Source organism: Pezoporus flaviventris, unplaced genomic scaffold (genome assembly GCF_033815535.1).
Source record: "Pezoporus flaviventris isolate CSIRO_AGI_PZ_B2104156 unplaced genomic scaffold, CSIRO_AGI_Pfla_v1 ptg000078l, whole genome shotgun sequence".
Classification (NCBI taxonomy): domain Eukaryota; kingdom Metazoa; phylum Chordata; class Aves; order Psittaciformes; family Psittacidae; genus Pezoporus; species Pezoporus flaviventris.
Window position 1 is genome coordinate 921,847 of NW_026892626.1, and position 282,756 is coordinate 1,204,602.

The 282,756-nt window shown below is 50.9% G+C and overlaps 6 protein-coding genes and 1 long non-coding RNA gene across 17 annotated transcripts; all 7 read right to left on the reverse strand.

Annotated features, from left to right (window-relative positions):
- Nucleotides 1-22,643: 22,643 nt before the first annotated feature.
- Nucleotides 22,644-235,195, reverse strand: CUNH8orf33 (chromosome unknown C8orf33 homolog). Of its 3 annotated transcripts, XM_061473853.1 has the most exons (8): nt 235,143-235,195; nt 29,648-30,175; nt 28,672-28,759; nt 26,981-27,118; nt 26,085-26,800; nt 24,430-24,520; nt 24,169-24,315; nt 22,644-24,038 (listed from the first exon to the last, which is right to left on the reverse strand). In XM_061473853.1, the coding sequence occupies exons 2-8, from the start codon at nt 30,095-30,097 to the stop codon at nt 23,842-23,844; spliced, it is 1,827 nt and encodes a 608-aa protein (XP_061329837.1). In that variant the 5' UTR covers nt 30,098-30,175; nt 235,143-235,195; the 3' UTR covers nt 22,644-23,841. The 3 variants fall into 3 exon arrangements, with proteins under 3 accessions (XP_061329837.1, XP_061329836.1, XP_061329838.1); XM_061473852.1 differs by lacking the exon at nt 235,143-235,195 and having other exon boundaries at nt 29,648-30,340; XM_061473854.1 differs by lacking the exons at nt 28,672-28,759; nt 235,143-235,195 and having other exon boundaries at nt 29,648-30,009.
- On the reverse strand, nt 31,991-38,481 carry AMDHD2 (amidohydrolase domain containing 2). Of its 2 annotated transcripts, XM_061473885.1 has the most exons (12): nt 38,360-38,481; nt 37,860-37,996; nt 37,116-37,255; nt 36,698-36,752; nt 35,562-35,774; nt 34,713-34,801; nt 34,250-34,394; nt 33,895-34,002; nt 33,111-33,179; nt 32,946-33,024; nt 32,581-32,682; nt 31,991-32,217 (listed from the first exon to the last, which is right to left on the reverse strand). In XM_061473885.1, exons 1-11 carry the CDS (start codon nt 38,440-38,442, stop codon nt 32,619-32,621), a joined length of 1,182 nt encoding a protein of 393 aa, XP_061329869.1. In that variant the 5' UTR covers nt 38,443-38,481; the 3' UTR covers nt 31,991-32,217; nt 32,581-32,618. The 2 variants fall into 2 exon arrangements, with proteins under 2 accessions (XP_061329869.1, XP_061329868.1); XM_061473884.1 differs by lacking the exon at nt 32,946-33,024.
- ATP6V0C (ATPase H+ transporting V0 subunit c) lies at nt 46,951-58,882 on the reverse strand. Its single transcript, XM_061474140.1, has 3 exons — nt 58,678-58,882; nt 48,968-49,151; nt 46,951-47,781 (listed from the first exon to the last, which is right to left on the reverse strand). Exons 1-3 carry the CDS (start codon nt 58,751-58,753, stop codon nt 47,577-47,579), a joined length of 465 nt encoding a protein of 154 aa, XP_061330124.1. The 5' UTR covers nt 58,754-58,882; the 3' UTR covers nt 46,951-47,576.
- TBC1D24 (TBC1 domain family member 24) lies at nt 76,560-102,827 on the reverse strand. 6 transcript variants are annotated; one of them, XM_061473877.1, is made up of 9 exons: nt 102,708-102,827; nt 95,588-95,830; nt 94,695-94,868; nt 92,541-93,573; nt 85,759-85,917; nt 84,743-84,806; nt 82,571-82,666; nt 81,749-81,983; nt 76,560-80,760 (listed from the first exon to the last, which is right to left on the reverse strand). In XM_061473877.1, exons 4-9 carry the CDS (start codon nt 93,497-93,499, stop codon nt 80,606-80,608), a joined length of 1,668 nt encoding a protein of 555 aa, XP_061329861.1. In that variant the 5' UTR covers nt 93,500-93,573; nt 94,695-94,868; nt 95,588-95,830; nt 102,708-102,827; the 3' UTR covers nt 76,560-80,605. The 6 variants fall into 6 exon arrangements, with proteins under 6 accessions (XP_061329861.1, XP_061329860.1, XP_061329862.1 ...); XM_061473876.1 differs by lacking the exon at nt 94,695-94,868 and having other exon boundaries at nt 95,667-95,830; XM_061473878.1 differs by lacking the exon at nt 94,695-94,868.
- Nucleotides 196,716-227,232, reverse strand: NTN3 (netrin 3). Of its 3 annotated transcripts, none has more exons than XM_061473423.1 (7): nt 227,115-227,232; nt 216,362-217,349; nt 209,459-209,647; nt 203,388-203,537; nt 202,410-202,463; nt 197,526-197,600; nt 196,716-197,267 (listed from the first exon to the last, which is right to left on the reverse strand). In XM_061473423.1, exons 2-7 carry the CDS (start codon nt 217,326-217,328, stop codon nt 196,939-196,941), a joined length of 1,764 nt encoding a protein of 587 aa, XP_061329407.1. In that variant the 5' UTR covers nt 217,329-217,349; nt 227,115-227,232; the 3' UTR covers nt 196,716-196,938. The 3 variants fall into 3 exon arrangements, with proteins under 3 accessions (XP_061329407.1, XP_061329408.1, XP_061329406.1); XM_061473424.1 differs by lacking the exon at nt 227,115-227,232 and adding an exon at nt 226,264-226,400 and having other exon boundaries at nt 216,362-217,356; XM_061473422.1 differs by lacking the exon at nt 227,115-227,232 and adding an exon at nt 217,489-217,577 and having other exon boundaries at nt 216,362-217,356.
- Nucleotides 235,196-235,790: 595 nt separating the features above from the next.
- Nucleotides 235,791-238,522, reverse strand: LOC133279767 (uncharacterized). The gene is made up of 2 exons (XR_009746977.1): nt 237,397-238,522; nt 235,791-237,278 (listed from the first exon to the last, which is right to left on the reverse strand). It is a non-coding gene; the product is annotated as an uncharacterized LOC133279767 (long non-coding RNA).
- Nucleotides 238,523-247,898: 9,376 nt separating this feature from the next.
- LOC133279657 (noggin-2-like) lies at nt 247,899-250,290 on the reverse strand. Its single transcript, XM_061473571.1, has one exon. The coding sequence runs from the start codon at nt 249,486-249,488 to the stop codon at nt 248,850-248,852; it is 639 nt and encodes a 212-aa protein (XP_061329555.1). The 5' UTR covers nt 249,489-250,290; the 3' UTR covers nt 247,899-248,849.
- Nucleotides 250,291-282,756: the final 32,466 nt, after the last annotated feature.

The following is a 282,756-nucleotide window of genomic DNA, read 5'->3' on the forward strand; positions in this document are numbered from 1 at the left end:
ATGGCGAAGGAAGACTGCAGCTGTACAAGCATGATGGGATGCTTATTCTCAAGAAACAGCAAATGTACCTCACCTGGCCTCAACACAGGGAAAGCTTTTTGTCTTAGCTGCAACAGAATTACAATGTCAAGTGATCCCCTCACCCAGGTACACGCCAAATGATGCCCAGATCCCACCCCACCAAACCCCTTGGTGCATGCTAGGTCTCCTCTGGGAAGGCTGCGATGACACTAGTTCCGCAAGCTGCTGCTACACACCGTGAAAACTGGAGCTGTCAGGGAACAGAAGTGAAAAAGGAATGAGATCTGGCTGAAGATCACAGGAGTGGGATGTAGACAAAGACTCAGAGGAGCAGCAGGAGCAAGCACTGACAGACCATGCCCTCATGGGAGGCAAGTGTCTACTCAGGGCCAGCTTCAGTTCAGGGCAGATGACAATAATCTCAGAATCATGGAATGGTTTGAGTTGGAAGGGACCTTAGAGCTCATCCAGTTCCAACCCCCTGCCATGGGCAGGGGCACCTTCCACTAGACCAGGTTGCTCCAAGCCCTGTCCAAGCTCGCCTCGAACACTGCCAGGGATGGGGCAGCCACAGCTTCTCTGGGCAACCTGTGCCAGTGCCTCAGCACCTTCACAGGGAAGAGAACTGGTGGCAAAGACCATTTCTTGATTGCTGATCCAAGTGGCTCTGGAAAGCCTTGAGACCAGCAGTGCTTCTGCCAGCTCTGCATCTCTTAACAGAGGTCCAGGCTGAGTCTTGGCAGCACCAAGAGAGTCTCAAGCTGGTGAACAGATCATACCCATGGGAACCACATGAACAAGAGGCTGAGGCAGGAGCCCTGTGGTGGTGGGCAGTGCAGGCAGAGGGGTTCAACCTTAGTCCTCCTCTCTGGCAGCATTCAGACAGGGACAAGCAAGGCAGGGAGAGGCATTCAGTGGGACTCTTAAGCCCACTGGGACTGCTGGTGCAATACAAAGTTCAGGACTTCAGACCCTGTGCTCTGCAGTTTCTTGATCTGTGGACATGATGGATAGACAAGACAGACCACCCACAGATGTGTGTCACAAGCTGTGGCCTCCTAACCCCTACAGCCTGAGTGAGCTACAGAAAACAGGCAGTGAATGATGGGGGGACACTTACCAATAACTGCACTAAGCAGTATCAGTCTCAGGCTGAGTAGCTGTTTCAGGCCTGCAAGAAAAGAACAAAACCAAAACACACAGGCAGTCAGTGGGGAGGTGACAACCCCATCTTGAAGCAAGAGGAGAAACTGAACAGTGCCATCACCCCTGGGAGGAAGGACACTTTCACCAGGGTGAAGCAGTGGTTGTCAGCCCAGTGCTTGCAGGTGGGACCTGCAGATGCTGCTCATAGGCTGAGGATGCAGCAATTCAAACCAAGGTTGCTGGGGAGAGCAGAGCAGCTTGTGGTCAACCAGTTGCAGAGCTCTTTGCACACCTATGGCCACAGCCCAAATGCTCCTCTTCTTTGCAATGGTGCAAAGACCAAATAGCTTCAGTGCCCTAAGCTGGACTTCATACCAGAATGAGCTGTGACAGAGTACAGATGAGCAAACCAGCAGCCGCAGCAGATCAGATTGTCAAAGGCCCTTCCGGCATGCAGAGGCCCAGTGCCCACTCTCGAGGAGCATCCCAGCTATGAAATGCTGAGACTGTTTGCCCAGCGAGTGCTTGAATGTTTGCACATACTTCAAAGGGCGTCAAAACATGCACATAACCTCTGACACTTGGAAGTATGAGGAGTTCTTGCTTTCAGCTACATGCAACTCTGATAGAAAAGGACATCTTCTTCCCTGATCATCAGCTCCAGGGAGATGGGCTCTCTGAATCTACTTCCCTTAAGTACTATGCACTCAAGGCAAAAAGGGGAAGCTGCCTAAACATCTGCCCGGTCCTGGACACGGGGTGAACATCTCCATGCAGAGTGGCAGGGCTCCTTGCTCCCTTGAGACCCAGACCTGTCACCACAACATGGCTTTGTGGGTCCCACCAAGCTGCCTTCCCCTTGACATGATTGATGGTGGCTGACATGATCAACCAGGGTCCCACACCTATGTAGCATGAACATCCCTCCTCCCCACTCCCCATCTTCCTCTGAACAGACCTTGCACTGGTGCAGCTTCTGAGGAAAAGGCTCTAACTGTAAAACAGCAGATGCTTTTCATGTCTGAGGAAGGTTATTTCAGCTGCCAACATAACCTGATGCTTAGAGACCCTCGGTCACCTCTAAATTACCATGACAGAGCATGCCCTATCTTGCAGAGCCAAAGTGATGTTAAACTCTGTCATTACATCCCCATACCACACACACAATATATTCCCTGTATGACCTATTGTACACAGCTAATGCATCACAAATATTGGTATCCCCCCCGATACCTAACAATATAAGTGTATTTACATGAACTATCTTCAACCATGCTTCAGTTCACGGAACCAGCGCAAATGTTTAACATGCGCTGGAGAAAGTGGAAATGGCAGAGGATGTGCTGGACAAATACATACCCACATAGCTGTGCATGCAGATACATTTGTCTACACACCATGCATTATGTTAGACAAAGAGCACCACTACAAGGAGTGGAACTAAGCTCCCCCACGCTATAGATGATAGGACCACTCTCAGACTGTGTAAACATTGACCACTGAAATGGAAAAGAAAGAAAACCTACATAAACCTTACATCCCCCTTGTTTTCTTCCTTTCCCTGCAGTGGGCAGAAGCTGGACAGCCAGCTGCTGTAGGAGCCCATACTGAGTTTCCATAGGTGCCATTTCTCCCTTTCCTGTCACTTAGGTCCACTTTGGAGCTGGACTCAGTCTGCTGTAACAAGGCTGTAGAGCTGTGGTCCATCAGCATGGCTCAATTTGAGTCTCTGCAGTGAAAAGGCTCATCAACAGAAATAAAACCTTTCCTTTTCACCTCAGAGGTGTAGCCCCCACTGTCCCTGCACAGCGACGGAGGACAGCTTGGACAATGCAAGACCAAGCTGCAGTGTTGCCTCCAGATCTTACTTGGCATGGCCACTACAGCCCATCAAGATGCTGTGGGCTCCATGAAGGGCTTAGCTGCCACCCTGAGGCCATGCACTGGGAAAGGCCTCTCCATTTCCACAGAGGTTCCAAAGACAAGACACTGCCCCATCACACACACAGAGGTGAATGAAGCCAGGTAGGGCTTTTGCTGACATGTCAGCCAATTCAGGCTACTCACAACACTTCACTGTCCCATGTCAAGGAAGAAAATGATGCCAACTCTTCCTCAGCTCTTCTCCTCCCACACGGCCAAAGCTTCTGCCCCATATTAACAGGGGAAGGTACCCCAGAACCATCTTGTGATCATCCACATCCCTCCTCTTCACAACTTCACTCATCCGTAGTCCCCTCCTATCCCTGAGCCGCTGCACACCTCCCACAGGGAGCCACCAGCACTAGGAGGAGCTGTCAATAGTTGTCCTCTCACCCTACCTGGTAAGGACACAGCTGAGATCAGCAGTAACAGAATCCAGAAGAGCAGGAAAAGAAAAGAAGAAGGATGCAAGGAGAGCTACAGCCAAAACAAGATGCCCATGGAAAGCTGTGTTTACCGGTAACCCTCACGGTATCTCCTGGAAGCAGTCGGGTGCTGTCTTCTTCTCACATACAGATCTGTGGCTACTGTCTCCTGAACCGCTTGCTCTGGAAGCAGGACAAAGAAAGATAAATCTCTGTCGATGCAGCTCCTTGCAGGAGACTGCCCGAGAATAGCTGGTGGTGGGGGATGAGCACCATGGGGTGAGGAATGGCACTCCTGAGTGGTGGACATTGTGTAAAAAGTTCACAAAACCTGTATTGCAGCCCTCCTTCTTTTCTCAGTTGAAAATGTCTTTATCCCCTCATGTTTAATAAACTTCTTAAATTTGGTGCTTTTTTAGGGTGGTGTGTTTGGAAACCCAGCACACTGACCTTCTGAATACCACAACTGCTGCACAGTGCAGGAGACCAAATGACTTCCTTGACATCCTTGTGGTCTCCCTCTTCTCCACACTGGCCAACAAGGCTGGCCTTACACATATGAAGGCAGCACATCTTCTTTCAATACCTGAAGCTATCTGTCCTGCTCTCCTAGGAGGCACATCACCTGCTGCATTTCCCACATAGGTTCCAACAGCTCAGGAAAGCACAAAACCAAATGGCCAAACCAAAAATCCCTCCCCTTTTGGAGAACTGCCATCAGCTCGTGGTTGTTCAGTCTCTTCCTCACCAGCTGGTGCAGCTGAAGGTCTGGCCTTGTGCTGTTTGTGTCACACAGTCCATTGTGACTTACGATAAATATGTGTGTGCATTGAGCACAATAAGGAGGCATATAAATAAACTGTGATTTCCAAACATAAATTTGCAGGACTGCAGGATAAGGAAGTGGGTAAAGCAGCTTTACCTGCAGGTGATAAAGAGGAAACTAAAATTAGAGGGGCTTCCTTCCCTTCAGCACTATACTAAACACTGCAGCACAATACTAAATGGCTGTAGAGCTGGTCATATCAAATGTTGGCAATGGAAGATTTATTGTAAAACAAAGCATGGATTTAATTATTTGGGGTTTGGTCAAAAATGCTTGTTAAGATGTGGATAGAAGCAACAAAAGTTCCCAAAAGCTGCCATCAAGAGTAATTGTCAGCGACATTTTGTCGAGAGCAGTTCTGAAAGCCACTGCCTATGGAAGGGCTGGGATGAGCATGAACTCCCCACCTCCTCCTGGTAAACCCCCCTTTACCCACTAACAACTCATCTCCTGGGCTCTAAGGCTTAGAGCTACAGTGTTCAGGACAATGGTCTCTCATGAAACCAATGCCCAAAGACGTCTCCTGACTTGATTTCCCTTCTTTCCTTCAAAAACTATCAGCAGGGAAATGCCCACTTGCCTGGCAGATAATGCACAGTGCTCACAGCTGGACTGAAGGTGATAAGAAGGAACCTATTTGTCTGGGTGTACAGATATTGGTGCACGAGATGACAAAGTCAGAAGTGTTTTCCCCGTCACTCCTGGCTGACATGGAAAAGCAAATGTCTGCATGGAGAAGATTTATCCAGCCATAATCTTAGGGCTTGGCCCAACTCACCAATCTCTTCCACAATATTCTCAGTGCTTCCAGGAGGAGTGGTTTTCTCCTGTTCAGAAACAAAACAAGAGTAACAGGCTCAGGTGGGTGCCCCCTCGACCTGCCCTTTTGTTCTGACAGAGGAATCAGAAGTGCTGAGGCTTTCCTGGTCATTGCTGTGATTAACACCATGGCCACCAAACTGCTGCCCTCCTGCTCTCAGCACCAGCCCCTGATGTCTTCAGCCACTCCACCCAGCAGAGTGGTGTCCATCCCAGCCAGCGCAAGCCCTTCAATTATGCTGCTATGCAACCATCTCAAGAGCTAAGTCCTCCTCAGGGTTGTTTTTTTTTTTTTTCTCCCTTAAAAAAGGAACATTCAGGTAAGTGCAAATCGAGTGTTTGCTCCAGAGTTTGGGTTAAAGAACAAGAACAGCCACTGTTCATCCTGAAAGCCACCACTAACAGGACTGACACGCACACAGAGAAACAACGATGAACGACGCTGCCCCCAGACCTGCCCCTATCACCAGTGGTAGGTGTGGAGCAAGCAGTGACATGCTGGACTCCCCAACACTGGACTCTTTCAAGATCTGTCTGGACAAGGTGCTGGGACACCCAATCTAGGGTGCCTAGAAAGGTTGGAGCAGATGAACCTTGAGGTTCCTTCCAACCTGGTATTCCATGATCCGTGAAATTACTAGAGATTTGTGTATACAAAAGGCTTAAGTCCTACTGAAACACAGCCACTGGCACTGCAAACCCAGACAAAGATGTGCTGTACCCCTGCAGCTGCACCCTAGAGCTGCCCGCAGGCACCTTCACATCTTCAGGAGCTGGATCTCACCCTCCTGCACCAAAAGAATGGATCAGGAATCTACTTCCTCTGCTCACTTGGACCAGAGGAGGCTTTCCTAATACCAGCTGAATGATGAATGCCAATACCTGAAAAGATCAGATACCATTTTCTAATCTTTTCAATTCAGCAACAATAGAAAAAGGTGAATTAGGAAAGGAAATGGGGTGAAATGATGTTATGAATTTCCCTAGGGGTTGGTTCAAAGAGTTTATCAGGGGAAACACTGATTACATTGATCCCACAGGTGCTAGAGTATTTAGTGCTTTGTTATTTGGGTTAACAAAGAAAATCACACCACAGAGTCCATGATGTGGCATATGATTTTAAATATTAAGAAAAAATTAGAAAAAAATTAAAAGAAGCTTTAAAAAATCAGAGTAAAGACCACCCCCGCTCTTTCTTTTTCTTTTTTTTTTTTTTTACACTCATAAGGAGAAAGTAACAAAAGTCTGATTTAATTTAATTCAAATGCAAGTTATCACTGTAAGTCCTGGGCAAGAGTCAAGTACAAGCTGCCTGAGCAGCTGAGCAGGACCTGACCTCCGAGCTGACAAATCCCTGTTCAATGTGCAGGCCTCCATGCAGGCAAGAATTACTGTGGAGCTGCTATGTGGGCTCCTTTCTGAGTACTGCCTCCCCTCCTGAACTTTGTCAGGGTTTAAAGAACCTGAAGGGATCATCTGAGCCTTGCAGTGGAAAGATTGGCTCATCTGTGCTCCACTTCCATTACTGCCCTCCAGTATCCAAACCCTGATGTTATTCCAGCAGCTTAGGGCTGGTGGGTGAGAAGGAACATCCAAACAAAGGAATGGAAAAATACAGAACAGATGGGGAAAACATATCCAGTTAGCTCCCAGACTGCAATTCCAGAAGCCTTCTTTCTGGCAAAAGCGTGCTGTGGCATTAACTTGACCTCTCCAGTTTAGAGGCTGCCAACAGCTCCTGCTCTCAGTTGGGGTATCTGAACAGGTCATACTGGTACAGCCCTGCGTTCCTGCAGGGGCCTGACAGTAACTCTATATAGTCTGTGTCAGGCAGTCCATGTGCCGCAGCAACCCGCTGTTGGGAGCAGGAGACCCAGAGCCCTGGCTCCTGCTCAGAGGCCATGCGTCCCATGTACACCACTGGAGTGGGCAGGAGGCAGCAGCATGCAAGGGTGATGCTTGGACAAAGACAGGCTTCCTGCAACAGACAGTTCACCAAGTTTTTCCAAACAAGAGCTATGGGCTTCCTGAAAACACCCTTCAGTGGAAAAATCAACTACTTTGATGCAAAGCTGAACAAAAGCAGACAGGAAGAGTGGACTAGAGTGTCTGACACACTGCTGGCGCTGAACTCAAAATCAACCAGCTCCCCAACCCAGTGCAACATCTACAGGAGAACCACAGCAGTACCCACTGCCAGGCAAGCACAGAGCACGGACACTTTCCTCGTACTCGGTAGGGTATAGCAAACTAGTTGACCCAGCCATCATGAACTTGTGCTTTCTAAATGGGACAATAGTGATGGAAGGAGAAGGGCAGGAGTAGCTTCCACTGGCTGAACAAAGCTGTGCTTCCAGGCAGACCTTAGAGGAACTTCCAGTGCCTAAAGGGGCTACAAGAAACCTGGAGAGGGGCTTTGGACAAGGGCCTGTAGAGGACAAGGGGGAATGGCTTTAACCTGACAGAGGGGAGACTGAGATGAGCTCTTAGACAGAAGTTCTTCCCTGTGAGGGTGCTGAGGCGCTGGCACAGGGTGCCCAGAGAAGCTGTGGCTGCCCCATCCCTGGCAGTGTTCAAGGCCAGGTTGGACAGGGCTTGGAGCAACCTGGTCTAGTGGAAGGTGTCCCTGCTTGTGGCAGGGGCTTGGAACTGTATGAGCTTTATGGTCCCTTCCAACCCAAACCAGTCTGGGATTCTATGATTCTATAATAAATCTAAAAGGGCATCTGCTAAGAAGTGGCATCCATGGATGCACTACTGCCACTGGACACAGCCAGTGGTGGTTTTGCTCCATCCTTCCTCAGGCTTACAAGAGATCAACTTACTGCATCTGAATGCTCTACCAGTCAGCTGAGCCAAGGCACATGCTGGTTAGAAAGCAGAAGTGACTTGAGAGTGATTTAAACTAACACCATACCTCCACACTTGCTTTGTGCTAAAAGTATCCACACAACAGCTCCTGCATCTCTGATGGAAAGTTTCACTAACTATAGAATTTTTCATCACTTTTTTGTGATTCTCCTGAGTTATGTCTTGGTCACTCCTGCTGTTCCCTTGTCAACACTCTGGGCTTGCCCTGCTCTCTCCATCCAGCAAGTTCTCTGGACTTAACAGCTGTCTGCCCAAGTTGTCCTTTACAGAGATGACCTTTAGCCCTCTTTGTTCAGCCTGGGGAAATTCAATTAGCTACTCCTGACCTCCTTCCACCACTGTCATTCTATGACTTCTCAAGTTTATCTTATGACTTCTCTCTTTCATTCCTGATGAACCCAGCATTTTTTTAAATTTATTTATATTATATACTGGTGGACTTACAGTCCTCTCTGGCTTGCTGTCCTGAAATACATCCCCTCTCATTCTTCCTTCTTGTTTACATTTCATATTCATCTGCTTTTCCAGTTTACTACCCAACTCTATCCTCCACAGTCCTCTGGCCCTCTCTATACTCACGTTGCTTTGTTTTCTTCCAGTTCCTGCTGGAAGCCCCAGTGCCAGTTCTACTCTTTAATTGCTTCTTACCAGTTCTGAGCCAAATCAAGAGTCTTTTGATTGCCACCTGTTGCCTTTACACTGATGCCTTATCTTGGTGTCTCTGCCAAGGCATCATCTCTTGTATGTCCACACCAGCTTTCTCTATTTGATGTGCCATAGGCATACTCTCTATTTTCTCACTAAGAACTTGTGTCATTTTCCTTCTGTCCTAGTCATGTTATACTCCCTCCACTACTTCATATTAATTGGCAGCTCTTGTCTTTGCCTCTGCACACATGCTTTCATTAAGTCCTGGTCATTCACTTTCCTCATCTGATTTTTGAAGAGCTGAAAAGCGTAGATGAGCCTTTTTTCCTTCTCCTCTTGCAGCCCAGTACAACCTTTTCCTTAAGGCTCTCTTACATATGGATAAATTGGCTCCATTTTCAGAGGACAAGCTAAAGTTGTGTCTCCCAGGAGCAGTGTGCTCCCAACTGTCTTCCCATGCATTCAAAGCCTGTGTAGGTGCCCCATGAGAAACCTTGCATATGCTTGCTAATGACCAAATGGCCCTTCATCTGGGGAGAACATGCTGTTCTCTTCATGAACCTGTTCTTGATGGCAGCCTCCAAATGTTCTGCAAAATAAAGCCTACAGTAATACCCAAGCTGAAGTGGAAAAGTGGGGAATAGAACCCAGAACTCCTAAGCCTTGACCATAATACTACCCTTCTACACATCAAAGACCAGGAATCTGAAAAGAGCTAAATATTAAATATTACTATCTTAGCACAAGCTCCCAAACTCTGAAAGGTCAGTCCTACCTCATCAGTCTCAAGAAGCAGTACCTTTGGCCAGCTGGAAGAAAGGAGTCATCATCATGTCTTGGACATTACCTTCAGGCTTGTAATGGTTCCTCAAGGGGTTTAACCCCTTGGCTCCACATCTTGCTTCAGGCCTGTGCGCTCTTTCAGGGGACCTCTGCAATGCACCAACATTTTCCATAGAGCCCTTCAGCTGTCTCAGGCCTGAAGACAGATATATGACTGGCAGTAAATCTGTCACTCTGAATGCTGCTATCATTGCTCACTACTGATGTTTGGATAGCGAGCAACCATGCCGGTGGCCAGAACATCTAGAAACCTGGTTTGTCAGAAGGAAGGCAAGATGAAACAAATGGCTCTCTTGGTTTATCTGTGAGTTCACTTTCTATGTTTGGCAGGGCTCGGAAAACTCTTCCTTTTTGAGCAGAGCTCCAAAGGCTAAATGTTCAGCCCACCTGAGATGTCCTGCCTCCATTCAGCCTGTGAAATAATCTACTTTTAACTCTTTCAGTTTTTAAGGGGACATTGAAAAGTATTTTTCAGTCCAAATCCAAGACGTGGATGCACAAGGTAACTTTTTTGGAGTGTGTTCTATGTTTTTTAAACTAAGGACATGTAGGACAAATCAGCTGTCCTTTTGGTTTCTGGGATTCAGGGACAAAAGTGTTTAAGAGCCTGTCACGGCCCCAACTTCTGTAAGTGCATGTAACCCTTTAAAAAGCAATTAATACATTTGGTTTCCAGGTTATTTGCAGAAATTCACAGTTAAATGATGTGGTCTGTGAGTGCTGCTCCTCTTTAAATCTGATGCCTGGGAATTTTGTTGGCTAACCCACATTATTGCACAGAAAGAGAGGTAGTGCACAGTCATTCCCATCTCACCTTCTCAGTCCTTCAGGCTTTACTATATCATCTTAAACTGACTTTCTCTGAGACACATTTGAAATTTAGATTCATGCTTTCAGAAACAAAACTGAATTTGGTGTTTGCTTAAAAGCAAGAAAGATCAACAGTATCAGAGAGCAAACTTCTGTGTGTGCCCACAAAACAGGCCTGGCACAAAGCAACAGCTAGCTCTACAGCTTGTGCCAAGACTCCAGCAAATACCAACCTGAGACAAAAATAGGTGTTTACTAACAAGTGGACTCCATAAATAAAGATGTCAGAAGCCACTGGAAAATCAGGTGCAAGAGTGTTCAATCACTCACTGAGGAGCAAGGCATCCACTTGAAAACTACTTACTGTGTATGTACAATTCCTTAAATACTCAGGCACCTGTTCAAGTGTCTTTTCAGACACAACTGGCTTTGAGAGATTTCTTCAGAACTAAGGATCTGCCTGAACAGCCTGAAGCTTAATGAAGGGTATTTTCATTACCCTTATATAAGGATAATTTCATTACCCTTACATAAGGATAATTTCAGCTAACATACTGTGGTCTGCCATTGTAGAAAGCTCACTGATAAAGAGGAATGCATCAAGCTGTAATAGCCCATCACCTTATCATAATGTAAATATGTGTTCACACACAAAGAAGAAATGACCAAACTACAGTATTTCCTTCTGGAACCAGTGACAAGGACTTCAGCTCTTGTAACTCCTTCCATCAGGAGGTTTCTCTTTGACTGATTGTCAGTTTACAGCAAAACCTCAACTTAAGCCATTGAAGATCAACTACTCTACTGCCTTTAATCCACAGAATAATCACAAGAACTACCCTTACCAAGTAATAGGAATTTTGTTTTAAGGCTAAAGTATACATTTGATAATCTCTTTGTTCATTTGTTTAACTAGGATCAAATGGGATAAATTCTTGCTAGAACATGACTGTTCCCAAGACCTTGAACTTAATGGGAAGACTCCTGCTCCTTTATTAGCCTCTGGATTATTATGCAGATATATTGCTCATTTTTGCCCCTTTCACAGAGTCTGTGCAGCCTAGGAAAGAAACAAAAAGAATTCTAAAACCATGACCTGCAAATGGTAGAACAATCTAAAATCTACTGATTTAAAATAAATGCTAAGGAAAAGGCTAAGTAGTGTGCACAGAGCACCATTCCAACAGAGACCACCTGTTCCACCACCCATTCCCACCAGCAGCTCTAAACTACACCATGCTGCGCCATGAAGAGGGATGGAACTCATTGCCCAGCATGGGCAATCCATCTAAGTGGAGATGGTGATGCACTTAATGAGTCAGCCTCCAGTGGTGTCTGTTTCTCTTGACTACAGGTGGAGTGATAGTTGATTAGCTCGAGGTTTACACATTTTGGAGAGGGACTTTTGACAAGGCCCTTTAGGGACAGGCCAAGGGGGAATGGCTTTAACCTGCAAGAGGGAAGACTGAGATGAGCTCTTAGGCAGAAGTTCTTCCCTGTGAGGGTGCTAAGGCGCTGGCACAGGCTGTCCAGAGAAGCTGTGGCTGCCCCATCTCTGGCAGTGTTCAAGGCCAGCTTGGACAGGGCTTGGAGCAACCTGGTCTAGTGGAAGATGTCCCTGCTCATGGCAGGGGGTTGGAACTGGATGAGCTTTATGGTCCCTTCCAACCCAAACCAGTCTGGGATTCTATGATTCGATCTAATTTTCAGGTGCCTAAGTTTAGGCACAGGAATTCTCCTCCCACGTATGTCTCAAGTCAGACAAGTTAAAACTTTAGGCTCAGACCCACAGGCAATGTTAAAGCCTGTCACCCCTGAGCTGCAAGTCTGCATTTTCATCTCTTTTCAGTGGCAAAGCCATGGCTCGTTGCAGTGGTGCAGGCTAGGGACAAGCTAATGGAAGGGAGGTGCTGTATGGTTAATCACACCATTAACTGAGGTTATTTTAGGCATTTTATTTTTGCTCCTACCTTCAGTGCTCCAAATCACACCTCTCTCCCAGGTCACCTAAGTTAAATGTTTGCAGTTTCATAGCTTGAATACCCCTGAGGTCACTTCTGCTCACCTTAACAGGTTGGCAGGAATACAGCTCCAGATCTGGTAACACTTTGAGCAGAGTACAGAGAACACAGCGATCAAAAACTCCCCTCAGTTAAACAGATTCCCATTTATCACAGGCTGGACAGTGCCACTGAAGAGGAGAGCTGGGAGGACAGACTGCGGAGAAGGGAGAACCAGCAAAGCAGCACTGGTAGGCATGGCTAGCTGTGAGGATGATACCATACTGACTTTGCTTACACCAAGAGGTTGCTTACTTGTTTATGGTTGTTTTCTTCTGCTTTTACCCTGGCTATGCCTTTTGGATGTCTCTAAAGCCTACTACAGATGAAGTGGTGCTCAACAACCAAAGTCAAAGACAGAAGCACTGGAACAATTTGACATGGCAGGTATGATACAGATCCTATGACCCTCCTAATCTTAGCTGTGAAAGAGTAAGCAGGTAATGACAATGACTGCAATAAGCAGGTGGCAAAACTTCAGACTAAAGCTCAGCACCATCTTAGCTGCAGGAGATGTAGTACCTGTGCTCACTAACACTGTGGTAACACTGCCTTTTTCAAACAGCTGGGAAAGAAAACAGTGGAAGATGACAAGACTCTTCCAATGAACTCTTCATTACTCTTCCTCAAAATACATCAGCTCTTTCTACTCTTCCCCAAAGAATCAAATATCTTCTTGAGGTGATATGCCCTCTTTCTTCATCTTGACTCACCCAGCTCTATGAGCAAGTGCCACATGATCCTCATCACAATGCACGATGGTAATACCAAAGGATAGCACACGCAATACAGTCAGCTTAAGAATAACCTAAAGGCTATTTGCACAATATTCTCAAAGAAATAAAATCCAGGGGCAGAGCTGTTGGAAATTTTAAGCCTGGGCAGTCTTTTAAGAGCAAAGGCCCACAGAGAACTGTAAATATCCATCCTTTGCCATTCTAATATTCTTACTCATTTGTCACTTTATACCACTGCTTTTATCTCCTTTAACCCGAATCATGGAATCCCAGACTGGTTTGGGTTGGAAAGGACCTAAAGCTCATCCAGTTTCAACCCCCTGCCATGGGCAGGGACACCTTCTGCTAGACCAGGTTGCTCCAAGCCCTGTCCAACCTGGCCTTGAACACTGCCAGGGATGGGGCAGCCACAGCTTCTCTGGGCAACCTGTGCCAGGGCCTCGCCACCCTCACAGGGAAGAACTTCTGCCTAAGAGCTCATCTCAGTCTCCCCTCTTGCAGGTTAAAGCCATTACCACTTACATCCTAATCTTACATCCACTACTGAAATGGGAAATCAATTCAACAAGCCTAAAAATGGGAATGTGTACAGGATGAGAATACTGACTTATTCTCTGAATATTCTTCTATCAGTTCCTGGAAAACAAGTCCACAAAAAACTCAGACATGCTGTCTAACAAAGCAAAAATGATTAAATGAATGTTCTCCTGCTCCTCTTCAGTCTGTATTAGTCCTTCTAAAATATGGGGGTGTATTCACACACACATCTACACTGCTGAGTACTGGCTCACATGACAGACTCTGGGACATGCTGGATTCTTACAGAGCTTGTGGATCACATGAAGCCTATACCACAATTAACTGTTCAGCCAACTGAGTAAAAAAATCCTAATATTGTGGACTACAAATATAGTTGTTACTTAACTGTCACCAGCTGCTGAGAGAAGGAGAGTGATTCAAGGGGAAGGAAATTCTGTACATGTAAACAAATGCTTGTTACTGATCACAGGCTTGAAACCTAGTGAACCTCCGATCATCTTGCTAGAACATCCTAGGCTTCCTTACCAGAAAGGAAAAGAGGGCAGAACTGTCTCCTCACATTCAAATTGAAGCTTAGAAGTTCACCATGTTTCATAGAACATACCTGATTAAAGTTAGGGCTCAAGCACAAACGTGAAACTTCAATTTTCAGATACACAACCTTATACCTGCCTAAGTAACTTCTCTGGGGTGACAGAGTTAAGAGACTGGGAAATATCTAGATGTAATACAAAGATGGAGGACCTGGATAGAGGCAGGGACTTCAAAAGAGACAGTGTGTTGTTTTTCCTGCACAAAATGCTCGAATTTTACTGTGTTAAAGACATCCAAGGAACTAGACAGAGATACTAAAAATCTGACTGGACACAATCCTAGGCAATCTGCTCTAGCTGACCACATTTTGAGCAGAGAGGTTGGACTAGCTGCTCTACAGACCTACCTTCTAAACTCAGCCACTCTGTGGTTCCACACGGGACAATATAGGTCAGTGGCACCTGAAACACAAGTGTCGCAGACAGATTATCTTTTCTGAGAGCAAATGATATAGCTGGGGGAAAGAAATTAAGCAGAGAAACTTCTGTGCATGTAAAATCCATGACTGTAATGACAGATACCCTCTCTGCCTACAAGCCCCTATGCTTAAAAACCGACAGCCGCATCACAGACCTAAAAAGCAGCATGATGGCAGGTCTTGAGAGGGTTACAGAAACATGCCCCAACAGTATTATCACAGGTAATGTCATTTAAGGTGTCAATCACTGCAGCATGAGTCTCACAAAGACATTTCATCATATGATTTCATTATAGTTTTCAGGGCCTGTGATGGGCTAAAGCAGCAGACTCAATCAGATGATGGACTGAGGGAGTACAGCCTCCTCCAGCATGAGTAAACCCACCAAGTCCACCAGGAATGCACCGCAGGAAGCTTGCTACTCTTGCCAGACCCAGAGAAGCAAGGAGGCCCAACACTCCAGCACACAAATCAACCTCCTGCAAAGGAATAACAATTATTTTTCCTTGCAGCTCTCCCTCTTGGTGCCATGCTCCTGTGCTGCGTTAGCACTGACAAGGCAGCATAAGAACTGCCATAGGTATGACTCAAAGCTATTCAGGTTAAGGACAGCACTGAAGATGACTGGCTACTGGAAGAACTTCCAGCAGAAGCACTGGCTCTCCCATGTCAAACATGGCATACACAAACACAGGTCCAGGTCCATTAGAGTAAGGGAAGTTACTGTGAATGTACCCAGCAGGTATTTGACAGCCTCTGACGACAGACATCTCCAACACATTCCTTTTGAACTCCAATTCTTGCTGTCATGGAGCACACATCAGTGCTCAGCCAAACAGCTCTCAACTCACCATCAGCTAGGGCACTGCACTGGCTTTTTCCCCCCTGTGTGGTTTAAAGCTGGCACTGTGGGCTTTCTAAATCCATGGCTGTGTTAAAGACTTCCAACTTGTGCCTTGTCCCAACAGGCACATGTGCTTTGCCACCCATGGTACATGCACACACTGGCTGGTAAGGTATTTTTCCAGCACGTAGGCGGTCACATGCCTCTCTGCCATCTGCTGCCATTCAGTTTTCACTGCTGCTGAAAACAGCCTGAAAACAACCCTGCTCTGATTAAGTTTAATGAAGCAGGAAACCCTCCAAGTACATTCTTCTCAAATAACCTGCTTACTGCTCTGTCTCATCTACTGCCTTTACCCATTCTACCTTCCTGCACTCCTGAACCCATTGCGTTCCTCCTATTTTGGCTGTTATGAGTGGGCTGCTCAGTTTCCAAGAGAACAGGGAGCCACTGGGAAATGGGGGGAAATCTAGAAAATATTTTTAGATTATTTAATAATTTCATGTGTAGCAACAAACAGAAATTTGCAAGTAAATATGGATTCTACCTTACTAGGCAAGGGCTTAGATGAGTGCAATGAATGACAAAAAATCCCAAACTTAGCTCCTTCTGAACATCCATTTGCAAGACAAAGCAGCTTCCTCCAGTGGAAAATGGGATAACTGCAGGTGTCTACATTGACAGGTGACCAGCTATGACCAAAGCCCATTTATTAAGTCCAATGCCCCCTGAGAAATCTGCAACTAGTATTGCCTCTTGCTAATACTAGTTACATTACTTTGAATTTCCATAGATACTGCTTCTGAATGTCCTTGCCCACGGCTCAGGCTTGATGGTATTTTCTCTTTCTCCATCCGTAACAGGCTGTAGATCACTCCTCTCTGCACAATAGTGCTGGCAGATCTGCAGGCTTTTCCAGAACTGAGCAGGAAAAGCAGGCTGCAGAGATCCTGGCTGTGGCTGGTTGAGAAGACTGGCACACTGAGGAAGCTTTCACTGCAACTCCTCCTACCTCTGCTAGACAATGCTGAAGATTCCATTTTACAGAGATCCTAACTGGGTCTGTCCCAACAACCTATATTCACTCCGAAAGAGAGGCAAAATTCTTAGCAGAAGGAAGAGAATGCTACCCCGTCCCTGCACAAATGTCCTTCCTTGATCCAGGAGAGACCTGAAAGCCTTCGTACATACCTACATGTTCTCATGCTTGCAGATGGCCCTTAAATCATGTTCTGAGCTGACTGCATTTCCGTCATACCATGCACCCAGGTAACCATGCTCAAACACAGCTCCTGAAACCATCCCAACACTTTGCCTTTGCCTGAGTGATGCACAACCCCTCCCAGCAGTTTTGGCATTAATGCTATTCCAAGCAAAGCTGAATTCCCCATTTCATTTCAGTGGCTGGACACCTTACTGACAAGTGCTTTTGTAGGTTTGTTTAGGTGGTGACTTCTTTCTCACTGCTCCCAAAATGCAAAATGAGGGACAATAAAAGATTATTTCTGCTACTTTACTTCTGTATGACTACTGTTCATTCCATACAAAGGAACCTATATTAAAGTATCCAACGGTCCAAAGGAGGACCATCTGCTGCATCAAGCCTGCAAAAAAAGGGTACTTTTCTAAGCAAGTGACTGTTCACTGAAGCTAACTAGCATTACATTGAACTGGATGAAAACAGTGACCACAGCACCCTTTTTTTCCCCAATTTGTATTCTGCAAACAGTTGTCTTTAACCAGAGTAGAAAACTAAGCTAACACTGTTGTTTTCCAACATGATCAATTTCTGTAACAAAAAATCATTGCTATTTTTTGATCTGTAATAGGTCTTATAAAATAGAACCTTCTTTAGTAAACAAAATATGCTGGTAGGTAAAGAACCACTTGAATTACTTTTTCAGCCCACATACTCTGCACAACAACCTCACATTCGCATGTTTGCCCCTCTGCCTTCAACTGAATGTACTGATTCCCCAAACAGCTCAGGCATCTCCTGAGGACTTCAGAAGTTACAATGACCTGGCTCACTGAAAAGGCTGTTTACAGCAGTGCCTTATTGCTAAGAAATCCATGTCTTGATTCCTTGGCAGGGCACAATTACTAATATCAAGCTCTGGCTCTCCCCTCTAACCATGAGGCTTTGTACTGGAGCTCTCACCTGGACCTAGAGTGTGCTTGGTGGCAGAGCAGGGCACTGGCCCTGTGTGATACATGTCTCAAGAATGAAGATCATAAACAGCTGCTAGCATAAAGTAACATGGCCCTGCATGGCTGCCATGAACCTCTGTCATCTGAAGGGCAAAATCTGATATATTGCAATGAGGATAATGATAAAAATATAAAGGCATGAGTCGTGTTCCAGCCCCTAAAAACGAGCCTTGGCCAAGGCAAAGAGAATTTTGCAGGTTGGCAATAGTGACTGTCATGTTTACAGAGTACACAATGCATGATTGTGGTGCACAGCAGAAACACGTCATGTTTCCAGGGCTCGATACCAGGAGTTAACTTTAGGCAAGTGTCTGCAGAGCTCCTGGGCCAGACCTCGAGCTGGGAAACTGTGGGCAGAGTCAAGATAAATCTCTGCTGAAGAGCAGCTGAAGAGCTGCACAAGGATTTCTTGAAGTAAGAAACAACACCTATTTCTATTAATACAGAAAGATAATACACTTACATAAAGATGTGCATAGATGCTAACGCCAACACTGACATCTTACATACATAACACACATACAACGCATGTCACATAGAGCTGTCTCTGGATGATTGCTCAATGTTGAAATACATAGTGCAAAAATAGGAATGTATTATCCTTTGAAACAGTGAGACTTCCCTCCCCCACTCCCAATCAAAGTTCATGAACTGTGCATTTCATTTCTACCTCAGCCAGGACCTCTAAGTCTGGTTGAGTCTGAAAGTTTTTTGTAAGCCTCATACCTGAACCCTCATGGAGCTGGACAGATACTGAGCATGTGCTGCCTCCTTTCCTGAACGCTCCTTAGTTTCAGACATAACATCAGCACTTCTGTGATGATGTGACTTCTGATCGTGGTGGCCATCCCTTTTCCTGGCTTCTGTGGCAAACAAGACGTGGGTCAGCCTGTCTAGATAGTGCTCCAGCTCTTCCTGGCTGTGCTCCAGTTGTTTGCCGACATCACTGGGGACAAAGGAGGAGGGTGGTGGGGGGCTCCTGCTTTCCCTCTCCTTCTTGGCCTCTTCCATGTGTGGGTTATGTCTCATTAGAAGAAGCACTATGATAAGCAAGATCAGGCAGAGATACACAACCCAGACTTCTTCCATCTTGTCTGGTGAGATACCAAGAAGCTAGTAGTGCCTGTTGATGTACTCAGAGGGAAGAAGACAGATGAGCCAGGCACAGTGGGTGCTCAGCGCTTCCCAGCCCTCAGCATCAGCAGGAAGGACTGTTGCCAGCAATCAAAGCACTGTGGTAATTGATTTTCTATGTTTTCTAAAGCAGTGTGGCTTACAAACCTTCCCACAGTTCTAAATAGGACAGCAGCATAAACTGTGAGCAGCAAAAAAAAAAAAAAAAAATTAAACAAAGAAAATAAAACTTTGTCCTTGAAGTAAAATAACTTTAGCAGAAAAATACAAGATCATCTGTCACAGCTCCAAATGATCTTAAAATAGCAGAATCTCTCCTATTTTTTTGCTTAAGGAACTGCAGGTTCAATGTCTATTCTCTTCAAATAACTTTCCTTCTGTTACAGTATTCAAACTGTTGTCTTGCTTGAAGTGGCAAGCTTTTCTTCTTTCTAATTCAAAGAAAAGAGAAGTTAGGACTGGGGTTTTCCTCCCCAAAGGAAGAGAACAGAGTATTTTACCCTTTAGGGGTCATTAGACGCCGAGTTCACACTCTACCCTTAGCACTCTTACAACAAATTTAAGTACCAAAAAGGAATATTAGTCACCTGACTTAGGGATTCAGTAGGACCAATCTGTTGTTGGTTTCCTTCTGTCCTTGCTGGTCTTGGGAGAGGGAGTCCTCACAGAGGCAGCTTCTGGGACTCAGAAGGTAATTTCAGCTGAGCTTCATGGGGATCCCTTGGAGATCCTTTGTAGCCTCAGTGACTCTGCTCCCCCATAACCTAAAGCAGAAGATAGGCAGCACAGAGACAAATAAATCATTCCCACTGACCAAGCCCAAGGGAAGGGGTTGAAAGAATTTACCAATTGGTGCCCAGCATCCAGGTTGACAGCTGAAATGTAAGCAGAGATGAGCAGCTATGCAAGCAGGGCTGCCACTGTCTGCTCCCCCCCAGTGGCAGGGTCTGCCTGGAAGGGCATTGCCTTTCCTAACCTTTGCTGGGGGATCTGTTTACAGATGAGGGTGCCAAGCCTAAGAGCAGAGATCACACCCAGATTTCTGCTGCCTCTATGTAGAAATATTCTTGGGCTCACCCCACCACAGAAACAACTCTAAAATTCTTCACTTTGTTCTCAAAATCAGGACCTCTCCCATGCATTGCTACATGGTCTGAGAAAAGTTACAACATCCCCATTCCCCCATCCCATTCACCTTAGAAGTTGAGTCTCTGCTTTTACTTTTTCAGGACCAATGCAATTGAGCCAGATTTGCTCTAGGGGCAGTGTTGTACTTCACACCCCCTTTCTGCCTTGTCTTGGTCATTCCCGAGGTCATAGAATCCACCAGGTTGATCAAGTCCAACCGTTCCCCCAGCACTGCAAAGGCCACCACTAAACCATGTCACTGAGGGCCTCATCTACACGGTTTGTGAACATTTCCAGGAAGTGACCACCACTGCCCTGGGCAGCCCGTTCCAATGCCTGACCACCCTCTCAGTAAAGAAACTGTTCCTAATATCCAGTCTAAACCTCTTCTGGCACAGCATGAGGCCATCTCCTCTTGTCCTAGCACTTGTTCCCTGGGAGAGGGGACCAGCCATCTCCTGGCTCCATCCTCCTGTCAGGCAGTTATAGAGTGCGATAAGGTCCCCAGAACAGATAAGGGGCCCAGAACTGAACACAGGATTCGAGGTGCAGCTTCACCAGTGCCCAGTACTGGGGGACAGTCACTGCCCTGGTCCTGCTGGCCACACTATTACTGATACAGGCCAGGATACTGTTGGCCTTCTTGGCTGCCTGGACATAAGCTGCTCATGTTCAGCTCGGTCAATTAGCACCCCCAGGTGCTTTCCAGCCCCTCTTCCCCAAGCCTGGAGTGTTGTATGGAGTTGTGTCCCAAACACAAGAAATGGCACTTTGCCTTGTTAAACCTCATCCCATTGGCCACAGTCCATCGATCCAGCATGTCCAGATCCCTCTGAAGAGCCTCCCTATCCTCCAGCAGATCAGCACTCCCACCCAGCTTGCTGTTATCACAACCACCATGCTGGAACTTCTTGCAAGCAGTTTGCTGCCTACAAGCCTGGGTGTGGCACTGCTGCACTGCATTTAGGTGGTCAGTCACCAAAGAGATATTGTACCACAAATCCAGTCACCCTTTTGGTGCCGATGCCAAATGCACAGCACAAAATAGAGACAATGCAGAAAAAGAGGCAAGCCAGAACTGTGCTCAATTTTCTACCAAACCTGAGCTACAGTTCCTTAATGCAAGAGCACTGGAACGGAGCACTCCAAGCAGATGAGAACACCTTTCTCCCTCACTGCAGTACACCATCAGTGCCTTCAGGCATGGATCATACCTCCAGCCACACATATTACAGTAACTCATAGAGCAAAGCCCTGACACAAACCTGACAGTGCTGTAATAAGAGACATCACTGAAATCATAGCCAGCATTGAAATCTGAAATAAAGAAATGCTAAAAGGGGAGAACACTGGGGGTGTTTTAAATGTCATTAAGACTGCATTGTGGCTGCTGTGAAGGGAAACAGAGAAATGGAGCAGTGACAGCATTTTGTAACTTCAAATAACAGCTTCCTTTCAAACATGATAATGCAACAGAGATGCTTCAAACATTGCAAAGCGTTAAGACTGCCATAAGTTCACATGAAAAATACTAGAGAGTTGCCTCTTCAAGACACAATGATTAATAAAATAACTTGGGCACGTCTGTCATAAAGGCAGAAGGCATCACCTCAACAATGAAAACAGAAAGGCAAAATGCCTTGGCCAGGATCACAGTCGTGTACTGACCCAGCAGGCTCTGGTCCTGCACACAGATGCAGTCAGGGCTATGAAGCATTGCCTCGGTTAACACTGCCTTCCAGGTCCTCTAGTAATGAAGCACTGTGAAAGGAATATGGTCTGGCTGGTCAGCATCTTGTGAAGACCTCTGAAAAGCCACAGGTGCCATTCATGTGTTAGAATGCTTTTTTCTCCGATCCCTTTGGAGACACACCGGCTGGATTAGGTTACATCAAATGTCCACCTCACCAGTTTCTTTATTCTAGTTGTAAAAGCCTAACAAATACTATAATCACAAGGCAATTATCTAAGAATGCTTCCCAGAATACTCCTGCAGCCTTCCACTGCACAGGATGTTAAACATTTTACCAACACTAGCTGTGCAGTTTCCTGCTTGAAAGGATTTCCCAACTAGCTGACTTGCAACTGATCCAAGTAAAGGGAAAAAAAAAGAGCGGAATAAGATCAGCATGGCTAGTAAGAGAGTGATTCCAAAGTATATCATCCAACCTTGATTATATTTGCAATTTACTGTAAATACTCTTATGTATTCTGTGTCTGGGGAATTCCTCACATTCTTGCTCAACTGACCTCCATGGGAATTTATATGAATAATGACCTTGGGATTCTTCATGTGGAAATAATTATCCTGTATCAGATGTACCTGGTCAACCTATCTATTGCCACTACAGATTTCTCTGTGTGCTCAGCTAGGACAAGCCTGGAGAAAGGAGCCTGCTTTGCTTTTCCTCCATCCTAAGGACTGTACACTTCTAGAAAGTGCAAACTTCATTCCTGCGAATGATTGACCTGAAACAAGGTAGGAACAAAATACCTGTTTTCCCAGACTTATGCTGCATAATCAGCTAGGAAAGAAGAGAACTGTAGATCCAAGGTTATGTACAAGATGGTTTTTAATCTTACTAAATGGCATGAAAACACAAAGTTTTATGACACAGCTTCTGCATGCGTAATATAAGGCCCTGGAAATAAAAAAAAAAAAATACAGTATAGTGTTGCTCCACACAGTCAAAGTCCCAGCAGTGCTCCTCGGCAAGCAAAAGAATTAATTTGCTCACCTACTGATTTCCAGAAGACTTAAAAGTTTTCTCTGCATATTTTTCCTCGTCACGTATGTTACCCACGTTCAGTTTCTCCTTATGTTAGACAAGCATTCTTTAAAGCACACACAAAAATATTACACATGGAACCAACTGTATCAGAGCTTAGTTTTTTGTTTTTTTTTTTTTTTTTTTTTTAGCCAACATCAGGTTTTTTGAAGCCTTTCCTAGCAAACGTTTTCCACCATCTCAGCTGCTCACAGTACACCCTGGAACCTGCCTACACTCTCTTTTCTTGTCTCTCAGGCAGGATGACTGGACTATAAAAAGGAAGGAGAGCACTGCACCCAGGGACACCTGATACCAGGACTGTGTAGGACTTCTGTTCCTTCAGCTTTTTTAAGCTTAAAGAGGAAGATTTTCTGCATAAACAGGAGATGGGTTGTAGTATTGAAACACTGAAACTCCACTGTGTGGAGAGACACATTCAACTGTTCAGGTAGCAAAAAATTAATACAAATCCAACGCAGAAGAGTCAGTGAGCTTTCTCAGTTCATTTCACCACCACCCAAGCTTTGGCATGCAGCTGATTCAGCCTCTGAGTCACTGGTGATTGTAACCAGGCTACTTACCCAGTAAACTTGTTTTTTAAGAGCCTTCCCAGCTGGCCAGTATATGGCTTCAGCAACAAAAATCTATCCCTGTCTGGAAACAACTGTCCTTCCCTCCCTACGCTAGATTAAAGCAGCATTTGCAATTGCCTTCGAAGTCTATACCTGTTCAACTGAATAGATGAACAAGCAAGGACAATTCTCACTCATTTTCCTCCAAGACCCTGAACTCCTACTCTAGGTGGCAGTGATGACACACACTGCCCAGGGCTTTCTGGATACCAGAGGCTGCATTGACTCACATGGAGTGGAAGCATCCAACTATCCATTCATTATAGCTGGATGCTTCTGTGCTGAATCTTCACAGAAACTTAACCTTCTTCTGAAAGAGGAACCTTACTTTAGAAAAGACTGAGTTTTTTGGGTAACGTTTCCTACTGCACAGCATCTTTCCACCATTCTTAGGTTTACAGAATATATGGCAAAGCTTTCAGCCACAGTTTTAGACTTTCCTACAAGAAATTAAAGCGAAACTCTTCTTGGGAAGGTGTGAATTTGAATGGGCCTGTGTTAAGTGTCCCGGGTGACTCTGAAAGGCATCCTTCTGAATCTTGGCTTTTCCTGCAAGCTTCTGAGCACTTCCGGATGAACTGGCCTTTCTTCTTGCAGATGTTTCTCTTCACTTTCACAACTCTGGCAGATTTCACAGCTCAAGGAGGGGAGCAAAGAGCAATGAAAAATGTTTACTCATCTCGTATAGCAAGGCCCCACTCTGTAAAGCAATATGAAAGGCAAAGCACTTTCATTTTCTCTTCCCCCATCATGCAAAGTTCTCTTACTTGCTTCCATGAGCTTCAGCTCTTTGCACAGCTCCTCCTCCATCTTCTTCCTGTAGTCTCCAAACATGGCTCTCATGAGTTGACGCTTCTTCACCAGCGGAGCCTTGTCACTGCGCAATGTCTTGATTGCATGGAGAGCCTCGTTGACTGAAGCACCCAAAGGAGGAATAAGGCACAGTTTAAGACCCCAGTGGCTCTCTGCTCCAACATGCCTGCCAGCCCTTCCCACAGGGGAGATCTCTTATTCACTGGAATGCTTACCCTGCTTTGGAGTAGATTTCTGTGTGTTCAGGCCAAGTTCCAGCTGTTCCACACACCAGTCCACCTCCTTCCACAGCTGGTCCCCAGACTGCTATGCAACATGAAGCAGAGTAAGCATGACATCCAAAAATTAGAGCAGCAGGTGCTACACAGGAAAAAAGCATCTGCATAAAGGCAGGACTATTCCAAGTTTCATGTTCTGGTTATTACTTTACAAACTTAATGACTTTTCCCTATAGTGTTTTTCACTGGACAAACTTAAAGCACTGGACAAATGTTTAGTTGCAACTTACTGCTTCTATTTCATGGATTTAATATTTGGCTGTCATTTAGATGCATCATCAGAATGCTATTTTCTGGAAAGCTTTCCAGGCCTCTGAAAGAAGCTGTCAAGTCAACTTACAGGTGGGAGGAATAAGCATTAACAAAAAAAATAAAGCTGCCCCAAACCTCCGTAATAAAAAAAGCAAACAGTGGACAAAATTAGAAGCTGAGTCTTAGTGTTTCAGCTCCTGAAACACCAAGCTTTGGTTGCTTGCACAACCAGAAATGCATGAGAAGGAGGCTGAAGCCCATGAAGATGAAAGAAGCCAAGTCCCAGTGAGCAAAGCCAGTTGGCTAACTGAGCAGTGGCAGGGAGAAGGAACAAGAGCAGCACTCTGGGGCTGAAGCAATTATTAACTGTTATGTACATGTAAACACAAAAACATTCATGCTGTCTCCTCTTCCTTACAACAGTGTCATTCCAATGGACTGAAGGAGCTTTAAATCACCTTTCTATCTTTCCATCACCTCCTACCTTCCTGGTACTCAGCTGTGATTATTGGTAGGGTTGTTGTTGAAGCAGCATTTTGGATGGAATGCAAGAAGAGGCAGGTAACCACTCAGTGCTATTTCTGTGTAGAATGTTAATGTAAGCAAGTGTTTTGCAATTCCGTATTTCAGTATCACTTAGCTGGCATTGCCTGTTAATAATAACTATACCAGTGCTGGAAAGAAGAATGAAGTGAAGATCTGGTCCTTAGCAGAAAACCAGAAAACCTCAAACCTCGGGGTGTGCCTTAATGGCGTGTTTACACATAAACAACGCCTTAATGGCATGTTTACACAAATACAACTTCAGTCTATTTTTGGCCATGCCTTACAACAAGAATCTTCTCAGAAGTACCTTTAAGCTTCACACCAGACCCTGCCATAGCTGCTGCTATACCAGGCAACAGCTCTGCACCTCAGATTTGCTATTTGTGTTATGTGGGCAATTCATCCTACTCAGTAACATGCTAGTCAGGGTACAGTGCCTGGTTCAGCATGCACAGATACCAGTTTAGCTCTGACTGAGGAGAGCTGCATCTATTTTTTTTTTAAGAAACTGTGGCACCCAGCTTCACAGGATTAGCCATCAGAAGTTTAAACATGAAATGTTTCAGCACAAGCCCGAAGCAGACAACAAAGGGCCATTAACTTCTTCTCAACTAATCAGGTTCTTCAGCTGCCTAGCAGAGAAATAAAACAGCTGCTGTAAGAAACAAGCAGCAACCCTGGTCTGTCAGGTTCTCTCTCAAGCCACTACACTGACTGTTAAATATACAAAGAGATGAAGCTTCTCTTTTGCTCAAGGGTTTATAAGTTACAGGATCCCATTAATATTTAAATACCTGAGAGGTCTCATCCTGGTAGGAAGTACCTGCATTTTGACATCTGCTAGCTTCTGCCTTTGTCTTCCTGTTGATCTCAGTTTCCTTTATCTCCTTTTTACTGACAGATGTTTTTTGTTTCTTCTTTTTCTTCTGGGCACCTCCATCTGCTGATTTCTCTGCCACTGGCTCATCTCCAGGAGCAGTCTCTGACTGGGGGATCTTTAATGTGACATGGCTTCTATCCTCTTTGGGTGAACTACCTGTAGTTTGAGTCAATTCAGGCTTCTGCAAGGCTGCAAACTGTGGCATACCTGCTGATTCATCAAGCAGAGAATTACCCAGCACCTCATGACCTGCTGTACAGTCTGTCTGTTGGCTTGCTGGTACTAACTGACTCAGAGGACAGTCTTCATCAGTGATGAAAAAGTTGAAAGCAAACTTGGGTTCTTGTCCAGAGGCAGCAAAACTCGAGGCTCCATTCCAGTTCTGCTCAGTGGCTCCAACACTGGTTTGTATCTGCTCATCACCACTGACATCAGGGACTGTTTCCAGAGGTGTGCCAGTTGCTTCTGGGTCGCTGTCAGAAAGTGTAAAATCAAATCGGAAGCTGTTGTCAGGTGACATAAACCACTTTGGCTTTGCCTTGGAGATTTGGTCACATTGTTCTCCATGCACCACACTATCTGAAGCCTGTCCACTGCTCTGCTGTACTTCCACATCAACAGGTTTCATGTCTAGGAAAGAAAGCATAACGTTTCTATCAACTTGCCAGTTTCCTACTGTGGGGATGCCACTGCTACTGCAACTCCCTCTGTAAGACACAGCCACAGAGAGAAAATCCAGTTATAAGCTGCAATGTAAGAAATCAACAGAAAAGAACCAAATGTCACCATCACCCGACAGTTGAAGCTCACCTGCTTTGCCCATGTACATCTGATCGTCAGCCATCTTGAGGTGATAATCCTCAAACACGTGGTTCATCACTTCTTGCTTATTTGCAAAAGGGGTGTCACGGGAGCGCAGGACCTTGAGAATGCACTGGGTCTCCTCTGCTGCACTCAAGAAAAAGACAAAGAGAGGCAAGGGGCAAGTTATAGTGGGCCTTACACACCACACTGTGGGATCCTGATGACTGGGTCTCCTCTGAATGTGTCGTGTTCATACCACCTCTGACTAATCCATGACTGGCATTCAATTGAAAGAAAACTCCAAGTGCTTCTAGAAGCTGGAATATCATGAAATGTTCTTAAAGGGTGTGGGGGTGTGTATGTGTAAATAAGTAGATTTTAACTGCTTATTATATACAGCAAGAATCTTAAACTGCAGAAGGTGTGCTACTAATGGCACAGAAGCTACACAGGGCTCAACAACCCTCCCCCCAAAGCCACTGACAAATCCAAGAGCCTAGCTTGGTGTCTCTTCTCTGGAAAACTGGGAAAAATCTGAGTACAGAGCACACCCTGAAAAGGATGACTCTTGCTTGACTCTCAGATGAACCACTCTGACCACAACAGTAATCCCAATTCTGTGAGTCAGAGCAATTCTCTAAAAGGCATAGCTGTTCCCAAAACTTCTTGTTTTCAGAACTCCAGATATGCAGAGTCTTCTAGTGCTTGTCTCACACATTTCAAGCCACAAAAAAGCTTGATGTACTTCAACTAGTATTTTGGAATGGATATCCCCCCATCTCCCCTGGCTGCAGTGCACCTCTCTGGAACTCTCCAAATGAGGTGTATCTTCCAAACTCAACAGTGAGTCCCATGCTAGAGATAGAGTAATGACACACAAGTGCAAGGGAGAAGTGCCACAGCAGGGCTGCAGCCACCTATTAAAGTGGGTGTCAGGGTCCTGAGTACACATTTCCCCCTACTTTCAAGGGGTTTGACTGGCTGTATTCAAGGCCTGCTCCCTATTAAGAGCTGCTACAGAGAAAGAGCTAGAAAAAGTTTCATCCTTCCCCTCTGCTGCTGGACACTAGGCACCAAGCACAAGACACAGGTGTAACAAAATGGTCCGACGGTCAAGCCTGGTGTGTGGGCATGAATTCATCACTGCTATAACCTTGGGTGCCCCAGCAAACACTCACCTTGGCACCTTACAAAGGGTAGTCACACCACTCCTCTAAATGTTAACTACCAGCCATCAGCAGAAGCAGGATATATGTCTTCATACATTTACAAGTTGAACTGACCAGATGTAACTTCTTCTGAAAATGATTTAATAGGATTTTATCTTTTGTGTACTTTGTCTTTGGAACATGAACAATGAGGAACAAGCTTCACAGAAATAAACCTACTGGTGCTTAAGGGCCAGATGCACTGACACAGTATTGCACTGCAATTGCAAAACAAAAGCAGAGCTTTAGCAGAGCCAAACAATGAGCCATTAGAAGGGAACATGAGTAAGAATAAATAAAACAGAGATTAATGTTACAGGAATAAAAGATAAGCTGCTTCCAGACAGACAAATCTTAAGTTCAATGCTTTATGTTATTTTGTATTTAGAAAAAATCCCATATAACACAAGAATAGGAAACAGTAGAAACAGGAAAACACCCAGGTCAGAGGTTAGGATATGGCTGTGGACTGTTAAGGAGGCAACATACCTTGTTTGGGGGTTGGGCTGAGGCGAAGATTTGCCTCCAGCTGTGAAATGCACCACTGCAGCTTCTCTTGGAAAGTGCGCTGGGGACCCTTGGACATGGGAAGGCACAGTGTTTAAAAGAAGCATGAATCTCTCGCTTGCAAAACTGATTCCAAAATGGAGTTTTTCCTCTCCCCTCTTATAGGGGATCAAACTAATGAGTCATTAACCTCTTTTCCAGCTTTATGCTTGAAGTGTGTCGTGTCACAGTTCAATTTATACCATAAATCAACATAGCACAGGGTGGGACAAATGCTCTACAATTCTCCCTAGAGGGCACCAAATGAGCCCTCTTTATCTCAAAAATTAGAGACAACAACTCTTACTAGCAGTAAACCAGCCCCTCATGGCAAACCAGGACTTCCTGATTATTTTCTTGGTTTTAGGGGTGTTTGGTTGGTTGTTTCCCCACTCTACCCTTTTTAAAGGCCCCAATGGAAGATTTCTCATTTTTCCTGAAGCTTATTCTATGCCATAATTTCATTAAGTCTGTAAAACAAAAGCAGAGCTGTAGCAGAACTGAACAACGAGCCATTAGATGGGAACATGGAAAAAGAATAAAGGAAAAGGAGAGAATGCAGTATAAAATTCCCACCAGCACAGAGCTGGCAGTACACAGAATTTATCTTTATGCTGAACACAAATCCTCCAGAATGTTGTATTTACACCCCTTCTGCCTCCTGCTAAGCAAAGCAAGGGTTAGAAGCCCGCCAGTGAACCAGACACTCCTTACGGCACATTAGGAAGTGAGCAACAATCCTGCCTTAGCGGGATACAGAGGTGACCAGGAACTGGGAAAGGCGGCACAAGTGCCAGGGAAAGCGCTTTAAAGAGCCTCCGGGAGCTGTGGGCAGAGCTGCGGCTGGAGAAGAGCCTGGACCCCGGGAAGCACCGGGGCAAGATGCGCCTGAGGCAGCAGGGACAAGCAAAACCTTTACCTGCTCCATGCCGGAGGTTCCGGGCCACCTCCGGCCAGCAGCAGCATGTGGGCTCCCGGGGTCGAGCTTCACCCTGGCAGGGCCCAGCACCAACGACTGGAGCCCAGTCCTCAAGACAGCCTCCGAGGGCCGCGGGTGAAGCCGCGAAAGAAGAGGCCCCCGTGCACCGCCCAAATACCGCCCCTCGCTGTGATCCGCCCGCTCCTTCGTCCCCTCGCATTCGTTCCGCAACCTCGCCCAGGGGAAAGCGGCGTCCTCCTCGGCCAGGGCCCGGTCCCCGGCCCGGACCCGCCGGTAGGGAAGGGGACAGGCCCCGCCGTGGGCCACCACCGGCCTTCCTCTGCCCTCAGTGGGGCCTGCATCGCGGGACGGGCTGGAGGCAGGCCAGAGGTGCCGAGGCGCGGAGCGGCTGGGGACCGGATGAGCCGAGCTCCAGCCTCGGTGGTGCATCTGTACCCCCAGCTGGCCTCCTGTCTCTTGAGCCCCACGCGGAGCTGCTGGGCCGGGTAGGGCTGGGCTTGGAGCAACCTGGTCTAGTGGAGAGTGTCCCTGCCCGTGGCAGGTTGGAACTCGATGAACTTTAAGGTGCCTTCCCACCCAAACCATTCCATGATACATTTCCAGTGCCAGGACACCACTGTCCAGCTCTGGCCTCCCTACATGGACCAAATCCCACAGCCACTTCAGCAGCATGCCCACCCAGGTGCAGAGGACCTGGGATAGCAGCACCCATCCCACCCTGACACACCACCATACAACACAGGGTACAGCGTACCTTCAGCAGACCAAAAGAGGGCAATAGACAGGTACAAGTGTTGTCTAATTCCATTTCTATTTTAGATTTCCTTTCAGTTGCTTAATTTTGTAAATAATAATTAAAAAAAAATAGACACCTTGTTTCATATGCATTTTTTTCCCCTTGGATTTTTTTTTTTTTCCCAACAGCAGCCCAAAATGACCTCTTGGGGATATGTAATGCTGTGGCAGGTCATGTTTCCTAGCACAGCATTTGATGTTTCTTTCAAATGTTTCACATCGTGGAGGTTATAATTTCTGCTGACATTGGCAGTTGATGTTAGAAATTCTCCAAGGCTGCCAGTTATTCCAGCAAGGCTCTAAGTGTGAGGAAAGCACTTCCAAATGTTGCTGTTAAAGGTTACAAAAATGTACTGGAGAAATGGGCACACTTCTGCCCATCCTGACCAGGCTCCTGCCTTGCCTTACAGCCTCCACTCTTGCTAAAACTTAGCCCTTGTCTAAGCCCTCCCCTCATACAAAACCCATCTAATTGGTCTGAGACTTGTCCAGAGGTTGTCCAAGAACTATCACAAGGCTGTTCTGACTATGGTAGGTTTGAAATCAACAACAGTCTTCACACAGAAGTGGCCAAGTGTCAGGAAAAGAGCTGACAGCCAGACACTGGAGAAGATAATAATGAACATGGGAATAATGAGCTACCACAAGCTGCCTTGAAATGCCAGAACCCAAGTGTAGTTCTCCTCCCTTCTGTCCCTTAGCTGGACTGAGAGCTCGTGTGCCTGTCAGCATCAATCTGGATGCGTCCCCTGAAGTAAAACTTCCTGTCTGTGACCTGAGGATTCACAGCCCCATCAGGGGCTAAGCACAGACCCTGCAGAACCCATCTATCCAGAACAAGGGGTTAAAAGGAACATTGCCTTCTGTGGCAGGATTCTGTCCATGTCTCCAGCTGAAATCACGTGCTGTGAACTCAGTGCCCATGAAGGGGAAAGGCACAAAGGACCAGCAATGATTCATTTTTCCTGGGTTTGACCTCTGTCCTGAGGATTCAGCCCATATGGATTCACAGCCCCACAAGAGCACAAAGTCTGCAAGCTGCGACAGCCTTGCTCTGAGGATACATGGCAGAGGGACTGCCGGGGCAACAGAATGTGATCCTCAACTTCTGTTAACACAAAAGGAACCTTTTAATATGAAGAGCTGAGAGCTGAGCTGGTGGAAGCTGATGTCTAACCAGCTGTGGCTGCCTGGAAGCAAGCAAAGAGCAGGCAGGGGAATGGAAATGGCTTGAGCCTGTCTCGGGCACAAGGGCAGGTTAGTGTGTGCTCTACAAAACAGTGGAAAGGCTGGGACAGCTTCACACTGCGGCTGGGACAGCTTCACACTGCTGTGAGATGGTGACAGGAGCACCTCTATCTAGGGACACCATGCAGGACAACTGTGCAGGCCTTCAGGTCACTCCAGGGCCTGGCAGAACCCCCCGCACTGATCTGCCTGCTCTCCCCACACTACCAACCAAGCAGCAACACATCTGGTGCAGGCATGGCTGTAACTGGAAGCAGTGGCTGCGCTGGAAAATGCAGCTCTTTGGTATGAGGCTCCTTTAAGGGAATTGCAGGAAGGAATTAAAAAAAACAAAAGAAGAAAAGAGAGAAGTGGGGTGGTTGCCCCAGCTGCTACCACAGTGCCAGGGAGCCTGGAGGGCACTGGGACAGCCCAGCGTCACATGCCCAATGCATCCTGTCTCCAGACTTCCTCGCCTGCGATGTACGTGGCTTGCACATACAGATCGTCATTCAGCATCAGGAAATCTGCATCGGGTGAGAGAGAAAGCAAGCAGCTGAAGCTGGCTGGGAAGAGCTGGGCTCAGCAGGGAAGAGATTCCCCCCACCCCACAAAAGGCAGCAGGACATCGGCATGGTGCCATCCTTGCAATGGCAGCTCTGCTCCATGTTGGCTGAGAAATGGGGTCTCACCAAAGGGCTCACAAAACAACACCAGCACCCAAGGGAAACACCCCTGAAGCAAAAGCCCAGAGCAAATCCCAGGTAGAGCAAGTCTCCCTGCATCTCCCATTGAAGCAGGAGATGAAGATATGTTTGCAGCAGCCCCAGCAGCCACGAGCCCTCACACTGTTGTCCCTGTACCAGTACCTGCAGTTCCCACACCAGTACCTGCATCGGAGTCATAGTTTAGTGTCCCTTTTTTGTGTTCAATCCCCAGCAGCTGGGCAGGATGCAGAGATGCTGCCTCCAACGCGATCTCTACTGAGCACCCTTGGACAGAGAAGGGGGAGACATTAGGGCAGCAAACAGACCTGTTGCTAGAGCAGCCTGAACCCCCACAGCTAAGGAAACTGTCACCCTGGCAGGGACCTGACCTGGAACACCCTGCCCACAGCGGATGGAGCTGGGGAGGGGAAACATCCCTATGGGAGATAGAAGGAAGAGGAGAACTGAACATCTAGGGAATGGGAAGGGGAGAAAAGCACAGGAGGGTTCACCTCTCATCAGTGCTATGGGTTAAAATGAACCCTCACCAAAAAAAGGTGCTCATCCGAGGACAGTGCTGCTGATCCCAGCCCTTCTCATCATGTCTCAGGTGAGAGGGAACATTGCCTGGTGGAGTGGACACAGCTGGCAAGAGAGAGACCTCTTCCCATGTCAAGGTAGGGAGCAGCAGCTTGTGGACAACACTTACTTACCTGTGGCTTCTTGAAAGTGCCGCACACATGTGTCCATGGTCGCCACGCTGCCGCTCAGGGTCTTTGTGCCTGGGAGAGGAACAGGATAGGGCTGAGCAGGTCCCACAACTCATAGCAAGGAGAAGTGGAGTGGCTGGAAGGTATAACATGACCAGAAGGGGTAGAAATCCTGGACTGCACAGGAAGCAAGTTGAAGGGCCTTCAGCCATTGCTGCCCAGTGACACAAGGCGGCAAGAAAGGACCCATGCTGGCAATGCAGGAAGAGGTACTGGGATGTCCCCCCGCAGCTCCACTGTGAGACCAGCTGGACCAGGTGAAACTAGCATACAACACAGGCATCTGCTGCCAGAGACAGCGGAAGGACACCGAGAATGATCCTTCCTGAAATACCTTCCCAGTTTCCAACTGCTTACAACTTGGGGAACTTAGAAAGAGTGGTCGTGTTACAGTAAAGATAAGGGACAATAAGTACGTGTAGGATTTCTCTGTCCTTTCTGATCCCACTGGAACCTCTGGCGTCCATGACAGTGTTCAAAGGTGTTGCAGACAGCTATGAACTGCAAGATTCCTCCTCACCCCACGAAGATGGGGTACTTCCCCTCTTTATGAGATGTCTCATTCTCTCCAGGGCCAAGTCCTTGCAGAGCCATCAGGCACCAAAACCCAAGAGGGTGGGGCACAAGTGCTGCCCTGCTCTGACAGGCACTGCAAGGTGTGCAGAGCTCTCCAGGAACAGGCATGACTGCCAGCACTGTCCCTGGCTGTTTAGCGAGAAACACTTACCTGCAACGTAGGTGTTCAGCCCATCAATCTCCACCACCTGCTGCCCCAGTGTGTGCCGACCTGGTGCCAGTCCCATGCCAGCAATCGCATCTGTCACCAGCACCAGGCCTGAGGGACACAAGAAAAGGGGCTGCCTTAGCTTTGCAGCTCATCTTGCTGAGCTCTGAGCACTGCACCTCACCATCCCTCCCAGAGAGGGGCCAAGATGCCTCTAGCCACATGCAACCAAAGCAAAAGGGCTGGCGGATCAGCCCCTGTGGCTGTGGTATCTCAGGCAGCAAGGGCAGCACACCACAGAACTCATGTGCTTTGTGGGCAATGGCTGGTGTCACTGCGTGGGCCCGTCATGGCTCACCTTTGGGGTGGGCTCGGTGGGCAATTCGCAGGGCGGCAGGGTTGGTGTGGATGCCATCAGAGATCATGCCATAGAAGACCCTCTGCCCAGCTGGGATCTTGTCACTTGTCAGCAGCCCCACGATCCCAGGGTCACGATGGTGGAACTGCCCGAAGGGAGAGAGGACAAGCTATGGAGCACCACCAGGACTCATGGCAGGGGACGCAGCTGCCATCTCTATTAAACAGTGCCCGGCAGCTGAACGCTCTGTCCTTTACGAGGCAAATCTGAACATTTCCTCCAATCTCAAGTCTTTTAGATCAGGTTGTAGAATTGTGAAGCCAAAGTTTCAGTGCTGAAACCTCACTGCAAGACTTGGTACAAAACAAGCTGGGGAAAATATGCATCCATGCATATTTTATATGCAGGAGATGAAAGCACCAGAAGCAATAACAGTGCTGGGCAAGTGCCTCCAGCTACTCACCGGCAACATGGCATTGAAGAGGTGAGTGATGAAGGTAGCGCCATGTTGCACAGCATCCTCGGCCTGGGAGAGATTAGCCACTGAGTGACCTGGGAACAAAGACCAACACCTGATTTCTCTACCCACCTCCATTTATTTCCTTGCAGGAGTGAAGATGCTTCATCACTAGGACTCAACTCTGATGCCTCACTGTGAGGTGCCAGCCTCATCACAGAGGTGTCTAATGTGTCAGGGTGAAATTCACCCTGAATAACTGCCCCACTTTTTCTTTGGCTTTATTTTTTCTTTTAAAGGTATTTCTTCAATGATCTGATGCAAAGAAGAGTTTGTGAAACAGAAGACAAGAAAAGTGCAGCCAGTTTTAAGTCAGTGGCCAGCAAAATAGTGGAGGGAGAGATCTCCTACAGTGCTTCTGGTTGAAAAACAGAGCTATCAAAACTCAGCTGTAACCTTTGGAAATTTATTTCACCTGTCAAATAAGGCCTAAAGCAGTGGAATTTCAACGTTTCAACCTTTCCATGTCACCAATCCTCAATTACGTCTTTGTTCAAGTAAGACTGCTATTCTTTCCTGTGTATGACCAGCACCAAATGCAACCTTGTGTTCAACAGCAGGGGCTCCTCAATCGATAAATATGAATTTCAGCTGTTATTGTAAAAAAGGGCCACAGATTCACAGCACCACACTGTGTCACACCATTTGTGACAGGTCTGTCGCCTCCATAAAGGCCAGAGAAAAGAAAATCCCATCCTGTCCAGTAACACTGAGACACCATTAGAGATGCCACAGCCCCAAAATTGGGGCAGGGAGACAGAACCCCCCCTAAGCCTCCTCTGCCCCAGCCCTTACCCAGTGAGACACAGATGCCCCTCTTGGTGAGCTCCCGGATCACCTCACTGCTCCTCTTCATCTCTGGGGCGAGGGTGACAATCCGGACACAGTCCAGGGACCCGTAGGTGGCCAGCAGGTCCTGGAAGGCACCTGCCTCGAAGGTGCGGAGGCAGTGCTCTGGGTGTGCCCCTTTCTTCTCCTTGCTGATGAACGGTCCTTCCAGATGGGCCCCTGACCAAACAGGAACACAAAACCATGACCTGTCCTCTCCCTGCCAAGGACCAGGAAACCTAATGCATTTACCCTGCTCCAGTCAAGCTCCTGCCATTCTCCTGCAGCAAAACACACAGCTCAGGTTACTCTGAGCTCCGCACAGAGAAAGATGCAGGGCTGGAAGCTAGTCAAGCCCAGCCACCCCACTGCCATTAAGCCGTAGGGACAAAAGGGCTGAAGCAGAGCATGTACAATGACAGACCATTCACAGGCCAGGCATAGGTTGAGGGAAAAAGCGGATCACAGAATCACAGACTGGTTTGGTTTGGAAGGGACCATAAAGCTCATCCACTTCCAACCCCCTGCCACGGGCAGGGACACCTTCCACTAGACCAGATTGATCCAAGCCCCGTCCAACCTGGCCTTGAACACTGCCAGGGATGGGGCAGCCACAGCTTCTCTGGGCAACCTGTGCCAGCGCCTCACAGGGAAGAGCTTCTGCCTAAGAGCTCACCTCAATCTCCTCTCTGTCAGGTTAAAGCCATTCCCCCTTGTCCTGTCTCTACAGGCTGTTGTCCAAAGCCCCTCTCCAGGTTTCTTGTAGTCCCTTTAGGCACTGGAAGCTGCTCTAAGGCCTTCTCTTCTCCAGACTGAACAAACCCAGCTCTCTCAGCCCGGCTCCAGAGCAGAGCTGCTCCAGCCCTTGCAGTATCTCCGTGGCCTCCTCTGGACTCGCTCCAACAGCTCCATGTCCCTCTTGTGTTGTTGCCCCCAGATCCAAACACAATATTCCAGGTGTCGTCTGTGCCCACCCATCCCTCCCATGAAAAGAGCTCCAGCCCCCATTTGTGCTGTTCCTACAGTAGCTTCTTTCCCCTTAACAAGATAATTGCCTACTTAGAGTAGAACGAGAGAAGACAGTGAGGGACAAAACCACTTACCCAAGATACCTGCTCCGTGGGCTCCACCATTTCTTATACTGATCTGAGGGAGAACCTAGAAAAGGGGTTTGTCAGACATGGCACCCTAGGCACAGCACCCCAGCCTGCCAAAGCACAACCCACATGTCAGGTCCAGAGAGAGCTCTGAAGCTGGACCACTTGGAACCATCAGCCAAACACAGCCCACAGAGAAAAAAGTCAGCTAGAAGCTCTGATGTGCACAGCTGGCCTGGGAGGCATCACTGTCTCAAAGGTTATGAGCAAGAAATCCAGGAGTAGAGTCCAGCTCCTCACGCCAATGGCTTTTCCCCCCAGGGCAGCTATCCCAGTCCCTGTGGGCCCAGCCTTGACTCTCTCACCTCTTGGTACCAACCTCAGCCCTTAATCCCCCTGTGGATGAGGGGAGAAAGTCACTTACCTGGTGGTACACAGCAGGAGGAGAGGTCACCAGGGTGGGACAGAAGGAGGTCACGCCATGGGAGAGGATTTTCTGACTGACCATGTCAATCCCTGATTTGAAGTCATCTGTAGCCAGGGAGAAGTCCACCCCAAAGCCTCCTGCACCATGAGCCAAACAGATATGAAACTGCAGCATGACTGGAGCAAGCTGCTCCATGTGTATGGCACAGACCAGAAGCGAAGGGCTCCACCACCACTTCAGCCCTATGTTTGCAAGGCTCTGCGAGTACAAATCCAACCAGCGCTGTCCTCCTGAAGTGCCTTTCCCACAGCATCCCAGCGTTTTGCAAGCATTAACTTTTCATTCTGATGCAGAGCTAAATCTGAGGATTCCCCACTGTAATCTGACACAGGCTACCATAGAACAAGCCCCTCCAGACCCTCAGGGAAGAGCTATTGCAGGTAATGTGTGTTCCGTTGGTTAAACCCGGCACTATCCTCCCACACCCTGGCAGGGTGGGTATCCCACCAGTGCACGGGAAGGATAAAATGTTCATAAAAATGAGGTTAAGAGGAAAGCTGGGCTGAAACCCCCACCCAGACAAAGTGGATCAGTTTCATGACAGCACCAACCATGAGCAAAATTGTTCTTTACCATTAGTTTGGTGACTCACATCTTCCTTGTGCTAAATGAACTTGGTTGGGGGGATGGACCTATCTGGCACCCCCCACCCCTCTGCGAGTGCACGTGGCTTCACTGTACCATTGATCTGGACGTCGATGAAGCCTGGGGCGATGATGCTGTCCTTACAGTCCAGCTGGATGTCAGCAGAGCCCTTCTCCTCAAAGAAGAGTTTTTCTGGGTTGAGGATCTTGCCCTCTCGCACCCACAGGTCCTCCCTGAAGGGACAATTACACAGAGGCCAAGCTCCTGTGGAGCACACAGAGCAGATAGTGGCCATGGCCACCGTCGGGCAGAGCAGTCCCAGGAGCACCATAGGCTCGCCAGTGCCTGCCAGGGCAGGATGGGCAGCTCAGCTCTGCCTGGGCTCTGGGATGACCCCGTCACCGCGGTGGCTACGGCCGAGCGGCTGGCAGCGGGGATGAGGGGAGCAGAGAGGGGCTGCACATCACGCGCCTCGTCCCCCTCGGAAGCAGGGCGCAGGGGACGGTGCAGCGCCGGATGCTGCAGCCCTAGGGGCTGGGAACGGACCCCCGGGCGCTCAGGTGCTGGGTAAGCCCCGCCGCTCCGGCCCCTCTCACCTCTGGAGCAGATGACTCCGCAGGATGCGGCAATTGGTGAACTGAACGATGGGTGCGTCCGAGACGGATTTGTTGGACGGCATAATGCGCCCCCGAGAACCGGCTGGAGTTGGGAGGGTGAGGGGAGGGAGGGCACGGGGCGGCCACTGGGGCAAGGCCGCTGCTCAGGTGCGAGTGGCTGCCGCGGGAACTGGAAGCCGGTGAGGGGCGGGGGGTGCCGGAGAAGCCCCTCTCCGGGGGGCAGGCAGCGGATAGGCTCTACCCCTCCCCGGGGCTCCGGGCCGGCGCTGTAAGGAAAGGTCCTGCGGTGGGACCCGGTGCAAGCCCCGCCCGGAGCAGTGGGGCAGGGGCGAGGGGCGGGGCCGGTTATCGGTCACGTGATCTCGCTCGGCTGACGCGCCGAGATCCCACCCCCTACCTCCGGCCCCACGTGATCACCCCACCGCTTCAAGGAGCCGCCATCTTGGGGAGGTCGCGGTGCGGACAGGCCTTGTGGCCACACGGCGTTAGTTTGAAAGGCGGCGGCGAGCCCTTCACAGCCGTTCTCGGGCCTCCTGCGGCCTGCCAGTGCCGCTGTCAGGGACATGGGTGTGGGGTGGCTCTGGGTGCTTGTGTCCTGCCTCCTTGCAGTCAGTGTTTGAAGGGGGTTACTCTCTAGCTGGTTTAATCACACCCAGCATTAAATAGAAATGAATTAGTTCCCTGCTGGAGCTCTGAGTGGCTGGCAGCAGCACATGCTGGTGTTTTGTGTTTATAAAATGCTGTTCAAAAGGTCTAACAGCAGCAGGGAGCGATGTGTGTCCAACGGGAATGCGGCTTACCCAGGAGCACTCCAGACCCTAGAATGCAAAGAAGCAGAAAGAGCTGTTGTGCTGACTGTGCAGGTGTCAGTGTCTCTTCACACCCACCTCCCCAGGCCCTGCTTTTTGCCAGTCTGCACACACCTCCTGCCGCCTCCTACCTCATGCTATGATGGGAATGGTTTGAGCCAGAATCTGTTTCTACTGCATCCACTGGCTCCAAACTGGAGCTCCTCAGCGCAGGTGGTGACAGCCAAGAACCATCACTCATCCCCAGGGTAGACTAGAGTGAGGTAAAGACTCACTACTACCCAGCATCTTCCAGCCAAGGAAGGCGTCTCACATATCGCGGAGTCAAGTGTCTCATTGTCCTAGGTTCAGCAGTAGCAGTCATTTTTCTCCTTGTTAGTATCTGGTGCAGTGCTGTGTTTTTGACTTTCAGCCTGAGAATAGCACTGACAACACCGATGTTTTCAGTTGTTGCTAAGTAATGTTTACTCTGACCAAGGACTTTCTGAGTCTCATGCTCTGCCAGGGAGGAGGGGAAATCGGGAGGAAGCAGAGACAGGACACCTGACCCAAGCTAGCCAAAGGGGCATTCCATACCACAGCACATCATGCCCAGTATATAAACTGGGGGCAGTTACCCAGAAGAGATAGATCGCTGCTCGGGTCGGGCTGGGTATCGGCGGGTGGTGAGCAGTTGTATTCTCTTCCCTTGTTATCTTGCTTATCATTATTATTATTGGTGGTAGCAGCAGTGGTTTGTGTTATACCTTAGTTACTGGACTGTTCTTATCTCAACCCATGGGAATTATATTATTTTGATTCTCCTCCCCATCCGTCTGGGAGTGGCAGGAGGACAAGGAGAGGAGTGAGCGAGCAGCTGCATGGTTCTGGGTTGCAGGCTGGGCTTAAACCAACGACACTCAACAAGGCCTGTGTTCAAGCAGGTGCGGATGTGGGTGTTGCTGATGAATCAAGAAAAGAGAAATGGGGACTGTAACATCACTGTTCAGCCAGGAATTGAGTTTTAACAAGGTTTTATGCTGTACTTATCACTCCATGATGTCAGTGCTTGTCTGTTCCACAAGCTGCCTCACACTGTCCGCAGGATGCTAGCAAAGGCCCCTGAAATGCAGAGCTGGGCCAGGAAATCTCTGTGCAGCACTCTTTGGGGAACTGGAGGCTAAAAATGGCTTCAGACAGGTTTTCCTCATCGTGGCTGATATTATGCATGTCAGGAGCACTCACGAGCATGTCTATGAGAATGATTTGTGGCTTCAGTGCAGGTGAAGTCAAGGAGACTCCAAAACTGGAAAATGATAAATCCTAAAAGCATATCTCAGGCCTGCTCATTTGAGCCAATGGTTCTTGTAGGAAGGAAGCACGCTTCCAAGCTGCTGAATTGAATTCAGATGTTAAAAGGCATCTACAGCACCCAAACAGCTCATGGACAAAACAGGGCACATCGTAGGAACATACAAGCTAACAAACAGACTTGTGACAGTAAGTTTTCTCGGCAGTGGAAGAGACACTGAGATAAATGCAGATACTGCTTCCAGACAGTAACACCCACTGTGTGCATGGGGCGCACCTTCTGGGCACAGCTTCACCAACCCTCGGGTGACAAAGAGATCTAGCGTTCTTCTGGGCTGCAAGCCCCAAAGCAAACCACTGAATCAGAGCTGGAACTCCTCCCGGACCTCACTCTGCACTGCTGGAGTTCAGGACAGCCTGTGCCGACAGTGAAGGTGTGCGGATTGGCCTCATCCATGCTGCAGGTATGTCACCCAGCGTGACTTTGTGGAATGTCTGTCCTGCTTATGTTTTATCCCTTTGGATGTTCTCCTTTTATTTCTCAGTATTAAATTAAACCTGTCTCGCATTACCAGTCATTGCACACTCCCTCTCCAGTAACAGCATGTTCTTTCTACTACCTCAGTAAGAGGCTGAGGGAATCACAAGCGAGGTTTCACCTACAGTTTCTTTACCAAGTGTTATTTTTCTTCAGGCGGAGTTGTTTTTAACCTGGCCTGGTTCCCACATCAGACTCACTGCCTGGCAGCATGAGAAGTTATAGCAGTGCACTTAGGAGGAACAGGGGAGTGTGTGCTGCAGATGTGAACAAGGTCTGGGTGTCCACAGGGAGGGCTGGCTGAGCACTGCTGCCAAGCGTTGCTGCTGGAGGTTCAGCCAACCTTCTAGTTTTTTGCGTGCATTTGCAAAGAGGTCTAAGGTATTGTCCTAATGCATGCAAGAGTCAGGGAGGTTGTTTACATCTATGAGCTGAGAACATGCTGCCAATCTCAGGAATGTATGTGATTCCCTAAGATTTGTCCTCAGCCTAGGAATGAAGTTGCTAAGCCACTGGCCATCCTATTTGAAAAATCATGGCAGTCAGGTGAAGTTCCCGATGACTGGAAGAAGGGCAATATAACCCCCATTTTCAAGAAGGGGAAAACGGATGACCCGGGGAACTACAGACCAGTCAGTCTCACCTCTGTGCCTGGCAAAATCTTGGAGCACATTCTCCTGGAAGGCATGCTAAGGCACATGAAAAACAACAAGGTGCTCGGTGACAGCCAGCACGGCTTCACTAAGGGGAAGTCCTGCCTGACCAATTCGGTGGCCTTCTATGATGGGGCTACAGAACTGATGGACAGGGGTAGAGCAGTTGATGTTATCTATTTGGACTTGTGCAAAGCACTCGACACTGACCCACATGACATCCTTGTCTCTAAATTGGAGGGACATCAATTTGATGGATGGACCACTCGGTGGATAAGGAGTTGGCTGGATGGCTGCACACAAAGAGTTGTGGTCAATGGCTCAATGTCCAGCTGGAGATCAGTAACGAGTGGTGTCCCTCAGGGATCGGTGTTGGGACCGGTCTTGTTCAACATCTTTGTCGCTGACATGGACAGTGGGATTGAGTGCGCCCTCAGCAGGTTTGCCGATGACACCAAGATGTGTAGTTCACTTGAAACGCTGGAGGGAAGGAATGCCATCCAGAGGGACCTTGATACGCTTGTGAGGTGGGCTGATGCCAACCTGATTAAGTTTAACCATGCCAAGTGCAAGGTCCTACAGCTGGGTTGGAGCAATCCCAAGCACAGCTACAGGTTGGGCAGAGAAGAGATTCAGAGCAGCCCTGCGGAGAAGGACCTGGGGGTATTGGTCGATGAGAAAATGAACATGAGCCGGCTTCAGAGTGCGCTTGCAGCCCAGAAAGCCAACTGTATCCTGGGCTGCATCAAAAGGAGTGTGACCAGCAGGTCGAAGGAGGTGATCCTGCCCCTCTGCTCTGCTCTCACGAGACCTCACTTGGAGTATTGTGTGCAGTTCTGGTGTCCTCAACATAAAAAGGACGTGGAACTGTTGGAACAAGTCCAGAGGAGGGCCACGAGGATGATCAGGGGACTGGAGCACCTCCTGTATGAAGATAGGCTGAGAAAGTTGGGGCTGTTCAGCCTGGAGAAGAGAAGGCTGCGTGGAGACCTCACAGCAGCCTTCCAGTATCTGAAGGGGGCCTATAGGGATGCTGGGGAGGGACTCTTCATTAGGGACTGTAGTGACAGGACAAGGGGTAATGGGTTAAAACTTAAACAGGGGAAGTTTAGATTGGATATAAGGAGGAAATTCTTTCCTGTTAGGGTGGTGAGGCACTGGAATTGGTTGCCCAGGGAGGTTGTGAATGCTCCATCCCTGGCAGTGTTCAAGGCCAGGTTGGATGAAGCCTTGGGTGAGATGGTTTAGCGTGAGGTGTCCCTGCCCATGGCAGGGGAGTTGGAACTAGATGATCTTAAGGTCCTTTCCAACCCTAACTGTTCTATGATTCTATTCTACCTCAGGTAGCCAAAGGCATCAGGTGTAGGTGGCGGTATTTGCTCTCTGCCTCCTGAGGTCACCTCTTTTCCCTCTCCCAAAGGCAAAGAAGGAAAGTGAAGATTGAACAGCATGGACCGGACAGTTCAAGGTGCCAAAAAAGGGCCCGGGACTGAAACAGCCACATGGATCCCCTTGGTAAATCCCGAAGCCCAGTCTTGAGCCTGTGGTGAGTGTAAAAGGAAGCCCTGTCCTGTCATCAAAAGGAAGATAGTAAACGTGAGCCATTTATTCTCCAGGGAACTTGTCCTGCTCTCCTGCTCCCAGTGGAGCAGTGTGATCTGTCAGTGCCTGTAGATACCCTGTGGGAGGCACTCGGGAGCCTGAAGTGTGGTCCCCATGAAGGCTTCGGGCCTTACACATTGTGATGTTTGGGAGGAAGTTTCCTGTGTGCTTTGGTGCTGGGATAAAAAATTAGCTCCACAGAAACTCAGTGATAAAAGTGACAAAGCCGTGACTGTCTCAGAAGCTAAATAAAGCATGGCTTGCAGAGAAAAGGAACAGCCTTCATTAGTGAGTAACAGGAACAAAAATGGAGATGCTTTTCAGGACACAATCCTTGGATCCTGAAACAGAAAATTCCCGCTCCAGGGTAAGTGGCACTGGGAAGACTTTATCTGGGTTTGATTTAATTATGTCAAGAGAAAAAAATGGTTAATACCTGTATAGGAGAAAGATACATGAAGAGCAAAGGTGGCAACTCCTGTTCATCAGAGGTAATTCCCACCTGAGAACAGTGATGGTTTCTACAGTCAGGCTGGATGGAAACAGCACAAAGCCATGAAATCAATATCCCCATGGTCAGACTGATGAAAAGGGTTAACAAATATACAGGGGGGTTAGGGTTGAGCCGCTTGCTTAACAATGTTACTGCTTGCTCATGCTTATTGTACATGGTATTTGCAATGTACAAGCGGATAGGTCAAACTGCTTACTTAACAATGTTACTGCTTGCTCATGCTTATCATACTTGCAATGTACAAGGGGATAGATCAGGACCCTTGCTTAACAATATCATTGCTCACTCATGATTATGCCAGGACAAGATATAAGGACAGAGCTATTGTCAAGAAGTAGGGACCGTGTCTTGATTGCCGTCCTTCGGACACCTCCGTGTGTGCTAGAACTAGATATAAGGACATAGCTATTGTTAAGAAGTAGGGACCGTGACTTGATTCCAGTCCTTTGGACGCCTAGGCTGGCTGAAATTAACTCTGCGCTTTGGACAAAGACCAAGCCTCCAGGGAGCATGCGTAATGACCAGAGGTGAAAAGTTTAGGCTTGAGGAAGACTCATTTACTTCATCTTGAGACCCTCGCTCACGACCACTAGGAGGCACTGCGCAGGCACAAAGGACTTCTTAGCTCATTATAATACGAAGCGGGAATAGGACATGAATATGCATAGGTGTGTTGTGCAAGCTCATGCATATGTATAACTTTAGAGGATAAATGTAAAGGGGAAACAATGCTGAAGTGCGCATGCTTTTGGAGGAGTTATCACCCATGCACCTCAGCGCTTAATAAAGCATACCTACTTTACAACTTTAACGAGTTGTGGAGTCTATCCGCGCATCAAGACTGAAAAGGAAACAAGGTTTGTTGAGGGTTCTTTCCATTAGATTTGCTGTTACCTTGTTGTAGTTTATAACAGCACATTAGTTTCTGGGATTATTTTCTCCTAAGGAGGTTTTTATTTCCTCAAAGCTTGCTTCCTTTTTCAGGTTACTAAACTTCTCTTAAACCGGGCCTCCCAAGGAAAGACAATCCCTGAGCAATCATACATAAAATCCTACTGCTTAAGAACGCTTTCTCCACCAGAGCAGTGAAAAAGAAAAGGAAAAATCTGTAGCCTTTGGGAGGAAAAAATACGCCAACCAACAGCAAACCAGTAAGAGAAAAGTCAGCAGCCCTATGAAGGCATTGTCCATGCAGGCAGCATCCGGCAGCAGCGTCCCTTAACCTTACTGAGCCTGAACCACCTGCTAATGGACATGGAGCTGCTGCTGCAGAGCTGCTCCCTTCCCTCCGCACAGCTGACTCACTCTGCAATGCACACTCACAGGCACAATCTGCCACATTACAGAGCACTATTTATGTGCCAGCAGACAGCACCTCTTTTAATCAGGCACTAGGAGTCTGTCATTGCAGGCTGCCTTTTCTCTTCTTTCTAACCAAATCACAGGTCAATCCCTGCCAGATGGGACTGTGCTCAAATCTAGTGTGCTCCTGCCTAAGGAAAGGGACCAAAGGTCTGCAATTTTCTTAGTGACCTGAATACTGGAGAAATCTGCTGATGCAACAGCATCGGTGAAAGACTTGAAATGCAAGTTTTCACCTAGGAGTCATCAATTAGGAACTGGAACATTACTGCCCATAAAAATGCTTGGCTTAGGCAACACACTAAAACTGTTAACTTTGCTCCCAGTGTATGTGCACTCAGGAGAAAGCAATCCCCCACCTATGCACACTAACCCCAGCTTCTGCTCATACTGACTTGCATGGGTTTATGCATCAGTAAAGGCTTGATGCTCCAAGGCATGAACCAAAATCAATGGGATCTTGCCTCTTGCCCATGTTTGGTGACATCAGTGTCCATCCATATCCATCCTAAGCCTCCTAACAGCCTTCTGCAAGTGTCACCAAGTGACAATGGGAAATTAAGAGTTCCTACAGTCAGGTTGCTTATTTCTCTTAGAGATGAGAGCTACTACCAGCATTTAGTTGCTCTCTCTTAAATGTAGTTTGCTCACATTCTTGTAAATTGGCAAGAAACAAGGCTGGCAGTAGGCTCTCCTTTTAAAGAAGGTACAGCCAGACCTTAAACATATTTACAGCCTCAGCCAGGACCTTCTGTCCTGCTACACAAACACCATAGAATTCCTTTCACAACTGCAGGACGCCTGTGGCACATACCGATTCACACCCTCCCAGCTGCAAGCTCCATCAGCTCCACACAGCAGCCCTGAAAAAGCACTCACTGTAATCAGTGCTGAGAGAATTATGTTGTAGTTTTCCTAAATGTTTATAACCCTTGGGTAAAACCTTTCCTTTAGCAAAAGTAGCAGATTCAGCTTCTGAATTGGAATGACCAAGATAATTCAGATCAGGAATGTTACATCCCCAGCCCCCCCATTCCCCATGCAAGGCTTCAGCAGATATCTGGAATTTTCCTTAAATCAGCTTACACCTCTATACAGCCCAGGCACCACCACTGCTGACTGCCAGGAAAAGCCCCTTTGGAACATAAAACCAGCAGTACAGCCCACCCCAAAGCCAGGTTTACTGCAACAAGGTCTAGTGCTCTTCCTCTATGAGCTTCAGCATTGCATTGCTTTGCACCACTCATGGATCTCAGGACAAGGGGAGTTGCCACAGCATTCAGTAGCTGCTAAAGAAACCAGCTCAAATGCTCCTGATTTACAAGTTAAAAATAGGAGTTCTTGAATGCACCCATTTTGTTGATGAATGTATTGATCAGGTACTTCACAGGCAGTTGCTGTCAACAGAGCAGCTTTCCAAGCCAGCCAATTTTCTGCAGAGCCATCACAAAGACAAGTGCCTGATGGCTCTTCAGCAGCTCCTGTGCCTTGTCACTTGCTGAAGCCTGCACCAGTCTGCTCAGGCCATGCTGCACAGCCCATTAACAGGGCATTACCACAACTCACCACTTAATCACAGTGAGCCCAGTCCCTGGCATTCCTGCTTCCCACAGCACTGCCCATGGGCAGCAGCTGGGAACAGCAGAGAAAGAGGGGCTAGGTTAGCAGCAATGAAAGCATCACTTCTGCTGGTGCCCCGTCACCGCAAGAACCTGCCTCCCCCTAAGGGAGCCCTTCCCTCCTCTTCCTAGAGGAGCAGAAAAAAAAACAACCAAAATCAGAGGCAGGACTAATTACAGCAGTGTAGTGAGGAAGTTTTATTTGGAAACATGGTTTAAGTTCGTAACCCAACACTGGGTGCACAACTGTGATGCTGGAGCATACGCTGTTACTACCGAAACACAGGAGTGTTTCAGACAACTGCTGTAATAAAACACGAGATTCTCATACTCCAATATCAGGACACTACAGCAATCTTTAGAATCAAAAGTTACATCCAAAGGAATTCTCTGCACTTACAATTGACCCCACAGTGTAATCTACCTATATATAAGATTAATATATATAGCATGGGAAATTGAAAACACTTGCTCCATAGATGTATGAACATGTCAAGTCTTTTATAAATAAACATCCAGTGAAGAGAAAAATTACATTTCTAGTTCATATTTATACATAAAGTACTAACAGCAGTGGGTGGAAAATTGCACACAGGCCACCCCAAGCCACACAGCAGGCTTGGGGCAGCCCATTCAATTTAATATTGAAGTACACAGAGGACAGACAAGTCACTAACGTACATTGCGCATTTACATGAGATCAACTACCAAATTGGGACAACTGTACACATTGGAGAGACCATTTTCATTCTGGAGCTTTTTGTTTGAAATGCGGATTTGTTACATCTCTTTACATCATACTGCAACGTTTACTTTGTGGAGAGGATAAGGGCAACAATGAGGCCATAGAGCCCCAAGACTTCAGCGAAGATCAGGATGAGGATCATGCCCACAAATAACCTGGGCTGCTGTGCTGTCCCCCGGACGCCTGCGTCACCCACAATGCCGATGGCAAAGCCAGCAGCCAGGCCACTGAGGCCCACACTCAAGCCAGCACCCAGCTGAAGAAAGCTCCTATGGGACAAGATGAAGAGTTTCAGTGGTAAGCAACAGGACACCCAACCCTTTAGCTTCAGACCAGCCTTTGTTTTTTTTGCTTTCCCCAAAAGAATTAAGGTTTAATATTTAACTAGAAGCTCTTTCCACAGGAAAGAGGCTCTCCACTCTTGAAGCAAGCACAGTATGTCTCACAAAGCAGAGACTCCTACCTCTGATGCTTAAGAAACCCTAGGCAGCTATGCGAGATCTTCAACTGATACTCAGCTGTGGCTCATACATCAAGCTCAGCTACTGCACCCGCAGCTCCCGTGGCCCTCCAGCTCATCTGTAGCCACTCTGGTCAGTTGCAGGCTTCATATGCGGTAATGCCTGTCCTACAAGGTGGTGCAGCCTGTTAATAGCTGGGTGTCTCCCACCTTTAGCAACCTTATTATACAGCACATCCAGGTGATCATTAGGGCTCTTGCACTGCATAGACAGGCATGGTCTGGTTTTCCAGGCAGGAGTACCTGAAGAGCAATCCCTATCAGTATCTGACCTCCTGGTAACTGCAAAAGGAGCACTTGCCCCTTGTTTTTTAGAACATGGCTTATTAGGCCAACCACACTGCTTATCAACTACAACATGTAGTAACACAGCCAGATGTCTACAGTTAGGCCTCAGAAGCATTGTTTTATTCTGAGAGGTCTCAATCAAGCCAGTTCCAGCTGTTCTCAGAAGCCAAGCCAGGATTAAGTTTCAGACTGTACCTAGTATAGAGGCCTGATGTATGGCTTGAGGATTGACTTACCACCACATAAAGTAGCAAGCAGTATTAATTCTTCAACTGCATCTCCCAGGCAACAGAACTACTTAGTCTGATTAGACAGTCCTAGAAAGACCCGTGTTTTCCAGGTCTAGGATCTGGCACCATGAAACAAGTGTAGCCTATCCCAGTTCTACCTGTACACAGGCTCTTTCAAGCTACAAATCACTGCATGGTCTCCTGCTGTGGGATGTCTGACCTGCCAGCTAACACTGCAACACTACTACTGAGGCTAAGGCATCAAGCAGGACAGCTGATAGAGTCCATATTCCTCAGCCCAGGTTAGGAGCATTTAGCACTGACCCGTTCCAAGGGTCGAGCAAAACCCACCCATTCAGCAGAAACAAACTACTGACAGAACCACCAAAGCAGAACTGACAAGACGCAGCAACTTACTTGAATAGCGTGATGGAAGGTGAGAGTGCATTGGCGATGAGTACAGCCACAACGAGGCCATAGATCGCTATAATACCCGCCATGACTACAGGGATGATGGACTTCATGATGAGCTCAGGCCTCATGACAGACATGGCTGCGATACCTGTGCCGCTCTTTGCTGTCCCATATGCAGCTCCCAAGGCTGGAAGAGAAAAAGTGTGTTAGACATCCTCAACTATTACATCCCTCATTAGGCTGCAGCATCACAACAATCAGGTCAGCACAAGGAGGAACTGTGCAAAACTAGTGCAGCCACATGATTCAGTTATCAGCCAGGAACATTCCCCCACAGGATGAAGAAGTGAGAGTCCAGAGTCTCAGAGCAAGGCCAGGCCAATAAAAGGCGCGGTTCAAACACTACTTAGAGAATATATCTAAAGGGATACATTCTTCAAGCCAGGTCTGCTGCAGGGTACACCCCACAGCAGATCTCCACTCCCTGCTTTGGGAGACAAAACCCCATGGTCCAAATCCAAACTCATTTCTTAAGGGTTTGTGCCCTTACAGAGCCAACACCACCAAAGCTCTACCCATGGACCCAGAGCAACACAGCAGAGCAGAACATAACCCAGCTGAAAGCAGGTTTAGAGTCACTGAACTTTGAGCCACTTGGGCTGAGTTCTCAGATGCACTCAATAATTTAACAAGTCAACTTCATGGGCACTCCCCACAAAGCTCTCTGCCTATGCTTCAGCCTGGGGTTAAACACACAATGTTAGGTTTAGCAGACATACAAAGATAGCTACAAACTCACCATGGGTAGGTTGACCCTGGCTGGACACAAGGTGCCCCTAAAAGCTGCTCTGTCACACCTCCTTCTCAGCAGGACAGGGGAGAGAAAATGTGAAAGGCCAGGAGAATGAAGGAGAGCTCACTCACCAACTACCAGAGGCAAACAAGACTCAGGGAAAATTATCAAATCAGAATAGGCTAATGAGAAATAAAACTAGATCTTAAAACATCTTCCCCCATCCCTCTTTCCCAGGCTTAACACCACTCCCAGTTTCTCTACTTCCTCCCTGCCAGCAGCACAGGGGTATAGGGAATGGAGGGCTGTGGTCAGTTCATCACACAGTGTTTCTTCTGCTACTTCCTCCTCAGTGGGAAGGATCTTCAACCCCCACTGCTCCACAGAAGACAGTTCTCCATGAAGTGCTCCAGCCTGAGTCCTTTGCATGGGCTGCAGTTCTCTGTGAACTACTCCAGCTGGGGTCCCTCCCACAGGCTGCAGACCTTCAGGAACAGATGGCTCCAGTGTGGGTTTCTCTTGGAGTCATAGCCTCCTTGGGCATTTCCCTGCTCTGGCATGGGGACCTCCATGGGCTGCAGGGGAACAGCCTGCCTCACCACAGGCTGCAGGGGGATCCCTGCCCTGGTGCCTAGAGTACCTCCTCCCTTCCTTGATTGTCCTGGGTGTCTGCAGAGTCGTTTCTCTCTTTCTCACTCCTCTCTGGCTGAAATTGCTGTTGCATGTCCCCCCTTCTTAAATACCTTATCCCAGAGAAGCTGCCACCACTGCTGATGGACTCAGCCTTGGCCAGCAGTGGGTCTGTTTTGGAGCCAGCTAGCCTTGGCTCCATGAGACACAGGGGAAGCTTCTAGTAGCTTGCCACAGAAGCCAGGCCTGTAGCTCTGCCGCTACCAAAACCTTGCCAAGCAAACCCAACAGTCATATATTACTGCTGCACTTCATTCCTTGGACAACCTATACCTTCTCCATGTGTTCATAGCCTCATCTGTGGAGCATTCAAGTCCAACCACTTGCTAACCCCACCACTGGAACCACAGAGTATGGCTCGTAAGTTATAGTGGACCACAACCACCCTCCCCCTAAGGTTTGCTTATCACCTGTGTAAACACTTGAGCATGGCAAGACCAACATAGGAATCCAAAGCTTGGTTTCCAAAGCAGAATATGGGCTTAGCACCTCCTTGAGACCTGCCAGAAGTCCCAAAGCACTACCACAAAAAGTAACTTATGTCTTGAAAGCTTTGTATTAAGAACTTCCACAAATAAATCATTCTTTGATTCTGAAGTACTTGAAAAGACCCCTTTCCTTCCAACCTGTTCTGGATTACTCAAGGAACTCCTTAACTTTGGACTGCACCCACCATCACCCAGGAGATGCTACGCAGGTCCGCACCATCCAGGACTAGTAGCACTGCAACGTCTGGGGAGGGCTCATCTTCTTTTCGCACACCACCATGCTGATAGTCCTATTTAGCATGAAAATGCTCTTGGCCTGCTCTAAAAGGCTACTGGAGATTATTAAGACTACATGCATTTCACATATTTTTACTGCTCAGAGACCTACTATTTGAGTTTGTTCCACCCCACTTAACTATGGTTCCTACAAAGGAGAGCTGCTTGTTCCACAAAGATCTGTGGCTGCCTTACAGCAGCATCCAAATGTGTGATGGGGCACCTTGACCAAAAGGTTGCTGGGAGGCATTCAGAGGGTTTTGGATAAGGGTTTCCTGTTTCCTGCTCAGCATTTACATAAAGCCTGTCTTTGAGCAGTCAAGAGTGGGGGTAATCCTCCTGGCTTTCCACCAAGAAACTGCAGAAGATTAACAAAGGTATCACCTCTGCACTAACACAAGACTCACCATCCAAAGCTCAGTTTTAGTTGTAAGAGCTTGAAAGGGAAGCCTCATTATTAGCTACAAACTGGTTCTGTTCTAGAAAAGCTCTTGAACCCTGTCACTGAGCCAGGTGTAAAGGGCTGTTCAGTGCCATTCAGAACCAGAATCCAGTTTGGCAGGAAGCCTGAGCCAAGAGCAGAGGAGAGGTTTTACCTGCAAATGCAAGCTGAGCCTGGAAACCAGCACACAGACTTAGCCAGCAATTACCAGTGATGGTCCCGCTTAAGGGTCCAGCCCTAGGAAAACTAGAAAGAAATGACTAACTTGAATTAGGAACCTTTTCTTCTTGGAAGCATCTTCCAAGGACTGGAATTAGGTAGAATCAAGATTCAGGCAATCTGGACTCCTAGACTGGCTGTAGCATCTAGCAGAATCCACTTCTCACCTTCCATAAACCTCTCCAGGAACAGAGGCTCATGAGGAAGTTCACTATTTAAAATTAGATCAGTCATTACTTCCTCCTGGTCTGCAGTTAAAGGTGCTGCAATTAACCCTGATGGATTACAGAAGCCGATTTTGTAACCCCATGTATGGAAGGCCAGCCTGCTCAAGGTTTTGGGAGGGGTGGAGCAGCACAAGTTTGTCAATTCCCCATTGTTAAGTCCCAATTCTAGGGACCAGGGAAGAGCTTATGCCTCAAACTTGGTCTGGAAACATGAACAGATCAAGTCTACATAGAGTTTGTGGCAGCTAGTTTTCACAAGACAGTTTCAGATGGCACTGAAGACCTATTACACTCCCACTGTTCAGCTGACAGTCACAAGTGCTACACAAGCAGCTCCAGAGCTTGGCACATCTGCTCCCATGAACTCTTTATCAGCATCCTGACCAACACGCTTATCCTGGGTCGCCTGCAGCCGCATCTCACCATCTTACAAGGCAGCATGTCTTACTGCACTTCACTAGCCTGAGAAGTTCTCCTTCCACCCCAGTGCTACAATGTCCCCTTCCCATCATGACCCAAGCATCTAATGTCACAGTTGTCAAGCACCTGGGTCAATCCTCCTGCACATCCCAACTCATACCTCTTCGCAGCTGTGAACATTTGAAGCACATGTGCTACATCTAAAGACCCAAAATCAGATGGAAAGGCATGTTTTCCAAAATCTTCTCAGTGAACAGGGTTTGAAGAGATCTATGCAGAAGACAGCAAGAATGGAATAAGAGCTGTACCAAGACTACATGTATCATACAGCTCCACTTCAAACATACAGACAAATATAGCTGCAACATTTAAAGCACACAGAGCCATCAAAACATCCACCTGGCATCTGGAAAAGCATGTTGCCTATTTTGCTGTATCACAGAGGGAAGCTGTCTCAGTCTATGGCCAGGAACTGTGCCATTTAGCAGTTCAGTGGTGTTACAGTACAGAGAAGTTGCTTCACACATCATTCAAGACCACCTACTCTCAGTAAGCCTGTTTCAAAGGTCTGAAATACCGCTGCAGAGTAACTTTGAGCTCAGAAGGCGGAGTTGCTTTAGTACTGCTCCTGGGAGCAAAACACACTCCCTCTGGGCTGTGGATGGGCTGACTGGTGCCTCTCATGGCAGTTACCCTCTGTTAGTCACAAGTGGCAGCAGAGGTAGTATAGCTGTACAGCTCCAATATGAACTAGAAAGTAATTTGCCATGTAGGCTTCAGTAAGGACTGAAGACTACTTGTAGTCTTGCCACTGCCAGGACTTTCAGTAGAGCTTTGCCTCTGATAATTTCAGCACTTGAGCAGTCTACTGTTTATATCAAGTGCTAGCATTAGGACCAATCTTTCATGGCTGTAGCTAGTCCCCGGTAAAGTCATGCACCGAGAACTTTAATCTTGCAGCTAAGTTCACTGCAAGTCACTCACGTGTCACTTCCCCAGTACAGAGAGGCTGTTACCAAAGCCTTGCATCCACACTACAAAAAGCTCTACAGGCAGATGTGCACCTCCAGATAGTGACCACATCAGGGGCCAGGGAGCTATATGCACAGATGTAGTTTCAATCCATTCAGACATTTTCAGCCCAGGAACACAGAGGTTCAGAACTAGTCACATACACTCTGACAGCATTTGGTCCATTCAGAGCCAGTGATTCCTCCTGTGCCCCATCATGGAGGAAGAGGAGGTTTTCACACTGCAATGAGTGAAAGACTTCCAGGGTACTAATATGCTGAATCTCCCAGCATCAGGAAGTGAGTTGGTAACAAGCCAAAGTTTCAGTTAAGATACCATGGGTTACCATCACAGAAAGTACATTCTTGACAAGTACTTACACCTGGACTATTTTGTAATTAATCCGTTATCAAATGGACTGATCCCTGCACAGCAGGCATCAACTCACCTCAGCACCTGTTCACCCCTGTTCACTTGTACTTGCCACTTGTAAAGTGCAGCCTTAACATGCTTTTAAAAATAAGTGACTTCATGTGCTATGTTGCACCAGTTGCAGTAGCCCCAGCTGCTTGAACACTTGACTGGTAACACTTTGGATTGCTGCTGTTGCAGCAGCTTCCTGAAGAGCTAGCAGGCTTTGTTCTCCAGTTCACCGAAATGGAGTGCAGGGCTTGTTTGAACCCCTCACACCCTCATAACATGAGGGAAGAGCCAAAAGCATGCTGTCCTGTGGCCTGGCACAGGTGTCTCAAAGATTTCCAGCTTCCTGAAAGGCAGCTTATCTGCTTTACCCCCTCCTCACTGTGGGACTTCAGTCAGCGTGGTCTGAATTTGCATAGGCTCCGTATACAGTTCCACTGATGTGGTTGTCTCTCTCCTGTGGAGGTGCAACTGGGCATAGCAGCAGGGTTCTTCCAAGGCAGCTGTGGCATACCCATTACCGTCATCTGAGGCAGAGCTGCGTTTGTGTTTGGTGCGGTTGGCGAGACCTTAGAACACCAGTGGGGAGCAGCCCGTTTCTTGAAAAATGCTCAGATTTCTGGCATAGCAAAGCAGTCATAGAATAGAATCATAGAATAGTTAGGGTTGGAAAGGACTTTAAGATCATCTAGTTCCAACCCCCCTGCCATGGGCAGGGGCACCTCACACTAAACCATCTCACCCAAGGCTTCGTCCAACCTGGCCTTGAACACTGCCAGGGATGGAGCATTCACAACCTCCCTGAGCAGCCCATTCCAGTGCCTCACCACCCTAACAGGAAAGAATTTCCTCCTTATATCCAATCTAAACTTTCCCTGTTTAAGTTTTAACACATTACCCCTTGTCCTGTCACTACAGTAAATGACTGCACTCGACTTGGATATTGCCTCTAACAGTTCTCCAGCCAGTCTGGTAGCAAAAACATCTGACCCACTGAGTTTTCCTGCCCACACAACAGTGTCTTTGAAGCACTCAATGATTTGGATCAGAATACTACCTTGAGCTACACCATTCTGCCAACATTTCCACTTGCAAGTTACAGTTAAGGAAGCTGCAGACTTTTTCAGATGTGGTCTACATCCTATAAGGATGTAAAACAAGCAGCTCTCCTCTCTACCTCCTCCTCACCCCTCAAGAGACAGTATTTCAGGAAGCACATGTCATTTGCCTTTAAGGCTGCAAGTTGTTTACCATCACGATGCCTTCTAGAATCAGACTGCACAAGGCTGCTGGCTGCATCAAGCTAAATGTTCTGAGCCAGCAGTTTCACCATGGAGGTCCTTTATTAGCTAAACAGCTGCTACAGTATCTGCAGCCCTAGTCTAAAAGAAAAAAGTATTATTTCATTAGATCTGCATCAAAAAAGAGAGAGGACTAATCTCAGCACTGCTGGCTAGAGTTCTCTTCCTTAGCGGTCTTCCAGATGCTTGACAGTGAAACAGTACAGAAGGCACTGAATGCCCATCCAGAGCACAGGTCTAAGTAAACTCCTCACCCCACCACAGGCCACAGTGGGGTTTGCCTGGCACAGCTCTGCAGCAGAGCTGTCAGGCAGCTCCGCCCAGCACCACACTTCTCCATTTGGCACACTGCAGTCGCATGGAAAAGCTGCAACAATTTGATCACTCAACAGCACTTGACACTGAGCCAGCCACATGTTTTACACATAGGAAATACAGGAACTTTAGCTATCAGAACAGGCTATATCCGCAAATAAATAAGCGGACACAGAGACAGCCAAGGTCACAGCAGCCTGCTTCAGTCCTTCTAGCTGTCATCAGTACTAGCTGACTGGAACAAGTTCCAGTATCTATTTACCATCAGCAGTTAATGTTCAAACATTGAACAGTACTGCATAAAGTCACTTGTTTTCACATCAAACTAGCCTGGACAGTATTGAACTTAAACATGTTTACTAGAAACAGCACTCAGAACTACAAGCTCCATCAGAACCTGATCTTTAGATACAGCATGAGTCAGGCATATCAGTGCACTAACACTGATCTCAAACAATTTTAGACACTGTCACACTCGTTGGCCAGACTTTGCTCCTTATTCTAAATCAGGGTGGGTTTTTTAACACAAAATGTTAAATTAGCATTAGAACACTCCATAGTGTCACACCACTATTAGGGGAGCTACATGACACTGCAAGTTTTAGTTTATGTTACACTGATACATCTGCCATATTGCCTTAAAAACCCAAGCTGCTTCATTTAAGCAGTTCAGTATGTTCACATAATTCTGCATCAGCAGTATCTATAACCTGTTGCCCAGTGACTGAACCCATCAGATGCACTTAGGCCCTAGCAGGAGACTAATTTTATGGCTCAAACCTGCTGGTGTTAAACCACCTGCCACAGATTGGACAGTCTTTGATGACATGGTCTGGTCTGCAATACCCCTGCCCATGGCATGGCTTTGGAACTAAATGATCTTAGAGGTCCTTTCCAACCCTAACTGTTCCGTGATTCTATGATTCCACATCAAGGACCAGTCATTTATCAGCTGTGACAGAAGAGTTACCAAACCCTTCACCAATACAACTTAAGCACTCACCCAAACCCTTTCCCTTTAACTTGCAGCCTCACGGTACTGTGCTATCAAACCCATTCATCATGCTAAAAACCATGCTAAGCTCTCAGGAAACACCTTGCTTCAAGTTGAGCCATGCCAAGCAACACTCTTCTATTAAAATGCTGACTCAAGTTTGCATCCCTCATTGACGGACTGAAGCAAGCCTGCAAATCACAGAACCAGCATCTGAAAGGCCATGCAGCCATGTTCTTTTGCTTCTGAGCTCAGCTTTGCTAAAGGAATCTAGTGGCTTCCTCCTCAGGAAGGAAGCTCAGTATTTAGGACCTTAATCACTGCTATTTTGCAAGAGGTAGTTATCTGCTGACTGTTTCTTTGGAAGAAGCAACTAGGCCTTAGTCTAGTCCTCCACTATCTTCATTAGCCAAGAGACAGGCAGGCCTGTAGCCCCAACACTGGTTCCTGCAGCATCCCAGCCATCCTGTTTTCAGGGGAGTCCCTAGCTGTCAAGGGACTGCAAGTGCAGTGTTTGAACTCTGAGATGGCAGGCCACTAACTGCCCCCAGCACAGGACATCTGTATCCCACCACTAGGTAGAACCTGAGCAAGACTAAACACAGCCAATCGGGGTTGGTTTTATGCTTTCATTTTAAATATTAAAGCCATGAACGCAGCTGGTGTGAAACCAGTGAGTGGTGCCAACCCCAGCAGAGCTAGACTGCTTCCTCCAAAACACCAGTTTTAATCCACTGTCTACTCAGCCATTTACACAATTTAATTTACCACACTGATCAATCAAGAGCAGCTTCCACAAACTTCCCTTGCATTCTTAGCTACCATCTCGGAGGCTACTTCAACCTAATGAGACTCCAGGCACACCAACAGCCATATGCAACTTGAGCCACAGCCAATTCAACACTTGCATGCTCTGAATCCTCAACTGGAAGCCAAATTATATATCAGATGAAGCCAAGTCAGTGTGCTTATGCACAGAAACACTGGATAAATCTTCAGAAGAGATAACCAGATCAATTCCAAGCTGGATGGGGCTTGGGGCAACCTGGTCTAGCAGAAGGTAGCAGGGGGTTAGAACTGGATGAGCTTTAAGGTCCCTTCCAACCCAAACCATCTGTGATTCCATGATTCCCTGTTCTGCTATTCATAGTTACTGCAAGACTTGCATTGGGGAAAAAAAAACTAGCTGAAGCCTTCCCATGTTACATCCTAAACAGAACAGTAGCTCTGCACCTATGGGGCCACAGTGAGTCAGGAACAGCAGGGGTTTTCTGCAGAAGGCTTGCACAGGCTGCAAGAGGGAGACGAGGCACCATATAATGGTCTTTCTGCTGTAAAATGGCATAAGTGATCCTCAACAGGGTGAGCAGGATACTGCAGGATGACCCAGTTTACTCTGCGACAAAGCTCAGTGACTTCAGATGCAGACGATGGCCACTAGAGAGGAGCTTCCCCTCTCCAGCATTTCAAAGTTTCCCGTCATAAAGGGAAGGCCAGGAGCCTACCTGTTCATTGTAACACCATTACCATTTCTAACATTGACTTCATTCTTAAAACACCTGCACATTCCGGTTTCAATGCCATTAGAAACCAGTCTCGCATTACCCGAGGAATACTTCACAAAGCGACTGTACAGCGGGAGCCAGACCGGACTTTGCCTGCCCGGGAAGGTGCAGCGGCTGTCCCCACGGACGACCACGGCAGGGCTGCCGCCGCTGCGCCCCACGCCGGCCCCCGGCTCCCCGTACGGCGGATGAGCGCGGGCGGGGGGCACGAATGGGGGTGCGGGGGTGGTCACGGCAGCTCCCGAGGGGCCGGTCCGGGCGGCGCCGCCGCAGTCACGGGGCGGAGGGGTGGCTCCGCCAGCGGTACGCGCCGCGATGACGTCACCCGGGCAGACCCGCGCCCCGGTAGCCCGGATGGAGAGCCGGAGGGGGCGATCCTCGTGGACGCCTCCGCCCCGAGGCCAGGGCTCCGGGCCCAGCACCGGCGATCTCACCCCGCCGGGGGGCCGGGAGGAAAGGGAAAGCGGTGTCCCTCCCCGCAAGACCCCATCGCTTTCGCCACTCCACTCTAGACCCCGACACCCTCTTCCCTGAGTTCGGACGGGTGCTCACCGCTAAAGACCATGGCGGCCGAGGCGCCCATCACGGCGAAGAAGGAAGCGTACTCGGGGCTGGAGCCGGACGACATGGCTGCGCGAGCCGGGCTGGACCAAGGCGAGGCGCCGCTGGTAGCAGGAGCGCAAGAGGGGGGAAAGGCGGGAGGCTCCGCCGCGGCGCCGGTCCTCCGCGGGCAGAGCTCAGTCACGAAATGGCGGAGGCGGGGGGGGAAGGAAGGAAGGAAGGAAGGAAGGAAGGAGGAGCTGGGGCGGATAGATGGTCGAAGCTTGGTGCCGATACAGCAGCTATGGCGCGGGCGCTGCACCCTAAGTACTGCCTCCGCAGGACAAAATGGCGGCGGCCCGCCCGTCACGTGATCCTCCCCCAGCGCCCCGCCTGTCCAGCCCTCGGCTGCCACCACGAGCGAGCGGCTGAGGGGGACTTCCCCACCATGTCCTTTTCCCTCCCGCCGTGCCCAAATCCCGCGGCGGGCCTCGGCCCCGGGAACGAGCGGGACCCGCTCCTCCCTCAGCGCCCCATGTCGCGACAGGGGCTCTTGGCCGCTCCGGCTCCCCCCGGCCCGGCTCGGCTCGGCTCCTCTCCCCTCCCCTCCTCTCCTCTCCGCCCGGGTGGTTCAGTCCCGCCAAGCGGCCGCAGCATGCGGAGCGTGATTCAGCGCTTATTAGCATAAGGGGCGTGTCCATGTTGCAGCAACGCCCCCGCGGCGGCGAGTGCTTCCGAGCCGGGATTAGGCTGTGTCCGGGCACTGCGGTGCCATAAGCCGTAAGCCACGGTTCCCGGGCTCGTCCCAAGCAGTGTCCGGTAACTCTGCTATGGCATGAGCTCGAATCCCTGCTTCCATGGTGGGCCTCGGCCCGGGGAACGAGTGGGACCCGCTCCTCCCTCAGCGCCCCGTGTTGCGACAGGGGCGGTTGGCTGCCCCGGCCTTTTCCGGTCTGTTCCTCTCCGCTCGCCCTCCGCTCCTCTCCGCTCTGGTGGTTCAGTCCCGCCAGCCACCCTCCCCGGGCAGGTCCCGGCCCGTGTCCCCCGCCCCTGCAGACATACCCCCACTGTGTGTCTTCCCTCCTACGAGCTGTGTCCCGTTGCCTTGTCCTGTGCCCAGGTGCCACGACCCTTTGGTGTGTGCCATATACCACATCCCCTGTGCCCTGTCTGTGTTGTGCCCCACGTACCCCGTCCCCTGTGCTGTGCTGATGCCGTGGGCACCCGAAGGGGTGTAGCTGTGCACGTGAGCCTGGCTTCCGTGGGGTCCCCTCTGGGGGCTTTGCCCTCTGCACCCCATCTCCTTTCTGAGTCTGCTCCAGGTGCTCTCTGTCTCCCCACTCCTCACCCCAGTGTGTCTCCCGCACCCCGAGGTGTCAGCCAGTACTTCTGGTCTGTCTTTCCCCAGGTATCGAGGGGAAGGGTTGGGCTGGGTCTGAACTAGAGTCACACCACCATGGTCACTGCCACCCACCCCCAGCTGCAGGAAGGATGCAGGCAACCCCCCTCTGAGCCCACCCCAGCCTGAAACCTCCCAGAGATCCTACTACAGCCTGTCCTAGAAGGATGACTGGTGCCATTTCAGTGACCCAGGGTACTCTAGGAACAAACTCGTATTAATTCTGGATTTGGGATGCTCATGGGCAGTTATCAGCGCCTGCTTTGGCTGATGCCACAAATCCTGCCCATCTTCTGACATCTTCATTAACTGAAATATCAGATCTCCTACCTGCCTCCTTCCCACTGCTGTGACTCTTCTGGGCATCTCAGCTCTGTCCAGGCTCACAGGGAAGGGGAGAACAGGGTTTAAATCCTGCTTGTCAGATCCCCTGCCTGCCAGGGGAGCACAAGCAGCCCCAGTGCTGTAAAGGCAGCGGTGGTGAATTCACTGGGCATCAGCACCAGGACACCGTGGCTCCATGGAGGAGATGGGCTCGGGGCAGGTTCTGTACAGGCACATGGCCTGTGGCAGGGACTGGCTGTGAGCACAGAGTTGTTAGGGTGAGGGTGGAGAGGAGAGAGCTGTGGGGCAGTGCTGGGGGTCAGCCTCAGAGGAGGGCCCTGTCATGTGTCCTGGCAGAGGTGGGCATTGGCTGTGGGCCCCACGTGTGGAGCACACCATCGCTAAACTGTCACCATCATCACTGCCACTGTGACCACTGCCACTCTCATCACCACTGCCACCAGCATCACCAGCACCAGCATCACTGCCACTGTCACCATCATTGCCACCACTACCATCTCCACCACCACCATGCTGCTTTTCCTGCAGTGTTGCACCCTGGGGAGGGTAGTTTGTCAGCATGCAACTGTCATTGTTGCTATAAAGGTGGCTGTTACTGCTGATAAGTGATTCCAGCAGCCCCAGCCAATGTCAGGAAGCCTTTCACCAGGGTGGGGACCATCCCTGCCCCAGGGGTCTGGAACAATTGCTAGTTGGGTGAATTTCCCATCCCTCAGTGTTGGTGGCATTGGCAGTTGTCCACGTTTGGGCTGGTGAGGGTGCGGGGACCGGCAGTGCCTCATCCCACCCGTCACATCAAGGTCTGTGAGGCCACTGCCTGCTGAGGCTTTGCCCCGCTGCATCACTGCCAGCCCTCACCAAGAGGATCTCCCCAAACACTGTGTCCAACCTGGCTGTGGTGAAGGGTCCCTGCATGGACCTGGCAGAGGGTGACAGGGGCATCCTGGCTGCCAGCAGGGATGAGCCCAGTCATTTGCTCCCATAGGATTTATTCATGAAGCCGCTGTGTGATGGGTGCTGACATGCTACTGGGTGAGGGCTTCAAAGCCCTAAGGGCGGCTGTGGAATGGGTCAACTCCCTGTCCTGCTGGGCAGCCATCCCCAGCAAATAAAGAGCCTTCTGTAGCTGTGGGCTCACGAGTTGTGGCAGCGGTGGTGTCTGCAGCAGGGATCCCTCAGGGCCCAGCTTCCGTCTTTCACCCTTTGGAGCTGGGATGCCAGGAGCCTGCTCCAGCGCTGCGGCTGCAAGCTGAAACCCTGAGGGTCTTGCCACCACTCTGGAGTGACTACTTGGAACAACCTAGTTTAGTGGAAGGTGTCCTTGCCCATGGCAGGGGGTTGGAACTGGATGAACTTCAAGGTCCCTTCCAGTGCAAACCAGTCTGGGATTCTGTGATTCTATGACTGTGACTGACAGAGGGACAGTGTGCCAAAGCATCCTCCTGTGGAGCCCGATGAGCCGTGCTGGTTGTCCCAGGTAACAGGGGAGTGGGTGGACATGAGGGTGTATGAAGCCCAGGTGGACCAGAGGGGAAGGACCGTTTGGATGTTGGTGACAGCATGTGTCAACCCTGTCTGGATCCCTGTGGTGCCCAGCTGCCAGGTGAGCTGAGGGGTTCCACAGGAGTAATTTCATAGTCATGGAAACATGGAGTGGTTGGGTTGGATGGGACCTTAAAGCTCAAGACCAGTTCAAACGACCTGCCATGGGTGGGGACACCTTCCACTAGACCAGGTTGCTCTAAGCCCCATCCAACCTGGCCTTGAACACTGCCAGGGATGGGACAGCCACAGCTTCTCTGGGCACCCTGTGCCAGCGCCTCAGCACCCTCACAGGGAAGAGCTTCTGCCTAAGAGCTCATCTCAATCTCCTCTCTGTCAGATTAAAGCCATTCCCCCTTGTCCTGTCCCTACAGGCCCTTGTCCAAAGCCCCTCTCCAGGTTTCTTGTGGCCCCTTTAGGCACTGGAAGCTGCTCTAAGGTTTCCACTTAAGGAGCCTTCTCTTCTCCAGGCTGAAAAAGCCCAGCTCTCTCAGCCTGGCTCCAGAACCCTCAAATCATTTTCATGGCTTCTGATAATTTTCATGCTATTAAATCTCTTTTGCACTCCCACTGTTTAAACCCCTGGTATTTCCATCAGTAACAGCTCCTGCAGCTGATCTCCTGACCTGTGCAGCCACTGGTGTGATGGGCACCACTCTGCTGGGGTCTCTCTCATCCTGCTCCCCAAAGCCAGGTTGCTCTGCCCCCATGTGTGCTACTCCCCATCCAAACCCCCAGGATGGCCCCAGTGCCACTCCACAGCAGGGTCACCCCAGGCTCTCCTGGCAGAGCTGCTTCTGCTGGCTGAGGTGAAGGGATGCTTTCTTCTTCAGGGAAGGAATAAAAGGAGAGAAAAAAATCCAGCGGTGAACTGGGAGGTGAAGGCAGCATCATAGGCAAAGAGCCAGAAACCCATATGCAGAAGAACCCAAATTACTGTTCCCACAGCAACTCGCGCTCTCCCCCCTCACCGCCCTCCACACACCAGGCAGGTGCTTCCCAGGCTTCCACCAGTCACTGCAGGTTTGTCATCTCCAACTCTGCCTTTCATTTAGGGCTGGACTAACCCTGCTCCATGTGTGTGCTTGGTGGCATCGCGTGCCACAGCACGCAGTGCAGCCCAAGGGTGACTTTAGGTTGTCTCACCAATATCACATGGCTGGAGCCAGCAGGGCTGGGAGTGCTGCTTCCTGGCTCCTCCCTGCTCCCCACGTCCCTGGGGTGACACCACCTCCAGGAGGTCAGGATCTCCAGTGGTTTGCAAGCAAGGTTCCTCTTGCTCTACTTAGGTCTCAATGAGCTGATGTCCACTCTGAGCTGTTAACTCCTCATCTGGGACACTTACTTAACACTAGACTTCTTGATGAGGCAAATTAGGAGCTTTCCGTTCCGTTCTATTCTGTTCTATTCTAGTTCATTATATTTAATTCTATCCTATCCCATTCTTTTCCATTCTATTCTCATCTAACCTAATCCAATTCCATTGCCTTCTCACTTTCCTGTCCTGGCCTATATAAATCCTGTGATCTTCCCCTTTTCCAAGCCATGCTCATGGGGGGATGCAACTGGGAGATCATCCTTGTTTCTACAGTTTCTTCAGCTCCAGGAGACAGTGCAGAAAAAAGCTTCCCCTGACATGTCCTGTCCAGGACCACATGCTGCATGTTGGCCGATCTCCATCCTTCCCTCCATGGGGCATCTGTGCCTGGAGCTCAGTGCTCAGCCGGCAGCTGGGATCAGCCAGGGCTTCCCACAAAGAGTTTCTGCCCAGAGTTTGAAAATAGCATTTTATTTTCTCTGGTTACCATAGTTACTCTTGGAAGTCTCACAGCACCGCTTCTGCTGCTTGGATGGGTGATTGTCTCCAACACAGCACAGTGGGATGGTTTTATTGCCCAATGGATGCATCAACATGGCAGGAATTCCAGAGATGTTGGGTGAGCATTGTGTGGGGTCCCCATGCTCCCTCTCATGGGGCAAAGCGTTGGATGCACCTCCAGGACCAGCACAGATTTTTGGCCGGCCCTCTATAACCTGGTGTCTGTTGCTGGAAGGAGCTGACGTGGTTTTCCCAGTACTGAGCCTGTAGTTGTGCTGCACCTCCTTTATGGCGTGGTCGATGCAGTGGATGGAAGGGATGGGATCCAGAGGGACCTGGACAGGCTGGAGAGGTGGGGCCATGTGAAGCTCATGGAGTGCAACAAGGCAGGAGTGAGCTCTGCAGAGTTGGATGCTTTGTGGCTGGGAGCACATATAGGACTGTGCTCCACTGTGGGGACACCCAGGGCAACATAAACCCAAAGCACAGGTTGGTCCAGCACTGGAGTCTCCAAACCTGGGGATTTTCCTGTCAGACCCTTGCGGGAGCAGGTGAAATTTGTCACCTTCCCTGCAGCAATACAGACTCTTCCGGAGCTGTGCAGAAGACCTGTTGACACGGGAATCATGGACAACGCAGAGACGATCAATGTGATCAAGAGACTGCCAAATTTATTACAAAGCCTTAATTCCTTATATACTGTTTCTTACATGCACTTACAGTGATTTGGCATATTATGATTGGATACATGTCTTGAAGACCCTTAGTGACTAACATATAAGTGGTTAAGCACAGGTGTGAGAACTTGACCTCGAAAGCTTGCCAACAGTCCACAGTTCTCATTAACTCAGTGAATTCCAGATTCTTCTTATCTTGCTTGCTTAAGCTTCCTCGGGCCTCTCATGGCCTTGCTGTATCTTTCAGGATTATTCAGTTTATGTACCAATTATCCATTCTCCTGTGAGAACACTGCCTCCACAAAGACCCTGGAGCCAGCCCAGGATGAGCCTGAGACATTTCCCTGGTGAGCAGCAGCTGCCCAGGGGACTGTGGGCACTGTGGGTGAGGTGCACACTGGGGACAGGATGAGGTGAAACCCTGGGTACTGGGCTCTGGTGCATGGCCACCTCTTTTTGGGGATAGAACTGCTGATGGATGCCAAGAACAGGCAGCCACAGAGCACCAAAGAAGATGAACCAGATATGGGGTTATTGCTCAGTGCCACATTCAGTTTTGGAGAGAAAACATGGGCTTCTAGCAAAAGCAGGGGCAGAGGCTTTCTGCTGTCTGGACAGGAGGTGCTCTGGAGCCATGTGCCAGGCTGCCCCGAATCTGTCCTTCATCACCAGGCTGGGCTGGTGCCATGGCTCTGTCCTGCTCCACAAACCTGCTCTTGCTCTGTGCTGCCCCTCTCTCTGAACCTGTGGAGCCGGCACCAAGGGAATCAAACCTGGGCTAGCAGGATGCTGCTGCTGCCCTGCACCGTTGACCTGCTCTGAGCTGTGTCCAGGCAGGAGCCTTCTGCCTCTGCTCTCACCTGGCCCCACGCTTGCCATGCCACTGATGGGCTGATTTAATTCAATCCCTGGCACCTCCCAGGTATTCCTGAACTGCAGCTCTGCACCTGCACTCACATGGAGCATCACCTCCAGCATGCTGCCTTTGGCCAGCTGCTGTGCCATGCTGAGCCGTACTATGCTATGCTGTGCCATGCCGTGCCGTGCCGTGCCGTACCATGCTGTGCTGTGCTGTGCTGCACCATGCTGTTCTGTGCAGTGCAATGCTATGCCATGCCGTTCTGTGCCACACCAGCCTCTCCTCTGTGCTTCTCATGCCTGTGGACCCCTCAACTCCTAGAGCTGAGACTGAACTGGTGCCAGTGCCAGTGGCAGCTCAGTGGCAGTCCCTGAAGTTCCTCTCCTGTGGGGCTCCTGGGCTGCAGCACAGCCTGGCCTTCCATCCTCCTGCTGCACACACAGACCTCTGCTAATGCACACTGGAAAAGATGGGTTTGACTGGTGAAGACATTTGCCAGAACAGGGTTAGATTGTCCCTAGCAACAATGTATGTGCGCATGCTGGGGTGACCGGTTTCCCGCAGATGTGTTTCTGGGTGCGGGTGCTGGCAGCATCCTAATGTCACCCTGCCTGGCTGGGGGTCAACGGGTGCCTCCATTCACTCATGGTGACATTCCTGCAGCATTCCCTCCCTGCCCAGCAGCTTTCCCAGCCATGTCCTTTCTGCCTGGAAGCACCCAAACCAAAACGCTGTGAGTGAGCCAAATTAAGCAGCACTCACACTACTCTTTGTTATAGCAAAGGCAAACAAAAAGGGAGAAGGAACATGGTTTCCTTTGCTTATTTCTCTCCCAGGCTGTTAGTTCCCTGCTCAGCTTGCTGGGGGTTTGGAGCTGCCTGGCAGGGCACAAGGCCTTTTGTTTTAAGAGTCATTTTTCTGCTTGCTGGGTTTCACATCTCTCTTACAGGCAGTTCCCCTCCTACAACACCCTACGCGGAACATTGCACCACTAGTGAGGGGATGGCAAGTCCTCCCCATGGGGATGAAGCACACATTTGCTTATCTGGGCTTCCCCAGCTGGTTTTCCAATAGCCTGGGCACTTCATAGGGAACAAGCATCGCATCGGGAATGAGCAGGACCACAGTGATGCAAGAGAGGCTCTACTGGTGGAGGGAAGAGTTTGTGTTACTCTTGGAAAAATCACAACCCCCTCTGTGCACAGTTCACCTCCTGAGGTGGGCTGGGATTTCCTCTGCCCATCCTCGGCCATGCTAGGCATTGCATCAAACAACACCTCTGAGGGAAGTTTCGTCACCCCTGATCAAAGGTGGTCTCAATCAGGCTGCTTAGCTATTCTGGCAGAGACTACAAGGAAATTCAGGCACCTTCAAAGGCTCCAGTGCGAGTATAAAGCAGAGTAGGGAGTGGGTTATTTCTAACCATCCCTTTATATTTGTGTTAAAAACACACCCCAAGCCAGAGCCAAAGGCAAGGTCCAGCTGTGTCACCACAGGTGGCAGGAGATGTGCTGCCCTCAAGGGCAAAGTGCCCAATAAAGATGATACTTGGTAGGAGAAATGACGACTGTACCATAGACCTGCTCACCTCAATGCCACCAGAGCAGCAGATCTGGATCTGGACCATGACCCCAGGGGTTCCAAAGCCCAGTCCTCTGCTTTTTAGTACTTTTCAGGCCACCCATCACAGGCTCAGCAGGCATTGCTTACTGCAGGGCTGCAAGGAGTTCTTGAGCTCGGGCTCTTTGCTGCAGGCAGAGAGAACCAACTGACTGCATTAACCACTGGGGTTTGAAGAAGACATAGGCAGGACAGCAAAGTTCAGAGGATGCGGATGAAAAGGGCAAGAGCATTTGCAGATGACAAAGATCACACAAGGTTATTGCTTAGAAAAGGGGAAGAGGTAAAGGACACTAAGTGGAAATCTGCGGAGGGACATATGAAAACAATCAGTTCCTCTTTGTGCCATATCCCGTAAGTGCAGTACAGAAATTAAAGGGGCAGCAGATGTGGAAGAGATGAAACAAAGCTGATTTTATGTATTTTACTTCCTGTCAGGTTTTGAAATATGCTGGCATGGTTCAGACAGCCGGAGGTAAGGAATGCCATGATACAAAGCCCATATGACAACACTAGTGACAACACAGCATTGTGTTTCCCAGCACCATTTTGAGGGTTTTACAAAACCATGGGGTTTTACAGTGGGAATAAACCCATCTTTGTGACTCTTCTGGTTTTGAGAGAGGGGAAACACTGTCACCTTCAGTCCCCGATGGAAACTGAGGACAGCCAGGGATGAGCACAGTCCCCCTGGTGCCCCCACAGCCTGGCCCCCACTGGACTCTCCAACCCAACCACCTCTTGTTCCCAGAGTCAGAAAGTGGAGAGACACCCCTGGTGTGTGCTGGGGAAGGGAGGACACCTCCCTGAAACAGGGGGGCTGTGATTATATTCCAGCCCCTTAACTAAGGTCAGGGTGGAGATTTCCATCAAGCCAAACATCTGAAGCCAAACCCAAATTTGGTCCCTGCTCCATCCTCACTGCATCACTCTGTATCTGAGCTGTTGGGGCACAGAGGGGAGTAGTGACACACAGATCCCTGGGCCTCCCCCAGGAACATGCCATTTCTTCCATAGAGGCTTTTTTCCCTGTCAGCTGACACAGCCAGGATCACACGAGGCAGCTGGAGCACAGGATTAGCAGCTCACTATTGAAGGATGCCTGTCTGGCTGCACATTTATTAGTAATACTGGCTGATACACAGGCCCCACACTTATGCGAACTACTGCTTCTTCCTTCTTATCTTCGTGGCCCAACCTTCCACTTTATCCATGCTCATAGAAGAGCTCCCGCATGCAGAAGCAGCCTCAGCAGAGCCCTGGCTCTTTGCTCAGCACCATTCATTATCAGGGGATGAAGTGGATGAGAGCTCCCGCAGGGTGGCTGGATGGGGGCAGCAGCTCTGGACCTCACTGAGGAACTCCCAAACTCACGGAGTTTAGGTCCTCAAGGCGAGTGCAGCATGGCCTAAACATAGCTGCATTTCCCTGTGCAGGAATGGTAACAGGAAACATTTGGGATTGAAGCAGAGAAACTTCGGCCCCCAGGGGCTTTCAGGATTTGGGGGTCTTGGTTGCTGAGAAGTTTCTGTGACCTGGCTTCATAGAGCACTTAAGCCCAGAAACCCCTGTGTGCTGGGCTGCATCCCCAGCATGTGAGCAGCAGGTCAAGGGAGGAGATTGTCCCTTAGTCCTGATTCAGCTCTGGGACAACAACACAAGAGGGACATGGAGTGAGTCCAGAGGAGGTCATGGAGATGCTGCGAGGGCTGGAGCAGCTCTGCTCTGGAGCCAGGCTGAGAGAGCTGGGCTGGTTCAGCCTGGAGAAGAGAAGGCTCCTTAAGGGGAGACCTTAGAGCAGCTCCAGTGCCTAAAGGGGCTACAAGAAACCTGGAGAGGGGCTTTGGACAAGGGCCTGTAGGGACAGGACAAGGGGGAATGGCTTTAACCTGACAGAGAGGAGATTGAGATGAGCTCTTAGGCAGAAGCTCTTCCCTGTGAGGGTGCTGAGGCGCTGGCACAGGGTGCCCAGAGAAGCTGTGGCTGCCCCATCCCTGGCAGTGTTCAGGGCCCAGGCTGGATGGGGCTTGGAGCAACCTGGTCTAGTGGAAGGTGTCCCTGCCCATGGCAGGGTGTTGGAACTGGATGAGCTTTAAGGTCCCTTCCAACCCAAACCTGTCTGGGATTCTATCATTCTATGATTTCTCCTGTGGTTGTTCCAGTGACTGTGAGTGACCAGCAGCAGGGAAGATTAGTTGGAGAGAGACCATTCAGAGAAAACACTGGGGGTTGTTTGAGGCTGTCACTCAGGACACTGGCTGCCTCCAGGTTTCAAGTGGGACCTGCTGGGCAATCCCCAGTCACACTGCCCTGGGAGACACCAGACTCCATGCCTGAGGACAGGAAGGACAGAGCTGGTCCCACCATCTCTGCATGGCCCAGGGAAAGGCATTGCTACGGGACAGAGGGTTTGCTGCCAAACATGTCTGCTCCTGCAGTGCCAAGAGTGGCATGTTTCTGCACATACACTGCCCAGAAGCTAAAACCTTTCTCATTGTCCCTCTCTCCCATGCTCTCAGTGCAGCTCCTTTGCTCTGGGTGTAGTTCATAACATGCCTTGCACCAGCCCAGGCAAGTGGCTGGATTTCACATCCCTGTGCTTCTAAAAACCTTCCAGGTTTTCACGACCACAAAACCACATGGATGCTGGGAAGGAAGAGTACCTTGTACAGCCACCTCCAGTCTCATTTAACCTCTGCAAGGATTGGTTAGCTGGTGCAGATTAAACATTAAACCCTTAAAAACATCCTTTGCCTCAAAAAAACATCAATAAATGCAGGGCAGGGACTGGTTAGTGCAGATGGTAATGGGAGCACGAGAGCCCTTGTGTGTAGAAGGAAACACAGATCCAGCCCCTGCAAGCAGGTTCTGGCTGCGTGAGGGATGGATCACAGCAGAGGTCATGAGGCAATTCAGGCCAAAGGCTTCAGCTTGGGGCTTGTTTATGCTGGTTTATGGGCCAAGATCCTGCCCTGCCCTTCTCCTCTGGGCAGCCCTGGACCCTCCTCTCTGCAAACAGCTCTTAGTGCAGCCCAGGGGCTGCAGCAGGCACCTGCTGAGGGTGCTCTCACCCAGGGAAGGGGCATGAGGGTGCTCCCGGCAGCCAGAGGAGCAGCATATATCCCCTCCAAACACAGGCTAGGAATTCTCTCCAAGATGTCAGTGGGAGGTGGAGGTAGCTCCAAAACTGTCAGAGTGTTGAGCACAAGATAGGCAGTAGAGAGATGTGCCCTGGGTCTTCCTTGGAAACCTCTGCACTTGCCCCTCTACTTCCCTCAGCCAAGGCTGTGTCAAACACAGGTTAATCAGGTTTCCTCCACTTGTCAGTTATTCCCCTGTGGTTTCCACTTCTGCATTTTTTGTACATAATCATGCTATTGTTCACTGGGGAAGGAGCTGCCCCACAAGTACCCACAGCCACAGGATGCCAGGAGCCATGGTGGAGCACATCCCCGCAGTCCCTGGAGCTGAGCTGCTCCCTCCAGGGTCAAGAGCTCACCATTGCAAAACAAACCCAGGTCACAGCCCTGGTATGGGGCAAGTGAAGCTCTAAGAGAGAAATGCCTTTACCTGCCCAAACAGAAGAAGATCACATGGCAACACAGGAGCTGTGCATAATGTTCTTCTAGACTAAGAGAAACCCTATGGAGCTCCATGATAGAGGTTATGGCAATTGTTAAAGATCAGGCAAATCCTTAGGGGAAAGAGCAACAACAAGAATTTCTGTGAGCTGTGAAACTGCTGAAACCAGTTTTCCTCTGGCTTTGTGTTAAGGATGGGGAACTGGGGGGATTCTGATACCCAACAAGAATTATCCCTGCTCAGCCCTTCCCTCTGGAAGGCAGTGGCAGAGGCTGGCTTCCTGCTTCTGTGGAACAAGAGCCAAACATTGAGAAACTCAGCATCTCTGAGACTTTGCTGCCTCTTCCTCTTTTTCTACAAGAGATCTGGAGAGGGGCTTTGAACAAGGGCCGAGGGGGAATGGCTTTAACCTGACAGAGGGGAGATTGAGATGAGCTCTTAGGCAGACATCCTTCGATGTGAGGGTGCTGAGGTGCTGGCACAGGGTGCCCAGAGAAGCTGTGGCTGCTCCATCCTTGGCAGTGTTCAAGGCCAGGTTGGATGGGGCTTGGAGCAACCTGGTCTGGTGGAAGGTGTCCCTGCCTGTGGCAGGGGGTTGGAACTGGATGAGCTTTAAGATCCCTTCCAACCCAAACCAGTCTGGGGTTCTATGGTTCCCCCCATTAAATTTGTGTGAGTGTGGTCACGAGGAAGGTCCTGCAGCACTTTGGCTGTGGAGGTCGCCTGGACTCTCCTGTTCCACCATCCCTGAGGGTTATCTCTGCACTGCCCCCCAGGTGAGGGCAGTGGGTGGCTTCACCATGCTGCACCATTTATGTAGGTGCTGAGGTGACAGGAAGGACTGGTGCAGATGCTCCAGTCCCACCAGCATGACCCCCACAGCCACTGGCCCCGTGCTGCTGAAGCAGCAGGAGCTGCCTGCTCACTGCGAGGGGCTCATCTCCATCAAGCATACAAGACCCATCATGCAAGAGGTCAAGGGACAAAACACCAGATGGGATGTGTGCCTCTGCCCAGCTTGGCAAACTGGGACAGCTCCTGACGTTTCAGTCCTAAACCTCCCTTGGGAAAATCTGGACAAGTTGTTGCTCTGCAGGATTCACAGAGAACAACCAACTTCCTCCTATCTGTGGTCTTTGTTGTGCTTGAATTCAGAGCCTCAACAAGCTGAGCCTACCAAGGCATGGCATGCTTAGACCCCTGCAGAAGCTATATGACTCAGAAGCCCATATCCAATGGTTCTCAAAAGGGGCCATCTGCCTGAGGCAATCCCTGCAGCACAGTACAGAGCTTCACAGCGCAAGGGGGCAAAAGTGGGTCTTCACATTGTCACAGAAAGGTCTGGGCTCAAAGTTTAATCCTTATCCAGTTCCAACCCCCTGCCATGGCCAGGGATACCTTCCACTGGACCAGGTTGCTCCAAGCCCCATACAACCTAGCACTGGAGGCTTTAAGGAAGCAGGATTACACAGCACAATGTGCAACATTTGAGGAAGAGAAATAGACTGTGCCTTAGTCACCATGAGCAGGACAATGCTGGTTGCAGCCAGCGGGTCCTGCTGAGCTCGTGGAGCCAACACAAGTGCTGCTCTGTCTGCAACACTTCCAGGTCAAAAATGTGGACTTCCAGACATTCATCATACAAAGGATCCAGCATCACATAGGCTGGGATGATGAGGCACTGATCACTGGCTTGCTGGACTTGCAGTCTATGGGTTTCCAAAGCTGCCTCTTTCACCTTGCAGCTGCAAGAGATCTCAGACTGGTTTGGATTGGAAGGGACCCTAAAGCTCATCCAGTTCCAACCCCCTGCCATGGGCAGGGACACCTTCCACTAGGCCAGATTGATCCAAGCCCCATCAAACCTAGCCTTGAACACTGCCAGGGATGGGGCAGCCACAGCTTCTCTGGGCGCCCTGTGCCAGTGCCTCAGCACCCTCACAGGGAAGAGCTTCTGCCTAAGAGCTCATCTCAGTCTCCCCTCTGTCAGGTTAAAGCCATTCTCCCTTGTCCTGTCCCTACAGGCCCTTGTCCAAAGCCCCTCTCCAGGTTTCTTGTAGCCCCTTTAGGCACTGGAGCTGCTCTAAGGTCTCCCCCTAAGGAGCCTTCTCTTCTCCAGGCTGAACCAGCCCAGCTCTCTCAGCCTGGCTCCAGAGCAGAGCTGCTCCAGCCCTCGCAGCATCTCCATGGCCTCCTCTGGACTCTCTCCAACAGCTCCACGTCCCTCTTGTGTTGTTGCCCCAGAGCTGGATGCAGAACTGCAGGGGGCGGTCTCCCCAGAGTGCAGCAGAGGGGGAGAATCCCCTCCCTCAACCTGCTGCTCACACTGTAGGGATGCAGCCCCACTTACCTGGTGGATGACAAGTCCAGTCAGAAACTAGTTAGAAACCCTGCCAGTGAAAGGCATGTGCAGGGTACAGCTCTTCATTTTGGAGGACAATTTAACCACAACAAGGGAGGTGTCTCACCAAGCAAGCAATGAACTGAAGCTGTGTTGGCAGCTGGGTAGTGTGCACTCAGGTTCAGAGACAGCATAGACAGTCCTAGCACCTAATCTACATTTGCACAAGAGAAACCAGCACCAGCTCAGCAGGCCAGGAGCTGAACATCCTCAAATTCTGCCCCGCTCCAGTCTGGATCCAGTTTCTCTGAGCAGCCCTTTATGTGATTTGAAAACAGTGTCAGAAGCTGACTCAGGCATCAATTGAGCTACAACCCTCTGGGCTGCTGGGGCAGAGGCTCTGCCACCCACAGCAGTGCTTCGGGAAATAGAGAGTGAGGCAGGTCTGGAGACACCAACAGGGTGCCTTAAAAGGACTTAAAAGAACTCCTCTAGGTTTGCTGCCAGAAGCAGTGTTGTACCATCAGCTAGTTACAAAACCTCTCCCAGCGAAGCAAGGATCTGTATCATAGAATCATAGAATAGTTAGGATTGGAAAGGACCTGTAGTGGTTTAAACAAAGTCAAGATAAATCACGCAGTCGCTCTCTCACTCCCCCCCCCCCCCGCCTTTTTTGCCCTCCCCCTGCTCCCGGAGGGATGGGAAGGAGAATCAAAAGAATGCAACTCCCCTGGGTTGAGGTAAGAACAGTCCAGTAACTAAGATATAACACAAATCACTACTGCTACCACCAATAATAACAATGATAAAGGAAATAACAAGGGAAGAGAATGCAACACCTCACCACCAACTGACTGATAACTCGCCCCCCCCAGCCCGACCAAGCACCGACCGATACTTCCCCCAACCCTGCAGTTCCCCAACCCTTCCGGCTAACTCCCAGTTACATCCTGGGCATGACGTGCTGTGGTATGGAATACCTCTTTGGTCAGTTTGGGTCAGGTGTCCTGGCTCTGCTTTCCTCACAGCTTCCCCTCCTCCCTGGCAGATCATGAGGCTCACAAAGTCCTTGGCCAGACCAAACATTTGAGCAGTAACTAAAAACATCAGTGCTATCAGCACCGTTCCCAGGCCAAAAGTCAAAAACACAGTGCTGCACCAGCTACCAAGAAAGAGAAAAAATGACTGATACTGCTGAACCCAGAACAGGACTTGAAGATCATCCAGTTCCAACTCCCCTGCCATGGGCAGGGACACCTCACACTAAACCACGTCACCCAAGGCTCTGTCCAACCTGGTCTTAAACACTGCCAGGGATGGAGCATTCACAACCTCCCTGGGCAACCCATTCCAGTGCCTCACCACCCTAACAGGAAAGAATTTCCTCCTTATATCCAATCTAAACTTCCCCTGTTTAAGTTTTAACCTGTTACCCCTTGTCCTGTCACTACAGTCCCTAAAGAAGAGTCCCCCCCCAGCATCCCTATAGGCCCCCTTCAGATACTGGAAGGCTGCTATGAGGTCTCCACACAGCCTTCTCTTCTCCAGGCTGAACAGCCCCAACTTCCTCAGCCTGTCTTCATATGGGAGGTGCTCCAGTCCCCTGATCACCCTCGTGGCCCTCCTCTGGACTTGTTCCAACAGTTCCATGTCCTTTTAATGTTGAGGACACCAGAACTGCACACAATACTCCAGGTGAGGTCTCGTGAGAGCAGAGCAGAGGGGCAGGATCACCTCCTTCGACCTGCTGGTCACGCTCCTTTTGATGCAGCCCAGGATACGGTTGGTTTCTGAGCTGTGAGCGCACACTGAAGCCGGCTCATGTTCATTTTCTCATCAACCGACACCCCCAAGTCCTTCTCTGCAAGGCTGCTCTGAATCACTTCTCTTCATGTTTACAGACAAGACTGTGCAGAGAAAACCCACAGCTGGTGAGCATCCTGTTCTCTTCATGCCAGAGCACAGTGGCAGGATGGAGGACAGTCTTCACCTTCCAGGAGTTAAGGCTCCTCCAGCTTCATTATGAACCACCTGTGGCACTTCACCCATTAACTCTTTCATCACCAAGCCCTACAGGGATGATAAAGAGTTCTCACTACTTGGTGCAGTCATTGCAATTATCAAATAGAATGAAACAGGTTGGAAAAGACCTTTAGGATCATCAGGTCCAACTATTCCCCAGCACTGCAAAGGCCACCACTAAACCATGTCACTGAAGGCCTTGTCTACACGTTTTTCCAGTCAAGTACTTTAAAGTAGCTGTCACGTTCAGAACCAGCAGCCTGTGCTTGCTTCTCAACTCCTCCAGATCCCACAGACACATTTTCCTGCTACTGAGCGCCTTGGTTTGTTAAGTTTAAGGTCTTTAAGGCAGTTGTAAAATTGTGGTTTATGGTCTTTTATGCTAAGCTCACTTTTGGAATTTAAGTGAAGAAAGCCTATTCATACCCTCTTTTCATCTCCCATCTCTTCCAGTACTCAACCTGGTAATGTTTAATTTGTGGGACTTTTGGCTTGGAGGAAGGGCTGGTTGGGTAGTGGAGGGAGGCAGAAGCTGAGGAGTGGGCCAAGGGGAACCTCTAGTGGCCACGGGCTCCGCAGCGAACCTGCAACCCGGCAGCGCAGAGCTGGCTCGAAACCAGTCTGAGAATCACTCCCACAGGCTCAGCAATTCCCCTTTTCTACATGGCATCGCCTTAGAGCACAGCTTTGCTCTTCGGAACAGCCATGTACAAGACCACAGCAGGCCCCGCGTTGTTTATCAGGGGTATTTGTGGTGGCTTCACTTTGCTTTTGCCTGGCAGGAGTTTCACTCAAACCCCAAGAATTTCACCTTTAATTTCCTTGATCATTGTGTGCGGGCATGTTCCAAAGGCTCAGAATATCCTGATATCCTCCACCTACAACCAATACATTCCTGTAGTTCCCACAAGTCTTACATTTAAGTTTCAGGCATTGGCAAAGCCTTGGCTTAAGTAACAGAAACAACGGTTGAAACCTGCACTGCTAAATAGAAACACTCATTTGAACCATGGCAAAAAGCATTCATGCTGTTCTCAGGGCCACAGGCAAGGAAGAGATCCAGGTTAAAACCAAGCCGGTCCCTGGCGGAGCTGCCTCCTGCAGCCACAGCCCCACGGGTGCTGGCACAAGTGCCAGGGGCTGCAGGTGAGTCAAAAGCATTTAGATGCAGAGGATGTAATGGTACTGCTGGTTTGATCTACAATTTACCAGTGCTGGTGGTCAGAAGACACCTCTAAGCTCCATTTAATAGAATCATAGAATCCAGACTGGTTTGGGTTGGAAGGGACCTTAAAGCTCATCCAGTTTCAAACCCCTGCCACAGGCAGGTTGCCACTAGACCAGGTTGCTCCAAGCCCCGTCCAATCTGACCTTAAACACTGCTAGGGATGGGAATTTTCAGCTCAGGCTAGGCTGGGGCTAAACATGCTCTCTGGTTCTACCAAAGGGATAAAAGCTTATTTCAGAATCTACCAATCTAAGATTTTTTACAGTCAGTTTGGTATGTCATCTTGGTGGAATCCTTGTGAGGTCTCTTCAAATGGTCAGAAACTGTGTAATTGCTTCACTGCAGTGAGGAGTTCATGTGAGAGAACATGTCCCAAGGATTATGTCTCAGTCTCAACATGCCTTTTGCTATGAGGTCTACAGGAAGCAAAACAACAGAATGAAGGAGAGTCAGCAGCCTCCACAGTCAAACATGTTTTAATACAATCCAAGATTCTGCACAATGACAAAAATACCATTGATATATGGCAGTGATTCTAACGATAGGGTGGAAAACCAATTCAGCAGCACAACTCCACTCATGTGAAGACAAACATCATCCCAAATACTGCACACACTCATCTCAACTATAAAAAGCCTGAAATTCAACACAGGCAGAAAGGCATTCCACCACTAACAGCCAGGTGCCCAGGCCTCTGATCTACCCAACAATTGCACTCTGGATGTGGACTGCAGGAGCCAGCCCTTGGTCCTCACTGGACATGGCACCACTGTCTATGGTGGACAAAGAAGATCACTCCCCATCAAAAATGAGGATGGATTTTCAAGGACAAAGTACACAATTTCAATGCACATGCACCTCAGCAGTTGATCAATCTGCAAGTGCCACCCGGCCATGGCTAAACACAGATATCATTGACATGAAGTTGAACTCTAAAGAGCGGTGCTCCTGCCCCTCCAATTTGTGTTCAGTTATCTCCACACAGAGGAGATGGGAGTTTCCCCCTTGCCTTTGTTAACTGGCTTCTATTAACAGGAGGCTGATTAACGCTTCATCTGAACAGGGAGCATGTCAAAGTGCATGATCCTAGGAATGACAGTTTGGGTGCAGTGATGAAGTCTGTCCAGCCTGGCTGAGAGCTGGGGAAAGTTCTGTGGCCTGGAAACAGTTCAGATGCCATTTACAATAAATAAGAGTTTCTGATGTCAGGAATTTCTGGCCTTTTCTGCCTTCAAGACAACATTACAAAGCAAAAATGGCTTATCAGGAAAGCAAATGCTCTCCTGCAGGACTGCAGAAGCTGATGCTGTCACTGCTGCCAGCAGGATGACAAACAAGGCCTACAAACAGTTGTTCCCAGTTACAAGGTGACTAAAGCACTTCACTGGGGTACTTGAGATAACATGAACTTTCTGACAAGGTGCCCATTGTAGTCGTTCTCTTAAAAACCAGTTTGTGGTCTCCACTTCAAGAGTTCTGCATGTTACACAAATGCTTCGCTTAATTACCTGAACTTTGATATGGACTTGGTCAGTGACAACTGTTAACTACAGACAGAAAACAACTGGAAAGAAACCGTTGTTCCTCTAAGATGTTTCACAACCTTAATGGGGATTTGCACAAGAAAAGGAATATCTATTTTCACTGAACAGAAGGATTGTGTGAAGGTGACACAGCTACAATTCCTCTTGCTAAAGGAATGAATTAAACCACACATACTAGTGCTGCAGGATGCCTGAAGCAGGGGAGCGCTGTATCAAATTAAACCATCCCTGTGATGTGTGCCTCACGACTGATATGAATCCTGATATGAATCTCAACAGGCAGCAGGAGGAGGATCACCTTTTACTCCCTGCTGGGATTTGCAGACTCATAGAGGTCACTGCTCATTGGGCTCAGTGTGTGCCCCAAGCACACAGAGAGACACAGTGCCGTAATGTCTTTAGAATGAAGATTTACCTTTAAGATCCATGTGAAAGACTGGTTGGCTGTCTAGATAAGCTGCCAAAAAGGGCTCTTTTGTGGACCTTTGCTGCTTGGGAGTCAGAAGTTAGACTGATCTGGCACAAGGGAAGCTGAGCTGAAGCCTGTGACTGACTTTTGAAAGACATCCAGGCCTAAGCTGCCCAAACCTCACTTATTTTCAGTGCTGCTCCTTGGATCCTCACTGAATTTCTGAGCAACCAGGAGTTATTTCTGATTTTAAACACTCAAACTCCTGTGCACAGGGAAAGGAACAGTGTTTCTCATATATGGCCTAAGGCATGGTATAGCATTCAGGTTTCATTGACATAGCTGCATCCCACAGAGGTGTGGAGAGAAAACCCCATCATCACTGCCAGCTGCAGGAGAGATATTCCATATAAAACCTATTCATTCTGAGTGCAACAAGTCCTGCCAACAGCTTGAAGAAATCTGACAATTTAACAAGCTGAAAATTAATGCTATTGTGTTTGGGGTTTTCAAGGGCACCTCAGACAAGCTCCACAGAGAGCAGATACAGACAAACCTGAAATCCCACCTCCATGGAAGAGACTCCACTAAATGGGCTACATTCTTTGTTCGATTCCTTGTGTCTGAGGAAGCTTGTGGGGTCCTAGCAAGTGCAAAGTGATACAACTAGCTTTGAAAATATAACAGAAGGCAACATCAGCCAGTATTTGTAAAAAGCCAGATATGACTGTTTGAGTTCTTCCCCATCAAAATACATTAAATATAACTGAATTATACCTTGCAGATCAGTTAAACTTATGGTAAACCTCTGAAAAGACAGCTGGACAGAACTCACCCAGTGGGAAAGAAAGAGAGTCTTGTGTGCTGACTCAAACAGGGTGAAATAATCTAACTGCAAATATATGTGGTGCAAAAGACATCTTAAACTGTTATACGTGCAGTTTAATATTTCAAAGAGCTATTTTGCCAAAAGTTTAAAATGGCACCTGAAGAAGAAAATAACATTTTTTTTCCCAAGTTTGTTCAAGTGCTTCACAAAAGGCAACACTTTACCACGACACTTGGTGTTTTCACTGATGGAAAGCTAAACAAGGCAACACAAGACTCACACCACCCTTCAATGCTGACATGACCCTGTCCAGCCTCACTGAGATTTTATCACTATAAATGAACTTCATGTAATCACATTTCCTCCACTCTAAAACAATTTTTTAGGCTGAACTGCTGAAAAAAAAAAAAAATTCTTCCTTCCCTTCATTTTACCTGTGGAGGTACTAGCACATTACCCACTGAAGCTTTGAGAGCATCCTGCTGTATGCTCTGGACTACCATCAATGTTTACGGACTTGTGCTTTGCATGGAGTTGTTCTACAGCAGATACCACAAGTTTCAAATGAAGACACAGGGCTATTACCTACAGACATCCCATGCCCAAGGCATGCTTGAGAGAGCTGTATGAAGTCTCAGGAATGAGAAAAAGCCTCTTTGCATCATACAAAACCTGACAGAATATTTCTGCCAAAAGTGTTATCTTTTTCAGGATACCATCACTGGGAAGACTCATGATGCAGAGAAACAGTGTCACCTACAGTTCTCCTGGGAAGCTTGTCCACTCCCAGAAAAACATTATACAGAGGATTTCCCTTCCACCTCCCTTCATTTACTTGTGGGGAGAGCATTAAGCTTCCGTACCACAATGTCTAATTCCCCAAACATGTAGGGATATCAGATTTAAAGCTCCATCTCAGCTTCCAGGAACAATGAAGAAAGGGAACTTTCTGAGCACTGCTCTGGCTTTCAGCTGCCTGGCACATTAGTCAGTCTGAAGTCACTATACTGATATGGAATAGGAATGTAAACAAAATCAAGCCTTAGAGATATGGTTGTCCAGTCTGGATGCCTTTCTCAGAAGCAGATTTCTCAAACAGATGCAACTAGAATGTGTCAAGGTTTCAGCTACAAGGAGAAGGACAATGAGCAATCACAGTTCTTGTGGGAATTAAGGGCTTTCAGAACTAACAAAATGCTGCTGATTTGTCTGCACAATCCCTACTTATAGCAGGGCAGTGATTTCATGAGCTATGGTTCTACATCAAATCTGAGGTCATCAATGTTCCCTGTGAGCAGACGTATTTGATAGTACTGGCTCAAGCCAGGTACTGGTGCTAGTGGCACACAGCTCTACAGTACACCTCAGCCATCTCTGGGCCTCTGAGGAGTTGCATCAAACTACAAACCCACCCTTTTAATAAGGACTTGTATCCATTTAGGATGGCTTAAAATCATTACTTTTTCATTTTATCTATTAACAGGACCTGAATCCAGATCTTTAGAGGTAAAGAGCAAAGGAGTTAATCAATCAGATACATTACTTCACCTTGGCCTGTCTTAAACAAAATAAGAGTAAACAACTAAGCCCTGCACTCAAGTGCACCACCTAGTAATGGCTAAAAACCACTGACCCCAGCAGCAATTGTGTTCTAACTTGGCTCCTGCATTAGAATTTGCCTTGGGAATCCTAGATCAACTGAAAATCTAGTTGATTAATGACAGTCAACCATTCATGGTGTCCAAGAAGCCCCACACCTCCAAGAGAGAGATCTGGAAGCTTTCAGAGCACAGTGGCTGATTATTGAAGGTATTGCAGTGGCTGGTTCTTCCGTGGTTCAGATCTGCATCGAGGTAGAGAGCCTGGCCATCACCACCTCCTGCAAGAAGACAAAGACAAGTTTAAGTGGGTCTCTGCACTTCTTAGCATGCAAAACTGCTGTAACAAAAAAAGACTTAAGTGCTTTTCTCATGGGAACAGCTGGAAGCCCTAAGTGATGTTTGCTTGCCATCTCAGTTGTGACAGGTATGATACAACGCACAGCTTTTATGCAATGCACACTATTAGAACTGGATTTTTTTTTTTTTAATATAAAAAACCCCACCAGTAATGCAAGTCAATAAGAACAAGACTCAAATGCCTGTGTTTCAGATTTGGTTTTCAGTGCTGGAGGATGTTGGAAGTTACCAAGTGTGCATTTTCCCTCCAGTAAAGAAAAAAAAGAAAATTGTGTTGGCAGTCAAAAATCAAAGGTGGGAGAAGAACAAAATCAGTAAGTGACAGCACAGGCTTAGTCTTATAAATTACTGCAAACTATGTCAGAGTTGATTAGAGCACGTGCTGCTGAATGCGAAATCAGCCAACACTTGATGTTAGAGATAAGCAGGCTAGGTGCTGTATCAATAAGTGTCAAGTAAAGGTTTTTTGGGAAAAGGACAAGTACGATTTTATACCCATTCCTTGTAAATCCCATTTAGGTGACCACATTACTAAGCAGGCTTTTGCCAAAGTCAGCAGCACCACAGATCCAATAAAGTTCCAGAAGTATGAACATGTTCTATAGTTTACCCCATGTTTCAAAAGCTTCAGGGCAAAGTAAGTCCCCCTTCAAAAACTTTTTCTCATCATGAATTAGGCAGTGTGAAGGAACGGCTCTGCCCAAAGCTATGACTTACTATCTTCCTCTAAAGTTCCTGATATGCAAGTTTTCCCACAGAAAATTTCTGTTGGGTAATAATACCAGGTTTTGGCCACTTTTATGTCTAACTGTAGTGATCTGAATTACCCATATGGCAAATACAGGTGAACTCTTGTATCTAAGGGGAAGAGCTGATAGGACATATGCTCAAATTCTTACACTGACTTACCTATAATGATGCATTCGCTGCTGCCAGCCATGAACATGGAGGCTGTTTTGGAAGGCAACTTGAAGTGCCGAGCTGATAAGAAGGGAGAGAGGTGATCTGAGGAGTGTGATGGGGCACTGCTGGAAGAGAGGGTGCTGGAACTTGGTGAGGTGTGATTTTCTGCTTCTGACCCAGGCTTGGCCAGTTCTGGGTGTTTTATGATCACCCATTCGTAACGTTCAACTTCTGGCTTCAGCTGCATAGGGGCAGAGAAAAGCAACACTTTAGTGAGTGCACATGCACTACACAGAGAGCTCTGCACAGCAAAGGACACTCAAGCCCCTCAGACTCCACTCACACAATTAGTAGTAAAGATTGGATCAAACTGGGATCCATCATCCCTAGCAGCGTTCAAGGCCAGGCTGGATGGAGCTTGGAGCAAGCTGGTGTAGTGGAAGCTGTCTCTGCCTGTGGCAGGGGGTTGGAACTAGAGGAGCTCTAACATCCCTTCCAACCCAAACCAGCCTGGGATTCCATGAAACTGCCTTTTAGGGCAGATTTTTTTTCTTTCTTTATACCTTTGCTTTTTAGGTGACTGAAGGCCTGAGGCAGTGTTTTCTGAGCTACCTTATTACATCTTTTAAGAAACTATTCTGTGCAAGGAAAGAAAATGGGTTATAGAAACCTGAGAGCATTTTCTACTTCATGTTAAGAGTTCAGGAGACTTTGTAAACTAGGAGGGCATAGAATTCAGCCTCTTCAAGTGGAAGGGAAGTAAGAGTTACTCACACTATTACAGCAGCTCTGCTGTGCTACTGGGTAATTCGATGAAATTTTACTCACCCTAAACACAAAGCATTCCCCAGTTCCAAAGAAACTCAGCGTGCTCCCTCCTCGCCTGCGCTCGTTCCAGTCGGTGGACAGATAAGCACCACAGACCTAGCACAAACAGCTTGGTCATGAAGCTTTTACTGAAGGAGAAAGTCTGGTAAACCAACTGATGCAAATATTTTAGAGTCTAGAACTGAAGGTTTGATTTTAGCTTGATTTTCAAACCCTTCATATTAGTGGATTAAGGCAGCACAAGTACTTATATCAAGATAGATTTAAACTGCTTTAATCCACTGGTGGATTAACCCTTAAATCCCATGAGTTTTATAAATTATTTCATATCTCTGAGGCCTTAAAGGAGAAATGACCTATCATAATGCCAGGTACCAAACCACAAATGACTCCAAACTTGTAAGGCCTGACTTTACTTCCTCAGTTTGCCATCCAAAGCAACAGTATTGTCACAAGTTACAGTATGAGCTGTTCTGCCTGAATATTTTCTGGTCATAAAAAGCAGTCCTGGCTTTCTCCAAACTGCAGGTTATAACCAGCTTAGCTAAGCCAATGCTGAACTAGCTCAGATATTTAAAGCAGCCTATTCAGACAGCATGGGGCTCACTAGTTTCCAATAAAGAAAAACAGCTTTGGAGGGCTGAGTTTTTCTGTGGAGTCTTTTGTTTGCACTACAAGGATTTCTTGCTACCAGCAATAAGCATAATTGTCAAGTAGGCACAGACCAAACAAGGAAGCTCTGAAAATGGGATGAAAGCAACCCTGCAGCAGAATTCTTTTAGAGAAACACTGGTTAAACAGAATTGTTCTCAAGTACATTTGCTGTTTAGCCCCCAACAGCTTTACAAGCAGAGCTCCTAGGACAGAATTACTGAAGAGCAGGTTTTTCATAGAGGAAAATAGTGTGCATAAACAAAAACGATGCCCAGAACTCTATTTGATCCGATATGCCTGAGCATGTGAGAGCTGGAAAATGTGACGGCAAATTTTATTCTTTCTAAAAATGTAACTATAGGCACATGAATAAAGGATGAATGTAATCTTTTGCAAAAAAAACAAAACTTGTATGCAAACCCACTGTATTTTTCTTCTACATTTTTTTTTGTTTGTTTGTGTGGAATATCTTTGGGTTTTTTAGGGGTAAGAAATGAACCATACTATAAAACCCAGCACCACTTACAAGGCTGGACTTTTGACAGGCTCCAGGACAAGAAGCAAAACCATAAATAAATATTTTCCCTCTTTGTAAGCCACTGGCATGTCAGTGCAGGCCTGGGATGACCAGAAACCACGCATGGGCCTAAGAAACAGTCTGGAGCATTAGCATTAGGTAGATGCAAGTAAGACTAGAAATGGGCTTGTTTCACGGGCAGTGATCCCACAGGAACATAAGCAGAAATATAAGCCCAGAGGCTGCAATAAGAGCCTGAGTTTATACACAGAACACGTGGAACTCATGCACAGCAGTGCAGACAACCAATGCTCATTACAAGAAGCCCTGGGCACCTCTTGGGAGGCTCTGGGAAGCTTTCTTGATTGATGCATTTTTGTTTTCTAAAGAAGCATGAGATGAAGCTAATGTTTTACATTGTGCTGTCCAACACTGTCATGCACATCAGAGCAGAGAACCAACCCTCATTAGATAAAGCACCTATCTGCACTCCTTCTCAGGTTCTCAGAGCTTTTGTGGTTTATTTTGTTTTTTTCAAACAAGATGAAGCTAAAGCTTTTGTTTCCATATTATGTAGTCCAGTATTATTTATACTATTTAAATGTGGCTACTTTTTCTCCTCATATCCTAGAGAAAATGAAAACATCTTCTATGAATCATGAATTAACACAATTCCTCAGCCTCTTCCTCTGAATCTGCAATTAAGTGTCTGTCCAAGAGCAAAATGAGTTACTCTAGTCCCTCACCCCACACTGCTTACAAGAAAAAGAATAGCTGACCAAGACCTTTTTACAAGATTTACCCACGAAAACATAGTCCCATAATCAATAAATGGAACCATTTAAAACAGGTATTGTTAAAAAATACCCCAAAACAACCCCCTCCCTTCCCCGAGAAATTTCAGGTCTCTTGCTTCTTCATTTTAACAGTGGTGTGTTGCAATACAGCATTAAATAAGTGCCTAATCCCTAAATGAACCAGTTGTCTTTTACCTCACTTACCTCTTTTGCTGTGGTCTTGATGAGGAGAAGAGTTGGTTCATGTCCCTCGCTGTGAGAATAGAATCTGAAGTGCAGAGTTCATGAACATGAGAACTCAACTACCACCACCTGCAGTTCTGCTCTTCATGTCATGCACTTCCTCCCCCTCCAGCTGATGAAATGGCAGGAAAGCCATCTGAAAACTAAGCATGTTCCTGCAAATGCTTTCTACAGTCCAGTGTAAATATGAGTTGAGTGTAAACAAGCATTACCAAGTAGTTCTCCTCTACTCTGTTCTCTGTACAGTTGTTTATGCCTCTGGCAGAATAACTTGAAGACTATCTATCACAAGGGGCATTTCACAGCATTTTGAGTGAAGATAACCTAAAGGAAGTTGTGTCCTGAGGACTGATGGCTGTGTTTGAAGAGCTTTTGGCTTTCATAGAAAATAATTATGATGTGTTCTCTTTGCTTACTTCTGCTTTTTCTCATGGGCACATGGGGATGGCACAGCAGACCACTCCCCACCTCAGCACCTCGGCTGCAAACGTCAAAGGAGCTATAGGATTATAGCCTTTTGTGTCAAGTGCAAGAACTCATACCTAGTTTATCCCACCTCAAAAGTAACAACAATCCGATTCATTGGCAGAGGAATTGCCAGTTTCCATTTCCCTTATTCACTGGATCAGTTGTGGTTATCTATCAAAAGAACCTGCTGAGCAGCCACTGAATTAAACCATTCATACCCAGTGGAGAATGAAGCAGTCTCAGACCAGCACATTCTGGGAACCGATGGAGGTTCAACTCTTCCAATTGGTCCTGGACAGTTTAAAATGAGTTTCTATGGCCTGGCATATGAAGTACCCTGGTCAAATGCTGTAGCCAATAGGAGGAATTTGTCACATTTACTTTCCATCTCAAATAATATTCACTAGATTGAGTTCTGATGAGGCATGGCCTTTTTGTAAATTTGGTGAACAGTTCCCGTTGCTCTTTTTTGCCCTCCAGAGAGAAGAATAGGGAAGGGTTTTCCTTACCTGCTCAGACTACAGCCATGTTCCGAAGTGGTGAAAAGCAAGAGGGGCTGGCAAAGTGCAAACCGCTCTGGGATCCACGACCAGATATCTCGCATCTCTTTCACGCTGACAATTCCAGACTTGAAGTTCTCAGCATGAACTGCTAAATGCACATTCTGCCTGAGAAATACAACACAAAACATTGAGAAGCAATGATTTATCAACAAGTGTCAAACTACTGACCAGTAACACAAAAAGACATGTTACACTAAATGAATGCTACACAAACACTAAAATGTTCACTACAATGAACACTGGAAGACCCTAGTAGATATGCTGTTGTTCAGTGCTCCAGCCCATGGGATTAGAAGGCCATAACCTAGTGAAGATAATAAACTACTGCAGTTTAACATAATCCTCAAGTGACAGTGATTTGGCCGTAATGAAATATATGGAGCATTTCCTCTGTATGACAGATGTGGCTTGCACCTTTTATATAGAGGACATAGAATCCCAGACTTGTTTGGGTTGGAAGGGACCTTAAAGCTCACCCAGTTCCAACCCCCTGCCATGGGCAGGGACACCTTTCATTAGACCAGGTTGCTCCAAGCCCCATCCAAGCTGGCCTTAAACACTGCCAGGGATGAGGCCGCCACAGCTTCTATGGGCACCCTCACAGGGAAGAACTTCTGCCTAAAATCTAATCACAATCTCCCCTCTGTCAGGCTAAAGCCATTCCCCCTTGTCCTGTCCCTACAGGCCCTTATAAGATGTTCACAGTGGTAAAAAAGTAAACCCCGCCCTGCCCTGAGGGGTCCAATACAATTGTAAGAACTGTTTCATGGCTTTTAAACTTTCATTATTACTTGAAGGTAATAATACTACTAATCACCATCATCATTTCAACCAGCCTTCATTTCTCAGATTAAATAAGCACAGACCCCAGAGCCTGGGTATTACACCAGTGTTACTGCAGCCATGGCTGACATTAAAGACATTTAAAATGCAGGAGTGACAGCCAAATAAAAGTTTAAGTGACACAGGAACTTATGCAAGACACTAAATTACTAGGCAGCTGTTAGTTACAAGAAGCTTTAGGAAGCTTGCTCTGCATGCAGGGGTTCAGTTGCAAGTATCTTCCAATTTATTGTTTTTTTTTTTAGTTTTTTTGACAATCACACAATCTTTCAATATTTGACAATATTTGAAAACCTTTCCTCTAAGTTTCACAGAGCATAAAGAGAATCTCAATGCTACATATCTGCATGTATCTGAATTGCTTAGCTTATGCCCCAAAACACACAAACTATATGGGTTTTATTATCTTTCTTTTCTGTAGTACCAAGAAATCAGCAGCATTTGCACTGCTCTTGACTGTGGTTCTTGCCTGGTGCTACCTTAATGTCAGCACTGCTAGTGAAGTGCCCCCTTAGGTCACTTAGGAAAAAAAAGAAATAAAATGACTGCTTGCTCTAGCAAAATGAACCAAACCACTGCTTGCATTGCTACCCTGTGTTGTTTAATTAGCAAGGAACTTATGTGGACACCTACTTAAGCAAGCTGCAACTACTTCAAAATACTTCAACTACTTTAAAACTTGCATTATCACTACCTAGGACATTATTTGTGCAAGCAAATAAGCTTCTGCAGCAAGCTAAAGGAGAAATCAACCAACCAAAGAGCCAAGACTTGAACCCACATGTTCAGACTCTTACTTTAAGTCTCAGCCCTCCTGGTCCTGTCTAGTCTGCAGTTAAAAGCTGGTGGCACTAAGGAACAGAGCTGAGAAACAATGCCTTGCTTTCCATTCATCAGGAATTCTATTTTTCTCACATTCAAGGAATTAATAAACATTCAGGGCAGTCAACTAGTTTATTACAGTGGCTTTCTGGAGGAAAAGTAATGATGATAAAACAGGGAAACCTCATTATTATTTATATGCTTGCTCTGTGCATTTTCACATTTAAGTACTTGTTCCTAAAAGGCTCTCAACCTCAGCGTACCTCTTCCTTTGCCTCTGTTCCTTCTCCTGGCTACTATGAACTAGATTTAAGGACTTCCCTACTCAGACCCCACTCAAAGCCTGTGTTCAGCAGCATTCATAGTAACACATCACCTTCAGTACCCTGTGTCTTCCTACAACTTTTCCATGTGGGTAAAATATTACAGAATCATAGAATCAACCAGGTTGGAAAAGAACTTTAAGATCATCAAGTCCAACTGTTCCACCAGCACTGCCAAGGCCACCACTAAAACATGTCACTGAGGGCCTCATCTACATGTCTTATGAATACTTCCAGGGACAGTGACTCCACAGCTGCCCTGAGCAGCCTGTTCCAATGCCTGACGACCCTCTTTGTGAAGAAAACTACCTCGCAGGTAATTGTAGAGAGTGATAAGGTCCCCCCTGAGCCTTACCTTCTCCAGACTAAACTCCCCAGTTCCCTCAGTCATTCCTCATCACACTTGTGCTCCAGACCCTTCACCAGCTCCGTTGCCCTTCTCTGGACCCGCTCCAGCAGCTCAGTGTCTCTCTTGTAGTGAGGGGCCCAGAACTGAACACAGGATTTGACGTGCAGCCTCACTAGTGCCCAGTATAGGGGGATGATCACTGCCTTGGCCCTGCTTGGCCACACTACTTCAGCTTTATCAGCTATAGCTTTTTCAGCTATATCAAATCTACAACCAGATCTTTTGAATCAACTAGAAAGCATTTATCATGGTGTTGGCCATTTAAGACTATTCCTATCCCTTGAATGTCACCATTCAGTTAATAAATGCAAACCATAGCTTGACAAAAGGATATGAAATAAAATGACCTGCTATTGGCCCAGGCATAAGTCACAGCTGCAGGTGCTTATGACTAAAACCTGTGTCGAGACCAGTGTCAGTACAGCCTGCACACACATCACACCAAACTGCTGCTTTGCAAAAATAGAAGGGTTTTTTTGGACAGGGGTCAGAAAATTGCAACCTGAGTTACAAGTGTCTAACCTGTATCCATCTTTGCATTTTGGACAGTATTTCTCTAATGACACTGAAAATCATCTGCTTCAGTTGGGTAGCTGCTGTTTAGAGCAGTAAATGAGTGAAAATGGACAGCACAGTTTGGCAAATAGAAAACCCCAATGTTCTGATAAGTATTTCTTAATGAAAATTAAGTTTAGTCTTCACCACTCCAGAGGCCTTTAAGGGTTCTCTAGTAAAAAAAAAGCAGTTGGAAATGACACTAAATTCGGACTGGCACCAAAAAGTCCACCTCTAGAACTGAACAAAGTCACTAATCTTTTACCCTGCATTAGTGTTTTCTTCAGCTCTTCATGTTGGCTTATTAGGATTGGCATGACAACTTGCTATCAAATGCTGATGTTGGAAAGACGTGCAACTTTATTATTCCAAAGGAAATTCAATTTAGAGAAGCAGCGCAATTTAGAAGTTTTATAAAGCAGCTTATTTGCTATTTTCATAGGAATGTTGTTTTTTACATCTATATCATAAATAAATTGAGATCCACAGACCTCAGTGTTCCTGAAGATAAGCCAACGCTGCTGATGTGTGGTAGCTGCTGTCACAGTGGATATCTCTGTGGTATGCCAAGACAACAAATACCACACTCCAAGGTCTGACTCACTGAATTACATCTTCCTGCTCTGTTTTGTTTTGGGTTAAATCATAGAATCATAGAATAGTTAGGGTTGGAAAGGACCTTAAGATCATCTCTGATATGGTCAGCGTTATCTTTAAAATCCATTAGAATTTCAGTTAGAGCATAAATACAGAGTTCAAGTGATACGCTGTTTGTCAGTCACACATGGCAACAGAAGCCATACATGGTGCATAAGCCTGAAACATAATCCTGTGTTGAGATCACTGTCAACAGACACCCTGTACCTAAGCCTGCTCAAAACTGTGTGCTTCCTCACAGAAATCAAGGCTTTCTGCTTTCAGAACCTTGTAACTGCAGTAAAATAATACATGGGCACTGAAGATTTGCTTGGCTGGAATTAACAGCCTGCTGATTTCTTAGAGGTAAAATCCTCAACACACAGAGTATGATACAAAATGTGCTCTGATAAGCCTGTTAAGGTGTTATTTCAGACATGAAAACATGAGTAAATTAATTCCAATTTTGATTTTATAGATTAGTACAAGTGTTAGTGTGCATCGCTCACTGAAGTTAACTCAGGGCACCTGCAACAAGGCCACGATATTCTCAAAGGCATTAATTTAAAGCCATACACCCGTGGTATTTCAGACTCACAGCGCAGTCTTTCTTCTTTCCAAGTTCTCTGCTTATCAGATATCACAATCCACTGGGTTTTGTTCTTTAAGATTTGCTTTTCAGGCCAAGACTTGATGAATGACTTCATTAACCACTAATGCTACATGGCTGAGTAACTCTGACCTTCTCGACACAGGAAAACAATCTTGTCTCCTTGCCTCTAAAACCTCTACCTACTTAAAAATAAATATAATCTAGTATGATTAGAGACAAGTAACATGTAGGAGTGTGCCAAGTTGGGTTCAGTCCAACATCTTTCCAATTAACTGCAGAAAGCTTGCAAAGAGGAAAAAGAAAGCTGAGGATGTCTCACATCTACTGCAACACCACAAACCGTGTTTGGACGTGTTTCTGAAGATATCACTTGAGATGTTTTAAAGCAATACTTTTTCTTCCAGTGTGGAAAGGACTTACATCCCACTGCTAACATTACTCTTTTCCACTCTGGAAAACACAAGTTTGTTGCATGGAAGCACTCTTGTCTGGCTGGACCCACGATCCCTTATCTTACATCTTTGCAGGTGCTTTGAACTAACTTTTCAGGAGTGCACTCAGGAGGTGTTACACAGCAATCAGATGCTGGGATTGCTGCGCTGCTTCTCCTGCCCCAGCAGCAGCCATAAGGACAGCCTCGGAAACAATAACCAGCCAAAAAAACCAAGAAATGAGCAAAGTGCAAAGATTCAAATGGTTGAACCTACCTTCTGGGAGATGCAATACTGCAAACAGGAGGGGTGCAGTGGGTATGGAATTGACAGAAGGAGAATGAGTAAGGAGAAAGACAAAAAAAAAAAAAAAAAGATAGAAAAGATCAGTGATTTCCTACATCCATGCCAAAGTGAAGGGAAGGAGCCTGGAGAGAAACTAACACAGTGAGGTTTGATTCGAATCACCAGGCATGAGAAAAAGCAACAGGTTAAAACATTTTCTATTTCTAGGTTCTTCCCCCCTCCCCCCCCCCCCCGTTTTTTTTGCTATCTGCTTGTAGAATGAACAATTCATCATCTCCTTGCACAGGCCAAACACATCTGGACAAGAGAACTCACGTCTAATCAAACACCAGTGATGATCTGAACTCTACCCAATGTGATGTCCCAGGGCCTAATGGCCTTGTAATATTTGGGACTAACAGAGTCTCTTCTAAGAGATGAGCAAAATAAAGCACAAGTTAATTGTAAATCAAACTGTGAGTTTATATAAACAGTTAATATAAACTGTTGGAAAAGAGTTGAGGGAGCTTTACATGTATTTAGGCATATGGAAGAGGTTCAGCTGGCATTTACATTATTTTATAGGCTAAAGTCTGCTACATATGTATCTGCTTGCAACCACTGTAACTAGCAACACAATTGGCTGTAAGATATATTACTGGCTGGTACCTTTTGATTTTTGAAGATTTGGAGAAAATGAAACTGTCCCTCTAGAACACCAAGTTCCATACATCACACCCACTGATCCCAGCAGATTTCCAGAAGTCATCCTCCCTTCAGAGGTCAGAACAGTTGATAAACTGTTCAACACTTCAACTCTGATTTAAAAACAGCTGGGAGAAGTCTTCTGCAGTCACAGAAGGCCCTGGGAGAACCAGAACATCTCTACAGCACCAGCATTTACAAGCAAGTACATACGCACTTGGCAAGATGCTGATTTTGTTTAGATTAATGCATTCATGACTTTCCTATCTACATGGAGATGTCTTTCACACTGGAGCAGGATTTCATTTACCAGCTTCACAGCTGTTTTTTCCTCCCCTCATTTCTGAAAAGAAATTCTGATCATGCAGTCACCTTTTGAATCACTATCCTCACTCTTCTCTTCCATAGTTCCTTCAAAATCATTATTTCTAATGGTACATGAGCCTGTCACAAAATAGGACAACTCCTGCCTACGATTAATATACTCTGGACTTTCAGCAGACCTGCAGCCAAACTAATTTTCAAAGTAAGCTGTAAGTAAGACTCACTTCTTCCTTGCTCTATTAAAATAACTCCCCAGTTAAGCAAACTTTTCCCAGCTGACAAGAGTGTTTGCCTACTTACACTGCAGAAGCTGCTGAATTCACAGTCCTCGGCAGAATGAAATTGATATTTTATATAAATAATCTCATATTTTAAAATTATTTTTCACATTTTTGGGGTACTTTTCCTCTGAGTACACTATCAGTGTTCCCCCAGCTTCGCTAACACATCTTTTGGTTAAAAACAGCCTGTGAAAGACACTTCTGAGATCTAATAGTTGCAATTAACATGTAGCTGTAAGAAGCAATTATGAATTAATCACTAAGCTATGAGAAAGTGTGTTGTTTCTCTTGTATCACAACATTTCAGTTACACTTCTTGTTACAATCCTTAATTGTAATGCTTAATTTTGCGGCTGCAGATTCCCCTGCAGAGATCAAAGATCAGCAGATACACCAGCACAAATTGTGTCCCCGGCAGTCACCCAGGGCTGACTGACCAACTGCTCACCACGCTGGGCAGTCTCCTGAGGTCACCTGGGCTGTCTGCAGTGAAAGCCCTACCTCTTCTGTTTGACTGTGATGCCCTTCTGCTGCAAAGCCTTCTCATTGGCCATCTGCAGCAGCTGGATCTCCTTCCGTGAGAAAAGGCGGACAGCAAAGGCCTTTTCCAGCAGCTTCTCTGGAGGCACTGACTTGGCAATGTCCCTCACAAATACTCGGATGTCCTGCTGTATGCTGTCAGACTTCATGGGCTGCCCAGCTCTGACTTTGCGAAAAATCTTTAGAAGAGCCAGTGCCACGCGATAGAGAACTTTGTAGCCTTCCACCAGGAACACATCAAAGACCCGAGCGATATACACCATGGGTAGCTCTCCAAAGAGCCATCGCTGCCAGTCCGAGTATACCTCCAGCACGTCCTCAGACACTGCCACCATCAGCTTATGCGCTGCCTGACAGTACTTGTTTGCCAGGTCTCCAAAGGTCATGCAAGATGACTCGAAAGCCAAGAACGTCTGGTCAATGAGCCGCTTGGATGGGTCATTGCAAGCAAGGATGCGACAAACCTGCTCAAAGCACTCAGCCTCATCCTTGCTGTAGTGCAGGAGCAAAGCAACCACTGAAGGCAGTGCTGGGCAAAATGAGATATCTGGGAACTGATTCGCAATGCACAGGATGATCTTCCTGACCGCCCCGATACCTTCTGCGTTCAAGCAGTATGTGGGGACCAGGGTGTCATCCACGAACTCTGGCAACGGAAGGGAGCTACCACTGCGCTTCCCAATGATCTTCACCACAATGTCTCGGTACACGTTCGCATCCGGGGTGACTGTACGGCATGGGATATTGCTGAGAAGCTTGTGGTACACTTTGGCTCTCAGGGAGTGGTTCTTGGCCCAGTAGCCTTGGCGGGCCAGCTGCTTGAGCTCTGAGAGCTCGGGGCAGGTCAGCTCCTTCACATCGTGGCTCTGCAAAGAACTGTCCATCTTGTCCCAGTCCACAAAGTGGCTGTATTCATCCATGGCTCCAGGAGAAGCAAATCAGAACTCATGAGAATGGAGATGCAATTTAGTCGTCAAACGACTTGCAGCTTTTGCTGCAAAAGTAAAAAGAAAAAGAGAGAGGTCTGACTAACTGGTAATCTCCCATTTTCTTTAGGAGTATACACATATATTTAACTTGTTCCTGCAATGCCAAAACTGTTTTCTAAAGCAAAGAAAGTTAAAGATACATGCCCTTTTATTTTTTAAGTCAAGTTTTACTTCCATTCCTCCAGTAACACTTAAGTAATTTATCAGTGGCAACCTAAGAGGCTGATGGTGAGGACATCTCTCCTGAGGAAGTGAATTCTGTAACTGAAGGTCCAAGCTGAGACATAGATCTTTACGTTAACTTCTCACTTTGAGAACAGAAGACTCCCACTTCCAAAATACCTGTAAAGTCTGATCAATTTGCAATTGCTCCTCCGAATTCTCTGGGGAAGTAACTGTTACTTGTCGTACAAGGATGCAGTCTCAGCCTCACGAGCAGCTTTCACTGTCATAATATGCTGTGGCCAGTGCCAAGAAACACTAGACCTCCTGCTAGCCACAGCCGTGTGTTCTTGGCCATTTCTTTGTGCTGGTGCTAGCATTTGTGTGGCCACACAGTCACTGAGATCGTCAGCCTGGTTCAGTTTTTCTTTTCCATTGGATAAGATGCATAGCTGTCTGGTCAGCCAGATCATGGCATCTTCCTTCTGACTGCTTACAAATGTGACTGAAAACACCCCTCAGTTAGATCTTCCCTGAAAATCATAGCACTGAGGGGTTAAGAATTAAGTACATAGTCTTTCAAATGGAAGGCTCCTAGAACTATTTATATCAATACAGAAACGAAAGATATTCAAACCTGAACAATACTTTAGTAAAGAGTTAAAAATGAACCACACATGACAGAAGTGACTGTTCCAAGCCAAGTTGGACAGGCCTTTGAGAAACCTGGTCTAGTGGATGGTATCCCTGCCCATGGCAGGGGTTCGGAACTGGATGAGCTTTAAGGTCCCTTCCAACCCAAACCACTCTGTGGTTCTATGAAGCAGACCACCTTTTCTAGTTGCCTACAGGCTCGTCAGCTTAAAACAGTTTCATTAAACTGCTTCTGCACTTGCACACACGCTGATCAAACCACCCTCTAGAGGGCCTGCTGCCACCACAATTAAATCTTACAGATTCATGCCTCTGCAATAGCACCAGCAGCTGAAAGATCAGGTTCTGGCCTCCAGTTCCTCAAACTGCATGTTTACATGATCTCCTAGTTGGCTCCAGCTTTAAAGTACACCTGTGTCCCAGCAGAGAGAAGGACTCCAACCACTAATGGCCATGAATGAGCTATAACCAAGTCAGTGCAAAGCTAGAAGGGAGATTCAATAAAAGTGAATGAATAACAGCAAGCAATGCATTTACCCAGTGCTGGAACATCCATGCCAACGTGTCCTCAGAGCCAGAGTAAAGCTGGGAAGCACAAGGCAGCTGGTGCTGCACACTCTGCAAAGGCAGAGAATCCCTATAAACCACAACCGGCCTATAAAACTGTTTTGTGAAATTAAGACATTATATAGCAAGGTTAAATCAACAAAACACATGCTGAAATGCTTCTGAAGAACTTTAAATTATTCTTGTGTCAACAGACTGCAGAATGCATGGCCTTGACGTTTATCAGACTGGTCTTTCATACAAGAAGTGCATTAGAATGATTTGAAACTCATAAGGTAGATATCCTCCCTACTTCATTGCAGGAGACTAAACCAAACATTTTGTCTCAAGCAGAGAGGAGTTCATACACATACAACTTGCATTAGCTTGGATGGTTATGTATTTAATCAGGACAGTTTAAGATTCTGACTAAATATTAATCTGGGTACTCTGGAATCACACGCTGAAACTCCAAAATATAACTCATCACTTAAAAGGCTGGCAACAACACACATTTCAGTGAACTTTTGAATGGCTCTTCTCTACCAAATATCTACTGTTTCTTTTTTTTTTTTTTTTTTTAAATAAAAAAGATTTTTTTTTTTAGTTCATTTTTGTACCAGTCAAGAGGAATACAGTCATGCTTACCATGCTCACCATTTCTTTTTGGTGTATTCCTCCATATCTGAAATTACTTTTCAAACTGCAATTAAAGGAGGCAAGACATTGTCCTGACTTCAGTTCTAGCAGTAAGATATGTTAGGATGTTGAGGAAAGATGCCCCTCAGTGTGAGCTGAGAGCATGTGTTCTGGATACGCAGACAGTAACGGCAGGATACCAGTCCTTTGCAGAGTCAGTGTCAGCTCCGTGAAAGTTAACATTCTTCTGTCATTCTCCACCTGGGCATCATAGGGAAACACATGATTTTGAATTCGAATCCTAGATTAAGATCCTTGTGGGAAGAGAAATTTAATCATATTTAGCAGTGGTCAAAGCATGGAGAGATGAACCATTCTGTTCATGGCTACTTCCGTATAGGAACTGTTTCTATCCTGGGCTTGCTGGAGTCTCTCCACTATGCAACAGTTTCCCCCTTCTGCCATCATACCTTGGGAACTGCTTATATTTATAACAAGGAGGGTTAAGAAAAATATCCATCATACGAGACAACTTCTAAGCTCCTCAGAATTACATCTCCACTGTGCTTTTTTCTGTAAACCTTTGTCTCCCTCCTCCTTACTCTTTCCTATTTTCTACCATTCAGAGTCACAAGCATATCTGAAGTTTGCATTTAGAGTAATTTTTCCCTCTGGAAGTTACTGCCCTCTCCAGAAACTAATGAATTTGAAGAGTATGTGCTCCTCGGCAAGCTCACTGAAGTCTGTGAGCTAGAAGATGGAAGTCAGACTGCCAAAACTTTTGATTTGAGCTTACAGTTTTCCACAGCTGGGTAAGGCTGCTGGGCCTGCAAGTAGGTCTGGCTGCTTCTGCTTTTCAAAGCTCTCAATGCTGCAAGACAAAAATGTCAGCAAAGCAAATGGGCATTGCCAAGGTTGGCAGAGCATGACAAGCCCTTAACTGTGCTTGCAAATCCAACAGAATTACTGTGCTTCAGTGTAATGGTGCATAGCTCCTGACTCTCTGCCAATAGCTACTGTAAGCCAGCAGACCTCAAACGGGAAGTACTTACTTGCTAGGGGAGAAGAGCCCAAGAAATTGCAGGAAGATTCCAGCCAGATTACATCTCCTCCTCCCACTCCGGAATCCTCCTCTATCCATCCCTCTGGACAAGCTCTCTCTGTTCTGGCAGCCATGTAAAGAGCAATTGTTTAATATGGAGCTGATGGGAAGAGGAGACAAAAGTTGCCTCCTGTTCAGTAGCAAAAGGGTAGCTGGTCAGGGCTGTCTCCTACCCATCTCTCCTACCCCAGGGGAGCAAGCAGGCAGTACAAACTGCTATTATTTGGAGGGATGGAAGGGTGGAGTGTCAGTTAAGGTGTGAAAATAGGCAAGAACGGCTGTATAAGAGCGCATGTCAGAAAGTCCCACCTTCATAGAATCATAGAATAGTTAGGGTTGGAAAGGACCTTAAGATATCTAGTTCCAACCCCCTGCCATGGGCAGGGACACCTCACACTAAACCGTATCACCCGAGGGCTCTGTCCAACCTGGACTTGAACACCCTGGGCAACCCACTCCAGTGCCTCACCACCCTCACAGTAAAGAACTTCCTCCTTATATCCAATCTAAACTTCCCCTGTTTCAGTTTTAACATGTTACACCTTGTCCTATCACTACAGTCCCTAATGAAGAGTCCCTACCCAGCATCCTTATAGGCTCGCTTCAGACACTGGAAGGTCTCCACGCAGCCTTCTCTTCTTCAGGCTGAACAGCCCCAGCTTTCTCAGCCTGTCTTCATACGGGAGGTGCTCCAGTCCCCTGATCACCCTCGTGGCCCTCCTCTGGACTTTTTCCAACAGTTCCATGTCCTTTTTATGTTGAGGACACCAGAACTGCCCACAATACTTCAGGTGAGGTCTCACGAGAGCAGAGTAGAGGGGCAGGATCACCTCCTTCAAACCTGCTGGTCATATTCCTTTTGATGCAGCCCAGGATACGGATGGCTTCCTGGGTTGCGAGCGCACACTGAAGCCGGCTCATGTTCATTTTCTCATCACCCGACACTCCCAAGTCCTTCTCTGCAGGGCTGCTCTGAATCTCTTCTCTGCCCAACCTGTAGCTGTGCCTGGGATTGCTCCAACCCAGCTGTAGGACCTTGCACTTGGCATGGTTAAACTTAATCAGGTTGGCATCAGCCCACCTCGCAAGCGTGTCAAGGTCCCTCTGGATGGCATTCCTTCCCTCCAGCCTATCAGCTGAACCACACAGCTTGGTGCCTGAAGAGGCCAGAGTCTGCTCTCTTGAAGTCCAGGGCAGTGAGCTTGCTACGGACTCTTCTCACTGTCCTGAGGATCTCGAATTCGGCCATCTCATGATCGCTGCAACCAAGGCTGCCCTGGAGCGTCACATTTCCAACGAGCCCTTGCCTGTTGGTGAGCACGAGGTCAAGCATGGCACCTCTCCTTGTCGGCTCCTCTATTACTTGCAGAAGGAAGTTGTCTTCTACACAATCGAGGAACCTCTTGGATAGCTTGTGCCGGGGTGTACCGTCCCTCCAGCAGATAGTGGGGTGGTTGAAGTCCCCCATGAGAACAAGGGCCTGTGGGCGTGAGGCTGTTCCTATCTGTCTATAGAGTGCTTCACCCACAGATTCCTCTTGATCAGGCGGTCTGTAACAGATCCCCACAGTAATGTCTCCCATCGCTGCTCTCCCTTTAACCCTCACCCACAAATTCTCTGTTGACTGATCAACTGTCCCCAGACAGAGTTCCGTGCTCTCCGGCCTATCCCTAACATAAATATGTATGTATGTACAGCACATCCTTAAGCAGGTTGCTGTTGGGATATGGGGCTGCTGAAATGTTTCTCAGCTGAACACAGTGTTTAGGGCTTAGCTAGAACTTGCTGAAATATTCCTTGGCCTTTCTGGGCCCATGAACTGGAGAGAAATAACTGCGAAGATGCTATGTGCATGGCTGAGTCTAGCCCCGTGGGTGGATGAAATCTTGCAGTGCTCTGGGCCTGTGACGAGAGGGAAGTGGGTGGTTCCATATTGCACTGTACCATCTAAAAACCTTGTGGTTTTATGTGCAATTCCTGCAGGAAGCTGAAGCATCTGAAAGCTTTTCTGGCTCACAGGAAATCCCACTTTTTATAAGCCTCTTTTTTCCCTTGAAGTTTCCTCAGCAGCTTCCTCAGCAGCACTGTATCCATCCAAGGAGGTCTCCTGGCCCTCTTGCTGCACTTAAGTGCCTTCACCTTTCACATATAAAGAATGGGTAAGACACAGGCAGAAGAGAAAAAAATATTCCAGAACAAAATGTTTGTATAAAGACATGTATAAAGATGAGCAGAGACCCATTTATACAATGTTGCAACAACCCTCTCTCCCTCTGGCTAAAGTAACTTTACAGAAGCTAGCATCATGCTGTGGGAAGTACCTTTCAACTGGACACAGGATCAACAGTATGGATCAGCACCTGAACTGCACAGAACTGAAACGCTTTCAAGTACCTGTTAGAATACAACTATACAGGATTGTAAAAATTATCAAAAAGTTTACATTACTCATAACAACAACAAAGCTTGAAAGTTGTGCATACCTTGCTTAAGGGGAAGCAGTTATCCTTTCTGATCAGACTTAACAGAACAGTAGGGATTAACACACAATAACAGAACCAGGAGAAAAAGCCTTTTCTCTTAAGAACCACTACAACATTTTGAGATTGTCAGGTCTCCTGGTCTATAATGGAGCTCTTCAGTGTAACATAAAAACTAACCCATGCAAATGAGAAGTAGAACTAGAAAAATGCTATTAAAGATGTGCCAGAAACAGCTGCAAAGCAGGCAAGATTTCTCAAGGTTAAGTTTAAACTATGAAGGAAAGCAAGTAATCACTAGAATTGAAACCCAAGCAATGGCCATGGCAACTGAACTGGCAGGATTTCAAGTCAGTGACTGAACTGTTAGGAAATATTTAGCTTGCTAGAATGGCCACATTTTCCATTCCATTCCCTTACTTCTCCCCATTGTAATTCGGGCAACTTTCAGGAGACAGGCAAAAAACGCACTGAATTTGTAGGGAATGTGCAGCAGAAGCCAGGGTGAAAGTCAAATTCTGATACTGCTTGAGATGAAAAACTCTATCAAAGTGTCCAAAAATATAACAGCAGGAAAAGAGAAGATTTGAATGGCAACTTACCTTCATTATGGGAAAGATAAAGCCACAATTTTATTGAGGATAACATGGCTAGGGACAACTTTGATAATTTTTCTTTGCTTTCCAAAATGCAGAAATTGGCCAACTGAAATACCTGAAGCACAACGACTCAGAGCACAATTGTTGCTTTCAAATCCAGAGTACCTGCAGCACTCCACAGCAGTGAAATATCTACATCCTAATCTTAAATGTAAATTCCAACTTTGGTAAAACCTGAGATTTGATACTGCTTTTAATAAACACAAGAGAGTTTCCTAAAAAAACAAATCACAGAATCCCAGACTGGTTTGGTTTGGAAGGGACCTTAAAACTCACCCAGTTCCAACCCCCTGCCACAGGCATGGACACCTTCCACTAGACCTTATAATTAATCAGGAAAACTTTGTCCCCTGTTCCATTTAGGTGCTCTTGAAACTTTGTGTCCTGGAAGTTTGACTAGAGATTAACATCTTATTAAGAAACTTCATGCAAATCTAGTGTAGGTGCTCTATAACAAGAACCCTAAACCTTTGAAAATACCATTTACTCTTACCCATGGACAGTTACCTTGGATTCAGGTATTCGTACTGGACAGATACAGATGGAGACTGACAACCAAATGGTTGGTATGCATTTTTAAAAGGTGCTAACAGAAAGCAGGTATCTTCTTTTCCTGCCCTACAAATCAAGACTAATGCTGAAATCCCAGACCTGCAGGATACTGTTTGCTGTTTATACTGTCAAGCAGTGATGCAGCCAGGGAAAAGGCTCACACCTCCTCTTTCATAACCTCATTAAACTAATCCTTGCAGAAGCCACATAGATAATGAGAGCTGCTTCCTCAAGCCTGCTAGCTATTAGTCCTCATCGCTGCAAAGGAAAATGAAACCCAAACCTGAGTAGAGGATTCCTCATCCTTGAGGAATACTCAATCATGTCCAAGATGTTTGCTTCATACACCAAAGAATCTGACAGAAGAACAAAGCAACACAGCAAGACAGTAATAACTGCAGAATAAAAGACAATGAGCCTACAGTTCCTCCCTTCTCCCCAGTACTTCAGTTCGTTCTGCGGCTCTCCCTCACTCCAGCCCTACAGCAGCACACCTTGGTATCTCTGCTCTATGGATACGGAAACACAACTGGACACCATGGTGCTGTCCTCCCTTTCCCAAACACCTCCTGACTGGAAGTGCGTTTTGCCACATTTACAGCTCCAGTTACTTCCCATGCCACGTATCACTGAGGAATATGTGTGCATCAGAGCCAAAGTTAAGCACCCCATTTAGCACCAGAAAACGCTGAACATAACTACCTCATCGGGTGTAGAAGAGCAATCTGGACTACAGTGATGCATTCCCGAGTGATAATCGTTTTTGGTAGAGCACACAGAGTTCATGGATTGCTTTTAATGCCATTAAATGCAGTTGGATCCCTAGGATTTGCCCTGGGCACTGTGTGCAGCACAAGCTGGGTGCCAGGAATACGATTCTGGATAATGTTCTAATACTAATTTACCAATAACAATGGGGGGCTAGTTCCTGCTCCCTCCTGGGTGTTTTAAATATCCTTACGGGATAAAGTCGAGAAACCTCTCCCTTTCCTGAGTAACTGGTAAATGCCTGATATCAGTGTACACTACAAGGCAAGCCATTTTAGGCATCTAGATGATTTATCTTGGGATGTCACTGCTGCATATGATGGTCTGTACTAGAATCCCATGCTTTCATTCTTAGGAAAGTACTATTGTCTTCTTAAGCATGGTCTTTAAATCACCTGTGATTAATCTACCATGTACTTTACTAGTCAAAAGTTCAGACACACAATGAGCTCTTCTCTGCAGGCCACATAAACAACAGTAGCTTATATTTAGGAGACTCTGTATCCCTTACATCTGCAAGCACTTCAGTAGAAAGCAGCACCCCCTCCTCCCCATCCCCTGTCCTGGGATGACATGAGCACTTCTGAACATAGAATCATAGAATAGTTAGGGTTGGAAAGGACCTTAAGATCTTCTAGTTCCAATCCCCCTGCCATGGGCAGGGACACCTCCCACTAAACCATGTCACCCAGGGCTCTGTCCAACCTGGCCTTGAACACCACCAGCGATGGAGCATTCATGCTGATCCCGTGAGCTGTACTGACCATTGAAATGCCACAGAGGTCCCAAATACACACACAGACCCCAAATAAGATAAAGTCTGCGGAAATGCTTACTGAAAAAAAAAAAAGAGAAAAGAAATGGTTAATGGTTCTACAAAGGGCCAAAAAGGCTAAAGAACAGAGCATTGTAAGAGGATATTGAGTGGTAAATACTGTCAAAGACATAGATCTGGAGCTTTCTGTCCTGTCTATATCTTAAAACCCCCAAGGATCAACTAGTAAAATTAAAGAGGAGAATTGCTATCTTCTCCCCCTCTGAACAAAAACACCATTTCATAATGAAAAAATGATCAATGTAGAATTCCAAACTAGCTGTCCATTATTTTGACTACAACTTTAAAATCAAAACGCCTTCATAATAACAGACGTGCTGCTGAGGTTATAATCTTACTTTTAGTGTATATTGCTAATCTCTAGTTTTACTGGAGGGGAAAGACTTTGGGAAAACTAGTTCTGTTAGAAGGCCAGTAAGAGAGTTAAGAGCCCAGAGCACATGTAAGAGGGGGCTTATATATATGCTGATGGGGTTTTTCACCCACATGCCTGTTCTGAGTAAATCTAAAAGGACTTAATGTATCTGACATGCCTACTCCTCTGTCTAGTGTCACTGCACTGGCCGATGGATTCAAAGCCTCTCAACTGGAGGAGAGGACTCACAGGCATACTGAAAAGTGAAGCAGGGGCAGGAATCTTGTCTCCATACAGAACCAGATTACCAAAACCTATCCAAACAAAACAAAGAACTCCAACAGTCCTCCACAGCCCCCACATTGGCATGCTTTTATTAATCCTTACCTTAAGACTAGTCCTTGTATAGATCTTCTCATGACTTACTCCCTTCTGCTGGGCCTGTTGGTGCAAAACATAAAAATCAGACTGTTTTTAAATAGTGCATGGGACAATATCCATGTGCATTAGGCACCACTGACCTCCACACCTTTAAAAAGCCCGAAGGTATCAGCCTGCACTTCTGCATGGCTTCCAACCTCCATACTTGCAATCATGGTATAGAGAACAAGATGACAAATATCCTCACAACAGAGAAGAGCAGATAAATAACCACATTATTAAAGTGCTTACACACAAACAATTTCTGTCTCTAAAAACACATGCAGAATTACTGCTTGTGGCACCTTTCTCATAAATAACTTCAGCTAATCTCACTGTACCTTACTGCTGTGTTCCCCTCAGTTTTACTGTGAAGTAAACAACTCTCATTAAACACGCAGCTTCTGGAGCAGGTCTCTCCTCCTGAGACTAACAGGGGTATCTGCTGCACAGCGAGGGCATTTGAGACCCCAGCTCTGCAGCTTTCACTATTTAGATCCCCAGTTATGAAAAAAAAATCCATAACCCAACTATATTCTGAAGATCTGCAGTGGAGAGTGGATTTAGCTCAGCTTACTTGCTGAGGGTTAGTAAAACAGGCCCTTGTCCTGTTAGGTACAAATGTTTGAACTAATTTGATGAACATTATTTTTCTTTGCAAATGAATGATACTCAGTTCAGCAGATTTTCAAATAACCCAATTTTAGTTTCCTGCAAAATACAGTCATTACAACTTCGTGTTAATTCTCCCTTTAGTTGTTTTTCCCTGAAAAACGTAACAAAATAATTCACTGTTGGTGCAGCTACACCAAAGTACGTAGACCTCACAGCAGCTTTCCAATATCTGAAGGGCCCTAGAAGGTGCCAGAGAGGGACTCTTCATCAGGGACTGTAGGGATAAGACAAGAGATAATGGGTTTAAACTGAAACAGGGGAAGTTCAGGTTTAATGTAAGGCAGAAGCTCTTCTCTGTGAGGGTGGTGAGCGCTATCACAGGTTGCCCAGAGAAGCTGTGGCTGCCCCATCCCTGGCAGTGTTCAAGGCCAGGTTGGATGGGGCTTGGAGCAAGCTCCTCAAGTGGAAGGTTAGTGGAAGGTGTCCCTGCCTGTGTCAGTGGGGTTGGAACTGGATGACCTTAAAGTCCCTTCCAACCCAAACCATTCTATGATTCTATGGAAGTTACACCTATGGGCTAACATAATGTAGACTCCAAGTACAATTAAGCATGTTCATTAATGCAGACACTGGCAAGCTATGAGATTTGAGCCTCTTTCCTGAGTCAGTGAGAATAAATAACGTGGTCTTTTGTGATGTGTCTAAAAGCTCAGGTAATTATCTTCTAACTTTAAACGTTATGCAAGAGGAGAATAAATGAGATATGGTAAAGTCTAAAAGTATGAACACCACAGCTAGGAGCACTTTCATATGCTAATCTAATTTAAAACAGTTGATTCCACAGCTGGACATCTCCAGCACATACTTCCACCAATACACATGGACTTCAAGCAAGTCAATCATTAATACAGTGCAATTAAATCTATTTTTATATCAGAAAGAGCACGTGACTGACTGGGCAAGCACTAGAAGTGCAAATGGCTGGAGATCAGCATCAACCAGACAAATACCACTGCACCCCTGCCACAACACACCGCATGCAAATGTGTCACGATACTGCAAATTAAACCTGACAATAAAGGAATCCCCAAACAAGAAGACATTCAAAAGAAACTCTGGTTCTTTGGCTCTCAGTCACAATTCAAGGTTATGTATAGATGGCCTAGAAATAGCTATTTTTCTCTCAAATCATTAACACAGTTTATCTATTTTGAGTGTTACCATACAGCATGCATTCAAGACAACCTAACACCACTGTTGTAACAGCTTCTCCAACGTAACAGGCAGGGCAGGGTATATCCTAAAGAGCCAGAAGAACAGCAAGGACTAAATTTGTGGTCTGTTACCAATAATTTGCTTCCCACTAACTCAGCTTCAGCACTAAAGCAAAGGCATTAATTTGCTTGTCACTAACTCAGCTTCGGCACTGAAGCAAAGGCACTCAGGATCTAACCAAATGCCAGGGTAGCAGCATCAGATCGCAATAATCTTGGTGTGAGACATGGCGAGCAATGTGGACTGTTCTGCTTTACTTGCTTGCAGGGTTGTTATAGTGCAGGAATAGCTGGTGTTTTCATTTTTCTTTACAGCTTAGATTATAAGGCTGGCCAGTGAAGGATGCTCTGCAAGATTTCAAATGAACAGAATGAAGAAGCAAAGACAGCCATGGGGAGAAAACAAATGCTGCAGTAAAATGAGAGAGCTGGGAAGAGCCCAGGTGCTTAACTACATGATGGATCCACAGACAGCCTGCTAGAAACATTTACTTGGCACTATTTAATTATTAACAGCAAAAGAGAAGCAGAAAGCTGCTTTCCCTTGTGTTCACATTCTAGCTGCAAGAAGACCTGCAAACTTTCAAATATTAATGACAGAAAAGACATTCAGTACAAAGATTCCTAATCATGGTGCAACACTATCCACAACCATTTTGCACATTACAAAGGACATGTCATGTATTGCTTGGGAGCAACAAAGAGCCAACATAAAATGTCCTTGGATTAGAGCTATCAGTGCTGTTCCTACAAAGTAACTATCTTTGAGAGAAGTGTTTTGCAACATGGCCTTAACTGCTAGTGACTGCACAAAGAAAGAAATTCTAACAGGGAGGGAATTCCCTTTTCTGGGAATTCAGAGCCCTGGATGTGATCCACGTCATTTCTGTGCTCTGGGTATTCCTGGATAATCTGACACACTACTAGGATTTCCTGTGAGCCAGAAAAGCTTTCAGATGCTTCAGCTTCCTGCAGGAATTGCACATAAAACCACAAGGTTTTTAGATGGTACAGTGCAATATGGAACCACCCACTTCCCTCTCGTCACAGGCCCAGAGCACTGCAAGATTTCATCCACCCACGGGGCTAGACTCAGCCATGCACATAGCATCTTCGCAGTTATTTCTCTCCAGTTCATGGGCCCAGAAAGGCCAAGGAATATTTCAGCAAGTTCTAGCTAAGCCCTAAACACTGTGTTCAGCTGAGAAACATTTCAGCAGCCCCATATCCCAACAGCAACCTGCTTAAGGATGTGCTGTACATACATACATATTTATGTTAGGGATAGGCCGGAGAGCACGGAACTCTGTCTGGGGACAGTTGATCAGTCAACAGAGAATTTGTGGGTGAGGGTTAAAGGGAGAGCAGCGATGGGAGACATTACTGTGGGGATCTGTTACAGACCGCCTGATCAAGAGGAATCTGTGGGTGAAGCACTCTATAGACAGATAGGAACAGCCTCACGCCCACAGGCCCTTGTTCTCATGGGGGACTTCAACCACCCCACTATCTGCTGGAGGGACGGTACACCCCGGCACAAGCTATCCAAGAGGTTCCTCGATTGTGTAGAAGACAACTTCCTTCTGCAAGTAATAGAGGAGCCGACAAGGAGAGGTGCCATGCTTGACCTCGTGCTCACCAACAGGCAAGGGCTCGTTGGAAATGTGACGCTCCAGGGCAGCCTTGGTTGCAGCGATCATGAGATGGCCGAATTCGAGATCCTCAGGACAGTGAGAAGAGTCTGTAGCAAGCTCACTGCCCTGGACTTCAAGAGAGCAGACTCTGGCCTCTTCAGGAACCTGCTTAGTAAGGTTCCATGGGATACAGCCCTAGAGGGAAGGGGGGCCCAAGACTGCTGGTTGGTATTCAAGGATCACCTACTACAAGCTCAGGAATGTTGCATCCCAACTAGAGGGAAGTGCAGCAGGAGGGTCAGGAGACCTCCTTGGATGGATAAGATGCTGCTGAGGAAAATTCGAAGGAAAAAAGAGGCTTATAAAAAGTGGAAGCAAGGACAGGCAGCCTGTGAAGAATACAGAGCTGCTGTCTGGGAAGCTAGGGACCAGGAAAGGAAAGCTAAGGCCCAGTTAGAATTAAACTTGGCTAGGGATGTGAAGGGATTCTATAGGTACACTGCAAATAAAAGACAGACTAGGGACAACATGGGCCCTCTCCGGAAGATATCAGGAGAACTGGCTACCCTGGATTTGGAGAAGGCTGAGGTTCTTAACGACTTCTTTGCCTCAGTCTTCACTGGCAAATGCTCCTAACATACCACCCAAGTCTTGGAAGGCAGATGCAGGGACTGTGAGAATGAAGACCTTGGGCCCACTGTAGGAAAGGATCTGGTTCATGACCATTTTAAAACTCTGAATGTGCACAAGCCCATGGGACCCGATGAAATCCATTCGCGGGTCCTGAAGGAGCTGGCAAATGAAGTTGCTAAGCCACTGGCCATCCTATTTGAAAAATCATGGCAGTCAGGTGAAGTTCCCGATGACTGGAAGAAGGGCAATATAACCCCCATTTTCAAGAAGGGGAAAACGGATGACCCGGGGAATTACAGACCAGTCAGTCTCACCACTGTGCCTAGCAAAATCTTGGAGCACATTTTCCTGGAAGGCATGCTAAGGCACATGAAAAACAACAAGGTGCTCGGTGACAGCCAGCATGGCTTCACTAAGGGGAAATCCTGCCTGACCAGTTTGGTGGCCTTCTATGATGGGGCTACGGAACTGATGGACAGGAGTAGAGCAGCTGACATCACCTACTTGGACTTGTGCAAAACGTTCAACACTGACCCACATGACATCCTTGTCTCTAAATTGGAGAGACATCAGTTTGATAGATGGACCACTCGGTGGATAAGGAGCTGGCTGACTGGCCGCACACAAAGAGTTGTGGTCAATGGCTCAATGTCCGGTTGGAGACCAGTAACGAGTGGTGTCCCTCAGGGATCGGAGTTGGGACCGGTCTCATTCAACATCTTTGTCGCTGACATGGACAGTGGGATTGAGTGCGCCCTCAGCAAGTTCGCCGATGGCACCAAGCTGTGTGGTTCAGCTGATAGGCTGGAGGGAAGGAATGCCATCCAGAGCGACCTTGACACGCTTGCAAGGTGGGCTGATGCCAACCTGATTAAGTTTAACCATGCCAAGTGCAAGGTCCTACAGCTGGGTTGGAGCAATCCCAGGCACAGCTACAGGTTGGGCAGAGAAGAGATTCAGAGCAGCCCTGCAGAGAAGGACTTGGGAGTGTCGGGTGATGAGAAAATGAACATGAGCTGGCTTCAGTGTGCGCTCGCAACCCAGGAAGCCAACCGTATCCTGGGCTGCATCAAAAGGAATATGACCAGCAGGTTTGAAGGAGGTGATCCTGCCCCTCTACTCTGCTCTCGTGAGACCTCACCTGAAGTATTGTGGGCAGTTCTGGTGTCCTCAACATAAAAAGGACATGGAACTGTTGGAAAAAGTCCAGAGGAGGGCCACGAGGGTGATCAGGGGACTGGAGCACCTCCCGTATGAAGACAGGCTGAGAAAGCTGGGGCTGTTCAGCCTGAAGAAGAGAAGGCTGTGTGGAGACCTCATAGCAGCCTTCAGTGTCTGAAGCGAGCCTATAAGGATGCTGGGTAGGGACTCTTCATTAGGGAATGTAGTAATAAGACAAGGGGTAACGGGTTAAAACTGAAACAGGGGAAGTTTAGATTGGATATAAGGAGGAAATTCTTTACTGTGAGGGTGATGAGGCACTGGAATGGATTGCCCTGGGAACTCGTGAATGCTTCATCCCTGGTGGCGTTCAAGGCCAGGCTGGACAAAGCCTTGGGTGATATGGTTTAGTGTGAGGTGTCCCTGCCCATGGCAGGGGGGTTGGAACTATATGATCTTAAGGTCCTTTCCAACCCTAACTATTCTATGATTCTATATATCTCAGTAAGTAGTTCCTAGATAAAGACCAACACAAGATTAAACTTGTAATAAAATTTTATGTTTGTAGAAAAGATTACAAAATATTCCAATTTATGTACACTCCCAATCACAAACACAGGCTGGGGGAGACTGGATGGAGCAGCCCTGAGGAGAAGGACCTGCGGATGCTGGGTGAGGAGAAGCTCCCCATGACCCTGCTTCAGTGTGTGCTTGAGCCGTGAACCTCCCTTTGTGCTGGAATGCATCCCCAGAGCGTGAGCAGCAGGTTGAGGGAGGGGATTCTCCCCCTCTGCTGCACTCTGGGGAGACCCCCCGGCAGTCCTGCATCCAGCTCTGCGGCAACAACACAAGAAGGACGTGGAGCTGTTGGAGCAAGTCCAGAGGCCACGAGGGCTGGAACAGCTCTGCTCTGGAGCCAGGCTGAGAGAGCTGGGCTGGTTCAGCCTGGAGAAGAGAAGGCTCCTTAAGGGGAGACCTTAGAGCAGCTTCCAGTGCCCAAAGGGGCTACAGGAAACCTGGAGAGGGGCTTTGGACAAGGGCCTGTAGAGATCGGATAAGGGGGAACGGCTTTAACCTGACAGAGGGGAGACTGAGATGAGCTCTTAGGCAGAAGTTCTTCCCTGTGAGGGTGCTGAGGCACTGGCACAGGGTGCCCAGAGAAGCTGTGGCTGCCCCATCCTTGGCAGTGTTCAAGGCCAGGCTGGATGGGGGTCGGAGCAACCTGGTCTAGTGGAAGGTGTCCCTGCCCTTGGCAGGGGGCTGGAACTGGATGAGCCTTAAGGTCCCTTCCAACCCAAACCATTCTCGAGGAAGAAGCTGCAGAACACAGGTGCTGCGTTTCGAGAGCTCTTATGTGAAGAAAAAAAAAACGCTCCTTTAACAGGGACCATCTGACAAAGCGTAGCTGTGCGTCTCGGCAGCCTCACCAGCACCCGCAGGACCCGCTGGTGGCTCACCCGGGTCTTGACCTATTTTGCAGCAGCAGCATCATGAGCTGCAGCCACGCCACGAGCTGATCAAACGCTTCTCCGGATCTCCTCGAACTGCACAACCCAAGGTGGAGAGCCCGGGCGACACTGGCCCAAGGAGAGTGGACAGCGCCAAGGGCTGCCGCCGCTGCCCTCGGAACAGTGCCTCAGGCCCGCGTCCCGCCCCTCCCCAACAGCTCCCACCTCGCAGAACAGGCGGCGACCCGCGGCCCTACACCAAGAGAGGCCGAGCGCGGCGCCCGCGTAGGTGGCCTGACCATGGCAGGGGCCGGGGAAAGGCCCCCTCCGGTCCTGCCCAAGGCGCCTCCGAGGTCCCTGTTACCAATTCCTCTCTCCCCTTCCCTAACCGTGTCCCGATGCCAGCGGAAGCCCACCCGCCACGTCCCGCCCTTACCAGGGCCACCTCAGCACCGCGGCCGCCGTCAGGAGCTGGCAGAGGGGAAGCGGGGAGGGGGCGAGCGGGAGCGGCGCGCATGCGCACAGGCCACGGCGGCGGGACGGCTGCGCGCATGCGTTCTGCAGGGTGGTGCGGGCACGTGTGCTGTGTCCCGATGTTGAGGGAGAGCGGGTGGGGGGGCGTGCGGCGGTCAGGGGTCACATGGGGGGGCTGTGAGGGGTGATATGCGGGTAACATGAGTGGTGACAGGGTATGAGGGGTGACACGGGGAGTGACATGAGGAGTGATGTCAGTGGTGGCATGAGTGGCTATGGAAGGTGATGGGGATTGTGAGGAATGTCGGGTGTGCTTTAACGGGTTGAGTGGTGAGGGAGGATAGTGAGGGGGTGTAAGGGATTGGGGAGTGTGTAGTGTGAAAGACAATGATGAGTGGCTCTCAAGAGTGATCATGAGGGGGGGCTTTGAAGGGTCAGTAGGGTGAGGGGTGATGGGAAGTAAGGGATTAGAAGCAGTGAGAGGTAACAGGGGCTGTGAAGGGTGATTGTGGGGGGTGATATGGGACTGTGTTGAGGGGGTGGGAGGTGACAGGCAGTGGATGGATGGTGCTGTGCTATGAGCAGCAGGGCTGTGGGATGCATCTGTGCTGGGTGAGGAGGACTCAGGCTTGTGAGTCTGTGCTGGAGGCTGCACTGTTCACTGACCCTGCAGAGCTTCAGGTGGAAATCAAAGTGAAAAAGAGAACAAAACTGACAGAAAGGAGATTGAGATGAGCTCTTAGGCAGAAGCTCTTCCCTGTGAGAGTGCTGAGGCGCTGGCACAGGTTGCCCAGAGAAGCTGTGGCTGCCCCATCCCTGGCAGTGTTCAAGGCCAGGTTGGACAGGGCTTGGAGCAAGCTGGTCTAGTGTAAGGTGTCCCTGTGCATGGCAGGGGGTTGCAACTGGATGAGCTTTAAAGTCCCTTCCAACCCAAACCATGCTATGATTCTATGAAATCCATTGTGCAGTTGTTGCTTTAAGAATATTTTAAGATCCTAATAGTTTTGTGCATAGTAACAATGTGGCGGTTTTGTTGGTTTTTTTTGTTTGTTTTTTTTTGTTTTTTTTTGAAGGCTTGAAATGGCTAGGAGACAAATGGGTTCGTTTCAAAGATGAAGGACTTCCATAGTGTTTATTTGACTTGACTTGGCAGCGGCCTTCTCTTTATGGCTGGATAAATAACTGCCAGATTAAAGATTATTAACTAGGAATGCTTAAGTGTCCAATAAAGTACTAATCTTTTATATGGGGGTGTAAATGTACTCAGCTTGGTAATGCAAACTTTTGCCAAACAAGATAACAAATCCTTTTCCCGGAAGGTTTACAATCTAAAAGAAACCACAAAGGACCACAAGGAAAGTAGAAGACATGGTAATGAAACATAAAACATAAAGCACAAAGAGGAGTTGTAGCCATTGCAGCTGGATTTTAAACAGGGTCTTGAGGTTTTTTTTCATATTTATCTTACAGTTACTGGGCAGGGGCCAGAAGGAAGGTAGACACGGCATCCATTGTGCCAGGGACAAATGGTGAGCAGGGTTGTGGGCATTGGTGTGGCTGGGCTGGGTACCCTGTCTCTTGATGAAGGCTGGTGCTGCAGGAGGCAGGGGGGCCAGTCCACTGTTCCAAAGACTGGCTACACTCGTGGTGTTTCAGAAGAGCTAAGCAGAGGAGGCCATGGAGATGCTGTGAGGGCTGAAGCAGCTCTGCTCTGGAGCCAGGCTTAGAGAGCTGGGCTGGTTCAGCCTGGAGAAGAGAAGGCTCCTTAAGGGGAGACCTTAGAGCAGCTCCCATTGCCTAAAGGGGCTACAAGAAACCTGGAGAGGGGCTTTGGACAAGGGCCTGTAGAGACAGGACAAAGGGGAATGGCTTTAACCTGACAGAGGGAAGACTGAGATGAGCTCTTAGGCAGAAGCTCTTCCCTGTGAGAGTGCTGAGGCGCTGGCACAGGTTGCCCAGAGAAGCTGTGGCTGCCCCATCCCTGGCAGTGTTCAAGGCCAGGTTGGATGGGGCTTGGAGCAACCTGGTCTAGTGGAAGGTGTCCCTGTGCATGGCAGGGGGCTGGAACTGGATGAGCTTTAAGGTCCCTTCCAGCCTAAACCAGTCTATGATTCTATGAAGCCTGTATTAATATGTGCTTTCTCCAAGGCTTCCCTGTGACTGGCTGGTACTTCCGTGAAGAGCAATGAACTCATGTCGCAGATGCACAGGACAAAGCCATTTCCAGAAACTGTGCTGAGGAATAATTTGTTTATCCAAATGTATTTGGAGATGTAATGCGTTATTTTGCTTTCACTTGTGTTTGGTTCTGTAGGGTCCTAGAGAGTACATAGACACATGGGAAGGATTATGTTCCGTATGCTAACTGAACTTGAGCTAGCAACAAAAGCATGTTTAGAAGAGGATGAAAGTAGATGGAGAGGTGTGGGAACAGGGTTAAGTGTGGGCAGTATTTGAAAAGGTTTTGTAGGAGGATGAAAAGCTTCCATCTGCCTTCAGTATTGATAGCATCTCTTCACTGTTGTATGTGTGTCCTCTGTATATTTGGGCTCATGGTGCCCCTCTGAGGTAAAGCAGTGCTGATATTCCCATGTTTCTTCAGGGAGCCTGCAGCAAAGAGAAGGTGTTCACAAAGCTGAGGACTGGCAGGCTTCAGAAATCAAGACCGCACACAGGGAGTTTGGACTTCAGGAATTTCTCTGCTGAAATGTGAACCATGATTTGAACTGAACATTACTGTTTAGCTAAAGAGCTGTCCTCAGTGTTCAGAAAGTAGAAATAATTGAAGGCTTTCTCCAAACCTCTGTACTGATGCTCAGCAGTGTGCTATCAAGGGATATTTTAGGTATATAATGGTGACACTCTTGCCACCCAAGTCTCTGTACTACCTGATGATTTTACCACTCTGTAACCCAGGTGCTGTAGGGGATAGAGTTCAAGGAAGCACAGCCTTGCACAGAGGGATGATCAATGCAGGAGGGGACCCTGTGTGATGGCAGGGTAAAAGAAGACAGGAGCCTGTTAGCTAGCAGAGGTTGAAAAAGTGGAAGATGATGCCAGAGTGGATGTTGTGTGCTGTTTTAAAACTTTGGAGAGACAGCTCTGTGAATAATCTTCACTAGCCTGGATTCAGGCTGTTGCAACGTGTGTGAGGTGAGAGAGGGCATGAAAACCATGTTTAACTAGCTGGTTGATGGCTGATGGGAAACATGACTGAATGCCTCTAGTTTTGTTCCTGAGAAGGGTGTTCATTGCTGGCTGCTTTACATGAGCCAAGTCGCTCCAAGGCTCTAAGTACTAAACTCTGCAGCCGATCAAATAAAGAGGAAGACCTCATGACCCCCTGGGCACTGAGGGCAATATGCCTGCAGGAGCTTTCTAGGGATAAATAAAAGATATCCCTTTTTAGGGCTGCAAATCAACAACTTCCCTGAGTTTTGGAGAACTTTCATGTGACATGAAGTAGGTAGGTCCACAAGTACAGTGTTTGGTGAAGCCTGTTTCCTATAGGTTTGTGTTTTAGGCTTCTCTCTATTCTCTGAAGACTAATAACGAGTGAAGTCATACTGATTTCTTTGTGTGGCGATGCTATTCCACATAACCATTCATTTCCCTAAAGTGTATTGCAACAGAAATTTCTCCAGTGCATGCAATTATGTACCTCATTTTCTTACAGAACCAGGCAGAGTCATGGTCCAGGCACTGGATGTAGTGGAGTCTTTTTGGCAGGGGCAGTGGAGGAACTGGAAAGCTGGATTGGGAAAGGACATGAAAGCAAGAAAAGGAAAGAGAGTGAGGAATGGCTGAGTGGGTGGAATGGGCTATCCCAGAGAAAAGCTGTCCATATGGGTGTCCAACATCCTTGGAAAGGTGGATAGCACTCCTAAGGTGGGCAGGAGTATGGCTGGAGGACCGGTAGAGAATGCCAGATGCATGCAAGGGACTTAGGCCAAAACCTGAGCTAGTGAAACTCTGGCTTTGCTGGTCCACTTTTGTGCTTGTTTGTACAGGGTTGCTTATATGGGAAACTGGTAAGCCTGGCAAAGTGTGACCTCCTGTGGGTAAAACCGGGAATTACCGTGGGATAATTAAGTAAATCGTTTCCTTATCCCGTGCCAGTATCTTAATGGAAGGTTTGCCCAGTGTTGTGAATCACCTTCTCTTCCACCTGCAGCAGCCAGACCTGCATCTGCCCTGCTGGATGAGCTGCTTGTGTTCCTTCTGGCAGTGAGGGTGAGGCTAAAGCCAAAAGTGCCAAAACTGGGAGAGTGCCGCTGGATGACACTAAAAAGAACACTACTGTGAAGGCAGCCATGTGTTTCCCTGGGACTCCAAGAAGTGCTCTGCATACCCTGTGTTATCTGTTGGGTTGGATAGGTTGCAGCCAGCTTTTCCTCTCTCCAGCTCTGGTATCTCCTGCCTTCTAGAGGCTGGCTGTCATCTTGTTGTACCATGAACACTGTGGGAAGGGTTGGCTTGTAGGACTGTGTGACCCTCTTGGCATGGACAAGTGATTTGTTAAGAGGGAATTAGCATCCTCCCTTCTGGATGACTTTAATTTCCCTTCACCATGAGGGGACCAGGACATAGCTGTGTGCTGAGAGTGTAGTTCACTCTCAGTATGTTGCATCAGGTGCTCCAGTGTATGATGAATGCCAGTTATCACCCAGCTTTGGCTGCAGGTTTTGCTGTCACATTAGATACCCAGTAGGGTCAGGTCCACAGAGATCCTTCTGGCTGGTGGGCAGCTTTGGTGCACTCTTGGCAGCTCCTCACTGGGTGAAGAAAGAGCTCATTGCAGAGGGATCTTGCACATGGCAGTTTGCCTCCACCCATGGAGTCCTGTCTGGTGACCTGCAGGGTCTTAGGGAATGGATTATTTTCCCAGGGCTTTTCCTGAGAGGCTGATCTTGGAAGAGTTTGGTTTATTCTCAAGTGCAGGTGTACTCCAGGGACCATCGGTGAGTCACACACTACAGACGTATGTATGTATGTATGTATGTATGTATAACAATATGCTGCTTGATTTATGCCCTGTGCTGTCTTTGATGTTGTCTTGGTCCCTTCTTTTCCCCTATTTTCCTCTGCAGCAGCCCAAACACAGTGCTGCATCTTCTTAGGGGACTTACTGTTTTTCACCAGTCAAAGCAGGATCTGTTTTTTTTCAGACATTGATGTCCTTCATAGCATTGTGCCTCTGCCTGGGCAGCTGGCTCTGGGTCTTGGGTGCAATTAGCACAGTGGGATGGAGTGGGTGAGGGGCCTGCAGAGTTCACAGCAGAGCTTACAAGTACAAAACCAGGTTGCGTTCAGATGGATTTGCTTTCTGAAGACTTGAGAACAGGCTGAGCCCACCTGGGTGAAGGATTAGAAGAGGGTGTCATGCCCAGGGGGCCTCTGGGTCTGACCCTGTGCCAGCCAAATGGCCAGGGCAGGTCCCTTGCTCATCCTGTCGAGTGCTTTGCACCAAACCCATGGCACTGGACACTCTCGGACCTGTCTGTGTCTCCCCTAGGGCAAAGCAGAACCTGCAACTAGTGATTCCAAAAGGTGTGAGATGGAGCCAGAGCAAAAGCAGGCTCTGTGGGTGCTCTGAGCCAGGCCTGGTCCTCGCACCTGTGCCAGAGCATGAATCACTGCTCTGTGCCGCTGCCCCTCACACCGCTGCACACTGTTTTCATTAGTGTGTGCTCTTGGGTTAAGAACCGGTCTCACTTCCAGCTGAACAAACACTTTCCATTGCATGTAAAATCCAGCCTCGTGCTAATAGGTGTCTTCCCCCGCCTCCCTCCCTTCCCTCTGCCACCTTTTGTGCAGTTGGCAGGACAAAAAAGTGGTGCTATTACCTGACTTATTATCGGCACAGGACTGTAATTTATGGCATATGCTTGATAAAGTGACATGCTGAAAACATTTATGGCCCACTTAGAGTCCTGCAGGGTGGTGGGGAGGGTGAAGGCTGCAAAGGGGAAGGCAGTTCCACCCTTGTAAAATACTGCACAGCCCAAAAGCTTCCTCTGCCTTCTGACAACAGCGCTATGTGCAGGTAGGCTCAGTGCCCCTGCCCACGGATGTCAGACCAGGTTGAGAGACTAGTGCCCCAGGCAGACGTAAAGCCTTGTCCTTAGAAAATATACAAATATACAGTTGTTGTCTCCCTTTGGGCATCTAATTTCCCATCTTTACTGATTCTGGTCCTGTACAGTCTCACCCCTCAGGCCAGCATCTCAGACCCTGCCTTCCTCATGTTCCTCATACATGTGGGCACCTCCTTCTTCCCCACAGGCTACAACACCCTGTCCTCTTGTGGAAGACTAAATGCCAGCCTGCAGAAGCTGCCCCATGTGCAGCAGATCTGAATAACTCCTCCTAAAGGCAGACATTAGAGCAGGTCAGCTGCTCTCTAGCAACCAGGTTCATGCTCTGTCTGAAGCAAACAACCTGATCATTTAGTTTGCCCCGTTTAGATTTGACCTGGAAATGTGCTGTGGAGAGAAGGGGACAAATGAGTTGTCATTGCTGTAGGTGGGCTGGATTTGAACAGCAATCTAGGGGGCAAGGGAAAGTCATTCCTGGCAGCAGTGACTTTTCCAGTGATTGAAGAGACTTGTGAGAAATGGGACTTTATGCCCAATCTTGTGACGTGTAGTATGAAAATTCGGCATGGAAAAATGATTTTGACACCGGACTATTTGGTGATTACTGAAAGTTAATGTTGGCTGCTGAGCTTCTCTCAGGAAAACATCATCGTTCATCTTTTAAAGGTACTTGGAGCTTGGCTGTCTGCCCTGACCAGTTGTTCTGATTCAAAGGCTGGGGAATCAGAGCATTGTCCAACCCATTTCACCAGCTTCAGGAGCCCACTTTTCCTGAAGCTGCTTGGTTGAAGAGAGCATTTGCTTGGCCTGCAGTGAGCCAGGCCCTTTGTACTCCATGGGGAAGGACCACATGGCAGTTTGTCCTTCGGGTTCAGTCTTTGACAGCTACTGGATGAAAAGCAGGTCTTATGGGCCTTCTGCATCAACAGTGCTGTACATGCATCTGTGTGCTGGTGCTAAATGAGATGTTCTGGCTGTGGTTACGTTGGTGGTCTCAGGTGCTCTCTGCTAGTTGCTCTCTGAAGGTTTACAAGATAAAACCTTGGGAATTGGATGATGCAAGGAGTTGTTTCATGCCCACAATGCCAAGCTAATGCCACTTCCAAACAGGTCATCACCCCTAGCTGCTGTTATTTGTGGACTTCCTATCCAAAGGGTCCCAAGGTTGAGATTTTGGTATGGAAGAATGCCTTAAGCTGGAGTTGCTTCACTCATGCTGTTGGTTGGGCAGAGTACATGTTTTCGATAGCATTCATTTCCTCAAACAGTAGCTGTCTAGAAGTTTGCCATCTGGTGTAATTTTGTCCTTTAAACTCCATCTGTGCTGTGCAGTGCAGAGACTGAAGCCTCCTGTGAGTGTATCAGCTCATTTGTCTTAAGCACTAGCGGATGGAGCAGGTTGCTCTGGAGCTGCTTCTATTATTTCTCCCTAGAACTTAGATACGCAGGTGCTAGACTGGGTGCTAAGATCAGAGGAGAAGAAAGCCACCCCTTGCACTTTTTGTGTAAATGAGGGATGGTGGGAAGCTCATGTTGTGTGGGGCTGAGCCACGTTTTGGCCTTGTTCTGTTGACTGACTTCCAGACTCAGTGCCTAGGTCAAATCTCTACCCAGATCCTAGAAAGCCCCTGCTTCCTCAGGCCGTGTGAAGCAAGATGGGTGGCACAGATAGGGCTGGGTCCCACTGATAACAGAGAAAAACCACATCTTGAAATGCTATAGTGTGTCCTGAAGGGTGAAAGCAGTTTGTCTGATAATAAAACCTCTGTTGAATGTGAGATTATTTGATGGGGAAAAGGGAGGGAGGGGGAAGTGGCAAAAAATACCTGTCTTAAGAGGGTTCACTGTATGTGCACCTGATAAACATCATAACATGGGATCAGCTTTCTTCTCTGCTTGCTTGGCTTTTGGCATGCGTAACCAGGCTCTGGCAGGCAGGGCAATTTCCTTCTCCCCAGGGTCGTTAAAAAAAGACTATTTCCCCATTTAAAGAGCAGGAGGGAGGTGGAGATGGAAAGGGAAGCAGAGCCAGGCAGTGGGCTAGCCTTGCCCAGGAGCCAGCAGAACCTTGGCTGTCCCACCCACACTGCTCTCCGCGGCGTTAGGCACGTGGGATAGAGGGGGCTGAATGGGTATGAAAGCGAACACACATCTGGAAGTTCCTCCAGTTAATTGGGCAATTATTCATACCACTCTTGCTGGAAGGAGCCTGCTACTGCGGAGCCAAAACCAACAACAACAGCCAGTGGGTGTGCTCTGGCCCTCGCGGGGCTGCGGAGGGCAGGCTGGGCAGGGAGGACAAGTCCCACTCATGGGCGGCTCAGCCTGGCACTGGAGGTGGGTGGCGAGGCACCCTGGGTGCAGCAGGGTGCTGGGGAAGTGTGTGTTCACAGCACATATGGGCCCCAGGTGAGGAGTGTGAAGCTGCCTCCCTGGAACACCATGAGAACCCAAGTCAACCTGTGTTGGGTTTTAGCTTGGCAGGCGGTAGTGTTGGTGGAGGTAGTCCAGGTCCAGCTGTGCTCTGTAACACTACTCCTCGTAAACAGTGGACCCACTGCCATTTCTGCCCAGCTCCCACCTGAGCAAGGCTCTGGCAGCCCCCGTTTACCTTTTCCATTCCTCCTCCTTACCTTTCTCACATCCCTGATTCCTCCTTAGCTCGACAGCAGTGTCACTGCATGTTCCCATCTCCTGCCATCTCTGGTAGCATTGCAGATGAAGGAGGGAGTGTGAAGCTGGCAAGCCTTGGCTTTGACAGTTCATTCCCTGTGATGTGCCTTCAGGATGGGAGCTGGGTGGGAATGCGTTTTCTCAGTCTCTGACTGAGAGGGTTTCCCTTCAGTGGAGTTAATGGTCCTCAGCAGATCCTCAGGGAGATGATGTGTAGGGATACTCTGGACACCATCAGCTTTGAAGCATTGTCTCTCCTTCTTCTCATCTCTAAATCTGGTGGGTTATGGGGTTGCTTCTGAGGCTGAATTCTCTGAGATTGCGTATCAGTAGGACAGACCACATCTTGAAAGCATTCCTCTGAACTGTGGGTGACTGCTGTTCGAGTGCTTTGCCATTCCCTCCTTGCTGCCAAAGCTCACAGGAAGCCTACCCCCTTCCAGCAGAATGTCTGTTACTGATAAAACCGATCCCCTTCTCCCAAGTTGTGTCTGCTGCATTTAGGTGGGGGTGCCATGTTCAGCCCATCCGCTTCCTGCTTTGCCTGAGAGTGCATCTCTGGCACTTGGAGCTATTGTGGCAGCCTCAGAAGTGCATGCAGCACTGGACTCCACCAGCATAATTGGAGCCAGCTCCAGCCAAGCTCAGCTGGGATGTAAAAGGAAAAGAGTATCCATTGTTCCCTCTTTCCTTGTCTTTTTTCCTCTGCCGTGAGGTGGGTCTTCTGCAAAGAGCTTTAGTGCCATTAACTCAAGATCTTCCATTGGATAATGTGAATCAGACAGACAGTTTGTCTTCAGCATGAATGTGCGAACATAAGCAAGGCTGTACTTGGTCACACCATGGAGCTGCCTTAGTGCAGGATCTTGTCCCTACCATTGCTGGAATCAGTGCTTTAGGAAAGGGCTTAAAACCATGCATGGCGTGTGTTGTCCTTCCTCTTCTCCAGCAGTCCATAGAGGTGATGAAAGGTTTATCTGGTGGGTGATCAGCTAATATTTTGCATCTTTGTCCTTTTTTGAAGTGTTTTAGAAGCAGCAATGGTGCTAACTCAGAAAGGCTTGGGGATGTAAAGTTCTCTGCGTGAGATTTAGTAGTGGTTTCAAAAGTGCTGTGAGGACATCTCACCATCAAGAAAACACTGGAGAGAGGGGAGCACAATTCCCGGTTTTACAGGACAGAGCAAAGAAGTTAAACAGCTTATCTGAAATCTCACTGGGAATCCTTCACAGAATGTGGTGTTGAAACCATATTCTTGGACTCCTGTGACTATCCGACTTTCCTCTTTGATAATCACCCACAAAGAGATCTAAGTTAGGATGGGAACTGATCACTGAGGAACTAATGCCGAAATAAAACTAACTGGAGTAAAAGCCTTCCTTACTGTCACGGTGGATGGCTGCACTGTAGAAGGAAAATATTGCTCAGGTGGAGAAGCCAACCAACCAAACTTGCTTTGTCTATGTTTAAACACTGGAAATGTTGCTAGGGTCCAGCTGAGTAAATACGATGCTGAAGGTGCTCAGAAAATCAAGGTATGGAGTGAACAATGAGAGCAGCACAGCATCAGGGAGCAAGGAGCAAGTCTGGGACAGGATCTGTGAAGCAGCCAGAAGGGACAGGGTGGAGGCACCAGCCATGTTGAAAGGATGGAAAAGGTAGGAGGGTGTATGGAGATGGGCATTGAAATGGAACAGCCAAGATACAAGCACCAAGGGACAGCTCTCGCTCTCACTGAAGTGAATGGACCAACTCCCATTGACGTCAATGAGGGTTGAACTGGGACCCTTGCGAGAATATATTGAACACAGACAAATCCAGCAAAGTCAAACCAGATGATGCACACCACTTAATATAGTCACAGGGAGCCTGTTGTGAAACATCCTAATAAGGCAGTTCTGTCAAGCAGCCATCTCCAAGCCCAGTAGGCTCCAGCCTAGGAGAGGAGCATGGGTGGCTGTGGTCCTGGAGAAGGCATGCCCAAGATGAAAGGCAGAAATGGCATGGGATACGTCCTCGTTGTGCTTGAACAAAACCCTGCTGGCAACCTTGTTTATGTGACCTCCATAGCTACCTTACCATACCCCTTGGTCCTTTTCTTGAGGCTTCCCTGTCCCACTGATGAAGCTTTCATGAAGCTGGAGGCATAGCCAGACTGGACAAATTACTGCAGGAATACGCTGCTGTACATCGGCTGATGGTGGGTGGCATATGTGTGCACATCCTTAATCCATGGCACATTCACATGGCAAGTGAATCCGAGTTAGCCAATGTGACAGAACCGCATTAAGCTGGCTGCAATGACTGTATTTGCATGAACTGAGCGAATGCACGTGGACTGTAACGCTGACATGCAGTAACTGATTACCACTTGATAGCCTGTTTGCATTCAGCCTGTGACTCATTGCCCCAAACTCTTCCCTTGCTGTGCTTCTCAGTCCCTTGTTCCAGGTTCCCAGTAGCTGGTTTTCTCCATGTCAGGGATGTCTGTGATCCTACCCCAGCTCCTTGTCTCTCCAGAGATTAGTTTTGACAGCTCTCCTGCCCTGCTCCATGGAGTCACAAGGATCTCCTCTGAGGACAGGCTCTTCTAAAACTCTCTCTAGCCAAGGGGTACTCAGGCAGCCAGCTCCCTATGGGGACCCAGGTCACAGCTCAGAGCATATTGACTCACTCCACAAATGCCTGTTCCTTTCCAACCCAGCAGGCCTCCTTTGGCACCACAACCCGACTCTCCTCTGTCTTTGTTCTCTAAAATTGGAGAAAGCAGGGAGTCAAGACAAAATGTTACCCTCTGAAAGCAAGAACATGCAAAGCACCCTAGTTAGGTTAGTGGGGACATCACAGAGTCATAGAATCACAGAGTGGTTTGGGTTGGAAGGGACATTAAAGCTTATCCAGTTCCAACACCCTGCCACTTTCAGGAACACCTTCCACTAGGCCAGGTTGCTCAAAACCCCAGAATTTGGGGTTGCCCAGCTCTGGGCAGTATCCTCTCTTTGGCATAGTGGGAATTTGGAAAAGGCAGAAGAGTTGAAAGGAGAGGCAAGATGAAATTACTAGTATGGATTATGAAACTGAAAAGAGAAGGAGCTGAGTTTCTGCATGCTCCTGAGAATGTGGGCCTCTGAAAGTGACCTTGTGCAAGACCAAGCCCTGGTTCAGGCTGACCAGCAGAGACTTCAGTGAAACCACACTTACTCTACACCATGTTGAAGCAGAATTCAGTCCTGAAAGTCCCATCTCCCCTAATCCTGTTGTCCTAGCTTTGGTATGAGAAAGGGGACAGATCTAAATCAACTGATACTCAGCCAGAAAATTCAAAGGAATAGGAAGAGAGCACTGGGATGGAGACAGGCAGGGGGCATTGTTGCTCTTAAAATGGTTCTGTGCTCTATGCGCAGCTCAGATGTTTGGGAAGGGTGAAATTTCACCCTTGATTCCCCTGGATAGACTGGGCTGCAACTTTGCCTTCCTTTTCATCCTGGATCCACTGAAACGGCAGCATCTTGGACAGGGACCAGCTTCCTTCATGTCAGAGTTGTGCGCTGGGGAGGAGCCCAGAGGGGACCCCTGAGCCTCAGCAGTGGGAGCAGGGACAGGCTACCTGCAGTGGACGTGGAGGCATTGCCTGAGCTTTCAGGAATGGAGTGAGGAAAGTCAAAGATCAGCAGTGCTGGAGTCAGCAGATGTGAAAGACTAAGGAAAGAGTGGGCTTGCTGCTCACTGGGACAGAGGACCTAGAAACAAGGGATGTGGAAAAGGACTCAATGCTTTTTAGACACTGGGACCAAGAATGTTTAGTGTCTTTATTAATGGCTTGGAGTCCATTCTCAGTGAGCTTACGGATGATACTGGATTGGGGGCAAGCAGTTGACATGCTGGAGGGCAAAGATGCTATTCAGAGGTGTGCTCTGGTTTATACTATGATGTGCATTTCAGGCTGTGGCCTGGCTTTTCTCAGCGGCCTGTGCTCCTATTTTTCCTTATTTATGGGCATATCATACAGTGAAGTGTAATTATTTATAAGACTGTTTTTTCTCTCTCCCTTGCCTCTCTGTATCAAATACTATTGCTCTCCATGTTCCACGACCATTCATTTTCTTCAGATACCTGCATGGGGATGTTTATTGACATGACAGCATGCAGCAGGCAGCGCTGCCAAAGTCAATGCATCCTGTGTTCCTTTAGGGCAGGCTGGGGCTGTCAGCTTTGTGTCTCCTGAGATACCAACACTGTTTGTTGACTTTGCCCTTGGCCAGTGTTAGATCAACAGTGAACTGTTGATCATTTTTGTGCTTCTTCCTATGAGCTGCTCAAGTGCTGCAGTGGGCACATCAGTCACTGACATCAGTTGTTTCCCCCAGATTTTGTTCCGAGTCTTTGGTGAGCCCTGTGAAAAAAAGACATCATCGTCTTTAAAACCTGCCTGGAAGGGTGAGAAAGTAGTGGCCCTTCCTGCTGTTCTGGGGCCAGGGCATGATTGGTGCTGCCTGGTATTTTTGGGTGCTGAACTCCCAAGGCAGGGGGCTGCTTCTTTCCATCAGATACTGGCATTCTTGGTCATTCTGTTTCTCAGCATTAACCTCTCTGTCTTATGGTGGTGGCAGCCTCAGTGCTAAACCAGAGGCAGCAAGGCTGAGCAGTCAGCTCAAGAAAACCTCCTCTCTCAGGGCTCTGTCTTCTCTGGTGGATCCTTTGGTGTCCTGGGAAGTGTGGGTCCTGCCTAAAGCTTCTGCATGAGGAGGACTTAGGGCAAGCTCTGTGTGCTGTTTTCTGGTGTCTGATAGAAGTTGAACTCTCACAGCAGCTTTCAGTGTGGGTTCCTCCCATGCAGCTGGTAGGAGAGAGGGATCTCGTGTTACAAATCAGGTCGGACCCTTAGCTTCTTGACGCCTCTATCTGGATTTGGGTAAAACTTGCCAATGTGTTCGCAAGTTGTTGGGGATGGATGGACAAACACAAATGGTGTGATTGCTTAAGTTTTGTTTCTATTGGAAACCATGCTGAAACGGCCAGCTCCACCATTCCCTATGGGATAACTCTGGAACAAAAGCATTGCGGGGGTAATGAGAACAATGCTTCCTGGTTGCTGGACAGGACCTTTTGCTGGTGTAAGCTAGTTCTGTGCCACTGGAACCAGCTTACAGATGCTGGTCAGCAGCAACCGGACTGAAATTGCAGGTCCTGCTGCTCCAGGATTCCAAAGAAATTTGCTAAGGCATGAACAGGCAGCCAGAGGAGAAAACTGGGGTAAGACACACTTGATTTTGGTCTTGGGGTTCTGTTAACAGAGAGCAAGCCCCACTAAGCACAGTGGGGACACAGAAGTGATACTAGTCATTTTCCCAGGGATGGAGTCTTGTAATGAAAAGAAGGAGAAGGGAAGGGAAGGGGAGGGGAGGGGAAGGGGAAGGGGAAGGGGAGGGGAGGGGTAGGGAAGGGAAGGGAAGGGAAGGGAAGGGAAGGGAAGGAAAGGAAAGGAAAGGAAAGGAAAGGAAAGGAAAGGAAAGGAAAGGAAAGGAAAGGAAAGGAAAGGAAAGGAAAGGAAAGGAAAGGAAAAAGGGGGATTTAGTCTGGAGAAGAGAAGGCTCAGGGGGTACCTCAATGCTCTCTACAACTACCTGAAAGGAAGATGGAGCCAGGTGGTGGCTGCTCTCTTTTCCCAGGTAACAAGCAACAGGACAAGAAGTAACAGCCTCAAGCTGCACCAGGGGAGGTTTAGGCTGGATATTAGGAACAGTGTGTTCCCCAAAGGGTGCTCAGGCGTTGGAACAGGCTGCCCAGGGCAGTGGTGGAGTCAGCGTCCCTGGAAGTGTTCACAAACTATGTAGACGAGGCCCTCAGTGACATGGTTTAGTGGTGGCCTTGGCAGCGCTGAGGAACTGTTGGACTTAATGATCTTAAACGTCTTTTCCAACCTGTTTGATTCTATGATTGCATGAAAGGGAGTCACAGCAGAGCAGAGTGGTCTGAGGTACGTTGGCTCTGGTGGGGTGGGCTTGCTCAAGGCAGGTCATTCCCACTGAACTCCAACCAGCAGGATGATGAAGATGCTGGGAGAGGTGTCCTAAGTAGTTTTTGGTCTGCTCAGCTTTCCTAGGTACCTGGAATTTTGGTTTGTGGCAGTAAAGTAGAAGGAGAGCCTATCCCTGGCAGCACAGAACTAAGCTTTGGTTCTTACAGCAATGAATTCTGACTCATCTGCAGGATTAGAGCATGTCACAGTTCCCTTCCAGGCTGTCTGTCCAGCTTTCCTTCCCACAGAACTCAGCAAGGGAGAGGGCAAGTCAAACAATCTGTAGCTGGTGTGAGTGATGGTGAGCACACGCCATGTATTATAACTACAGAAATGGTGAGCTCAGTAGCTGCTCTGGGGTGATTCAAGGCTCTTAAGAAGAACAGATGAGATAAGAAAAACCAGGAAAAGAGTCCTTGGAAAGATAAACAGAAAAAAACAAAGCACGCTACAATTGTGTTAGGAAGAACAGCAACTGCCAAGAGCAGCAAAGGTATTTCTAGACAAAGAATTGCAAACATCTTAAAAGGGAGCCAGAATAGAGAAACCAGGATCAACTGGGCAGGCTGTGCTCTCCACTGAGCTTGAAGCAGGAGAGCTGACAGAGCTACCCAGTACATCACATTCCTGATCGTCTGCAAATGGTCTGCCCAGTACCTTGAGGCCTTATTAAAAGCAGCATGTATCACTCCTTAGGCCTGTGTGTGAATCCAGGACAGCATGTGGACTGCTCAGCTCCTCGTGCCTTGGCTGACTTTGGCATCAAGTGTGGGAGGAATGACAATGTTGTCCTGCTATGGAGCTGTGATGTGACTTGATTCCCATCAAATACTGGTGCTGAAAGATGTTCCTGGGTCCTGCAGTTACAGAGAGGCAGTTACTGTCTCTCTGGACCATCTCATACTTCTAAGTCCTCAGCACTGACCCTCTGGATAAAGATATGAAATAAAGAAATGAAAGACCTTATTTTTAGATTACCAAACGTACTTTTTCTGGCTCCTTGTTTCCTACCATGGCTGGTCACACTGCCTATCTTCTTTGCCCGCTTCCTCTTCCACCCTCAGTACCCATTCATTGCCCTTCTGCCCCATCCTTCACATTGCTCCTATGGCCACACTAAAGCTGTGATACCAAGAGAGCAGGTACGGTGTCAGGGATGGAGATGGCTGCTGCTATGCTGCTTCTGTGAGCTGGTTTCTAGCAGAGTTCCTGGCGTAAGTCACAGTGTGGCAGCTCTGTGCACTGTGCTCATGCAGCTGTTTCTGGCTGTAGCTCTCCATGCATTTTCCACTGCTTGCAGTGCCCATGCAGTTATGGATAGCACCTGATATTAATGTGCTAAGCTGCAGTAATGCAGTTGCTTGTGAGGAGTCAGCATAGTGTTGTGGTGGTTGCCTGTGGACCTGTCAGCGTAGCTTTGCCCTAGATATCTGTGCTTTTCCATGTGGGTCTCTCTCTTCCTAGATTCCCACCCCGAGGGGGCTGGTAAAGTAACCTCCAGAGGTCCCTTCCAGCCTCAACTGTTCTGTGATTCCATGAAGTGAAATTGCCCATCCATAAGGGAGGATGTGCCTGTTCAGGGTGGGATGTACAGGGTACATGGGACCTGTGCCCATGAGGTGATGCTCCCCTGGTAGGGCTGACTTTCTTACGTATTGAGAGTCAAAGAGGAGAAGTTAATTGAGTCTTTTACAGGGAAATGAGCTCAGGGAATGTTGAATTCAAGTGATACATTGTTCAAGTGTGTAGTGGTGTGTCTTATGCCCCTGTGCAGGAGCTGGCCCAGAGATCAAGAGTGCTTTAGAAACGAACAACACAGGAAAGATGTGTTATGGAGTCATGGAGCACAGTCTTGAGCATCTGAATGTTTGCCTTTGTAATGCTGCTCCAGGAGCTGTGCCTGTTTGAAGAGATGGTGTGTGCCTGTTACCTCAGCCAGGCAAGCCCAAACACACAGACTGTCAGATTTTTTTTTTGCAGAACCAACCTGAAAATCTTTATTGGAGGTTGTGTGTGCACCAGCTTCGCATGGCTGACAACTATCCATTTATAAAACCATTTTGGAGGACAGTGGAAAAGAGGTGCTGAAGTAACTCAGATATAGCTGGAGGAAACATGTTTCCCCTCTGAAGGTACTGCCCTGGCTGTGGGCCTCAGGCTGTGCTGGACCACAGAGGTTCATGCTGCTCTCTGAATCCTTGCTCTTCTGTGGCTCCACCCAAGGCCACAATCTTGACTTGTCCTCAGCTTCAGCATGCCTTTTGATCCCTCCTATCTGAGGACATGCACTAGCTGGCTCCTACATCATCTGCAGTTGCTCTGTAAGAGGTAGAGGAAGGAGATTGTAACTAATGGGACAGAAGTTCACTGAGGTCTTTTCTACCCTCCAGATAAAGCCACTGAGGCTGGCTGGGGTGTTCTGGTATCTGAACAAACTTCTGCAGCAAGTGGCAAGGTGAGGTGAGGGAAGCCTCAGTATTTCTTTGTGATTTCAGGTCAGAGCACAGTGAGCTGTGTGCACGTCCAACAGAGACACCCTTGGAGCTGACCCTGCTGCAGAACAGCTCTCTGATGGTGCATCATAGAATCATAGAATAGTCTGGGATGGAAGGGACCTTAAAGCTCATCCAGTTCCAACTGCCTGCCATAGGCAGGGACACCTTCCACTAGACCAGGTTGCTCCAAGCCCCATCCAACCTGGCCTTGAACAATACAGCCACAGTTTCTCTGGGCAACCTCACAGTGAATCCTACCAAAGGGAAGGATAGTATCCTGATGTTTTGCAAATGCTTTCTGTTTGGAGCTGAGGACAACCAGGGCTGAAATAGAGGGATGTCACAGTTGTGCCATGTGCCCCAGGCTCACGCTACGTCAGGACCCGACCCTGCCATCCTGGATGAACTTTCTGCCTTCTGTGACTGCTCCCCTGGCTGCATCAACACAGGGGAGTCTCTGTCTCAGACACAATGGCCCGTGAGCAGGCCCCACTCAGGCCCACTGATCCATCAACACCTCCTGTGCAGGGTCTGCATCTGCCTGGAGGCAGGTCTGCCTGGGGGAGCTGGCTGCGATGAACACACACAGCACCGGTTGTCTGCACCCCCTGGTTGCCGCCGTCTTTGACACGATGTGCTTGCTTTGATACCGGCGGAGCTGGCCTCCTCTCCTATGTCCTCATGGACTGAAACATTAACTGGCTCACATTGATGAGATGAGCTCAGTAGGAAGAGACAGCAAAGGGTGTTTTGTCTGTTCATGCAGGGCTTGGGTTCCCACCATGCTCACACACAGCCATGTTACGAGCAGGGAAGGGGTACAGCATCAAGAAGATGAGCATCACCACTGATGGGGCAAACACTGGAAAGCTATGGGATGGTCCCAGGGCAGAGAGAAGCAAATAGAAGCTGCAGAGAAGACAGTGAGGACTTGCTTTGGAGGAGCCTCCCACTGAGCTGCCAAAGCTTGATGCTTTCTGGGCCAAGTTCTCAGCCAGTTCAGATGTGGGCACTGAAGCACTTAGGATCATGAGGGCAGCTGCCACAAACCTGCACTCACAGGGGAGTTCTGCAGCCTCCGAAACACACTCCTGTGAAGCTGTGCGGCCCTCATGGCATACCTGCCCAGGGCTGGCCAGAGCAAAGATCCACGCTGGTGTAGGAGCAGGACCCCAGGAGGGAGCAGCATCCCAAGCCACAGTGCTGTTGGCAACACAGCTTGCCAGGGAATTACAAATTAATGTGGAACTGATCTGAGATGGAACAGTTTGGATCAAGACCACAACCAAAATATTTCAAGTCAGATCAAACTGAACCAAACAAATCTGTTTTTTTCCTGCTTTCCCAGCAGACAGTCAGTCTTAAAGGTCACAGAGCTGAGAAGCGTGGCTGGGTACAAGTGGATTTTCCTTTAGGAAAGTTACAATGACAGAAAATTCCTGACCTGCCCTAGTGTTGAGGAAGGGGGAAGTTCATGTCTCCCAGTTTTAGGCCCCCCTTGTGAGGAGCTGAGATTGGGAGCCTTAGGAGGGAGAGAGTTGGGCATCTCCAGAGGGGAGCTGGCACAAGGGTCCCATCTCCCAAGGTCCCATGGTCCTCATGCTGGTCCCTCTGCATCGTCCTGCATGCTGAGTGCAGTCTGGGACTCTTCAAAGCAGCTCTCTGAGCTGCTGACTCTTGGGAAGTGGTAATCTTTCCAAACCCTGGGGACTGTGTCAGCATGACATGAAAGTATGCAGACAGGTCTAAGCAGACAGGGACAAGAATAATGAGACTTAACGCTTTTGACAGCTGCTTTTTTGATAACTCCCTGAATTGTTAGCCTGCATCAGCCAGTGACTCAGAGATCTACAGGGACAGACTTGTAACCATCCCAGCTGCTGGTCTCCTGTTCTCCCTGAGAAGCAGGGCCCCATACTCTAATCAACATTCCTGCTTCCAGCAGCACTGCTCCACCATTGCTGTGGGAGCCCAGCTCCCACAGGCAGGTGCAGGCGAGGAAGCAGGACCAGGACGGCCACTCCACACCAGGGATGCTACTGCTGGAGGAGCAAAGAGGGCAGACACATACACACGGAGCAGCGCCGTGCATGTACAGATCTGGGTAAGAAGATGCTGGGTGCACTTCATCACTTCTGGTGTGCTTGTGTCTGATGTAGTCTAGTTTCTAAACTAAGTACATGCACTTTAAATTTGGCAATGCCTCTTTAATTCAAAGAGCAGTTTTAAGATGCTCAGATGTATTTGGCAACTGTGGTCTGTTTTTATTAGTAAAATGATAGCATATGATATCAAAGCCTGTTTTCATTGCCCTCGTTAAAAGAGATGCCAAATGCAAATCCATTTAGAGAAGTGAACCGGATTTATAAACTTACTTTTGCTGTCGCTATCACACTGGTGCAAGCTGGAGCTTCTCTCATTTTCCAGGCTGGGGTGCTGGGCGTGCAGCAGCGCCGGCCAGAGGCGCGGCAGAGGGTGCTCTTCCTCTGCCCAGAGCTGCCCAAAACACGAGCCCTGCCTTGCCTAGAGCCATCTGGAAGAGGAAGGGAACGGTGCTAACTAAGCCTTCAGGAGTGGATCTGCTGGAGGTGGCAGGAAGGGAGCTCCCTGATGCCTTCTTCTGGTTCTGTGTGATCTGGCTGTGCCAGGCAGAGAGCTGGGCTGCCTGGAATGTGGGAGTATCCCTGGGGAGAGTTATCCCGGGGACTGGGACTGATTGCACCGAGCTCTGGAGTCAACAACAGAAGAGGGACATGGAGCTGCTGGAGCAAGTCCAGAGGAGGCCAAGGAGATCCCTCCAACACAAACCTGTCTGTGTTTCTGTGATTCAGGCACGCTGGCTACAGCTCAGGGTAGCAGCCTGCTTTACCTGGTGCCTGTTAATGGGTGTGACCTGGTCCTCAGAGAAGATGCCGGTCCTGACAGAGCTGAGAGCTGCCCTTCTCCATTGTGTTATGCCCTTGCTGCCTGTCCTGCAGACAACAAGGTACATCCTGGGGAGCAACAGCTGGCAATTTGCAGCTGAAAACACACACAGAGGGAAGTGATTCACTCAAAGCACCCAGTGAGTCAGCAGCAGAGCTGGGAATAAAGCACAAGTCTTCTGCTCAAACCACTAACTCAGCCAGCTCCTCTGGGGAGGTCGTGTTCATTCAAGGGGACCATGAGCTATTCTCTTTCCTGCTTCATCAGTTTTCAAGCCATCAGGGCTGCGGAAATAACCCTGCTGCTGAAATAACTCTGCTCCAAATTGCACTTCCAGTATTGGTTGTTTAGCCCAAGAGGCTCTTGCTTCTGCCAGGGTGGTCACAAGGGGCTTTGCATAGTGGAAGGGTTGTGAGCTGGGTGCGGGGACCCTGAGTCCAGCCCTTGTGCAGTTACAGGCAAGTTGTGGTGTCCAGGGGCTTCCAGCACAGGCTAACAGGGCAACCACAGCAGCTTATGTTATCACAGACTGGTTTGGGTTGGAGGGTCCTTAAAACTCATCCAGTTCCCGCCCCTTCCATGGGCAGGAACACCTTCCACTAGACCAGGTTGCTTAATGATATACTGCCCTTCATCTTGCTGCCATCCCCATGTGTACTTGGCCACACAGCCTATTGCAAGGCTGGCTGCGGTGCAGGGGGCGGAACTGCACTCCCCAGCCCATCCTGACCCTCTGCTCCCGTGGCTGCAGTGGGTGCTGCCCACCAGGGCCTGTGGCTGGGTGCTCCTGCTCGCATCTTGGGGTGTTTCCCTTCCCTAGCACCCAGAGGTGGGAGCTGCATGCCCAGGGCTGTCTGCAACCTGGGCAACACACAGCTGCTCCACCACCTCACTGGGATTTGGCTCTCAGAGCAGCTTATCTCTGTTTCCAGTGTGCATGCCCTGCGAAGATAGGCATGTTTCTTGTTTGTTGTTGCAGCCGTGCCAGCAGCAGAGCCCACAGTGACTGCAGGGGTGGGCCTCGCTGAAGCTCTGAGCCCTGCTGCCAGCACAGCCTGGCCAGTGGAAGGCAGCTGCAGTGATGAGAGACACCAGCCCTGGAGGAGAGGCTGTTTCTTTACCCTGGGCCACAGTCTACAGGGCATGGGTCAAGCTGCAGGGTCTCGTGAGAGACCGCAAAAGAATGGAGCTGTGGTTTCTGCCAGCAGAGGAACTGGTGCATGGCTTTGGCATTGGGTCATAGGAGAATCGACCCCTGGGTTTGGAAAGGAGGGATGGGGAGGGCCCTGGCTCTCTGTGGTGTGGCTGGGCTGCTCTGCTTGGGTTTCTAGTGACTGCTGTGGAGGTTGCTCTCACATCTGTTCTCCCTCCTGCTCCACACTGATGGAGCATGGTGGGAAGCCAATGGCTACTCCTGCTGCTCCGCACAGGGGGCTGGGAAGACCCCAGAGGTGCTGCTCTCATGGCTCATCACCAGCCCAGTGAGCCTTAGCTGCAGCTGTGCGGGTACCCTGCCTGCTCCGTGACCCTGCTCTGCATCTCAGGGCATACGCAGGATGGGTAGCTGGATGAAGATGCCATTCTGGCACAGACACAACCATCACCACTCTGGCCATCTGAAATATTATAAGGTCTCAGGGCTGACCTTGTAACATTCTTGCAATATGCAAAGGGGCCAAAAAGAAATCTGGAGAGGGGCTTTGGAAAGGGCCTGTATGGACAGGACAAGGGGCAATGGCTATAACCTGCTAGAGGGGAGACTGAGATGAGATCTTAGGCAGAAGCTCTTCCCTGTGAGGGTGGTGTAGTGCTGGAACAGTGTCCTGGGTTCAGCAGTAGCAGTCATTTTTCTCCTTCTTAGTATCTGGTGCAGTGCTGTGTTTTTGACTTTCAGCCTGGGAACAGCGATGGCAACACCGGTGTTTTTACTTGCTGCTCAGTAATGTTTACTCTGACCAAGGACTTTCTGAGTCTCATGCTCTGCCATGGAGGAGGGGAAGCCCGGAGGAAGCAGAGACAGGACACCTGACCCAAACTAGCCAAAGAGGTATTCCATACCACAGCACATCATGCCCAGTATATAAACTGGGGGCAGCCACCGGAAGGCTCAGATCACTGGTTAGGTCAGGCTGGGTATCGGTTGGCGGGTGGTGAGCAGTTGTATTCTCTTCCCTTGTTATCTTGCTTATCATTATTATTATTGGTGGCAGCAGTAGTGGTTTGTGTTATACCTTAGTTACTGGACTGTTCTTATCTCAATCCATGGGAGTTACATTCTTTCGATTCTCCTCCCTGTCCCTCCAGGAGCGGCAGGAGGAAAAAGGAGGGGAGGGAGCGAGCAGCTGCATGGTTCTGAGTTACCGGCTGGGCTTAAACCATGACACACAGGTTGCCCAGAGTGGCTGTGGCTGCCCCATCCCTGGCAGTGTTCAAGGCCAGGTTGGACGGGGCTTGGAGCAACCTGGTCTAGTGGAAGGTGTCCCTGTCTGTGGCAGGGGGTTAGAACTGGATGAGCTTTAAGATCCCTTCCAACCCAAACCAGTCTGGAATTCTGTGATTCTATGAAATAAGCTGTCAAAAGGCTCATTTCTCCCTTTCCCCAGGGAAACTGAAGCACAGCCCATTGCCAGTTACTGCAGTGGTCGTGTTTGGATAGAGACCCAGGAGAGATGCTTATGACAGAGTTGTTCATCTCCCACCTCCCTGGTTTGTACTTCCTCCTGGTCATCAGGTCGGGCTGTTTCCTGGTCCATGCTGAGGAGGGTGGATGGAGGAGACAATGCAGTGCAAGGAGCCTCAGAGGACTCAGGAGAGGACAGAGGTCAGTTCTGATGCTGCTAGGACTGGGGTGGACTCCTCCATCCTGCAGTAACCAGACCCTTGTGCTATAGGTCATACTGGTTTCCTGGGGCCCAGCACCCTGACCTGTACCCTGCATTCCTTCCTGCAGGCACAGATGTGCTCGGTCTTGGGTGGGGAGACATGGAGGAGTGCGGGGTCAGCTCACTGCTGCTCCAGTACCCAGAGAAAGATGCTGGGGCAGCTGTGGAGGATGTCTGCATCCTCTTCTGCACCTCATTAACAACAAGACGTCCCGTGTCAGCAGCTCTCTGCAGAGCCCCATGGGGAATCTCACTCCCCTCTGGCTGTGCTGTCCATTCTCCCCAGCACTGCTGAAAGCACCAGGGGGTTTGCTCAGAGCTCTGATAACTAGCAGTGAGTGGGGTGTGCTCCAGCTGGCATGCTGCAGTCAGCCCCAGGCTCTCCAGCCCTCTGACACAAAAATCCCAGCAGGAAAATTATTCCCACCCAGGCAAGTGATGAGAAATCAGGGCCAGGCTCACTCTGTGTGCTCTCTATGTTGGGGTATTGTTACTGTCACTGCATGAATCGTGCTGCCTTTGAGAGCAGGAACAGGGGAAGGGAGAAAACTAGAGAGATCCCTGTACTTCAGAGCATGATCCGGGCTGAGGCAAGGAGACCCCAGCCTGGCAGCACAGCCTCCAGCCGTGTTTCCAGGCCCTGTCCAGGCTCAGGAGCCACGGTGCAGAACCGGACCCGAGCAGCGACAGAACTCAGCTGGGTTGAAACATTCCTTGACGCTGCTCGGTGCCAGGTCTGGCATCTCCTGCCAGTGGTCCTGCTGTGGTGGGACAGGATGCAGCAGCTTGCCAGAATGAATGGTCACCTTGCAGCTGCTGATGGTGGCAAGACCAGCTCTGCTACACCTTCCTGACATCTTATACCAACTTCATGCCTTGGATCTGCTCATGATCTGCCCTTTTTCTATAGGGAGAATAGCATGAGAGGGGCTTCTCCACCCACAGACCATGGCCTGCTGCCACTGGCTTCAGAGGCCATGGCAAAGTCATGTCACACTTTAATTATATTAATTTCTAATTTCCAGCCTTACTATGGCATAGGGCAGCCCGGGGGGGGGTCTTGGAGCTGGGAGCACAAATGGGCCGTTGTATTGTCTTCCTGTCTCATTGCCTGCCAGGTCCTGCTGGCCACTCCAGAATGCTCCAGCATCCTTGTGGTCAGCCCGAGGCACTTGGCTGTAGCTCCCCTCCAAACTGGATGCCCTGAACCCTTTCTGAGGACCCCTTGTTCTGGGAGAAAAAAGGCTGGGAGCTGTCAAGCTGGGGAAGGCTGTGGTCCAAGGGGAATGGCAGTGTTGTGCCCATCCCTGGGGCTGTGTCATCCACAGCAAGAAACAGGACTCAGAGAACTAAAATGCCCTGAGCTCCCCAGGCTGCTCACAGCAGGCTGAAGACCACATCTCCCAAGCATGAGTATGAATCCCTTGGCCATCCTCCATGCTCCTGGAGGCCTCATGAACCCAGAAGCACCTGGGTACTTTGCTCCCTGCAGGGAAACCAAGACCCGGCCTTTGTCCTTGCCTTGGTCTTTGTGGGGATGGAGAGCAGAGCCACTTCCCAGGGTGGTAGGGTGGCTGTGGCCACTCTTGGCAACGTCCCCATGGGACTGCCCACAACAGCCAGAGGTTATGTGACCCTGTAGGGTTCAGGGATTTCATTTGTGAGCAGGTTCCTTTGGCTCTGCTCTCCATCCCCATGGGACACCCAGACCCTGTCCTATATTGGTCTTGGTTTGCTTCGGGAGAGCAAATGCCCTCAGTGCTTCTGGGATGTGTGAGGCCTTCAGGGGCATGGAGGATGGCCAAAGAATTCATGCTCATGCTCGGGATATGTGGTCTTCAGCCTGCTGTGGGCAGCCTGGGGAGCTCAGGGCATTTTGGTGAAGACCAGGGGCTTGCTAAAGACCAGGAGAAAGGCAACTGAATGCTTGTTTAAGCTCCTGGGTATAAACCTTGCAGCCACTGGAGCCAGTTTGCCATGGGGCTTGGCCTTTGTCTGATGCAGCCATTTGGGTGCTACAGTGCCCTCCTCCATCATAAGTCCAGGAACCTCTGCTCAGAAATGCTCTAGAAAACACTGCTTGGCTCTTGCTGTGCTCCTCTTTTGGTCAGGGTTTGGTGTCGGAAGTTGCTCCTTTTGCACGCTCTGATGGCTGTCCATCCCTGGGGCCTCCTGCCTGCTCTAAGACAACCAGGGCAGGGACGACCTTCAGCCTTGTGTCGCTTTGCACCAGGAAGCAAAATTTTATCTTCTCACCACAGAGCCAAGGCCTCCCCTTGCCCAGGTGGATGCCCTTTTCTCTGATGACTTTTCATGCACAGAGGTCTGCAGATGCCGGGTGAGCCAGGCAGTGCAGGGTGGGCAGAGCTGCCTGCTAGGTATTGCCTAGGCAGCTCTGCCAAGGCAGCGGCTGCTGGTGGCCCCGCTCCCAGCGGAGAGGAGAGCTTGGAGGAGGCAGCTCCATCCAGCCTATTGTCATGCTATCTGCAGGAGCACTCCTGTGGAGGGCTTCTACTCATTACATCTGCAGGCCTTTCCCAGCCCCGGGTCCCGCTGCCCCACACCCGTGGGTGTGCTGTGAGGCACCGTGGGCTCTGGCTTGTGCTGCCATGTCCATCCCCCCGAGTCCTAATCCTCCACCCAGCCCTAGGGTGCTGCTCATGTGTCTCAGCCCTGCTGGCAAGCAGAGCTGGCAAATGATTAGCGGGTGTGGAAAACTCAAATGTTCTTTGCATGAACTGCATGCAGCTGGAGCGGAGAGGAGGAAAAGAAAGGGGAGGGAAAGGGGAAAGAGGAGAGAGAGGGGGAAGGGAAATGAAAAGGGGAAAGGGAAAAGAAAAGGAAAAGAGAAAGGAAAAGGGAAAGGGAAGCAGAAAAGGAAAGGAAAAGGACAGGGAAGAGAAAAAGAAAAGGAAAAAAAAGGAAAAAAGAAAAGGAAAAGGGGAAAGAAAGAGAAAAAGAAAACTAGTAATATTTAAAAATAGGAAAAAGAAAACCATAACGAAAGAAGTAAAGAGAGACAAGAAAGACAAAAGAAAAAAAGGAAAAAGCAACTGAGATGAGAGAGTGCCATAGGGAACCAGCCCAGGCATGTGTGGTAACATCAGGCTTCCCAATGGGACAACACAACTGTAGGGCTGTCTGAAGGAGAAAGCCAGGCTTTAATCCTGCTTTTAGATCTAGGCTTCCTCCTGGTTGAAGTCTTTGGGATCAAAAATGATCAGGGGGCTGGAGCAGCTCTCCCTCTGGAGCCAGGCTGAGAGAGCTGGGCTTTTTCAGCCTGGAGAAGAGAAGGCTTCTTAAGGGGAGACCTTAGAGCAGCTCCCAGTGCCTAAAGGGGCTACAGGAAACCTGGAGAGGGGCTTTGGACAAGGGCCTGTAGGGACAGGACAAGGGGGAATGGCTTTAACCTGACAGAGGGGAGATTGAGGTGAGCTCTTAGGCAGAAGTTCTTCCCTGTGAGGGTGCTGAGGCGCTGGCACAGGGTGTCCAGAGAAGCTGTGGCTGCCCCATCCCTGGCAGTGTTCAAGGCCAGGCTGGATGGGGCTTGGAGCAACCTGGTTTTGTAGAAGGTGTCCCTGCCTGTGGCAGGGGGTTGGAACTGGATGAGCTTTAAGGTCCCTTCCAATCCAAACCAGTCTGGGATTCTGTGATTCTTTTTTTCTTTTTTTTTTTATGCAGGGTCCTTCCTGGTAGCAGGGAGGTGGTGGGGTGCTGCTGCTCTGGTGAGGGTGGTGGGTGCCATGCTACCTGTGATCAGAGCAGTGCTGGGCACCACCTTGCCCATAAAGCCACTGGCATCATACATAGCAGACTGAGAGGGTGACCAGCATGTGACTAGTTCTCCTCCAAGCTTGCCTGGGCTCTTCCATACACCACGGTGGTGCTTCAGAAGGGCGAGGCTGGTCCTCAGGCTGCTCTCCTGGGGCCATGGCAGCTGCCTGCAAAGGTGTGATGTGTGAGCTTGCAGTGTGTGCACAGGGATGGAGTTGGAGTTTGCACGTGTGTGTGCAGGTGTGTCCCTGGGGAGACAGGGACAAATGGTGCCCCAGTGCCTGAAACAAGAAGGGAGGATAATTTCTGCTGTGAAAATGTTCCCTTTGCAGCAGAGGGTTAGAAAAAACAAATGTCCTTTCCAAAACAAATGGGGCTCCTCAGCTCTAGTGATGGAGAGAGCTGCCGAGAGGCTGCTGGGTGGGAAAGGCCACACAAACATTGGTTTAACTCCTCCATCCTCCTGCTGTCTGCAGTGATGCTCTAGCAGTGTCTCTGCCTCTTGCACCCCAAGATGCTGCAAGACAACAGGGAGCTGCCTGGGGATTGCTCCCCACTCAGGGAGGCTCCTAAGTCCCCTCTGGGGATTGCTCTCCACTCAGGGAGGCTCCTGAGTCCCCTCTCAAGTTCCTCCAGACCTGCCCTGCTGAGCAGTGGAGTTCCGGGGATGTCTCCATCCTCTGCTGAGGGTTCGTGCTCCCTTTAATGTAGGGCATGGGCAATTTGGTCATGCAAGACCAAATGGGAGGGTGCAGGGAAGATGCAGCTGGGGCTTCTTGAATCACAGAATCCCAGACAGGTTTGTATTGGAAGGGACCTTAAAGCTCATCCAGTTCCAACCCCCTCCCACAGGCAGGGACACCTTCCACTAGACCAGGTTGCTCCAAGCCCCATCCAACCTGGCCTTGAGCACTGCCAGGGATGGGGCAGCCACAGCTTCTCTGGGCACCCTGTGCCAGTGCCTCAGCACCCTCACAGGGAAGAACTTCTGCCTAAGAGCTCACCTCAGTCTACCTTCTTGAAGGTGCACAGAGAGACAAGTGATAGGCAGCATCAGGATCTGGAGCTACGGAAATTCCCTGTATATGCAAGGACAAATCCTGATGCCACCATGATGGTGTTCAAATACTGGTATCGGGGTCTGGAGAGGGATCAGAATCTCTTTTCTCAACAACATGCAGAGCTTGACTGGAGCAGCTGCTCCTGAGAGCATCCTGCTTGGAGCTGGCTTATGTGTGAGCAGAGATCTTCATGAGGCTCCACTACCTGGCACTGCACCCTGGTGTAGAGGTGGGGGGGGAGGTGGTGCAGGTGGGAGCCCCATGCTCAACCCAAGCAGAGCAGGAGTGGGCAGGGTACTCTTGCCACCCCTTCCCACCCATGTCTGGGTGCTACATTCTCACGCCCCAGTGCTGCAAGCTTACAAGTCTGAATCATGGCCTGGATATGTGCTTGGCTCTCATGTCCTGGAGACCACCCTTCCTCCTGCTCCTCATCTTCATCCTCTTCCTCCAGCATTTTGCTCCGTGAAGGCCCTGCAGCACAGCTGCCCCACGGGGGCACTGCGTTGTCTGCTCCAGGGTCCTGCTCACCAGAACCACTGAAAGAACCTGGGACAAGGCTCAGCAGCACCTGGCAAATGTAGGATCTGCTCAAAAAATGTTTATGGAAGAGGGGAAAAAATAGAAATAGGTTGAGGAAAGAGAGGACAGACCTCAAACCCAAGAGACCCTGCCTTAGGGAGCAGGAAGCAGGAAATATAAGGAGCCATTTATTTTGAGTAAACTATAAATATTGGACTAAACAAATGCAGGTAAGGAAAGAAAAGTTGGTCTGAGTCCAAAAATTTCCAAGAGGTCTTCAGCAAATGTGTGATTGAGTCTGGCAATGTCATGTTTGTGCACACTGTGCATGTGCTAATCAAGGGCTGCAGTGCTACATATGGCATCATCCCCCAAATTAAAACCAGAGCAGATGTAAAATCAAGACAATAATTCTCCCAAGTCTGGGGGCTGGTGATAAGATCAGTGTGTGTGGGATGAAAGTCAGAAGAACCTCACTATGCCTTCACTGGGAGCACAAATGGGAGTACATCATCCCAGCTTGGAGCGGCACTGTGCTGCTGTGCCAAACCATCCATCTCCAGCACTGCTGGTGGAAAGCAACCCGTGCTGTACAGATCATAAATCACAGAATTCTGTGATTCTATGATCCCACGGGTTTGGGTTGGAAGGGACCTTAAAGCTTATCCAGTTCCAGCCCATTGCCATGGGCAGGGACACCTTCCACCATACCGGGTTGCTCCAAGCCCCATCCAACCTGGCCTTGAACACTGCCAGGGATGGGGCAGCCACAGCTTCTCTGGGCAACCTGTGCCAGCGCCTCAGCACCCTCACAGGGAAGAGCTTCTGCCTAAGAGCTCATCTCAGTCTCCCCTCTGTCAGGTTAAAGCCATTCCCCCTTGTCCTGTCCCTACAGGCCCTTGTCCAAAGCCCCTCTCCAGGTTTCTTGCAGCCTCTTCAGGTGCTGAAGCTGCTCTGAGGTCTCCCCTTAAGGAGCCTTCTCTTCTCCAGGCTGAACCAGCCCAGCTCTCTCAGCCTGGCTCCAGCCCGCACAGCATCTCCATGGCCTTCTCTGAACTCACTCCAACAGCTCCATGTCCCTCTTGTGTTGTTGCCCCAGAGCTGGATCAGGACTGCTGGGGGAGGTCTCCCCAGAGTGCAGCAGAGGAGGGGAATCCCCTCCCTCAACTTGCTGCTCACACTCTGGGGATGCAGCCCAGCATACAGGGGGATTCTGAGCTTAAGCGCTCACTGAAGACAGGTCTCAGTGCTCAGAAGCTCAGGGGAGCTTCTCCTCACCCAGCATCCCCAGGGATGCAGGCTGAGGGACCTGGGGTTTCTCTGGACAGAGTGCTTTGGGGGCTGCAGGTGCAACTGGTGCTTGCCTCCTGCACTGGTGCTTCCTGCCAGGACCATTGTGTGGGCTGCCGCCTTGGCTCTGGACTTGTACCAGCACTGCTGTCTTCCTTTACTAGTCCTCGGCTGTCAGCACGCTGCTTGTGAGCTCTTAGGACCTGGGCTCCAGACATATTTTCATGGGAACATCAGGTTACTCCAGCTCCATCAACTGTATCCCCTGAATTGTGTGGGAGAAGTACAAGGACAGTGTCTGGTGGATCAGCCACACTGTAGTCTGCTGCAGCACAGCCCTGCTAGGGCTGAACTTGTTCACCATGGTGGCTGGGAAGGACCCAGAGTAAAGGTGCTGGAGAGTGTTGCCTGGTGTGAGCAGAGCTCCCATCCTGCTCCTGGTGGGAGGAGACTTATCCCAGGTAGATGCCACAAAACCACCCTTTCAAACCCCAAACTGACAGGCTCAGTGAGCAGTTCTTGGGTTGCAGAGCTTCAGTCTTTAGCAGCAGTCCTGGAGCTGGCTTCCACCCTACAAGTGCTAGTAATTCTGTGGTCGTACTTGGGCAGCTGATCTGCAGCAGCTTAATTTGGACTACAGTCCTGCTTCAACTTCAGGCAGAGAATAAATCTGATGGGCACGAGGTGCTGGCCCTTGTCATGCTGCCAGCCTTGGTGACAGTTAACATATTGCTCTGTAAATGGCACCTGCTTTGTGTGACTGCTCTTACCATGGCAGGCTGACGTGTTTTGCTCTTTCCTTTTCACATCTGTGTAGTACTGCCGCAGTCCCCAGCAGCCAGCCTGGCCGCTAAGGTGCTGCATCACATGGATGTTCCTGAGGCATCTCTGTCCCTCCTCCATGCTGGTGCCTGATGCTTAAAGGCAGCGTGGGATGGGACAGAGACTTGGCCAGTGGCCACGGAGCACACAGGGCCATGCACCAGCTCCTTGCTCTTGGCTGGTTGTCCCGGCGGGTGGCTTGTGGAGCTGTGTACAGCTGGCATGGCCCTGCTCCTCCAGTGGGCGGCCAGTGGTGGGCAGGCAGTTGCTGGTGCTCAGTGACACCTTGAGCTCCTTGTCCTCCTGTGCTGGGGGGTCCAGTGCCTCTCACAGCAATCTGCCCTCCTCTTGCCAAGTTGAAGGGCGCTAGTGGAGCTGTTTGGAGCAGAGCAAGATACTGGCTGTTGATGTGCCCCTCCAGACCGTGCCACTGCTCCTTCACATCCCACATTGCCTACAGGAAGCCATGGAAAGTGGTCTCATCTCCAGTGCTGCCTGTTTGATTCAGGAGGAGCACAGGACTGCGGCACACTCAGTGCCAGATGTGCCCACAGGATTGTAAATAACCCGAGTAACAGATTACTGTGTCACCGCTCGTTCTCTCTGCCTGCCACCAGCATTGTCTCAGATCTCTGTGGTCACTGTGGCCTCCTCCAGCTGCCGTCACTTGTCACCATCAGTCACACACACACTACCCTCAGATTTGGCCATTAGGCAGATTAGCCTTAATTGGGACTGCCCGTCATCACTAATCACTGTCCTCATTGTCAGCTTTAGCACTACCCAACGCCTACAATTTCCACTTATTAAGAGCGTGGTGGATTCTCCAGTCTGTAGAGTCCAGGATCAGATATCTTCTCTGAAGGGGGCTGCCTGACTTCAGCATGTCCTGGGGACCTGGCTCCTGGGGAGGCTCTTACAGTGCTCCCAAGGTGTTGAGCAGGTTTGTCCCTTCTTGGCACAGGAAGCCAGTCTCTGCTGCTTGCGATGGGATGCGGCTGCAAAGAAATGAGACTGAGGTTTTGCAGAGTCACAGGGAGCTTGGGTGAGCCGAGGGAACTGTTATGGTGGGTCTCTGGTGGGGATTGCATGGGGTGAAGGTGGGACATGGTTGCAGACCAGTCTGTCCTTTCCCACAGGATTTTTGGGCACCTGGTGTCGGGTGGAGGTCATGAGCAGAGCTGGGTGCCCAGGGTTTGTATCCTGCTTTGAAATGTGCTCAGCAGAACCTCAGTACAGGGCAAGTGCAATGCAGAAGGATATTTTACTCCTTGGTGAGCTTTCCTCTTGGCTCCCAGCACCACTCTGAGTTGTGCCCTGCTCTTCATCACCTGGAGCTGTGTCCTGGTGAGGTGGGAGCCCCTGCTGTCTGTTTGGGAGAGACTCAGAAAATACTGGGGCAGGCTATTGTGAAAGTCAAGCAAACCTTTTGTTTTCAGACACAGTGGTCAGACAAGAACATCTCTGTCTAAAAATCACATTCAGATGCTGAAGTTAAACATCTGGACAAAACACCTCTGTGTTTTGTCTATGCGCCACAAGCACAGAGCAGCCTTTGGAGCTATCTGCTGAGGTATTATCATCTTATTCATCAGCCACCCCTCACCTCTGCCCAGGGCTCCTACATTCCCTCTAGTGTGCTGGAAAGGGCTGGGAAGAGCCAGGATTTCAGAGCTCCACTGCTTGTCATGCTCAGCCTGCTCCCTGCACCCACCTTCCTGCCTGTTCTGCAGTTATTGCTGCAACAAGCCCAAATGCCTCGGCTTCTGGCCCTTTCTCTGGGCATCAGCGTGGGAACACATTTGATATGACTTTGAATGGGTCCTTTCATGTCCTGGAGAAGATGAGGGCTTTTAACACACCATGAAGGGCTGGAGGCTGGTGAAGAGTTTGCGCAGCCCTGGGGGAATGGGACTGGAAGATATGCGCTGCCAGCCCCATGCCTGCAGAGCATCAATGCTCTGGCAAGGTTTGTGTGCTGGGCATCTGGTGCCCAGGCATCCAATACCCTGTTGCGTAACTTGAGTGGCGCAGACAAATCTGTCTGTGGGAGAGGGTCCTGGAAACCTATGTGCAACCAGTGCTGGAGCAAAGCTGGCAGTGGGGCCACAGTGGAGAATGGCATGGGGCACATGGTGAGGGGATGCTCCAGGTTGGAGGGTCTGATGCTGCTGGTGAGGTGAATCTCAGCAAGTCTATGCCATGAGCAGGAGGAGAAGCCAGAGGCTCTGATGGGTGGCTCCAGTGAGCTGTTTGCCCTGGTGCTGTAGATGCCATGTCCTCTCCATTTAGCAGAGCCCTGCTGTCCACCTGGGGTGGTTTATAGAGAGGCTCCAGGACTTGCAGGCCACATGTTGTATGATCTGCCAAGATTCAGTCTCTTTGGACATGTCAAGAGCTGCTGGCTTGCTGGATTGGAGCCCTTGCTGTCTTTGGGTGATCTAACCCATGCAGTGGCACAAGTGATGGAAGGGATCTTCATGGTGGTATTTGAAAACTCTGTATGTTTCCTCTTCCTTCAGCAGCAAAAGAACAAAGAAAACTGTTCTTGCACAGTGTGACCTCTGGGACCTGAATAAGAAGGTACATTTTGCTGAGGGGTCATTTGGCTTCAGTCATGAGGTAGAATGGGAATCACCACTGTCCCAAGAAAAAGACCTGGCTCTCGTGACTTGGCCAACTCAAAAAACTCAGGTCTGCCTGTGTTGCTGTGGATGTTATTTTGGCCCTGGCTTGCTGTTGCTTCTGCCCTCCCAGGAAGATCCCCACATCCCCATCATGCCTGTGGATGAGGTGGAGTGGGCTGGGAGTCTCACTCATGTCTATTTACCACCCAGTTTCCAGGCCAGCACTGAAGGCTTGAGACAGCTACAACAGGGAATCTGAGACCCTAAAGAAGGACTCAAATTCCTAGCATGGTGACAGTCCTGCCTCCCTATGGTCCTCTTACTTGCATTTTACAGCCTTGTACCAAGGGCTCACCACCTCTGGAACAGGCCATCAGCTGGGTATTGAAATCTTTTACTTTCTGGAGGTTGGCCACTGCAGACCTTTGGGGGAGATGGGGTTTGAATCAGGGTTGGATGAATGCAGGACCAAAAGCCTCCTTGTTACTATGAAATCTTCAAAATCCGAATTTCAATTTGAATTTCCCAAGTGACGCTTCTGGCTCAGAAAGGTCTAAATGACAAAAAGCCTGTTAGTTGACATCCTCCATCTGCAGAGCTTTTCTGCAGTGAAGCTGCCTTTGCTCTCTGTTATGGATATGCTGTGTACTTGGGGAAACCTCACAATTAAATATGCTTTCCTCTCTCAAAACCTGGAAGAGGCTTACCAGGAGATGTCCCTTCTGTCCCATGAAAACAAAGCAGAGGTGAGCAGCAGAGTCAAGGTCAGAGCTCTGGTCCCAGCAACCCTCGGTGGTCAGCCCTGCCTCTCCAGTGGTGGGAAGAGGCTCGGTGCTGCTGTCTGAGGCCATGGCCAGGAGGAATGATTACAAACCTGGACAGGAAGTGCAGCTTCATGTTCAGTGCTTCCTTGGCTCAAAGTATCAGGTCCATAAAGATCAAAGAGCTTCCTCTTGTTTTGCTTTATTCTCCTGCTGGGAAACTTTGTGAGTGTCCTGGTACAGGCAGCCTTGGAGCACCTTCTCTGTGCAAGTCAGATCCAAGATAATAACAGAAACCTTTGGTTCCTTCCAGCTTTTCTAAGAGAAAAAGAGACTGACCATAATCTGAAGCAGCAGAGCCCAGCCTCTTGTTGGCACATCTCCACTCCCAGCTCCTCCATGCAGGGATGGGCTGCTAGTGCTGGTGACCTGTACATGAGTCCCTCTTTTTGTGTTCCCATGGCTGGCTCTGTGCATGGACAGCTCTGCTTAGTTTATGTCAGCTACAGGTAAGTCTGGCTGACCCTGGTGTGTCCTGCTCTTCTCTGCATCCCCTTTGCTTTTGTTTTTGATTTGTGAACCTTTTTTGCCCCCTGAGACTTCAGCCCCAGCTCTGTCTGGAGGTGAGCTGCAGTCACACATGATGATGGAGCCAATTCTTGCCCCCCTGTGCAGGATTCTGGAGTCAGGAGAAAGCACAGTGGGCTGAGCAGCATCAATACTGTCCCACTCTGTCCACCATCCCCTGCCAAACAGGCAGCGCTGCCTTGTGTCCAGGACCTGGAGCAGTGCAGGGTATGGCTACATGGAGCAGTGTGGCAGCCACAGAGGTGGCCATGCAGGGTCATCCCAGCTCTGCTGCTGGCACTCACTGCCCCTCACCTGTGTGTGTCCCAGCGTGGTGTTTCTGGCCTCATGTTCAGGCATGCCATGCAGAGAGACATTTGGAACTGATTAATTAGTAGAAAGGAAGCAGGTCTAGAAATAAGGAACAGCTGGCCATTCGAAATGGAGAGCTGCAGCAGGTTTATTGCAAGGGCCAGAGGCAGAGAGCAGCAGCTTTGGAGGGGCTTGGGGATTCCTTGCAGCTAATTGCCATATGACAAACCCTGCTCGTTGCTGCAAGCAGCCCCCACACAGCTTGTGATGATCCGCAATGCCTCAGCTGTGGTTTTTATTCAGAGCTAGTCAACAGACAGGTTTGTTTTACATTTTGTTGACCATGTTGGATTCAAAAAGGGGTCAGAGAAGTTTTGGGGTGTTGGTGGCTGTTGCAGACAGTGATCTGGATGTCCCAGAGTAGCTGACTGCTCCTGGGAAGGTCTCTCTTGAGTTCTAAACATCCGTGGTCAGCCCGTGCTGGCCACGGAACCCCAGCCATGGCTCCAGAGCTTTATGGTGTAACCTTATGGGGGGTCTCTACATGCATCCCTGTGGGCTCCCAATAAAGTTAATCTCTTTTCTTGCCTTTTCTTGATACTCTCCTTCCTGAATGTAGGACCCAACCAAGTAGAAGGTAGGCACCCTTGCTGAAGACACCTGCCTTGTGCCCTCTGCTGGGCCCAAGCTCGACTTCCAGGCAGGTGTTCTGGTGGCTTATCTGTGTAAGAAAATATCCTTCCTTTAAGCATGATCATTAAATATAGTACTGTTGCCTCCAGATCTTTTCTGAGATCACAATCTTCAGGACACCCCAAATGTGCTTGATTGTCCTTGCCCTACCTTGTGCACACTCTGATTCCCATGGTTTGCCCTCCTCCATGGTTCAGCAAAAGGTGGTGGAAATTGCACCAGTTCAGGTCCAATGCTGTGTCTGGGCTGGGAGACAGGACCATGCAATGTCCCTGATGAGATGCTGTGGGCTTGTGCCTCATTGAACACCCAAGAGCCAGACATACGTATATGTGGATATCTCCTGTGTGGGTGGCTGGCAGCAATGCAAGGATTAAGGTCTTGGGAGAAAATGGCTGGAAATCAGTTTTGCCCTTGTGGAAACTGTGATAATTCACTCTTTGTCCTCAAGAGGATGGAAAAATCAACTTGCCAAAATTTTCTGTGGGGTGGAAAGTTCCAAAAAGAAAAAACAAATCAAAACAAAACCCCAACAAATGAAGGCAGAAACACTCAATTCAGCAAAGTTCATTTTCAGCTTCTATGTGCCAGCCCATGCCCGGCTCTTCTGCCTGAACCAAGATTCAAGGGGGCCTGGGCTCTTGCAGTGAGATTTAGGGCGCACAACAGCGACCTGTGATGCATCACGGGAGGTTTCATGTCAAGCTGACCTTCTGTTTCAGTTAACCAAGCTTGAGGCTTAGCCTCTGGGATAAAACCAAGACTTTCTTGTGGGGAGAACATTATTTTTGCAGAAGCTGCATTTTCCACCAGGAAACTGCTGGCCAGCAACACAGCGGAGCAGTGCAGACTTCAGCCACCTGAGGCTGGATGGAAAGGAGCACCCATCCAACCACCAAAGGCTGGAGCTAACCAGAGTCTGTGGTGGTCGCATGGAGTATCCTCCTCCAGACTGGTTCCCCAATGCAGAGAAGACGCTTTAAAGTGACTGCCTGAGGATAAGTGGGTATTTTACCAGTGAGAAGAGAGGAGCCCCCAGATCTTCATCTCATGTGTGGGGTCTCACCAGGAGCCACCACTGAGGCTCTCCATCCTCATGAGGCAGTGGGATGCTGAGCCGAGGGGCATGCAGAGGGACAGATGGCAGGTGGGACTGATCTGCATGCTGGCCAGGCCCAGCTTCTTCCTCACTGTGTGGAACAATACTAACAAAATGCCTTGCCCTTTATTTGCTCCAGGGCTGGCTGTCCCCACAGGCACCTTTCCCCAGTCGCGCTGTTGGTAGGGCGAGTTTGTGCAGCAGATTAACCCCTCTGTGAGGCTGGAGAGAAGTTTCCATTTTCTGTGAAAACACACTGGTTGATAACACAGGAGATGTTGTGATTTTGTCCATCTGCAGTGAGTCGAGGCCTTACAGCACCTAGCATGAACCAGCTGCTCCCAGGTCAGAGCTGCCCACAGGACCCCTCCCCAGCACTCTGTTTATGGCCTGTTTTGACTCTTTTGTGAGAGGGAAGCTGTTGGAGTGGATGTTCTCCCCATTTTGGGAAACATGTGGGTTCAGGCACCCATGAGGGTGGGCATGGCTGGCACAGGTGATAAAATGAAGATGTCTACGTGGACATCTGCTCTGGTTAGGGATGGGCATCACCAGGAGTGATGCCTGCATGGGGCTGGGATGGTGGCATGGGTCAGAGTGAAGTAGGAATGAGGGTGGCCTGGGGTGGAGTGCGCTGTGCACAAGCTAGGGTGGGGGCTCTGCAGGTGAGGGGAGTGAGGGGTGCTTGGGGTAAAAGAGGCAGGTGGAGGCAGTCCCATTGCAGAGCCAGGCAGTCCCTGGGGGTGCTCTCCTCAGCCCCATGGCTGTGGGCACATGGGGCACTGCCCCTCCTCACTGCTTCCCCAGACACAAAGCCCTTTGGCTGGGAGGAGGACTTGAAGGTACTTTGTCTTGGTGAGACAAACCCAATGCCCTGCACAGCATAGGAGCCAGTGAGCAGCCAGCCCTACAGGGCAGAGCTCTGCGTAATTGGGGTGGTTAGAGAGTAAACACCACAGAGACCTCTCAAGAAGGCAATGTATTTGAGATGTCACATGAGTATCCCGAGTATTTTTGTTTACCCATCCCCGCTGCCAGGGGGGCACAGGAGAGTGCTGAAGCTCAGGGCTGCAGGGGCCACACCATGCCCCACCCTCACTGATCTCCATCACCTCTTGTCCCTGGGCTGCTCATGTCTGTGGCTCCTGACACTTTCCTATGGCTTTAGTTTCGATATTAGAATGGTTTGAGTTGGAAGGGATCTTAAAGCTCATCCAGTCACAACCCCCTGCCACGGGCAGGGACACCTTCCACTAGACCAGGTTGCTCCAAGCCCTGTCCATGCTGCCCTTGAACACTGCCAGGGATGGGGCAGCCACAGCTTCTCTGGGCACCCTGTGCCAGTGCCTCAGCACCCTCACAGGGAAGAACTTCTGCCTAAGAGCTCATCTCAGTCTCCCCTCTGTCAGGTTAAAGCCATTCCCCCTTGTCCTGTCCCTACAGGCCCTTGTCCAAAGCCCCTCTCCAGGTTTCCTGTAGCCCCTTTAGGCACTGGGAGCTGCTCTAAGGCCTCCCCTTAAGGAGCCTTCTCTTCTCCAGGATGAACCAGCCCAGCTCTCTCAGCCTGGCTCCAGAGCAGAGCTGCTCCAGCCCTCGCAGCATCTCCATGGCCTCCTCTGGACTCGCTCCAACAGCTCCACGTCCCTCTTGTGTTGTTGTCCCAGAGCTGGATCAGTACTGCAGGGTCGGGGGGGTCTCCCCAGAGCGCAGCAGAGGGGGAGAATCCCCTCCCTTGACCTGCTGCTCACGCTCTGGGGATACAGCCCAGGACATGGGGTGCTTGTCCTTCATTTGGCTGCTGCCCTGTGAAATTCATCACTGGGCACCCACTGAGCTTGAACCTGAGTTGGGGTTGACCCTGCTCCTGGCTATTTCAGGGTGAGGATCAGTCACATCACCTCCAGGGCAGTGTAGGGGTGAAGTGTGGCCACATTGCAACTGCAGTTGCTGAAGTTTCCAGCCACTATAGAAAATGCGAACCCATGAGCCAGAGGGCTGGGAAACCAGAAGGTGAAGAAACAGATGGGTGTTTATGAAAAGTTTTTGCAATCTGACAGATTTTAAACCCACCCGCCAGTCTGCGGACTTTCCGACGAAGTTGTGTTAGAAAGGTGCAGGCACAGCTTGTCCCAGTGTTCCTGTGGGGACTTAGTAATAGCTTAGCAGGTATTGGACCAACCTCTGATCCTGCACATTCCATAGCAAGCAGCCACTACCTCAGACCAGGTCCTCTTTGGGTGATGGTGGGACCTCACTCGCTTCAGTCTGGATCCTTTTTGAGCAGCCATGTATCCCAGCAGCAGGTAAGTTCCTGGAGAAGTGGCTGAGCTGCTCCTCATGGCAAGTAGTACCATCCCACCATGCTCAAGTCTTTGCTTCCCTCCTGCCTGGAGTGCTGGTGTGAGCTCCAGATATGGAGCCATTAATGGGATGGATGCTGCAATTCATGGAGACGTTTCCCCATATCTGCAAATGTACTGTAGCTCTCCCAGACCCAGAGAGCTCTCGCTCCTATTGGAGCAGGAACCAGCTGCTGCCACCTTTCATGCTCCAGGGACAGGGCTGGCTTCCAGCCCTCTGCAGTGGTAGCAGGGGTGGTGATGAGGAGGGGGTCTTTTCTCTCAGCAGACTCCCACTTCTAAGCCCATCTTCCTAACTCGGGCTGGCTTTGAAGGAGAGCTCCCAAGTGTGTGTTTCATTAAGACTTAATAAAGCAGATGCCTAATCCTGAAGCACAAAATGATTAGTAGACCCTTTATTGAGGATTAATAGCTATGTAATCAGCACATATCTAGTTCCTACAGGCATCTATTACACAGCTTCTAAACCTCAGTGAATATGTTTCTAATTGGCCTTTAAGAACATGCTGTTGCATTATTAAACCCTAATTAAATGCATATTGGGTGAAGTCCATTCACAAGTGGTTATTGCAAGTTACTTGTCATTACCTAATATGTGCAACCTAATGAGTGTTCAGCTCACTTGTTCTGTTAATTATTAGATTTTGGAGCCTTTGGGCTTCGTTTTTGTAATTTGGATCACATATGTTGTTTTCTTCCGTATTCAAAGTCTTCTGAAGAAATGGGTGCCACTCTACAGGGAGGGACTGGCACTGGGTTCACTGAGCAGAGAGGTCTGGAGAGCTCTTCCCAGTTTACAGGTCTTTTTAGGGATGCTCCTGCTTGCAGTGAGCTCCAGCTGTGGCATCTTGGCCCTGGTGGGAGGCATGGATTCAGGATAGGCTGGGGGGTTCAGGCTGGACCATCCTGGAGGCCCTGGGGCCACACTGGGACCTGGGGTCAAATCCTTGACCAGGCTCACATGCAGCTTTCAGTGGATCCAAGAAACCCTTGAGTCATGTTTCTAGTCATTTCCATTGAGGTGTGATGGTGGTGCTGGGGCAGCCAGGTCAACCATGATCAGCCTTCATCCTTGACTTGCTGTCTGCAAAGCAAAGATGCTGTTGGCAGAGGCTCTGAGCTCTGTCGAGCATCTCTTACACATATGTAAGCCTGTTTCTCAACACCTTGTGAGCACAAAGCATAAGATACCCAATAAAATAATTAGGGCATGTAGAGAAGGTTGGAGGATGGACTCTGGCTAAGCAACAGAATAAGAGATGGTGATGTGGTGTTCCAGCAGAAAAGAAGTGCAGACAATCAGCGAGATCCTGATAGGAGCATGCAGTGCGGAGCAAGACAGTGCAGCTGAACTCTGGGAAGCTGCATGTATTTCAGTTTGGAACCTATTTCCCTCTTTTTCTTTCTTTTTCTTTTTTTTTGTTTTGTTCTGGCAGTGTCAGCACATCTCCATTCAGTGGATTCAGGACAAGCCATTCCAAGTGCAGGTTCAGGGGAAAAACGACACTTTAATTTGCTGTTGCATCATGTTGTCTAAGGCAACATGGAAAAGTCAAAATCAAGGGAAGTCAAAAGTGGAGCAAAAATGCTTCAGCCTGCCCAAAGTGAGTTTGGAGGGTTTTTTTAGGGTTTTTTGTTTTTTTTTTTTTTTGTTTGTTTGTTTGTTTGTTTGTTTGTTTGTTTTTTGAGATGGAGTAATCTTCCATTGTTGGAAAATTTCAAAATTCCTGAGCCACTTGAAGGTGGACAGTGACAGCGGTGAGAACCATCCTTCACACTGCTCTGGTGCCATACTATAGTTGAGCTTGAGTACCATGGCTGGGGCTCAGGTGCCTCCACTGACTTGGCTGGGCAACACTACAAGGTTGTGTGGCAGCATCAGCCACATGGTGCCACATCTCAGTGAGCACGTTGGGCTCCATGGTGGGTGGAAGCATGTTGTTAAGTATTCAGAGGGAAACCAGGGCATTCTGGGACCTTCTCCAGAGCATCCTGGGACAACCTCCATGTCATCCTGGGACCACCTCCAGCTGCTGAACTGGAGAGAATGCACTCTTGGTGGGGGTGCCTGAGTGACTTGCCCACACCAGGGTGTCTCTCATGTGCTGCCTGAGCTGTCACTCCCCATCTATGCTCCAATGTCTTGCTAAGCTCAGCTCCCAGTCCCAGGCTGTCCTGGTTGGAGACAGCACGCAGCCCTGGCTCTAGTATGAGTCCCTTCCCCTCGACAGCCGCTTCCTGATCCCCAGCTTCCTCCAGCTCCATCATGTGATTGTTAGGATAAATACGAAAAGCTGTGATTCATGGAGAATGAGCACCTCGCCTGAACTTTCACCTCCAACTTGAACCACCCCCAAGTGAAAATTGCTAATGCTTGAAAACCTTTGGCTCGCTCTCCACCCCCTCCCCTCCCCCCCCCCCCCCCCGTTTTTGCAGCCTTTGTACTTTCTGCATCCCTGTTGGAAGCAAAGGTGCCAAAAACTTCCATGAAAGACTGTTCTTGTAGTTTTTCCCAGACCTTCCCACATTAGGAAGTGCCAGAAACTGTGGGAGCAAGCCTGCTTGTTGGAGAGCCTCGGCGCAGGTTTTGCAAACCCTGGAGATCTGAGAAGCATCCCCAGGCATGGTCCTCTCTCCAAAGCCAACAGAAACTCAGGAACTTTGGAGCCTCTTTGGTTTTGCTCCTCTCTAGATCATGAATCTTTAAACTTAACCTTTGTTTTATATTTATATGTTGTGTGACTATGCCCTTATTTTTCTAATTAGGGTCGCAAATTCCTTGTTAAAGCTGCCTGTAGGCCAGGGTTTGTCTAGCTTGACTTAAGGCCAAATCACTGAGGTATCCTGGTTTGGAGCACGCAGCTCCTCACCCTCCTTGAGAGCCAGTAGAGAAAGGAATCCAGACCTCAGGGATGCTCTCCTGGAAAAAGGGTTCTGCTTCTCCATGCCAAAAGGTAGAAACCAGGTGGCTGTGGGAAGGATCCATAAAGGTTCATTAAGTGGTGTCACCAAGACAAGTCAGAAAGGACCTCCTCTTCTGCCTGATTTTCATCAGGGGTTGGAGATCCCCATCCTCTGCAGAACCAATTTGGTTTGAAATTTAAGAGCAGCAAAGCATTGTTTGATCATTTAATATTTCCCAATGACTTTGCTGCTGAATAATTTATTTCAATGGGCTTCCCCTCTAGCTTTATCTTGAGTTTCTTCTTCCTAGAAAATGCAAGGGAAAGAGGAGAGGAGGAGATTACCTTTCCCCTGGAAATGACACTTAGCTGCCTACCTGAAGGAATCGGGGAGATAGAGTAATTCATAGGAAAGCTAAAAATTAGGATTTTTCACTTTGAAATTTCTTTTAAAATAAAAAAGTAACACTTTTGGCAAACCTTTCTGACGACAATTTCCTTTTGTCCCATTTCCAGGCAAGGAGAGAGGTCTAGGGTCAGGGATTCCTGCTGACTGGAGCACCATCGTGGCAGTGTGGGGCCAAGCCCTGACTCTGGGGACCTGCAGCCTGTGATGGAGCTTGGGCATGGTCTGGTCACTCTGGGCAACCTGGTGCTGTCCTGGGATCCCCCCTGAACACCATGGAGCCCTGGTGAGGGACGGATATGGTCTGCTGCAGGTTGGGCCTCCCAACCTCTAGAAGAGTGACAGGGCAGCTGCCAGGGTGCATCCTCAGCTGCACTAGCAAGGCCATAGAATCCCAGAATTCCAGACTGGTTTGAGTTGGAAGAGACCTTAAAGCTCACCCAGTTCCAACCCCCTGCATGGCCAAGGACACCTTCCACCAGACCAGGTTGCTCCAAGCCCTGTCCAACCTGGCCTTGAACACTGCCAGGGATGGGGCAGCCACAGCTTCTCTGGGCACCCTGTGCCAGCGCCTCAGCACCCTCACAGGGAAGAACTTCTGCCTAAGAGCTCATCTCAGTCTCCCCTCTGTCAGGTTAAAGCCATTCCCCCTTGGCCTGTCCCTACAGGCCCTTGTCCAAAGCCCCTCTCCAGGTTTCCTGTAGCCCCTTTAGGCACTGGAGCTGCTCTAAGGTCTCCCCTTAAGGAGCCTTCTCTTCTCCAGGCTGAACCAGCCCAGCTCTCTCAGCCTGGTTCCAGAGCAGAGCTGCTCCAGCCCTCGCAGCATCTCCATGGCCTCCTCTGGACTCGCTCCAACAGCTCCACGTCCTTCTTGCGTTGTTGCCTCAGAGCTGGATCAGGACTGCAGGAGATGTCACCCCAGAGTGCAGCAGTGGGGTAATCCCCTCCCATGACCTGCTGTTCACGTTCTGGGGATGCAGCCCAGCAAACGGTGGCAAAGGTCTGCCTGAGCATTGTCTGTGGGCGGAAGAGTGAGGCACTAGCCTGGGTCTTCTCATCACTGGTGGCTCACAGGATGCTCCCTGACAGCTTGGTCCTTCCCAACTTTTCTTACTCTCTGAGCAGGCGTCCAGGCAGAGATCAACAGTGTCAGGAGATGTACAGCCACAGGCACCTGGGGCTGGGCAGTGGAGCCCTGAGCTGCAAGGAGTGGAGTGGTGGCCACACAATATGTGACTTCTAGCTCACCAGCTTTCCTTCTGCAGCCTGTCCCGTTCAGTACATGTGGTTGGCAGCACCAGTGCAGCATCCCTCTTATGCCCACACCCCCCTGGGGACCCTGCAGGTTGACTGGCTGAGGGCAAATGTGGGTGTCACACCTTGAAAGAGAGCTGGATCCCTACATTTTTCCCTCATCCCTTGATGTTCCCCTTGGCCATGGATTCGCTGGTGGCACCCAGCAAGTCTTGCAGAAAAGATAAGTGAAAAAAATCTCTTTATGCCTGTAAAAGGAAGAAGAAGAGCATGGCAGAGACGAGCCGGCTGATACAGCTCTGCTTTCTGCTGCAGAGGCAGGAAGCCCTTTGGACAGGATTTATTTTGTATAGTCTTCCATACAAACTGGATCCCCCTCCCCTTCTGGCCCTGCCTGGCCTTAAATCATATCCTTTGTAATGACAGTTCATGCTTGTGTGGCGCCTCGCTTCTGAGCATCCCCAAGTACACTGTAAATAATAGATGTCTCTGAGCCTGCCAGGAGGACACAGAACCATCCCCTCTGCACCCCTGCTGCCCAGGGAAGGTGATAAACCTTTTCCGTGGTCTCACCTGGATGTCTGACTGTGCTGGGCTTAGCACAGGAGTCTCCTCTGCATTGTCCCATCCCACCAGGGACATCCCTGACCCTGCTGGATTCCTGGGGTGAGGTGCTCAGAGAGAAGAAGCACTGGTCTGTGGCTGGCAGGATGCTGGCCTGCACATGATGTGCAGTCTTACCTCTTCCAGGGGGACCCCAGGAAGCCCCTGCCAAGGCGTTGGCACAGCCATCCTCTGCCATGGCTGCAGGACCAGAGGGAAGCCACCCTTTCTCCCCAGATCCCACTTTTCTGTTGGCCAGGGTTGGCGTTGTCTGATGTGCTGGGTCCTGGCGCTGGAGCAGGGTGGGTGTTAACTGTGTAAAATTCCTGCTTGTTAATAAGTTCAAATAACACGGTGTCTCTGATTCCCTCTTCCCTGTCCAAGCGCTTTGCTGTCATCAGGTCCTTCTTAGTCTTGTCCTGAGGTTTGTTTGCAGCTGTAGTGTCCCAAAAGATGCAGTGGTTGGTTTTCATTGGACTCTGCTCTGACTTGGCCTGGCAACAGGAGCAGCCTGCCTTTCCAAATCTGCTCTGGGTCCTCCAGCTGCCTGGCTTCCTCTGCTGGACATACTGGGCTATGGGCAGGGAGGAGCTGTTGGCCATAGGGACCATCGCAGGCTGCTGCTGAAATACCTGCCTTCGAGCAGAATTTTTGACTCTGCTGGATGGTTTTGGATGCTGCCTCCAGCTGCTTACTGATTTCTTATGAAAATTGCACCACTGGGAATACGCCTTTTAACTTCTCTCACAGCTGGAAAGCCACAGCCCAAGACCCAGCTGGAGGCAGTGACAACCTTCTCTCTGGGAACCAGCAGTCAATAGCCTCTTGGGCAACCATTGCAGTCTACACAATGGTGGCTGCAAAGGGTCTTCACCGGAGAAGAGAGCATCCTGCTTACCTGCAGCCTGATCCATACCAGATGGGTGCAGGAATGGGAGAAGGAAAGACTGATCCTGGCTGTAAGTGATGCCTTCTTCTATCTCCATTTGGTCACCACTGCAGGAAGTCAATGCAGAAACTGTCACAGGCACATTGATTGGTTCCAGAAACTGATGGTGTGGCCACATGCTGCAGGTCTGGTGGATGCGGCTCAGGTCTGATGGGCCACTGCAGCTGCTTCTATGCAGAGCAGACCTGGTGGCCTGCCCCAAACCTACACGGGCTCTGCCATGGGTCTCCAGTGAGCCCTGCAAGCACCAGCCTGCTCTGGGCTGCTTCTTCCTGTGCAGAACGTCAGTTTCCTTTTTCTAGGCCATTTTGAAGAAAAATATTGAAATTTGAGGGAAGCTTTGTGGTGAAATGGGTAAAAGCAAGTGCGCTCCTCTGGTCTGGTCTCATCTCACCTCATCGTCATCTCATCAATCATCCCACCTCATCTCATCTCATCAAATCACCATCTTGACTTTTATCCCATCCCACCCCATCCCATCACCCATTCCATTCCACTCATCCCATCCCACCCCATATCCCATCCTTCCCATCCCATCCTATCCCACCTGATCCCATTTCATCCCATCCCAATCCATCTGCATGTCCTCTGGGCATCCATGCCATCCATCCCCAGATGGAGTTCCTCTTGCCAGTGGAGCAGGACCATTGGTGGAGGCCACTTTTGAAGCACTTTCTTATCCAGGATATACGTCAGTGAAAACAGAAACCCAATGAGCAAGATAAGGAGATGATTTATAACAGAGTTTGTGAACTTTTTGAAAGAGCTTTACAGCCAGATTCTGCAGACCACACAGGGAGAGGTTTATACTCTCCAAAACCTTGGAGATTTCCTAAAAAATATTTTTATATTAAAAAAAAAAAAGTTTCTAAGAATTAAATAACACGAAAGTGTATGAAATACGATGTAGGGAATGTTCCCATTGCTCTCACATCTGAAGTTAATTTGGGAGACGCTCTGAATAGCTTTTTAAAGAGTGGATAAACATTGGCATCAAAAGTGTAAATAAAGTTACCAGACAAAGCAACTGTTCAAAGAGAACCGTCTCTGGGTGGTGGCAGGGCAGCTTTAATGGCTGCATGCAGGAACAGTTGAAGATAAAAATGGGGCCTGGCTTATTAGCACGGGGTGAGATTCTGTGCTTAGTCTTCCTCTCGTGATGTCAAGACAAGCAACGCTGGCAGATGGTTTCCCACCTGCTGGTGAGAGGTTCCATATCCACAGGACCCTGGCTGCCCCCTGCATCACTGCTGCCTGAAGGTCTGGTCACACACTTCCAAGCAGGAGCTACTGAATACACAGCTTTTAATTTGATCGGCGCTGGTCCCTTGGGAGGTCTGGTTTTGTCAGAGTGATGAGCTGGTTCAGAGCACCTCTGATAAACCACCTCATGTTATCACACCTTGCCTCACATCTGCTGCTTCACTCGAGATGGTCTCCCTGTCCCCAGAAATGTTTTGATTGACAGGCGCTTGGTTGATCACAAATATTCTGAAATGCAGTAAGACCTTCAGCATTACTGGGTTCAGAATTATACCTGGTTGGAAGACCATGGAGGGCTCAACTGACCTCTCTTCTGGAGCACATCTTTCCACCACTGTAAGGGTTCCCCGTGCCAGTCTCCCATGGTCTGTGGAGGAAAGACAGAGACAGTGAAAGGAGATCTGACATCTCTTTTTAATCTTACCAAGAGGAAGAAAAATGAATGCTTTTGCACCAATGTTTTGGTTTGCATCTTTTGGTATGAATTTGAAGGGGAACCTTTAGGGGTTGTCTTTGATAGAGCTGTTTGTGAGTGAGAGTTGTAGTGAATCTCAGCCTTGGCAGCCAGATGCTTATTGTGGGGTGCAGCTTCTCCCTGTCCTATGGCTCTGCCACAGGGGATTTTCCTGGGAGCTGTTGGACAAGTAGGAATGGGAATAGATGGCAATACTTGCTCTCCTGCATCCAGAAACTCTCACTTCTGCAATGCTGAGGGCAATCTATGTCTAATGCTGAGGGCAGCTATTGACAAATGATGAGGACAGCTGTTGCACTTGAATGTATGGAGCTATGTCAGTTCCTTCTTCATCTGAGACCTTCGTCATGGCCCTGAACCACTTGGCCCGTGAAGCTAGGATGGTAAGAACAATGGCAATGAAAAAAGACATGATATAAATCTACCTCTGGGTTGTCCAAGAGCAGATCAGCTGTTTCATGGTTAACTATACTGCAGTAATAGTATAAGAAGTATACTTCATGGATGGAAGGCTGATGAACTGCTCTTTGTTTTGGCATGGCCCTGGTGACCCAAGAGTGCTGTGTCTTAACAAACCCAGCCTGGGGAGTCCAGAGGATCCACCATGGACCTGATTTGGCTCTCACTGCAATGCTCATGTATTGACTGGGCACTGTCATCCTGGGTGAGCTGTCAGCTCCTGAGGCTGAGGAGCAAGCATGCAGAACATCATCATTAATAACTGCAAGTCTCCAAGGTCCTGGGACTTTCCACAGTGGCAGCAAGTCCTGGTGTCTCCTGCCTTGTCTTTCTTCCTCCTGGTGACCCACTGCTGGAGAAAACCTGTCTTGTGTCCAGCCCTCAAGCTTTGGCATCAGAAGAAAAGCTGATTTGAAACGTGACCTGTATTGGGTAGGAGTTACAAGATTCTTTTTCAACTTTTCTCCTGCATGGGTGTTTTTAAGATGGATAAACCCAGGAGGACTCGTTTACTCTGTCCTTTGCCTGGCTATAGTAGAGGTTAACAATGGCCATAACTCATCTGATCTTTTCCTTTTTTACAGTCTTGACTCCACAGTTTCTTTCCCAAGTGACAAAGAACAAACCTCGCATCGTCAAGGCTGGGAAGATGCTGGTCCCACAGCCTTGGTATTAACCACAACATCAGTAGCTCCTCTCTTCACCCTTGGGTGAGACCCAGAAAGATGGGGACACCGCTTGACCCAGGCACCAGCTGGAAGGACTGTGGTCACCCCAGAGACCATGGCAAGGCTTTTATTGCAAATAACTGAATAATTACACATGAACTCTTCCTTTGCCCAAGACTTGCCAGCACACAGCGGCCGATTCCTGCACAAGGGCTCATGAGTGCCTTTGGGATGGAGGAGCTTGGTGCCAAGGAGGTGACCCTTGGCAGAGGATGCCTAGCATGATCATAGCAGGTTCAGGCTTACACTGACGACCCTGCACATCAGGAGACAGCAGCCTTCATGCCACTTGTGTAAACTATTACAGCAAAGGGCAGAGGTTAAATGTAGCACACGTGTGGCATCAGTTAACAGGATTTCAAGGTCTCTAGTGGAGTTTCTGCTCAAATCTCTTGTGGCAGGTTGGTTTTCTTAACCCCTCAGATGCCGTGCGGTTGGCAGCCTTGGCTCTGCCATTTTCTTCGGGGGGAACAGGGTTGTGCTGACTCTGGGGGCTCCCCAAGGACTGTGCTGGGAGGGGCCTCTCCCAGTTTGGGCATGAAGGGACAGGGATGCCATGCACCCCACACCAGCATTCTATGGTGCAAGTGGGAGAAGCTGTGCTGCTCTCTGCAAGAAAAATCCAGGGGAAATCTGGGTGGAGAAATAGTACTTCTAAGTCTTCTCCAGTCTGCAGCCTCACGCAGTCCCCAGGTTCAGAGCTGCTCCCAGACAATATACCCATCAACACTGCATCTCCTCTTGGGTTTATCAGTGATACTGGGGATACTGGAAGAAGTGATTTAAAGGATGGTGGCATGACTCAGCTCTTGGTGCATCCCACATCTCCTCCTGATCCATCAGACAGCTGGATGCCACGACTTTGCATTGTGGCTCTGTGAAATTGTCAAACCTGAGTCCCAGATGTCCCTCCTGAGGGCCAACTTCTTGGAGTCACAGTGCTTGGGGGGTTGAGGAGGGGACTTCCATTTTGCTTGGTTGGGAAATTTGGCAAGAAAAAGGAGGGCTTGAGCTGCCACCACCATGGAGAAAACCTGAAAATGACCAGAAGACTCAGAAATTTCAAGATACCTTAAAATTAAATGCCCCAGACTGATTTCTTGTGCAGATTTTCTTCCTGCAGAAACAGCTAGTTTCCCATGAAGGAGTGCTGCTAAAGGGATCCTGCCTCTGGGGTTTCGGTACCTGGGGTTCCCAGTCCTGTCTCAAGGCTGGGGACCAGTGTAATGGATGGGTCAGGTCTGGAAGCTTGGTGAGGAAGAACATCAATTGCAACACTGCAGATGCAGACCTCATCCCAGGGGACTGCCCAAGGCTGTGACCTGGCTGTCTGGAGGAACAGGACACACATGTGCCCTTCTGCACCTGCATGCTCCTAACATCATGTTGCTATGCGCTACTGTTTCCTATGGAAATGGATAATAGGAAATTTGATCCCCCCAAATTAAAAAGAAAAAAATCAACAAAACCAAACCCCAATCCAATGTGCTAGAAAACTGCATTTTGTCCAGCTTTTGAGGAGAGATTTCAATGTGTTTTTCAGTCCTGCACCCTGTTTAGATGAACAAAAGGCATAGCTGAAAAAAAAAAGAGATGCTCAGCTCCCCCAGCTCCGACTGCCAGAGCTGTGGGGAGACTTCTGGATGAAAGATGGATCTGGCCCAGACAGCTCCATACAAATACCCCACTGTATGTTAGCAAACCTGTAAAAATCTCAGTAATCCCCTTGATCTGAAACAAATGGGCTCTGCTGTCTGGTGCTGATTTTATTATCAGACACTGCTTAGTATCATCACATGCCTTGGACTCATGCCTAATGCTCAATGTCTAGTGAATCATGTACTGGCAGGCAAAGATCTCCCCTTTGCTCTAGAGGCATGCTGGTGGTGTGCAGTGCCCTGGATCCTGTGCTGATTGAGCACTGAGTGCTGCGGTTCTCCTGGGACCTCCAGGACCCCCCAGGACTGCTCCAAAGCTGTCTCCAGCCAGGATGGGAGCTGTGTAGTATGGTTGGCAGGGTGACAGCTGCCCAACTACCCTTTAGAGATGGGACCTAAGATGAGCCTTGAGCATCCGCAGGCTGATCTGAGGGACTGTTGGGCATCTTGATGTTTTTGAGGCCAAGGCGATTCCTGTCTGCCTGCAAGATGAGTGCACCAACCGAGGCCCCCAACAGCAGCAACCCCAGCCCCACTCTCCCTCCATGCCACCTGCAGCAGCCGAACACAAGATTCAAGCACCCTGGAGACCCACCATCAACCACGCGAGCCCCAGCCGGTTTTGTTTTGATTAGACATTTGTTTCCTCCCTCCTGGGAGTGTCTGACACAGCTTTTACCTCTCAGCACGTCAGTGCTTGACTCCCCCCTGCCACCCCCTTCCCCTCCCATCAGCTCTGCCTGGATTAGCCCTGACCCCTGCTGAACCTCACTGCCAGCAGAAGTGTCAACCTCTTTCACTTTCCAAGAGTTTACCAGCCCTAAATCCTGCACAGGGAAGAAGTGTCCTCCAATGGAAAACCTCACACGTCACTTTTTCCGACTCCCTGTTCTTGCTGGAGGGCAGGCGCTGGTCCTTATGTTTGGCCATGCTCCAGCTGGGGACCTGCAGCAGCTCATCTGTGCCTTTCCACAGGTGTAAACAGGGAAAAAGGGATTTTAAAGAGAATTTGCTTAGTGAAGGAAATGCAGTGAGGGAAAAGAGAGGAATGGGTTAGCTATGGGCACAACATAGCATGGCATGGCACGGTGTGTGGAGCAAAAGAGAGGTGCCTTTGTGCAAGTGCTTTGCTATGGGGAGACCTCCGCTGCAGTTCTGCATCCTGCTCTGGGCAACACAAGAGGGACGTGGAGCTGTTGGAGTGAGTCCAGAGGAGGCCATGGAGATGCTGCGAGGGCTGGAGCAGCTCTGCTCTGGAGCCAGGCTGAGAGAGCTGGGCTGGTTCAGCCTGGAGAAGAGAAGGCTCCTTAAGGGGAGACCTTAGAGCAGCTCCAGTGCCTAAAGGGGCTGCAAGAAACCTGGAGAGGGGCTTTGGACAAGGGCCTGTAGGGACAGGACAAGGGGGAATGGCTTTAACCTGACAGAGGGGAGATTGAGGTGAGCTCTTAGGCAGAAGTTCTTCCCTGTGAGGGTGCTGAGGCGCTGGCACAGGGTGCCCAGAGAAGCTGTGGCTGCCCCATCCCTGGCAGTGTTCAAGGCCAGGTTGGATGGGGCTTGGAGCAACCTGGTCTGGTGGAAGGTGTCCGGGCCCATGGCAGGGTGTTGGAACTGTAAGAGCTTTAAGGTCCCTTTCAGCCCAAACCAGTCTGATTCCATGCTAAGTATGGCAGGGAGATGTCTAGCCTGTATGGGATGGGTGGAAGCAATCCTCCCAGAAAGATGGTTGGAAGCAATTCTACCAGCAAGATGAGAGGAAAAATAGACTGCTGCAAGCAGAAGTACAGAAGACAGGCAGAAGGTCCTCTGACTGTTTCCACAAGGTTTTGATGGAAGTTTTGCTTCTCCATGCTGAGGAGCAGCAGCAGCTTAAGCATTCTGCAAGAGCTCCTATATCCATGGAAAACCAGCTCACCATACAAAAGGGACAGCACTGTGTGAGGAAAAGGCAGGCACAGACGCTGGTGTGGCTGCGGGTCCTCTAACGCCTGCAGAGCTGGAAGGCAGCACATCCAGGCCAGATGATGGCTGGTGGATGCGAGGCTGCAGTGGGGGAGCAGGAAGGTTAACTCCAGCAGCACCAGGGGAATTAGGAAAGGGAATATGCTTGCTAAGGAGCTGCAGATGTTTGGACTTTGGCAGGGATCTGGATAGAGCTGCCGATACACAATGTGGTTTGCAGAAGGATGAAGGGTGGGGAAGTGCCAGGGAAAAACCTGCCCCTTCTCTAAAGCTCATGGGTCCTGTGCAGTGGAGGTGTCCTGGGTGAGTGCATGACTGGGACTGTCTCTCCTTCTAAAACTCAAAGGGACACAGGCTTGCATTAGTCTCCCTGGGTCAGCAGAAGACTTTGTGCTTTAGAGCTGTTGTCCTAGAGCTGAAGTAGTAGTGCACACTGCGCCAAAATGAGGAGCAGCATCTCCCCTGTAGTGTTGAAAGGCACCTTCAGAGGTATTTGTGTTTGGTCTTGGGTTCAGGCACTCTCTTCAGTCTTCTTCTTTCCTCCATTAACTGCAGAGATGTTGAGCAGGAGAACTCCAGCTGAAGCACACATTTAGGGCTGTGTTGACCTCAACTTTTAATGATTTTGCCGTATCCCTGGCACAGGGGTGGGCAGGGACCTGGTTGTGCTGCTGGAGCTTCCCTCTGCTGGCGGCAATAAGGAACAAGCCCTTTGCTGCCCAAGGGGGGTGTTGGGGTGATGAGGACATGGGACCTAAGTGGTCTTGGAGGCCATGAGCTTCAGCTCTGGTGTGTGAATATGGGCAAGTCCTCCTCCTTCCTGGGGTTCCAGCTCTTCAGGACAGGCTTGAGTCTTCTTGCTGCCTGGCAAAGAGCTCCTAGAGGATCTCTTTGGGACGGATTTTGTGCAGGTCTTGGTGAAAGTCTGAGATCCCAGACCACTTTGCAGCTGCAGCCCCAGCTGCTCTCAGGTGCATCCCCTCCTCCTGAAGCCCTCCTGATGCGCTCTTCAGCCATGACGGCTCCCTCCAGTTCCCTAGGTCTTTGTCAATGGCACGTCTGATAGCTCTGCAGCCACCGTGCTTTCTGACATGTTTTCTTTTCCCCTGTGATTTTGAGAAATTTGTTTCTTTGTTGAGGAGGGAGAGGGAAAGGTCATCCCTCCCTAGCAACTCATTAAAGTGAAACAAAGAACAGCAGACAGGCTCTGGGACCACCTTCTTCAGGCATGTGTGACGCTGCCTTTTGTCAGTGCAGGAGCTGAGTGGCCATTGAGGTAGTGGCATTGTGGGGAGGCCCTCCCACAAACCATTTGAAGGCATCACTGGAGGACCTCAGTGTGTGTTAGGACCTCAGTGTGTTTGTTTGTTTTGGGGGGGGGGATGTGTGTGTGTGCAATGAGCATTTTAGCCCTGCTGACAGCAAAAACCTCTGTTTTATGAAAATTTTCTCCCCCCATCCCGAGCTTCCCACTCTGACCAGTTCTGCTTCCTTGATGTGGGAGGCAGCTTCATTTGTCCCAACAATTGTGTTTCCCTGTTGCTATGTACTGCTGAGGACTTGGTGACACAATGAAGATGTGAAGTGTTCCTCTTTTCCAGGCCTGGCTAGGAAGGTTTGATTTTGGGGATGCTTTAGCCTCCCTTGTTTCCGGGATGCCTGTATGGAGTATGCCACAGTCCATCTGGCATCTGAAGGGAGAGACATTACTTAGAGCTGATGGAGCATCGATGATTGATAGAACACTGCTCCACCATCACTCAGAAGTGATGTGGAGAAGGAAGCACTGCTCCATGCCTGTGGTACATCTAAGAATTCCTTGCTCAAATTCGTTGTCTGTCCCAACAGGAAAGTAGGGATAGTCACCCATGTCCAGGGAGGCCTGTCTTCATCCACGAGGATGCCCAGCACCCATGCTGGAGTGTTCTGCTGGGCTTGTTGGCTTCCTTCCCCAAACAACCACTTAAGGGCCTGTCCTAAACTCTTTCCTACAGCTGCTGGCTGGGCTGCTTTCACACAGCTGTTGTGTGCCATGTGGAGCCTACTGCAAGAGCTGCACTGCAGGTGGAGGCTGCTGCTTGCAGCTGCATGCAGGGGGACCTGCCACTCACTGCTGCACCCATCAGCCCTTGGAGGTGGGATATACAGCCAGTGCATCCTGCCCAAGGCAAGGGGCTGGGGTGGTGCAGAGGTTCTCCCAGTTTGAGGCTGGACACTTCATTACACTAGGAAGAAGGGCTGGGCATAGGGATCTAGGGCATGTTGCCAGAGCAGGGCTGGAAGTGAGAGAAAGCAAGAGGGACACGTGAGGAGCAGGGGCATGTTTCACAGGAAAACCTTGCTGGAGCCCATCAGGCAATGTCAGTGATTCGGGGTGGTCTGGAAGTGAGGGGCAGGAGAGACCTTTGAAAGCAGGAGGGACCTTTGAAATCAGGAGGGTTTGGGGAGCATTTTAGCTACTGATGGGCAATTTGCCTCGCTGGCAGCAAGAGTGGGGTGGGAAAAGCCGAGAGCCCTGATACCACTCCATCCTGGGCACCCCTTTGGAGACACTTTCAACCGAAACCATTCCGTGACTCTTTGAAACAACAAAGCAGAGAGTCGGGTATTTCTTGACCTTATGCGTTTAGAAAGAGCCTACAGCAGAGGCTGCACTCTCCGGGAGGCTGTACCTGCCCTGCAGCGCCCTTCCCGGCCCCGGGCACACCCTCGGAGCTGCGGGAGCGGGGCAGGGGGCCGCGCTGTGCTTCCCCGCAGCGCGGGGAGGTGGCAGCAGAGGCCTGGAACCGACCGAGAAAGTCCCAGCGCGGTGCCACCAGCGGGACCTGCGGGGTGAAGCCAACTCCAACCCTGCATCACATCAGAGCATGGTCCACACACGTAGTCGATCTTCCCTAGTCATCTTTCGCTAGAAGAGGTCGCTCAAAGCCCTGTCCAAGCTTTAGAATCATAGAAGTATGGAATGGTTTGGTTTGGAAGGGGCCTTAAAGCTCGTCCAGTTCCAGGTCCCTGCCACGGGCAGGCACACCTTCCACTAGACCAGGATGCTCCAAATCCCATTCAACCTGGCCTTAAATATTGCCAGGGATGGGGCAGCCACAGCTTCTCTGGGCAACTGGTGCCAGCGCCTCAGCACCCTCACAGGGAAGAACTGCCTAAGATCTCATTTCAGTCTCCCCTCTGCCAGGTTAAAGTCATTCCTTCTCCCTTGTCCTGTCTGACCCTGAGCACTTCCAGTGGTGAGGCATCTGCAGGAGCAGCCACAACAGGTTCAGCAGATCCAAACCTACTTTCAGTGTCAGATGAGCCTTGCATTTTTGTCCCCTGTTTAGTCCAGGGCTGCTCCTCCATACCCACTGACAGTCCAGAGTGATGTGAATCCCATGAGAACAGCTTGTGAGACTTCAGGACTTGTCAGAGTTGAAGGTGAACCTGGATTCCAGCCTGGCTGAATGCCCACAGCCCAGCCAGACCTAATCTGGGGCTATGCAGTGCCTGTGTTTAATGAGGTATTGTGTACGGATATGTCTGGCTGTGTGTATGCACATGTCGTGGGCTCTGGGTGTCTCCTTCAATTTTTGCAGCTGCCTGTTAGTGAGTTTGAGCATCTGGGGCTGTTCCCCTACCCTTATTAAATATCCCCCTGGGAGCATGTTTGGGTATCCATGGATCTTATCGCGTGTGTCTGTGTCTGCACAAAGAGGTGTTCACAGTGTTGCATGCGCGCAGTATTTGTTCCAGTGGGTCACACTGGGCTGTTGAAGGTGCTTCTTTCACTCTCAGGATGTGCTGAGTGATGAGGGTGGCCGGCCTGAATCCAAGGCTTGGATGGAACAGTGCAGATTGATGTGGGTTTCCTCATGGGTGGCAGGCACCAGTGCTGCTCTGGGGCCATTTCCTCTCTCCCCAGGGGCAGGTAGAGCCTGCAGGATAGTGTCCTGCACTCCGCAGACATGGAGCAGGGCACAAGGCATCCTGGAGGCTTGGATGCAGGGTCAGATATGATCCCCTGCTTTCAGTGAGGTGCCCCTGTGAGGGACTGCTGGCAGCTGCTGTGGCCCTGGGCACGACAGTGTCCTAAGCCCTATGGCTCCTTTATCCCAAGTGGCTCCAGGGTTCAAGATGTCCCTCCTTGCCCAATGGTTCATCATGACAGGTAAGGCTGTTTCTGTGTCTCTGTTCCCATCTTTCTTCCCTGCTGCCCTCCCTGCTCCTCTCAGCTCGTTTCCTATTCTGAGGAGCATCGCTCCTGCCGGGGCACTGCCCTTCCTCACCACAGCACCTCCCTGCAAGAGGCATCGAGTGCCGGCAGGAAGGGAGGGCTGGCAACCACGGGCTGCAGGAGTATCACAGCCTCCTGCAAATGTGCTGTCCACCCTGTCATCAGACCCGTGAAGCAAAGCTGATGCTGGCTGGGGATGTGTCCCCCGGCTCTCTCCTTTTGTCATGAAGAGCCAAGCGTCCGTGCCGGAAAAATCACCCCGTGGCAGAAACTATCCTGGCTGGAGCACGGCACTCCCTGCTCCTCTCTGTGGCCGCAGGGTCTTTGGCTGCAGACATTTACCAAGCAATTTGCATTCAATTACAGAAGCCGGAAGGACTGGGAGGATTTTCCTTCTGGTTTTCTCTCAACAGAAGCCAACTTGTCCAAATTACAACCTAGGAAGCATCTCATTAGTGGGAAGTGAGGTCTCCAAAACATTTGCCAGCGGTGTACGGATGCAGGCCGGTAGCATGCAAGTGGATGAGGAGCTTATCTGGTCACCATCTTCTCTAGCCCATGGTAATCTTCCCCATGCACGCCCTCTGCTATGGTACCTGAGCAGAGAGGAGATAGGGTTTTGGAGGCTGCCAACTTGTCACATCACCTTCCTGTTACCACTTTGGCTCAGGAGGTATTTGATTTTGCAGGGCTGAGTTTTGCAGGGCTGTTTTTTCCATCAATTTATTTCCTACCACCTCCTCCTGCCTTTTTTTTCCAGGGAATGTGGTGTCACCCAAACCAGGGGAAGGTGAAGCTGTAGTGGCAGAATTCTGGGGATGGTGGTTACAAACATCTAATTGCCTCACTGAAACCGGAATCCTCAGCAGCACCACTGGGCTAGTCCATCTCAACTGTTGTCCCAAGGCGCTGGTGGCCAGGGGACATCCCTCACCTGGCCTTCTAGAGATCTGCTCCCCAACATGGCTTTCCTACAGGGACCTGTGTGCAGTCCCAGAACGTACTGCATACCCTGATTCAGGTGGAATACAATCTTGCCCAGGGGTCTGGGCTTTGGAAGGGGCAAGGCAGGAGCCATCCAGCAGAGAGGCAGAGGTGAGAAGGGACCTGGGCATTGCTGGCTGTGACTACAGAGAGGTTTCTACCAAGGTTTGGGAACAGAAGCAATCAGGGAAGTGCAGCTGGCAGCTGCTCTTGGGTTTATATGGCTATGAGGTGACGTTTATGCCAATAATCTAATGCCCTTCCAAATATACTTTCCTGGACAGCATTTGCAAGCAAACTGCTGAGCTGCTTCTGACAGTAACCAGTGTGCACGCATGGCTCCAACAGCTTCTAGTGACCCCTGCAAATGGGGTTCGCATGTGGCAATGTGATGCTCACTGCATCAGGAGTGAGGACACCCTTGTTTTGTGGGGGGAGCTGGGGCACAGGGACCCCACTCACCCGGCTGTCCCCTGTCTCAGAAGAGCTGGTGAGTTTTGGTGGGGAGCTGCACCATTGCTCTGGCTCCTGGCCTGTGCGGGAGGTGCCTGTGCTCCCCTGCCCACAGCACCATCTGCTCCCTGAGCTGCCGGCCAGCATGGCTCTTCCTGGCTGCTCTCCCTGCCCAGTGCTTCCAACCCTCCTCAAGTGCACAGTGCCCAGGCAGGAGCATCCCAGCATCTGTCATGTAGGTGGTTGCCTGGCAGCCCTGGTCCCCTCCCTGCATCATGTCACCTCTTCCAGTATCTGGGTGACAGTGTGTGCCTGGGGAGGTGGCTCTTGTGGCTGCACCATCAAGAGTCATCTCTTTCCTTTGCTCCTCTTCTTGGCAGCTGCAAGGCTGTAGCTTCTATATCAAGGTTAAATTTGATGAGCTTCAGCTTCCAGCAGGGTGATCTTGTAATGACTTTGAATGCAAATGCACATCGCTCTTGCATCCAGCAGGTATTCCCTGGGTGAGGGTTGGCATGGACGCTGGCTCCCTTCGGCACAAGGTGAAGGAAAGGCTGGTATGGAGAGCCAAGCTGCCTGCATCAGCTCAACCACCCTGTTCGCACACCTCTGCCAGCCCCACAGCCAGGAGAGCTGCTGGGTGTCTCTGCTGCTCACAGAGCCAGGGGGCCCCATGGGACACAGCAAGTTCTGTTTCCCATGGGTTCCCCTGTTCCCAGGACACCGCAGCAGTTTGCTTCTGTGCCGTGAAGTGTCTGAGCCCCTTGTCATGACCAAGGTTGGTTTTGATGTGGAGCTCCTCCTGGCTCCCCATGAGGACTGTGTCCCACCAAGGGAGGATGAAGAAGAGTTTCTACCAGAGGAAGCTGCTCCTCTCCAGCAAGAGAGGCAGGAGAGCAATGGCCTGGCCCAGCTGACATGAGAAGCAGTTCTCCTGCTTCCCATGCAGGCTTCCACTGCAGACTGTCCACCCTGTCCCCAGTGAGACTCCTGCCCTTCTGTGTGGTTCAATCAGGTCCTCTTTTTCCTGAAACAGCTCTTTCTGCCCTTCCTTGATGCCCATGGAGGGGCCAGTTGCTGCTCCCAGACCTCAGTGAACCCTGTCCCGTGCTGCTGCTCTCAAACCTCAGTGAGCCCTGTCCCATGCTGCTGCTCCTGGTGGCATGCTATGTTCTGTGTCCTGTCCTGGCTTTGCTGCCACTGGCACCCCGGGGACACCCACTCTTTGCTTTCCTGGCAGCACCCAGTCCCCTCACCGCCCAGCTTTGCCCCTCCAGACCTGTCCCTGTTTCCCTCACCCTGCCAACTCTGGGCTGCCATAGGTCTTCGGGGACCCCTGCCTGCAGTCCCTTGTGGACAGCGTGGGGGGCAGAGACACCCCCCATGTGGCATGTGGCTGAGATGAGGAGCGGGAAGGGGGTCAGGAGACAGCACAGCCCACCGCCTGGCTTGGGTCACCCGCTCCCCTCCCCGGCCCCACCATCCCATTTATTACCCCTCCACCATTCATCGGGCCAGACAGATGCCCCCAAATAAATACCCCCAGACAATAGGGTGGGAGGGGCCAGCGAGGCACCTCATGAATAAACATAAGGGTCTTTGGACACAGCTTCCTCTCTTTGCAAAATGGGACTGATTGTGCAGCAGGCGTTTAAAATTCAGCCGTGGTAGGGCTGTCTTCCAGTGCCCCCCGAACCACCAAGGTGCTTCATTTATTTCATAATTTCCCCTCCTCCCCTCTCGGCAGAGAGCTGGCTCTTTTCACGCCTTGTCCTCCCTCTTTCTCCCCTTCTTGCTCCCTTCTTCTCCCTATTCTTTTTTTTTTTTTTTTTTTATCTTCCTTCCTTTTCCTACTCCCTATTTCTTTCTCTCCCTGGCTTTTGTGCTGGGAGCCGTGACGAATGGCTCAGAAAAGAGGGTGCTGTGAGAAACTGGAGGTGCCACTGGCAGAGTGGGTGTTGAGGACTTGGCGCTCGGGGGTCTGGGAGGGTCCTGCCCACCAGCATCCAGCTGGGGGCTCCCTCGTGGTGCGGGGCCTGGGGAGGTGGTGGGTGATCAGAGCTCCCCAGCGGGCTGGGTGCTTGGAAAGCCAAGGACTGGGTCCCCCTGCCTTTCTCCTGTTTGTCCCCCTGACTGTGGGGAGCCACACCCCAGTGCTCCCATCCTTTGGCTGTATTCGGCCATGGGGAAAGGTCTAACCTGTTGTTTCACCCATTGTGACAAGTGACTCTGGCAGGGGATGTCAGAACATCTAAAGACTGGGAGATGAACAAGGAATAACAAGATGCCTGGCTATGCTAGGCAGCCCCATTTTGGGGGGGGGGGGGGGGGGGGGTGAGGGGGTGGTCCTTGCCTGGGGTTTAATCACACGCTGGAATGCACACCAGCAAAGCTGGTCTTTAGATCCTGTAGAAGTTGGATGTTGGACAGCAGCATCCCCAGAGGGCTCCCAAGGCTGCCATGCCCACATGCGCCACATGCCCTGTGGGTGCCTGGGAACCTGGGGGATAGCTCCCTCAGCAGATGCAGGGATCTCCCCCAGGGCTTGGGATGATGCTGTGGGATATGGGCGCATGTACGAAGGACTGCTGAGCACTGCCTACTGCCACCTCGGCTCAGGGCCCGCTGGCCGCCTGTGCCACGGCCCACGAAAGGATGGAGCTGGCAGGCTTCAGCAGCAGGAGGGCTCCTGCATTACAATCCAGTACAATCTGTCCCCCTTCCCACCGCCCAGCAGTAGGGGAGATGGTTACTGTTTAATCCCATTTGACAGCTCTTTCATCATCTGCCTGCTTCCCTCCAGCTTCCCCGTGGCTCCTCCAAGGTTCCTTTGTGGCCATAATCAAAGCCTGGTGAGTGATGGCTGTTCAGGGGGAGGGAGGGAAGGGACAGCTGAGCAAGGGTGGCTTGCCTGCTGAGGGTTCTAAGGGAGCCTTGCCACAGCCCGGGAGATCTGCTCAGATGGGGATGGTGAGATCACAGCCATGGTGCAGCTCCTGCAGGTATGGCTGTGGATGGTAGCACCACGAGCTGAAATGCAAGGAGCATCTCCAACACTGGAAGCCATCCTGGGCTAAGCATCCCCAGTGCTCAGACCTGCACTTGAGTGTGCTGAGAGGCTCCCTATGACCCAGTTTTAGTGAGCACTTGACCCCAGCTCGCCCCCCCCCCCCCCCCGTGTTTTGGGCTGCATCCCCAGAGCATGAGCAGCAGGTCGAGGGAGGGGATTCTCCCCCTCTGCTGTTCTCTGGTGAGACCCCCCCTGCAGTCCTGATCCAGCTCTGGGGAAACAGCACAAGAGGGACGTGGAGCTGTTGGAGTGAGCCCAGAGGAGGCCATGGAGATGCTGCGAGGGCTGGAGCAGCTCTGCTCTGGAGCCAGGCTGAGAGAGCTGGGCTGGTTCAGCCTGGAGAAGAGAAGGCTCCTTCCTTAAGGGGAGACCTTAGAGCAACTCCCGTGCCTGAAGGGGTTGCAAGAAACCTGGAGAGGGGCTTTGGACAAGGGCCTGTAGGGACAGGATGAGGGGGAATGGCTTTAACCTGACAGAGGGGAGACTGAAATGAGATTAGGAAGAAGTTCTTCCCTCGGAAACCTGGCCACAGCCTTTGTCTGGAGGCTGTGCATGGCTGACAGGCCCCCTGGAGATTTTTGGATGGAGGAGAGGAGCCCATCAGTGACCCATCTGCAGGGTCACCCATGGCTTTCCCCTGCTCAGCTCTGTCAAGACTGACCCTCAGCCCCTGGTGCCTTGGCTTCCCTAGTCACAGATCAGTTGCTCCACCATTGTCACACCAGTGATGGAGCCATATGGTTCTGTAGGGACTGGAGGGAAATACCCTCCTGCTCTGTTCATGCTCTGGGCAGGGATTCAGCACCCATTGGTGCTGCTGGGGAATCCTCATCACCACCAGCCTGGCCTTACATGTCCTAAACTCACTGCAAGTTTTTTGAGGTTTCAATAGGTGTTAATCTTTCTGCTTAATTTCAAAGCCTCCAAAGTGCTGGATCTCTCTCTGGGAGGAGCTGGTGGTGCTCTGCACTACAGCATTTCCTTGCTCAGCAGCAAAGGAGCGGGGAAGCAGGGGAACATCCCCTCACCAAACACACCGCTGTGGTCCCAGGCAGCTGCCCCTGAGCCCCGGCTGCTGAGGGATGCCCCAGTTCTCCAGGGAGGGAGTGTGCATGTCCCAGGGTTATCACGCATACTGCGCTGGTTGACAGTGTTTCCCAAGAACACATGTTCCCTCCTAAACCCAGGCTCTACTTATCTCAAAGGGCACATCCGACAATTAGCTTATCTGCTGTGAAAGTGAGGAACAGCTTTGGTTATCTGGCTGGCTTCAGCAGGCTTGGGAAAAAAAAAAAAAAAAGGAAAGAGCCCCTGACAGACAGAGGCATATCCTATAAATAAAGTGACTGCTCTCTGAGCTTGCCAAAGACAGGCTCCACGTGCTTGGGTGGGGAGCTGGAGGTGCTCCCTACTTCTAAGGATGCTTGGGGCTTCCTTCTGTAAATCCTGCCTGCAGCTGCTGCTGGCTTTGCCGAACCATCCCAGGCTGGATGGCAGTTCTTTTGGTTTTTGCAGGGTGGTTTGCAGCCTCCAGTTAAATTTGGGGGGGGGGGGGGGTGGGAGGGTGAGGGGGTGAGAATTTCAGCTGAAGAGCTTCCCTCTTTCCAAGAAAGAGGATAAGGAAAATAAAACATTTGTCCTTATTTTGTTTTAAAATTCTGCCTTTGAAGCAATTTGGCAAGTAGAGAGTGAAGAGAGGCTGGGATTTGTCTTGTATCCTTGGAATATACTCAAATTTGACCAAGCTGGAACACTTTATGTAGGAAAAACATGTGGTTAGCACAAATTTGGTGCAAAACGCTTCCATGGGAGCAGTTCCTGTCCCAGGGCACAGGTGTGCCACCTCCCAGTCCCTGGGCAAATGGCTGCCAAAGCGAAGGGCCACCCATGTCCCAGCACTGGTAACTGACAGCATTTTTCTGCTGTCCCATCGCAATCCTGCATGAAGCACATGTAGAGCAAAGCGTGCACGTTTGGCCAGCCCTGTGCAGCATGGTTAAGTTGTCCTCTGTGCACTGCCCTTTAACTCCAAGGTTGTCTCTCCTCCCTGCCATCCCTCACTTGGAGCAAAAGTGAAGAATTGGTTGATTTGCTGCAGATTATTTTTTGAGGTGCAGATAACCAAAAAAAGCTGGTGGAGAGCCCAACTTCCTCTCTCCTGGAGACTCCTGGAGACTTACTGGAGAACTTTCTGGAGCTCCCTCCTCCTGGAGACTTTCTGGAGGGTGACTGGTGCCCCATATTGTACTTAAGGAAGGCACAGGGTGCCTTTGGAGGGAGCTTTATTTGGCTCCCCCTGTTTCCTCTCCTGCCTTCTGCTCTCCCCCAAATCCTTACAAAGAAACATGTATCTTGTTTGCAAGCTAAAAACTAGAAATGATTTATATGTTTATAAGCCCCTCTCTGGCTCCATTTATTTTGGCAAAGGAATTGTTTGCATCTTTGCAGAATTCCTTCACCCATACCACTCATTAGATATAAATTTCAAAACAGCCAGAGGGAGTAAGTAACTCAGGGGAATTAGCAAATGGCTTCCCAAAGCCTTTTATGTCAAGGCCAGCAGCTCAATTCCAGATCTTGATGCCAGTGGACCAGAAGATATTGTCATCTAATGTAGGGTCAGTGAACGTGAGGCAACGAGTGCATTTGAGGTCCTAGGTCTTTGACTTCTAACTGGCAGGTGTCTTTACCATGGAAACCTCAGACAAAGGAGAAGCCTTTGTGGAAGAGATTGATTCAATCAATGAGCTTTCAATGGACATGACAACATTGGGTATAGGAACTGACTGAGAAGTGGATACCCACCAAAGCCTTTTTACCCCAGCATGGAGATCTGGGGACTTCCGTAAAAGACATTTGAGGAGAGTCAGACTTGAAGACTGGAGATGGGGAGAATCTGTGACAGCTGGTGCCTCTGCTCTGGGGTTAAAGATCACTTTGATTTTCACCTGGAAGCTATTAAGAAAATCATGCATGGAGATACCAGCTTTTGCTTTTCTCTGGCAGAGAAGAGCCCACAAAGCAGTCAATGGCTGTGACCATGCTCTATCACCTTGTCCTGGCAGAAGGTCAAGACCTGGGCTGGCATGGAATGGGGGCAACCTCTAAGGCTGCTTTGGCTGAGGAGATTTGTGCGTGGAGGACATTGTTCTTCTGATGGAACAGTGTGGCCTCTGGACGCTTTCAGTGCCCCCAGAATTGTATGTTTGTGGGGCAAGGGGACAGACATGCCTTTTGTAGGAGAAGGTCTGCGAGGAGTGGGATCAGCCAGGATCCCCCCAGTAGGAGGAAAGCCCTTCACCCTGGACCAGGCAGCCTGAACTGCCACCCTCTGAATCTCCATGGGTACTCAGCAACGGTGTTCCCAACTTCCACATCATCCATTTTCCCTGGAGGAACAGCCCAGGTCCATCAGGCAGCATGTCCTACAGCAGCAGCATTAGGAGCCTGCTGGTCTATACGCATGTGTGTCTGGAAGCTCATGGTGCCACCAAGCTCCTGGTCTCTATCCCCACTCTACCCCAACCTGCCCAGAGCCCCAGCTTCAGTGTTCAGGCTTGCTCCAATCCAGCCTTGGCTCCTTGTCTCACAAGTAGAGATGAAAATAAACTCCAGTGAAGGGTCCTTTAACTTTCTCTACTTGAGTGAAAATAAATGTGATTTCCCCACCACCCAGCCTTGTAAATTCCCTGCATGTGGAATATCTTCCAGATATAGTAAGGAGACGGCTTTCGGCGATTCTTTTTAAACAACTTTAACTGCTGTATATATTTCCAGGGAAACGTAATATGCGCTACAGCTAATTTATCTGCGTGTACTGTAAATATTTTCAGGAGATAGCAGAAAGGATTTCAAACACATGGCTGGAAGGATTGGCACGCATCGTATGCTGGGTGGGAAGAACACCTTTAACTCTTCGCGTGCTGTATCTCTTCCGCTTTCTTCCCTTCTGTGTGTCCTCTCCACAACATCTCCTTGCCAGCCCATGGCTGTCCTTCCAGTCTGATGTCCAGGCAGAAGATGCTTGGTTTGAATGGGGAAGTGGGGCTTGCTCTTCCACATGACCACAAGGTTCTTCTTAAGGGGGCACTGGGAGCACAGTTCTGCTGTGACCCCTCATTCTGGCCTGCTGCATTCAGCTATGCCTGGACCCCTCCATCCCCTTGCACAACTACCAAGACAAACTTTGGGCATCTAAGCCCATCTTCCAGCCCCAACAGCCTCTGGGTTTCAGCAGAGGTTGGAGTCCCACTGAGAGAAACCAGTTTGCCCAGTTGCTGCTGAGCACTGGGTCTGGGCTAGGAGGTTAAGCAGGGCAGGGGCACAGCTGCTTGCCACAGGCTTTGGTCACCCTGTGTCCCTCGGGAATGGAAGTCCTGTAGAAGGAGCCTTGACCTCCGTACAGCCCATCCGCAGCTCTCTCAGCTGGTATAGGAGAGACCATGTGTGATGCAGAGCTGGGGGAGGAGGGGAGCAGAGGAGCAGAGGAGGGCAGCTACCTGCAGATGCAGACGTGCCCATCCATCCTCCACCAAGCCTGGCTGCAGGGGATGTGGGAGCAGGGGGCTGCTGGGACACAGCCGACTGTGAGCCCACAGCCCCACTCCTTGCATGGTGACCCCCCATCATAGTGCTGTGATCCTGTGGGGACCATGACTCCATTCTGGGGAGAACTCTTGCAGGGAGAGGTAAGATGGGGTCCAGAGGCCACCTTAGCCCTGTGCCCAATACCCCCCAGGAGCTACCATGGGGGGATGGGAGACTTTCCAGCAGAAGGTCTGGGGAGGAAGCTGTGGGGTGCTGGCCTGAAGGGAGCAGAGGTCTTTCATCATGCAGGCGATGTCTGGTGTCAGCAGGGAACTGCACAAAAAGCACATCCAATTCAATGCCTGTTATTAACCAAATCCAGCTCTGTGGCACGAACAGACTGTCCTGAAACTGTGGGTCACTGCAGCTGGGCCGGTCACCCTGCAGAGGGGTCTGCTCGCTGGAGTGGGGATGTCCTGCACCCCCATCACTGCCCTCACCGCAGCAGCAAGCTCACCCTGAGCTCCCGCCTGCCTCCCAGGGCTGATTTGGCCAAGGCAGCTTTCCCCCTGGGATTCATCCAAAATAACCCTACTCTTCCACCCTGGAAGCATCCCCCATCCCGAATCCACCAGGGTTCAGGGTTCCTGGGGGTGACTGCACCATCATTGGGTGCTTCTGGCTTGCTGCACCTCAGAGGGAGCAGGTTTGGTGTCTGTTGGCATATGGGAATAGAGAGGATGCGCTAAGAGTCTGTTAGGAAGGAAGATGGGATTTCCCCAGCTGTTTGCACAGGCCCTTGACATTTCCAGACTCCTCTCCATCATCTGAGCACTGGGATCCAGGCTTTTAGAGTGGGCATGGCTGTGAGCCAGACCAAAACCCAGAGGGGTTGTGGTCCCTTTGACTTGTTGCAAAGCATCACCTAAGTCCTAGACAGGGCAGTTTCTCCCACCAGCTAAAGCTGGACAACAGGCTGAGGTGTTGAGGGCAGAAAAGCTCCCCCACAGGCGCAGTGAGGGCAGCTCTGGCAGAGGTGAGTCCTCCCCACCAGCAGGTACAGATGCATTGGTTGCATTCTGCTCATGATCTGTTCCAGGCCTCTTTTCCTTGTGATGTAATGTAATGCAGAGTAAGGACAAGAGGTACCTATTGGCTTGGATCCCAACTGAAAAGCTGTGAAAAGGAGATAGAAGCCTTTAAATGCTAAGCCTGTCCAAAGAGACAATAAAAGGCAAATGTCTTCCCAGCTTTATGTCTATGCCTTTTTGCTTGATTTATGGAGTTTTTGCTATACTCCTTCATGGTTTGTGACTCTTCAAGATGTTCGGCTGCTGTAAAAGGCCCACGGAAGAAAACTGCATCAGCTGGGGGCTCATCTGGTCTCCAAATCCATTCCTCAGCCCATGCTGGTCCTGCTGCAGGGTCTTGCATGTGGTCTGCAGTGGCCTTTGCCTGATGTCCTGCAGGGGAGAGTGGTCGGGGTCAGCCCGATGCCCCTAGGCAGCACCCATGCCACCACAGTGAAGGTTTCACAGCCATGGAGAGGAAGAGGCGAGCAAAGAGAAAGGGCCCAAATGTTTCCATTCAGCCTCTGCGTGAGCGGCAAAACGTTTGGGAGCTGGATCTGCAAAGAGGAACCAGATGGGAGGAATTGCAGCTGCTCCCTGCGAGTGGTGCTGGGATGTCTTTGGGGACATGGGGTGGAAGGTCGGCAGGGGGTGGCCCCAGGGCGAGGGGGCTGCAGGAGTGGGAGGAAGCCATCCCCACACAGCCAGCATGTGCAGATCTGGAGCTAATCAGACCCGAGACAGGATGCATGCGTGTCTACTGGGGCAGGGCTGTGAGAGCAATTGCTCTCAATAAAACAATGCTTCCCTCCTCCGTTTCTTTCGGAAGTGGAGCTGTGAGCCTGAACGTCCTCAGCTGACTGTCCTGGTCTTTCTGCCTCCTCCAAGAGGGAGGACTTGATGGAGACTTGGGGATCAGTGCAGCTGAGCAGGAGCCCATGTACTTTCACATCATCCAGTGCCAGATGTGGCTGTGGCACTGGGCAGCTGAGATTGGGAAGTGACATCCCTGTCTTCCTGCATCCCAACAAGTCTTCCCTTGTTTGCAGGAGAAGCAGCAATAGGGCTTGCATTGCAACAAGGGGGAAGGGAATGCTCTGAGTTGGTGGGAATGCAGGGATGTGGGATGGGATGGTACCTGTGCTGGATGGGTAGCACCTCCAGACTGGAGCACGGCAGTAGTAGGGCACAGCAACCTGTGAGTGCCTGCTCCACTGCCAGAGGTGGGAATTGTCCTGGCTGGATTGGGAAGATCCTGGGTGTCCAGGAAGGGGGGAGCTGTCCTGCCTCCCTGCAGACTGGCCCTGCTGTCCTCTGTCCTCAGTGCTGATGGGCAGCATGTGACTCCTGTGTGGTGTCAGCCTGACCTTGCCCTGCAGCACCAGGGGAGGGCACATGTGACCCAACAGGTGCCCCTGCCCTGTAGCATCCAGCCACTCATCAAGTCGTCCATCACCTCTCACTCTTAGTGCCAGTTTGCAACAAACCCAGTGAAGGTGAAGGATATAGGGGTGCTGGGGCAGGGGGAGCTATATGGGGGAGCAGAATTTGGCCTGTCCTTAAAGGTCTCTAAAAAAATATATATTCTTGCCTGTAAAAAAATTAGTAATTTTAAACCTCAGGCAAATGCTTTGCATTCCTGAGCAATGCTGCCCTCTGTTTACTGCCCTTATTGTTCTCAATGAGCTGGAACTGTGGAAACGAATATTTGCTCCGACCCCATCCTTTACCCAGAGAAAGAAAGGAAGAAAGAAAGAAAAGAGGAAAAAGAACCAAAACTGCTGAAGGAAAACAGAGTCATTCTCTTCATGACTGAGTAAAAGAATAACATGGGACCGTGGAGAAAGAGCTGCCAGGGTGCAGCAATTGATTTAAAGCAGGATATGAATGATGTCAGTGCTGTGGTGTGCTGGGCTCACCCTGCCAGGGGTTGCTGCTGGGATTCCCGAGCCATCTCTCTGGTATGGAGAAGAGATGTTGGCCATGGGATGGGGGGTCACACATGGGGGGTGCTGGCAAAGGGCAGGAAGATGTAAAGCTCAGCCCGGGGCTTTCTCTGGTTGGGTTATGTCAGACTGAGGCATTGCTGCAGACCACACAGGCACACGCCGAAGCAGGCTTTTAGTGTTTCCGCAGTGTAATGGGCAGCACGTGGGGCCGGGAGCCCTCGGTATGCCATGGTGTGGGATGTGCCTGCAGCAGGGGAATGTGCACTGGCCTTTGCAGCCCTGTCCTTCTTCTGGGTAGCTGGAGGCCAGGCAGCAGAGACCCTGCCCCGAAGAGGACACCGGGCCCCACTGCTTGGTTTTCTCTCCCCAAGTCATGAGCCCATTGCCTGTGGGCTGGGAGGAGCAGAGGAACCAGCCCAGCTTTGGGCTTCATAGCCCTATGCACAACAGCACATGGTTTCTGAGATGGGTATGGGGATGTCAGGAAGGGGACATCCATGCTGGGGCCCAGGTCCCCCCAGCACCCACCCACAGTTCTGGCTTTGGGGATGGGCTGCCCAAGGGTGAGGGAGCCCAGCAGCCCCTCTCTGGTAGTAAAATGGTGGCTCCTGTAAAAGCAAAGCACCCGTCCATCCTTGTGCTCCCCAGTTAATCATCACATTGGGTAATTGCACCAGTGGCCAAGAGGGCAGCCTGTGGGAATTTGCCTGCAGGTGTGGGGCAAGCCAGAGGCCCGGTGGGCCCTGGCTGGGTGCAGAAAGCTTTTAACTGGAATAGGGTTACAGCCAGGCAGCCCAGCAATGCCAGGGATGAGAGGAATCCCCTACCTGCTTCAAAGGGTGCTTTCTTTATTGGCTAATTAAAAACAGGGCAGTGGTGATGGGGACCGGAGTGCACCTGCACCAGCAAACACCCGGCCAAGAAAGGGGGAAGTGAGGAAGTGAGGAGGGGGTGAAGGCACTGCAATCTTGCTGGAAGAGCAAGGCTGGGACAGACCAGCATCTATGGGGCCTCGTGGCATCGCTACTGCCAGCCAGTTGTGCCAGGCAGACGCTGACTGATGCAGGGTGGTACAGGGGAGAGGCTGGGGTCAGGTCATCTTCACTGCCATGCAACAGCATCCCTCAGCCTGCTAGTTCCCAAGGCACAGATCCAGGCTAGGAAGCAACTCCACATTGATTTTCTGGCAGGGTTTAATATTAATCCATAGGGATGACTCCTAGCTGGCTGAGCTGTATGTACTGTCACGGCTCCCCAGCAGTGCCCCAGCTGCATTTTGCACTGCTCAGCTCTTGCTCTTCCTTTGCTCTTCCTCAGTATTTTAAAATAGGAGGTTTGGTCAAAATGGCTCCTGCAGTGAATCAGCAGCCAGTCCAGGCAAGATTTCCAGGATGAAGGAGCCCAGGGGTGAGGAGCAGGGCTGGTGACTGTCTCCAGATCTGGGGAAAAGGATGGAGCCATCACAGAGTGCACTGAAGAAAACCTGCAGAAGCTGTTCATGTCTAGAGAACTGTCACATCCCACCTCCATACTGATGTCAGACACGGATGGACACCCCACAGGGAGGACAGCCCCAGGTCCTGGATGAAGCCTGGCTGGGACATGATGAGCCTCAGTTTCCCCAGCTCTGAAATTCAGGCTAGCACCACGGAGGAGGGCTGTGAGGAGGCAGAAATCCAGCTGGACCAGGAGTCTGTCTCTTATAACCTGCTCGCCAGTCCCAGTGGGCTTGGGTTTCCCAGGGGTCCCTACAGGTTCTTCTGCTCCCTACCCTGCAAGAACGTCAGCAGTGGGGATGGTGCTGCCCTGATGACATTCTTGTAGGGGTGATGGCCGATGCCCATGATAGGTATCCGGGGTAGACTCACCCCCATAGGTCACATCCTGCACTGTGGCTCAGTCCCAACCTGTGCCACCCCTTGCAGGGCCATGGCTGGATGGGGACACTGGGAAGATGCGGACACAACAGCACATGCTGGAGAATGCATGGGTTTGGGGAGGCTTCTGGAGTGGCCAGAGCCCCCTCTTTCTCCCTGGAGCAGAGGGGCTTTGATGCAGCCCCTGAGGCTGAGGCTGCTGCAGCCAGCGGCATCCGCTGCTTTGCTCAGGCCCTGCCCGTGGCCAGCCTGGCCCTGAAAGCAGCCAGCCTGGCCCTGCCAGCATATGGGAAAGGCACAATGCTCTGGGGGACAGGGGGTGGGAGGAGAAGGACAGGGATGAGCACAGCTAAATCTTGAGTCTCACATGCCTTGCTCTATAGTTTTGGCTCAGCCTCACCTCTCCTCCCCACCTGGCAGCCGGGCTTCACATGGACCTGTGCCAGTGCAAAACAAATGCCCTTCCAGCCCCCGTGGGGGGCAGAGAGGTAGGAGGGTGAAGGAACAGAGGTTAAGGGATGTGGGGCTGAGTGGGAGAGGAGGACCCCTTGAAACCTCCTCCACCCCTTTCGCAGCAGGTCCTCAGGCAGGGTGGAAGTGCAGCCTTGGCCTCAGGGAGTTAAAGACTCCTCCGCCCCCGAAGGATGTGCACACGGGGTCCCTTGTCCCTACATCCCCCTTTTGCAAGAGCGGGAGTGGCGGGAAGCGATGCTCAGCCTTGGCAGCAGCACCGCGATGGCATCGCAGGGACATACGGTCCTGGCCGAGCTGCAGACCCACAGGGAGCTGCGGCACGGCCGGGGCTGGAGCCGCAGGGTGAGGGGAAACCAGCGCAGAGCCCAGCCTCGGCAGGCACTCTGGCTGTGCTGAGCCGGCTGCGGCCAGCCCCGGTCCCCAGTGCCAGCCAGGGGTTGAGCAGTCTCATAACCCCCGTCCCTCCTGCGGGAGGGGCCTGCCCAGGCTGTGTCATGCAGCCTGGGCCGGTGCCATCTCCACACACGCTCCCCATGCTCCTTGGATGGTCAAGAAAGAGCTTGCAAGGACTGTCCCATGGAGCAATGGAGCAATGCCAGTGGGAGCTGCAGGCAGCTGGGCATCTGCCCACAACGCCTCTCGCCGGACGAGAGCCTGGGATATGTTTCCAACCTGGAAGATGGAAGTTATTTTAACACCCGAATTTCTTACTGAGGCAGAGCCCCTCTCAGTTTTCCAGCACCTCTCCCCTGGCCGGGGGTCTCCTGTCCCCTACCTTTCATCCCCACGGTGGAGGGAGAGCCAGGTCCTTGCCCCATGCCAGCTCTCCTTTGCGGCAATATACTGCTGCTCCCCTATGCCAGGAAGGACACTGTCCACCACCTCACATGGACAAATCTGTCCCCAGACCCAAGGTGCCATCTCCATCCTAAAAACACCTGCAAGGAAGTTGCAAACACAGCACATGGTGGCCCCTGGGACCCACTGGCAGCAGGCAGAGCTCACGGCAGGGCTGGTGCTGTCCTTCCCAGGGCTGTCCCTTTCTGTTGCCCTGCCTCAGGTGGTAACTCTTACATGACAGTTCCAGAGAGAGGGTGCAGAGCCTGGCAGCTGCTTGAGCAGTTTAAAGCTGGGTGCAGAACATGGCCAGATTTTCTAGCATGTGAGGTGCTTTGCTCAAGCACCTTGTGTCTCCCCCCTTTCTGCAGCAAGTGGGATGGAGCCTGGGCTGAAAACACTAGGTTTGGTTAAAACATCCCATCCTCTGAAATCTTGGCATTGAGCGCAGCTTGTCACAGCCAGCTTGTGATGCTGTGTGATGAGTTGTGCCTCTACTCAGCATGGTGGGACATCCTCCAGGGCATCTCCCTGGGGTGCTGCAGCCATCCCTGCTCCATCACTCTCTGTGCTGGCTACCACGGGCTCCTCACCCGCCATCCTGCTCCCTTTGCTGCCCACAACTTGGTTCAACGCAACTCAGATGCCTGCCTGTCACAGCACAGGGAGGAGCCCCCAAGCCTGAGATGCAGCTTCATGATGTCTTCAGCTTTTCCAGAAGAGCTGTGAGAAGCTGAGCTGCCCCAGAGGAGTATCCAGGGGTGAGGGGAGTGGCAGAAGAGGGGAGGAAGGGGGGGTTCCCTCCTAATTTCAATAAATTAAATGAAAGGGGTGGAAAACTGGTATTTCATGCAAAACTTGGCAAAAGTTAAACCACTTCCAGATGCTGTCTCAGAAGGCTTTGCTCCGACCTGATCTGTTGCAGATAAAGTCTTAGGCACCTCTGCCAGATATTGTATTACATGCCAGCAGAGTTTCCAAACGGTGCCGTGATCCAGGTGGCATTTTCTGGCATATTGTCACATAAAGGGAAGAGAAAGGACTGAGAAATGTCTCCACAGCTGTAAACCCATCTTGGGACTGCATCAAGCATCCCTTGGTGCAGACAAGTTGTGGTGGCCATGCAGGGGCAGCACCATGGGGGCCCAGGCTGCGGGCAGCTGCCAACAGCCTGCCCCTGACCAACACTGTGGCCATACCACCTTGCCCCTTTCCATCAGGACCTCCTCTGGCTCCTTCCCCTGCTTCTGGTTTGACCCACACGATCCCTGTGAGCTGTGCTTCTCACTCCATCACCCCTGTGGCACCCCGTGTGCAGGGTTATCAGTGGTAATGCAGGGATTGTCCTCTCTATAACCATGGACATGAGAGATCAGAAGCTCCCATGGCCATGGCTCTGGGTGAAGTCTAGCAAGCCCTGCAGCCGTCAGCTTCACTGACAGCTTGTGCCTGCACCAGGATCACTGGGACGGGGCTTGTCACTGCATGTGGGATGCAAAGGGTGTGTTTAGGTTTGGGGAAACTGAGGCAGGGCCAGGCCAAGTCTAGCTGAGGAGGAAATGGGGCTCCTGCAACTGAGCTGCGGCTCTGGCACACCTGCCCGGAGTGGGAACGCAGCCTACATTCCTGCCCAGAGCCCTCTTCCTTCCCCCCCCGCTGGCCCTCACCCCTGCTGCCTCCCTGCCTCCGCTTGTTTTCTTAGCAGGCGGGTCCCATGCTCATGAGCCCAACAATTTCCTGCCTGGGCAAATACATTCCTCTCCCCCATTGCAGATCCCTCCTGCAGCCTCCCCGCCTTGGTGCTAGATGCTGCTGCTTTCTGCTGCCTGCACCAGGTCCCCCTGCTCCCCTCCTGTCCTCTCTGCCTCAGTTTCCCCAGCTGGGACCCCCCTACACTGCTTCTGGGAAGCAGGGATGTGGGATGCTGAGGTTTGCATGACCCTCCCACAGTTTTGGGTTTCAAAAGGAGGTGATGTCTTTCCCCATTTGCAGTGGTGGGGGCTGGCCTGTCGTGGGGAGGTGGTGATCTGGAACAGAAGCTGGGGACACCCAGTCCAGCCCCAGCCTGGGCATCAGCTTGGAAACAAGGGAAGCACTGGGAATGCCCCCAGGTTCATCAATGAGAGGCAATCTTGGGGTCTTCCTGCCCCCTGGGCCAGTGAGCCTACGAACAGGATGGGCACAGTGAGATGCTGCCGGGCTTACCACTGAAGCAGGTTTTGCACCTCTGTAAGCTGGGAAAACCAGACGGGCAGAAGAGCAGTGGTGGAACAGTGAACTGGGATGGCCAGGGACAACAAGGGTGGCACTGGGTGGACAGCAGCATCACCTTGGGGTGCACTGCCAGAGCTGCTGTGGGGGCCAGGAAGGGAAGTGATGGACAGAGCCGGCCAGGTCCAACTGTGGAGACCACCTCATGGACAGCAGTTCTGGGACCAGCTGCAGAGGACCAGTGTGGCCAGTGTGGCGTGATGGGGCTTGGGCTCCAAGCCAGAGGGACCTCATCTGTGGGGCTGCTGCTGCTGGCAGAGTGGCCATGGGGCCATGGGGCCTTCCAGACATGCCTGTCTCTTGCTGCCAGCGCTCCTGCCCACCCGTGTTCCGAAGAAAGGGAAAAACCCCAACCCGCCTGTCAGGAAACCTCAAATCAGGGCCAATGTTTTTGAAAGGGTTTTTTCCCCTCCTCTCTCCTTTAACACATCTGCCAATATAATCTGACCTTTTCCAAATAAATAAAGCTTGTGCACTCCAGCTTTGATCCTGCACTCCAAATTTTCTATTTACCTAATTGGCCCATCCAAGGTCTGAGTTGTCACAGCCGCATTCCTGGGGGCTTATCACTACCCACTCTCCTGGTTGTCATTATCATGGCCCCTCCTCAGCCTTCCACATCCACTGGGTATCCTGCTCCACAGCCACGGGGTGGGCATGTGGGAGTGGGGATGTCTCTGTTGTTTCATGAAAGATCCTGCTTTTCGTGCCTGCTCTTGTCATCCCACTTCACCTGCTTCCATCTCTGAAGGGCAGCTTGGTCTGAGAGAGAGGGATCTCTATCCCATCCCTGTGGATGAGTAGAGGGTCACGGGCTCCTCTAGGCAGCATGGGGAGAGAGGGATGCTCCTGCAGAAAGAAGACCAGAGCTTGATTCGTTGTTCAGAGATGCTTTTGTCTCCATACAGATCTTATCCTAGTAACCCTCCCCTGGATTAAGGACCGTAGATGTCCATCCCCCCCATAGCAGGAGGGAGCACAGAGCTTTGATGCCACAAGGGGATGAAGACTCTGGGTACCCAGAGATGGTCACCGTAGAGTGGTGACCCCCAGCCCTCCCCTGCCAATGTACCAGGTCATGGAAAGGACCAAGCCTTCCTACTGCAGACCTTCAGTGAGCAACTGGGACAGATGACACCCCCTCAGCAGGTCCCTCCTCTCCTGGCCATTGGGAGGCCAGCCTAGGACATGCAGGACTGAGACCAGCAGTGGTGGGAAGACAGTGTGCCCTTCTGCAGCGCAGCCTGTGCTGGGGGAGAGGAGGCCATTGGGGCACAGGGAGACAGGAAGCCCCCGAGGATGTGTTGCTCCTGTGCTCTTGGCAGATGTCTTCCAGTTATTTTTTTCAGTCCAAGATAAGGAAAGAAGTGCAGGGCAGGCTGCAGGCAGACTCAGACATGCATCTTGGTCCTGTGTGTTTCATTCACAAGCCAGCTAAGGTGGCCCTGTCCCTGCCCTGAAAAGGCAGAAGATGCTCATTCTGACTGTGGCTCCTCAGCTTCTTCAGACAGTAACCAAAAGGTGTGAGTGGGCTTTGGGAGCTGCAGCTATTGGCAAGATGAGGAGAGCAGCACTCAAAGGGACGCCTCTCGAGCAGGAGGGTTCATCTGGGCATGGGCACCACTGGCATGATTCAGAGCCTCTTGTGGGCACGTCCTAACCATGGCAGCCGTGTGACATGGAGCAGTGCTTGCTGAGGTGACCACGTGCAGGCAGGGTCTGGGGATGGGAGGGGTGTCTCAGCTGTCCTTTACTTCTCTGCCCTTCATTTCCTACTTCCACTGGGAAGGGAGGGAAGTCTCTGCTTAAGCTGGTCCAGCTCAGTGAGGAGGGAAGACATCGGTGGTTCTTTCTGCACTCAGAGTAACCTTTGATGCATGGGAGGTTCCAGAAGAGGCCTGGTACTTGGACATCACTGAGGCATGAGGAGAGGTTCCAGCTCCCAAAAACCCTATATGGTTGGCCATAAACTCTGGGCTTCTGGCACCCATTATAATGGGATGTGGGAGCTCTGTACAAGGCCATAGACAGTGCTTGGGTTTGATTGGAAGCAGTACTGGTCCTTTTCCTTATTGATCCTCAGGACAGCGTCAGTGAAGGGTGGTGGATGGTCCTGGCCATGGGTTTTCCTCTGGACCAGCCAAGCCTACACCCTGGGATGTAGGAAGCTGAAGAGATGCATGTTAGAGGAGGCCATGGCTTGGAGTAACAGCACTGAGACCTGAGGGCAGAGGTGTAGAAGAGGTGGCCAGGCTGAAGTGAATAGATCTCAGCCTCTGCAGGGCATCCAGCAGGGGGGAAGGAGCTGGCCTGGCATGGTGGGTGCCACTCAACACTGCTCTTGTCCCAGGGTGCCAGTCCTCCACCTGAGCAGCCTATGGGGATTTTCCCCTGATTAACCCTCAGTTCTGCTTTTTCACATCATGGCTCATCATTTATAAACCACCGGTGGGAAGAAGAAATATTTCATTCCTGAGAATCCTTGGGTGGCACTGCTGGACATGCTGGCTCAGTGACAGATGGGCATCATGATATAGGAGGTGATGGGTCATGACCAGGGCACTGCAGAGGGGTATGACTGGTCTGTCAAAGAGCCCCAGCCTGCCTGTGCCCTTCCTGCCTCACTGGCAGCTGCCTGCTCAGCTGTGCTCACCCTGGGATTGATTTGCCTTGCCGGGAAATCCTTGCTGCTAGAGATCTCAGATGGCTTCACCACCCAGACTGTCCTGCTGCAGCCCGGCTCTCAGCTCTTTGAAACCCCTTGTAGATGCCTTCTCAGCTGCCTGGCTCTGCCTCATCCAAGACAGGCAGCACCACTGTGAGCTCACCCAGCAGCTCCATATCCCTCTGCTGGGTAAAGCAGTTGTTTCCAAATGACAAGCTATTGATGCCTCCCAGTGACACCCATCAAGATCCCAAATAAACCACCCCATCCTCTTGGTGCCATCCCAGGGGGATCATGTGGGCAGCACAACCAAAGCAGGACAAGAAGGAGATGAAGAGGGGAAGGAGGCAAGGGAAGGTAGTGTCGGGTGGGATTTTGACATCTGCCATGTTGACTTTTCCCAAGTAGAAGCCAGTCACTCAACATCTGGCCAAGAATATTGCATCTTGCTTAAGAGCAACTCCAGATGTTCCTGAGACCTTTTTCTCATTATTTTATTTCTTTCATTCATTCTTTTCTTCTCCCCCTTCCCTCCCAGCCACTCCTGACTCACTAAATCAAGGGAGACAGGCTTTTAACTCTCTGGAAGGAAATAAATGGCTCAATGGTGATACGAAACGAATTCTCTGGAACTGTGATAGCAGATGTGTGTTGGGGGAGGGAAAGGGGAGAGCAAGGTAAGGGAGCTCAAGAGAAAGAAAGGGGCACGTGTACATGTCCATCTTTTTAGCATGAAGTGCCCCAGCTGGATGCACAGCTTGATGGCCAGAGGGATGTGCAGTCTCCACTGAAAGCAGGACTTGTGACTGGACAGATAAAGGGGAATGGACCGGTTCCTGTTCCACTGGATGATCTCCTTCCTCTCCAGCATTACCAGGGTCCAGTCCTTACTTCCTGGAAGTGGCTCAGAGCCAAGGAGGTCAAAAGAAGGATGGGTCTGTTGTATTGATGATGCTCATCCAAAGAGGTGATTTATCACCCCTGACAGGAATGGAAGAACAAGCATCCAAACAGCAAGAAACTTGGGAAAAGGGAAAATTTGACAGGAGGAGGGGAGAGGTCAAAGGTGAGAGAGATGAATAAGAAGAAGATGGAGGAGGGTGGCGAGAAAATGAAAGGACCAAAGGTATAGACACATGTTTTCTGTCATATTTCTTGACTCCTGTGAAAGACTTGTTCTGTGGTGGTCAGTCCCACAGCATCAGTACCCACTGTGTGCCATACAGACAAAGGCCTCATGTCTCTCTGATGTCCTAGAGCTGCTCCATCTGCAACCTCTTCAGGCCTGTCTCCCATTATCTGCGCTATCCCCTCCTGAGCCATCACCTCCAGCTCCATCCATTTGTCAGAGCAGCTTTGCCTGGGTTTGAAGGCTCTCAGCCTTTGGCAATCTCACTCCTTCCCCAGGTGGGAGGGAGTGGGAGGGTAGTGGGGCGGGTTGTAGGCCCTTTAGTAAAGCCTTGGGGCTTAAACCATCTGCTTTCTTCTCTTCCTGCATCTGTAATGGTAGGCTGACAAACAGCACCATGGGGATAGCACAGGAAAAGCTCTATTTGTTTCCTTGTCCTTATAATTAATGCACCAAAATATTGGATGACCACTGTAGTCAGCCTAGAGAAGCAACCTGATGGCACATTGTGGATGGCTACCAACAAGCCTGGCAGAGTTTGTCTCAGAGAAACATGCCATTAAGAGGCAGTTAGGATGACAGAACGCAGCTCTATTTCATTTAACCCACACCAGAACCCTGCCACTGGCTGCAGAGCAACCGAGGAGCCAACCACTTCCACCAGGATTTCAAACTTGCCACATGGTGCCAACACCTCACAGGACACACCTCATGAGGGTTATCCAAACACCAAAACTTCAGCAGTAACAGGCTGATTCTTTGGCCTAGTGACGTCCAAACTCTCGAGCATAGGCAGATGATTCCCTGTTTAGCTTCCCTTGTGGTGATGACAGAGAGGCTTCTGGCTTTTAAAGAGCTGATGCTCAACATCCTCTGATAGCTGGGTATCCAAGAGGCCTGAGAGCTGGAAGTGCACACACACACAACCTTGTTGAGGAGTTTTCACTGTGCTGTACAGACTTGAAGCTCATGAGAAGCCCTCAGAGACCTTCTGTCTGGCAGTAAAAGCCCTTCAGAAAATGATAGATGAGGTCTTGAGAAACAACAAGTACTGTCCAGCTAACAAATGCCTGCTAACAATTCTGCAGAGCAATTCTGCTCTGTCATGAGCAGAGATTAAGTCTGGCACTGTGAATCAGGAAAAGCTCCTGAGGGACAGCAACCTCAGGGTCTGCCCCATGTCTCATCCATGTCCAGCGCCATGCTTGATGGTCAAGGGCTAGGGCTAGTCAGAAAATTCTCAATCAAACTGGTTTTACCCTCAGAAAAAGCCAGTTTGCTGAACTGAACCAGCTGACTGGCCTCTCCTCAGCATCCAGCCCAGCTTGACCCCCATGTCCAGACACCCTCTGGAAGGCTCCATTTCTCGCTCTAGGTGGAGTTGTGGGATCCTGGTCCTAGCTCAGCTGCAGGTGGCCTGAAGCTCCATTGGGCTCCAGCTCTAGCTGTGGCTATGGGAGTTTCTAGGCTTCCTGCTCTGGAGCCAGGGTCTTGGCTCTAGGTTTCTGGCTGTGGAGACTGAGGCTGAGAGGCCATCCTGGCTCTTGGGAGGACCTGGGCTTCAAGATTTTCCAAACAAATCACTTGGATTATTCCTAACTGACATTTTTTTGGAGGGTTTTCCTCCTTCTGCCAGAAGGGAGCAACTTGATCTATTGATTTTTCAAAAATTCCTAATCCCAAACCCCCTGGTCACTCGGAGGAGGGTAAAGAGAGGGCTAGTGAGTTTGGACAGACCAGGTCCACCAGCCCTGCCTGGAGCTGGCAGGCATGGGAGGCTCCACCTCCTGTCTCCTCCTCTCTGCCCCAGGCTTGCAGATGGGCTCCCCTGAGGGCCCAGATCCTGCCCAGACCCACCCCAGAGCCCTACAGTACCTTTTTGTGGACCTGTGAGCATCCCCAGCTCTCCCATCACCTGGCTGTGGAGTGATGCTCCCCGCTGCCCCTCATGCTGGCTTCAGGATGCCACAAGGAGATGAGGTACACCCAACAGGTTTTATCAGAGCATCAGAGGGCCACAGAAATGCTGTGAGGGCTGGAGCAGCTCTGCTCTGGAGCCGGGCTGAGAGAGCTGGGCTGGTTCAGCCTGGAGAAGAGAAGGCTCCTTAAGGGGAGGCCTTAGAGCAGCTCCAGTGCCTAAAGGGGCTACAAGAAACCTGGAGAGGGGCTTTGGACAAGGGCCTGTAGGGACAGGACAAGGGGGAATGGCTTTAACCTGAGAGAGGGGAGACTGAGATGAGCTCTTAGGCAGAAGCTCTTCCCTGTGAGGGTGCTGAGGCGCTGGCACAGGGTGCCCAGAGAAGCTGTGGCTGCCCCATCCCTGGCAGTGTTCAAGGCCAGGTTGGATGGGGCTTGGAGCAACCTGGTCTAGTGGAAGGTGTCCCCGTCCATGGCACGGGTTTTGGGACTGAATGAGCTTTCCAACTGGATGGTCCTTTCCAACCCAAACTCTTCTATGATTCTATTAATCTATCTCTTCTGAGCACTTGATGGTGACACCTTTTCCAGGGGTTGCTCTCTCTGCCTGGAGCATCTCCTGTCTGCATCCTTGCCAGCAGCACCTGGAGCTTTTGCTACTCTTCCCAGCATCATGCAGTAGCACCTGGGCTCATCACCCTCTCCTGCCCCAGGGTGCAGTGATTGCAGGCAACAGGTCCTCACCCCCACTCCACAGCGCAGAGCATTGAGTGGCATAAGGCCATGCAGCGGTAGCACTGTGCTGCTCAGGGAGAGGAGCCGGCTGGGCAGGATGATGAGGGAAGTGAAGCCCTGGGCCACCTGCATCCCCTGGAATACATGCTGTTTGTAGGGAAATCGGACAGATCTCTCTGGAGAGGCTGTGAAATTCAGATGGAAAACTATGCATATTTGCCAACCGTTATATTTCACAAACGGAGCTGTTCATCCACTTAAAATATAGGTGACAAGTACAAAAGGCATTTGGCATTATAAAGCAGGCCAAATCTTCAGGAGATCGAAGATATATGGTACACATCCCAGCTTCAATCTGCTCCTATACTGTAAATTCCAATTACATCATGCTGCCTTGTTTAAATACCATGAAACCTGGCTCATGCCCTAAGTATGTTTTATATATTGCCACATCCATTTGAAATAGATGGGCAATGTGTTTTACGGCACATGTGCAAATACCTCCATATTTTTCCATCTGGGGGTTTATGGGATCTTTCAGAAAATTAATAATGAGGCTCGGAGGAAATGTTCAACTTGGAGGCAGTAGCAGAGATTTATGGTCGTCCCACTGCATGCCAGGGAAAAGTCTGAAAGCGCCTGGGGCAGACGAAGGCCCCATGATTTCACCAGGCACTCCCTGGGAGATGATTTTGCACAATGGACGAGACTGGGAGTTTCCTCACAAGATCCAGCAGGTTGATGGGAAGAGATTGCTATTGAAGGTGAAGAGCTGAGCACTGGAGTGAGGGATGGAAATGAAGGCTGTGATCAGCACCTGAGGAACAGGGGAAGGAATAGCTGAGCATTGCTGGTGATGGGGACAGCGCTGCCTGGCCACCCCCCTGACCCCCTCCAGCTTCCCTGTCTCCCTCCCAGATCCAGTACTGTCTGGCTTTGCTGAAGAAGGGACAGCGTGAAGCTCTGTATGAGTGTGCTGGCCAAAGCCACCCCAGAGCTTGCCAGGCTTTGCTAGCCTTGCTGATGGATGAGCAAACCCTGTCTGCCATGATGCAGAGATCACTCTCCTGGGACACTGACCTAATCAACACCAATCCCATCCCGATCGGACCCGAGGCTGCAGGGATCACGGTGTGGGTGGGCAGCAGCACTGGGAAGGGATGCTTAAGAGTCACCACATACCAAAATCCTCAAGTGGCCATGAGGTCATGTTACTGACCCATTGCACAGCCATGGAGCTGCAAGCATCAGGGAAGCTTTGCTCCTGCTATCATCTGTATGGCAGGGCACAGGCAGGGGACAGGCAGGATACAGCCCCTGGCTCTGCACTGCTGCTTCAGAGGTCAGCTGGTGCTGGGAGAGATGTGACCCTCCGGATGCCTTGGGTGTGTGGAGCTGGGTCTGCTCTGCCCCATCTCCATCCCCTTTCTCCCCTCACCGTGAGCAGGACCATGGTCGTTGCAGTGACAAACCCAGTGATCATCTGATGGAGCTCCCCCAGCACCAGCCATCTTCTGAGAGTGACACCTCTCCCTGCTTCACCCAATGATTTTCCATCACGTGGGTGTGCTGAGGGGAAGTGGTGAGACAGCAGAGAGGCCCTTTCTCCAGGCTTTTTGGATAGTACATCTTGCCCAAGATGAAAACACCAGCTTGAGTGCCACAGTGGCTGTGTAAATAGAGGGGCTCGTTTTAATGGATGCTGGCTGGTGGCTTGGCAGTGGGGGCCTGATCCTGCCCCGTGAAGAGGCCCCCAACCTGTCATTGACTTATTGGAGACATGGCATCCCTCTGAAATAGCAGTCCTGCTGGGTCCTGTGCCTCTATGGGGACATGAATAGCAGAGGATGAAACAAGGGAGAATGAGGTTGTGGTAGCAGCTGAGCAGCAAAAACCTGGAAGGAGGCACAATACTGAGCCCGAGTCACAGGGGGACCAGCATGGCTCTGCCAGGGCAGCAGGACCCCTGGGTAGGATGCTTTTTTAGTGCCATGGCCTATGTGCCTCTGGCAAACCTCCTGGCACATCACAGAGATACTTTAGGGCTGGTGCAGTGCAGGTGCAGGTTGTGGGGTGTGGAGGTTACAGGAGTTGCAGGAGGGTCATCCCATCCCCAGGGTGCTGGTGGGGACCACTCTTCTCCCTCATCCTCTCCGTCACCACTGAGGTGGGAAAAACTCAGCAGGAGGGAGACGACAGATTTCTCCAGATGGTGCCCCCTTGATCACAGTGGTTCCCCATCTTTGGCTCTTCCTTATGAAAACATGGCACAGGCCAGCCCATTGATTAATGGTTTCCTCATGTACCCCCTGCACAGCCGAACTGGAAAGTTGCCTCCCTGCTCCCCAGGATCCCCTGAACCTCCCCTTCCTCCTCATGCCCCCGCACCCTGCAGGAGCCCAGGTACCCTGGGCACACAGGGAGAGTGTGTTAAATCAGTGAACTGTGCTCTCATAAAGATGAGGGATCATAGAATCATGGAATGGTTTGGGTTGGAAGGGAACTTAATGATTATCTAGTTCCAACCCCCCAAAATAGATAGATTAGGTGAAGGAATAAATGAAAAAATGAATGAATGATGTGGTGGTTAACTCTGATGTAATAAATGCCCCCAAGGCTTGTTAAAATACACTTGACATTTTGAACAATGGCACATTTCTCACTGTTTTGCACGGACAAGAGTAGCTGGAGCAGCTCAACCCCCTGAACACTTGGCTGACAGGGTCATGGGTAGAAAAAGTGCATCCTGCCCTGGTCCTATAGCCCCTCCATCAGGAGCCTGGGTGGGTGGAAGGGTTGGAGTTGGGAGGGCAGGAGGGGAGCTGGGAAAAGGAGAGGCTGAGGTTTGCTTAGGAAGTAAAATTTGGGAGGTTAATGAGGCTTGTGAGGATTGTAAAGCACCAAGTAAAGCCCTGTGCCGGGGTAAGGGGTGGTGGGCAGAGTGCTGCTGTACCAAAAGCCCAGCAGAGCCAGAATGGAGGATGTGGCATTGACTGGGGCAGTTTGACAGCTGAGGGATGGCAGCAGGCCACTGATGCCTAGTGCACTATGTCCACAGGAGACAAAGTGCCATGCTGTTAACCGTAAAAGCATGGAAAGGTCGGGCTGGTAGGGACACCATCACTGCTCTATGGCAGCTGGAGCCACTAAGATCCATGTTGATCTGCATTGCAGGATGGAGTTGCTCTGTATACCAGGGAGCATCAAGGGAGTAAGGAGACCACATCAGGCCATGACAAGGGGCCAAACAAGTAGGTCTTGCCTAAGTATATCTTGCTACTCACCAGGCAGCATGTCCCAGAGTCCAGCACTGAGCTGTGCTATACTGGCCAAGCAAAATGCTCTTTGCTTGACTGTGCTGGAGGTGTTTTCCTGTGGGATCTTTATGGACTTCAGTGACCAAGAGAAAAATGGTGGGAAATAATGTGTATGCATCCATGTGCCTACTCATCTACTCATCTCTCTGTCCACTAAGGTTGGGGTACAGCTGTCTAAGCTCCTGTGATATCTTGTGAGTGGAACTGGCTGGACTACATGGAAAAAGAGCATCGAGTTTCCTGTAGTATTCTCATGTTTTGCTTCTTTATTTGTCCAAATTCCATGTTTCCATGAAAAAAGTCCATTGGCCTTTTGAAATGAGAAAAATTTCAAACAGCTGCAAAATTCAGTCCCAAAGTGAGGGGGGAACTTGCAAATGTGACCTCTCCTTCAAAGTGATTGAATCTCAATCATTTTGCCCCAGCTGAATACTAGGAAAAGGCATTTGCAGGCTGGAGCAGAGGGTCCTTGCATGGCATTCCTCAGCACACATGAGCTCAGCCTGATGCTCATGGGCCGGGGTCTGCACTCCAGGAGTGAGAGTGCACCGGAGCATGCTGAATCTTTTCAGATCCTTCATTAAATTAACTTTTTTTTTGCATCAGAGAGCTGGTTTGGAAAGTGTTCACCTTCATTGTGGCAAGTTTGTTTATGCTGCAATGTCTCTTGGCCTTGCAAAGGCTACTGCTTTTGGCCTTGGCCACCAGGACTGCATGACTGTCACCCAAGTCATAGAGCCACAGAACCACAGACAGGTTTGGGTTGGAAGGGACCTTAAAGCTCATCCAGTTCCAGTCCACTGCCACAAGCAGGGACACCTTCCACTAGACCAGGTTGCTCCAAGCCCCATCCAACCTGCCCTTGAACACTGCCAGGGATGGGGCAGCCACAGCTTCTCTGGGCACCCTTTGCCAGCACCTCAGCACCCTCACAGGGAAGAGCTTCTGCCTAGAGCTCATCTCAATCTCCCCTCTGTCAGGTTAAAGCCATTCCTCCTTGTCCTGTCCCTACAGGCCCTTGTCCAAAGCCCCTCTCCAGGTTTCTTGTTGGCAACTTCAGGTATTGGAAGACTGTTATAAGGTCTCTCCTTAAGGAGCCTTCTCTTCTCTAGGCTGATGAATGAAAAATGAATTCTTTCTTCAGTCTTTGGAGTGACACAAGCAGGGGAAGTCAGGACAACAGCAGCAGCTTCAGTGAAGGTGCGAAGTGGCCTATTCCAGTCCTTCAGCCAGGACTTTAGGATATACCCAGGAAAGGGGGAGCTCCTCTCCTCAGCAGCAGCCCGTGGCACATGCGGTGGTCCTGCTCTAGTGTCTCCGATCTGCCCCAGCAGGACACACATATGTACTGGGACACCAGCTGGGAGCCATCCCTGCTCATCAGCAGTCCCAAGTGGCAGAGCTGAAACAAGAGGAATGAGCTGTATGGGAGGGTAAACCGAGAGCTTCAACCACCAACACCAAAGTCCTCAAAGTTTTAGGTTCTCTGTTTCAAGGGAGGAGAAATCAGGTGCCAAAGGAAACCCTGGATCCTCCTGCCCCAGCAGGCTGTAAGAGTACTTTTTGGGTAGCACAGACACATTATACCTCTCCTGAAGGCTGTAGCTGCTTGGAGAAAACAGATGCCTTCTGTAGCCCTGCCCTGATGGGCATCCATGCAGTGGTGCTGCCCTGCTCTTTCGTGGGCTGAGCTGCTGAGAAGAGGGGCTCAAGAGCCCCCACATCCCATGGGGTGATGCCAAACAGCCTCTGGGGCTGTGGGGATAACCCCAATGGGATCATCGTCCTGGCTGTGTGCAACCAAAGGGTGTTCCACCTCTGACACTTGCATGAGGACTGTAGGGATCATGGGGTCAGAGTGAGCCTGGGGCAAGCTCTGCTTCTGCTTCTGGTCTGCTTCTGGAGTGCAAGCAGCCACAAGAGGAAGAGGAGGGGTAGGTGGGCTACATACTTCAAGGGCCGTCTCATGGCAGAAACCAATAGCCTGGGAGAACCAGAACAAGAGGAACCAGGGCTGGGAGGATGCCCTCAGCTCAACTGAGAGAAAGGGGATTCTATGTTAGGAGTGTGGTATAAGACCAGCTCATGCAAGGCCAAGTGATTGCACATACCCTTTGCCCTTCAGCTTCTGCCCTCCTCTCAGCTCTGTTCATGCCTTCTGTAGGCACACCAGCATCCACAGGACCTGAAAGGCTCTGCACATCTCTGAAAAGCCACTTCCAGCACCTCCAGCAGCTTCATCAGTGGACTGAGCTCCCTGAGTTGGGCATCCGCACGTCCACACAGACATCCCCCAGTGCCTACACCCTCACTCCCAAACTCCCCTCTCCTGAGCCTGTGTCTTCAGCTGCAGACTCCAGCACTATGATGGGATGACGGAGCCCAGAAGCACTGGACCAGCCATGGGATGGGGAGTCCACGTAAGCTGCCACGGGCTCCAAGGAGCAAAGCATCATCCCAAAGCACTGGAAAATTGTGATGTATGCTGCAATATCTCGCTGAGCCATTCAATAAGCAAGGCAACGTTTGTAGGCAAAGGAATATCTACTGTCAGAGCACCTATTATTTCTACTCGTATTTATTATGCCAAGACTGCTACAATCTCAACATGGGATGATACTGATGTCTGCTTGAACTGGAGGCTAATACATGGTGAAGAAGATATAAAAGACTAGAGGTGGGTCAGTGAAAGCTCTTCTCTCTTCGTGCCACCCCTGCCTTGTGCATATCCTCAGACAACCTTGGTCACAGCAATACCTTCAGGGGACTATGCAGCCAAGCCAGATCTGAAGGATACACACCAAGGCAGACGGTCACTTGGTGTCAGCTCTACAGAAATGGGTGGAATTATGTCAGTTGGTACCAGCCAAGAATACGGGGACATAGACCTGGGTGGATGGATGATGACACATGATGGCTGTGGTCATCCTGTTTGCCAGAGGTCCTGCTTGTGGGGCAGGCCACAGCCTTGGAGGACATGGGAGGGGAAAATGGGTGTCTCTAGGTCTTTCCCACTGGGTTGCTTGGACTATACACCAGCATAGGTAATGGCCAGTGGGGGTGTGAAGTCTGTCCTTTTCTCCCTGGCGGACACAGCTCTTCCTGGTATTGGCCACCAACCAGTGTCTGTCTTTTCCTTAAGGCACTGCAGCATCACATGGGTCCTGCTGCAGGCGGCAGCACTGGTCCATGTAAACCCAACGTCACCAGACAATTAGGCCTGAATGACTCAAAGTTCATTTGTTTTTCCTGGTGGAGAACCTGGGGCTGGTCCCTCTTCAGCATTAGGATGGTTTCCACTCATCCTGTCTATATACACATCAGTATGATGGAAGAAGACTCAGACCTGTCCCTACTGGGCAAGGAGAAGGGGCAGAGAGAGATCTAACTGCAGCACATTTTTAGAGAGCAAGGAAGAAGCAGGGCCTGGATGCTGGAGAAGGGAGAACTGTCAACTCAAAGGTCACCACCAGGCAGAAGAAGACTAAAGGGAAAAGAAAAGCCTAGAAAACAAGTGCTACCAACAGCATGCCCAGAGAAGCACATCAATCCCCTTCAAGCTCCTTCAGGCACCATGGAATCTCACTCTGCTTTGCTCCTCATTAAAGGTTTGTCATTACTGTGTTATTTTTAATACACACTTAGAGGAAAAGGCCCACATGCGCACCATACGTGCATACAAGGGGAAACCATTGCCAAAATATACACTATAGACAGAAGAGTCTGTTCACACTATATATATGTACAGAGTCTCTGGGTGCAGTTTGGCAGCGCACAGCCGGGCTGGGGCTGAGCATGGGGTGGGATGGAATGTGTGGAAACCCCTCAGGGCTTCACACACTTTCCCTTCTTCTCCCGCCGCTGCAGTTTCCGAAGGCGGCGTGTCCAGGCGTCCCGCCACTGGATGACAAGGCTGTTCTTGTCAGCCATCAGTCCCGGCCGGTCAGTGGAGTTTTCACTGATCCCCATGACCAGGTACTTTTTGCTGATCTGGATCTTGGGGCACTTGCAGGACAGGTCTTTCAAGTGGATCCACAAGACATTGTCACCACGCTTGACCCGCTCGTCACGGCACTTGTAGACAGAGAGGATGTTGATGGTGAACTTGGCCCAGTTGGCCACCATCTCCATTTCAAGGATGTTCACCTGGACCACTGAGGGAAAGGAGCAGGAGACACGGTGGTGCTTTGCCTTGCTTCTCAATGGAAGTTTTGGTGACAGGAACTGCCCATCACCAGCAGCCCCACCTACCTCATCTATTGTACCCTTTGGGGGACTTATATGGGGACCCCTCTCCATGCTGGGTGCTCCCCGTGCCCTGGAACATCTGCATCTCGCCCACCCACAGCCAGCCTGTGGCCAGCCCCCTATAGCAAAGCCCAGCATGGTCCAGTGAGGGAGGAGGTCCTTACCATAGTCCTTCTTGCAGTACTTCTTCATGTTAATCTTGTAGTTGCCCTTGGCTGGCTTGCAGTAGGAGTCACAGTCTGTGGAAGAAGAACAGAGGGTTGAGCATAAAGATGCTTGAAGGACATGGGGTCCCGTACCACCACAAGAGAAGAGGGTGGAGTGCATGGCAGCTCATAGGGGCTGGGAACTCAAATCCCAGCACAAACACCGACACCACATCAGCCAGGAAGAGAAATCAAGTGACTTTGGGCCTATCCAGCAGACTGTGTCACCTCCTGTGCTGATGGTGTCCTGCAAGATAAGTCAGCACAGGAGTAGTAGAGGGAGCCTGGGGACTCTCCTCTGAGATGCAAAAAAGGGATGGGTGGGAGAAATGTAGGTGAGCTAATGAAGGCCACCATGGAGAGCAGGTAGGGGCCATGACCAAGGAGAGTCAACCAGAATGGCCCTGCAAACCTGGGCAATGTGAGAAAGAGTGGGCTCAACCCCACCATCCACAGGGAGGAGGCCCAAAGGACAGTCTGTCCCCAGACCAGTGGGGTGGCCATCCTCAGCCCTCAGGGGCCAGGGTGGTGGAAAGCATCCTCATGGGGCAGCCCCTCCAGAGACCTGCAACTTGCCAGTGGCCCAGAAGTGGGGAAGGGAACTTGGGCCATGGGAAGCTGGTGGGTAAGGGACATGGCTCTGCTCTGCCACTGCTCCTCCTGCCCAAGCATCCCCTGCTCAGATGGGCTGGGGAGGCCACCATGCTGTCCACACCACAGCATCCTTTCCCTGCAGTCCCAGCTTCAGGCAAGGCCCATGTCCTAAAGGAGGCTCTTTTCTGTGCATTTCTAAAGACCCCAGATTTGCATCTCAAGCAGAGGGAGGGCAGGGAATGCCTCTTTCCTTCTCCCCAAAGGCTTTGATCCCAACAATTGCCTGCAGCAGCCCTGTCCTCCTTTCTTTCTCCCTGCCATCTTCCTTTGAACATCTCAATTTGTCTCTTTCCAAATGGCATGGTTGTGTTGTGTTGTTTTTTTTTTTTTCTAAGGCCATCTTTCATCTTTTCTCTCCCTCTTGCAGGTTCTCTCTGGCTTGGCCCCACATCCCAGGACAGAGCCAGCAGCCTCTGAAGTTGTCTTTGTTTGCAGGTTGCCACAGTGATTACGGGTGACAGAGACGAGGGGCTGGGGGAATAACAGTGCCCTGTGCCAAGGGGAGGAGGAGAAAAGAGGAAAGAAAACAGGAGCACAGACTCTGCTGCTCTCCTTTCTGCCCGGCTCTCCTTTATCTGGGACTTTGTGCCACCTGTCCCAAATTTGTCCTGGGGAAAAGCAGTGCAGCACAAAGCTAATTCTTGGAAGAGGGGGATGAGCCCCAGTTCCCAGCTCAGCCCCTCTGCTCCAGCTGGCAGAGCTGCCCCAGCCCTGCTGCATCCCCCAGGACTGCAGTGGTGGCTGTGGAGCTGGTGTGGGGTCTCCCCATGCTGGGGGGGCTGCTGGGTGCACTGAAATGCTCAGCTGTGGCACTAAAGGTGCCCCCATCTGCTGCATCCCTGGGAGCTGCCTCAGCCTCATCCTGGATCCCACTGTATCCTCTGAGACATGCTACAAGCCTGTCCCTGACACCCTGCTCCACCCTTTTATGCTACAAGAAAGGGACTCTAAACGGGAGCTCCCACCTCATTCTGTGGCTTGCCCAGCAGGATGGACAACCTTTTCCTCCCCACGCAGAGTGATGGAAGCTGAGAGGGGCTTTGGACAAGGGCCTGTAGGGACAGGACAAGGGGGAATGGCTTTAACCTGACAGAGGGGAGATTGGGGTGAGCTCTTAGGCAGAAGTTCTTCCCTGTGAGGGTGCTGAGGCACTGGCACAGGGTGCCCAGAGAAGCTGTGGCTGCCCCATCCCTGGCAGTGTTCAAGGCCAGGTTGGATGGGGCTTGGAGCAACCTGGTCTAGTGGGAGGTGTCCCTGCCTGTGGCAGGGGGTTGGGACTCGATGAGCTTTAAGGTCCCTTCCAACCCAAACTGATCTGGGATTCTATGATGCCCTGCACACAGGCAACACCTCTGCTGCTGGTGGGGAGCCAGCACATGGGAAGGATGGACGGATGGGTGGATGGATGGATGGAAGGATGGATGGGTGGATGGATGGATGGAAGGATGGATGGGTGGATGGATGGATGGATGGATGGATGGATGGATGGATGGATGGATGGCTGGCTGGCTGGCTGCATGGACAGACAAAGCAGGTTGATGCTGCACACACATGGGAGGAGGTGGCCAGTGACCAGCGAGCCACCAGCTGGTGCAGGCATCCCCAGTCTGTGGGGCAGCGTTTGCAAGAGGCAGTGAGTTTGCTTTGCACATCTGGTTTACTTCTCCTCACCTTGGAAAAAAAAAAAAAAAGAAAGAGGAATATTTTGTTTTAAGAGAGATGTAACTTAATTAGGTGTTATGGCTGCAAATTTTTTACTGCTGACTTTGAATTCCTTTAAAGCCCTGTTTTGTGCGCCATGGTTTTTGTTAATTCTGCTAATGGGGAATGGGATTTTCTAGATTTTTTTTTCCACTTAGTGGAAAATATTTTAAGATAATTATAATAAAAATTACAAGAGGTGGACCTAGGATGTTTCAGCTTTGAGACGGTCAGCAGCTTGGGCAGAGAGATCAAAGCCAGACCTCAAAGGCTCAGGAGGGTGGGAAAGGCAGCAGAAAGCTGGGAAGAGCGATGCAGTGGATGGCAAAGTCAGCAAAAAGCCTGGACGCACCCGGGGACAGGACCCTGCAAGGAAGAGGATGGGGAGAGGGGGGAAGTCCAGCACCTGAGCACGATGGCCCCGAACAATGTCCCCCTGTTCCTGCAGCCCAGCACTTGCTGCCAGCGGCAGGGAGGGATGTGGGGAAATGGGGGGAGAGGGGCTTGGAGGCTGCCTGGGTTGGGAGGACTGCAGGGATTGAGAGGCTAAGTGCTGAGTGTCCTCTTGGGGAGTGCCCTGCTCATGGGGGAGCTTGGAGCTCCTGCAGCACAGAGAAGCAGCCAGAGGGGCATCAGGGTGCAGGAGGGTGCAGGCAGGGAGCAGGGAGCAGGCAGGATGCAGGAAGCAGGCAGGGTGCACCGCTGTGGCCAGCCCTGCCTGCAGCACCAGCACACTGGAGACAGAGAAACAGAGGCAGAGTTGGGCAAGGCAACATCACCCACCCCATCTCTGATCCCTGCCGGCCAAGGGGGCAGCAGGACTCCAAGAGGATCCCCTGCTCCCCCAGTGCAGGCTCTGGGCAGAGGTGAGCAACTTTGCATTAAAGATAATCAAGCTAGAAGCCAGAAATCTTGACATCACAAAGCCACAGATAAAACTAAAACAGTTTAAGGCAGACCTGCCCTGCTAAAACAAAGTAAACACCCGGTAAACACCACAATAGCCTGGGGAGGGGCTGTTAGCATTTTCCGCTCCCAAGGCGAGGTTTCTGCAGGAAGGAGAGCTGGGGAGAAGAATGTTCACAGTGCACTGGCTCTCCAAGGAGGGATTAGGCTCCCCCTGGGATAGATGTACTCCAAACTTCTAGAAGAGAGGGCTCTGAGCAGACCTTAGAGCAGCTTCCAATGCCTGAAGGAGCTACAAAAAACTTGGAGAGGGGTTTTGGACAGGAGCCTGTAGGGACAGGACAAGGGGGAACAGCTTTAACCTGACAGAGGGGAGATTGAGATGAGCTCTTAGGCAGAAGCTCTTCCCTGTGAGGGTGCTGAGGCTCTGGCACAGGGTGCCCAGAGAAGCTGTGGCTGCCCCATCCCTGGCAGTGTTCAAGGCCAGGTTGGACAGGGCTTGGAGCAACCTGGTCTGGTGGAAGGTGTCCCTGCCCATGGCAGGGGGTTGGAACTGGATGAGCTTTAAGGTGCCTTTCAACACAAACCAGTCTCAGATTTTGTGATTCTATGAAATGAGTCATGGGGAAGCTCCTCAGTACATATGGTTGTGGGGAGTTGGAGGCGCTTCTGCTCTCTTACCAGGACCATGTGCCATGGGATGGAGTGAAGGATGGTGCAGGATGTCTATTCCCCCACACTGGCATGTGAAAGAAGACCAAGGTCCTGGGGACAGCAGGGTGAAAGGTGACCTGAGGATGTAAGTGGCTGCTTCTTTCCCTAACTTCAACCTCTTGTAGTGGCTTAGGATCCCTACAGGGGTATGGCTAGGAACAGCCATGCTTCAGTGCCAACAGGACTGCAGAAGGAGGGAAGAAATGCAAAGTTTGCAGCCTGCTGCTGAAGCTGTCCCTCCTTCGGTGGGTGACAGCAGCAGTGACACTGATCCTTCCATGGTCCTATCACCCTGCGCAGCCAGGATAAGCAGCTCATACCCAAACATTTCACTCCTCCAGACCTGTACCCACTCATCTCCCAGGGTAGACCTGGCAGCCAGTACCTTGGCACAGGAGCTCCTGAGCCTGCTAGACTCCCCTGCTCTCCCCAGCACTGCTCAGAGAGCCAGAGCCCTCAGGGGCAGAGGGCACCGAGGAGAAACTTCTGGCACTGGCAATAACAAAAGGAGAGTAATAAAAAGCCACCTCAGAAGCACCCACACCACAACCCCAGCCACAATCTGCTGAGGGGTGGCGAGGCCCTGGGGGCTGCATACCTGCTTTCCTCCCTAGAGGGGATGGAGAAACTCTTTCCCCAAGGCCCTGTCAAGCTTTGTTGGTCTCTTTCCAGAAATACACAGGATTTCAAATCTCAGTCATCACTTTCACCAATTTTTTTTTTTTTTTTTTTGCTATTAAGCTTTTTGCCCATGGGTTTGGCAGGGCTCAGCCCTTCTCGCTTTGTGCTGGGTAGAGGGGAGATGGGATGGGATGTCTCTGGGCAGGGCTGGGGCCATGGGCTAATCCTGGGACGTGAAGCACTTACCCGCAGGCGCCTCCGTGCTGGTGACCAGGGAGGTGGGGTTGATGGCAGGGATCTCTGGAAGAGAAAAGATGTCTTAAGGAAAGGGATCCCCAGCTCTGGTGGTGACACTTGGGCAAAAGCCTCCTGCAAGCAAGGTGCAGAGGGGACTTTTTGGGTCTTCTCCAGCAGCTCTCTGAGAAAGGAAATGGAACGAGTCTGACCACAACAGCACAGGCCATTAAATAGGCCCAAAGATGCCCAAACCGAGCTCAGTGAACTGGGACAATCTGAGATACTGCATGCCCCATGAGCCGTAAGGCACTGCTGCAAAGGACGTGCTCCAGGGAAGAATGCTCCTTGGATGCTCAGTTCATCTGAATTCAGTTTGGGCACTGGATGGACGCTTGGCTGATCTGAGCATACTCCATCCAGGCTGCACAGCACAGGGGTAAGTTTGGGCAAAAAACTTTATCAGGACTTCCTGTGACAGAACCTCGGGGAAATTCTGTCCTAACCTGGGGAAGAAGAGGGGGAGAGGAGCCAGCCCCGCCAGCTCCAGCGGTGCTCAGGGCAGGAAGTTGTTCCTCTGCCACTTGTGAGAAAGTCACAGTCACTGCAACAGTAACATGGTTTTATGCTGACCACAGGATCTGGCCTTGATCCAGCCCTGACCACGTTGAGGGCTCAGCTGGGTGAGGGGTGCAGCTTGCTGCAGCTGAAGAGGTCACCCAGTACAGCTGTTTCAGCCATCTGGAAGCACTAACCCAAAGGGTCTTTTCGGAGCCTTCTGTGCTGGGGGATGTGATGCATGGGTGCCACCAGAAGGTGACCCAACCATCCTAACTTGATCACCTCCTGGAGAACATCCATAAAGATGGACATGCTCTCATCTCAGCCTCCCATCCACCACAAACTGCACGCACATGGATTGGTGACAAAGAGGCAGCCAGTGAAGCCAGCTCAAGGACAGCAGCTGCGGGTGCTGGTGGGGGCACTCACTGATGCAGGGGGCCACTGGTGAGCGGCTCTGCTGGTAGCCCTTAGCACAGCGGTTGCAAGTGAGACCGGTCACGCCGTCTTTGCATGGGCACTGCCCTGTCGTCTGGTTGCAGGTCTTGCCGGCTGCGCCAACAGGGTGGCAGTCACAAGCTGGGTGAGAGGGAGAGAGAAGAGGTTTCATCAAAGGTGATGTACAACACAGACCTCAAACTGGACCCAATGTGTCCCCCCTTGGAGAGGTGAGGAGGAGGTGGGCCAGTGCACTAGTGGAAAGGAGCTGCCAGGGCTGGCACAACCAAGACCTGTAGGTCCAGACTGTGGCCCCATGTATGCTGCAAGCAGCATGGGCAGGATGGCAAGCAGAAAAAAGGCTTGGCCAGAGTACAGCTCCACTGACTGGGATGCTCAGGATGAGCCCCTGGAAACCCTGGAGGTCACACAGGCACCTGCAGACACCAGCTTGCATTTAAGGTCCAGACACCAGAACAGTTTCTTCCTGACCACTGCTCTGGGGACAGTCCATTGTGCACACAGGCAAGAGGAGGAATTTCCACAGGCAGCCCTTTCCTGTGTAACCTTTTCCTGTGCAACCAAAAGGCCCACATGGGGCTGTGCAAACCCTGGTTCATGGCCAGCATGGAACTGGGGCCACTGCAGGGACAGAAAGTAAACAGATACATGCCCAGGTCTGCCCTTCCCCCACCTCAACCCCAGGGCAATACTCCTGCTGCAGCAGTAAAAGGCATTTTCTCCACTCGCTCCCCCACCTGTGAGCTTTCCAGTCCATGGAGCTAAACCAACACTGAGATTTCACGCAAAGTCTGGCCTTGCCTTGATTTTAGGATAGTCTGAAGTGGGTCTTCTCGAAGCTTCTGAAGCCCACAAGCCTCAATGTTCATCCTGGCTCTTAGAGACCATGACCAAAGGATGTCCCTATTGCCTTTCTAATGCAGCCTCCCCAGAGACAAGCCACACCTGAGGTGGGTGAAAGTTGGGTATTCACGCTCAGAACAGACCCAAAGTTATTCTCCATCAGTGGATGATAGACCTACCGAGGGCTGTCTACATGGAAGAATGCAGGAAGGAGATGCTCACTCGGGAGCATCTTCCTGCCTGGGGCTGGGCTGGCTATGAGCTGGAAGAGGTTATCTTGGCCCCCATCAGTGTAAGAAAGAGTTGAACATGATTCCAAAGCAAAAAAAAACCCAACACCCCTCACTTTCCCTCACAGCCCCCCGATGTTATCATTTCCCTAATTTTCACCAGATGGGGCTGGTGGGAGCACCAAGGCACTGCTCCTTCAGGCCCCCTCCCACACGGCTAAAAACCAGAGCAAGCAGCCTGTAATGGGGACCAGATGCTTCACCCTTATCAGATCTTGGCTGGGACTGGAAGCGGACGTCTTTCTGACAGAGATATTTTGAGGGCTCAGCTGTGATAACAAATGGCAGTGAGCAAGGGAGCCTTGGCATGATGCAGGGCCATTGGAAACAAGGGGGCTTTCTTGGGCACCAGTGCTGGATCCTTGGTGTGAATTTTAAGAAGGGACATAAATCTCAACACAATCAGGATCCAACTCATCTAAGCAGATCTCTCTTCATGCAGTAGAATAAAGCTTTCAATGACTCTTGACTTTTTACCTGAATCAGCCATTAAGACAGCTTTTTTCATCTTAGGTCCACAGCAGATATGTGGTTTTGGGAGACCACCCTTGTCTCTGCCAGACCAACCTCCAGCCCCTCACCCTGCCATGGTGGGATTTCCCACAGGCTCACAGAAATCCTTTGCTCCTTCCCACTTGGATGGGAAAAGTATCCCAGGCAGCACCCAGTGCTTCCCCTGACCAGTCCCACATCCCAGCATGGCCGCATCTCACCACTCTGCCTCAGCATCTCCATCCTTCCTCATCCTGAGGTGACCGACAGTGGTGGCTGGCTCAGGGATGAAGGAACTGGGGGCATAGCTCCAGCTTCATCCCCAGCTCTACCACCACAGCTCCGTCCCCAGCTGCAGCTCCAGCTCCATTCCTATCCCCATCCTCATCTCCATTCCCAGATCCAGATCCATGTCCGCTGCGCACACATTGAGCCCTGCTGCTCACAGCCCTTCCGGGTGCCAGGATCTGGCCCACAGAGCTTGAATAGTGGATTAAGTCACTAGCTTGGAGCTTAACTCATTGAGCTGTCTTGCTCAATGCATGTCTTGCACCTAATATTGAGGGTATTTTTGCATCTTAAGGCTTAGCTGCTACTGCTTCCCCAGTTTTCACTGCAGAAAGCTCAGGGTTTACAGCTTTGTTTAAACTACAGGGATCAAGGCACACCCATTCTTCATTTGACTTCGCAATTACCATCACTGAATTAATCCTGCAGGTTGTTCTGCCTTTTCCATTCTCCCAGCTTTTCCGTCTCGCAGTGCCCAGTGGTGACACCAGGACAGGGAGGCCCTTCTGGGAGGGAAGAGTTTGACTTAGCGGCTGAGGGCTACATTCCAGTTCCAGAAGGAGACATGGGCCTCTGCAATGTACAGTTGATATTTCTCTGCCTGTTTCAAAGATGTTGCATCCCAAGCAGAAATGAACCATGGATGGATAGTTCAGTAATGTGCACTGGGATCTGCTAAATAAAACGAAAGAGTTCCTGGCCTCTGGGCTGATTTTTCACCTCCTGAATATGAACTGAGCTTCATCCCTAGCACCTGCAGTATCTCTCTTTGCTAGGATGCTCAGCTTCTGCCCTGGACCATCACCATGGCACATGCAAACGTCTTCATCCAAAGCCACACCCCTCAGTTCCCAGCAGCTTACTCCACAACTGCTTTTAACATCTGTTGTCATGAGCCATGCTTTTCCTTTTCCTTCTGTTTTCTTGAGGAAGTGTAGATACCTGAGCTGTACGTCCAAGACACATCTTTGGAAAACACAAGCCCAAACTCTCTAGTCACAGAATCCCAGACTGGTTTGGGTTGGGAGCAACGTTAAAGCTCATCCAGTTCCAACCTCCTGCCATGGGCAGGGACACCTTCCACTAGACCAGGTTAGCTGCTCTAAGGTCTTCCCAGAGCCTTCTCTTCTCCAGGCTGAACAAGCAGAGCTCTCCCACAGAGAGACCTGTCTCAGAGCAGAGGTGATCCAGACCTCTGATCATATCTCTAGCAGCAACAAATCCCATTCATGGCACTGGGCAGGTAGGCTCTCAGGTGCTGGTCCCGCTCCAAAGAGCTCCCAATCCCAACAAGATCCACCACTCGGTAAGTACAAGGAACGGGTGGAAACGCACTTTGCTTTACTGAAGAAGGGACAGCCAAAGGAGCAGAAGCATCAGGGATTTTATTATTAGCTCAGTTCCCTGAGGCAGAGACAGGAACTGGCTCCCAAGACCCAAGAACCGCCTTTACTGACATTCTCCTCAACATACACACTGTGGTAGGGAACAGCCCTTGTTCACATGCTCATCTGGTGAGGCTCAACCTTTGGAGCACTTCCAAACCTGGGGTAAACCCTGCCAGCCCTCCAGAAATGGCACCTCCCATTCCTGGCTGGCAGAGATCTGCCCTGGCTTGGTACTCGGACGGGCAGGAGAGGGACCCTGCAGCACTCAGCTCCTCTGCAGCATGGACTGGTGTTTCTCCTGCACAGCAGCATCAGTCCTCGCCCTGTCCTACCAGCTCCTGAGCACCCCTGGGTGCTCTGCACACTCCATCCTCTCCAGCGCAGCCACCTTGAATCTCAGACGCTTTCCATCACCTCAATGCTCCACAATTACAGGCCTGGGAAGATGGTGGAGCAGGACCAGGCACAGGCAGAAGGAGGCAGCCATAGCCCCTCTGCTTCGTCCACCCTCAGCCCTGAAAATGGAGGGACCTGAGCCAGAGCCTGGGTAGGAAATGCTGCACCTGCAGTATATCCTCCTCCCTGCTTCCAGCACCCAGCCAAATCCTGCTTGCTTTATTTATCAGTTTTTGCTCTCTTTCCTGGATGGAGCAGAAACAGAAACCTCAGTGCCCAGCACAAAGGCAGCACTGGGGATGCTGGGTGCCACAGAGAAGAGAACACCTGCAAGGATTCCACTTTGCTTGGGATTTCATGGGATAATTTTGGTAACAAAGGTAGAAGGAGCTGGTGAACCAAAGGGAAGCAGAAACCGCTCATCCAGGGCAGGGTGGGGAGGCTGGGTACTGACTGCAGAGGATGTGAGGGGAGGTGGAGGTGGCACAGCCACCCCAGTAGCCTCACAAGCCCTGGTGCCAGCTGGGGTGAGTGAGGACTGCCTGTGATCCCCCAGTGCTTGAGGACAATCCTCACAGAAAAGGGAATTTTGCTGCAGCTGCCCAAGTCCAGCAGTGCTGGAGCAGGAGCTGGGGACTGCTGCCATCCCTCCCTGGCCTCAGTCAGAGTCAGGACCCCTCCGGGAATGGGACAGGGCCCAGGATGCTGGGCTATAGACCTTCAGGATGCATGGAATCATAGAATGGTTTGGGTTGGAAAGGAGATTAAGATCATCCAGTTCCAAACGTCCTCCTACCATGGGCAGGGACACCTCCCACTAGACCATGTCACCAAAGCCTTGTCCAACCTGGTCTTGAACACTGCCAGGGATGGGGCAGCCACAGCTTCTCTGGGCAACCTGTGCAAACATCTCATCCCCCTCACTGTAAAGAACTTCTTCCTTAAATCTAACCTGAACTTCTCCTGTCTCAGTTTAAACCCATTCCCTCTTGTTCTATGGCTACAGTCCCTAGTGATGAGTCCCTCCCCAGCATCCCTATAGGCACCCTTGAGATACTGGAAGGCTGCTATGAGGTCTCCATGCAGCTTCTGTTCTCCATGCCTTGTCCTCCCTCCTCCTCTTCCTCTCTCCTAGTGTCACCCCAAGGATGGTGGTACCTGGCATGGCTTTGGGACCTGGTTGCTGCCTGGCATGAAGCCCGGCAACAGGAAACCCTTGCTGCTGCTGGGGGGCTGCCATGACCAGAGCCATAGCAGTGACATGGTTTGGCCATGCTGTTGGGCCTGGGAAGCCCATGGGAGCACGGGCTGCTGAGGAGGGATCTGTCGATCTGTGAGCTGCTTGGGTGATTACAGCTGATGAGCTAAGGAGGTGGCTGCAGGCAAGGCTGCCCTTGTCAGTGCTCAGCCATGCTCCTGCTGCTGTGCCAGTCAAACATGGAAAGTTTCTTCCTTTATCTCCTCAACTGCTCCCATGGAACACAGCATGGGAAAGGGACAAATGTCACCTCTTACATGAGCCAGAATGACAACAAAACTAGGGCACCCTAGAGGGGAACCCCAAAAGTCAAATCCTTCAATTCATGTCTGCGGCCACAACATTAACGGTCCAAAACCAAAACCACAGTTCCTGTGGACCCTACATAAACATACTATGTTTATGTTCTCACAGCAGCAGGGGTGCCCAGTGCCCATGAAATACTGCACTCCCTTCTGGGGGGTACTTGCACTCTAAGCTGGAAAAAGAGGGATCAGGGATGAATTCAGAGCACATGATATCTGGCACAGGCTGTGGACCTTTTAAGGTCAAGCTGTGGCTCAATGGCTTGGAGCAATTGCATCTCTTGGCCAGCTCAGGGACAAGCCACCCTACCTGCAGGCACTATGAGCCATGGTGCTCAGCATCCTCTCCAAAACAGCTCCCCAGAGCTACCCCATAGCTAAAACACACACCCGGATCCTGCTCCACAGCCCAGCAGGATGATGGACACCTCTGCCAGCATCCCCAGCCCTGTAAGGCAGGAAAGCCATCGCGGGTCATTTTGTGAAGCAGCTTGAACACTTCCAAGCACATCCATGGCCCAGACACCAGGACCCTGCCAGGATGGATGGAGCTCAAGGAATATGCTCACTCCCTGCCCATTGTCCTCCCCATTGCTTGAGGAGATGTGTTTGAAATGATGTCCCTGCCTGGTACTCTTGGGGTGGCAGAGGTGACCTGGATGACGGAGGCTGGAGGTGACCTGCAGCCAGGCTCTGAGCAAAAGGATGTTGCAAAGATGGGAGGGAGATCAAGACAGATTGTACGACCCACACTGCCTGCATGGAGAATCCCCCAGCTTACCTTTACAGGCCTTGCGGTCCGTAATGGACTTGCTGAGGTCCCGGTAGAAGCCCTCCTTGCAGTAGTGGCAGTGCCGCCCCGCGGTGTTGTGCCGGCAGTTGAGGCACACGCCACCGCTCTTCCTGCCTGAGAGCTTGTACAGCTCCATGTTGAAGCGGCAGCGCCGGGCGTGCAGGTTGCAGTTACAGGCTGCAAGGGAAGGGGAGAGGATGAGGGCTGGGGGTGCAACTTGGGACCCACCGGGGTGAGCTGGAGCTGCCCCAGTGCCAATGAACAGGACAGGCAGGGCACAGCTGGCCCCCAATGTGCTATCCAGATGTGCAGCATCAGCCAGTGCAAGGGGGTCAGGGTGGAGGAGAAAGGGCACATGTAGGGCTGGGGCATGGCTCAGGTGGAGGCAAGTATGGGGTGGAAGGGTGTAGATACGGGGTCTGGCAGCACACCCAGGCACCTGCAGCCCCATTGTCCCCCATCCCCCTTCCCACCCTCACGGGTGGGTGCACTGGCCTTGCTCCTGCTGCCTCACAGGGCACCATCCTCACCACCAACAATGGAGCCCCCAAACCCCTTACATTTAAGGCTCTACCCTGTATGCACGTGTGCACACACATAGCAGCCCGCACAGCAACCCATGTGTGCACAAACAAATGTGCACAGGGACACACACAAGCTCACGTGCACACAATCATGTATACGTGAACATGCATACACAAAAAACGTGCCCCTAAATATCTACATACATGTGCACACACGTGTCCATGAGCATCTAAATGTCCCCATATCATTACATGTTCACACATGCACGCACACAGATGTGCACAGAAACAGCTACATGCCATTACACAGAATCACAGAACCACAGACTGCTTAGGGTTGGAAAGGACCTTAAAGCTCATACAGTTCCAACCCCCTGCTATGGGCACATGTGCACAAATGCATGCTCACACACATGCATGAATATGCATGCACAGATGCTGGCACATGCGCACATGTGTGTGCTGCTGCACACCCACACGAATGCTGTTCTTTCATCAGCTCCCCCTGCCTGGCTCCAAGTGTACAAGATAAAAAGCAAAGCAACACCCGCTCCTGCTTAACACTCGCAAAAGGATAATGGGAACAAGATTTCTTTTGGCGAAACACAGCGCCCTTCCCCCGGAGCTGGTAAATTGAGGTTGGGTGAGAGTTTTTCCAGGTGTCCTGTGAAATTCATTAATGTGTTAGACCAGATTTAACTGCTCAGGCCTGGCTTGGCGGGTGTGAGAAGTTGTCTCCCCCATGGCCGGCAGGAGCTTCAGTCCTGCAGAGCAAACACTCCCTCACCCGCCTGGTTGCAAGGATGCTGGTGGAAGGAAGAAAGAGCAAACCCTGGCCCTAAAAACAAAAAGAGCCTTTTGGAGGCCTAAGTGAGTGGGGTGAAAACTGGTGCTGGCACCACACGTTCAAACCCTCAGCTCCCCCCGGAGGTCCCTCATGCTGAGATTAGTGTAAAAATCACATGGCAGGCATCAAAATAACACTTGGTGTGTCAGTAGGTGCCTCGGGGGCTTGTGCCTTTTGAGCTCTTTTTCGTTTGTTTCCCTGGTGATGGTGAAAATAGGGACTTCTGAGGCAAATTCTGACTCTGGATGCTGGGATGCAGCTCCTGTGGGGAGAGCAGCAAATACTGCCCATGGTCCAAGTAGTCTGGGATGCTCTGTGCCAGGGATGCTGATGCTTGGCCAGGCTTTGCCAGGGCCAGGAGAGGTGGTAAAGTACCCCAGTATCCAGACTGTTCTTGCACATACCAGATAGCAGGACAGGGACAAGCCAGGTGGTTTGTGCCACTGAACTGAGGCAATTGCATGGAACAGCAGCAAAGGAGCAATATTTGGGGGTAGAGGGGCCTCGTTATTCCCTTGCATTACTGAAAGGCCAGTTGGGTTACCCCAAAGGGCAGCTCTGCTGTCCCATTGGGAATGCTTGGGGTCACCCCTGTTTGTCCCCTGCATCCTCTGGGGAAAGAGGGCAGATGGCAGCCCAGAGGGGAGTCTATGGGCAGCAGAGAAAGGTCAGGCAAATGATTCACTGCCCTTGGCACAGGTCCCTCCCTGTCTCCAGTTTAATTGGTGAGAGAGTAACTGGGACGTCTCACAGCATCACCAAACCTGCTGCAGGCCAGGGGCCCTCCTGGGTGGCACCTTTCCCTGGGAACATGCTGCAGGCCCTCCCAGGAGCCGGCTTCTGGGAAGAAACCTCCTCTTGCTGCCCAGCATCATCCCCTCTGGGATGCTGCTGTTGCCCACTCTGGGTTATTCCTTCCAGTCTAGGTTGGGGGTCAGGAAACTGCCTCCATCTGAGCTGGAGCCAAGCCAGGATTTTGGCATGGTCCTGGCCAGCCAAGGTGGGGATCTGGCCAGGCTGGGATGGGTGGCTGTCCCCTGCTCGGGGACAGGATCACATCAGCATGGGATCCACGGTTCAGCCATCTGGCACTAATTGGGGCAGTCAGGTCCCTCTTACCCAGATAAATACTTCCCTGTTCCTCAGCGCCGGCTAGGTTTCAAGCTCTCTCTGTCTCCCGTTAATCACTAATTAAAGGCTTGAATGTTCCCTGCTGTTTGGGGTATTAATAAGAATTTAATCGCACAGTTTGGGGCTAATTATGTGGTAGCTTGCTTCCGCCCTCATACAGTATGCCCAATTAAACAATCATATGATCAATTAAACAATCACAACATCTAACAATTTGCAATAATAGACTAATTAAATGTTGACACCTTGCAAAGGAGCAACGTTCTGTCCCCCTTTTGATGGTGGTTGAACCCCGGCCCACGCTCTGGCCACCCCACAACCTCTCCTCCTCCAGGCTGCTGCGGGTGAAGAGTGGAGGGTGATAGCACAAGGCGGTTTGGGGCAGGAAGCCCCTCACAGGACAGGCAGCGCTGCGCACCAGGGCACACGTGTGGCAGGCGATGGATGGAGCCCGCAGGGCAGGAGCATGGCTGCTGCCCCTGGAATTTTCCTGGGAATAATTAGGGAAGGCAGCCGGCTCAGTGAAACCCTAGACCTGCCGCTGCTGCCAACCCGCAGTGGATTCAAGCTACGCCCCTGCTTTGGCTGGAGGAGAGCCCGGGGCAGGATGAGGCTGCACCTCCACCCTGGGATGGGAACCGAGACCCTTCCCTCCCATCCACACTGCCCCTCCTCATGCGGAACGTGCTTGGGAAAAGAGGGGCCAGGGCTCATGCTGCCAAGAAGCAGGAGGGGAAGCAGAAGTGGTGGAGAGCCCTCCCTGAGGGCTACGAGGGGCAAGGCTGAGCCACTCCAGCCCCAGCCGGGGAGGAGTAGGACTTAAGATGCTCAGACAAGTATGAATACCCTCCATCGTGGTGTCTGCCTACTCCCAGCACTCCTGCCTTGGCACCCGCTGTCCATGCGGTGCAGCATCCCAGCAGACTGGGGGTTCAGGGGGATGCTGCTCGCTTGCCACCTCCCAAAGCCACTACCAACCCCGAATTACTGCCCACTATGCTCCCAGGGAAGGACCGTGGTTGGTGCTGCTATTTTCCAGCACATATGATAGGGAGAAGGCAGGGAGCATCCTGCCAGGGTAAGGGCTGCCAACAGCACATATCCCGCTCTAGAAGTAAAACTGGCCAGGGCAGCTCAAGGGGGTGTTTCTGAGATTTTTGCATGGGAAGTACTGAGATAGAAGAAGAAAGCAAAGATGTACAAGGAGCGACAGAGGACATAAGGGAAGCACTTGGTATCCTCTAAGTCCCATCACCTCTAAGTCCCATCACCACTCCAAGGATCAGTGTTTTCAGGCTCTGGCATCCCAGATCAATCTCCACAGCCCTCCAGCCCAGAGCAGAGGGAGCAGCAGCCAGCGAGGTCCTCCCAGGGGGGCACAGCCCCTCCTTCCTCACCGAACCCCCCGCATCAGAGCCAGCCCCGTGCATTATCCCAGTGCTCTGGGAGCGCTCCCGCAGCGGCGGCCACAAAGAGAACAAGAGCTCCTGCATCCCCAGTGACTGCATCAATTACTTCCAGTGGCTGCCCTGTGCTAATCCGCTTCCCCTTCTTCTCCAGGACAGGAGTTAGGGGGTTGCCTGCCGGGGGGCGGTGATAGGCTGCATGTGCAAGCAGTGGTGGGGAGGAGGAGGAGGCACAAGAATAAAGCTGATGCATCTCATGGGGGGAGCTCAGGACTTCGGTGATCCTGCTCGCACAGGCCACTCTGCTGGGATTATCCTTCACTGAAGGGCTAAAAGCTGGAGGGACACATGGATGAGGACACATGTCTGTCCTTCCTGCCTCTTTCCCGTTTTGGGCAGGGCACAGCAAAGCATCCTAATATTGGCAGGGCAAACACCTAGTGGGACATTCAGCCCTTTGGGGGTATCAGAGAGTCCCCTGTGCCCATGGACCGATGGCACCACTCTCTAACCACCAGGCACAGGGCCATGCACCCTGCGGCATGGAGCAGGCACTGGGCCCTCTTGCCAAGCCAGCAGTGTGATAAATCCACTGTCACCACCCTGGCTGGTGACATCCCCAAACCTGCCTACTTGCCAAAGCCACGCTGCCCCCCCCAGTGCCACAGAACAGCAATGTCCCTGTGAACCTCATGGCCACCACATGGCAGCCGTAGTGGGGTCATGCCCATTGCCCATGCTCAGACCTCAGCCATCACCCGCCTGTTTCACTTCTGCATTTCCCACCCCAGCCAGAGGCAGAAATTCTTGTGCAGTTAAAAGTTTGTCCTCAGCTGTGTGGATAGATGTCCCAGCACCATGACATGGTGCAGAACATAAATTTGCCCCCATGCCAGAGCAAGTAGAAACTCCTGGAGTGGGTCAAACCCTCATGCAGGATGCTGGGGAGCACAGAGCCAAGAGGTGACACTTCAGCACGACCTGAAGCTGTATCAGCCCCATGGTTCCATCCAAATCCACTTTTGGGATGTTTTAGCCCCCCAGGCCTGCCCCTTGGCTGGCACTGAGCTGCCAAGCTCCTGCATCCATCCACCCTCCTCCTTCTCACCCCTCCATAGCCACACATGATCACCAACCACCACACACCAGCATCACCGGTGCCCGCTGAAGGATGGAGTCTGAAAGCCTGCAGCCCTAGGCTGAGCAAAGGGAACTTCCCCGGCAGCCTCTCCTTTTAATTGGTACTAATTGCTGCATCTGTTCATGCTGGCTGGGGAGATGTCATTGTTGAAAGGCACAGAGGGGAAGGATTGGGGAGCTAATCCAGCTTTCAGCCGCTAAGCCCTTTGGAGTGGGTGACAGAGAAGCTCTTTTCAGGTCCCTTCAGAGAGGGCACAAAGCCTGAGAGGGGAAAGGGAGAAAGAAGGGGAGCGAATCAACAGGAAAAAACTACTTTCACACGCAGCTCGGGGAAGGGTCTTTGTGCAGGGGGGTTGTTGGGGTGGAGTTTGAAGGGACTGCGCTGTGCCCTCGTCTCCTCTTTTCTCTCTCATTTATCTTTTCAGCCCCATCTGCCGAAAGGGTGACGCAGCTGAGGGCAGTATGCTCAGGAGCACAGCCCTGCGGTGCAGGACCTTCACCCTGTGATGGCCAAGATGGACAGAGGGACAGGAGATCTGCAGATGCTCCCCTCAGTTTAACTTCTTCTGTGCCAGCAGAGCCATCGCTGCTGCCATCACCCTGCTATACCAGAGGACTCAATGGTGAGGCAGATGTGCTGTGGGGTGCCCCAAGGGTCCTCAGGCTAGGGTCCTGCTTTTTATCCCAGGGAGTTTCCATGGGTTCACTTCCATCCAGAGCCCTTCCCCTGGAGGCAGCAGCCATGGGCAGGGTGCAGAGTTGATGGGTTTTTTTCTGAGATTTGCTCCAAAACTCATCTTTCTGAGAAAAGTGGGAGAATGCAAGGGCTGACACATTCCCACAGGAAGTGAGGTGGTTTAAAGCATTGACCCCAGCACTTGCTTGGAGCCTGCTGCCTTTTTAGCCTTTCTTAGAAGAAATCCACTGTAACATATATATATATATATATTTTTTTTTAATATATATATATTATATATATAAATAAAAATAAGACGACAGCTGGGATATCAACAAGACATCGATCACAAATACTAACAAGTCCCCCTGACCTCTGGCACATCCACTGAGCCTTTCAGAGGCTGATTAATGGTATGGCTTTCCCTCGTCTCCATCCTTCCGCCACTCCCTGGGACCCAGGCTCCAGTCCAGGAAGAGTGAGGGGCTGTTCCTCCCTCTCCCAGACTTTTGCAGGGCTGTGGCATTCCCCAACCCCATCCCAAATCAGGACAAAAGAAAAAAAACCTCCATTAAAATCTCACAAAGAGTCAGGAGTGGGAGAGCTGAGCAAAGCCAGTATGATATTTTGGAACCATTTCATTTCAATGACAATATTTTTAACCTCTATGAGGACAGACAAGATAAAACCACCACGCAAAGCGCCATGCCAAACCCCCCATGAATGGTAAAATGTTGACTCAGGTATTTCCTTAATCTCTGCCAGGTTTTGCTGCCTGCTCCCTACCCCACAGCACATCTCATGGGGGACCACTGTGATTCCCCTTTGTGGCTCAGGGACAGCTTGTTTGATGCCCAAGGGAAAACCCCTAGATGGGCATTGTGCATCCCACACCCAGGTTTGCTGACCTGCTGGAAGACACCGCTGATTTTTTGGAGTGTTTCAGTGCCTTTGCCCATGGCAACTTGCTGGAGGGCTGGGAAAGTCAGAGACAGGGCAGATGCTTGAGCCTTTCCAAGCTCTCCAGGGATGGGGGATGCTCCCCAGTACCTCTGGACAAGTGCGCTCTATCACTTTGACTCAGCACCGATCCCATCCTCCCCCAACAACCCATTTAAGAGTTTCAACCCTGTAAAAAATGAAAGTGAAAAATGAAATCTCACTCACCCAGACACTCGTTGGCCTCACGAGCTGTGGCTCGCTGCCAGGGTCGATCATAGTGGAAGGGCTTGCAGCGGTCGCACTCGGGTCCCTCAGTGTTGTGCTTGCAGTCACACACCAGCTTCTGCTCCTTGTCCTTCACACAGCGCGCCGCATGCCCATTGCACTTGCAGCGCCCGCCGACCTGCAGCTCCCCTACCGCGTAATAATATGGGGTGGAGCTGGTGCCTCCTTCGTCCTCCCCAGCATCCCGGCTGCCCAGGTCGCGGAAGAGGTGCGGGCGGCTGAAGACCACACGGATGTCGGTGGCCGTCACCCAGTCCTGGAGCACGGGGCTACTGTCGAAGTCCTGGGCAGAGGGTCGCCCATCAAGGGTGCTGAAGGCAATGAGCCCGCCGGTGAGCGGGTAGAGGTCGGTGAGGCCATCGGTGCAGAGGGCCTCCTGCTCGTTCTGCTTGGTGACGGTGGCTTTGCTGGGCTTGCCGTAGATCTTACGGCACTGGGAGGAATAGTACTGGTATGGCACCCAGGTCTTGCCGTAGTCCATGGACTTGAGGATGGCGGTGGATTCTGGCCGGGGGGAGCAGAACTGGAGGCTGACATAGACCACCTCAAACTTCTTGCCGAGGGAGAGGGTGAGAGTGACATTCTGGGGTGAGTGGTGGAGGGTCTCAGAGCGCCAGCACGTCATATTGGATGCGGTGTTGAGGTCAGTCAGGTAGGCAGGCGGGTGGGCTCGGCGTGGATCCGAGGCGTTGCAATACCGCGTTGGGGGCTTCCCACATGTGCTGGAGGCTTGCACCTCCTTCCCAAAGGCGGCATTGACGAATTCAGGGATGCAGCGGCGAGGAGCACCACTCTCATCGTAGCAAGGGTCCAGGAGGGTCTGCTGGGCCACGAAGGGGTTCACGGTCTGAGAGAAGCCCAGCATGGCAGTGGTGAGGAGCAGGCGCAGGAGCTGCAGGACTTCCATCCTCCCGGGCGAGGGAAATGGCTCCTCCCTGGGTGGACAGCAAAGAGAGAGAATGGCTCCTGCAGCTCTGCCATGAGCAGCACAACCGCAGCACTGCTCATGCAGGAGGCTGGTAAGGGATGGGGAACAGCCCCATGTCTGCCTCTCGACCTGTGCTCACCTTCCCACCCCACACTTACTGATGTAGCCTTCTGGGAGCACAGCAGGGAGATGATTACTTATCCACACTTATCCCTTGCTGCTCATCAGCAGGAGCGAAATACCAAGGATGGGAGGTAGGTAAGAGCTGGAGAGACCTTTCGGCTGTGACAGGAGCTGCAAACCCAAGTTACCCAACCACAGCCCGAAACAGTTGCTGCCAGTGCAAGAGAAAAGAGCACCAGTGAAAACACCTTATGGGGGCATTTTACAACAGGCAGGAGCTCACCAGGATGAAGGCTTTGGGTCCAGCACCACTTTCCCTGCTGTGCCACAGCCCAAGCAACATCCCAGTAACCTTGGGCATGGTAGCTTTCCTGAACCAGATGCTAGATCCCTTCCAAATCCCACCACTACACTGCCTGAGTATTCCCACTGGCAAAAGAAGGTTATTCTGGCCTCACCCCCAGAAACCCAGGTCCGAGTCTGGCCTGTCTGTTAATGGAGGGAAAGGTAAAGACCATCACTGTCCACATTCAAGTGTCTTCTCCTAAAGTTTTGCAATGACTGATAGAATCTAGAGGAAAGTCATAAATACTTGAATGTTCAGATGGCGGTAGCTGATAAACTTGGACAATGCTCACCAGCAACATTTGACATAATTTTGGATTAAAATCAGCTTGAAGGTGCTTGCAAACACCTGACAGAATATCTTGAGGTGCACTGGTGTAGTGCACCCGTGACTCCACTCGTCAGGTGAGATTCAGGGTCCTCTGCACTTTCACTGTAACCTTTCGCAATCACTGGATTGCTGCTATGAAAATACATTTCAGACCCAAACAACAGTGCAGATCAGATGGGGATTTTTGATCAACAGGGAAATAGTGTAATAGGTTTTAAACAGTATAACCTACACTTGCTTCATTAGTTACTATTATCAAGGGCATGTAGGGACAGGACAAGGGGGAATGGCTTTAACCTGACAGAGGGGAGACCGAGATGAGCTCTTAGGCAGAAGCTCTTCCCTGTGAGGGTGCTGAGGCGCTGGCACAGGGTGCCCAGAGAAGCTGTGGCTGCCCCATCCCTGGCAGTGTTCAAGGCCAGGTTGGACACAGGGGCTTGGAGGAAGCTGCTCTAGTGGAAGGTGTCCCTGCCCGTGGAAGTGAGTTGGAACTGGATGAGCTTAAACATTGCTCCCAACCCAAACCAGCCTGGGATTCTGCGTGACTTGGATTTTGTGCTTCACTCAAAGAATAAAGCTCTGCTCCAACAGCATGACCCAAGCACAGTGATGCTCTGCTCCCCGTCTACAGCCCCCAACACCACCCTGGCCTGTCTGGCTGCCCAATTGGCCTAAGGAGCCTGGCAGGGGACAGCCCATTCCAAATGATACAGGGGTTTGGGGTTTTCTGCTTTATTCCCTTTCGCAAAAAAACACCAAGGAGCATGGCTTTGGAAGGAAGCTGCCTCTGTCCGGCTGCCAAACAACTATTGGGGGAAGCTCCTTTGTTCTCAGCCACGCTCAGGCAGGCAGCCAGTGCCAGAGCCTATGCATCTCCAGTGAGAAGGGAGCAGGGACAGGGGTCTCAGCCCATCCCTAGACATCTCCCCCAGGACAAATCCTGGCCCTGCCACCTCCACGCTGTTTCCTCACCGCTTTATCTGCCAATGGAAAAGGAGATGCTGCCTGCTGAAAAGCCAGTGGCTCCCTAGGTGGTCTCTGCATCACCCAGGCAGCATGTCCCTCACTGTGTGGCAGCACTACGGACCCCTTTGGGGACACAGCAGCCCAAGATGAGGGATGCTGTCTCTAGGGTGCCCAGAGCACTGACAACCCCCTATTCCACAGGAGCAGAGGGGGTATCAGGGATGTGGCTATCACCACAGTGGAGGAAGCACCGTGTCCCAAAGCACAAGGCAGTGAACAGCATCCCCATTGCAGGCAGCTGCCTCGTGGGCAGGAGGTGAAGCCCTAGTTGCTCCAAGCTTCCCTGCATCTGCCTGTCTGGGAACTGCTGAGTGAAGACAGCCTCTGGTTAACCCCTCAATACAATCCTGATGGAACCATTCCCAGGACCAGCCTAGTGCAGAGCAGCAGGCAGTGAACCAGAGCCCCTGCCAGCCCACAGGGCTCCTGCACTCAACCCAGCACCGAACCCCCCCTGCAATGCCAGTACTACCTGACCATGCAAATGCTTGTAGAGACCAGCATGGCCCTTCAGTCTTGTGATGCTGCAGCTCACCCATCATGCCATCCAATGCACACCCCACAGAGGGGACCTGGCTGGGTGCAGCCACCACCACCTCCCATCCCACCAGTGTCAGGGCAGCAGATGGGACCAGCACAACCCTATCAGAACAGAGGAGAAACCCCCTGGGATGCCGTAGAATCTGCATGAATCCACTCCAGGGGAACTTGGGCGTATCAAATGAGGCACACACCCTCTCCTCTATGCTACACGGTAGCAAGATGACAGGAGTAGGGCCATGCTCAGTGCGCCACCTGCAAAGGCCTTTTAATTCCTGGTAAGACACAAAGGTAGAAAGAAACCCCTGCCCAGAGGGCAGAGATAGCACCCACACCCAGTGGTGGCAAGGGAAGAGCCCAGAGGTGAAGGTGTAACAAGCAGGGCTGGGGCAGCAGGTCTAGGGCTCGGACCAGGGTTACCACTGGGACACTTAGGGAAACAAGCATCTCCCACCCACCCTCTGCATCCAACGGGAAGCTCAGTTTCTCCTGCCTACTGCAGCATGGTGCAAGCCCCAGAGGTTCCATGGGCAACCTTTGGGGGCTCTGCTCCTGGGGGGAGCCAGTGCTGGCTCGTTGGTGCTGTGGAGGCAGGGCAGGAATGGAAATCATTATCATTCGTGAGACCACACATAGGCACGCACGCTCCGTGCCCGACTCACCCCATTATCCTGCCGAAAGAGAGCCAGGGCCACTGGTCTCTGCGGGCCTCACCTTGTATCAGAGAAGCCTCAGCATGCTCCTTTTACGCATATTCAGCATGACCCCGCACTTCTGGCAAGCTGCTGGGGAGGCCTTGCTGTGGGGATTTCTCTCCCCGGCCCCTATCTTTCCCTGCTTTCCACTTCCCATCTTCACTGCCCCTGGGTTCAGTGCAAACAGAGGGTGCTGACTGAGGAAGGAGAAATGTCCCATCCCTGGCAGTGCTCAAGGCCAGGTTGAATGGGGCTTGGAGCAACCTGGTCTAGTGGAAGGTGTCCCTGCCCACGGCAGAGGGATGGAACTGGATGAGCTTAATGTCCTTTCCAACCCAAACCAGTCTGGGATTCTGGGATTCTATGAAATGGGACAAGTCTGTTGGCACAAATCCAGCACAAGGAGGGGGTGCAGCTCCCAGTGACAGCACACTAGCGGTGTCCCCGGCAATGCTCTCGGGTGGCCGCCAGCAGCACCACAGGGCTCACCCTTCCTGAGGAATCGACTCTGCTCCCAGCTCCTCCCCAGAAGCAGCTGCATTTCTGAGGTGGGCAATTTCCTCTCTCCTCCGCTCGGGAATGCTAACAGCCATGCAGCTTGGAAGGAAGTCATGCTGTCGCAGTGCTTCACACGTGCTTTTGAAAGGAAAGAATCAGCTACTGCATCCAGTGCCTCCACACCCCTGTTCCCTACAGCAACATGCTTCCCAAGTGTTCTCAGCATTTTCCTGCCTTGTGGGAGGTTTGTCAGGGTGCTGCTCCAGCCTGCCTTGGGTTCCCCTTCCCATCATCTTCTCCGGAAGCAGTGCTGCCAAAAGCAACGCCAGGCTCCAGGGCTCTGGATGCTGACCTATCAAGTGGGAGCTTGGTCCCAAAATGGAATGCATGAGACAAATACAGGTGACACAGGGCAAAAAGAACAGAAGTCCCCAAATACAGATGCTGGTGCCTACAGCGGGCCTAGGGTCACCACCCAACAGACTAGGGGCCATGACAGCTTTGCAGAGGTAGTTACAGGATTAAGTGGAATGACTTTGGGTGGGGAGGGAAGGGGGTTATTAGGCAGATCTGATCCCAGGACCTTTGCGGCATGAGAGCAGCCTTCTCCAGTTAAAGCTGAGTGGGAAGGTGTGAGCAGCCTGAGCCATCTGCTGAGCCCTGCTGCCCAAAAGCCTAGGCTTATAGGGCAGGGATGGCTAAAGCTGAGCAACCAGCATGGATTGGGAAGGGGAAAGCCCTGAGAAAGGGCAGGAAATGGTGCTTCCTTCCTGCCAGGGTCCTGCATGGTCCCCCCAGGTCCTTCCCAACACCACTGGCATGGCACAGTGGGCTGGGTTTCTCCTCTCGTGCATGGGGTGTCGACAGCACCTGAGGAAAGCATGTGGTCTTACATGGTCAAGATGGGGGTGCCTGGAATCCACAAGGTGCCACACCACAGGGACAAGGTCCCTAGTGCTAGCACAGGGTAGGGACAGAGCCACCCATGCATCCAGGGCACCAAAAAACTCCTCATGGCATGTCACAGAAAGGGAGTAGCAGGCAGAGGAACCCCCAGGCAAGGGGCAGAGCACCTGCGTACCTGAGGGGATCTGGCAACTAGATCCAAAGTACCTGAACTGGGCTGACGAGGACTGCTCATCCCTGCAGGGTGCCATCCCCAGTAAAGCCCACCAGCAGCTCTGAGCAGAAGGGCAATGAGGGGACAGGAGGGGACCGAAAGCAGAAGAAGAATGATGTGCTCAGAGAAACTGTAGCCAAGCCCAAACCACCAGAGCATGTGCCTTAACCAGGATGTACCTGCTACCAGACCTTGCACATTCTCACCTTGTCATGAGCCCTTTCTAATGAGGGCATCCCTGCTACCTGTGCTGTTGGAGGGACTCACTGCAGATCTGCTCCAGCTCCATGAACAGGGCCCACCTTGGGAAGCTGCCAGATCCCCAGGTCCCCACCCCTTCCATCCCATCCACAGGCACCAGTTCCCCACCCCACCACACTGATGTTAGCTGGGGGATGCTCCATCCCCCCACCCAACCAGCAGAGCTCGTCAGGACCAAGCTGTGCTCTGGCCATGGATAAATCATTCCATGTGTTGCTGGGACAAAAAAACACAACTGAGAAATATTTAAAACGAAAGGAAAAATCCCACGCAGCCAAGACGCTGGGACTGGGCTTGGCTTTCCAGCAGGAGGGAGCACACATGGTTAGGAGAGGCCGGAGGGATGCGGCACGGAATGCTGATTGCCTTCCCAGCCGCTAATGGAGCAACCAATGCCCACTTGGGATGCAGCTAATGGCACTGAGAAGATGCCTTGCTTTGCTCTACAGGCTCCTCCTCTCTTCTGATATTTAAACATCAGAAGCTTCCAGCAGCATATGGATCCGCATCCATGGAGCCGATCACTCTGCACAGCCCCTCGGGCTTTCAGCCCCTCCTCCCCAGGGTCCGTGCATCTCACATGGGCAATTACACAGCAGCGTCCTCCTGCAGCAGGCACCCCCGGCACTAGGTATCACGATGCTCTCTGGCAGGCTGGAGCCAGCATTACACAAGCCATATGATACCTCAGCAGTGCCAGAAGACACACACAAATTACACTGCACGCAGAAAAGGATGGGCCAGATTCTGACCTCAGCCCTTTGGCATCATCCAGCAGTAACTCCATTCACATCACGCCAAACCAAGACGTAAGCGACTCCATTCAAATTTACACTGGCATACCTGTGGTCAGAATCTGGCCTGGCTTGAATTAACTTCAGCCTGACATTACAAAAGGCAGAAACAGAGCCCAGATTTCCTGGGTTATCGAAAACAACCAAAAAGAATAAAAAACCAAAAAGAATAAAAAACCAAAAAGAAATCCACCACAAAGCAAACAGTCCCTAGGCTACTCCACCATGTGCAGAGCTGTCAAAGGCTGGATGTTTACATCCATCCCTGCTCACCCATTTTGGTAGCTCATAAGTCACACTGGCCATGGGAAGGAGAGTCCCCCGTGGGTGCCCTGCTCCTGCTCTGCTCGCCAGCAGCCCTGGGGACAGATGTTCCTGCTCCTGGGAGCAGAGATTTCAGCATTGAATCATCTACATGCTGTGGAGCTGAATCCCTTTTGCTGAAACAGTCTTGCATCCTTCAGCCAGCACAGGCTGGGGATCTCCTCCTTGTGCTCCCAACACAACATTGGCTCAAGGAGGCATCTGGAGCCCTGCAGGAACAGAAAACACAGCTGCCTTGTTGCTACTGTTAACCTCCATTACTGCTTGACTTGTAGCTTCATCCAACTCTAATCCCACCCCAGCTCCCTGAACCCATTGTACAATCCTGCCACGCCATGTGCTCCCCAGGAGCACCCCTGGAGGTGCAGAGGGTTTTCCTCCTCCTGCGCCCAGCCAGTGCACGGGACTTGCATGGTCCCAGCCTAGAAGTCCTCATTGCTTCAACCCCTTTCCACTCTTCCATACAGGAATACAGTGATCTGGTTTCCATAACGTCCCTTGTTGCCTTTTCACAACATGCCGGGCACAGATGTTGAAAATAGTCTGGATGAATATTTAAAATGGCATTCAGAGATGACAGCATTTGGCTGGCTTTGAAAGATCTCTTACATTGGGTCGAATATGGCTCACGACAATGGGGCCGGAAACACGCTGCACTTTGACATCTCAGCTTTAGCTTTTTTGTTTTACCCCCTCTCTGGCTGTTGGTAGGATATTTCATGCTCCTGGTGTCCCACAGCCTGTTGTTGCTTGAGTGCCAGCCAAGTCTGCAGCCTTTGGAAGAGGCTGTCACGTATATTTTTCAACATCACAGGGCAAAGCAGAATATGGAAAATCTGTCGCGTTTCCATACAGACTGCAAGTGTCCTGCGCAGGCTCAGGGAGGGGCTCATGGGGGCACAAAATAATTGCTTCCTTATGGAGCAGGGCCTGACTAACAGGGTGGGGTAACAGAAGGCAGAGGTGCAATGGACATCCTTAGCATGGTGGCCTCTTCTCTGCCGATGGAAGTCTCAGTGTGTGCTCCAAGGTCTGTGCTGATGCTCACCTCCTTCCAGGCTGGGAAACCCTGCTCAGACCCACACCACCAACTGCCACCCAAGGTGGGGCCCCTGTTCCAGCCAGCTCAGGCTGAAGACACATGTTCTGGTGCTAAGGAGCAGCAGCAACGTTCCTCAGCCCACACTCCTACCAGCTTGCAGTTTTGGTGGGCTCCTCACTTCAGGCCACAGCGTGCTCAGCTGCATCCCTGGGCTCAACTTCTTCCTTCTCTAGGCTGCAGACTCACCTTGGCTCCTTCCCAGCCCAGGATTACACCTGCCCTCTGCTCTGCAGGGACCAACTCACCCTTGTTCCATGTACTGGCAGAGGAGGGAGGGATGTTGGGACCCCCACAGCCCACCCTGCGCTGGTGGGCTGCAAGACCTCCTGTCCCCTCACCAGCTTGCTCCAGCCAGGTGGTCAGAGCAGCACGCCAGCTCCCTCTGTTTTATAAATGGGATATTGCTAGGGGAAAAAAAAAACCAACAACAACAAAAAAACCACAACAACAACAACAAAAAACAAACAAAAAGAGTTGCCATCCATCCATCCAAATGCCTTGGAGGGTGGTTTTGGAGCACAGCTTAAGCCACATTCCTGCTGCACTGGCTGCAGGGAGCTCCAGACTCTCATGGCTTTGAGAGTGGGTAACAGCGAACTCGGCCAGGGAAGAAGGATCTGTGTCGCTTCCATGTCCAGGGTTGGCAAATCAGGTTTATGCTCAGTATCATCTCAGGTCCGAAACAAATGGCATGGTCAGAGGTGGGAATGCTCAGCCCCTCATCAGGTCAAGGAGAGCCCATGCACAAACACTGCGTAGATGAGCATCCAGCCAGCAGGAGCCACAAGCACTGGCTCCTCCCCACGGGGCCTTCCTCACTTACCTGCTCAGCGAGAGCCAAGTGAGGCAGCAGACTGCTGAGCACCACGTTCCCCATCACACCAGTTATTCCTTATCCCAGGAAAGTTATTTCCACCCACCCACTCCCCGGTGGGCCAGGAAGCTGCGGGAGGGACAGCGCTTTGAAGGAATGAGGGTTCAGCAGCTCCAAGACAGAAAAGCAGAAACCCCAGCTTCCCTTCTCCCTGTGCCAACACCCCCTCCACGTGCTCTGGCTGGAGCTGCGTGCTCTCATGTGGGGCAGGGTGCTGGGAGTGCTAAAGGGGTCTCAGCCTGGCCCCAGGACTGCAGCAACAGCAGGAGCTGCTTCCACAGGGAAGCCCAGCTCTGAGCTGCCACGCAGAGAGGTCTCCCCAGGGCAGCAGTGTCGGGAAGGGACCAGCGATAACCCCAAGCCTGAGCTGGTGGCAAGGGTGAGGACACACTACCAAGGTGCCCAGTGGCTTTGTGCTGGTGGGGACCTTTGGAGTGGGTGAAGGCGTCGCGCAGGCGCTGCGGGCAGCACGTGCGTGCCCCGTGCGCGGGCACTGCAGGCAGCGCATGGCAGCGCTCCCGCACCGGGTCCCCCCGGCAGCCTCGCAGCAGCGGGAAGGGGATCAGACAACGCGGGCCTCCGTGCAGCGCCGGGTGCCCCGCGTACCCCGGCCGGCGCTGCGGCTGTGAACCGAGTGGAGCCGGGTCAACGCGCAGAGCGGCGGCGGCCGAAGATACCGGAGTCTTGCCCGGCTGCTGGCGGGCGGGCGGCAACCCCAGCCCCACCGCGGGGAGGTCCCGTTAGCAGCGGTGAAAGCATGGAAAGGGAAATAAAGGGCTGGGGGGGGGGGGGGGGGGGAGAGGAATAAAAGGCAGCGAGGGAGGGAGCGGTGGGGAGCCGAGTAGGAGCCGCCTGGCCGGGAAGTTGGAAGAGCAGCTTACCCCGGGCGGGCAGGTAGCAGGGTCAGTCCGGGCAGCAGGTCCAGGAGTGAGAGGAGCCGGGGCAGCAGCAGCAGCGGGGCGGGAGACGTGGGACAGCTCCCCCTTCCCTTGGCTGATCGCAGCACAGGAAAAAAGGGGGGGGGGAACCACCCAAAAAGCACCCCCACCCCCCCAAAAAAAAAAGAAAAAGGAAGGACCACCCACCCCCCCCCAAAAAAAAAACACCAAACCCCCCCACCCAGCAATAATAACAAGTTGCCAAGGAAGGTGGGGGAAAGAGAAAGCAAAATAAAGCGAAATAGTGCGAAGAGGGAGGGCTGCTCCCGGCAGTGCGGGCGGGTCCCCAGCGCCGTGCCCGCAGCCGACCGCGCTCCTGCCCTCTCCACCGCACCGCCCGCGGCTGCTCCGGCTGCGAGAGAGAAGGAGAAAGAGAGAAGAAAGGGAAAAACACCCAATAAAATTAATATATATATATGAATATATATATATAGAGAGAGAGAGAGAGAGAGAGAAAAAGAAAAGCAAGAAATGGAGGAACTGAGCCGCGACCGCTGCCTGGGAGAGGAGTAAAAAGGCTCTAATAAATCCCGGGTTGAAAAGAAGGGAAAAGTCACCTCCCCGAGGAAATCAGAAGCAGATTTTGAGCCATTTAATCACATGCAGGGAGGTGTGTGTGTGTGTGCGCACCGCCCGCCGCCGCGCTGCCCGCCCTGCCTCCGCCCTCCGCCGCCGCCCCGCCGGGACCGGAGCGGGAAGGGGCCGGCATCGAAGCTGGCCAGGCCGGGAGGAAGGGGCCTCCCCGCCGGCGGACAACCCTCCCCGTCGGGGCACCGTGCGGGGCGGGCTCCCACCTGCCGCCCGCTCCAGCCCCGCGGCCACCCGGGAGTTCTGTCCGGAGTGGACCCATCGCCGCTGTGGCCCTGGACGCCAAGGGCTCAGCCGGTGCCGCGTATAATCCTCCCCGTGCTTCCCAAAGCAGAAGAAATGACGGATTTACGAGGCCGGAACAGCCTCCTCTTACGAAGGAGTAGGAGAATGGAGCTTTTGCTCCAGTTCACGATGCCGAAGCTGCTATGCCAGCACCAATCTCAACCTCTGATTTTCGCTCGTAAGGAAGAGAAATAGGGAACCCACTGCGAGAGACTACTCATCCCTACTGCCTCCGGGCTTCCCCAGGGAAAAAGTCTGACTACCCTATTCATCCCAGGCCACCTGTGAGTGGGGGAAGAAAAAGGTGAAACTAATCTAATCAGCGTTTGTGTGAGGCGGCAGAGGAGAGCAGAAAACCTGGACCTGGATCCCCTCGTTCACTAGGTTCGTGTTCACAGCACTGCACCCCCCACATCTTCTAGCTTGGCCTGGAGAACATCCTTCATATGGATGCCCTTGTGAGGACAGAGGAGGGTACCAGAGGTGGTGAGAAGAGCAAGGTGCCCATACGGTGCTCACCCATTATGTTCAAGGCATCACCAGCATCACCCCAAACCTGAGGACCCCTAGTTATGGAGGAGACCCCTGGTCCCCACATCCTGTTGCTCCAGCGCAGCAGGTTGCAGAAGAAGCCTCTCTCCATCCGTCTGGCAGATGCTTGCTGAAGGATGAGACCCCAGCTGGCCTCGAGTCCCAGGGAAAATGCTGTTTGCTGCTGTCAGCCGTGTTGCACAAAACACATTTTCCCACTACTCTAGCGGCAGCAGTATGGATAAACAAGCGCAAAGCCACCAGGTGACAGGGCAGAGGAGACCCGAACTGTGGGCAGGGGAACTGTAGGGGTCTGTAAGTCTGATGCCACAAACGTTCTTGTGCATTTGGAGAGTCAGAAGGAAAAGGCATAAGCCACAAAGCCCCAGCAGCCCAGATGCAGATGCCAGTGGAAAAGCAAGTGCAGGGCCAGTGTGTGTTTGTGAGGGCAGTGATTACCAGGAAAGTGTAAGACTTTGTGCATGGGGCTGGGAACAGCTGGGATGACCAAGGCAATGGGGCAAAAGCCCCATTGTACTCAGCTCCAAGATCCTGAGGTGGCACAAAGAAGGAATTGTCCCACGGATGGTCCTGAAGGTGTTTTCCTCACCAGAAAGCACAAGGACCACCATAAATATGAGCTGTGATGCTGAGCTGGCCTGGCCTGGCTGCTCCACAGTGGTGCTGTGTCACCACAGCCCCATAGCTGCTCTTTTCACACTCATCTACCTACATCCTGAGTCCCAAACATATGCTGGCTACCATACAGGGAAGTCCTGGAACTGATGTCTACAGGCCTCACATCAGTTAAACCCCACCTGAGAAGGGCAGAAGCTGTTTCCTGATTCCTCATTTCCACTGTTTGCTGCATATCCCCTTTGTAGGGTGGAGAGCCCAAGAGAAAAATGTGAATCTGGGTTTGGCAAATAGGGGGCTGCTGAGGACATCAGCAGGGATGGAACACTCACTATGGTAGGAATCAGACTGCTGAGACTCTGCTGGGTGTCTCTTGGTTTGCCAACATTACCAGGAACCATGTTCCCAATGCTCACTGCATTCCTGGACTGAATTGTTAGGACTGCGAGGAGGAGAGGGCAAATGCATTGTGTGGTTTCTGTCATCCCCGTGTCTGCAGGCAGCTCTGCAAGCTCCCTCTACATGTGCATCTGTTCCTGCTTCTCATGCCACATGAAGGCCCAACATCTGGTGCCAGCCAGGATGCTCATTTAATGGGGGATTGCTGGAAGGACACAAGAGATGCACAAGCTGTCAGAGCAAAAGCTGTGTCTCTGGCACTGAGTCAGCAGTGGCAGATACAGAGACACAGACTGATTTGGGTTGAAAGGGACCTTAAAGCTCATCCAGTTCCAACCCCCTGCCATGGGCAGGGACACCTTCTGCTAGACCAGGTTGCTCCAAGCCCCATCCAACCTGCCCTTGAACACTGCCAGGGATGAGGCAGCCACAGCTTCTCTGGGCACCCTGTGCCAGCGCCTCAGCACCCTCACAGGGAAGAGCTTCTGCCTAAGAGCTCATCTCAGTCTCCCCTCTGTCAGGTTAAAGCCATTCCCCCTTGTCCTGTCCCTACAGGCCTTTGTCAAAAGCCCCTCTCCATCCTTCTTGTAAGTCCTCTTTCCATACCGAAATGTCGTGGCAGGTCTCCCCACACTCCCTCTCCTTCGGGCCGCACCGCCACAGCTCTCCCTCCCTCCCTCTTTCCCTCGGTCCGTGCCTCTCGCGCTTGCCCGCCACCGCACGGCCGGCCTCTCACAACCAGTTCCGGTGCCGGTGCTGGTCCCGGTGCCGCCGCTGCGCTGTTCGCGGCCCTCGCTCTCCCCCTGCCGGGCTTCCCGGCCCCGTCGGAGGGAGGAGAAGGTCCCGTACAGACAGCACCAGCCCCTCGCATCCTCCGTGTTCCGGTACGAAAGGCTCCAAGAGGCAGAAGTTCGTGTTCCCATGCTCCTTCCTCCTGGTCTGGCAGGCAGGGAAGAGACCCCATGTGCTACCTTCCTCGAGTCCTTCTTTAATCCTTCAGTGGAGAAGGAGGCTGGAGCAGCTCTGCTCTGGAGCCAGGCTGAGAGAGCTGGGCTGGTTCAGCCTGGAGAAGAGAAGGCTCCTTAAGGGGAGGCCTTAGAGCAGCTTCCAGTGCCTAAAGGGGCTGCAAGAAACCTGGAGAGGGGCTTTGGACGAGGGCCTGTAGGGACAGGACAAGGGGGAATGGCTTTAACCTGACAGAGGGGAGACTGAGGTGAGCTCTTAGGCAGAAGTTCTTCCCTGTGAGGGTGCTGAGGTGCTGGCACAGGGTGCCCAGAGCAGCTGTGGCTGCCCCATCCCTGGCAGTGTTCAAGGTCAGGTTGGATGGGGCTTGGAGCAACCTGGTCTAGTGGAAGGTGTCCCTGTGCATGGCAGGGGGTTGGAACTGGATGAGCTTTAAGGTCCCTTCCAACCCAAACCAGTCTGATTCTATGACAAGGGAAGACTCTTTTCTTTGGCTGGTCTCACAGGCCCCTGCCCCACTGCAGGGGAAGAAGAGGAGTCAATTTTCGCCACTGGGTCATATTCAGACTGATTCCGTAATTCCCATGTTTCTCTTCTTTCTGTGCCATTTATTCTCCAAAGGCACTTCACCTCCACCTCCACCTGTGCTGGGCTGGCAGTCTCCAGGCAGACACATCTCCCTTTCCACCCTGTGTTCAGAGCCTGTCCTCACACCTGGTGTTTTCTGGAGTGCAGGTCCCCAGGAACTGAAACATGGACTTCAGGGCATGCAGAGAAGTACAAACATCTCATGCCATGGGGTGTGCTTTGCTGAAGGCAACCTGCCACTGCTGCATCACACCAGAGGCTTAGGACTCACCTGTGACTCACCAGTCTTTGGGGGTCTTGTCCTCTCCAGCCTCCTGGTCATCACTAGCCAACCCAACCCCATAGCACATTCGGGTCCATGTAATAAGTAATAGACTGAACCTTGCTGTCAAATTCTGTTAGGTTGTACCTTTAAAAATCATAATAAAATCCCTCTTGCTTTGATGGTCATGCTTGGAGTGACCCTAAACCACTCGTTTAATGACAAATTGGTATAGTTGGCAGGATTCCTTTCTCTTGCTCTACATGGCCAGAGAGCCTGGTGTCTAGGCACAGGCAGCACCCACGGTTTGAGCACCATGGTGGTATGCAGGCAGCCCCAGTGGGCCTTTCCTGGGGAGCAGCAGTGCTGCACTGTGCTTTGACCTCACTTCTCTGCCACCCAGGAGGGCCATTGGAGCAGCTCATGGTGAGGTTCTCAGGTCTGGGTGCCCCTATGAGCCTGTGTAAAATCAGCACGAGGTTGCCACGGACAGAGACACAGACAGAACACATGCTATTGCCCTCAGCTCCCAGGGGAAAGCTGAGCAGCTGGGGCTCAGGAATCATTTATACATGATCTGTTTCCTCACCGACATAAATAGCCATTTCCAAGCAGAAGCAGACAGGAGAGGCAGACCCCAGTGGGGATAGGGATTACTGCGTGAAAGGTGTGAATGAACATGCCTTGGGAAAACAAAGTGCAACATCCAGCACTTAACACCACCACAAACGGATGTTACATGTTTTTTTCCCACTCTGACCCTGCTCACTCCACTCGGAGGATGCTGTATGTGAACATTGCACAGGTCCGGCACTGAACAGAAGCTTCAGCTCACCAGAGGGAAGCTGGAGGGATGCTAAGGGGTTGGTGTGATTCCCTCCCCAATCTTGGACCGGCAGGATGCTGTGGGAAGAGGGTGCAATGGACAGTCAAAGATGTGCACCACTTCCCAAACGCCACCCTCTATGCCCGCAGCCAGTTGCAGCTCCGCAGGCACCTCATTCTGCTCTTCTCCGCGCCAGGAATCCCCTGCTCCCTAGGCGGCCGGTGGCAGGGTGAGAGGCCCGATGCGGCCGCGATGGGCGCACATCTCCGGCAGAACAGCCGCGAGGTGGTGCCGTTCCTCCGCCGCTGCTGTCCCAGCCCCGGCTCTCCGGCAGCTTGGGAGCGGGTGGGCCCGGGAAAAGCCAGTCCGCTGAGGCGCTTGCACATACGTTTATGTTGTCAGCAGTGGGAGGATGTTGTGTGGTGTCCTCGCTTGTGATCGTGGGGTCTCCAGCACGCTCCCTGTGTGGCGGATCTCCCTGGAACAACGGCTGCCCAGCAGCAGCTCTGCTGGAGCTGGGTTATGTGGATGCAGAGCAACAGTTTTTCCAGGAAAACATCCCATATGACCTTTGGGAGCTGCTTTGCAAACGCTGTCCACAGGTCTGAAGTCAGCAGCAAAACTTGGCCTTAGCACAAGCAGCTCTTATACTAAACCTCATGAGGTATCTCAGCATCTGCAGAGGACCTTACTCCTCACCAGCTCCAGTCAGGTGCCCACCACCCCTGTGCTTGCTGTAGGTATGTGAAGGAGCTGGGCAACGTCTTGGTGCACTGGAGGAATCTGAGCTGCACTGGCTGGTGGGCAGCACCTCATCCACAGCATTAAAGGAGCTGTTGTTCCCCACAGAAAGTGGCTGCTGATGCTGCAACAGGAGCACAGTTCTGGGTACAGCAGGGGTGCTCCCAGCTGGACACCAAGGGAAAGGCCCACAGACCTGCCTGGCAGATGAAGGCTGCCCTGTGTGAGCCAGGAGCAGCTCACTAGGCTGGCTCTGGCATGGCTGGTTTGAGGTTTGGCCTGTGTATTGCTTGCTCCAAACCAATACAGCCTTTAGTGTTTGGGTAGATCTGGGCTGGGAGTCCAGAAAGCCTCAGCAGCGTGAGCCATGCTGCTACCACTCAATTGGACATGGCACAGGGGGTCCTTGGTTTGCTCCAAGCGTGCTGCTGGAACCATGAGTTGCAACACGGCGATGCCAGCCCAAGTCCCCAAAGCAGCAGGACCTGCTGTTGCCCAAGCTTGCCTTAGGCAGTGTCCCACTGTCTCTGCAAGCAGCCTGCGGCTCCAGAGCCCGCTCAGTTGCCCGCACTAGCACCTTTTGTGATGTAATTAAATCTGGCTATTTGAAATGGTGGGATTTAAGTGCCTGCTTCCTTGTCTTCTTTGGGAGTGCCAGAACATGGGCAGACCTGTAGGGATGGAGGTAATTTCTAGGAGGCAGCAGAAGGAGCAGGACCACCTGTTGAAATCAATGTGCCATCACGTCTGTGCTGCTGACAACACCATCAAACCCAGCGGAAACCATGGAGCACGCCCCTGCTCCCAGCGGTGGTGAAGTAGAGCACAGAGTGGGCAAATGAGGTGTGCAGACATTTCCCAAGCATAGCTGCCAAAGCCTCTCACTGTGGCCCCTGGCCTAGGCCAGCATGTCCCTGCCCTCAGCCACAGCACGGCACTTGCTGGGGCTACATGTGGCTGGAGGTGGGGTTCACTCTGGTCTTCTGTGGCTGCACTACTCCAGCCCCAGGTACTACTGGGGAAGGTCACCTTTCCACCCAGCCTCTGCTGATGGCCCTGGGGCTGAGATCCCACCAGAGCAGAGCACAGGGGGTCCATTGGCATGGCTGCATCTTTGAAGTTGTCCTGGAAATGAGCCTGTTTGGAAATGGTGGGGGTACCTGGCCAGCAGCCACAGGGATGGCTGGGGGAGCAGGGATGCGAGGGGAAGAGCTGGGGCAAAGGGTTGGGAAGGAGGGACCAGGGCAAGAAGGGAGAGAATGAAGGCAGGAGATAGAGAGGAAAGGTGGGAGGGAAAGGAGGGGGAAGGATTTAATAAGAAAGCAAAGCATAAGGTGGGAAGAGAAGAAAGATGGGATGGGGGAAAGAGACACAGAGACACAGGGAGTTTTGTAACAACTTAAATTCATTCCAGACAATGTCCAAGGAGCCCTGGCAGCACGGGTTGAAACAAACCCTGCCTTTGATTTTATGAGTTCATTATATGTTGTTTGGGACAGTGATTCACGCGTCTTGGCTGGTTCACATTTTCCCTTGTGTCACAAATGAAGAGGGGACCATGAGATGGATTCTTTGGGTGGAAAATATTCCCTCAATTGTTAGGTAGATGTCTCTGTGCCATGCAGAGGTCCCAGGAGAGTAGTCTCCAGGGCTGCTCCAGCTCCCTGCACAGCACACACACACAACCTCTGTGCCTTGCGTCTTGTTCTGTATTAAAGGTACTGGCAGGGCAGAAGGAGGTGAGAAGATGCCTGGTGATAGCCATGCATGTTCTGCACCTGCTTTTCAGTGCAAAACAGGATGGGCCAGAGGATGGCCACTGCGGACAGCTTGGACTCATCTGGGGAGGAGATGCAGCCACCAAGGATGGTTCTGGGGGAACAGTGTCTCAGAGCCCATCTCTCCTGAGCATGAAGGAGGGTGACCACAGGGCTGCAGCCCCAGGCTTGGGGACCACACTGTGGTCACACTGCAGCACTCATCTCCATCCCTATCCCAAGAGCATCACTGTGCTTACTGGTTGTTGCTGCCTGAAGATGTGAAGCACTGGGTGAACTCCAGGGAAAACCATTCAGGAATGGGTTGGTGGCTTTCCTAGACCATTTTGGTCAGATATATTCAGGAATCTAATATAGGGCCTGGTCAGAAAAATAACAAATCCTGCCCAACCAACACTGAAGTTTGCATTGAAGCTGACTGAAAAGCACCGATGACTTGGTTGGGTACTGTTACTATTTTTAGCTTCCTGTGTCATTTCAGGTTTTCCAGTGAAAGGAAGAAAAAACACAATGATGTTTAAAGCATATTGTTCTTAGAGAAAATACAGGCCTTAGGAAATGAACACAACAGCCTGGCATTTCTCAGTTTTGATTTATAATTTCTCTTCCAAACCTAGGCAAAGTTCAATCAAATTTTTAATTTTGACCAGAAACCCATTTTTTTTTTGGTGTGGTCAGTTCTAAGCCCTGGGAAATGACTGCACCTCTAACCTGAACAGCCATGACCCAACCAACCTAACAGCCATAACCCAGCACGCAGAGCTTCCCATGCTGGTGTATCTTATACTGGCCAGCATGAAGGTGCCACGAAGAACTACACTCTCCTCTTTTTGCACAGCAACCTGGTCTAGTGAAAGTCCTTGCCCGCAGCAGGGGGTTGGAACTGGTTGAGCTTTAAGGTCCAAAGCTTCCAACCCAAACTGTTCTGTGATTCTTTGATTCTATGATTAGCCTGTAAGTACAGATGCGACTCACAAGCTTGCACTGGTGCCAGATAAGCTTCATGTTGATTTCCAGGGAGAAATGCCATGAAGAAGCCTTCCTTGATGTGTCCATGAGGACACAGGGGAATGGCTTTAACCTGACAGAGAGGAGATTGAGATGCGCTCTTAGGCAGTTCTTCCCTGTGAGGGTGCTGAGGCGCTGGCACAGGGTGCCCAGAGAAGCTGTGGCTGCCCCATCCCTGGCAGTGTTCAAGGCCAGGTTGGATGGGGCTTGGAGCAACCTGGTCTAGTGGAAGGTGTCCCTGCCCGTGGCAGGGGGTTGGAACTGGGTGAGCTTTAACCAGTCTGGGATTCTATGAAGGTGCATTTGAAGCGGGACTGCTGAAAGCTTGTAAGCTGGCAGGGGAGGACTGATAGCCCAGCCCTGCAACCACAGAGATGCCCTGCTCCAAATGAGTCCCAGAGACCTGATTACCCCACACTCCATTCTTCCTTCAGGCCTGGGCTAAGGCACTGACAGTCCTGCGGGGAGTCTCTTCTGAGGATAAAGTGCAGTCTTTATTCTGCTTGGATTCCAGGCCAGCATCTTTCCCCAGCACGAGCTTCACTTCAGGAAAATGAGGTGGGTTTTTTTTTTGTTTGAATGTTGCTGTTTTTAAAGCAAATTCTTAGGGAAAACACTCACTGAGATGGATCAGCTCATTTTCAAAGTTATCCTGAGGCAAAAGTCAGAGGGTGTGGGCTGCGATACACACCCACATCTGTACAATAAGGAAGGCAACAGCACAAAGCAAAAACAATTGCATGAAAAGCTTTCCAACAAGAAAGTTTGCAAACCCGCAGAGCCCAGCCTATTTCTTGTGGTCCATGGGTCCCAGATAATGGGGCCTGACAATGGAACAATGGGGGCCGAAAGACGCAGCTCATGATTAGGAGTTATATAACAGCAGCTGGCATTTATTAATAACACTCTTGTTGTGCTTTATTCTCTTGGTTAGCACTTTTCAGGTTCAGAGGACTTTACAACCCCTGGCTATCCCAGATTTGTTGCTCAGCAGGAGGTGACTGGGAAGAAACACTGGCCTGTAGCTGCAGGAATGCCTTTCATGCCTGCTCCCGTTGTAGACTTTAAAAGGGAGAAGGGGAAATGCTAAGTGATGGGCTTGCACTGGCTATTTGGGACCTCTCCTCTTCCCCACAGTCTTACGGGTGGTATAAGACCACAAAGAAACCTCATTGGGGAACACAAGGTTTTCCTGGTATGAGTTATGGAACCTTAACATTTTCAAAGTGCTCCTTTTTCTGGAGAATGAGCAAAGCTGGGTCTTTCACTGGAATGGAGAAGTATGGTGGGGTTCAATCCCAAATGGGAACCAGCCCTGGAGGAGAAGTCCACAGCCAGCCTGCAGCAATGGCATCTGCCTCTTGGCACGTCTTCGGGAGCAGGAGTGAAACATCTCACTGGAACAAAGACAATCCTGATGGCTGCCTACCACATCCTTGGGACGTGCCGGTTGAAGCAGTAACCATGGCTGCTCTTGGAGAACCCGCTAGGTGCAGGCTGGGCCTGGCCAGAGGCTTTCTCTCCTCAGCACATGAGACCTTGACACAGAGCAATAGTTATTCTGTCCAGCACAGGGGATGAGTGGTCCAGTCTGAACAGGTTGTCTCCTTCTGGTCTGGGTAGGCTATTTATTGCTCCTCTGACTGTTGCTCATGGTATGTGCTGACCGCTCAGCCTGCTCATGAAAAACAGAATTCCCATCCAAGCTCCGGTGCCAAGCAGGCAGCGATGGTTTTCTTCTCAGCAGGCCTGGGAACCTCTTCTCATCCCTGGAGGGCAGATGTCTCCAAAGCAGCTCAGATCTGGGACAGTTGTAGCCCTGGACAAGGCTCTGGACTCAAACACCCGAACAGCTCATCAGACAGCCCTTGGCCTGTCCAAAAGCAGAACTAGCACAGCTAGGAACAAAACCTGCCCATGTGCATGCAGGTGAAAGCCAAGGGATCCTCACAGCCCCACAGCTCTACTAACCAGGAGGCATGGGAGAGCTGCAGATTCCCACAGTGAGACTCTTCTGCAATGAGAATGAGGCAGGTTTTGCATCTACAGCAAGGGATGGGACCTGGTGCTTTTCTCCACTGGTTCTTGGACTGCACATGCTCCAGTGAGCAGTCCTCAGGCCTGGAAATTCACACTTCCAGCAGCTGCTGTTACAGGAAAGGGCTGGGGATGCCAAACAAAGCCAAGGGTAAAGAGCCACTCTAGGGACAGCCCTAGGAGAAGCCCAGGGAGTCCTGGGGAGGTGCCTACTCAGCCTTCACTGCAGTTCTTGGGTTGCTGACTGAAGGTACAGGGCTATGATGCTGAAGTGTGATTCCCAGAGCAAGTCAAGCAGTAGCCAAGCTGATACATCCTGTAAGGACAAAACCACATTTGTTAGTGTGACTTAAATCAATCACATCTCCCTAGACATGCCCACCTGCAGAGGACAGATCCCGAGATAACAGGTAGCAGGACCTTTTTTATTTCACCTGCTGTCTCAGAAGTGCTGGCAGCATCAGGAGCATCTCACATCCATCCCCTATCTGAGAAAAAGCATCACACATCACCAGCTGATGTTCTCTGGTGGAGAGCATATTGCCTTCTGTGCTTCAACTGCCAGAAGAACTGTGTAAGGCTCCACACACTGGCAGCCACCTGCCAGCTGGTGGCTTATCATCTCAAAGTATTGAGAAAGGCAATGGCAAGGTTGACTACTCATTGCACATCTCCTCAGCCTTTGGCTGTTTGTGTGCCAAACTGTGTGAGAGACAGTGACAGCAGGATGGCAGCGGCTGAGCATCCTCCATGATGCAGCCAAGGAGATGAGTGCAGCAGAGCTAGTGGCAGGCGTCAGTGGTGACACATGGGGACCACAGAGCGGGATGGGGTTGCTTTCAGTCTTTGACTGCAGAACACATTGCTGGTAGGGGAAACAAGGCCATCTCCTGGGGTTCCTCTCTCATCTAGGGTCTGGTTCAGCCTCAGAAAAGAGTCAGTCCTGGGGCTTCTTCCCACCCCTGTGTGCCTTCTTGCCTTCTTGGCTGAGAGAGCCTATGATGCTGCATAGCTGTGCTATGTGACAGGGGTATTAACAGGGGACAGTGCCCCTCAAGCCCCCACCTCACGATATCTGGCCCCAGTGATCTCAGCTACAGGATGGCTGGGATGGCAGCACGGATGGGATCCAGCTGCCTGTTCCTATGGGATGAGGTGAGACTGGCTGGATGAGACAGGCAGCCAGAGGATATGATGAGAGTCATTTCAGACCTTTTAAACCAAGCATTACTTACACATGCCCTTTGTTGCTGAGATTGAAATCAGGACCCTCCCAGCTTCAAAGATGGTGGGCATAAATGATCATATTTCTGTTCATACCTCCAGCCTGAGCTGTATCTAGAAATATCTAAGATCACACTACTTCCAGGCAGGAAAATCCTTGTTATGTGCCCTGACATATTGCAGAAAAAAGGTTTAATTACAAAGGATTTTCTTAGGGCAAGAAGGACATCCTGATCCAGGCAAGTTGATGAGGAATAAAACATTCTCCTTGCACTTACTGGGAAAGGATCACACCTACTATCCTGAAAGGACCTTTCATTTTCTTTTTGCCTTGTGTCACTGCAACCACACCAGCACTGCAGTCTGAATGTATGGAGTCTGGAGGCTCAAGCTGGATCAAAAGGTTTCATGCTGTCCAAAGGAAACCTCTAGAATGCATTTTTTTTTTCCCCTACAACTTGATTTGATGGGTAATTGCACAGGTAGACAAACAATATAGTTTCAAGGTAAGTCTTATCTGAAAAAAAATCCTGCCAATTAGCAAACCCAGTTTCCAGGGCTGTTTCTTTCTGGTGTGGGTTTCACGTGCATTTGCCGTGCCTCCCCACCTCCAGACGAGGTGCGTTTAACAGTATGGCTTAACGTCATCTGGCTGCAAAGCTGGTCTCTCTGGATTCTAGTGACAGTTCTTCAATGACCCATCCCCCATCTTCTTGTATTTCTTGATCTGCTCTGCCTGGTTTGAGGTTTCACCCTGTTAGAGGTTGGGTGGTTTTTTTCTGGACCTGTCATTGCCAGTACAGCCTGCACCTCGGAGATCCACTTGAAAAGCTTGTGAAAGGAGAAAGAACTCCATATTCTCTGAAGCTGCCCATGGCATTGGGATTTCCCGGCCTTGCTCCAATGGTTCTCAGGGCACAGCAGAGCCAGCCTCCCACCTTGGGAGCTCAGTGTCACAGCAAGAATCTTAGAATCATAGAATGGTTTGGGTTGGAAGGGACCTTAAAGTTCATCCAGTTCCAACCCCCTGCCTTCCACTAGACCAGGTTGCTCCAAGCCCCTACCAACATGGCCTTGAACACTACCAGGGATTAGGCAGCCACAGCTTCTCTGGGCAACCAGTGCCAGTGCCTCAGCACCCTCACAGTAAAGAACTTCCTTCTGAATTTCCCCTGTTTCAGTTTAAATCCATTACCTCTTGTCCTGTTGCTACAGTTCCTGATGAAGCATCCCTCTCCGACATCCTTACAGGCCCCCTTCAGATACTGGAAGGCTGCTATGAGGTCTCCATGCAGCTTCTCTTCTCCAGCCTAAACAGCCCACATTTTCTCAGCCTGTCTTCATACAGGAGATGCTCCAGCCCCTGATCATCCTCATGGCCTCCTCTGGACTTGCTCCAACAGCTCCATGTTCCTTTGAGGAAAAAGGAAGCAAGAAGAAAGGAAGAAGTCTGCTAGCAATGAGCAGAAACACAAGTCTGCAGGGTTTGTTAGTAGGAATTACTGCCATATATTATCAGTGCACTCCTCCGTGGCCAGGATTAAAGCCTCATGTCCCAGGCTTTAGCAGGCTTGCCCAGAGTGCACCAACACATGCTTTTATTCTCTTGTGTGTATGCACCAACAGAGACATCTCTCACCTGTGTTACAAAGGGGTGGAGGTTTGCAGATGGCCTTTAGCAGACAGATGTGCCATGCAGCGCTTGCCAGCACTTTTGGATGAAAAATGGCATAAAAATATTAAATTATGGTGAAGAACAGAGGAAAAAACATGACTGAATTTTCACCATTTCTTTCCTGGCTCCTGGCTCACTACTGAGCTGATCAGATGTTTCTAAATTCAGCCACACTTCAAAAATTTTGACCAAAAAACACAAGGATTGTTTTAGAAAAATGTTTCTCAGTTTTTCCCTTCTGGTTTGGCCATGTGTCCTGCTCAGTGAGACAAGACTCCAGTTGGTTTTTCTGACTAGAACCACACTTTAAAGAGTGCAGCCATTCCCTTAATTGGGGCTGATAAATCTTGCAGGCATAGATGAAGATAAATCACATTTTGAGCCCAGAGTACAAATTCTCAGGGTTTAAACATTTGTGTGGTATTTGTTAAGCAATTTGAAGGCTTATTGAAGTAACTGAGCTGGACAACAGGGCTGGACCTGGACCAAGACAACAACTATGTGCAGACGGCGCGTAGGCAACAGAGATGGAGGGGTTAGATGAATCCCACTTCACTCAGAGCATTCACGGAGGATACCTTTTTTCTTCTATGCAAGGGTATCTTTGATGGTTCCTCTTCCACCACTCCCTTTGGAAGGATGGAGGGCTGCTTTGTCCACCACTATGGGAAGCATTTATATGCAAGGCATGCTGAAGTTCCTCATGTAGAACATATTTACGTCAGCTCAGATGAAAGCTGTAGAGGGTTTTGGACTTCTGGGGTCTGTTTGCTGGCCAGTGGCTGCTACTGCTGCTGCAGAGGGAAAGGAGGCTCATGCAGCTCTGGGGTGGCTTCATGGGACATCCCATGGGAGGTCGATGGTGGCTGGTAGGAAGCTGGAATTAGAATCATAGTATCGTAGAATGGTTTGGGTTGCAAAGAACCTTAAAACTCGTCCAGACCAAACACTCCTGCCATGGGCAGGGACACCTTCCACTAGACCAGGTTGCTTCAAGCTGTCCAATCTGGCCAGGGATGGCGCAGCCGCAGCTTCTCTGGGCACCCTGTGCCAGCACCTCAGCACCCTCACAGAGAAGAATGTCTGCCTAATATCCAACCTAAATCTGCCCTGTTTATTTCTGAACCCATTATCCCTTGTCCTGTCCCTACACTCCCTGATGAAGTATCCCTCTCCAGCATCCTTGCAGCCCCTTTAGGCACTGGGAGCTGCTCTAAGGTCTCCCCTTAAGGAGCCTTCTCTTCTCCAGGCTGAACCAGCCCAGCTCTCTCAGCCTGGCTCCAGAGCAGAGCTGCTCCAGCCCTCACAGCATCTCCGTGGCCTCCTCTGGACTCCCTCTAACAGCTCCACGTCCCTCTTGTGTTGGGCACACCAGAAGTGTCCACAAACTGTGTGTTTGTGACAGAGCTGCTTGTCCAACAAGTGTCACCCATCACAGGCTGAGGGAGCCCCTACATCACCACACTGTGCCTCAGCCCGACGTGGGCAAAGGCTCCACTCCGTTCGGCACATCGGGGCCCAGGCCGCTGCTCCCCGGGGCCCTGAGCCCAGCGAAGGCTGCTGGGTCTCTGCCAGGACCCTCCTCCGCGGGTTCCACACTGGTCCCTGTCCACGGTGACACGGCAGAGGCCGGGCACTGCCACAGTCCCTATGGGGCGGGCAGAGGGGAGCGGCAGGGCGGGGGCCCCGGTGGGGTGTCTGAGAGCCCGGTGAGGCGGGCGGAGAGGGGCAGAGGCGCTGCGAGGGCCCGGCGAGGTGACACCCCGCGGCAAGCAACGTGCGGCGGACCCCGGCGGACCCCGGCGGGTCCCGCGGGCCGCCAGGTGGCGCCCTTTTCCCGGCTGAACGGCGCCCGCGGCGGAGACGGCCCCAGATGGGCCCTGCGCGGCCCGGCCGGCACCGGCGCCCAGGAGACGGGAGGCCGCGGGGTCCGAGTATGCCCTGGAGCTGGAGCAGGCCGCGGACAGCAACCCCCGGGCAGGGGCCGCCTTCTTCCCAGTGCCTGTCCCCGGAGCGCCCCAGGGGCGGGGGAAGGCTACCCGGCCCCACTGCCCGCACCCAACACCCCTCCCCGCGAGTCCCAGCCTCTCTGGAGCCCTGAGAGACGAGTGTCAGCGTCCTCCAGTGCTGCAGAGCAGCCCAGCAGCCCCTCAGCACTACCCCGGGCCTCTGCTCGCTGTGGGGTGACCGGTGCCCTGCTGGGAGCACCTCCAGGGCAACGTCTGGCAGGAGGGGGCAGAGCGCCGTGTGTCTGGTTCCACAGAGCAGCACAGCAGCGCTGCCCGGGCTGAAGGCACCTCCTTCAGCCGAGGGCTCCGTTGGGTACCACTGCACTACACACACCATCTCCAACATCCTTCGTTATTAGTGGCAAAGTCCAGCTTCACTGCTATGCGTTGACCTGCATGCCGCTTTCTCTGCCTCAAAGAGGTGGCCGAGAGGATTGCTGGCTGCAGTCCTGGTGAGAAAGGAGGAGGCAAAAGTAGGCTCTTTCCTAAAATAGAGTGGAACACCAAGTCCAGTTCAGTGCTTAATCTCAGCTCCAGGATGAAATATGGTCCCTTTCCCAATAAAGTAGATAAACTGAGCCAAGGCTGGAGGCCCAGTCCTTTGTTAGTACCATCTCCTGGAGTGTCTTTTGGCAGTAAATGGGATGGAAGCAGACCAGACAATGCCTGAGGACACAGCCAGCCTCAGAGGAGATCTGATGGCTCTTGCACAACCTTCCAAGAAGCCTATGGACTTCAACACCTGTACGTGATCCCTCAGAGTGAATTACCATCTGTGACAAGGAGCTCTTTCTCCAGCATCGTTGTTCTCTTTTCCCACTCCAGACTCAGAGCCTGGTTTCCAAAGACTGTCCTGCCCTGATACCCAGAGGTGCAGCTTTTACTTCCCTCTGCAGCATTGCTGCTGCTCAGCTTTGGCCCCTTCTACCTTCCCAAAGCAGCCAAAGCTGGAACAGAGGAGTTGCAACGCAGCATGCACTGGATATGCTGCTGCTCAGTGGGTGGGATCACCATTCTGGGAGCTCCAGGGTCCTCACTGTGGACCTCCCACAGCTCTGGCAGCACTGGCTCCAAAGCCCTGGCTTTCTGTAGTGGCTTTAAAGACTTCTCTGGGGGAAAAGGTTCAGATCTTAACTAAGGGGGGTGGCCAGTGAGCTTGGCTGGTCACCTTGTTCTCTGCTCTCCAGCATGGGGAGGTAACTTGTTTCAAAGCACCCTGTTTGTGATCCTTAGACCACATGGTAATAAGGCTCATAGAATCAGAATCATGGAATCAGCCAGGTTGGAAAAGACCTTTAAGACCATTAAGTCCAACTGTTCCCACAGCACTGCCAAGACCACCACTAAACCATGTCACTAAGGGCCTCATCTACACGACTTGTTACTTCCAGGGACAGTGACTTCACCTGGGCGGCCTGTTCCAATGCCTGCCCACCCTTCCACTGAAAGGGTGGCTGACGTGGCTGACCTAGTCATGCCCTCTGAGAGCAACCATGCCTCACGTCTGGCATTACCCAGTGTAACACCCTTCACTCCTAGTTTCCAGATCCAAGAAGCAGCTTTTCCCATTGTACACTCCATCGTATCTCTGGGACCATGGGCTTCTGTGAGGGCTTCTCTCCTAATATGCCCCAGTGGTGGTCCGTGTGCCTTTGGTGGTCTGTGCCCCATGCCTGGGAGCCTGGCAGGAGGATGAGATTCTTGGGGCAGGGCAATGAACCTCCTCGAGAGGAGCAGCGGGGCCTGAAAACTGGAAGAGGTGGAATTGGTCCTCCCAAATTCACTGCACCTTTGCTTGGGCTTGGACACAGCTGCACTAGCCACATCCCACACATCTGCTGCAGGGCTTGGGTGTCTCCCTAGCAGACTCCTCCAGACTGTTTTGCTGTTTGCAAACTAGCCCTGTGTTTTTGTGAATGGATTCATTCACCAGCCCCTGAAAGGGCCACTATAGCCAATGGTTGTCCTGCGAGCGCTGCCTCCCAGCTCGCCGGGATTCACTCTTCATGCGTCTGCCTCTCTGATTGGGCTCCTGGGAGCCACATGATGTGGTCCCTTCTCCTTGACGGGGTGTCTGACATTTTTAAGCAGAATACCAGGCAGCTAACACTGAAGAGCAGCCGTGTCTCCTGGATGGTGCTGCTGTTAATGTTAGGGTTTCATTCCCGAGGGGGAAGGGAGTGACAGTGAGTAGAGCCCAAGGTACCCCTGCAACCCCTCATGCACATGCTGGCGAGGGATCAGGGCCTAACTCTGCCAAGCAGCAACTGGGCATGTGGTTGGCTTTGCTGTGCATGGAGACACAGGCAGCTAAGGAGAACTGCAAAGGAGTGGGGAGAAAGGCAGCCTAAGGTGGGTCTTAGAAAGGAAGAGAAGGAAGGAAGCAGAGCCCCTGCCCTTGCACCCAGCAGCCGTGAAGAGATGGCAAGACAAGAGTCCACCTCTGCCCATGCCATGAGGCACATCTGTGCTCAGCATGGTCAGCACTGGCTGGCACTGGTGCTGGTCACCTAAGCACCACTGCATGTTTTTCATTATGGTTTTGAATGGGGATCTGGGAGTGCCTGGAGGAAGCAGGTCCAGCTTGGTTGGAGATCTTGGCCAGCAGCAGTCGACAGGTTGGGCTCGCCAGGGACCTGCTGGTGAACCAAGCAAGATGCAGGGAGTCTGGCTTTCCCTGAGGGCTCCTGGTGGCCATGCTGGGCTGCAAAGGTGAGTGACAGCCAACACTCACACTAAAGGAGGAGTTGAGAACAATTTTGCACGTTGAGAGAAATCTCAGCTTAGCCTGGGCTTGAAAGTTTGAGGAGGCAATTACTGAGTCCAGACCGTTCATCTGCCTTTCTAGGAATGATGAGTGATGGGCTTAGATCATCATGTGGTCCTGAGTCAGATATCTCAAGAGCTGGCATTAGACACCTGCAAGCTCTGGACCTGTGAATCCTGGCTCACCCTGGCAGAGCCGGCACGCCAACAGAAACCTCATTCCTGGAGACTGGCCTTAACTAAGGGGACCTGAGCTAAACTGGGCAAGGTGGCATGGGAAACAGGATGAAATATTCTCTGCCAGCAGAGACAAAAAGTTAACCCACTGCTGGTGTCAAAGCCAAAGTGGGACATGAAAGACGAATGGGAAAGTGCTCCATACCAGTGAGTCAAATGTCAGAAGCCATTCTGTGCTTGCATTCCCTCCCAAGACAAGATCGTCTAAATCTAGGGTCTGTGCATGGGAAAGCAATTCATGAGGTGAACGAAGGGCTTTGACATGCAAAAGAGATGAAGACCTCTGTGGACCCAAGAGAGGAGCTCTCTGCTCTGAGCCATTCTTTGTAGGGACTACAAGGAAGAGATCAGACATGATCCAGCCAAGGGAGCTGCCCAAGCACAGCGCGTGATGTCAGAGCAGGCCAGCTCTGTGGAGAGGAAAGCTTTGCCAGTTGACATGTGACCTCAGAACATGGGGCAGCCATGAGGTAGGTCCCATGGAGCCACCTCCACCATATGTGTTCTGCCCTGCTTGAAGGAAGAAGGTGTCAAACTGCTGGTCCTCCCGCTAACCACCTTCTGCTTAAGCCCTGAAACTCAGCACAGAGAAGTGAGACCGCAAAGCACCTGGCTAACTGGGGAGGCCACACTCCCCCTGCAAATCCTGGGTTAATAGAGGAATGGCTGGGTGTCCAGAAGCAGGTGTGCACACTCCTGTCAGTGTGTGGCCACAGCCTGTCTCTTGCCAATGTGATGACAAGCGGGACCCAACCTAGGGGACAACACCTGCCTTTTGGTGCTCTGGGCCCATCTCCCAGGCCAGAACAAGGGAAGAACCCCTATCTTCATAAGTCAGCACCCACCACATCTCGGGGTTCTGCCGGTTCTGCCCCCTTTCTCTCCCCCAGCTTGTCCCTTAATCATAAGCAGCTTGGGGAGACAATGAAATAACCGCACCAAAGAACCAGGCTGGTTCTCCTTTGTCTTTCTCTCCTTTGAGGCTCAGCAGCCAAGGCCAGCCATCATGCCCGTGGCCTGGCTGTCACACGGCCGACTCATCCCCTCCTGGGGCAGCTGAGCAGGAGGTTCCTCAGCACAAAGTGACCACACACCAGAGCCTGGGGAGCTGCACACACCCCGTGGGGCTACCCTCAGCTCCCCGGCCCCTGCCCACACCAAGTACTTCCGCTCCCGAGACTCATGCTTTCCTCTCCAAACAAGCTGCCCTCTCAAGTGGGACCACTGAGTCCTCCCCAGAGACAGAGGCAGCCCCCCTCCTCCCTCCAGCACATGGCACAGAGGCTTTTAGGCTGTTTTTTTGCTGGAGTTCACACAATTCTCGCCTTCCCCATTCCCACCCCCCCTTCCCCATGCAACTGAACTCAGCCATTGAGCCCAGCGAATGGTTTATTTCCCAGGTTAGCACAAAGCAGGGGTCTCTGTGTGCCCCTGGAACCAGCAGAACAAAACGCACAGACGTTAGAGAGCCATTTGTAACCAAATCCCAACACACCAGATACTGTTGGGATTATGTCAGAAATATTTTCCCAGAATGCCCTCCCCCCATGCTCCCTCCTACAGATGTTCAGCCCCCACACCACAGATGTTGTTCCTCTTGCAAAATGAGCTTTCCCCTTCCTCTCCCAAATGCCCCTGATGTTTTGCACATTGCCTTCACCGAGCTCTCCTTTTCACCCTGCCCTCCATGTCTCCCCCTTCCCCAGTCCCTTGCTGACAAAAGCATGGAAAGGCCAACCTGCTCCTCACACAGAGCTGAGCGGATGTCCTCAGGGCTCTGCAGGGACATGGGCTGAAGAATATCACTGTCCCTCTGGCCTTGTCTCCACCGTGCCCACTAAAAAAGCTCTTTCCCAGTTTCGGCCTCAATCTGTGCATAACCTCCAGGCCTCAATCTGTGCGTAACCTGCAGGCCTGCTCCAGGGGGTTTCACTGGACCACGATCCCCTCAGAGGATGATGGAGAGATGCGAGCCAGACCCCTCAGAGTGTACTGGTGCCTTCCCATGGGATATGGACTTGGTGTCACACTGCTCTCCTCTGCTGTGTGCCAGGCCAGAGGGGGACAGGGTCTCCCTGCTGCTCTGCAGACAGCTTGGCGGAGCGTGGCTTCTTGCTGGCAAGGGCCTTCAGCAGCAGTTTGTTCCTCAGGGATGCTGGGCATGTTTTAGACACTCTAGGGAATGGCCAGACCTTCCCCTCCACCACCAGCAGCCCACATGAAGCATGCAGGGGGACGGCCTAGCAGCATGTCAGGGCCCCACTCCAAGCTCTATGACAGACAGACAGACAGATGTCCATCGGGAATGGTCTTGCACTGCCAAGGTCCCTGCTCACCAGTGCTGGGCTCTTCCCCAGTGGCTCCGTTGCCCACAGCCTGCCAGGATGTCTGTCCCTGTCCCTGGCTCCATGAGCTCCAGCGGAAGAGTAGTGAGGGTCCCGGTGGCCCTGGCATACCAGGGTGGGAAGCTGAGGGCATGCAGAGCCGTTGTGGGATCTGCAGTTCCTCCTCACCCTAGCTTACGACAGGCCCTGGGCTCCGTGGCAGCAGTAGGGCTGGCCACGGGGCTTGTCAATATCCTCCCCTCCCGTGCTAGCAGTGGCAGCCAAGGAAAAAACATTTGTTCTGACACACATGGGGCTGCCTAGCTGTGTCAGGCACTTTGATGGCTGGGGTAGTAACCTCGATTGCTTCCTCTGCCAGTGGGAGAAGAGCTGAATCCAAGAGCTACAGAGCATGGAATCTCCCAAGGACTTCAGATGACACCTTCTGGCTGGGACATTGCACTCTTTTTGCATGTTATGAGCCATTCTTCTCCCCATTTTTTTGTTTCTCTCTCCCCATCAGGTTAAACACACAGAGCCCACAGCATGATCCCAGGCACAGAAGCCAGTGGAGCTCCACCAGACTCAGGAGCGTGTCACGATTCACACGGCCAAAGCCCTTTACTCATCACCTGCTCTGAGCAAGACCTGGGGTCTCGGCAGTTCCTGTGGGGAAGTGGGGTGCACCATGGGGGAGAGGGTTCCTTCAAAGATAGAGTTTATTGCTAAAATGCTTTTTTTTTTTTTCTCTGCTCAGTGATAGCTCATATTTACATTGATATGTTTTTAAAGGAATATTCAAGTAAACATTTCCAATAGTTTCTGGCATAATCTCTAGCTTGTTTGTTTTTTTTTTTCCTATACACAAACGTTAAAAATAAATAAACTGTACACAGAAAATTTCCTTTAGCGTCTCTACATGACTATATGTATTCCCACACAACAAAATGATTCCACTCTTTCATAGATTTGTAATTTAAAATTTCCTGAATTAATTGTTATACACTTTAAAAAACAACCCTAGGGAGCGTGGCAAATTAGTTCAAACATCAGGGACAAGGTCTGAAGAAGACAAAATACAGCACAGAGAAACAACCATCTTGGGGGCTGCTGCTGTTCCTGCTTTGCTTTCTTTACCCCCCCCCCCTTCCCCCCCTTTCTCCTTTTGATAAAATCATCTTTATGGGAAATCTTTGCCCTTCCCTTCAGCACAGAAGTGCTCAGGTTCTGTGGGGATGGGTTTAAAATGTGGTCCTATGTCTTTAAAATAATAATAATAACAATAATTATAATAATAATTAAAAAAAAAACCAACAACTGCGATTTCCTGCCTTTCCTTTAAAATCTCTCTATTTACACGGCTGGTAATTTTTTTTTTTTTTTTATTTTCCTTTTGTTAGAAGGCTATATACGTATAAAAATAGACATCTGCTTGTAGTGCTTTACTGTGCCTTTGGCCTGCCCTGCAGTTCCTGGGTTCGCTTTTCCCCTTTCAAATAAAATAACATTAAAATAAGTCCAGAAAAACAAAGAAAACCAAACGACCCAGTTCCTCGCCCCAACACCCAGCGCTGGGCAGTGTGAAAACACTCACAGCCTCTTTCCCCAAATCATGCGGGCGATGCCGGGCGGTGGGGCGAGGCCGGGGGGGGTTAGCAGGAGCACTTGCACTCGGAGATGAGCGGGTACTGCACCGGGATCCAAGTGCAGTACTTCTGACTGGACCAGCCCTGGCAATGCCAGCGCAGGAAGGTCTTGGTGACCGACTTGACGGGCTTGCAAAACATGCCCTCTGGCAGCGAGCAGGACTTCTCGGCGAAGCAGTTGCCCTCCTTGATGTAGCGAGGCCAGAACCGGACGCCCAGGTCCTTCCATGTGTAGAGGACGGGGCAGTAGGTGTACGCCCAGAGCCACTGCAGCACCTTCCGCCGCGCCTTCTTGCCCACCCTGAGCCGCGGTCCCTGGGGCGGGCCCAGCTCCAGCCGCCGCAGCTCCGCCGGCAGCGCCGCCCGCGCCCGCCCCGCCGCCGCCTCGGCGCCCGACGCGTTGGCCGGTCCCGGCACGGCCACGGCCATGAAGCCGGGGTCGAAATGGCTGCCCAGCTTCTTCCGCAGAGTCCTCTCGTCCAAGTCATGCTCCTTGGGGTCGTACTCGGGATCCGGGTGCTCCACGATGTCTTTGACGGGCAGGTTGTCGCTGGGCGAGGGTCGCAGTCGCAGGAAGGGCTGCCCGCCCACGGGGCGCAGCAGCCCCAGGCAGGAGCAGAGCAGCAGCGCCCGGATCGCCGTCATGCTCCGGGCGGGCCCCCGCTGGCGTCCCCACGGGCTCGGCTCCTAGCGCTGCCCGGCGGTGCCTGCCAGCTCTGGGGGACTCATAAATAGGCAGAGACAAAAGTCCGGCGAGGCCCGTTACTTTAAATAGCTCTGCCGGGGTTGTGTGACAGACACATCTGAGGCTCGCTCCGCGGCCGCTGGCTCCCCGGGGCTCCCCGCCGGGCCGGCTCCAGCCGCGGCCGAGAGCGCCGGGGGGTCCGTGCCTCCCTCGCGGGGCAGGGCAGGGCACGGCGGCGGCCGAGCCTTCCTCCGTCGCCGCCGCCGCTATCCCTCGCTCCCCCCCCCCCCCCAAAATTCACAGCGGACTCGTCTCCATCGCCATGGTGACAGCTGGGCCGAGCCCCACGACAGCTTGTCTAGACGGTGTGACAGGGTTTGGCGTGAGACCGGAGCCCGAGAATAAAACCCTCCTTTATAGCCGGGCGGGCAGGGCGAAGGGCGGGGGGAAGGGTCACGGAGGACCGCTCGGGCGGCCCCTGCGCGGGCACCGTCAGGGCGCGGGGCTCAGGCGGCGGCTGGCAGCGGCGGCAGCGCCCGAGGCCCGGCCGGGCTTCTCCTCATGGCGAGCGGCGGGGGCGGCCAGCTGGCCCCCGGAGCATCCTCGGCGCGACGGAGTGTGTGTATGCAGGAGATGTCCCAGGCACCGGCTCCCGGTGCGGTCCTTGGCGGCGCCCGTCGCTCCGAGCGGCTCCTCGGCGAGGGCGGGCAGGAGCGGGCTCGGCCGCTCAGCAGCCCTGGCGACCCATGCTGCTGCCGCTGCCGGTGCTGCCGCTGCTTCGGGGTCCCGGCCGGCTACGCTGAGCTCAACGGATCCAGCCGCGGCTCCACACCGCTCTGCTCGGCTGGGCTCAAAGCCGCTCCGCTCCGTTGGGTTGGGTTGGGCTGGGCACGGCTCGGCTCGGCTCTCCCGCGCCCTCCGCCCGCCCGCCGCGCTCTGCCGCGCGCCGCCCGCTGCCCAAGTTAAATACGCGCCCAGCGCGCGCCCGCCCCGCCCCCGCTGTCACTTTCGCCGCGCGCAGAGTGACAGCCGCGCCCGCAGGGTCCAGCCGCCCTCCCCTCTCCCCCCGGGGCCGGCACCAGCGGTGGGCAGGCGCTGCGCTGGTGGCGGTGGCCCCCGACGCGGGAGGTGCCCCCTCCTCTTGCCTGCCCTCGGCATCCTCTGTCTGCATCGGCCAGGAGGGCTCTGGGCACCGGCACGGACCTGACCGGCAGCTCGTCCCTCTCTCTACCTCTGGTGTCCACCACTGCTGCTGTTCCACAGAAGCCACCTCCAAAGCCCTCTTCCAGCTCCACGCAGAGCTAGAAGGAGAGCATGGCACCGCGCACCAGCACATCCAGATGTCACTGCCGAGTGTATTCCAGCATCGCGGCATGCTCAGCGTGGGAGGCTGCAGCCTTCCAGCAGCACCCCTTTCACTCGAGGGAGTGTTCCTGCATCCCACGGTGCACGTGGTGTGACATCGCTGGATCCCTTCTCCGTGGTGTGGGGCTAAAGCTCTTGGTGGAGAGCTGGACCCTCCACCTTTGAGGCATAGGGGGTGGGAGACTGGTGTGTGTCCACATGGCACAAACTACAACCCTTCTCACGTCCTTTACCTCCACATTGCTTGACACTGAGCTCACACTTGAACCATGTCCAGGAATTGGACACACTGCTGGCTCCTCCAGGCTGACGGTGTGTAAGAACATTCCTGCCCATGCCAGTCACTCCCTCCCAGGGGCATGAGATAACCAGCTACCCACTGAGGCTGAGGCAGGGTGTGGGGAGGGAGCAACACAGACCATGATCAACTTCTCACCACAATGCGCTGGTTAACCACCAGGCAAAGCAATGGGCTGCAATGTCAGACCAGCCAAGAGCACCCCACTGAAGTGTGCCACGCACTTGCAGAGCCAGCTTTCATCCAGCAAACTAACAAACAGAGCATGTCCCCCAGCCTTCGGCCTCTTCATCATCCCAGAAATTCCAAATGTTAGGAAAGAAAACAAACCCCTCCCAAAATGGCGAGGCTAATGATCCAGTCCTGTGTCCGCATAAAGCCAGAGCATTCCCTGGACTTTAGGGAGACAAAACTGCTGCTCAGAGCCAGCCACCCTGCATTCCAGTTATGGTATTAAAGCACGTGGTTTAAATGTATCCAGCCTTTCTTCCTTTGCTGTGTATTCCTGACATGATCCCAGCTTGGGATTTCTGCTGAACTTCTTCAATCATTTGGATCATACTCTGCAACAGAGCCATGAAACGACACTGTTCCCCAGCCCTGTTAACGTTAGCTCTCAAAGCAATTTGCAAAGAAAATGGGTATTGTTATTCCTTGATACTGAGTATTATCAGGAAAACACATTCATCACCAACTTCCTGACCCCAGTGTGATGCTTGAAGCAAAGCCGGGCAGTCCTGCACTGGGGTGGGAGACACCGGTGTCTTGAGAGCATTGAAATTCAAACAAGCAGCTCACGGGGCAGATACACATGGGAGTCAGTAGTGGGCAGTCACACGGAGAGGTGTGCTGCTGCTGGCACTGCTGCCTTCCTAAACCCTGGCAATTAACATCTCACTGTAATTGGAATAACCTCCTGAAGTTCAACAATGCAAAATGCAAGATCCTACACCGGAGTCGGGGCAATGCCAGGCACAGCTACAGGTTGGGCAGAGAAGAGATTCAGAGCAGCCCTGCGGAGAAGGACTTGGGGGCATTGGTCAATGAGAAAATGAACACGAGCCGGCTTCAGTGTGCGCGCACAGCTCAGAACACCCCTGTGTGTTGGGCTGCAACCCCAGAGCATGAGCAACAGGTTGAGGAAGGGTATTCTCCCCCTCTGCTCTCGTGAGACCCCACTTGTGCTGTGTGCAGTTCTGATGTCCTCAATGTAAGAAGAACAGGGAACTGTTGGAGCAAGTCCAGAGGAGGCCATGAGGATGATCAGGGGATTGGAGCATATCCCGAATGAAGACAGGCTGAGAAAGTTGGGGCTGTTGAGCCTGGAGAAGCTGCATGGAGACCTCGTAGCAGCCTTCCAGTATCTGAAGGGGGCCTACAAGGATGTTGGAGAGGAACTCTTCATCAGGACCTGTAGTGATAGGACAAGGGGTAAAGGGTTTAAACCGAAATAGAGGAAGTTCAGGTTAGATAGGAGGAAGTTCTTCCCTGTGAGGGTGTTGAGATGTTGGCACAGGTTGCCCAGAGAAGCTGTGGCTGCCCCATCCCTGGCCAGTTTGGGCGGGTTTGGAGCAACCTGGTGTAGTGGAAGGTGTCCCTGTCCATGGCACGGGGATTGGAACTGGATAATCTTAAGGTCGTTTCCAATCCAAACCATCCTATGATTCTATGAATAATGAAATCCAGCATATATACAGCATTTTTCATCCTGGAGGATCCCAAAGCCCTGGAGTAACTCAACTCATTCAGCTGTCTCTTGGACTTTCTAAACATGCTTTGGAATCATCCCATGCCAGTAAAAATGCCTTTGCTCCAGGCACCTCACTTCAACAGGTCTCCATGATAGAGCAGAAGCTCTCGAGGAGGAGGTTTCCCCTTTCGAAGGCAACGAAAATAGTGCTTGTGGCGTCCTCAGAGCAGAAGGGGGAGGCACCAGGTCTGCAGCAGGCTTGGAAGACTCCACGACTCCCTATCAGGCAGCCCGCAGTGGGCTAACTCCATGCTCTTGTGCTGGCCAGTGTGAAGCACTTCTTTTGGTGGTGGTCTCAACTTCTCAGGGTGGGTAGGGAATACAGACAAGCCCCAGGAAGGTATTATAAGGCTTAATTGTGCCCGTGGGATCCACCATGGCAGCCCCTTCCTGTTCTCCTCAGAACCAGAAGCACTGGGGAAAAATCCTACTTATGGCTGTAAGCATGGACTGAGAAGCTGAGTGGTGCGTTCAACTACCTTCCCCCTCTGTGGGCCCATATCACAATCTAGCCCTTCATTAGAGGATTTAAAGTTGGAAAGTTTACATATCACATACAGAAAAACCTTATCAAAATGATTCCATGTAAGAAGAAAGATGTGATGCTAAAGGCATTTTAGCACTAAAGGCTAAAATGGCTGCAAACTGCTTAGTTTTGCTCCTTTCCCTCATCTGGCATCCTTTTGCCATCTAAAGAAGACCCAAAAAGTGTTGTGACAAAAGAAAAAGGGCATTTCTGCTTTACATTTGAAGCTTGGGCAGTGCCTACTCTGTTTTCAATGGGAGGCTCCACAAGCAACGAAATTTGTAGCAGCAAAACATCAGTGGTACTGTCCTAGCAACACAGTTATTCAACTGTCAGGATTTTTTATCTTTTAGCTTGCTTTGGGCAGCACTAATTCAAGTCAAAGCTGGGGTGAAGATGCAGAACAAAATGATCTTTGTTACAAAGTCATTCTTATTCCATCAGCTGTAGGCACAAAAGCTTCAAATCTACACCTTCATCTTTGACCATGGAAAAATATAGAGAGCAGGAAGCCCATGATTGGAAACCTAAAAATGAGAGAGGAGAAGGGAAGAAAAGAGAGAAGAGAGGAGAGGAGAGGAGAGGAGAGGAGAGGAGAGGAGAGGAGAGGAGAGGAGAGGAGAGGAGAGGAGAGGCGAGGCGAGGCGAGGCGAGGCGAGGCGAGGAGAGGAGAGGAGAGGAGAGGAGAGGAGAGGAGAGGAGAGGAGAGGAGAGGAGAGATGGGAAGGGAAGAGGAAGAGGAAGAGAAGAAAGGAGAAAAGAGAAGAGAAGAGAAGAGAAGAGAAAAGAGGAAAAGGAGTTTCCAGCCAAACATTTTTTGTCTGAGTTTTTCTCTTGCTTTCTCTTTGGTTAAGTTTTCCAGGCTCTCTTTATGCTTGAGAAATAATGCTGATGGGTTGGCATGGCAAGTATGAGGAACAGCTTGGGTGCTTAGGTCTGACAAGACAGAATCCCTAATTTTCACTTAAAAAAAAAAAAAGAAAAAGGGAAAAAAGACTAAATGGTGGCGCACCAGGTTTTCATTAGAGATATGTTTATTTTCCAGTAAAAATACATTACCCTGCTCTCGTCAGTATGTCTAAAGGAATGGTTCCCAAAGTATGCCATGGCAAGTGGTTGGCAGGGCTCCACAGAGCAGCCTCACACTCCTGCAGCAGCTCAGGGCTTGCTGCTTCCCTGCGGTCTGCTGGGTGCAGAAAGTTCTGAGCCTGTGGGTGGCTGGATGGCCCCAAAGCCTTGTGAAGCGAGGAGATTTGACCTCATACGGGACACACAATCACACAGTGTTCCTTGTTTTCATCAGACCTACTTAATTTCTGTAAGTAGTTCAGTAGTCCCAGTGTTAATGCAGTTAATCACCAGCTCACAGGTTCCAATTCCCATCCCAACAGGACAGGCTCAGGAATGGGATGGGAAGAGAAAAAGGGGTGGTAGGAAAGGTGGCCCTAGCCACCTTCTGCTTTAGGGACTTAACCTCTGCTCCCAGCTCCCTCCTCTACCACCACAGGCCATCAGCCCCAACCAAACCCCCTCAGCTGCCCAGTGCTGCCCCAGTGGGAAGTGCATCTGCAAAGGTCTCCTCTGAGCACCTGATCTGATAGAACCTCCTCATGCTCCTGGGAGCTCAGCACCGCCTCAGCACTCAACTGCACCAAGTTCAGGTGTGCCAAAGAGCTGATGGGAAAAAAAAAACAGACCTGAAACTCCAGGGAAGGTATTACTTGTGCCTCAGAAATAGATTTTTGCTATACCAAGTAGGATGGTTTAACTATTCTGAGCTTCACAGCATCATGTTTTTGTTCTTATCATGAAGTATTTATCTGTTTTTCAAGCTTCTTATCACTTTCTTTCTCTTGGTATCATGGTGTTGTGGCCCATCCGTCACTGCCTCACTCATTTATGATCCCATCTGATTTCCTGACATAGGCCTGGCCCCATATCTGCATGTTTTCTGTGTAGCTGCACCTTCCAGTTGCCCATCAGCTGCCTGGATTTCATCCTTCATTGCCTGCACTGTGGCTGCACGCTGGATGTAGCACCTTGGTATTCCACACTCAATTTCACTCCCTTCAGCCCCCCATTTCCCTGCTGTCCTAACAGCCCAACAATTGCCCTACTGGTTCCAGTTAACAGTCTTGCCCAAATTCTGGAACATTTCCAGTAGTGCCAGATGTCCTAAATGCTTCAGAAAAACGTATTCTATTGCCATTACATGTGAAGAAGTTTAAGTGGGGGGTTTCTTCCTCTTCCCTTACAGCCTGGGGTCAATTACATCCCATTTGCTGTGGCCTACACAACCAGGTGATGCCTGGGCTGATTGATAAGGCTGCCCTGAGCAAAAGGGTTTGTTGGTCTCAATCCATGGACAGTGACCATAACACTTGCCACTGAATGGATCATACTGCCTGGGCTGGTGTCCTCTGGGCAGGTGCTGGCATTGCAGGAAGGCAGAAGGAGGGCTGTCTCACTGCGCACATCAGCACTTTGCATTGCATGCATCAGTCATTGTGGCTGTCCTGGGTTCAGCAGTAGCAGTCATGTTTTTCCTTTGTGTCAGAATTTCTGTTCAAAGTTGAGACACACTTGGTACCAGACAGTACCTCCTGTCTCTAGAACAAGAACAGTGGCCCAGGGCAGGAGACCTCACCCTTAAGCGAGGGAATTTGTGGAAGGAAAGTCCCCAGTGAAGCTGTTTGATCTTTCTGATGCCCCTCCAGCTCAAAACCTTCACCACAGAGCCCAAGGTCTTGGCAGAATCCAGGATGCTGGGACAGGGTCCTCAACAGTGTGAGCTCCCTTCTCCTAGGGGACCTAGAGGAACGCACCTCAGTGCAGAGACCAGGAATTATCCCTGGACAGCTGCCAGCGGTAAAAAAACAACATGGAGCTCCAAAATCTCTACCCGCTTGGCATACATCTGTCACATGTGTTGACACGGAGCAATGCTGCCACATCACGTGGTATGTGGCAGTCACTGTCAGCACTAGTCCAAGGCAGAGGGAAATGCTCAGGGCAGCTGTTTTTTGAAGATGTCCCAAATAAAAGGACTGGATCCTGCCTTTGGGACACGCGTTGGGTCCATGGACACGCTGGGAAGCAGCTTGGATCAGGGACTCCAGAGCCACTCTCTGGGGAGAGCACATTGCTGCGAGTGTAAACCAAAGCCAAATGACCAGTCTCAGGTGACACAAGGCTTTGCAACATTTGCCACCCTTTCCCTTCCTTTCCACTCTGGTAAGCCCTTCCTTCTGCCCTGTGCCACCCTGGAATGCGGGAAGACCTCGTAGCTGGTGATGAGAGCTCTGGCCATGCAGACACACAGGAAAAGCTGCAGCCCTGCACAATGTACCCAGCCATTGCCCAGCACAGCTACAAGGAGTCCCCTCCATCTGCAGCCAGACTAGTGATCCAGCTACAGCCTATTCCCAGACCACTCCCCACGCATGTCTCTGAGCAAACGTCCATCCCCCAGCAAACACTGCTGGAGGATGCAGCACTGTCCTTTTGCTGCCTCCTGTAGCCTGTCCCAAGCACTGACTCAAGCTCTCCTTCCCATAGACCCCTGGCAAGATGGATCTCAGTGGTCCCAGCCTGCCTTCAAGCCTCCTTCCCTAAGTCAATGTGCCCCAGACCCAGGTGCCAGGCCATGGGACACCATGGTGAGCTTGAGGTCCGTGGGAGCACCATAGTGGTGATAGTCCCAGGGGCATCAAGTTGTGGCTGTAACTAACTGGTGTGTGATAGAGAAAGCAATGGGAAGTCCAGCTCACAACCAGGACAGGGCTCAGCACTGGCTGCCAACCCCCTGTGGAGTGGTTCAGTCACCCACATTGAGCTCCACAGAGGCTGAACTGCTGCTGCGCCCGGACTCCTCGCTGAGGTTCCAAGGGACCTGGGTGACCTGCCATACTGCACCTGCAACCCTCTTCCCAGCACACTGCAGAGTCTTGGAGAACCCTCCTCCAAGATCACATCCCTGCACAGAACTTCTGGGTCTTTCTTAGAGAGCTACTTTGACCTGATTATCCCAGAGCGTCCCCTGACCTGATTATCCCAGAGCGTCCCCTGACCTGATTATCCCAGAGCGTCCCCCCCTCTTCCTGCTGGCACTGCCCTAGGAGGGCATGTACATCAGCGGAGTGCAGGGTTAGGGGAGTCAGCTTAAATCACCTCAGTGTCTGTGAGGAGCTGGGCCCATTGCTCCCTAAGCCAAGGTCTGTGGAGGCCAGAGCAATCCTTGCAGCACGCGTGCAAGGTTTAATTCTGGTAAATTAAACTGGTACTTCTGGTGCCTCTCCTGGACAACAAGGGGCAAGGGTCAGTCAGAGAGAAGCTCCATGGGTTTGCTTCCTCCTGTTTCATGTAGCTCCAGGAGGGACATTTCTCACTGCACAGACATGGTTCCCTTCCCAGAAGAAGCTAAAGGAAGGCAGCAGGAGGCACGGGCTGACACAGGATGGAAAATGGGATCCTATGTCAGCAAGTGGACTCATGCTTGCTCTTAGGAGGACACTTGTGTGGAGCTATCCCATCCACTTCTCCCTGTTTTCCCTAGCTCTTGCCCCACAGCATGATCAGAGTCTGCTCCACACTGACTGCAGGAGGGACAAGTTCCTTTTGTCTTTAAATCCCAGGGAACCCAATGCTGGGCTGAGCTTAGCCCTTGAGAGTGATTAGCACTGTCCCAAAACCAGGAGGGGCAGAGGAGGGTGCTGATGTCTGGGTGGTTCTCCCTGTAGAAGGGATTTCTTTTCACCCTGGAACTCTTCATGCACGGCCTAACAGGGGATGCTCAGGGCATCCTCTGCAGCTCAGAGATGGTGCAATCTCCATCTTCTCAACCCTGTTTTCTCCCACAGCCTTATCACCACGGAGGCAGGACACCCACTGCTGCAGATGCCCCCTCCCCCCCAGCATTTCTCACTCCAGGCTGCAAATTCTATTTATTTCAACTATAGGAGACAAGGTTATAATGTTTGACAAAGATTCTAACAAAGACACACAGCAGCATCCTACCTCTCTTGAGTTCAGGTTGGAAACTCTGCTACCTGGTTCAAAACCTGTGGGAACTACAGCTTTCCAGCTTTCTGTAGGCTTTGGTCAACCCCCTGGGGGAGTTTATGTTGTACCCATGCAGCCTTCTCTCAGCTGTGTTCTGCCAGTGAACTGGTTTTGTCTCTATTCAGTTCCAGCTTTGCTTGTCCCTAAGATGCTGTGGGGATGTCAGGAAATAAGCACGGGGCTGGGTGACTCAGGGACCACGTGAGAAGGGAGCAGGCAAAGGGTGCCAAATCCTCCTTAAATTCCTGTTTGAAAAAGGCTGTCTGTGGAGAATAACTCAGTGTAATAATGTCATCTCGGACTGGTTGTAACTCTCACTTCAGCCCCTGAAGAGTGGGAAGTCCGGGAGGGAAGCAGCTGTTGCAAAGTGGAGGGCAAGAGCATCCCAGAGAAAGGCAGGCAGGAGCAGGCAGGGAAGGGCTTCCAGGACCAGCAGCACATCCCTACGAAGTGCTCCTCACCCGGAGGCCTCTCCAGAGCTCTCTCAGAGGAGAGCTCTGGCTGAGCAGTGAGGAGCTGCTGGGGGGCTGTGGGGTGGTCAGGATTGGTGCCTCCCTGGGGCTCGGGCTCCCGTGGGAGTGAGAACCTGAGAAGGCACTTGCATTTTGCCCGCATTTTCCTGGTTAATCGGGACCCTTCAGTCTAGTCACTTGCTTATTTTTTTAAAGCAAAGAAAGAGATTTCCCAAATCCAGCTGGCTCTAAGATTACACACAGGCAGAGACAGCATCAGTCTCTGTCAGTCATTCCCTCCAGCTGGAAAGTTAGCAGCAAAGGAGTTCAAATGCAGGAGCGGTGGAGCTGAGCCTGGCTCCTGCTCCCCTCCCATCCTGTGCAGCTCTTGCTGGGTGCAAGGAGCTGCTGCTCCAACCTGGGGCGTTTTGCTGTGCAACTGGAATTTGCATCCAGGAACTTCTGGGTCTTTTGTCAGCCCTGGAGGGGACCACAAAGGGTGAGAGAGAAATGCTCATGGTATAGTTGATGCTTTGATGTGGCCTTTGTCCTGATGGACGATTCAGAGGGCAGCAGAAGAAGGAAGGAATAACATCAAGCTCAGGAGAGCTGTGGGATATCTGCTCCAGTGTGAGGATGGGCTCTTCACTGCCTTTGGGCACAGGCACCAGCAAGCAGAGGTGGCAGAGGAGAGGAGGAAGGCCCAGAACCCTGCTAGTGTTCCTCAGCAGTCAGGGCTTCCTGACTCCAAGGAGACTCCTGTGCAGCCCTTGCCCATCAGTCTGGCATGGGAAGCAGGATACATGCCACAGGAGAAGGGACACAAGCACCAGTTCCAGGAGTCTGGGAGGCACTGGGGAAGGACAACTGCACTTTCACCCTTGGAACTTGGCATCTGCAACCAGCTCTGCTTCACCACCTGGGTGGAAATCATAGTATCATAGAATCCCAGACAGGTTTGGGTTGGAAGGAACCTTAAAGCTCATCCAGTCACAACCCCCTGCTGCGGCCAGGGGCACCTTCCACAAGACCAGGTTGCTCCAAGCCCCATCCAACCTGGCCTTGAACACTGCCAGGGATGGGGCAGCCACAGCTTCTCTGGGCACCCTGTGCCAGTGCCTCAGCACCCTCACAGGGAAGAGCTTCTGCCTAAGAGCTCATCTCAGTCTCCCCTCTGTCAGGTTAAAGCCATTCCCCCTTGTCCTGTCCCTACAGGCACTGTTCCAAAGCCCTCTCCAGGTTTCTTGCAGCCCCTTTAGGCACTGGAAGCTGCTCTAAGGTCTCCCCTTAAGGAGCCTTCTCTTCTCCAGGCTGAGCAAGCCCAGCTCTCTCAGCCTGTCAATGTCCATAGCAATTATTTAATTTTTTGATGTCTAAATGAAATCTTTCCAGACTTTTCCTTTTTTCCAGAGGAAACTGTGCTTAATTTGATCAAAATTCAGGACAAGCCTTGACTGCTCCGAATCTGCATTTAGCAAAAAAAGCAATAAAATATTAATCTGAAAAATCTCATTCAGCATCTTCCAGACCCAGGGGTGCTCCAGCCCCTGGCTGCAACTTGGAGAGCAAAGGTGAAGAAGGGGTAGGAGGACCTCTTACAGCACACTGCATCTGGGGCTGTCTGTAGGCAGGGTGCTGTGGGCAAAGAGAATGTGAGCTCCTTGCTGGAGAAGAGCGAGGATATGAGAGCAAACTGCCCTTCCCTCCACACTGGTGTGAAGCCCAGGCCTGAAGCTGCTCCAGGTTACAGCAGGGGGTTGGCAGGGTTTGTCCAAGGAGTGAGTGATTTATTGACCTTCTGCGTCAAAGGACGTTCCTCATTATTCAAGTCAACTTGAATTATCCAAGACAGTCGTGCTTCTCAGTGCCTTCAGACATCCACAGGCCTTGTCCCATCACCTACTGGACACCACAGGGGCTCCTGCTGTGCTCTTGCACTCTTGACTCCTGCACAAAACCAGAAACAATAGCAACACAAGTAAGAGACAACATAAAGTTTACTCTCACAGCTGTGCCAGGAGGTATGGAGCACTGACTGGGACCTTGCTGGAGGCTGGCTGTGCTGGACCCAGGATTTGCAGACAAGCTGAATGGGATAATTCAAGGGGAAATGGATTTAAGCTGAAAGAAAGTAGATTTAGATGAGATACTGGGAAGTTCTTCCCTGTGAGGGTGCTGAGGCACTGGCAAAGATTGCCCAGAGAAGCTGTGGCTGCTCCATCCCTGGCAGTGTCCAAGGCCAGGTCAGATGGGGCTTGGAGCAACCTGGTCTAGTGGAAGGTGTCCCTGCCTGTGGCAGGGGATTGGAACTGGATGATCTTAAGGTCCTTTCCAACCTAAACCAGTCTGGGATTCTATGCTCCAGGTTTCCCCCACTGCATCTCTGCTCAGTTCAGGTGCAGGTTCCAGCCCTTCTGCTTCTTTTCTTGTGCCTCTGCTTTGCTTCATGACCTTGACCTGATGTCACACACCACTGACTCCTTGTCCCAAGCTTCATACCTCCAACCAGAGCTGCCCCTGGAGGCTGCTCTCCTTGGTCCAGTACAGGTCTCTCTGATCCTCTCCCCACTGTGAGGAGCACCATCCAGCCCAGCCCCTCCACCTCACTTGCCAGGGCATCCTGCTTGCCTGAGACTCCCCTTGCTCTCCGCCAAAGTTAGCCCTGGCCATGTGTCTCCAAAGACTCCTCTAGCTAAAAAGACACCAGTCACAGGAGTCCCAGAGTTCTGCTGACTAATTTCCACTGGAATCAGGAAGCTGAGGCTACAGGCAGAAGTTATGAATGAAAAGAGCCAGCCCTGGGGTCCATGCAGACCAAAGGCATTACTATCCTATGTGATGTGTAATTAAATTGTGGACCTTATTGCCACAGGATGCCATGCAGGCCAAAAGTACACACGGCTTTGAAATGAGATTAGACAAATTCACTTGAGCATTCATTCACTGCGTGGTGGCTGTGACGGGTGATGGCACGCAGACTGCTTCTGGCTCAGGAAGTCGCTGATGCTAAGGCATCAATTGCTAGAAATGGAAGGGTATCACAAGGGCAGTGGCCTCCTCTATCTGTCTGCCCTTTGTCATCATCAAAGGCTGGGGAAATGTTTCCTCAGCTGACCCAGACACACTGCATCCCGCTCTGCTGCTTTCTGCAGCTGCACCCACAGATGCCTTGTGCAGAGAATGGCACCCTGCAGAGTGGTGGGGATCCTGCCTTGTCCTAGCTGTGTGCTCTCCCGCATCACCTCACCCCCAGGCAACCTCTCCCAGACCAACCCTCTGAAACCAGGGCTCAAAACCTTTCTCATTGCACAGGACCACCCAGAGGTGCTACTGCTGCTGCAAGGTTAGCAGTTCCTGGCCGTTTATGCCAAGATCCATTCACAAGCCCATGAACCCTTTGGGCTTGTCCTTTCCTTGCACACTGAGGGCCTCCTGGGATGGATGAGCACCAAGACAAACCCTTGGCTTGCACTACCTACCTGCCCAGCCAGGAGTGGTACTGCCAAGTATCTGCACTTCCTGACTCCCAGCAATAAAATCTCTGCAACCTCTAGTCTGGCACTTGCTATTGTGCCTCTGGATTAGGATGCAGGGAGCATGTGAGCATGTGCTATGAGCACTGGACTTTGCTGATTGTGTTTACAGGGGACTGGCACTGGTGGTTCACACCAGTTTGCCCAGCTGCTGTCCTGCTGCTGGTTGGCCACGGTGCCTTGCACATGGGCAGACAGGCATGGGGCAGGGCAGAGCCACGGTGCAGGGCAGAGCCACGGTGCAGCCTCCCCAGTGGAGTGTTTCCTTCACTCTCCCTCTCATGAGCATGAAGCCCTGGATCCCCTATGGAAGAAGGAGTAAAATTTTGGTAAAAACTTTGACTTTAGGTTTTGGTTTTGGTTTTTGATAGATAATTGAGGGGGAAAAAAAAGAGGAGAAATGGATAAGATGCTGGAGGAATAAGGCCCAAAGCTTGGAGGAGCTGATGGAGGGAGAATATGGTTTCTTTATATAAACCCCAGGAAAGGGACCATGCATCTGCAGAACTGCGAGTTGTGCACGCCATTTTGGAGACACAACTCATTCTCACATTAAACAGGGCAGAGAAGTGTGGCTTGAGAGTACTGGTGAAAACATCCAGTGCTGAGGAAACTGTGCTAGCATGAGCAATTGGATAGCCTGCATGACCCTCACTGCTCCCTCGGCACGGTGTCTGTCACCTCCCACCCTACTCCAGTGTCACAGGCAGCACGGCAGCTGGAGCTTTGGAAACCCTTTCACTGACATAAATCAGGAGCACCACTGCTGGAGCAGTCATTGTCCCATGAGCATCAGTGATGGCCGCTCCCAGGAATAGTTGTCCTGTTCTCTTTTGGGCAAGGTTGCCATGTGATTTTGAGGTGGAAGAGATAAGTTTTGGGCACGCAAGGGACAGATGAACAGTGCCAAAGCCATAATAACAAAGCAGATGCTGAGATGGGAGTGGGGCCATGCACAGACTATAGCTGTGGTACAGGAGCGTCTCAGATTCTGGCTGTTGATGGGACAGGTGAGAACCACAAGGATGGCCTTGGCTGGGTTATCAGTGGAGATGGAGGTCAGGAAAAGTGGCTAATGGGTGTTTTGTTGTGCTCAAAACCTTCCACCCTTCAGTTCCTTTTGTTCTGGTTTCTATTTTAAAAGGAATTATTTTTATTTTACTTCTTAAAAGAATGATTTCCCTGTCCTCTCAGCTTCTCCAGAAGTGCTTGCTTTCCAGCACTTCTGCCTCATCTCCATCCTGCCTTTCCTCATTGCACTCTTCCCCCTCGCCATCATTCCCATCCCTCCTCCCACCGTCTGCATCCTTCCAGCCCTCTCCCAGCTTCCCAGCCCTGCACAGCCTTCCCTGCCCCCTTCCCAGGCCCGGAGGTACAAATGATTAGATTTTCAGCCCAATTAAGGCAGGCTGTCTCCTGGCTGGGACAGAAAAGGTTTGGCTCTGGAAGGTGGGAAACAAGCTTTGACAAGTCCTGGCGTCCCCAGCGCCCTCCGATGGCTCTTCCCGCTGGGCTCCTTTGTGCTGCTCCAGGAGCAGGGCCAGGGATCAGCTGGGGGTGCTGAGGGTCTCCTCTAGCCCCTCCTCTTCCCCAGCCCAGCAAAAAGAATAGCTAATTAAGAGGTCTAAACGCAAGCAAAACTAATTCCCTATTCAGAGCTCTGACGGGCAGTGGGGAGGGAGGGGGAAGGAGGCAGGGGTGAGCTGGAGATTGTGGTATCGACTTCTGCAAAAGCCAGGGACCTGGGGGAGACAGTTAACTCTCTCCTCCCTGCCGTCTGGGCGAGACACACCATCTCATGTCCCTCACACACCAGGGCAAGACTGTGGGGTTCCCCTGCAGCAGTGATGCTCAGCCACACATGCTGCAGATCCCTCTCAGCCCCACTGTCCTGGCCCAGGGCTGGCTCTATCTTGTCCAGGCTCTGCAAAGAGAAGCTTCTGACACGTTTCCATCACCTGCCACCCATGGGTAACATCAACTGGCCTCACTTGTACCCAGCAGCACCATGTCATTGCTGTGAGCCCCTGGTCACCCCCTGTCCTACTGCCAGGAGCCCACTGCTGCCTGTTCCTGATCTGAGTCCTGAGCCATGAACATCCCAAGGCAGCTGGGGATGAGCCCAAACAGCTCAGCTTCCCTCTTGCGCCTGTATCCTACAATCCAGGGACCAGCCTCATGTGATGCTGCAATACCATGGAGGGAGCATGGCTGCATCCAGTCCAGCCCTGTCCCTGCCCTGGAAGGTTCCTGCTCTTTTTCTGGCTTTCCATAGCATGACCAGAGCCTAGCACAGTCACTTACCTGGCTCTAAGTGGTCATGCTTTGGGTAAATGGAGGTGAAGAGCTGAGGCTGCACTGGAAGAGGAACCCAAGGGGATGCTGCTGGGATTTAATTTTCTTTGCTTTAAATAAAGGAACCACATGCACCCAGATGAGGTGCATAATGAAGTGCTCTTTATGCACCTCATCTGGGTGCATGTGCAAGAGGTTCCTCAACACCTGTGCAGGGAATTACATGAGTGCCACTGCAGGCAGGATGCGGCCATTTCCTACATGCCCAGATCAACATGTATGTGCAAAGACAGGTACCCCTGCAGCCCTGAGGCTGGTCATTGAGATGTGACCCACACACCGCCCGTGCTTGCTCCACAGCCAGCACCAGGAGAAGCCCAGGGACTGCTCCCGTGTTCCCATGCAAAGGCACAGGGCACAGGGAAGAGCCTTAAAAGTCTTCCAGAAAAGTCTGTCCCCTTGGTTTGCATGCTCTGTGCGAGCTGAGCTTCCTGGAGGCTGAGGACCTCACTGGACTAAGGGTGTCCCCAGATAGGTGAGAGAGGAGATGACAGCCTGTGGGTCACAGCTACATCTGCATCCAGTGACATCTCTCTTCCCTCCTTCCAGCTCCTGCCAGACACGTCTAAGTTTACATATGAGCGAAGATAACTCCATTTAACTCCTGTCCTGAGCCACCCAACCTCCAGCTCCAGAGGCTGGACACTCACACAGTATGGACCAGCAAAGCATTGCTCTCCGCAGGACAGCATCATTTCATGACAGGAATTTGGTTACCTACTCCAGCTGCTGTTCTCAGAGCCCAGCCTCTTCTGCCACGCATGGCACATTCAGCACCCTGTTTCCTCAGCAGGGCACCCCACGGCCATCAGTTGTGGTGTGTGGTGATGCCTGTCCTGCAGCAGGCACCAGTGGTGCAGGACACTGATGTCATCTGCACTGGCATTGAATGCCCTGGAGTGATGGCAGGTGATGAACGTGCAGCCCCAGCCCATCCTCTCCTCCAGAGGTTGTCTAGAGAGGGATGACGAATTCAGTGATAATTAGCCTCCCGGCATGAATCACTGCCCTGTTGGGAGTGATGAACGGTGCCAAAAAACAATCCAAAAGCTTTTGTCTGCCAGAGAGCTGGGAACATTCAGGCCAAACTGTGGTTAGCAGGAGAGTGGAGCCTCCAGAGCTTCCTAGCCTGTCAGCGGCTGAGTGGGAGCAGCTTCCTAGGATACTAAACTTCCTGGGATACTATATTAAAAAAAAGCTCAACAGGGTCTTGCTCTGCCTTTGAGAGGCATGTGTTGCAATTCTACTTGTCTTTTCTGAAGGAAGCCCTCATCTAGCGACTGTTGAGCAATCAGGTCTCATACTACTATCAATCTTGGTTCCTTGTACTGTGAGTTCTATCCACTGGCACCGCCCAAGGCAATGCCCATGTGTCCCACATGCTCACAGCCAGCAGCAAGGCCTGCTGTAAATCTGCTTCAGCCTGAGGAGACAAGACAGACAGAGTTGGGGTAAGACACCCAGCTGTCTATTTTCCATTAAAATGGAAGTACTTTCTTTGAAAGAAATTGGGTGAAAAGCATCAAGAAAAATCTGGAGAATTTCCATGAGGTTTTGTGATGTCGTGTCTTTCAAAGAGATTCCACAGAAAATATTAGCAGCCAAGTGCCTTCATACTGCTGGAAAGCTGCGGGAGATGGCCCTGGGTGATGTTATGCCTTGAAACCTTTGGGTGACTTCACCTAAGCAGGAAGAGGAGTTCAAGAAAGAAGCAAAAATGCCAGCCAACACCTCCAGGCCAGCCGGGGTGTTCAGCCAGCCAAGAGAGCTGGGTACCCCCACCCTTGGCCCAAGGGTGCATCTCCTGAAGGGGAGCACATGAGCCGGGGCAGTAGGGAGGGGTGCTCAGGGCCCCTCAACAGAAACAGCCCTCTTCCTGCTTGGGGTCTGTGGTGTGGCCATTTCCTTGGTCTGGGCCCCAATTAAAAGAGCCAAATGGAAAGGGCTTGGAGAGAAAGAGTGAAAGAAACAACATTTCCTGCCTGAGGAGATTAACTCTCCAAATTACAAGTGAACAGAGAGGGAGGCGAGAAGGGAAAAGGAAACCCAGCTTCCACCCCAATAAAAGCCAGTTCATTTAATAAAGGAGGAGCGAGGAGGGGGAAGGTGGCTGAAAGAAAATGGGGCTGGGGGGTGTGGAATTAGCCTTGTCAAACAAGGGGCTTTGCTGTCCCAGAACTACTTCTTTATTGTTCCAATTTTTCATGCTTACTTAGCTCTCAATGCTGCAGAAGACAACAGCTCATTATCGGGGGGTGGGGGCATGGGGGGGCAACACAGGGGAGAACGGACGCGACTGAGGCAGTGCTGAGAGTGGAAAGGAAATAAAATTTTGAGAAAAGGAGAGTTTTCCCTGGGGCTTCAGTCTCTGCCCCCCGCGTGGAGCTTCAGACGTCATGGCTGGGATGAGTACAGCAATTTCTAGTGGGAAAAAGGGTCTCCAAAACCTTTAGCACCAGCACCCATACAAAAGGAGCTGACCCTGAAATGCCATCTTATGGCCTGGGGAAGGGGAAGGAGGGTGACACAGAGGGCTCTCCCATCTCCTTAATGCTCCTGTCCCAGCAGCTGCTGCGGGAAGAGGGGCTGAAGTGGGGCCAGGGCAGCCGGGAGTGTGGGGACAAAGCCTCCTGTGCCCCGTGGCCAGGCTGTTGTGTCTACAAGGACCAGTCAGCCAAGGCACATCTGTGGCATCATTGTCTACTGAACAACATCTTCTCTGACTCTGGAAAGCTACTTTCAGCCTCCTCCCAGGGCTACTTGTTTGCTTTCTCCCCAGGATTTTCCTGACCAGATTGGCTTGGCTTACAAAGCCAAACTCACACCAGAAAGGGTATCACGATGTTTGTGGGGAGGAAGGTGATGCTTCATATTAATGATGCTGTTTTATAAAGCCCTGTTTGCACAGGCTCATAAGTCTCCGAAAAATGCTCCCTTTTAGGATTAGACAGCGAGGACAGGGACTTGCTTTCCACCAAGTCACCTCCCAGCAGTACTCTGCTCCCACACAAGATCAGCACTGCAGGACTGGGCAAGCTGGAAGACACAGAGGATGGAGGAGCACCAGAGGCAGAAGAGCAGCTATGGCCAGGCTGGACATTTTTTCTGTGGTCCTTCATAGAGACACAGGGTACAAGAGCGCAGCTCCACCTTCCAGATAACCACCGTTTGGAGCCTTCAGCCACCAACCAAAAGTGGCAGCCATAGAGGAACAGTTAGGGGCACTCCTGGACTGTGAAGAGCAGTGACATGGGCATTCAGGACTTGCTTGACACCCGCAGTGGATGGTGGGGTCATCTTATGTTTTTGTATAGGTTCAGCTGCCTATCATCTCTCCGTAGCTCAGTTAGTCATAGGATGACGGAGGGGAGATTGAGATGAGTTCTTAGGCAGAAGCTCTTCCCTGTGAGGGTGCTGAGGCTCTGGCACAGGGTGCCCAGAGAAGCTGTGGCTGCCCCATCCCTGGCAGTGTTCAAGGCCAGGTTGGACAGGGCTTGGAGCAACCTGGTCTAGTGGAAGGTGTCCCTGTCTGTGGGAGGGGGTTGGGACTGGGTGAGCTTTAACGTTGCTCCCAATCCAAACCAGTCTGGGATTCTATCATTCTATGACCAAGTACTCATACACTGAAGCTGAAGAGCTTCAGTGAGCACAAGGCTCAGCCCTGCCATTGTCCCCAGTAAAATCTGTGGAAGGCTTCCACATATGAAGATGTTTGGCTTGGAGGTGACTTGTAGTTGTGTTTGCACATTACAGGTTGGGTCACTCTTTCTCAATGGAAGATTAACCCTTCCAAAACAAAAGCCTCTGCAAAACTCATTGCTGTTCTCCAAGAGTGAAGCAAAAACATTCCCCCATTCTCCCCAGTCTGCTTGAGCTGTCCAGTTACTGGATCCAGTTTCCACTTGGGAAGCTGCAGGTCCAGTGAGGTCTGTTCTGGAGGCAGGAGGAGTGAGGGTCCCTCAGGACACCCTTAAACTTCAGAGGGTTCCTGTTCACCAGTCGGAGTCCATTCAGGTATATGGTGCCACCAGGGACAAAAAAGTGGCAGAACTGTTACATGCCCAGGAAACCTTTGTAGGCCAAGAAGCTTCTGATGGACCAAAGCCACCATGGCTATGGCAGAGGGTATACCCAAGCCATGGACACCACAAGGTCCCTTTGCTCTATGACAAATGCTCATGCTGGCTGCCTGGTTCAGAGCAAGCCATGCTCTCGTAGTCCTGTGATAGGAATCCTGGAAACTTCTCAAATATTCAGAAACAGCTCCTTTTCTCAAAAAATGTAAGGCAGCCTCTCTTGGAGAGCTGCAGACAGTCCCTCCCACCATGTACTGACAGTCTGTGGCAACCTCATGCTTGGGCTGCAAGCCTGGGGAAAGCCTTCCTGATTTTCAGGCTCTGAGAGGGATACTGCAGCAGGTGGGTTATAGACCCAATGTCACTGCTCTTTTAGAAGTTCCCCTCTTTCAGAAGGTCTTTTTCTGCTCAGGAATACTACCTCCAAATGTCTGCAGCAGTAAAACCTTCTGAGGCAGTAGATAGAGAACAAAGTGAGCACTTAATGCCATGGTGCCATGCACTGCAGTACCTGGATCACTCCTTGCATTGATCCCAGCAGCAGACTGCTTGGTTTGTGCCAGCAGCTCTGGGTAGGGTTCAAACAGTTCAATTCTGCTGTCAGGGCTGAAGCATTACCTGTCAGGGGTTGCTGTGGCATTTACCACCTGCCTGTGGGAGGCCATGCGCAGTTGCACAAGCAGACACAGCAGTGATGGGTCAGGATGGGGCTCTCACAGGCAGGCAGAGCCCTGGCACCCAGCACAGGACAAGAGTGTCTGCACGGAAGTGTCACTTCTCCCAGTCCCACTGGGTCTCCTCAGCATGTCCTGCCTGTGTTCTTCCGAGGCTGGAGATGTCCCAGTCCCCAGAGTGGAGGGCTGCAGCTGATGCTCGGCTGCTCCCAGCAGCAGGTGCTCAGTGGGAACAAAGTGCAGTCCTGTGGTGTGAAGCAGGGCAGACAGACAGACAGGTGAAGTAATCCTAAAGCCAGGCTGAGGCCCAGCATCCCTGCTCAAAGCCTCTCAGGATGATAACCCCAACCCCTGCATAAGAAACTGCTCCTCCATAAGATTCCCCACCCTGCTTGGGTGTGATGAGCTGGGGGAAGCTCTGGAGATGCATGGCCACTACCTGGCACAGTTTGGGTCTGTGCCCATATGCCCAGGGACTGGCACCTCCTTTTCTCTTCCCATTTCTCCCCTCTGCACTCTTCTCCTTCGGCTTTGCCTTCAAACAGTAAGGAACAAATTCCAGGGATTTTGCCTGGGGGCCCACAGAGTGGGGATGCGAGCTGGTCTCCATCTGACTGCGACCAAGTCTCTCCCCCTCACTGGAAATTGAAAGCAGAAGCCATGGAGCAGTGACAAAAATCTGCATTACGTTATGGCAGCTGGATTTCTTTTTCTTTTTTTTTTTTTTCCTGAAGATTTTATAATACATCGTTTTGAAACGCTGCCAGTGAGATCAGCATCAAAGTGAGAGGAGCGCCGCGGAGAGAACAATGGTGGCGGAGGGTGGGGGAAGCCGGGTGGCTGGGTATTGATGTGTAATCCTTTTTAGAGCCTGACCTAGAGACAGCATGGGATATTTTACTTTTTTTTTTTTTTTTCCTGAAGCGCAGATACAGTTTAGTCTGCTGAGGGCAGCCAGTGAGAGCACAGCCCTAGATAGAGGTGCTGGATTGCATTAGGGCTGAGCCGCAGTTAACCCGCCCTGCGCTGCCACCTGCCCCCGCTGCTGCAGCCCCGGCAGGGCAGGGGATGGTGCGGGGTGGGGACGGGGACACGGGGACACGGGGGCTGGAAACGCAGAGGTCCAAAACAGAAGCTCAGGAGAGACCAGATGGAGAGGAGAGCAGAGCAGGGGACGGGAGGAGCATACTGCTGCCGGCAGGGCCAGGGCTTCAGATCCTGCTGGGAATCACAACCCAAGAGACATCATCACCTTCAAGGGCAGAGGCTCTGGCGCTGCCAGCGCGGTCTCTTGGGCTCTGCCAGTGCAACGGGCCGCCCCTATCCTCCTCGAGCAAAGCCCAGCCAAGCCAGGGGAGCACTCCCACGGCCCCCAGTGCCTTGACATCAGCTCCTCGGCCCGTGTGCTTCCCTTGCTACCCAAGCAGTCAGTTTTACTGTCCTGTTTCCCTCAATATGAGGGTTCCTCCTTCAAGCCAAGAAAACACAGGACCTTTCCTAAACCCTGCCCCACTAACATCCTCCGACTGTACAGAAAGAGGTGAATGAGAGATCCCAGCTCTTGTCCCAGTGGCAGTGAATGCTGTAAAGCCTGGTGGCCTGGGGGCTGTGTGTCAGGGTCTTGGGGTGCTAAGGTGCTTCCCGGAGCCTGAGTCTCTCTTAGGTTCTTTTGGCTTGAAAAGAAACAGAAAAGATTAATCCCCAAAGTAGCTGTTCACTGTAATTTTGTCACAGTAGCTGTGTCAGAAGCACTGATGGTTCTGAACAAATTCTTAAAGATAAAAGTTGCCCAGAGAAGCTGTGGCTGCACCATCCCTGGCAGTGTTCAAGGCCAGGTTGGACGGGGCTTGGAGCATCCTGCCCTAGTGGAAGGTGTCCCTGCCTGTGTCATGGGGTTGGAACTGGATGAGCTTTAAGGTCCCTCCAACCCAAACCGATCTGGGATTCTATGATGATTCTCCACTCTGCATACGCAGCAGCCTCTCCAGCACCACGTTCAAGGACTAGCCCTCTTTTTCTTGCCAGATGCAGGTGACATTACATAGCAACAATTGCTCAATTCCTTCACACCATGGAGAATTGCTCTGCCCATCAGAAACTGTGAATCTTCCAGGTAAACTACAGCTCACCTCGTTAGAAGTGACTGCTGGCATCAGCTCAGAGCTTCCCGGCTTAGGAGATAGCTTGCTAGCTAACAATATGCTGATAATTAAGTCCAATCCTTTCCAAGAAGATCTTCCCCTACCAGTTAATCCTGACAGCAAATAATGTAGATTGACTGTGTCTTGGTCTGTAAACGCACTGCCATGGTGGATGGATGATGGCAGAGCGGTGGATGTAGTCTACCTTGACTTCAGCAAAGCATTTGACACAGTCTCCCACAGCATCCTCACAGCTAAATTGAGGAAGTGTGGACTGGATGATCAGGTAGTGAGGTGGACTGTGAACTGGCTGAAGGAGAGAAGCCAGAGAGTTGTAGTCTATGGGGCGGAGTCTAGTTGGAGGCCTGTAACTAGTGGAGTGCCTCAAGGGTCAGTACTGGGACCGGTATTATTTAATATATTCATCAACGATTTAGATGAGGGAATTGAGTGTACTATCAGCAAGTTTGCTGATGACACTAAGCTGGGAGGAGTGGCTGACACGCCAGAAGGCTGTGCTGCCATCCAGCGAGACCTGGACAGGCTGGAGAGTTGGGCAGGGAGTAACTTGATGAAATATAACAAGGGAAAGTGTAGAGTCCTGCATCTGGGCAGGAACAACCCCAGGTTCCAGTATAGGTTGGGGAATGACCTGTTAGGGAGCAGTGTAGGGGAGAGGGACCTGGGGGTCCTAGTGGACGACAGGATGACCATGAGCCAACAATGTGCCCTTGTGGCTAAGAAGGCCAATGGCATCCTGGGGTGTATTAGAAGGGCAGTGGTTAGTAGGTCGAGAGAGGTCCTCCTTCCCCTCTACTCTGCCCTGGTGAGACCGCATTTGGAATATTGTGTCCAGTTCTGGGCCTCTCAGTTCAAGAAGGACAGGGAGCTGCTGGAGAGAGTCCAGCGCAGGGCAGCAAAGATGATTAAGGGAGTGGAGCATCTCCCTTATGAGGAAAGACTGAGGGAGCTGGGTCTCTATAGTTTGGAGAAGAGGAGACTGAGGGGTGACCTTATAAGTGTCTGTAAATATATAAAGGGGGAGTGTCACGAGGATGGAGCCAGGCTCTACTCAGTGGCAAACAATGATAGGACAAGGGGTAATGGGTACAAACTGGAACACAAGAGGTTCCACTTAAACTTGAGAAGAAACTTCTTCTCAGTGAGGGTGACGGAACACTGGAACAGGCTGCCCAGGGAGGTTGTGGAGTCTCCTTCCCTGGAGACATTCAAAACCCACCTGGACACGTTCCTGTGTAACATTATCTAGGTGTTCCTGCTCCGGTAGGGGGATTGGACTAGATGATCTTTCGAGGTCCCTTCCAATCTCTGGCATACTGTGATACTGTGATACTGTGATCTGCCAGGCAGGTATGTCCCAGGCAGTGTGACATGCTAGTGTTGGGTTGACAAGTACGGATCTAGAGAAAAACATTCCCTGCTGGGCCTGTCCCAGAGCTGAGCTCTACATGCTGTCATGGCTATAGGCCTTCCTTCAGCTCTCCAGACCTTCCTTGGATCATGGAAGACATCTTCCTCCTAGAACCTCTCAGTGACACCAGTTCTGGGTATCATCTCCAGACCTGGAGAGCAGTGCAAGTCTAGCTCCTGAGCAATTTGTCTTCCTAGTGCTCTTCCTCCTCCCAGGCAGGGATGCCCGGTGCCTCCAAGAGGTGGTGAATGCCAGACTCCGAGGCATTGCCCAGCACTGTGCCAGATGCAGATGCCCAGCCTCAGCCTGGAAGAGTCCTGCACCTGCTTAGCATGGGCATCTTACCACTGATTCCACCATCATACGTCAGGCCAAGCATCGCGCTGAGATGCTCTGGCTATAGGGCTGCATGACTCAGGGAGCACAGGGAATGAAACCCTCCTGAAGAGGCTGCCCACATGGTAAGGCTTGCTGGAGCTTCTGTGGGATCACGTTGAAAGATTTCTGGCTGACAGTGAAGAGCTTCCTACTTCTGGTGTGAGTCTGAACTGTCCTGCTATGCCTTGCAGCTGCCAGTCCTTGGCATGAGTTTCTGAGAGAGACCGTGGGGTGGGAGAGTGAAGTGGTCTCCTCAGCTCAGGGACAGCCTCACTCATTATGATTAAACCCACCATTGTGTTTATGGCAAGTATCAAAAGGACCTTTGACTTCAAGACTGTCAAAACTGACCCCATCTGCCTGCCTGCAGTTAAGATGCCGTGGCAAGTCAGTGGTGCTCTTGGTAGGGAAATGGGGAAGGGTACCAGCAGTGGCAGCAAGCCTTTAAGGATGGTTGCAGATAGCCATGGCCAGAACAGGAATCCCTTTGCACTTGAGTTTCAAACCACGGTCCTTTCCTCTCCACCTTTCCATCACATGCACCCATCTAATTGACAATATACTGGGCACTTCCCCCAGACCTGTCCCCAACCCACTCATCCTGTTCCTTGCTCTGGGTGGATGGGGACATTGTCCTGCTGACACTGCTGACACTAACCAAGCCTTCTGACCCCACCATATGTGGATGTCAGCTTTCAAGGGATGCACTTTCCCCTCTGACGCTCAGTTGTAAAGTTAACAGGGCCTTGGTGGGTGGAAGGAAGGGGCATTCAGCTCTGCCCTGTCATAGGGACGCTTCACCACCCAGTACTGCCTGGAGGCAATGAGTCCAGCCTAGGTGACAAATGTCCTCCCAGAGGCACCTTCATTTTGGACAAGGCTGGGCACAGGCTGTCCTAGACAGCTTGCTGGAGAAAGCTCCTCCCAGCACATGTGGTGGGAAGCCAAGGCAAGGACCAGGCCCTGAAATGCCACTTGGCCTCTGTCACAGTGGCTTGCAGCTCACTCTTGGCTGTGGGCAAGCTGGATGCACCATGTCTATATCCTCTCCTCCTGACCATGGAGCAAACAGCTGCTTGCTCCTCCCTTCCAGCCAGACTCTAAAAGAGGAAGTCCTCTTCTCTCCCCAGTCCCACCCCTCCACCTGCCTTTCTAAACGTGGAAGGAGAGGGGAACCTCCTCCATCAGCTGATTTCAGGGATTTCCTCCACGGCAAGCAGGAAAAGGGCCATGCTGTGTGGGGAACTGACCTTCAATGTCCCCTCCATTCCCCCTACAGCACAAGAAAGTCCTGGGGTCCCTGACCGCTGCCTAAGGTGGGCCACAGGTCTCCTGCCCCCATAAAGCTAAAAGAAGCTACAGATTTTTGGCAAATGCAGAAAGAAACTGGTTCCTCCATCCCCTGCCCAGCAGTCTTCCACTTCTGCTATCCAGCCTTGGGGTGCCTTCTAGCTCCCAGTCTGGGATGATGCCATTCTGCTTTCTGCAGGATCCAAGCAGGACAGCCACCTCCTCCCTGCCACCCTCAGGTAACTCAAAGGCTCCCAAGTCCAAGGCTCCACCCCATGTGCCTGGGTTGGCTCCCAGTCCCAGCCCAGCAGCTCCCAGTAAGCAGGAGGCTGCTGCCCACCCTCTTCCTCCTTGGGTGCAACGATGGAGGGTGCCAAGGAGGGGCCAAGCACACACACACACAAACACCTCTGAAAGGATCAGGCTGTCCTTAATGAAAAGCAACAGATGGGTATAGCTGGCAAGTGCAAGCTTCCATGGTGGGGGCCTTTAATGATGTCTTTAAACATTGTGAGTGTGTCTGTCTCTCACTCGTGTCCCTTCTGCTGTGCAGCACTGGGGATGCTCTCCCCAGCCCTGTCTCCAGCAGGGCAGGTCAGGGAGATGAAAGCATGCCTTCGAGCCCAGGCTCACACCTCCTAGGAGACGGACATCGCCTCCCAGCCCGGGGACAATGGCAGGATCTGGTTCCCCCATGTTGTCTCTAGGTGATGTCACATCGATCAGAGCAGTCACACTGAGGGGAGGGGAACAAACATGCAGCACACAAAGGAGGCCTCTTTGAAGTCCTGCAGAGGAGCGTGCCTGCTGCCTCCGGGCCACTGCTCTGTGTGAACCGCACAGAGCGCCAGGAGGGTGCATGCAGTGGCCTCAGGGGAGGCTGGAGCCCACAGGTATCCACGGTGCTCCCAGGTTGCAGAGGGGATGGAGGCTTTGGTTTCCTATACCTGCCGCAGTCTGGTTTGCACATGAGCCCTTCCTTAGCTTGGGCAATGCAAACTGGCCTTTCAGTAGCTGCAGAGATGTTCACTGATAGAATTCCAGAGTCCCAGAATCAGATTGGAAGGGACCTCTGGAGATGACCCAGCCAACCCCTTCCAAGGCAGGGCCACCAGGAAAAGGTCACAGAAACATGTCCAGGTGGGTATGGAATGTCTCTGGAGAGGGACATGCCACAACCCCCCGGTCAGCCTGTTCCAGTGGAGGAAATTTGTTGTAGTTTAGTTTATGGCCATTGCTCCTTGTCCTGTCTCTGGGCACCACTGAGAAGAGTCTGGCACCATCCTCCTGGCACTCTCATGTTAACCACACTGACTATACTGGGTTTCGAAGAGTTGCCCTTGGTTTACAGCCAGTGGTGGTATCAGTGACAGGGATTGGTAACGGCTTCAAGGTGACAGAGGGGAGACTGAGATGAGCTCTTAGGCAGAAGCTCTTCCCTGTGAGGGTGCTGAGGCGCTGGCACAGGGTGCCCAGAGAAGCTGTGGCTGCCCCATCCCTGGCAGTGTTCAAGGCCAGGGTGGACGGGGCTTGGAGCAACCTGGTCTAGTGGAAGGTGTCCCTGCCTGTGGGAGGGGGTTGGAACTGGATGAGCTTTAAGGTACTTTCCAACCCAAACCATTCTGTGATTCTATGATTCACTTGGCCACCCAGAGCCAGAGCTCTGATTGCAAGCAGTAATGAAACACATTTGGGTTCTTCACATTTCTCTCCTGATGGACCAATTTTCTCCACATGCAGGAGTCCTGGAAGAAAAAAGAAAGACTTGCTGCAGGGGAAAAATGAAAATCTAGGGAAAAAGGAAAGCCTTGCTGGATCTCATAACTTCAGGATCTGGGAGTTTGATGGGAAAGCAGCAGCACAAATACCACATGTGCTCACACCACCACTGCCATAAGAGAGTCCAGTGTGTGACCAGCCTTCAGCAACTTGTAAAGCAGAAAAGGTAGGGGCTTATTTAATTTCTATGTGCTATATGTATCAGCAGCTGGATTTGCCATCAGATTTTCTCCTTTGTTATGCAGAGTAGTGGTTCCCATCCACAAGAGCATGAAGCATCCATCACTGTACCTCTTGGTCTCGTTTCAGCCAATGTTATTGCACTGGTCGCTCATGGGACAGCCCAGGACAAACCTTCCAGTGCTACAAACAAGCAAAAGAATCTGTGCTGCTGGGAAAGCTGGGCAGAAGAGCAGCGAGCAGCCGTGGTGCATGCAAGATGAGTGCATGGAGAAGGAACAGCAGCCACTGGACTGGAAGACCTCCCATCCTCACACTTCAAATGTGTGCATACTTTGGCACAGGCTGCAGCATCACAAGCCGTATCCCCAGCCCAGTCTGGCCCTGGTGGGTTGGGGCATGATTCCTATGGACTTCAGAGTTCACCTCAGAGGCTGCACTTACTTCTTGGAGAATAACTCCCAGATTAGTATAATTCTCATTTTACACACTCTCTAAATGCTGAATTGGTGCCAGCCACACTGGGAACTCAATTCCACCCAGAGCACAGCTTCTGGCCCTGGTCACATCACAGCTGAGCAGAGCAATAGAAACCATTGGTCACAGTTTGTTTGAAGTGACTAATTGATTTCAGCATCTCCCTTTTAATTAAAAAGTTAGGGATCAAACCAAAAGCACCCGACAATAATTCAGTTTTGAGAAGGATCGGTGCACTTGTCATCTGGGAAAATCAGGTGGCAGGCAGCTAAAAATAGAGATCTGAACCTCAGAATACTGTGTTCACTTGTGATGGTTTTCCTCCACTCCAGCCGCACACAAAACCATCAAAACCTTTTCCTCTGCTCCTCTGTTTGGGCAACAGTTTAATCAAACATCACATGTGTGCCAGGGCAGCCACAGACAGGCCCTACTGATGAGCAGGCTCTGCAAGCCGTGGCTGCAGTTTGTTTTCAGTGTTAAATGCTCATGAAAGTGGTGGCTGTGTTTTAAAATAAGCATGTTTTTTCATCTCCTGAATGGAAGATGGCCTGTGCCTGGATTGTTACAGAGAGATACTTAAAGCCCCTCAGGAGCCATGTGGTGCTGCAAGCAAGGAGGATGGATACTTGTGCCAGGTCCTGCCAGCATTGTTGTTCTTCCAAACTACTCTGGACAGAGACTGGGGAACAGTTGGACTTGATGATCTTAAAGGTCTTTTCCAACCTGTTCCAACCAAGGCTGATTCTATGGTTCTATGAAAGAGACACCCCTCGGTACCAGGTGGTGGGGCTGTGCACGCCTTGGGCATAGAGGTGACAACAGTGGGCAGTGCATGCCTGTGCAGTGATGTGCTGATTGAGGTGCAAGTATTCAGTGCCCATGGTGTGCTGCTCTTCCTCTTTGAACCCACAGCCCTGGCAGATGTGGCATCAGGCACAGCATCTTTTTAAATGGTAGAGCATCTTCTGGAGTACCTCCACCTTTAAAGGAACTACCTTATAAGCTTGGAAGTCTTCACAGCCAGCTGAATAGACAGTCTTGCCTTGTGCCTTGTGTCTGCTGCCTTGCACTTGGAGAAGAAGAGGCATCCGAATCCAAGAAACCAAGCAAAGAACACCATCAGCACAGAGTATGCCTCTGGCTCACAGGGACGAGAGGGGAGATAAAAGAAATAAAAAATGAACCAAGCTTTTAAGCAGAAGTTCTATAGCATCTTTAAAGGAAGGAGGTAACAGCTATGTGCAACATGTCATTCTCCTGTTGGATCCTCTTTGCTCCCATCAGATCTCCTTTCTTTTAACACCGCAGTGCATTATTGCCCCTATAAACTATCAAACATGATCAACTGATGGAAATGTTTTCACCAAGCGGGTCCATTTCTCTGGCACCTTGGATGTCAAGCATTCCTGAGGCAATGTGGTGAAAATGCAGCTCACAAGTGGGGCATGTTTCGGGCTACAGTAAACACCAGTGCTACTCCCTCTTGGGGACTTCTCCTCCCTGCTCCGTAACCCAGACTGCACCACAAAGGAGCAGATGCTGGCACTGCTGCAATTTATTTTAATTCCAACCTCTGTCTTTTTCTTTCCCCCACCCCTCCCTTTTTTTTTTCTTTTTTTTTTTTTTTGATTTTGCGTGTGTCTGGGTAAATTTAGTTCCCATAAAAGTGAAGGACTGTCATCACCAGCTCTGGAGCCAACCATACTGCCGGCAGCTGTTGTGCAGGCTGTGCACACACAGCCCCCGCCTGCACTTTGGTCTGTCCTCCCCAGCCCCATGCAGCCCTTTGGTAGGTCCAGCTCCTGACCCCTTCATCTCTGCCCCGTGGTCTGGAGCCCCAGCTCAGCTCACATCACACAGCCTCCCTGCCTCTGCTCCTCCCAGCCCTCCTGATCCCCTCAGCCCAGCTTGATCCTTCCTGATCACCATCTGCCCCATGCTGCAGCATGCTCCTCCTGAACTCCTCATCCTATCCCATCTCCTGCACCCTTCTGAGATGGGCATCCAGGCAGAGTTTCCATCCCTTCAACCAAGGCAGTATCCCAAGGACAGGTGAACCCTGAGGGGCGACAGGACAAAGTCCTGCTGAGGGGTCTCTCCTCGCTTGGCGGATCACAGTAAGGTAGCTCTTCTTGCAAGGGGATCTCGCCCAAGGGAGCTGCACATGGCCAGACAGAATGGCCATGCTGGAGGGTCCTGCAACACTCCCCACTCCCAGCACCTCTGCCCTGTTCCTCCCTGTGCTGTGCAGCATCCCTTGGCTCCCTCTGGGCATTAGTGGACCCTCCTCAGTGGGGTTCATCTCACCCAGGTCTGTGCCATCATGGATTCAGGGCAGGGGCCCAAGGAACTCTATAGGCAGACTGCTTTTCATTCAGGTGCTGAGGGACCCCATCCCACCATAGGCAGTCCAAGGGGAACCAAGGGGCAAGCGCCTCTCTCCACTTTCCCACAGCTCTAAGATCACAAGGGGATTCCTGTTTCCTCCCCTAAACCACGAGATGGGTCTCAAAGCCTGGGGAACACTTCATTTTCAGGGCTGCTCTTTAAATGGAAGAGTTTGAACATGATTTGTGTTCTAACACACCTTTATGCCTCTGCATCCTTCTTCCCCTGATTGCTGGAATGGCCAAGTTCCCCCAGCTTCCTCTTGGCCTTGCTTACTCATGGCATTGAATCTGGTCCTACCTCCTGCACAGTGTCTGGGTGAGGCCAGCTCCTTTCCCTGCCCAGGGCTGGGTCCTGCAGAAAAGTCAGTGTGGGTCTGGACTATTGGGCTTCCTCCATCCTGCCTGCATGGAAACACTGTTCTCTGAGGCAAGGGGAAGGCAGCTCCTTGGTGGTGGCTCTTCTTCAGAGTGGATTCAGCCTGTAGCAGAGGGTTGAAATTGCCTGGGGCATGGCCAGAAGGACTCAGCCCACCAGGAGCTTGCTCATGGCAAGAAACACAACGCTTGCACCAGCAAGCACTGAGAGGCTCTTCAAAGCATCCAGACCAGCTCTGCACACACTCCCCTTCTGAAGCTCTCAAACACCTCAGACAGGAGACCCCAAAGTCCCTACCAGTGTCTGCTGAGCTGGGAGAGGAGTACACATGAGGAGCCCCTGTTCAGGAGCAGGTAATGCTCAGCCTGTTGCTGGCCCTGCTTGGAGCTATGTCCTGCCAGCGCACTGCATTCCCATGAGGATGCAGTCTGCTGGCAAGCCTGACCAGTCCCTCCGAGCTGCTGGCGGGCTGTCCCTGCCAAGGACTCATCCTGCTCCTGATCCACCAGGAAGCCAACTGCACAGGAAACCGAGCTGAGCTCCTTCACCCTCTCCTGCTCTGCTGCACCACTGGAATCTTCTCCATCCAGCATCTCCAGCAACCACACGGTGCTCCTGAAGCCTTGCCATGAGTTTGCCTGTGCCCCCAGCTGCCTCCATCCCTCTCCCCAGGAAAAAAGGGTGATTCACATCTAAGGGGCTTGGAGGGGCATCCTGGGGGCACAGTGGTGTGAAGTGTTTGACAGGGTTTAGCACAACTTCACCTTGTATGGAGGAGATGGCTGGGAAGCGGTTAACACTTTGGTACTGGATTGATTTCTCCTGGAAGGAAGGAAGTGTCCTCACACAGAAAAAATGCAGAAATAACAGGGTTGAGTGTTTTTTTAATTTTTTGGGGGGTTTTTCTTTTTTTTAAAAATAGCTATTCTTTTTTTTCCAGCCATCTGTGCCATTTGCAGCTGATGGGAGGGGGGATGGTGCTGGATGGGGGGAATCATTTGGGTTTGGGACCGATACTGCACTTACAGTCTACAAAACAAGAGAGGACATCTGTCCCCAGTGGAGTATTACGCACAGATCTAGGATTTTAGTATTGCGCTCACATCCGGTGCTATCATTACAGATGCACAGAATGGAGATGGTCATGCACAGTCCTGCACTCCCTCCTCCTTCCTGTCTTCTTTGTCTGCGATCTGCCACTGCTGCACCTGAGCAGCAGTGGGGAGCATGCCTCTGCCTGGGCCACAACGTGATCCTTTGCACCTCTGCAAGGCCAACCACAGAGAACAGCTTCCTTTGCAGATTGCAGGTCTCCAAGTTCTTTCAGGAGGAGCCCTCAAGAGACTGCAAACTCATTCTCCTCCAGATAAGATGTCACTGCAGACAGCACCATCCCAAGTGCTAGTCATGTAGTGCTGCAGGTGATGTGCTGGCTACAGATGACCCCCCAAAATGCTCTAATTCCCGTTTAGGGACTCTGGTGACTGGCTATGCTCCTTGTTAGCATGTCACCAGCCAAGTATAAAACCTGCCAGGCTTGTTTGGGTGCTCTGATGGTGCTTCCACACGGATCATGTCGACTGGCGCAGAGCGGCAGAGCCATTTGCTGGGGAATGGCTGCTAGGAGCTTCCCAAGGGAGCTCCTGCACAGGAAGAGTGTGCAGAAAGGGAGGAGGCTGCTCCTGCTAAAACTTGATCCCACACGGAAGATAGCGATACTGAGGTGAGCCTCAGCTGGGATGCCCTTAGTCACAGCCCTGGCACTGGCATGGAGGCCAGAGGTCCTGGATGGGTGCTTGCTGGCCCTGCCATGTGCTCAGAGCGGGGTGGGCTCTGGCTGTGGCAGTGCCTCTTTGCCAAATGCTTTTCAACAAAACCTTCATCCTGACGTTGACTTTTGCTTTTGGCATGTCCCTCCTCTGCCTTGCCTGGTTATTTCCAATGGTGTGATCACCCATGCAGCATTTTCAATCCCACCAAAAGAGCTCATTCAAGTTGTTAGCAAATATTCAAATGAAGCAAGATGCTGCTCTTGTTGGCTCAAGCAGGACAGGACCCAGTTGTGTGCAATGTGCTCAAAGTGTGAGGTCTTGAATAAAGAAGTGACCTGGAGAATGCAGCTCTGCTGGAGAGGTCCTAGGTCCCTTACTTCTGCCCTTGAATCTGGACGGTAGAAGGTGGAGAGGAGAGGGGCAGATGAAAGATGAACCATAGGAAGAAGAGGGAGTTGAGTGAGCAGAACATCCCACGTGAATTTTATTATCTATAGATAAATGTGGAGGTTTTCATGTGCCAACTGGAGGTTTGCATGTTGTCCAGAGCAGGCAAATGGGAGCAAATGTGGTCAGGAGGAGACGGGTAGAGATGGCAGAGTAGAGAGGACTACCAGTGACTGGGAGAACCTGTTATGACAGCAGGGAAGTGAGCATGTGCCCCATGGTTCTTTACAAGCCCTTCTGTCAATTGCACTCACTTGCCTTGGGGCTTTGGAAGAGAGGAGCAGCAGACTGGTGGCTACATCCCATGATTTACAATACATCTCATATTTCTATCCCATTAATAAAACACGCAGTTGGCCATGAAAGGCGCATCTGCCTATTTTGAAGACTATAATGGATAAAGCTCTGACACATGGATTTCTGTAAGAAAACTAGCACTGTAAATAGCATTCCAAAATGATGTATTCCATCAA

Excerpts from the sequence above, each read along its gene's own strand:
- LOC133279657 (XM_061473571.1), bottom strand. The coding sequence starts at position 249,488 with ATGACGGCGATCCGGGCGCTGCTGCTCTGCTCCTGCCTGGGGCTGCTG.
- AMDHD2 (XM_061473884.1), bottom strand. The coding sequence starts at position 38,442 with ATGCCGTCCAACAAATCCGTCTCGGACGCACCCATCGTTCAGTTCACC. Across the intron at positions 37,997-38,359 it reads CGGAGTCATCTGCTCCAGAG|GGAGGACCTGTGGGTGCGAG; the intron begins GTGAGAGGGGCC and ends TTGTCCCTTCAG. Across the intron at positions 32,218-32,580 it reads AAACTATGACTCCGATGCAG|ATTTCCTGATGCTGAATGAC; the intron begins GTACTGGTGTGG and ends CACCCGATGCAG.
- ATP6V0C (XM_061474140.1), bottom strand. The coding sequence starts at position 58,753 with ATGTCGTCCGGCTCCAGCCCCGAGTACGCTTCCTTCTTCGCCGTGATG. Across the intron at positions 49,152-58,677 it reads GGCCGCCATGGTCTTTAGCG|CCTTGGGAGCTGCATATGGG; the intron begins GTGAGCACCCGT and ends TTTCTCTTCCAG. Across the intron at positions 47,782-48,967 it reads CCTTCCATCACGCTATTCAA|GAGCTTTCTTCAGCTGGGTG; the intron begins GTAAGTTGCTGC and ends CTTGTCCCATAG.
- TBC1D24 (XM_061473876.1), bottom strand. The coding sequence starts at position 93,499 with ATGGATGAATACAGCCACTTTGTGGACTGGGACAAGATGGACAGTTCT. Across the intron at positions 85,918-92,540 it reads ATCACAGTCAAACAGAAGAG|GCAGAATGTGCATTTAGCAG; the intron begins GTAGGGCTTTCA and ends TGTATTTCTCAG. Across the intron at positions 81,984-82,570 it reads GGGAATGCTTTGTGTTTAGG|CTGAAGCCAGAAGTTGAACG; the intron begins GTGAGTAAAATT and ends GCCCCTATGCAG.
- CUNH8orf33 (XM_061473852.1), bottom strand. The coding sequence starts at position 30,340 with ATGCTGCTGAAGTGGCTGTGGGATTTGGTCCATGTAGGGAGGCCAGAG. Across the intron at positions 26,801-26,980 it reads GATGTACATGGGCAAAGCAG|ACATGAAACCTGTTGATGTG; the intron begins GTGAGCTTCAAC and ends TTTCTTTCCTAG. Across the intron at positions 24,039-24,168 it reads GCTGAAGCTCATGGAAGCAA|CTGTGAAATCTGCCAGAGTT; the intron begins GTAAGAGAACTT and ends CCCCTCCTTGAG.
- NTN3 (XM_061473423.1), bottom strand. The coding sequence starts at position 217,328 with ATGGAAGTCCTGCAGCTCCTGCGCCTGCTCCTCACCACTGCCATGCTG. Across the intron at positions 209,648-216,361 it reads TGAGGCCAACGAGTGTCTGG|CCTGTAACTGCAACCTGCAC; the intron begins GTGAGTGAGATT and ends CTTCCCTTGCAG. Across the intron at positions 197,268-197,525 it reads GTACTGCAAGAAGGACTATG|TGGTCCAGGTGAACATCCTT; the intron begins GTAAGGACCTCC and ends CCTTTCCCTCAG.